At 43.3% G+C, this 288358-nt stretch overlaps 1 protein-coding gene across 3 annotated transcripts; it reads left to right on the forward strand.

The window, feature by feature from the left end:
• The first annotated feature begins 30645 nt into the window (after positions 1 to 30645).
• On the forward strand, positions 30646 to 238918 carry LOC137369199 (transducin-like enhancer protein 4). Of its 3 annotated transcripts, none has more exons than XM_068030007.1 (20): positions 30646 to 31080; positions 31315 to 31412; positions 32778 to 32841; positions 32981 to 33025; positions 105308 to 105370; positions 107041 to 107145; positions 138269 to 138452; positions 139526 to 139542; positions 196123 to 196242; positions 197366 to 197419; positions 205705 to 205857; positions 206957 to 207089; positions 207418 to 207602; positions 208219 to 208292; positions 211073 to 211322; positions 216731 to 216978; positions 221372 to 221519; positions 224813 to 224963; positions 227882 to 227958; positions 235636 to 238918. In XM_068030007.1, the coding sequence occupies exons 1-20, from the start codon at positions 31057 to 31059 to the stop codon at positions 235741 to 235743; spliced, it is 2301 nt and encodes a 766-aa protein (XP_067886108.1). In that variant the 5' UTR covers positions 30646 to 31056; the 3' UTR covers positions 235744 to 238918. The 3 variants fall into 3 exon arrangements, with proteins under 3 accessions (XP_067886108.1, XP_067886109.1, XP_067886110.1); XM_068030008.1 differs by having other exon boundaries at positions 138272 to 138452; XM_068030009.1 differs by lacking the exon at positions 107041 to 107145 and having other exon boundaries at positions 138272 to 138452.
• The last annotated feature ends 49440 nt before the right edge of the window (positions 238919 to 288358 follow it).

Raw genomic sequence — 288358 nt, forward strand, 5'->3', positions numbered from 1 at the left:
TTGCTTGTTCAGGCAGCAGGATCTCTTCTTGTCATCGCGGGGGAAGAGAACCTCCCGCCTTACCCTTGCAGCCTGGAGGAGATGCTGCAGGGAGGCATCACTGAACCATGGGACCACCCTTTGTTTTGCCTTGGTCATAATTTCCTGCCCTCCTCAGGGGGTGGGGTGGGTCGGGATGGGGCAGGGGATAGTGCAGGAATCAGTGAAGCTAAGTTTTCAGCTGCACCAAGCTGTCGATGAATCTAAGGCAGGAATGAATGCAGGGCCGGCAGGCCTTTAAATATGGCGCCAGCACCAGCACCAAAGTTATCTGATGCCTTAATCGGTGACTCGCATCTTACTCCCACCACGTGATTGTGGAGGACCCCATGTCTCCACTATGCAAAATGGCCACAAGCTGTGTGATTGCGGTGGGACGGCCGCCCACGTGATGGACGGTAATGGCACCCATTTCTGGGCTTGCTGTCAGGACCAGCGGTGGGCTCATTAAATTCAGCCCAGTGTACACAGTGCTGGTCACTGCACTACAGGAAAGATGTGATTGCACTAGAGGGTACAGAGGAGATTTACGAGGATGTCGCCTGGACTAGAGAATTTTAGTTATAAGGAGAGATTGGATAGGCTAGTGCTGTTTTCTTTGGAACAGAGGAGGCTGAGGGGAGACCTAATTGATGTGTATAAAATCATGACGCGTCTGGATAGAATGGATAGGAATGCCCTGTTCCTCTTGGTTGAGGGATCCATAAGCAGCGGGCATAGATTTAGGGTAAGAGATAGGATGTTTGGAAGCCATTTAAGGGGAAATTCTTTTCACCCAGAGGGTGTTGGGGATCTGGAACTCACTGCATGAAAGAGTGGTTGAGACAGAAACCCTCATAACATTTAAAAAGTACTTGGATATGCATTTGAAGTGCCATAATGTACAAAGCTATAGATCAAAAGCTGGAGAGTGGGATTAGACCAGAAGACTCCTTGTCGACTGGTGCAGACATGATGGGCCAAATGACCTCCTTCTTCCATGTTGCAAATTTCTATGATTCTATGATTAAAACAGTGACCACATTTCAAAAAGTATTTAATTGACTGTAAAGTGCTTTGAGATGTCCAGTGGTAGTGAGAAGGGCTATATTAATGCAAGTCTTTTATTTATTTATTTAGAAATACAGCACTGAAACGGGCCCTTCAGCCCACCGAGTCTGTGCCGACCATCAACCACCCATTTATACTAATCCTACATTAATCCCATATTCCTACCATATCCCCACCTTCCCTCAATTCCCCTACCACCTACCTATACTAGGGACAATTTACAATGGCCAATTTACCTATCAACCTGCAAGTCTTTGGCTTTGGGAGGAAACCGGAGCACCTAGTGGAAACCCAAATGGTCATTCTTTTTTAAATGCAAATGGTTCATTTTAGGGAAGAAAACCTGCTGTCTTACCTGGTCTTGCCTATATGTGATTTTAGTCTGACACCAACATGGTTGCCTCTTAATTACCCCTCTAGCAAGACACTAAGATGTATCAAGTCGCTTTTGCAGTGGTTGAAGAAGAAAGACCAACATTTTCTCAGGGCAATTAGGGTCGGGTAATAACTCCCAGCCTTGCCAATGATGTCCACATCTTGAGAATAAATTGATACCATTTTCTTTATCAATGTAATAGAAAGAGTAACAATAACATAGTAACATGCAATTTTGATGCTAAGCAAAAATATTTTTGTGTCATGCTTTAATGAAGACAGAAATAAGCAAATAACTTTAATTATAATAAGTATTTAGATACATTATTAAATGATAAATGTGAGTCTCGACTAAGACAGATGGCCAGGCAAAAATATTCAGATATATCCATTCTTTGTCAAAGAACAACATTCACCGGATGCGCTCAAAGCAAAGCCTGCTAGCATTCCCCAAATTTAGAACTTAATCAAAAAAAGCAAGAACTAAAAGTGTACGTTTTGTGTTAGCTCACCCGTATTTCTGCTTGTGTTTGAAGAATTGCTTTAATTGTGCATAAATACCATTGCCTGAGGCTTTATGAATTATAATAAAGTATCATTTTTATTCCTGCTGTGCCACTATTCTAGCATTATGCCCTAAGGAGAAGCAATCGTCTTATACATGCTTCTTACTCTACACTCTCATTAAGTTCAAAATAATTCACACAAAATATATGTAAGCTAACCAAAGGAAGGTCTTGTCTCATGCCATTATCATCTCTAAACAGCTGCTGTGTGAAGCTTTTTCTTCATTTGTACCAGCAAGTGTCAGTGATTCTGAGAGCAGCGCTTTTTAAGAACATGCAGAACACTATATAATGCTGCTAAGTATATGATTAAAAATAAGTTAATCTGAAATCAGTATGTTTATCCTGATAAAGTATTCTAAAAAATTCTACCATTCTTTCCCAATGTTCTCCTATCTGAAGAGTTTATCATATAGGTGCCAGGTGCTATTTTCCCACAGGTGCCATATCCAGGTGTTGTCATGTGTAAATCCAGATGGTGAGTTTTGGCAGCCTTTTATATTAACAGCATCACATCTAAATCTGAATCTGTCTTTACCTGATGTCCACAGGTGTGTACTTCCTGGTCAGAGTCCTTGGATAGCAATAAAAAAAACAATACCCTGGCTAAATTTATCTCCCTTTTCTCCTTAGTCTGGGACACTTAGTCAAATATATGACTCCAATTTTGTTTCAGCTGAAGTTACCTGGCTGAGTGAAATTCAAGAATAAAACCCGTCACCTTTCTTATCTACTTAGATCAGTACAAAAGCAACTGGTGTATTTACTCACTGAGCTATCAGCGAGCCTTCAGATCCATTTGAAACAATATTAATACATGTTAACCTGCAAAGCTAGCTATAGGTGGCTTTGCACTGTCAGTCACCTTGTTATTGGTGGAGTGAGGGAGTGCTTTTTAAAAGGTGAAACAAAGGACCCAATTTTAACTCTGTGTAAGTGAATGGGTTTTGAATGAGTCAAATTCTCGCCCAAAGAATGTTACTTTTTTTTTAGGGATACAGCACTGAAACAGGCCCTTCGGCCCACCGAGTCTGTGCCGACCATCAACCACCCATTTATACTAATCCTATACTAATTCCATATCCCCACCAGTCCCTATATTTCCCTAACACTTACCTAGCCTAGGGGTAATTTATAATGGCCAATTTACCTATCAACCTGCAAGTCTTTGGCATGTGGGAGGAAACCGGAGCACCAGGAGGAAACCCACGCAGACACAGGGAGAACTTGCAAACTCCACACAGGCAGTACCCGGAATTGAACCCGGGTCGCTGGAGCTGTGAGGCTGCGGTGCTAACCACTGTGCTGTAAATTTTCCAATCAAGCCTATGATTGGGAAATATTTAGGGCAGGGTTGGTGCATTAATGCTGCCTGATTTTGCAGATTAATTTACAATGTGTGGCAAACATCCAATATTGAGCCTGATATTAGGAGCTTTCTGGGGGTTGTCTGGGTGTTGGGGGAAGGGGGGGTATGGTGTGGAGAGGGGTGTGGTGGGGGCAGAAAATTGCTTGTAAACTTTAAAAACTACTGACAGGTGTTGATGACTAAATTTAAAGGAATATGCCTGCTTAAAAGTAAATTCCCACATCCGGAGATAAAAATGTTGGAAGCAATTACAAAGACTCCTTTTTAATGTATATTTCAGTCTTTGCAAAGGTTGGTTCAGTAATAAAAGCATCTGCCAAAACCCAGTAGCTGACAAAGGTAGAGGAAACTGAGTCTGTGGCCAAATGATGAGCAGTGCAACAATGGTGGCAACGGTGGAGAAATGATAGGATGGCATGATAGATTTGAATCTTGTTTTTAGATTAGATTAGAGATACAGCACTGAAACAGGCCCTTCAGCCCACCGAGTCTGTGCCGAACATTAACCACCCATTTATACTAATCCTACACTAATCCCATATTCCGACTAAACATCCCCACCTGTCCCTATATTTCCCTACCTATACTAGTGACAATTTATAATGGCCAATTTACCTATCAACCTGCAAGTCTTTTGGCTTGTGGGAGGAAACCGGAGCACCCGGAGAAAACCCACGCAGACACAGGGAGAACTTGCAAACTCCACAGGTTTGTTCATCTTGATGACATAGGCTCAAATATATCTTAGGCTGATGGGATTAGTTATCGTTCTCCAACAACTGCCATAGTTCCGTAAGAAATGAGTGTGGTTGGTCTGAACTCAGTCCCCAGTGAGTGTAATTTCATGAGACCAAACTGTCTACAGAGCAATATACATTGAAAAATTAAGTCACAAAAGTCATGAAGAAAGCTGTTGTAGTAAAATAAGCGGGTAGAGTGGGAAGGCAGATCAGAAAAGATTTTACAATGATACTTGCTGGGTGCCCATGTGCACAACCAGTTTGAGGTTGGGGGGTGGGGTAAGGAGAATTTTAATATTCCAGGAGTTGGCCTTGCGCTGACTCTGTTTTAGGATCTCGCAATCTGTTTTTTCCTTAGTGCTGGCTTAAATTTCCAAATAATGCACAAAATGAGAAAAAAACATAATTTTCCAAGGTTTGTCTGGCTGTAATGCCCGGTACCCAAGAAATAGCTGTGACATGAAGATCTTCCTGACTTTTGGCTTTTTCTTTCTTAATGCTGGATTGTACTGGTTTCCAGATTGTTTCTTCAATAATTGCACTGTTGTATTTAGCTTTCTGTTTGCATTTTGCTGGCATACTTGTTTATTCTTTTATTTTTGAACTTTTGTAGCTTTTGAAATTTTGGGGGTTTCCTTGTTTTTTCATACAATAGCGTTTCAGAGAGTTTAAAATTCATTTTCGGCACCGTAAAATATTAGGATGGGCAATCCTGGAATTTGACTTGCCCTCCAGGACCTTAAGGGTGAGGAGAAATTATAGAAAAATAATCAGAGGAACACTTCATCTTCTTTCATCACTCCTGCTACTCATTCACACCACCCAAGTGCCAGGTAATGACCATCTCCAACAACAGACAATCTAACCAACAATCTCCCCCTGACATTCAATGGTATTACCATCGCTGAATCCCTCAACATCAACATCCTGACCAGAAACTTAACTGGACCAGCCATATAAGTACTGTGACTACAAGAGCAGGTCAGAGGCTGGGAATTCTGCAGCGAGTAACTCATCTCCTGACTCCCCAAAGCCTGTCCACAAGCCATAAATCAGGATTGTGATAGAATACTCTCCACTTGCCTGGATCAGTGCAACTCCAACAACACCATTCAGGACAAACAGTCCACTTGATTGTTACCCCATCTACCACCTTAAATATTCACTCCTTCCACCACCATTGCATCATGACAGCAGTATGTACCATCTACAAAATCCACTGTAGCAACTCATCAAGGCTCCTTCAACAGCACCTTCCAAACTCATGACCCTACCATCCTGTAGAACAAGGGCAGCAGATGCATGGGAACACCAGTACCTGCAAGTTCCCCTCCAAGTCACACACCATCCTGACTTGGAACAATATCACCATTCCTTCATCACTGCTGGCTCAAAATCCTGGAACTCCTGTACCTACACTACATGGACTGCAGTGGTTCAAGAAGGCAGCTCACCACCATCTTCTCAAGGGCAATTAGGGATGGGCAATAAATGTTGGCCTTGCCAGAGATGCTCACATCCCATGATCGAATAAAAAACAATTAAAATCCTTGTCATGCATTACCCTCTAAAGTCCGATGTTAACTTCCTCACCACAATAACATTCCTCTCTTTTCCATTAGCATATGCACATAGCATGATTCATCCTTATTGACTTCAATATTCATCTAAACTTCCCTCTCATCTAACTCCTTGCCTTCCTACCATCACTCAGTTTCAGTCTTCATATTATTCCCCTTCCCCACCACCACACATGCATATAACTATCCCCTGGATCTTACCATTTCTCGTGGCTCTCCATTTCCAAGATTTCTATCAAAGTTTACCTCTGACCAATGCCTTATTTCCTTTTCACCTCTATCCTTTATCTTCCATTAACCTCACTATTCATATCATCATTTGTGGAAAAAATCTCCCCCAGTATCATTTTGAGTTCGCTTTCAAGCTCCCAACAACCTCTTCTCTGACCCTCCATTGATCTCAACATCTCTGCTATGCTTGATCCATGTCAAGCGACATCTGTCATTTTCTCTGCCTAATATGTTGAAAACTGGTGAACATGGGAATTAAGTAGGGGAAATGTTAAAAGCTTCAAGAGAGAAGGAGAGAAGAAAATTATGTAGAGAGAAGAGAAAAAAGGAGCTTGTTTGTTCAGCATCAATCAATTAGTATCTAATTGGGGAAAGTTTTGTGTTGTGGCCCCATACCAATTAGGGACTAGATTGAAACTGCCCTAACCACTAAAATACAGGGGCCGAGAAATTTGGCTTGGTAGCACTTTTTTTGGGTGCGAAGAGTGCTTTAGAATTCCAAAATGGCATCAGTGGCATGCGTGCACACTTGTGAGGTGAATTGTGCTAGATGCCATATTGCTGAGGGCGTTAATGCACGCACATTGAACGACTACTGGAATGTAGAGCAGGCAGATCATGACATTGCTGATTTGATGCCAGCAGTGCCATTTTGGAGCTCAACGCTCCAGCCAACACCCTATCTTAATCTTGCCAGCTGAACATGAACCCACCAACGCCACCCCCCGCACCCCACTCCCCCCACTGCCACTCAAACAGCAGGATATTGGAACCATTGTTACTTGATGGCGTCTGAATGTGGTTCATTCTGATAAATAGCTGTAACTCCACACCTATTATTTTGGTCTTGGCTTCAGAGTCAATCAGTCTGCAAAAGGCTTTGTTATCTCCATTCCTGAAGATAGGAGTTGTTTGCATGAAATGGGCTATTTTACATTTCAATGTGTTTTCCCCAAAGTTAATGCAGATGTAGATAATGTGCTTGATCTTCAACAAATGTGTTATTTGACAGTACAGCGGGGTCACCTGACCTCTACTCGATTTTGTCTGTGGCACAAATGTGTCCACTTTCTTGTGGTTCAGTTCAACTGTTGACTTTTATTTCATAATTTCTCCAGTTTATTTCATATTTTATCACTGTTCTTTTCGAGACCGTGACAGCAGCCTTCGTACATTCATGAGGCAGGAAGCCAATTAAGATGCTTAACATCCGAATGCACTGAAATTTTATTCATTGTTTTGAATTTTTCTAATGGCGTACAGAAACCACAGGGCTTCAGGGCCTCACCTGGTGAAAGGAGGTGACAGGGAGGCAGGAGCTCAGTGTTGGCTTCACTAGGAAGCCATCAGATGAGGCAGCATCGCCTCAGAGGAAGCGTGGAGGAGGGGGGCATTGGGAATCACTGAAAGGATTTGGGGCTGAGATTCCAGCACTATGCAGGGGCCAAACCAGGATACCATTAGGGCAGTGTGACCTCATAAAAGATCACAAGTAAGGGGAGGGTCAATTTGGCCTGAAGGCCTTGCACTCAGGGTGAATGCCATGATAGGTTGCCTCTCCCTAGGTTCGAGGCCCTCATGGAGGAGGGGGAGCATCAACTGGCAAGGGGAACCACCGCTGTCTGGGGGGCACACAGGAGGGCCAACCTCAGGCACAGGAGACTAGCGAAGTATGTAGAAGGGCATGCCAGCTGGCTCCAGCATGCAGATGCTACCCTCCAGAAAAGGATTACTGGCCATGTCTGAACTACCTGCAGATGTCTGAGTGGCAGCGTCGTCAAAGACTGCGCCTCAACAGGGAGGCAGTCAATGATCTATGTACCATGATGCAGGATTATCTGAGGCCCATGGGACTGGGTGGGCACCTGAGGCCAGTTGCACTTAAGGTGGCCATTGCACTAAACTTCTACGTCATTGGGTCATTTTAGGGGTCCACTGGAGACATGTGGAATCTCCCAGTCTGCAGCGCATCAGTGCATCAAGGAGGCCACCAATGCCATGTTCAGGGGGGCTGGTGACTATGTGCACTTCCACACTGATGAAAGCAGTCAAGGTGAGAGGGCTATAGGAATCTGGGCCATCACTGGATTTCCCGAGGTGCAGGGTGTCATCGACTGCATGCATGTGGCCATCAAGGCTCCCACTGACCTGCCTGCTGCCTTTATTAACCAGAAGGGCTGTCACTCTCCCAATATACAACTGGTCTTCAAACACAAAACAGATCTCACAGGTGTGTGCATGATACCAAGGAAGCAGCCATGACGCCTACATACTAAGGCAGTCCCAGGTGCCAGAACCTTTCCACGCCCCTCGTGCCTTCAGGGATGGATCCTTGAAGACAAGAGCTACCCCGTGAGAACATGGTTACGAACACCTATGAGGAACCCACGCACGGATGCAGAGGAGAAGTACAACACTTGCTACGGGTCAACCCGAGCAACCATCGAACAGACCATTGGTCTACTCAAGTTGAGATTCAGGTGCCTAGATCGATCCCAATGGAACCCATCAATGGGCATCTCGCGCATTCTGGTCCTCTGCTGTTCACTACATAACCTGGTGCTACAGAGGGGCGAGGTGTTGACCAGTGAGGATATCGTGGAGCAAGAGACCTTCTCCGATGATGAGGATGCTGCTGCCTAGGCAGTGCCAGATGAGGGACCCGAAGCACAGCAGGAAAGGTGCTATGAGATACGTGCAAGGGAGGCACAAGTTACCTTTATACCTTCATGTTTCCTTTGAGCCTTACAACCTTGTGGAACCTCAACAATAAAGCCTTACTTTTAAGCAACCCTTTGTCACCTCCTTCTATACTGCAGCACCCAAGTGGACCTCGCACAGTGGCAAGGCTGAAGCATTGAGCACTTGGGGCTTGGTCCCTTAGGAGGAAGTGTTCAAATAAATTCCCAAAGAGCATCAACAACAGAAAGAAGATGTAGTGAATGAACAGCATTATGTTATGCTGCATCACAACCAATGCACTACTACCCATTTTGATTGCATTTTCACCCGTGATCATCAAAGTGTATCTAGGTGCTCTTTTTAAATCTTTTCCGGGTGCTCCTATGTGGTGTTCCCCCTGCACTGTCATCTGAGGTGGCTGGAGGTAGGTGGCTGACCTTGCTTCCCTTCTCCCTCCTCATCCCCCCACCCTCACCCTCTGGCTTGGGATGTCCTTGGCGGCTGTACTCTGGCTGCCCGAGACCTGGAGTGACCTGGCATGCTGAGGGTCTTCTGAACAGGTGCAGGGACAACCTCCGTTGGTGGGGACGATGGAGGCACTGGCCTCACTGGCAGAGAGGCTAGTGTCTGCACCAGGAGCACCCTGAGAGGAACACCCAAAGGTGGAAGGCAGCCGCTGTGCCCCCTTTATTAGGCACACTTTTACCTCCCTGCTGACCTGAGAGGGACGTGGACCTGGTGTATACTCGAGGAGCCTGGTCCCCCTCTCGCCTGTCCATGAGCCCCATGCAGCGGTGGCACATGTGATGGTGTGCAGATCCAAACACATCTCCGGCAGCCACTGATTGGCCTGCTGGATGTGGCTCTCCAATCTCTCAATGGAAGAAGCCAGACTCGCAATCGGCAGAGACAGTGCAGCACCAAGGCCTGGATGGACTCCTCCTTCGTCCGCACTTGGGTACACAAAGCCTCTGGCATCTCTGCCAGATATAGCCTGACCTCTCGTTGCAGCTGCAGCATTTCCTGTGTTGCTGCCAACACCAGAGGCACATCATCAGCTTGGGGCTCAGCATGGGCCTGACCTCCCATATTTCTCCAACTGCCAGTGGCCTCAGCTGTTACAGCCTCCGTCAGCTACCCTGGCGCGTCTGTGCTGTGCCAAATCTAAATGCGTGCAACTACTCACTGATGTGAGTGTATCTGCGCTGGTGGAGGGTACGGGGGAATGATGTGACGGCTCACTCCTCACCCTCAGAAGTGGCCGACTGTCCCCCAGCCTCTTCAGCTCCTCTCTCATTGTTCATGTTGACCTGCATGAAAAATCATAGACATTGAAGGATTAGGGTCTGCCCATCGTCACATTCCAACCACTCCAACTGTGCAGCTCCATTGATGCAGTGGAGATCACATGCGCAGCTTGGCTCTTTGGTACCAGATACACCTTTGTGCCCCAGGAGATGCTCACTCACTCTCTTGAGTAGGTGCCCCTGTCTCGCTATTAGCTATGGCATGGTCGCCTGTTGACCTGCCAGTTCTATGGCCTCCTCCTCCATCGGGGTGAGGACATGGAGATTGGGCACTCCACCGCAGTCTTGGCATGCTCCTCCCTATTGTGGGCTAGATTCTTCTGCAGATACAATGATGAATAAAGTTAGTCTCCCAGTGGGGAAAAGCCCCAGACTTCTGATGATGAAAGCTCAGCGAGCCATGATAGGGACACACATATGCCTCCTGCATGTGGCCATTCTCGAGGGAGTCTGCAGGAGAATGCACTGACAGACCGGCACCTTTCACTGAGATACAGCCATGCCTCAGGCAGCATTTCAGGTTCCCCAACTCCATTGCTACGGCTGGGTGGTCCTCCCTCTCTACCAGATGCAGCGTCTCTCTCTGACACAAGCTAGGCCCAAAGGGTTGGGAGTGTATGGAACACTCACCTTGGCGGACCGGATGAGGTCATTGACACTTTTCTGGCACTGGATCCAGGTCCTGAGGGTGACCCCTTGGCTGCTGACCTCCTCCACTCTCTGTGTCCAGGCTTGCTTGGTCAGGCAGGCTGATCTCCTCCTCCCATCCCTGGGGAAGAGGACCTCCTGCCTTTACCTTGCCGCCTGTAGCAGAGTCTGGAGGGAGGCATTGCTGAAAGTGGGGTCACCCGGGGTCTTACTTCTGCCATTCTGCCTACAGGCTTCCAATCAGATCCTTGGCAGTCCTGAGTGCAGGGGCTCTGGACCACCAGGCAGTACTAAGTGCAGGGCTGTCAGCCCTATAAATATGGCGCCTTGAGCTTCCATGGTGTCATCTGATGCTGCCTTCACCGCCTCCGCTGCCAATCTGACCTCTCACTGGATGGTCCCCATGCCTCCAGATTCTTAATTGGCAGGTTATCATTTAATTGCACTCGGCCGGCTGCTCATTGCCCAACAGATTCTGCATCCACTTCTGGTTGCAGTGTCAGGACCTGCAACCTACAAATTAATCTATCCCAATATTCCTTAAGTAAGCTCACTGATGCTGTCTATTCAAAGACAGCTAATTTTCATTTCTTTTTCTCTTGCTAGAGACAAGCAAGCAGAGTGAGCACACAGCTTTGATGGGATTGCAAGCTTCCCCATTCTGCAGGATGCCATTCACTGCATGCACATAGTTTTTGCGGGCACAGCTTGTCAACTCTACCCTATACCGGAACTCCCTCAACATCCAGTTGATATCCATAGGCAGAGAATTATGCAGGACAATGTCCAGTATCCTTGCAGTCATAATGCCTTCACTCTGCTAAAGTCCACTGTGCCAGTTACATTTGAGTCACCACGGCAAACCAAAGAGTGGCTATTGGGCAACAAGGTCTATCCGCTGATGACATGCCTGATGATTCCGATGTGCAACTCATGCACATGTAGGCAGTATACATACTACGAAAGCCATGCTGCCACATGGAATATGATAGATTATTTGCATGCTTAAACAAAGCTTTTGTTGTCTGGATCACTCTGGAGAACACTATAATTCACAGCAATGATGGCTGGAGTCCGAGCTTCCATGACAGCAAGCTGAACTGGCATGACATCAGTCTGAGCTTCCAGTGCAGCAATCAGACTTTAAGTGGCTGTAGCTTGAGCTGCAATGGAAGCTGCAACCTCAGATGATGCATCTTGGTTGGATCCATGAGTGTGTGAATGGAGTTGGCTATAAATTCCACGCTGGAAAGGATGGGCTCCAAGCTTTGCGCAAAGTCCTGTGCCAATTTCTGCCGGACTCCTCCATGATACTTGATATTGACCGCAGACTTTCTGCCAGACTTCCCAATGCAATAAGCATTTCATTATGCAGATCCGTCTTTGAGTCCTCTGCACCAGAACCCATCTGCAGTCTTATCCTCCAGCAAGGTGGCACCTGTGCTATCCTTCCTCCTGCCCTGGCTGCAGTCCACTCGTGCCTGGTGTCTCAGCACGTGCAGATCCCACATCTAATCTATCCTCTACGATATGTGCAGTGCCAGTATTTGAGCTGGTGGAATGATGGCATTGTGTCTTCAGCATCACTCTCTTCTTCAGATTCCTCCACTGCCTGGCCAGGTTATTGGATATCTGAAAGGAGAAAGGCACTAGGGTAAGGTTGTGGTGGAGGATGGGAGAGGTGAGGGGGGTAAAGTAAGAGGTACATGCTTACACCATCTGCAGCTTCTAAATCAGAAGAGAGTGTGTGGAATATGATAAGGAGGATTAGGTATGAGGATACTGTCATCTTTGAAGGTTTCAGTCTCGCCACTGGCCACAGCCTCAGCAATAGTTGTCCCAATAATGGTCAGCCCTGACTCCTCCATGTCTCCCTTTGGTTAGTGCTACTGCCTCTGGTTTTGCACCACCTTTTCCTGCAAGAAACGGAAGTGTGCCAGTGAATGTTGTGCAATCTATTTAGCTGATGTAGCTGTTAAGGTTAGATAGCTGACAAGCTGACATTATGTGCAATCTGTGAGATGTGGATGTGAGGCTTGTAGTATTGCTGAGTGGGTGAAGATGAGGTGAAGCATATGAATGGTAGGTATGAGGCCTGATTAATAGAGATTGTTGGTAGGTGACTGCTGAGGATGTGGTGAATTAAGCAATGTCTGAGATAGTTGGTAGAATATGGCATTTCAAGGTGCATTCCCTTACCGTGTGAGGCCATTAAACATCTTGCAACACTGCATTCAGCTCATCGGGCTTGACTTCTGGCATTGAATTCCACAGCTATCTGCTCTCACTACCTTCTGAGCATGCATCTGGAGGGCCTCCTTCCCCCCTTGCAGATACAGGACATCCCTCCTCCTTTCCACCTCTTCCACCAAGACATCAGTGCAGCTTTTGAAAACCTTGGAACCTGCTCTGTGCCCTTTTGTGCCATTCAGTACTGATTCTAAGGTCAGACTCTCTTCAACCACAACTCACAGCACCTGCTCCAGCAACAATGCACCTCCCCTTTAAGAAATCTTTACAATGAACATAGAGAACCCTCTGGGTTGGATTCAAGCCCAGGTCTTAGATGAGAAACAGCAGTCTGGTAATCCACTGCATTACTATCTCCCCTGTATTTTATCGCACTGAATGCTTAATAATTGTTCTTCTTCTCCCACCATTACCATAAGGAGCACAATAAAGTGCCTCAAGTGTTATTCCAGGTCATGACGTATACTGATTGGAGAATCGGTTATGCCAGGGATCAACCTATAATCACACTAGGGCTATTTAAACTTAGCATTAGCACTAAAAAGGTGATTTTCTACTGTTCTCAGTGGGGGTCTCATCTGTTGGGAATGTGTGTCAGAAATTCAGATGTGCACTGTACATAATTTTTCTAGCACAATGAGGCTCTGCGCTAAAAACCAGAAGATTACCACTTAAAAGAATAAAGTGGGGGGTTATAAGAATTCTTTTCATGCAAAAAGATGTTAGAAAACTGAATATATTACCTCGTATGGCTATTGAAGCCAATTCCATCAAGACATATGAGAGAATTAAGTAAATAAGACAAAAATATTAAAGGGTACAGTGAAAGAGCAGGGAAATGGTGCAACAGCAGGTTTCTATGATGTAGAGCTAGTACTGCCACAGGCATGATTTTTTGTTTTAACGATTTCTGAAATCCCTGTGATTCTGAGATTTCACTTTAGATTTAACTGAGGTATTAAATGTCTGGCCAAAAAACAGTAAATTACAAATTTTTACTAGTTCATTTTTAAAAGCTATTTTTTTGGAAGTATAAACTTTCATTTTGAGAATTCCTACTAACCAGAGTCGCATGGAGTTGCTAAAATCTGATCATAACAAGAGCTCAAAACAGAAACCTAATTTTCTATTCTTTATCTAGAATTGCCTCAGTGAAACAAGATGAAGCAAGTAACTTGTATGCAATATAGCTGGACGACTCCATTAACCTCCCTTTTGTTCATATTAACTACATTGATCTTTGTGAAAGAACTTTGGCAGGTCATCTATTTATGACAACTTTAAAATGCAACCTGTGGAGATTGACAAAAATAGTTTCTAATTTGTGTCTTTTAATACTTTTCATTTAATGCCTACATTGATTCTGCTGCTGAAAGTCTGAATGTCCAATTAATTTTTTTCAGTACAGATTTTGAGCATTTTCTTTCCAATGTGTGAGTATTACTTTGCCCGTAATAAAACTATTCAATCATAATCAATGAGAGAGACTGGAAATCTGTAGATTTTTTTGCTTTTACACTGGCATTCTATTAAAATTCAAAATATAAGGAATAACACTGCCATATTAGTGCATAAATGATGTAAAGGAGAGTAGTAGGTGTCATCACAAAATTAAAGGTGAAAATGCAGAGGCTGGAGCTCTGAGAGAAGCAGCAGAAATGATATAGATAAGATTAGTGACATATGTAGGGGCAGAGATACCGTGTGACACAGTCTACCCAATTGAACAAGCTGAAGCCACGAGTAATAGAAAGAACGTGTTTTACCTAATCCTCTCAGATAAGCTGTTCCATCCAGAATTATCACACCACAATCTTCAGGGTATGAGACTGAAAATGAAGTTTCAAACAGCTTTGATTCCTTTCCTATAAATGAGAAACTGTCAGATGGAACTTTATTTATTTCCAGTTCCCTTTGAAACACCCTTCAAGGGTGCCAATATCCCAGTAACTAATGAAGATTGTGCTGATTGACAGAACATGATATTACGCAACCCATATTGGACATATATAACCCTTTTTTAATTGAAAAGAAAAATGTTACGTGAATAAAAAATATTTAAAAATTAACAATTTAATTCATTTGAGATATATATGAAATACAATACTGGTGGATCTCCTGTTACATTGCTCACAGTGAGTTGGAGGATATGCAGTTTTATAAAATGCAGGAAGGGGCGAGAAATTGGGATTGTTTGCATTCATATTTTGAGCACATCTCCTGAAAGCTGCAAAATGGCATCCTTGGCACACACACAAACCTTTGGCACATAGTGCGCTGGATGCCATATTGGTGAGGACATTAATGTATGTGGCCAAAAGGAGTATGCAGAGCAGGCAGATCATGATGTTATTCAGCATGCGAAGTTGATTTGCTGCCAGCAGTAGCATTTTGGAGCTCCAGCCGATGTGCTTTCTTAGCCTTGCACAGCTGAATACATGTTCAGTAGCATTAAGGACCCCACCAGCGCTATTGAAAGAGATCATCAACTACTTACACATCAGTTGCTGGTTGATTTCTTCTGGATGTTGCTTCAATGCTGCAGGTGTTTGGTGCTTTTTATGGTTGTTCAAAGTTGCAAAAGTCTACATACCGGCTGTGGTGTAGCAGGTGCTGAAGGAGATTTTTGCCGATTTCAAGGCTTCTGTACAAACTATTTGTTCCTATTCTGGGAGCACTAGTAGGTATTCCCCTTCGAATACAACATGACTTGGAGAATGAACAGAGGCCACCGAGTAGGACAAACTGCTGGAAGAGGAAGTGAAGTTCTCTCACCAGGAGGTCATATCTGCCAGGGTGTTCAGAGAGCAAGTCGTCTACTGAGCCTCAGTGAGAAACAATGTATAAGATGTCTGCACTTCATTAAGGACATCTTCACTGAAATCTAATACCTGCTGCAGCCATAAATGCAATCTCAGAGCAGAGCAAGGACCGCATTGCCAGTTACTGTGAAGGTGTCCGTGGCAGTGAACTTTTATGCATCTGAGTCCTTTCAGGCTGCAGCAATATTTCGCAGTTTGCCATCCACTGTTGTGTAAAGGAGGTCACTGAGTCATGTTACTCAATGTGAGCTAACTACATTTCATTTTCTCTTGCCAGAGAGAAGCAGGCTGAGTGCACATGGGGCTTCGTTAGCCTTGCAGGCTTCCTCATGGTGTAGGGTGCCTTTGACTACACACATATCACAGAAACATAGAAACATAGAAAATAGGAGCAGGAATAGGCCATTCGGCCCTTCGAGCCTGCTCCGCTATTCATTATGATCATGGCTTACTATCCAACTCAGTAACCTGTTCCTTCCTTCGCCACATATCCAATGATCCCTTTCGCCCCAAGAGCTATATCTAACTCCTTCTTGAAAACATACAATGTTTTGGCCTCAACTGCTTTCTGTGGTAGTGAATTCCACAGGCTCACCACTCTCTGGGTGAAGTAATTTCTCCTCATCTCAGTCCTGCAAGATTTACCCCATATCCTTAGACTATGACCCCTGGTTCTGGACTCCCCCACCATTGGGAACATCCTTCCTGCATCTACCCTGTCAAGTCCTGTTAGAATTTTATAGGTCTCTATGAGATCCCCCCTCACTCTTCTGAACTCCAGCGAATATAAACCTAACCGACTCAGTCTCTCCTCATACGTCAGTCCCGCCACCCCAGGAATCAGTCTGGAAAACCTTCACTGCACTCCCTCTATAGCAAGAACATCCTTCCTCAGATAAGGAGACCAAAACTGCACACAATATTCCAGGTGTGGCCTCACCAAGGCCCTGTATAATTGCAGCAAGACATCCCTGCTCCTGTACTTGAATCCTCTCACTTTGAAGGCCAACTTACTAATTGCTTTTTTTACTGCCTGTTGCACCTGCATGCTTACCTTCAGCAACTTGTGTATGAGAACACCCAGGTCTCATTGCATATTCCCCTCTCTCAGTTTATAGCTGTTCAGATAATAATCTGCCTTCCTGTTTTTGCTACCAAAGTGCATAACCTCATATTTATCCACATTATACTGCATGTGCCATGCATTTGCTCACTCACTCAACTTGCTCAAATCACCCTGAAGCCTCTCTGCATCCTCCTCACAACTCACCCTCCCACCCAGTTTTGTGTCATCTGCAAATTTGGAGATATTACATTTAGTTCCCTCATCTAAATCATTAATTTTTATTGTGAATAGCTGGGGTCCAGACTGAACTTTGCGTTCAATAATTTCAGAGCATGACTGGACCCTTATTATTATTTTATTTTATTTTGTTTTATCTTTTTTTTACCACGTGCTTGCCTTAAACTCGGTTTTTCATGTTTGTGCTTTTGGCTAGGGCTGTTTATTATTTTGTCATTAACACTCTCTCTGCACGAATGCTTTGTCTTTCACCACACCATTAGCACACACACTTTGCCTTTGCCCCATGACCTCCCTGTTGGTTAATCTCTCCGGCCCTCTGTCCTATCATACACCTTCCCTTTTGCTCTCTTCCCCTCCCCCGCAACCTCTGCTTTACTTGATTAAAACCTATTACACTTGTAACCTTTGCCAGTTCTGATGAAAGGTCACAGACCTGAAATGTTAACTCTACTTCTCTCTCCACGGATGCTGACAGACCTGTTGAGTATTTCCAGCACTTTCTGTTTTTATTTCAGATTTCCAGCATCTGCAGTATTTTGCTTTTAATTTAGGTAGGAATCCTGATTGATACAGATTGTTGGTAAGTGAGTGACAGGGGTGTGGTGAATTGAGCAGAGGCTGAGGTTAGTTGTGCATTTGGTAGGATATAGCATTTAAGATACATTCACTGACCTTGACCACTCACGGGAGTTCATTTAACTTCTTGGAACACTGCATTCAGGTCCTTGGACTTAATTGCTGGCATTGACCTCCATGATTATCTACTCCCACTGCTTTCTGTGTGTATGTCTAGTAATCTCCTGGCCCTCTGTGCATACTGGACATCTCTCCTCTTTTCCACCTCCTCCAATAAGGCCTCCAGTGCAGCTTCTGAAAATCTTGGAACTCACTTTCTCCTATGTTGTGCCATTCCATAATGTTTCCAGGTCACTTTCTGCATGACTGCATGCACCTGCTGCAACCACAATGTACCTCCTCTTTAACAGATGCAGGCTAGCTTTAACTGATGTTAACCACTCACAATATTGACCCCTGCTGATGGATCTAGCCAATCAACAGCATGGTTCATGCTGACTGCACACTGATATCACTGAAATGGGCAGGCAGCACAAAGTTGATATGCTGCCTCCATCGCAATTAATGGGCATGGGTTAATTGCACATTGTAATCCCCATGACATTTTTCACTTGCTATCGAATTTAGCCCCCAGTGTGTCATAACTGGAATGGTATGCCACGTAATGAAAGAATCTGCATTTATAAAACACCATATCATGAATTTCAGAAATATCAGAAAGTACTTCACGTACAATTAATTACTTTGAAGTACAGTCACTGTTATATAGGGTAAATGTAGCAGCCAAATTACACACTGCAAGATCCCACAAACAGAATGATCAGGTAATCTGTTTTGGTGGTTTTGTTTGTGGGAGGAATATTAGCCTCCTGTTCTTCTTCCACAAATGCCAGCTGAGACATTTGATGCCCACCTGACCGTGCAAATGCAGCTTCAGCAAATTAGGAAATCACAGCATGCTTACTGCAATGGGAGTGCACAAACAATTTCCTAATTTGTGTCCGCTGTGGGAAAGGGGTTGCCTTAAGAGTGCACATTTGGAAGATGTTATTAAATGAAATGTAAATGTAAATCAGGCAGGTTCTATAACAGGATGGTGATCCGCTCTGCCGGTTTACTGCCTAAGTGTTGAAGGTGAAAATTATCCCCACTGAGTGAATTAATCAATTTGTATTTTCATTACATGGTAATCTGAGATTTTTACCAGAACTTTGGAAATGGAATTTTGTTCACTTTTTTGTGGAAACTGTAAATCACCATCCTTAATTATTATATGTTCCTTTCCAAAACTACATTTTTTAATTCTTACCAATCTGTAAAAGGATAGAATATATAGCAAATAGTTGGCAAAATGCACTGGAGGTAGGTGCCTTGCATTTAACAGTCCAGAAGGGAGGGTCCTGGTTGAGAGTTAGACTGGGTAGCTGGTCTTTTTCTTTAGTAACACTGGGGTTGGGGTCCTGAATTTATGGAACACTGAAATGAATCTTGGAGTTCAGCAGCAAAGAGAAGGTACATAATGTGTGGTTTTTGGCTTTAGCAGCATGGGTGGGGTTGGGGGGAGGGAGTTTCTAGGATTTGGTAGCACATTATCAATTTTTCTGGAGTTTATAATCATTACAAGGTTTGTTATTATTGTGGAAAGGGAAACAGGGATTTGGCAACACTGGGATTAAAATGTAGGATCTAGCAGCACAGGGGTGATGTGAGGGGAGCCGGAGAAATTTGGAAAGAGGTTTCTAACCGATTTCCCTAGAATCAGTGAAGTAATTGTTTTCAAACATATTGTATTAAAGACTCAAAAGTTTATGCTTTATGCTGTTACCCTTTTCTGCATGTGGAAGTGGGATGAGGTGGATATCTCGAGTGCAAGTATTTGAAGGGAAATATATAAGACTTCTGCCCAGTGGCTCTGAAGCAAGTGTTATTTTGATTGGTTCCAGTGGAAGTGTGACAGAAGGGCCGGAAAATAGGCCGACACCTGAATATATTGGGCTTGGACTTGCCTGAGATTTCTTGTGGCCTTATTTGAGGGCCAAGGCTCTGTTCAACTCAAACAAGGCCACTGATAAGGAGGCCAAGGGTAGGAACTCCCAAGGCTGGGAGCTCCCACATCCCCAAATTGGGGTGCATGATCTGGTGGATCATTGGCCGATATCCTGAGAAGCAAACAGTGTACCAGTCTCAACTGTGGCAGGAGTGTGGACCACATGGGGATGGGGAAGGGAGGGGTGGATTCAAACCTGAGTCATGATCTGGACCCCTGAAGCGAAGATCAGTTAATTTTTTTTTGTTTTTTCTTTGCAAGAGCCACCTTGGTAAAGAGGTCACTGTGGGAAGTATGGCATTTTCAGGAGGCCCAGCCAGCAACACAAAGTGAGGCAAAATTGGTAATATAATGGGTTTTGCACATATTTGACTATTTAGAAAGTTGCCATACAGTATATGTATTATATGGAGAGGTAATGATGGCTAAATTCAATCGTCCCTGAAAATGGGTGCAGGGATTGTGACTCATGATTAACCCACACCTGCGCACTGCAACACAGGCAACAAATCAACTTTGTGCTACCTGCTGTTTTAAGTGAGTTCAGCATGCAGTCAGTGCTAAGCACACTGTTGATTGGCTGAATGCCTGAGTAGGAGGCCAAGATTGTGAATCGGTCAGCACTAGTTAAAGCTAGAATGCCCCTCTTAAAGGTGCTGACAGTCATGCAGGAAGTGAATCTGATCTGCGAAATATTGAAGAATGGCACAACATAGGAAAGAGTAGGTTCCAAGGTTTCTGGATGCTGCACTGGAGGCCTTGGTGGAGGAGACGTAAAGGAGGAGAAATGTCCTATATTCACAGTAGGCCAGGAGACCCTCCAGCCACGTGCCCAGAAGACAGTGGGGGCAACAACAAAAACAACAACAACATGTATTTATACAGCACCTTTAACGTAATAAAACGTCCCAAGGCACTTTACAGGAGCATTATACAACAAAGTAGGACACCGAGCCACAAAAGGAGATACTAGGTCAGGTCACCAAAAGCTTGGTCAAAGAGGTAGGTTTTAAGGAGTTCTTAAAGGAGGAAAGCAAGGCAGAGAGGTAGAGAGGAGTAGGGAGGCTGTTCCAGAGCTTGGGGCCTCGGCAACTGAAGGTGCGGCCACAGATTGTGCAGTGATTAAAATCAGGGATGCAGAAGAGACTAGAATTAGAGAAGCGCAGGCATCTTGGAGGGTTGTTGGGCTGGAGGAGATTACAGAGATAGGGAGGAGTGAGGCCATAGAGGGATTCTAAAACAAGGATGGGAATTTTAAAATCAAGACGTTGCTTGACTGGGAGCCAATGTAGGTCAGTGAGCACAGGAGTGATCGGGGAATTGGACTTGCTGCGAGTTAAGACATGGGCAGCAGAGTTTTGGATGACCTTAAGTTTACGGAGAGTAGAATGTGGGAGACCAGCTAGGAGTGCATTGGAATAGTCATGTCTAGAGGTAACAAAGAACAGATAGCTGTGGAGATCAATGCTAGCAGTTAAGCCCCAAGGATCTAGATGCAGTGCTGCAAAAAGTTCAGATTTCGTACACAAATTATATCCCATCCACATACCACAATCTTACCCATGTGCCTTTCTTCTTTCAGATACCCAAAAAGTGAAACCTGCCCAGGCTTTGGAGGAACACAAGACAACAGTGACAATGAGGTTTTCACCGTCACTCGATTTCACACTCAGACAACATACTGATACTGTGCTTAATTTAGAGGATAGTGCAGTGGCAAAATTTGTACATGGTGAGATGCTAGGCATGAATGGGTGGCAGCCAGGAAAGGGGAAAAGATAACACAGATGCCAGCTTGCCAGTGGGTGAGCACTTCAATTGGGCAGCCTACAGAAGAAGGCTGATGGGCATGCATACCAAAATGTTTGGTGCATTGGCAAGCCTGCCAGAAAGCCTACGGTCAATGTCAAAGAGCATGGAGGAGTTCAACACCAACTTGTCACAAGGCTGAGCGCAGAGCTTGGAGCTCATCCTTTCCAGTAGGGAAGCGGCACCCAATTCCACCAGCACACTTGTGGACACAGCCATGATGCAGCATCTGATGGCTGATTTTTCAGCCTCCATTGCAGCACAAACAGAAGTTTAATTGTTGTAATGAAAGCTCAGACTGAAGTCATGCAAGCTCAGACTGAAGTCAGCAAAAAGCTTCTGCAGCACCTGCCACACCATTTCCTGTAGACCTTTACAACTTTAAACAACTATATAAAGTACCAAACACTAGTAGATTAGAAGCAATAGCCAGAAGAAATCAAACAGCAAATAACTTGTAAGTATTTGATAATCCCTTTCAATACTGGTGGTGGGGGTTCCTTCCTGCTGTTTAATGCATGAGGTTAAGACAGTGCATTAACTGGAGTGCTGAGCTCCAAAATGGCACCACTGGTGTCAAATCACCGTTGTCGCTGATTGATGTCACGATCCGTCTACTCTGCATACTTCCCTTCTGGCGGATGTTCACAGCACACGCGCTAACACTCTCACCACAATTGCATCCGGCACGACTTGCACCAAAAGTGCATGCACCAAAGACACCATTTTGTTTCTCCAACGGCACCCAGAGTGCTCAAACAATGGGTACTGTCATCTCCAATTTTGTGTCTAATATGTTTATGTTTTGTGACATGCTGGATGTTGCTGTTAATAGATTTTTGACCGGTTTTTTCCTGTTCTCCAGAAAAGTGTTGACTTTTTTTGGAGTATGGTTCCACAGGTACTGGTAACCCTTTGGTACCTAGCCCATGTGGCATTCATCATGTGATTTGACTATGTTGGATATCAAAGAGAGCTCTGCTTGTTCAAATCTATTGCAATTCCCAGCATGAGTTACAGATAACTGATCACAAGTGGGAAACTTGTCTCCTTTTCCTCTTCCCTAAACCGGAGGCGTTATGTCCAATTATAGTGCTGCAACTGTGCCTCTTTCCTTGCTAAGATTGACTATCTCTGCACAAAATTGGAATTCATCCTGGGATCTTCTGGTCGATATTCCTCAGTACTACATCAGACCATTTGCCATTAGGATATGTCAAAGGGCAACCTTATACATGATTCTTATATAATAATTTGGGATATTTAAAAAAAATCTGTCCTGTATGGTATCCTTTTGCAAACACAGGATTATCCGAAACACAGCTCTTACTGTAAAGTACTCTCTAGGTGTTCTGCACTGTTAACACATATAATGATGCCAATAAGATGTCTCATTTCAGTAAGATTTTTGTGATGTTCAGAAATAATTCCAAGTATCTATTTGGATAAACAATTGATGAATGGATAAGTACAAAAACAAACAAATATTTAATTGAAGTATTAATCAAATCTGAGACATGTATAATCTATAATTAGAAAACTAATAGGTTGAGGGTTGCCAAAGTAACTGAGATTGCTTTACAATAGCCAGATTTGAAGGCTGATTATATTGCACATTCAAGCAATAGGTTACTTCTGATAGCCCTAATATTGCTGTCAATGTTTTGTTATCATGGTGTTCAGCTAAGTTTATTTATTAGAACAGAAAAAATGTTTATATTAGGGAATCCTCTGATAGAATGTGGTCTTGACTGTGCAATGTCAATGGTAAAGTCACTGTTCTTGTCCTGCTGTTCCATTCACTGAAAAATTATCCATCGATAAGTGAGCAATAATAAAAATGAATTCTCAACACAATTTTTCAGTAATCACATTTAAGGTATGAATCAAAGGTTACAAGAGGACAATATATCTATAATTATTTTTTTCTTCCTTTTTGGTTTGGGTACAAGGAACACGAAAAGTTAGCAGGTACAGCAAGCAATTAGGAAGACAGATGGCACGTTGACCTTTATTGCAAGGGGATTGGAGTATAAAGATAAGAAAGTCTTGCTACAATCGTACAGGGCTTTGGTAAGCCCACAACTGGAATACTGTGCGCAGTTTTGGTTTCCATATTTAAGGAAGGACATACTTGCATTTGTGGTGGTACAGCAAAAGTTCACTAGATTGGTCTCTGAGATGAGAGGGTTGTCCTGTGATGAGAGGCTGAGAAAATTGACCCGATACTCGCTGGAGTTTAGAAGAATGAGAAGTGATCTTATTGAAACATACAAGATTCTGTGGGGGCTTACAGAGTAGACACATTGAGGTTGTTTCCCCTGGTTGTGGAATTTAGAACACGGGGCACAGTCTCAGGATAAGGGGTCAATTATTTAGGCCTGAGATGAAGAGAAATTACTTCACTTGGAGGGTGAATCTTTGGAAATCAGCCACACTACTGTCTCCAGGAGAACCATCGAATCAGCCATCCACATCTTCAAATCAGAAGCCTCAGGACCACCAAAGTAAAGTCGCATGATCACTGAATTCAGCCTGAAGCCAGCTGAGTCACCAACCTCCACAGACTGTAACCCCTTTTATTTCTCTGGACTATAATTTGACAAATCTATCCTTCTCCACTCTGTAACCTTTTTGTGTGTGTGTGTGAACTTTGAGTCTCTGTGTGTGAAAGTCGGAACTTTTTTATTATTCTACTTACAATAAAGCTAACCTGTCTGATTGGTTCGTTTTATGATCACAGTGCGTAAACAGTTAAACACGCACTGAATTGGCAAGTATATCCACTTCAAAAAAAAAGAAATAAACCAGTTGTGGTCAAAAAAGGAGAGAGAAAAGAGGGGAGCCTTGTAACCCCTCTTCACCTGATTGTAACACTTCTCTGTGAAAAAAAAGCAATCACTGAACAGAATATGTGCTATTTATTGCAGATAAGTATTCAGCAAGAGGAATGGTTATTGCTTTGTAGTGTGAACATCAGAATAGAAAATTGTGAGGAATAGAGCACTGAACAACGAGTTGCAGTTTGTTATGATTTATATATACAAGTAAACAACTGCATAATGAGCAAGTGATACTGAAATTTAACCCTGTTGGTCAGGATGACAGAGTATGAAAACCAATAATTACTGTAATCTGTTGTATATTCTGTATTTTTAATATACTGTTATGATACTGTTACAGCCCTGATGTGTTTGAGGATTCAAAGACAGAATTGGGTAGAATTAACAAACTGAGGAGGTTCTGTTATGCTACTTGGGTGTAGACCATAGACCATCAAATATTGGGAAGGAGAAATAGGAGCAAATTTCAGAAAGGTGCAAGGGCAGGACTGTAGTGATAATGGGTGACTTCAATTATCCTAATATCGAATGGGAAAATAATAGTGTAAAGGACAAATAATAGTGTAAAGAGCAAAGATGGGAGGAATTCCTGAAATGTGCATGAGACAATTTTCTTCATCAGTTTTCAGCCCATCAAGGATGGAAGGCATACTGTATCTAGTTCTGGGGAATGAAATGAGGCAGATAGAGCATGTTTCTGTGGGAGAGCATTTTGGAAACAATGATCACAATATCAATAGGTTTGGAGTACTTATGCAAAAGGAGCAGGAACAAGAAAATGCAAAAATACTCAACTGGAAGAGAGCTAATTTCAGTGAGTTGAAAAGGCATCTGGCCCAAGTGGATTAGAATCAAACATTGGCAGGTAAAAGCATAAATGAGCAATGAGGGGCTTCAAAGAGGAGATAGATCAGGTACAGACTAAACACATTTTCACAAGGGGGAAATGGAAATTTGCTCCTATTTCTCCTTCCCAATCTTTGATGGTTTATGGTCTACACCCAGAAGGCATCCAAAGCTAGTGCTCTCTAGATAACTAAAGGTATAGAGATTGAAATGAAACAGTAAAAGGAGGCTTATGATCAATGTTAGATTCATAATGAAGTAGAGAACCAAGCTTAATATGGAAAGTGCAGAGGAGAATTGAAAGAGGGGCAAAGAGAATACATGAGAACAAATTAGCTGGTAACATAAAGGGGAATGCTAATTTCTCTTATAAGCATATAAATGCTATAAAAGATGCTTTAAGGAGGGTGGGGCTGATTAGGGACCAAAAAGATCTCCTTGTGGAGGCAAAGGGAATCGCTGTAGTATTGAGTATTTTGCATCTGTCTTCACAAAAGAGGATGCTGCCAATGCCACAGTGAAGGAGGAAGTAGTAGAGAAATTGCATAGGATACAATCAGAAAAAGAGGAGGTATTTAAAAAAATGGCAATGCTCAAAGTAGAAAAGTCAGCTGATCCTGAGGGGATGCATGCCAGGTTTCTGAGAGACACAAAGGTGGAAATAGTGGAGGCTCTGACCATAATCTTCCAATTCTCCTTAGATATGGGAATGGTGCCAGAGGATTGGATTGTTGCAAATGTTACACCCCTATTCAAAAAGGGAGAAAGGAATAAACCTAACATCTACAGGCCAGTCAACCGAATGTGGGGAAACTTTTAGAGACATTGATCCTGGACAAAATTGTCACTTTGAAACATATGGGTTAATCAATGACAGCCAGCATGGATTTGTTAAAGGCATTTGTGTTTGATTAACTTGATTGAGTTCTTTGATGAAGTAATGGAGAGGGTTAATGAAGGTAGTGCAGTTGACGTGTATATGAACTTTCAAGAGGCGTTTGATAAAGTACCACATAATATACTGGAATGGTACCAGGGATCAGGGACTTCAGTTACATGGATGACTACAGAAGCTGGGATTTTTCTCCTTCAGAACAGAAAACGTTAAGGGGACATTTAACAGAAGCATCAAAATCATGAAGGGATTTGATAAAGACATGAAGGGCGAAAATTGAAGAGCTATGGGCAAGGATTAGGGGAGTGGGATTATTTGAGTTGTTCTTTAAAGAGCCAGCATAGGCATGTTGGGCTGAATGGTTTCCTATGCTGTACAATTCTATGATTCTTTGATTTATGGGAAAGATATAGAAGCCAAAAATATTTGATGCTTCTGGCACACTCCTGCACAACTGTGATGGAACTGGTGCAGAAGGGCCAAAAATTAGGCTAGTACTCAGATACACAAAATCTTGGCTTTATTTGGTGAGTTCTATAGGGCCTTACAAGGTGTAGAGTCTCTGCCCATGTCTTACGAGGTCAGCAGCATAGGAGGAGGTGGGGCGGGGTAAGGATTCCAGACATAGGGAGTTTTCATATTCCCAGCTATCCAAAAGGAGTGGGATGGTCAGCTCCAGACCCTTCTGAACTTCCTCACACTGAACTTCTTTGTCCTTATTTTCTCTGAACTTCTGCTTCCTCAAAAATTACCATTCTTAATCTATCTGACCCTTCAACTTCATTTCCAACTTCCCTTCTTACCCAAGGTCATTGAACCTAGTGCTTGCCTTCCAATTCAATCTTTATTTCATCTAAACAGTGTGCTTAATCCTAACCCCAGAACCTATTATACCAATTAGTATTTTTGCATTTCCAACACAAACTGTATGTCCTGCCCAAAATTAATATTAAGGGGTGTATTTTTAAATGTTTGCTCCTGGTGGGTAAGAAAATTGGCCTTTAGTGCTTAAACAATAGTGAATTGTGGGGCTTCTGAGCTCAGGGTTTGTTTCTACTCAGAGCTGGATTAAAACTGAAGACAATAATTTTATGTAGGACCCTTGACAACCAGCAGAGAGGAGAAATGTCCGTCTTTAGCCGACATTAAAATCCAGACTCCTGAAGCGAAAGAACGATTCCACAATAACGCTCGTTTGAAAACTTTCTGGAAATTAGTTCAGTTTTGTATGTGGTGCCAAATGCTGAATTTTAATCACCTCAGGAAACATTAAAAAAGAAAGGAACCCTACACTATAATAAAAAAAACTTGAGAAATATCATCGAAGAGTGAGATCTGTTTTGCGAGTGGAGATGGCCACTGAGACTTATATTGTCATTGGATGTTGAGTGAGTTAAAGGGTGATGTGGCAGGTTGATTTTCTGAGACTTAGCGGATGAAATGCTCCGCATCTGTAGACTTTTTGTGTAGGTACTGTTTGTGTTGATGGTAGGGATGTTACACCACTAATATCATCTAAAAATTTCATATGTCAGAAGCAGCATATTAAAGGAGGCGGGTGGCGAAATTGGTCAAAGCCAGCAGTGCAAAATGGCCTGAAAGAGACTCGCCTGCCTTTTTCACACCATGGCTAACTCTCTTTTCCATTGACTTCAGCGGTGTAAGACGAGCTGCTAATTCACGGTCCGTCCATGTTGTGCTTTTGGCATTGACTAATTTCACCCCACAATTTTTCTCAGTTGTCCTAACTCGAAGTACATTGAATTTTAAAACGTATTTACACTCAGTCTTGTTACTAAGAATTAGAGAATGCTGGAATCTAGCTCATACCATACTATCAAGATTTAATTCTACCTTTATTTGCAATGCTTTATGCCACAATTGAACCATATCTTACAATCTATATTGTTCTTGCATATAGGAGTGCGAAGATGTTCAATTGGGTAGAAATTCGTCTGCATCCGTTTTCGAGCCCAGAACTGCCGATGCACAGGCAGCATACACCACAAAAAGGAGAGCAGCCCTGATCCTCTAGCCTCCATGTGATTTTAAAAAAAAACTTGCCTTTGGTGGCGGCTGGTTCCTTCGCCTCAACTATGCCTAGAAAACCTAATCGGAGCAGTACCAATATCTACTCCTCTCAGGGCAGTCCATTATCTCGGGGCTTGAATTAAAAAAGGCATTCGGTCCCTCATTAACATATGCAAGGATCCTAACGCCTGCTTTAGGCAATCGTATCAGACGTTTTTTTTGCCGTCCGTGGAGCACTGGACATAATCCTGAAAAAATGATCATTTTTGACCCATTTTCCATTTGGAAAACAGACACAACGATGACCAATTTCTACTGCAATTCAGAGGATTGTGTTTAGAATTAAGGAGCGATATCCATTGCAAGACCTCAACACATAACTCTGAACGCATTATGAATAATGTCTGGAGCTATTTCAAAGCTATAATTTTAATAAGGGTTTCAGATGATGATGATAAACCTCTTCAGTCTTGCTGTCATAGTTATTATGAAGAATTACAAGTTTAGATGAGATGGATATAAATGCATTTTGTTGTTGGGTTATCCATTTTTTGGCAATTATAAAACCAGATAGGGTAGGACAGGCATAGGGATTTCCGTGAAAAGTGCTTTTTTGTGAAAGTTCATTGTAAACCTCAATACCCTCAGCAATTAACGTCGTAGTAGCCACATAGCGATACACAGGAGTGTAAAAACTCAACATTTTAACAAACAAATTTATAATATTGAGAATCTATTTTAGAATATTCTGGACAGCCTACTCAGAAACGAAACTGTCCAGCTAGTGTAAAACTTGGATGTGATATGATCACTGTGCTTTTGTCATTTCAAAGTAACTACTGCTGCTAATGTGATTGCCAAGACTTATACAGCTCTCGATGGTGTATGCTCGATGCCAATTATTCAGAAGAGGCCTTAAACTATGTGTGTCATGTTTCTTGTATGGAACATGGGCAAGAGAAGTTTGTGGGCAACAGTGAGTATTTATTTCACCTATGATGTTGGCAGAAAAGTAGAAAAACGTGTAAATTAAATAAATGAAAATTGACACCAACACAAAATGGCACTTCGTTCTTAATCTCAGCTTCCTCCCAAATCCATTCAATCAAAAGATGAGCTGATAAGAATGTAAACAGAATCTGGTAAGAACAAAAGGAAGCAATATCTTACAACATAATACAGGAGCACGTTGTCGTCAAGGGAAGACAATCATGTTTTGGAATCTTCTGCCGAAAGGAAAACACGAAGTATAACAAAAATTGTGGATATGACGAGAACACTAATACAATAAGATGTCTGACCGACCATGTTCCCTAGCTCCCCATCTTTCGACTAAAATTAATTTTTGAACATACCAGAGTCCTAACTACAGGAAGTCTCAAACAGATGTAAAAGGATATTATCTCGCTGACATTATCTTTTCGTCCTTTTTCGTTAAAACTTAAATCGCAGGTAACGATTTGGCCAGCGTCGTACATACTTGTTCTTATTAAGTATGTTTTGACCTGTCGGCTGCAGTGATGGATCTAATCGGTAGAAATAACGTCTCCATTCCCGCCTTCCATTAAACATTTGCATTGATTTAACAGTCGCGCAAAGGCTCTCGTCAGAAATCTTTATTTATTTATCTATTTAATTACCTATTTAAAGCCAACCATTTTCTTTCTAGATTCGCTCTGAGTAAAAATGCATCAACAGACACTGCTGTAGTAAGAAAGGAGTGAAAACATTGATGATTAGATATAATTTACGATGAGCTTGTTTTTGAATTGGGATTTGTTAACCAAAGTTAAAACATGTCAAATACCGGAAGGTGCAACGATGTGTTCCCCCTCTCCCTCTCTTTGCTCACCTTTATGGAGCTCTGTGGGTCCCCAACCCTCTCTAAATGCGCTGTAATGACAGATTGCTCGAGTATTTTGCAAAGAGACATTCGACCCTAATTAGCCAACATTGCAGACAGCGTTCGCATGGAATAGAGCATGGGAGGAAAACATTCTCATTTCACCAAACACCGGCAGAGCCCCACGTTACTTTGATTGACAGATGAACAAATGTTTCCTTTCCTTTTTTCCCAACTTTTCGCTTGTGCTGGAGGGAAAAAAAACCTACAGACCCAGCGAACGGCAGTGCGCCTTGCGCCGCGAGGCGTCAGCTTTGCACTTTTCACCCACGCCAATTGGTCCCTTCACCCGCATAGCGTCAACGCCCCACGTGGGAGCACCAGCTACGGCCGCTCGTCATTGGAAGATCTCGCAAAATGGGCTGCAACTCACGCCAGACTCCGCCTTTCCTTTGCGGTGATTGGTGAATGAGTCGTGACTGACGTGCCATTTGGAACGGAGACGAACGAAAGCACAGCTCCCGATTGGTTGGGCGGCAATGCGAATCAATGGCTGTGGCCGGCTGGCCTTTGTGTCGCATGGCATTATGGGCGTTGTAGTTTGAGTGGCGCGGACACTGTCAGCCACTTGGACCCGGATCAGCGGGCTAGCGGACTACAGGACCCAGGAGGCCATGGGCTGCTGCCCTCCCTCCAGCCCCCTCCGCTAGGGTGAAGTATTGCATCTCTCCACCTCCTTTCCCTCGCTGAAGCGAAGTTGACCGGGGTGTGAATATGTAAGAATGTTAATGACACGGCGCTTCTAAATTTGGTAAACACAAGTCATTACTTTGGTGTGTTATCGGATGAAGGGCAGGGAAGAAGCTGTTGCCGCGGTACTCTGACTGTAGCCTGTCTGAGTCTCTCTCCACCTCCCGCTGCCGGACTCAGTGATGCTGTGAGGTTACTCCGAGCCTCTGCCCCGCACAGCAGCATCCCGGATCGGCGGAGATCTCCCGGACAATCTGCAACCCTCATCCCAATGCTACACTTTGTTTCTTTTATCATTCGCTTTCTGGAAGGTCGGAGAGACAGAGAGAACGCTCGCTGCTTTCCACCGGATCGCATACAACTTGGTGACTTCTTAAATTAAGGAACTTAAATGACACTAATACTCACCTAAAAGACTGAGAGGGCTTTTGGGAACAAAAATCACAGCAAGATGTATCCGCAAGCCAGACATCCCGTAAGTGTGTTTGTTTATCTCCCTCCTCTTCCCCAAACATCACACAGACAATTGCATGTGAGCTTTAGCTTTCTCTCAACACGGCTTTAATTATACTCTTTCAGTCAATATTTGTAGACGTGCAAGGTGCAGTGTTTCCTTTCGCTTTGTCAGTAATGTGAAGAAATAGCAATTTAATGAGATTGGTGCACGGTTTGTCTCGGCACTGATGCTGGTTTGTTTTTGTATTTCTAGGCGCCTCACCAACCCGCACAGCCCTTTAAATTCACCATCTCCGAATCGTGTGATCGCATCAAAGAAGAATTTCAGTTTCTGCAGGCGCAGTATCACAGGTAGATAGAACAGCTTTTTATATAACCCCCCCCCCCCCCGCAACATTAATGTATCTGGAAGTACAAGCCAAGTGCAGATGTCTGAATTGGGGTGGGTGGGGGTATATTTTAAACGTCTTTATGTTTCCTTGTCGTCCCTCTGCAGGGACAAGGTTATGGTCTGGACTGTCCACGCATGTTGTATTGTCGGTTTTCTTTCCTCTCCCATCTCCTCCCTTTTAATTGTCTGATGAAAAATGATTTCTCCGTTACTTCAGTTTGGTGGAACATGGTGTTCGAGTGCAAAACTCACACTCCTTTAGTGTTGGAGATGTAGTGAAGACAGGATTTTTAGCACCAATGCCTTGGCCCGTGTTTTCTTTACCATGCCGTTAAATTCTGTGTTGATGTTTTTCTGAAATCTTTCTTTCTACCTGGGTTGAAAAGTGATTCTGACAGATACAAGAGACTGCAAACGCAGGCAATCCCTGTCCTCTTAAATATAATGCACCCAAGGTTTGAATGTTTTGATATTTTATTTTCAAATCTCAATTTTCCGCCGTTTCCCTTTATTTCGCTTTCACCTTTCTCCTTCATGTGACGATGAAGGAGCAATATTCGCTGTGTGAGACTGCTCCTCATTCGGCTGACGTGTCGAGGCGACAAAGTGTGAAACAATCACATCTTTTATTATCGTAAAGCCACCCCAAATCTGGATTAAAATGCAGATTGGTATGTACGGCTTGGGAGATCAGTAACTTTGATTCATTTTAAATAAATCACTATATAATCGCACGTAGAGATTTATGTAATAGGGATATTTGCTATCCATATTTTTGAGTTACTGTGTATTTTTTAGTATTTAAAGATAGCGGTCCTGTTTCGATTCTGCATTTACGGAAAGTGTAAAACTTTTTCAAATAAATAAATTGACGTTGCTAATCTTGGGACAAATCCAACTTTTTCTCTCTCTTTTCTCTCTTTTAAGAGTCCTGTGTTTTTGTCTAGGTCTGTACCAGTTGGGTTAGTATTTTTAGTCGCCAAATAATGGTTTCCTATTCTGTTCTAATGAATGTAGTCTATTGAAAGAAATAACGTTGACGCACTTCTCATGTTCGCATGTGTCAGATTTGGTATTCTACTTGTACTTATTCAAATCAATCTTTGAATACATACTGTCATATTTTGGCATATACAGAGTTGGCGTCATAAATCATTCTAGGAGAACAAAATGCAGTACAACACTAATTAAGTGCACCCTGCCTTGGTTAGGCAACACTTGTAATGATCCGGGTAAGATCATTTACGCAGAGCAAAGTATTGCCTGCAGCGCAGTCTATAAAATGTCCACATAACGTCTTGAACAATCTTTCTTTCTTTAAACAGTTTGAAATTAGAATGTGAAAAACTAGCCAGTGAAAAGACAGAAATGCAACGCCATTATGTCATGGTAAGTGTAAAAAAAAATTTAACTCCTTTTTGTTATAATGGCTATTGATAATTCACTGTATTTTTATGCATTATTGTCTGAACGTGCTAAAATAAGTGTGGCTTTATCAATAATGCCTTCTATTGCTTTACCTCCACAGTATTATGAAATGTCTTATGGACTGAATATAGAAATGCACAAACAGGTAAGGTTCTTACATTTTCAATAAATATTTAGAAGAAATGTTTGTTATCTGAAAATGTTGTGGTAGTAGGCACTTGAAATAGATTTATCAGAATTTTATTGTAAGATTTTGAACAGGAGGAATTGATAGTTCTGTGCTGACAATAGCAGAAATTTTACAGGGTTATTGAACTCCTGAAGGATGATGCAGATTATATGGAGCCATCTGAGTAATAGTGTTAAAATAAAATTGAGATAGTTGAACACATCTTGTAAGAAGTTTATTCCACATTATATATGGTGTGCTTGAAATAACTGCTAAAGGTTACTTTTGATAAATGTCTTTATTGTAATATTTTAATGCTGCAAGTTATTTTTAAGATAACATTTCCTCCCTTCCTATTGAGAGTCAAAGGGTTTAAAATGCAAAAATTGTAGTAGAAATTTGTCATATTGTGATGTCAAAACTTTCCAGGTCACGACAGGTGGAAACTAATTTTCTGTCAGTATTGAGAATTTTCCCATATTGCAACAATGATATTTTATACTATATCCAAAATTCAAAAAGAACAACTATGCCATATAATGTTTTAGATTTTTTGGGGGGCTGAATTTCATGTGGTGGTCACATGATTTAAAAAACTCTCATTAATTGTCCGCCTGTGTTTTGAGTAGTGAATCTTTCACTCTTGTGAAAGAATGATAGCAGTGCACTGATGTAGTGTCCTTGTCAGCATGATTGATAATTTCACTCTGAGTCACAGGAACAGGTGTGTAAATCAAGCAAAGAACGGCACCTCGGCAATGATGCTCTGTGCTGAATAACTCCGTTTAAGCTGTTTTTGTACAATAGTGGGGTATCCTACTTGTGAGATGCAGATTTTTACCACTTGTAATTCCCCATCACCTTTTGAGAGAACCTTTTGTGAATTATTGTTTAAAGTAGATATGCTTTTCTGTGGCTACATCCTTACCACATATTTGGAAATAAAACCAAATATTACCTTGTGTTCTTTGAGAAGGCTAAAAATTCCAAGCAGGTGACACCATTTGTTTTTTGGTTTGGAGATGGTATCCAGTTTGCAGAATTGCTTTCCTTGATTTGTAATTAGTGAGGTGGATAATGATGTACTATATCATGGCTGCAGTAGCTCTCTTTTTTTTGCTCGCTCCAACACCTATCTAAGATCTCTGAGAAGTGTGCATACAAAATTGTCAGTATAATTTTCTGTAAAATTGGGAGATAGTGAATTTAAAATGATGTGCGGAACATGTTATTTGTGATTTTAAACACAAAATATAAAGGATGATCACACAAACCAAGAACAAACATTTTATTTTTTTCTAAAGATTTTTAAGAAGCCACCTATTTATTCTTGTAGATACTGTGAGCAGGAAGTGGAAAATATGGATCAACAAAGGAGCAGTGTAATTTGATAGCTTTTCAGAATGCACTATTGACTAGAAGAAGCCATCATTAGAATAAGACCCCCTCTACTGGTCCCTTGACACCACTTGGATACGGTCTAATCAGGAAATACTGGCTTAGTTTCGAAAATTGCACAGCAAATGAGCCTTGATAGGGGACAGTAATGAGGATCAAATTGGTGCTTCTTGCATACCGGTCATTAGTTCACGTGAAAAATACCTTTTTAGCTTGGGTGAAATTGAGCAGTTTACAGCTTATGAATCCCTGTGTGCGGAAGAAAATGAGTTTTCAGAAGCCCACCTTGCGCTCCCTGGAGTATAATTTATGAAATGACATCTGCTTGATTGTCTGGAGGAGAGGGCAAGAGGGCTTTTATTCATATGGTATGGATGTGGGAGGTTGCCAGTGAGGATGAGGGGCTTGTGAACTAAGCAGTATCTTTTTTTTTTAAAGTAATACGTTGATTTCCAGAAACATAAAGATAATCAAATTTCAACTTTGGAATTTCCATTTGAAACCAATTTTACAATTCATATGTAGGAGATTAAGTTAGAATATGTGTACTTTGTTTTATAATTGCTGTTGAGCTTGGTTTGAGGTACAGTTGTGAAGCACAGTGGCAAGGGCGCACAGTTCAGTATCCAATTTAAATTCAGTTGTGATGCTGATTCATTGCATGCTTTTCTCATTTTTCTTTTAAAATCTAGGTGTACTGTGTTTATCAGAGAAATAGTAACATTGGATGAAACAAGTTCAGAGATAAGCAAATATTTTAATCTTGCAAATAATTCTGAAATTAAAAGGATTATTTCAGAAAACAAGTTTTTCCTGTATTTGCTACATGCTGGAGTTGTGTAGATTGGCTTAAACTTTATTTCATTGTGCACCTTTTGAGGGGGGAGAATACCTAGGTTTCAGGGCTTAACAACTAAAAGTACGGTTTTTGTTTAACTGTGATAGGATTTTAAATAGTCATTGAAGAAGAAGAAACTTAAAAGTGCATGGTGAGATTATAGCACAGTTTACAAATCCAGAGAAGCACTGCATCTGCAGATTGTGCAAATTACCTAGATATATTTGCACAATAACATAATTAGAAAGTGTCCATTCTACTTCCAAACAACCATTGCCTTATTGAACACGATATGCAGGCAGTTAAACAATGATGATGTCATTGAGTTGGTATAGTATTATCCACTTATATAATTTAAATAAATTCCCTCAGAGGTTCATGTGATCCTGTTCAACATGAATTATGTGATCTAATTGAAAGGTGCAGTAATAGGTTAGGGCTTGGCTATCACAAATATTTAGTATTCCAAAGCACTTGTATTTTAAAAAAAATGATTTTGGGGTCTTGATTCCCTGTGTTCATGTAATTCAATTCTACACATAAATAGAAATGAAATACTAATATATCTAAACTGTCCTTGTATTTACTGATTGTGTAATGTGAAATACAGGTACGTTCCAGTTCCTCAAACTACTGCCATTTTGACTATTTTAAAATTTCTCTTTCTTGCATACATGATCTTCGGGAAGAAAGCAAAGCATATTTTTTAAAAAAGTTTCTCCGTTCAGGTGTATTCATTCATAACAAGCAGCCTGTCACAAAACACACACACATGCACACCCCTTACAAGCCACTGCTTGCCTTCTGATATTGTTTTGGCCTTTAAGCTCAGTGTTCTGTATTGTCTTCCAGTTATTTTCACTGACTTGGGAAACGGGCAATGATTCAGCTGCATTGCACTTTGGTGCAATTGTGCCTAGTTCTTGAAATCAGTATAGGATTAATTCACTTATTAGATTTGTATCTCTGGAGTTCTGGCGGTGATGTACTACAGTAATTGATATTTCAGATGTTCAGATTATTGTTCCCACCATCCTCTTAAAGGTTCAATTTCTTAGGGCTGCTTATAGTCATAACTTATTTGTAAATAATTATTTTATTGGTACAGAGGATGCATTGCTGCAATGTTGTTGTGACTGAATTAGCAAATTGCCAGAAGGGTAACAATGTAGTGCCAGTTGCATTCGAAAGCTGTTTTTGTTCTTAAATTTTATTTTGTATTCTGCTTGATTCTCATTCTTCACAATTTTAGTAGAAACAATTGAAGTGAGATGTTTAAGAACTTGTCATTCCTTTAGAGGGAGAGAGAGAGAGAGAGTTGTGAAATTACTTGATCTTCGTTCTGTTGTTAATGATAACTATGCTTCATTTTTTTTTTCAAGGATTTGATTTTGTAGTTGATTTAATGAAAACTTTAGCGGAAAAACATGGTCTAAAAGTGTTTACATTTTTTATTCATACTCAATGCTGAATCTGGTTGTAAAAGTACTATTGTCATATAATATTTGCTATTTAAAATAAAAATATTTTTGAATCTAAAGGTAGTAAATATACCGTGAACTGACTGCACAATATCTACCAATTGTACTATTGTATCTATATATTGGGCCAGGGTGGTGGTTTAAAGCCCTATATTTACCCAGGCTGTAGATGTACTCTGCTAATTGAATTAATTATAGAAACTAATTTGAAGTATTTCAGTTGATTATCAGCATCTAGCACAATATTCTTGACAATGGTATATCATAGTTAAAAATAGATAAAATTGCTATGGCCATTAAATTGAAAAAATATCTTTTGTATTATACTTCATAATATTTGACGAAGTAAGAGATAAAAGTTATTTTAAACCTTTTCACCTGTTAAACTTCTTTTAAAATCTAAGTAACCAAGACATCAAATTGTTCCATTATTAATTAAATGGGTGATCTAGACATATTGTTGCTATCATTAGGATTTCAAAACCAGTTGTTATTGCTTAGTTATGGAGTTGTAGATCGATGCTCAAAACCTGCAGTGATACTTCAATGCGAGCCTTCTTGTGCTTAAATTATATCTGTTATCTTCTATATTCTCTATAACCAGTATCTTGGTAATCTACTTCCAAAACATTTTTGTAAGCATTTCTGCTTTGTGTGATGGATGACACCTTGAGTGTTAATGCTCGTGTTGTAGCACATGAGCTGAAAATTCAAAATGCCAAATGATCTAGGGAATTATTTCATTTGACTCTGTCAGCAGCCTAAGAGTTAGGTAGTCTCTGACTTTCTGGTAAATTTCTGTACTTGTTTTTATACAAACCGGAATTGAAATAGGGTTGCTTGCAGTTGCACTTTAAAACATCTATAATTACTACATTGATAAATTATAATATAGCTAATTTTAACAGTCTTCAGCTTTTGTTAAGAGTAGAGCTTTTAATCTGTCTGTATCTTGATATTTTATGTATGACAGAGTACACAGAGAACAACACTGAAAATGATTATAGCTAATCTAATCTAGGTGTTCAGATGACATCATTAGCAACAAGAGTGCTGATTTAAGTGGTTTGTAACAGTTACCTAAGCCCCAATATTAGATTACAACCTTGCAATTCCTTTTTTAATATATCGAACAACTAATTTTTATTGAAAATTTGCATCGCTAGCAACTGTTAGTGCTGATGCAATCATCTGCTTCATGTTTACGGATAATGATTTTCACTCGGTAGGACAAAAGATTACTTAATATTTTGAATATGATTTCCTGATAAACTGTTCAATTCTTGGAAGGGACAATATATGTGGACTATTACGAAAAAGCTAGGGACATAGAGGAGACTCATTGCATAGATGCAGCTAGCTTGTTTTCTATGTAGCACTTTATTGTTTCCACTTGATATCAATCAGAAGCTTTCTGTTGTAAGGCTTTTTGGCAGAGTAAAGCTCTAGTGTGAGAAATGTGCAATAAAAATGTGATTGTTGTTCAAAACAATTAAGTACAAATTTAAGGGCTTGGCCCATTGATTGAATTTCAAAATCATAACTGCAGCAGTCGATCGGAAATGATGATAAATAGCATTAGAAACCTTTTAGTGAAGTACAGTGACTACAAGGAGGAGAGCAGTATAGATTTGCATTATATCCGATACCCTCCAGTACCAAGTGGATTGTCAATACTGCTTGTTTAGCATTTTCTAAGGGCAATAGGAGTATTGATTTCTGGCTTACAAGTGACGGCTCTATTTTCACTACTGAGAAGTATTGCGGGTTGTTAAGAAGAAATTGACTTGAAGAGGCTGACTGCTGCCCATCATGAAGCAAATAAAGCAAAACTGCTGAAGCATGGTGGAGCAGCGAGACAGGGGCCCTCAGCAATTTGTTGCTATTAATTTACCACGGTCGACAGCAAATCAATTGGCGTCTACTTCATCTATTCAAGAATATGCTGTCCGGAGCAGATAAAAAGCCATACGTGGCAATAAGAACAGACTATTTGCTGGATAGAGGACGAAGTTAATGTGCAAATAAGTGATTTTGAGACTTCAGAACGCCTTTTAAGTGAGTAACTATTTAATGGAATATATTCTTAAAGTACTCTAAGGCATTAATTGACTTGCATCAATTAGCAAATGGGTTCTGTTTTGTTTCTGAGCTTTTTCATTGAATTCTGTATAGGATTGTTTTGGTAGTCTATATTTTAGTCCAATTGTCACTACATTCTCTTTAAAACTGTGTTTGAGAATGTACTCAGATATTGAAATGTGCAATGGTTCACAACTAGTATAGATACCACTTTGTTTTAGATTGACATGTTCAACAATTAAATGGCACTTTGTGAGATTGACCATGTAGATATAATTCTAAATAGGCAATATTAGTAGCATTACTATATATTTTTAATATCAATCAAACAAACCAGTTGGCTCAAAGAGTGGACATTAGTTTGTAAAAACTCAATCCTAAAATTAGCCTATTGAATCAAAAGAAACACTAGCTAGAGATTTTTAATGACCCTTTGCACTACTGTGTTCAATCTACTAATGGTTGTAATGAATGTTGCAGCCTTTTCTATAGTCGTATAGGGGCCTTGCGTTGATTTAAAGCACTCAGCCGTGTCTGATGCTTTAATTGACTCTTAGTCCCCTATTCCAGCATGTTTCCTGATGGAACTGTTACCATGTCTATTTCCATTACTATCAGTGTTGAATATTAGAATTTTATGTATAATCGGATTATCTTCCAGAGTTTGTATTTAGGATGGTGGGATTTTAAGCATCATCAGTGAGGTAGCAAAATGTCATAGAATAATGCAGCCCAGAAAGAGGCCATTTAGCCCATCATGCCTGTGCTTGCTCTTTGAAAGTGCTATCCAATTAGTCTCATTCCCTTGCTCTTTCTCAATAGCCCAGCAAATTTTTCCTCTTCAAATATTCATCCAATTCCCTTTGAAAGTTATTATTGAATTTGCTTCCATCACCTGTTCTAGCAGTGCATTCCAGATCATCATAACTGTGTAATTTTATCCTGTCATGTTGCATCTGATTCTTTTGCCAATTATTTTAAAATATCAGGAGAATTCTCAGTTATTTCTGTAACTTTTCAACCTCTATTTGACCTCTCAATCTACTTCTTACAAATTCTGATTGATACTGGAATCCTTCTTGATGCTTTTCTAGCCTAAGCCCACTCAGTATGCATTAGTAGGCTATTTGACCATGAGGGAGAGGAGCTTTGGCAGCAAATATGAGCATGACATCACTGTGCAATTTCTCCAAGGGTCCTTGATTACAACAGTTCTTACATTATAACGGCGACTGAGCTTCAAAGTACTTCATTGGCTATAAGGCACTTTGGAGAGTCATGAGGTTGTGAAGGGCACTATATAAATTAAGTCTGTCTTTCTATTTGATACAAATTATTGGTCTTAGGGGCACTAGTCATTTTCACTCTTTCCCTTCAAACCAGGTGAAACTCAGGCAGGCTGTAATGCCTTTAAATGTCTCACTTCCTGGTTGTAAGGTCATTGTGTAAATACATCCATGATCTAGTAGTGAGCCATCTTTTAACTTGTAAAAATGCATTCTTGTCTACTTACTATAGGGTGCCATTTTTTGAACAACAGTGAAATACAGTTTTTTTTTAAAAGTACTTCTTTGGTATACATTTCAGCATATTGGCCTTTGGTGCTGACTGTTATGCATGTTTCTGGTTTATTAAAAAACTAATATGTCACAATATAATGTATTGTTTTAAAATATGAAGATGATTACAAAGCATACTGTTTGCTGTCATTTGAAGCCCTCAGTGAGATTACTGTCTTATAACCACAGTAGGATATCCAACTTCCCAGTGCATTTAGTGAGGCTTTGTGGAAGTATTTCATTTTAGCTTCTGTAGTCAATGGTTGTAATATTTAATTAGTAGGATTTCTGAAATTTTATGTGGGGTGGTTAGGGCAGGAGATGGAAGTGCAACAGGAAGAATGGGATTGAAATGGAGCATTAGACCTCATCTTTACCCTCCACACTAAATGAAATGATTAAAGCATTGAAGGTCTTAGGCATTCATTGACATTTTGGTTGTTACAATATGTCATGAAGACACCCATCTGCCAAAAATGAGGCATATTAATTTTGTCACATGAACGTTAATTTTAAACTGTTGCTGGAGTAGAGAGATAACTTGTTTAAAGAGATCAACAGTGGCTAGAAAAACATTTGCATACTAAGAGACAGTGCTTGGAGAGGCAAAAGAATTGCTTGCTGATTCAATTAACAGAGATTGGTCTGGGCAATGGTGATCCACATCTTGTCAGTGTAGGAAACAGCACTACACACCACCGCCCCCCACGAGAACTTCGGAATCCACAAACGCAGGAGTTTGTTTAAAAAGTGAGTCACATGACTAACCTGCTGGCCCAGGTCTGGTTTTGAATTGCTCACAGGACAGCTTGGGTCAGACTGCAGATTGCAACTGAACTTGGAACAAGAGCCACTCTCCTGTCTGGCTCTCTCTCTTTCATTAATCTTCGGATCCACTGAAGTTACTTAAACCTCAAGAGGGAAAAGACTGCAACATCAAAACAAGTTTTAAAGCATGCACTGGGCCTCAATGAAACGATAAGACTTACCTGCAACCAAAGACTTTACATCAAACTCAAAGTACCGTAAATAAAAACCCAGCTATTGCCTCAAACCTGTCCCCTTTATTAAGAACATAAGAACTAGGAGCAGGAGTAGACAATTCAGCCCCTCGAGCCTGCTCCGCCATTCAATACGATCATGGCTGATCTCTTCTCTGCCTCAACTGCACTTTCCTGCCCGTTCTCCATAATCCTTCAACCCTTTACTAATTAAAAATCTCTCTCCTCCTTAAATTTACTCAATGTCCCGGCATCCACCACACTCCACAGACTCACGACCCTTTGAGAAAAATAATTTCTCCTCATTTCTGTTTTAAATCTGCTATCCCTTATCCTAAAACTATGACCTCTTGTTCTAGATTGCCCCACTGGCGGAAACATCCTCTCTACGTCTACTTTGTCAATCCCCTTAATCATCTTATGTACCTCAATTAGATCTCCTCTCATTCTTCTAAACTCTAGAGAGTAAAGGCCTAAACTGCTCAATCTCTCTTCGTAAGACAAACCTCTTATCTCTGGAATCAATCCAGTGAAACTCCTCTGAACTGCCTCCAATGCAACTACATCCCTCCTCAAGTAAGGGGACCAAAACTGTACACAGTACTTTTTCTGTCTCTATCTGCGTATGTGTTTATCGTGTATGCACGTGGCGTGGTTGTGTTGCATATTCATAGTCGTTAACCGAATTAGAGTTTAAGATTAATAAACCTCCATCCTTCTTGTTTAAGTCTGAGAAAACCTGTCTGATTTTTTTTGCCTTACAATTGGAAAGCAGTGAACAAGGGGGAACTAAAAACATGGTGTTTTAAAAAATTAAACCCTGCTATGGTTAAACCAGGCAAATGCTGAGAGGGAACCCCGAAACCCCTTTCTCACCTGGTCGTAACAACTACTAAACAACAGCAAGTTGTATTTATATTTTAACATAATAAAATATCCCAAGGTGTTTCACAGGGACATTATAAAATAAAGTATGACACCAAGCCACATAAGGAGATATTAGGTTAGATGACCAAAATCTTGGTCAAAGATGTAGGTTTTAAGGAGTGTCTTAAAAGAAGAAAGTGAGATAGAGAGACGGAAAGGTTTAGGGATGGAATTTCAGAGCTTAGGCCCTTTACAGATAAAGGCATGGCAGCTAATGGTGCAGTGATTAAGATCAGGGATGCTCAAGGGCCAGAATTGGAGGAGCGCAGATATATTGGAGGATTGTAGGGCTGAAGGAGATTACAAAGATAGGGAGGGGCGAGGCCATGGAGGGATTTGAAAACAATGATGAGAATTTTAAAATCAAGGCATTGCTTGACTAGGAGCCAATGTAGGTCAATGAGCACAGGGGTGATAGGTGAACAGGACTTGGTGTAAGTTAAGACACGGGCAGCTGAATTTTGGATAACTCAACTTTACGGAGGGTAGAAAGTGGGAGACCAGTCAGGAACATGTTGGAGTAGTCAAGTCTTGAGGTAATAAAGGTATAAATGTGGGTTTCAGCAGCGTTTGAGCTGAGACGGGGACGAAGTCGGGTAATGTTAGAGGTGAAAATAGGTAGTCCTGTGATGGTACAAATATGTGGTCGGAAGCTCATTTTGGGGTCAAATATGACACTAAAATCGCAAACAGACTAGTTTAATCTAAAACTGTTGCTCGGGAGAGGGATGGAGTCGGTAACTTGGGAATGGAGTTTGGAGCAGGGACTGAAAACAATGGCTTCAGTCTTCCCAGTAGATGACTTTCCAGATGGAATGTACTAATGTCATTGCAGGTCTTTCGCTCTTTATTGATGGTGTGTCCCCACCTCCACCAACATTCCCCCCTCCCCCTGCCCTGTATAGTCAATCTTGGTAGTTAATAGATAAACAGGTTTTTTTTCATTGGGGATAGGGTCTTAACTTTGGACAGACTTTCTGCAGGCTGTGACATGAAAAATGCCTGCCATGCCATAAGACCAGTTATGGAAAGTGTGACAGAAGCCAGACCTGCCAAAATGAGACACATGAATTTCATCATGTCGAACATTATTTTTGAACTGTTACTGGACTTGAAATAACGTGTTTAAAAAGACCACGACAGTGGCTGAAAACATGGCTGCACATTTGCATTCGAAAAGACAGTTGCATGAAGAAGACAGTGGGAGTACTCCTTGATTCAGTTGGCCAGATGGGTTTTGTCAATAATGATGATCAAGAGACATTGAGAGTCATTGAGCCAGCATTCCATCCCCCCCATTGTAAGTGTCTGGTAAGCTTGGGGGAATCTACAAATCTCGCAGGCGAGGCTGCTCTGAACAAGGAGCTAGTCACATGACTAACCTGCTGACCAGCCTCCGGTTTTTTGAATTGTGTCTGACGCAGAACAGTTTTGGGAAGAGACTGCAACTGAACTTCAAGAAGAGAGCATCTCTGTCTCTCTGTCAGTCTCTCTGTCTCACGCAAAGTTCCAGCAACCCACGGAAGTAACTTAAGCCTCAAGACAGAAGACCAGCGAAACAAGTTTGAAAGTGTGCACTGGGTCCCAGCGAGAACTGCAAGATTTAACTTCAATCAAAAACTTTACATGCAATCCAAAACCAGTAACTAAATTCCATCTACTACTTTAAACCTTCCCCCCCGCTCTTTAATTCTTTCTCCTCCTTTGTCTCTATTTGCGTGTGTGTTTAGCGCATATGCATGCTGGAATGGTTGTGTCACGTATTTTTAGTAGTTTTAACTGAGTTAGAGTTTTAAGGTGAATACACATACACCTTTCTTGTTTAAATCTGAGAAAACCTGTCTGGTTGATTTCTTTGCAATCACAATTAGAGAGCAGTGAGCACGAACTCACTGAGAGGATGCTAAAAACACGGTGTTTTAAAAATTAAACCCTGTTACGGCCAAACCAGGAAAAGGCTGAGAGGGGAGCCCTAGACCCCTGCCTCACCTGGTCATAACGGAAATTAATTCTATACTTTAACTTAATGACAAACAGGAAAATGGCAAGTTAGTAAATTTGTCAAAAAAATTGTTGGTTTATTATCTCTCTTCATTTGACTAATTTTAGGATTTTAATTTGTTCATTTTTTTTCTTGCATTTAGTTTTTTTTCAAATTCTTATTTGAAGGTAACATTTTAATACGAAATAACAGGAAACTATGGAATGTATACTTAGAGCACACACAGTACTCAGTTGTTCTCCATAACAGAGGTTGGTTGACAATAGTAATGAATTGTGCATGATTTCCATTCATATTAGTTTGGGAGTTGATTTTGCTTTCTGAATTGGCATCAGACATATTTTGTGGTTGTCTCAGTTAATGATGAGGGAAACTTGTCCATTGTTTGTTTAGTGAGTAAGTCATGGCTCCCAAAAAGCATATGAGTGTAAACTGAACTTGACTGCACAGTTCATAGGCCTCAGAAAATATGCTGCCTGCTATTGTCTGAGTGCTTCCAGAGTGGAGAGAGCTCATAGCTGCAGAGGAAGTAAGTATTCACTATCAGGTAAAATTCTGGGATGCAAAAATGCAACCTATTAAAAACCTAGCTACTCCATCTACTTTCTCAAGCCCAGACCAGACAGCAGCATTCTCCCTCTTTAAGGTTAGAGTATTGATCATTAAATATGCTGAAGTCAAATTTATTTTGGTTTATTTGAAACTTGCCACCAATTTTTGTAAAACAGGTCATTTTCTCATTGTAATGAATAGAAATGTCAAATAGAAAATGAAAAAGTAAAATTTTTCAATTTATTATCTATAAGTTCTTGTTAGTCTTTCAAATGTTTTTTGTGGTGTTTGTATTCTTTTGCATTCTCCTGAAGAAATGATCTAGCTAGTAAATACTATGTATTATGTGAGATTTTGCATGAATCATAGCTAGAATCTGAAGCAAAAATAACAGAAAATGTTCAGAAGTACAGAGCAGGTCTTTTAGCATCAGTAAAGGAAAAGTAATTTCATGTTTCGGATGTAGACTAGGTCTACTACTATATCATGCTAATGTTGCTCGTCTAACCTGTGGATCTTAGGCAGCTGGTGGCAATGGCAAGATACGCTTTGCAGATTTTCCAAGGTTGATGGCTGGAAATACCTGATTTTATTTTTTAACTGGGGGCTGAATTTTACAAGCCCCTCGACGTCAGGTTCATGGCTTCGGGGGGGGGCCCGTAAAATTCTGCTGGGAGAGGCCCCAACATCGAGAAGGCCCCATTGCATTTTCCAGCGGCGGCCGGACCTCGGTGCGGAAGCTGTGCCTTTCATTAAAATATGGAAATTAGAAAGATTAACGTGTAAATGAACGTACCTGCCGCTGGTGACTGTCCCACAGCGATTTTACCGTCACTGATTGCAACTTGCGTGCTTTCATAGTTCTGTACAGAGTTCCGAGGCGAGAAATGGTGGGGAGGGGGGGAGGAGTAAAATTATCAGGGCTGCAGGGGGTGGGGGGGGGGGGAGTGGGGAAAACTTCATTTTTTTGGCTGTGGGGATGGTGGGAAGGGGTTGAAAGACAAAAGTGATGAGGTTGGGGGGGTGGTGGGGGGAAGCTCAGGGTGGGAATAAAATAAAATAAAATTAATGTCTGTCAGATTGGCATATAAAACAACCATTTGGGGGGTTGGGAATGGGCATCCTGTTTTTGCTTTTTAATTAAAAAATTTAAAAGGTCAATTCCCTTGAAAGATGCAAATCTCTCATGAAGGGCTTTAAAAAATGGTGCAGGCACCTGCGTGGTGGCGCTGGAGGCCGTTGCCGGAGATGGGGAGGCCGCCTCCTCTATGTCATCGGGGGTGACCGCTCCGCCCCCTCCATTTAAATGAGCCCCCGTGTGTAATATCGCGGGAGCTCAGCGGCGGCAGTTCCGTGTCGGAAGGATGCCGACTTCACAGTGCGTGCGCCACGGAGCGCAGTGCGCTGATAAAATTCAGCCCTGGGTCTTCCTAGTCGCTGGGTTTTATGAATCTGGCAAGTTTTTCTTTGGTATTATTGCCAACTACGCAAGATCTGCACATTGGGAGGTAACAGCAGTAACACAATATAAAAGTGAATTCAGAGTCTATGCTTGAAATATATACCTTTTTTAAATTTTAGATAATGATGGATAGATTCCTGCATTTGCACTTTAAAAAGAATAACTTTTAAAAACAGAAGCTCTGGTAAAATTTAATTTGTCAAGTTCCTGAGCTTGGTTTAATTAACATAATAGACAATTCAAAAAGCAAAAATAAGTACACTTTTGTTATGAGTCCAGCTGAAGTATATTTTTCAGCAGATACATTGTTAAGGATAATTAATTGGCCAGGGATGTAAAATTCGTGTTTTTAAAAAAAAGAAAAAGACTTGCATTTATATAGCGCCTTTCATGACCACAGGGCATCCCAAAGTGCTTTACAGCCAGTGAAGTACTTTTAAAGTGTAGTCACTGTTGTAGGTTGTGTACAGTAAGCTTCCACAAACAGCAATGTGATAATAGAGTTATAGAGAGATACAGCACTGAAACAGGCCCTTCGGACCACCAAGTCTGTGCCGACCATCAACTGCCCATTTATACTAATCCTACATTAATCCCATATTCCCTACCACATCCCCACCTTCCCTCAATTCTCCTACCACCTACCTACACGAGGGGCAATTTACAATGGCCAATTTACCTATCAACCTGCAAGTCCTTGGCTGTGGGAGGAAACCGGAGCACCCGGCGGAAACCCACGCGGTTACAGAGAGAACTTGCAAACTCCGCACAGGCAGTACCCAGAACCAAACCCAGGTCGCTGGAGCTGTGAAGCTGCTGTGCTAACCACTGCGCCACTGTGCCGCCCTAAATTAGTTCAATTTCCATTACCTGCCTTGGTGGGATTCGAATCCATGTCCTGAGGGCATTAGCCTGGTGCTCTAGGTTACTATGATAATGATAGCAGCAAACGAGTTTTTTGTTGCTTGGGAATGGGGAGAAATATCCTACAGGAGTTCTTTTAGAAATGCAGAAGACTCATTAATCATGGGTGCCACAAGCCTGAGACAGTTAATGACAGTTATTTGCCAGCATGAGAATAATTTCACATAATTAGTGGTGCAGTATGTTATTATACAGATATACCTCCAAGTACAAATTTAAAAAAAGTTACCACCCCATGGTTGTAAAAATGTCATGCATAACCACATAACAAAGGCATACAAAGTGTGATATGTGTCAGTCATAACTGTACACTAAGCATATGTGTCAAAGGCACTTCTAAACCTCTAAACTTTTTAAAGCCATGTCAGGCCCCAAAACTTTTTATTACACACTTTGTGTCTGCTGTGAGGGAAACCTCATGAAAGCATACTAGAGATAACATATTAAAACAGACTAGACTGGAATATTTATGTAAAAGGTTGATTTATAGTTGATGAACAGCTGTGACTAGATGTTTAAACAGAGGGTCTGGAGCTGCTAATCATGTGTTTGACATATTGGTATAACTTCTTTAACTATGTAAAAGAATCCTGTCTAACCATAAAGCCTAGAGAGCGAGGAAAAGTCTTTTTTTTCTTAAAAAAAAAAAGTAGCACTTATATGACTAGTAGTAGTTTTTTCAGGGTGAGTGGAGGCCCATGATGACATATTGTGAAAATAAATTACAGATATCCAGTCCTACTTTCAGCTCTAATCTAATCTAACTTGTGGCTTTTAGTTTCCATGAACATCATGTACTGATCATGCATCTGTAATTTTAGGGCATAAATTGGATATGATAAGCCACAGAGCAGTAGAAATCTGTGGCTTTTTAATATTGGGTTTATTTCTCTACCAACATTTGTCTTGTAACATCTGAATATAGATTTATTTTGAGGGAAAGATTGATTACTTATTAGTATTAGTTACATTAAAGAGCTTTGGGCATTGTGGTTATTTTCAGTTGCATTCAACTGTTAGCACTGATTTGGCAAATACTTGTCAATCTTGCATGGTATTTCACAGTCAAGATCAATTTAATCTTAAGGTATACTGAGGTTGGAGGTTGTGAGACTGGGGTGTGCAGACATAATTCTGACTCCATTTTAAGTTTATATCATCTGTTCTTATTAGATTTCAATTACAAATTCCGATATCCACATTTATAATGGAAGCTTCTTATGTAAACTTGTCATATTGCAATGTAACCCCCTTTTTCTAACCATCTTCTCATGTACGTTTCTCACTTTTTCTTCTCTCTCTCTTGCTTTTCCTTACTTCTCATCAGTTTTAGCCCTATTGCTTCTGAATCAGAAGTTTGTGGGTTCAAACCCTATACCAGCTACTTGAGCACATAATCCATCTGACACTTCAGTGCAGTACTTTCCATCAAAGATTGGCTATTTCCACCTTTGTAACATTTCTCACCTGCACCTTTTACATCAGCCCATCCATGCAGTTGTCAGCTCCAGACTTGACTCTTCCAGTATTCTCCCTGCTGGCCTCTCATCTTTTACCTTTCTTGAACTTTAGCTCTCTGAACCTCTACTGCCTCTATTCGGCCCTACACCAAGTCCAGGTAAGATTGGCAGGCAAAACTGTAATGGAGCAATTGCCTGCCTTTAAAGAGGAGGTAGTTCAGGTGCAGTCAAGGTACATTCCCACTAGAGGGAAAGGTAGGGCAGCCCAATCCAGAGCTCCCTGGATGGAGCATTAAAAGGGTGCATATGACAGATGTCAGTTGGATAATACAATTGCGAATCAGGCTGAATATAGAAGGCTTAGAGGGGAAGTGAAAAATCAAATAAGAGAAGCAAAGAGAGTGTATGAGAAGGGACTGACAGCTAACAAAAGTCTTTTATAGGCATATAAATAGTAAAATGGCAGTAAAAAGAGGAGTGGGGCCAATTAGGGATCTAAAAGGGGATTTATGCATGGAGGCAAGGGGCATAGCTGAGGTACTAAGTGAGTACTTTGCAACTGCTTTCACCAAGGAAGAAGATGCTGTCCAAATCATAGTGAAAGAAGAGGTAGTTGAGACACTGGGTGGGCTAAAAATTGATAGACAGGAGTTATTAGAAAGGCTGTCTGTACTTTAATTTGATAAGTCACCAGGACTGGATAAGATGCATCCAAGGCGACTGAGGAAGGTAAGGGTGGAAATTGTGCAGGTGCTGGCCATAATCTTCCAGTCCTCCTTAGATTCAGGGGTGGTGCTAGAGGACTGGAGAATTGCAAATGTTACACCCATGTTCAAAAAAGCCCAGCAACTACAGGCTAGTCAATTTAACTTCAATGTTGGGAAAGCTTTTAGGAATGATAATTTGGGACAAAACTAACAGTCATTTGGGCAAATGTGGATTAATTAAGGAAAGTCAACACAATTTCTTAAGGGCAAATCGTATTTAACTAATCTGAGTTTTTTGGTGAGGTAACAGAGGGTTGATGAGGGTAATGCAGTTGATGTGGTATACATGAACTTTCAAAAGGCATTTGATAAAATTCCTCAGAACAGGGTTTGTCACCATAGGTGGAGCCCATGGAATAAAAGGGACAGGAGCAGCACGGATATGAAATTGGCTGAGCGACAGGAAACTGGGAGTAAAGGTGAAAGTTTGTCTTTCAGACTGGAGGAAGGTATATAGTGGAGTTCCCCAGGGGTTAGTGTTAGGATCTCTGCTTTTCTTGATCTATGTTAATAACCTAGACTTGGGTATACAAGGCACAATTTCAAAATTTGGGAATGACACAAAACTTGAAAGCGTTGTGAGCTGTGAGGAGGATAGTGATAAATTTCCAAGAGGATGTACGCAGGCTGGTAGAATGGTGGACAAGGGGCAGATGAAATTTAATGCAGAGGAGTGTGAGGCGATTCAATTTGGTAGGAAGAACGAGGAGAAGCAACATAAACTAAAGGACCCAATTCTAAAGTGGGTGCAGAAGCAGAGGGACCTGGGGCTATATTTGCATAAATCATTGAAGGTGGCAGGGCAGGTCGAGAAAGCAGTTAATACAACATCCAGGATCCTGGGCTTCATAAATAGGGGCATAGAGTATAAAAGCAAGGACGCTTATAATAAACCTGTATAAAACACTAGTTTGGCCTCAAATAGAGTATAGTGTCCAGTTCTGGCCATCACACTTCAGGAAGGATGTGAAATCATTGGAGATGTGCAGAAAAGATTCTTGAGAATGATTCCATGGATGAGGAACTTCAGTTACATGGATAAAATGGAAAAGCTGGGGTTCCTTGGAGAAGAGAACACTAAGAGGAGATTTGCTAGAGGTCTTCAAAATCATGAGGGGTCTGGGTAAAGTCGATGGGGAGAAACTGTTCCCATTGGTGGAACGATCGTGAACCAGAGGACACCGATTTAAAGCGATTGGCGGGGGGGGAGAAACAGCAATGGTGACGTGAGAAACTTTTTTATGCAGCAAATGGTTAGGATCTGGAATGCGCTGCCTGAAAGTATGGTGCAGGCAGATTCAATCGACTACTTCAAAAGAGAATTGGATAATTACCTGAAGAAAGTAGATTTGCAGGGCTGTGGGCGAGTGGTACTAGGTGAGTTGCTCTTGCAGAGATCCAGCACAGACATGACCGGTCGAATGGCTTCCTTCTGTGCTGTAACTATTCTATGATTCTACGATAAGTCTGACTCTCCCATTAGCCCTCTTCTTGCTGACCTACATTGATCCAGGTCCCCCAATACTTCCAATTTAAAATTCTCATTCTTGTGTTTAAATTTCTTGTCAGCTTATATTGCCCCTAACTCTGTAACCTCCTCCATCTGTGCAACTACACCCCTCCCCTGGTCTCCATTCCTGTGTTTCTGGCCATTTGTGCCTCTCTTAGGTGCTCGTTCTTTCAGTGGACTCGGCTAAGGAATTCCCTTGCTGCTTCTCCACCTATACTGTTGACCATTTGGAACTGCTCCTTTTTGTCCTATATTGTAACTTCACCTTTTAGCCATGTTGTGGTTCCATGATCTCAGATTCTAGTTGATAATTTATGGTTCCTGCATTTCATACCTTCCACTGTATGCTGTTCTGCTGCATTTGTTCTTGTCTGTTACTATCTCATTGAAATAACTGCACAAAACTTTCCTGTTGTCATTAGCTCCTCCCCTTCCTAGCACAGACTCAATTTGATTGGTTCGCCTTTGCATACGGTCACCCCCATATCCAGCACTCCACCTTATTACCTCTATTACTCTACTCTTTATCACAGCACCTAAGCTGGGTGGGGTGGGACCCCCCCCCAACATTGCTTTCATTATCTGCATCATGCCCTTTGATGCTTTACATCTTGCATTTTGCTGCAGCCACGATCACCTTCATAGAAACATAGAAAATAGGAGCAGGAGTAGGCCATTTGTCCCTTCGAGCCTGCTCCGCCATTCATTATGATCATGGCTGATCATCTAACTCAGTAGCCTGTTCCCGCTTTCACCCCATACCCTTTGATCCCTTTCGACCCAAGAGCTATATCTAACCCCTTCTTGAAAACATACAATGTTTTGGCCTCAACTGCTTTCTGTGGTAGTGAATTCCACAGGCTCACCACTCTCTGGATCAAGAAATTTCTCCTCATCTCAGTCCTGAAACGTTTATCCCATATCCTTAGACTATGACCCCTGGTTCTGGACTCCCCCACCATCGGGAACATCCTTCCTGCATCTACCCTGTCAAGTCCTGTTACAATTTTATAGGTCTCTATGAGATCCCCCCTCACTCTTCTGAACTCCAGCGAATATAAACCTAACCGACTCAGTCTCTCCTCATACGTCAGTCCTGCCATCCCAAAATTAATCTGATAAACCTTTGCTGCACTCCCTCTATAGCAAGAACATCCTTCCTCAGATAAGGAGACCAAAACTGCACACAATATTCCAGGTGTGGCCTCACCAAGGCCCTGTATAATTGCAGCAAGACATCCCTGCTCCTGTACTCGAATCCTCTCGCTATGAAGGCCAACATACCATTTGCCTTTTTTACCGCCTTTTGGACCTGCATGCTTACCTTCAGCGACTGGTGTACGAGAACACCCAGGTCTCGCTGCATATTCCCCTCTCTCAGTTTATAGCCGTTCAGATGATAATCTGCCTTCCTGTTTTTGCTACCAAAGTGCATAACCTCACATTTATCCACATTATACCGCATCTGCCACGCATTAGCCCACTCACTCAACTTGTCCAAATCACCCTGAAGCCTCTCTGCATCCTCCTCACAACTCACCCTCCCACCCAGTTTTGTGTCATCTGCAAATTTGGAGAAATTACATTTAGTTCCCTCATCTAAACATTAATGTATATTGTGAATAGCTGGGGTCCTAGCACCGATCCCTGTGGTACCCCACTAGTCACTGCTTGCCATTCGGAAAAAGACCCATTTATCCCTACTCTTTGTTTCCTGTCTGGCAACCAATTTTCTATTCATCGCAATACACTACCCCCAATCCCATGTGCTTTAATTTTACACGCTAGTCTCTTATGTGGGACTTTGTCGAAAGCCTTCTGAAAGTCCAAATAAACCACATCCACTGGCTCCCCTCATCAACTCTACTCGTTACATCTTCGAAGAATTCTAATAGATTTGTCAAGCATGATTTCCTTTCGTAAATCCATGCTGAGTCTGCCTGATTCTACCACGATTCTCCAAGTCCTCTGCTATAAAATCTTTGATAATGGACTCTAGAATTTTCCCCACTACTGACGTCAGGCTGACTGGTCTATAATTCCCTGCACTCTCTCCCTCCCTTTTTAAATAGTGGGGTTATATTAGCTGCACTCCAATCTGTAGGAACTGTTCCAGAATCTATAGAATCTTGGAAGATGACCAGCAATGCATCCACTATTTCTAGGGCCTCTTCCTTAAGTACTCTGGGATGCAGATCATCAGGCCCTGGGGATTTATCGGCCTTCAATCCCATCAATTTCGCCAACACCATTTCTCTACTAATACTGATTTCCTTCAGTTCCTCTCTCTCACTAAGCCCTGTGTTCCCCAACATTTCTGGTATGTTCCCCAACACTTCTCTGTGACTGACTGACTGACACCACGTTCTCCTCTCTGCTAACTCTCCTATGCCGCATTCTTTATTTGAGTCTTCCATCTCCTGAAACTGAATATATGTTGATCTTCCCTCCCTCCCCGCCTGCCCCCCACCCGCACCCTGTCCTTTTACTGGTTTCACCTTTTCGCAATGACATCTCAAAATAATACTATAAATATTACCACCTCCAGAAACACATCTCTACCTCAAAATAGTACAGAAACTATGACATTCCCACAAAACACTTTCAGAACACAAGATAAATATATACAACTATAAAAACAAGACAGGCATGACTTTTCAGCATGTCCCACAGCACTTTTCAACTAAAGATTTTTTTAAAGCATAGTCACTATTGTAAGTTAGGTAAAAGTTGCAACCAGTTTGTGCATAGCCAAGTCCTGCAAATAAGATAAGTAACCATTAATTTTGTATTTCCTTTTGGTGGTGTTGGTTGAGGGATAAATGTTGTAGAGCTCCTCTACTTTTCTTTTATTACTGCCATGGGACATTTTACATCCACCTGAAAAGTCAGTGTCATCACAGAATCACAGTCATGGTTTAATGTTTCATTTGAATGATGCAGCTGTCTCAGTACTGTATCTTGTACAACTTGTAAGCAATGTCCACTTTATCAGTGTTCTATACAATACAATGTATATATTAAACTTGTAAATCTGCCAAAATACAAAATCAGAGATTTGCTCCATTTTTGAAGATTAAACAGCCATAAAATTGAATTACATATTTAAAAACATCATAAAAGAGCCTAATTAAAGAGATCAAATTAGGAGTAAATGAGTAACTGGACATTTTGGCAAACTGGGCAGTGCAGCTTTAATTACCTATTTTTAGTGTAGGCATACTGTGAGTGCAAGTCAATGTAAAGTAACCAGCTTTTTAACATTTTTGTTCATCAAAACATTCACAAAGTCAAACTGTGATCCTTAACAATGAAAAATATTTTGTGGGAATTTTTTGATCACCAAAGTGAAGGATGCCCACACCAGAAATGGATTTTTTTGTTTGTAAATTGAGTAATTGTAAGTCAGGCACAGCTTAACCAGCTGCAGAATATTCTCCTCCTTCAGCCCTCAAATTGCCCTTGGCCTCAACCTCAGTAAAACACTCTCTACAGCACCAGTGTGAATTTTTCCTCATATTTGTCACTCAACCTGAGGTAAGACCAGCAATATGTGCAAAATTGTGCACCGTTGGGTGGTGTTGGCTAATGCCCACTTGTAATTACGTTGTGAATGCTCAAAGTCACTTCAGATTTGGTCTTTACAATTTCAGAAAAAAAAATGAACTTGATAGATCCAGGGTGATGGTGTGCTCAATCCTCAAATATTCCTTTTTTTAAAAAAAAAATTACAAACCTGAGTGTTAAGATTTTCAGTTCTTTGGAACTCAAATTGAAGCTTTTTTTTAAAACACTAAGAATGTCCAGGGTTCTTGTATTGTAGAATCATAGAATGCCCATGCTCTCTGCAAGAGCGGCTCAGCCAGTCCCACTCTCCTGCCCTGTCTCAATAGCCCTGCAAATTCTGTTCTCTTCAGGTGCTTATCTAATTCCCTTTTGAAAGCCAGAATTGAATCTTCCTCCACCACACTGTCAGGCAGTGCATTCCAGATCTTAACCGCTTGCTTCTTTTCCCAATCACTTTAAAATCGGTGTCTTCTGTTCTGTCCAGACCCCTCATGATTTTGAACTCCTCTATCAAACCTCCTCTTAACCTCTCTTCTCCAAGGCAAATAACCTCAGCTTCTCCAGTCTATTTACATTACTGAAGTCCCTCATCCCTGAAACCATTCTTGCAGATCTTTTCAGCACCCTCTTCACATCCTTCATGAAGTGTGATGCCCAGAATTGGACACACTGCGCCAGCTGAAGCCAAATCAAAGTTTTATATTCATCGTAACTTCCTTGCTTTTTGTACTCTCAGCCTCTATTTATAAAGCACAAAACCCCATATGCCTTTTTAACCACATTCTCAAACTGCCCTGCCACCTACAATGATTTGTGCACATTTACCCCCAGGTTTCTCTGTTCCTGCACCGACTTTATAATTGTACATTTTATATTGCCTCTCCTCGTTGTTCTTAACAAAATATATCACTTTACACTTCTCCTCTGCATTAAGTTTCATCAGCCACGTGTCCACCCATTCCACCAGCCTATGTCCTCTTGAAGTTTATCCCTATCTTCCTCACAGTTCATAGAACTTCCAGGTTTTGTGTCATTTGCAAATTTTGAAATTGTGCCCTGTACACCCATGTCTAGGTCATTAATATATATTATGAAAATCTGTGGTCCTAGTACTGACCCCTGGAGAACCCTACTATATGCCTTCCTCCGGTCCGAAAAACGACCATTCACCACTGCTCTCTGTTTCCTGTCACTCAGCCAACTTTGTATCCATGTTGCCACTGTTCCTTTAATTCTATTGGCTTCAACTTTGCTGGCAAGCCTATTATGTGACATTTTATCAAATAGCTTTATCAAATGTTTGTGCGTGCCATGGAGCCCACAGGCCATGCAGATTTTTTATTTGTAAAAAAAAAAATCTGTATTCTGCTAAATTTGGATATATCTAGGGTTGTTGATGTTAACAAACCTGGGCTGAAAAATCTGACTCTGGATGAGTGCCATTTTGCCTCCAAAACAGCATCTGTGGCATGCACGTGCAACTCTGGTGCTAGCCATGCTGGGCTGCATTTTTGGTCAGGGCGCTGATTCGTAAGCAAGGAGCATCTGCCAGAAGTATGCAGAGAAGGCAGACTGTTACGTCACACATTGATTTGATGCCAATGCTATCATTTTGGAGCTCAGTGTTCCAGATAAAACCTTCTGTTAACCTTGCACAGCTGAACGTGTGTTCAGCAGCAGGAAGGATTCCCCTCCCACTGCGCCACCAGCGCTATTTAAGGGGATCATCAACTACTTTCAAGTTAGTTGCTGTTGGATTTCTACTGGCTCTTCCTGTGACGTTGAAACGTTTGGTGGTTCCAGAATTGTTTAAATTGCTGAAGTCTACAGTGTGTTGTGTTGCATGTGCTGAAGCACTTTGTCGTGACTTGCTCTCAGGCATAGATGCAATCGTTTGCATCCCTCTTGGCCTACAGCATAACAGGGAGATTGAACAGAGGTGACACAAAGCAGGTCAAACTGCTCGCAGGAGTGAGAGGAGGAGGGGGAGAAGAGCTCTCAGCAGGAGGCCATATCCTCCCAGAGTGTTCAGGGAGCAATTCTCTTACCTGAAATTCAACGAGGGACAGTGTGTCAGATGTCCCCACTTCACTGAGGAGGACATCATTGAAATTTGCCGCCTGCTGCAGTCACAACTGCAGCCTCAGAGCAGGGGGAGGACAGCATTGCCAGTGGCTGTGAAGGCAATCATGGACATGAACTTTTGTGTTTTGGCTCTTTCCAAGCTGGAGCAAGTGATATTCAGAACATCCCTTAGTTTGTTGCCCACTGTTGCATAAGTCTCTGTATTCCAAGAGAGCTGAATACATTTCATTCTGTCTTGCCAGAGAGAAGCAGGCGAAGCACAAATGTGATTTAGTGAGGATTACAGGCTTCCCATTGGTGGAGGGTGAGACTGACTGCATGCACATCCCTTTGCAGAGCTTACATGCAAACTGAAATGCACTGCAGCTAAAAGGGATTCCAATCCCTCAATGTCCAGCCTGTGTTCAGTCATATGCAGTGCATCATGCAAGTCAATGCTCAGTATCCTGACAGCAGTCATGATGCCTTCATTCTGTGGCAGTTCATTCTGTCATCTGCATTTGAGGCACTACAACAACCAGAGGGTGGCTACTTGGCAACAAGAGCTATCCTTTGACAACATTGCACGTGACTCTGGTGCACAACTCCTGCACATGTAAGCAAATGCATATAACAAAAGCCATACTGCCACGTAAAATGTGATAGAGCAGACCTTGGGGTGGGGGTGATTAAACAATGCTTCTGCTGCCTGGACCACTGTGTAGGAGCCCTGCAGTACTTGGCAGGATATGTGCCAAAATTTAGGGTGGTCTGCTGCAGCCCGCATAACCGCACCATCATGAGGACACAATCCTTGGCACCAACACCGTTCTGATGAAAGGTCACAGACCTGAAACGTTGCCCGGAATTTCACTGTCCCCCACACAAGTGGGCTGCTGGCGGAGGTGGGGGAGGGGCTGTAAAATTGAGTGGGAGGCGGGGGGGGGGGGGGGGGGGTTGCTGTTCCCGATGCCTTCTGTCTCACTGCAATTTCACGCGAGATGGCGGCGGTGAGAAACATGGATACGTCCATGATGCATGGAGGCCTTCTTGCGGGTTGGTGGGGGGGGCCCTCCTGATTGGGCCCCCAGTACCCCATGGTGGGCCCCCCCATGGCCCAGCCGTCCCCACTGCACAACACTCCCCATATCCTAACTGATCGCCCCCCCCCCCCCCCACTTCACCAGGGCCTGGCCAATTGTGCCCGACGAGTCCCCAAAAACCTAGCTTGGTTCCGGGGTTGTTGTCCCTCTTGGTTCTGTTGCCTGAGTGCAGTCCCAGCAGTGGCCATTGTTCCTGGCGGCACTACTAGGACTGAGAGCTGCCAGCCCACTGAATGGCCAGCATCTGCATTAGTTGGGACTTCCTGCCTCAAGGAGGTGGAAGTCCCGCCCAAGGCCAATTAAGGGCCTGGGGAGCATAAAATCCCGGCCTGGATCCCCAGGCTTGGTGGAGGCAGGCTAGCCCCCGACTTTTTGGGCGGGTCCTCCCGCCCAATGTAAAATTCTGACTATTAACTCTGTTCCACTCTCTACAGATGCTGTAGTGTTCCCAGCATTTTCTGTTTTTATTTCAGATTTCCAGCATGTGCAGTATTTTGCTTTGTTTGGCCCTGGAAAGCCTCTCTTTAGACTGCAGCAGTTTGAGCTGGCTGGCTGATGGGGCAATGTCAAGAGCACAGGCATAGTGACAACATGGAGAGAGAACGAATGATGTGATCCTGAGAGAGGAAGTTGAGACACACGTTGCATCATGGATGTGTCCGCAAGTGTTCTCTTGGAGTTGGCAACCCCTTCCATGTTGGAGAGGATGGACTGCAAGCTCTGTGGAATGCTCTGTGTCACATTGATATCATACTCCTCCATGCTCCTTGATTTTGACCGCAGGCTTACTGGCAGGCCTGCCAATGCACCTAACCCTAACCCATCAGCCTTCTTCTATAGGCCGTCCCATTGAAGTCGTGATCTGAGTCCTCTGCAGCAGAACCTATGTGCGACCTCATCCTCAGGTGAACTGGCACCTGTGCTATCCTTGTCTCAAGCTTGGTGTCCCACCACTGCAGATCCCACCTCTAAGCTATCTGGTAAAGTATGTGCAGCATCAGTATCTGAGCTGAATGTGTGAAAGTGAGTGGTAGGATAGTATTTAATGAATGCATCAGGGATCTCGCCTGCCAGTTGAAGAGCAGGTGAGAGACCCACGTCGCCTCTTTTCGGGAAGAACCACCGCATTAAGTGCCAATCAGACACTTAATCCTGGGGAAAACCACCCAGCTATGGACCCCTGGGGATGGACGTCCTGCCTGCTGAGAGCTGTCTGCCAATCAGAGGGGAGGTTGGGGAAGGGCCTCCATATCTTCAGTATGTGTTAATAAAAAAAATCCTTAATACTATACCTGTAAAATGACTTCTAAAGGCTTAAAGCCTTTAAAAATGGTGCCTGCGCAGTGGTCGCCCCCTCTATGTCATCGAGGGCGGCTGCTCTGCCCCCTCCATTTAAATGAGCCCCTGCGCGCAATGTCGCGGGGGCTCCTTGGCGGCACATCTGTGTCGGAAGGCCGCCAACTTCAAAGCGCGCCGCTGCGGAGCGCTAATAAAAATTAGGCCATAGTTAGAATAGACGAGTTGGAGCTATGGCCTACCTTGAATAGGGAAGAGGATACATTTTTAAATGGAGTTTGGTGGGGTAGGGGTGGTGGGTTAAAGGAAAAATCTAAAGTAGGAGAACAATTACTGCCATTGGTCTTTTCCCTTCCCTTTTATGGGGATTGGTGATTTGGGTTTGACCTCACAGCTGGGAGACACTCTGGCAGGACTTCCAAAATGTATTTCAAATTGGAGTCAAACAGCTGTTACTCAAACTGAACTTGTATCAATTGGTGATTTTTTTTTTAAAAGGTAAAATAGGTATGTGTGAAAATAGGTTTGCTTCAGGACTTAGCTGTGTTTTGTATGTGTGTATGTTCTCTTTATAGTGTATGATCCCCTCATTATGCTCCGTACTGTGCACCTGCCTTGATTTGGAGGCAATGTGTATGACAAGCTCTCGTGTCTCAGACATGTGTTCTGTGAATCAGTTATTCAGTTGTTGGGAATGAGAGAATGGATCAGGTTAACTGTCTCTTTGTGGAGAAGTGCCTGGCCTCCTCTTTGAACACAATTAAGAAAGAGAACTCCATGTATGGAGGAGTATGTTCCACCACACCGGCGCAGCTCCTGCTGTGGTGTTGCATATTTTCATATAGTTTCATTTTTTCAATATACAAATTGTACTATGTTTCTGATTCTTAACGAAAAAGACTGTTTTTGCAACTGCTGGCACAGACTATTTGCTTTCTGTAAGATATACAGATATGACACAATTGTCCATATTATGTGAAACTTAAAAAGTTTGTTTCTTTTTGTATCTCTTTGGTGACCTGTGGGCATGAAGGATACTTTTCTAGCCTGAACAAAGTGGCATTTCACATGAGTAAATAGAAACAATAATTTAGATATGTGAAGCAAAACGTTTCAGTGATCCCTATTAGAGCATGGCTACCCGACCCAAACCCAACGGGGCCCGACGACATGTGTCGGTTTCGGGTCGGGTTGAGTCGGGTCGGACACAGTGACAGCCAGGATGTCAAGGTGGGAAACGTGCATTTGGACTCTGCACTAGTCTGCAGTGAGCGATTCCATCCAAGGTAGAGCACAACCTCTTTAATAAAATCAATTTTATTCTGGTGGTCGGGTAGGGTGCGGGAAAAAAATCAAAGGACTCTGGTCAGGTTGGGCTCGGGTCGGATGTGGTTCTGTCGGGCTCGGGTCAGGGTTAAATTGCAGACCTGAGCAGGCCTTTAATTCCTATGTCTGAAATGAGCTCATTGCGTATTTTTTCTTTTCAGAAAAGCCGAAGTATTCAACAGAGAATTGTGCAAAGTGTGATTTACGTGTTATTAATGTACACAAAAGATGTACATTTAGTCTTGTGTGCATAACACAGATTTTCTTTTTGAAAATTAGGAGGTGAAAGTCGGGGATCTTAAATGTCTGATTTAGAGATAGCTGGAATAAAGATCTAAAAGTCAACTAGATCAGAAGATTATGTGAAGTCAACAACTCTGAATTGCGAGTCCTTATCTTAGAAAAAAGAAAGCTAATTAAGTTCTTAAAATTGACTAGATGAAAAAAATAATTTGCATGATTGACACAGTTTACTACACCATCTTCGTCCAATGTTTCTCCACCATTGTCCAATTGAGTAGGACTGTCATTACCTTTATCGACTGTTAACTATCCAGTTGCAGCTAGAGAATCTTCTGTAATGCCTTCTCTTCCCACCTCCAAACCATTATTTCTGGAATCCTTCCAGGTTCTATCCTATTTCTCATTTATCTGCTCCTCCTTGGCGACATCGTGCGCTAATGCACGTTGATGACCATCACCATCATCTATCTTGACCCTTTCAGTGGCTCTGTGTTGTCAGAAGGCTTGTCTGACATTCAGTCTTGAATGAGTTGCAATTTCCTCTATTTGGACATTGGGAAGACCAAAGCCATTGGGCTACACTTTCACTACGGAGGAGGAACACAGGATCCGGGTTTGTTTTCGGATCAGAAACCCGCCTCTAGTGGAAAACTGGTTCAAATTAAGATTTTTGTATGGGGAACATACGAACATATTAGAATTAGAATTAGAATATTACAGCGCAGTACAGGCCCTTCGGCCCTCGATGTTGCGCCGATCATCTGACCTACACTCTTCCATTTACATCCATATGTCTATCCAATGACCACTTAAATGCCCTTAAAGTTGGCGAGTCTACTACTGTTGCAGGCAGGGCGTTCCACGCCCCTACTACTCTCTGCGTAAAGAAACTACCTCTGACATCTGTCCTATATCTTTCACCCCTCAACTTAAAGCTATGTCCCCTCGTGTTTGCCATCCTCATCCGAGGAAAAAGACTCTCACTATCCACCCTATCTAACCCTCTGATTATCTTGTATGTCTCTATTAAGTCACCTCTCCTCCTCCTTCTCTCTAACGAAAACAACCCCAAGTCCCTCAGCCTTTCCTCGTAAGACCTTCCTTCCATACCAGGCAACATCCTAGTAAATCTCCTCTGCACCCTTTCCAAAGCTTCGACATCCTTCCTATAATGCGGTGACCAGAACTGCACGCAATACTCCAGGTGCGGCCTCACCAGAGTTTTGTACAGCTGCATCATGACCCCGTGGCTCTGAAACTCGATCCCCCTATTAATAAAGGCTAACACACCATATGCCTTCTTAACAGCCCTATTAACCTGGGTAGCAACTTTCAGGGATTTATGTACCTGGATACCAAGATCTCTCTGCTCATCTACACTACCAAGAATCTTCCCATTAGCCCAGTACTCTGCATTGCTGTTACTCCTTCCAAAGTGAATCACCTCACATTACTCCTTCCAAAGTGAATCACCTCACCTATGAATTAGGAGCAGGAGTAGGCCACTCAGCCCTTCGAGCCTACTCCGCCATTCAATCACTTTATGTCTGAACTGATTACTCCACATTTCCACCTACCCCCGATAACCTTCCACCCCCTTGCTTTTCAAGAATCAAGCCCATGGTGGTATGGAGAAGGGCTCCCTGTCCATGTAGAAGCAGTGGGAGTGGGAGGCTGCTGGTTGTCCTAAGCGAGAGATCTGCTGATTATACCAAAGCTTTCCACAGCACCAGAGGAAGCAAGATGTCACAGGAGAGCTGGAGGCCTGGTACCCAGGGCAGGGCAGCCCCTCACTTCATCAGTGCTGATCTGGATCTAATGCTGGAGCCTGTGAGGGAGAGGAAGGTGGCAGAAGAAGGCCACTTCATCATCCAGCAGGGCATCGCTCTGTTCTGCGTCCTCTCCCTCTGCCTCCTTTTCTCCTGCTCTCTCACCTCCTGCTCCTCCACCTCCCTCCCCAGATAAGCTGTCCTTCCAGGGCCTCACCATTCTCAAAGTCCACACCTCAATGGAGGGCCACATCATGGAGAGCACAGCAGACCATCACAATGACTGAGACCCTTACAGATGGGTATTAGAGGGCACTACCTGACCTGTCCAGGCACCAAAGTCACATCTTCAGAAGCCTGATGGCCAGCTCAATGCTTGTCCTACTGAGCAGGTGGCATTGGTTATATTTCCTCTGTGCGTCTGTCTGGGACCCCCCATAGAAGGGTCTGTAGCCAGGGCATCTCGGTGTTCTGCATCCACCTCCTCTGCCTCCACTTCTTTCTCCTCCCTCATCACCTGCTCCTTCTCTTCCTCTGATGAGCTATCTGGTTCCAGGGCATCACCGTCCTCAAGGTCCACAGCTCTCTGGGGGCCCATGTTATGGAGGGCGCATCAGACCACCTAAGTGACCAAAATCCTTGCAGGAGTGCATTAGAGGGGCACCATCCGACCAGTCCAGCCTCCAGAATTGTAGTTTGAGTAGCCTGACAGCTTGCTCAATGGTAGTCTTGGCGAGCAGGTGGCATTGGTTATATTGCCTCTGTGCCTCTTTCTGGGGCTTTCATAGAGGGGTTAGTAGTAGTCTGTACATGAGATATCCCTTGTCCCCTCGGAACCATCGATGAACTTTGGGGGTTAGACTGAAGATCTGAGGACTACCAGAGGATGAAGGAATCATGACAGTTGCCAGGAGTGTACACTTGGTGGTCGCAGACCAGTTGAACTGTGGAAGCCCTTCCTGTTGAAGAAACTGATTTTGCAGTGGCTGGGTGCCTTGATGGCCACATGGGTGCAATCGATGATGCCCTGCACCTGCGGGAATCCAGTATAGTGGCAAAACCCAATGCCTTCTGTCGCTGCAAGGCTGCATCTGTCATGAAATAAATATACTGTCCAGCTCTGGCAACGAGGGCATCTGTGACCTGTGAAATGCAGTGGTGTGCAGCTGCTTGCAAGATGCCAGAAAGGTTTGCAGCTGACCCTTGGAAGGAGCCAGAAGCGAAGAGGTTCAAGGCCACAGTGACTTTGGCCACTGGCAGGGCATGATGACCAATTCTGCGAGGTGTGACGTGTTCGGTGACGAGGCAACCATTGTCTGTGACCATTTGCCTTGAGAGTCTAAGTCTCCTGCGGCACTGAGTCTCTATCATCTCCAGGGAGCTCTGTCTTCAGCGGTAGATCCTGTGTTGAGAACATGGCCTTCGTTGCCTTCCTGCTGCTCAGGATTCCACCTTTCCTGTGGAGGGTGTTGTTCCTCATTGCCACTGGGCTTTAAATCTGACAATTGTTCCCCCATTGCCAGCTGCAGCCTTCCTTCTGGGCAGGTTGCCAAACAACTATGATTGGCTGCCTTGCCTCCTGCTCCTCTGCGATGCCAGGGAGGGTACTGACCCCGTTCAATACTTGGGTTTTGAGTGCCCACTCTCCTTGCCACCTGTGCACAGCCAAGGACACCTCTTTACCAAATTCCATGACCCCTTTGCCTCGCTGACCCTCTTATGGGGCCAAGGTGTGCCCTGGAGCAGCTTTGACTCGCTCCCTTCAGCTGATCAGAAACTGACAGCCCCTGAAACTCATGGTCCCCTTTAAATATTCCACCCTCCCTGTCCAGCAAGCTCTTAACGAGCTTTTTAACCAATTTAATTGGGCTCAGTTGGGAGGAGAGCGGGATCTTGTCCCTCAGTGATGAACATCATTTGCGCTGGAAACGACGTCCTGTAACTGACCCACCGCCTAGTGCCAGTATTTTCTCCCCTTCCCCCCCCCTCCGCCCCCATTCCCGACTTCGGGCAGAGGCTGAAAATCCAGCCCATTGTCTTTGTTCCCTTGCCATTGATTTCAATCTCCCTTTGTGGCTACTGTCTCAGGCTGAATCAGACTGTTCGCAATCTCGGCATCCTATTGGACCCTTAGCTGAGCTTCTGACCTCACGATATCTCCCATCACCATGTACTACCACCTTCGTAACAATCTTTGCTCCTGCTTCAGTCCATGTGCTGTTGAAACCTTCATTATTTCCATACGTGACTATTCCAATTGTCTTTTGATCAGCCTTTCATTTTCAGCCCTTCATGCTGAACTCTGCTACCCATATTCCAACCCGTTCAGTCATCACCCCTGTGTTCATTGACCTACGTTTGGCTCTTGATTCACCATTTCCACAAGTTCAAAATTCACATCCTCCTGTTCAACTTCCTCCACGGCCTCCTCTCTACCACGAACCCCCGTGCCCCCCCATCTTTGTAACCTTCAACAGCCCTCCGAGAACTAAAACCTACCTCCTACCAAGTTTTTAGTAGCCTGCCCTAATATCTCTCTTGGCTGAGTTTCAACTTTTATCTGGTTATGCCCTTGCAAACTGTCTAAAGACATTTTACTACACGAAAGGCACTATATAAATGCAAGTTGTTGAAAAACTGTCTTGTCTGTTTCTTGAGGGGTTCTTGGGTTTGGTGGAGAAGGAGAATGAATGGCTAGGAGGAATGCTTGTGGTTTAAAATGAGCCACTCCATCTCTTTTTAATAATACAAAAATTCAGTTACCCTCCCACAGATACTTTCCGTTACGGCCTGTGGTCACATATAGGTATCCCAATAATGACATTAGAGCAATTTGGGATATTAGCAGATATTCAAGTTTGTGGGTTGCCATTGAAGAATTCATGCTTTCGTCAGATTATGAATACATCCTAACTGTTAAGAGACAATATAGATAATATTAACCTGCTAAAATGTTAAAAATCTCAAACCTGCCTCCAAACCTGCATCTACGTCTGAGTTTAATTGAAGCAGGGTAAGGGCAGGGCAGCCAACTCGCTCCCAGGAGCCTTTTGGCTATTTAAATATTATAATGAGGCTGGGAGGCTCACATTTAACTTGCTTTACAGACTTGAACCTGGCTGACTGGGTTTCCCTGCTTAGGCTTGGACAGCTTTGGGGAAAATGTTACAGCACTGCTTGTGGGCCAGGAGGAGCAGGAGTGCTTCCTCCTGGTCCCCAAGCTTACCTCCTTACTCAGATCTCCCTCCAATGAAAGACTACTCTTTCTCCCCCCCATCCCGCTCTCACTGGTAGCTGCAGGTTCCTTACCTGTGGTTGCGGCCTTCCCTGGAGAGCTCCCCGCCTGACTGGAAGCCAAGCCTGCCAATCAGGCTGACTTCCAGGCAGGGATCTTGTCCTTTTTTTTAAAAAGAAAAGTATGATGCTGTAGAGTCAAGACTACACAGCATGTCCTGACTGAAAATCACTCCCATCCCCTCCCCGCCGCCCCCACTCACTTACCAGCCCCGCCCCTGCCAATACCTGGGTCAATGTCATCATTTCTTCAAATTTGAGATATAGAGGAAGTGCTAAAAGTATTGGTTCTAGATTTTCCTTTTTAACTGAAGTGATTGTTTCTGATGAACACACGTGTTAAGAACATCCAACTTTGTAGTTTGGTTCTGTTTTTAAAAACTGTGATCTTTTAATGCAGTGTAAAATGAACATTCAAAGGAAACATGTGACTTCACACACATTCTGCCCAGAGACAAGGCAGAGGTCTTGCCATCAGAACAGGGATCCCAGATCAAAGTCCCTTTTGAAAGCAGGGTGCAAGGTTGTATCACCTAAAGGACAAGTGGTTTTGCAGCCGCCCCAACACCCACCCCACCCGCCGCCCCCCCCCCCCCCCCCACCCCAGACCCTCAGATTGTAAGCAGGGAGCCAGAGGCTCTGAAATGCAGATCTGGGTTTCTGGGTTGCAATTTTTAACACCTAGAAATAAAGGAAGGTCCAGGTGGTTTTGCTAGGGTCAGATTTATGCTCTCTGAGAATTGTAAAAGACTATTAATTTTTGATCTGGTTAAATTTGAGAGGCTTTCCTAGGTCTGGAGGCTGAAAGGAAGAAACAAAGACCAGCAGAGTTACGCTGCCTAAGAGAGAGAGAGAGAGGCAAGTGGGCTGTTTCTGGGAAGACAGCTGCTCTCAGATCACCGATACAGCAAAAAGTTGCTAAGATTTGAACCCAGTTCGAAGGCTTGCTTTGCAGGGGAAAAAGGACCAGAGGGGTCACGAGTGATTGCCTTATTAACAGAAGTCCAGTCAAATGCGCTCGGAGGAAGTGAGCAAAGAAGACGTTTGCTTTGAGAAGGACACTGGGAGATCCAATCCTTTGCAGTTGGGAGGAGTTTGGGACTTTTAACTACCAGGGTACCTTTTTCAGTGAGAACACTTTTTTTTAGAGATACTAAAAAAGACACTGAAACAGGCCCTTCGGCCCACCGAGTCTGTGCCAACCATCAACCACCCATTTATACTAATCCTACACTAATCCCATATTCCGACCACATTCCCACCTGTCCCTATATTTCCCTACCACCTACCTATACTAGGGGCAATTTATAATGGCCAATTTACCTACCAACCTGCAAGTCTTTTGGCTTGTGGGAGGAAACCAGAGCACCCGGAGAAAACCCACGCAGACACAGGGAGAACTTGCAAACTCCACACAGGCAGTACCCAGAATTGAACCCGGGTCGCTGGAGCTGTGAGGCTGCGGTGCTAACCACTGCGCCACTGTGCCGCCCTTTGTAATGTTTAAATTTGGTGTGGGATTTCCGAGTGTGTTAAGTTAATGGGAAATACCCTTTTCTGTAATTTAATGTATTAGCTACCTAAGTACTGTTTAGTTAATGTTGATTTTTAGTTTAGTTGTTATAGTAAAAGTCTTAAAGTGTGAAATCCTGTCATGTGATTCTTTAATTGGTCATTGGGAGGTTCATAGCTCTTGTTTTAAAGTTAGCGGTCAATACTAAGGTCCTAACACATGCAAGTCTATAGTGCAATGCTAGTTCTTGCTAGTGGATAGTCCAACGTGCTGAGGTAAGTCTGAACCAAGTTGAAGAATTCTATTTTTTATTTAACGGCAATGATGAGGATATGCCAATACTTTTATTTTTGGGATTTCTTTCTGATTCTTGACCTATTAAGTTGAGTTGTTTCTTATCCAAAAATGTTGTGATCAGGCAGGTATGAAGGAAGCTGCATCATGCTGATACTCCATTTATGTTATAAACTTAATCCAATTATGAATATTTCTACAGTATAACACTATTACCGTATTTAAATGATGCCTTTAAAGTAAAAAAAAAAGTCCTGAGACAATTCAGAGGAAGAAGAGAAAGGATATTAAGTCTTTACGGCAGCATTGGGAGTATTGTTCACTTATCCAACTTTTAATGCTAGGTGGAGTCAACAACAATTGACAAGTGTGCACAGGTAGTTACCCTGAAGTCATATGTGACATTTAGCAAGCTACGCAATGCATGGCTTTCATGTAAGAGCAATTGATGTAAAGTTGCATTCCCAGTGTTTGAGGGTTCTGTTTAAGTCTGTAATGCTCAAAAAGTGTATAGTTGGACAGATAGCTCTTCCTGCCATAGCCATGCTAAAAATGGTAGATGTTGGTGCTGGATACAGCACCATACTGTCAGCCAGTGAAGGAGGCATGCAGTAGATAACCCCCACCTGAGGAATTTTGGTGCCAAAGTTGGCATGTTTGCTATGTTTACAGGATTGCATCCTCTGCTCTAGATGTTGGAACTAGCTACATGAAATAAATGGGAAATTAGTTGTTACTTGTTCCTAAATAGTTGAAAGACATATCAATATGATTATTGTGTCCCTTTATCTTTTAGAAACCTGTTGAGCTCTTTTGGAGTTAGAGTTTAGAAGTAGCATGCAAACAGTGGTTTTATATCCAACCTACTTGCTCTGTACAACTTGAGATCTGTTTCAATGACAACATGGAAGGAAATAATGCTTATTGTACAACTACTTACCTACTGCGCCCCCCCCCCCCCCCCCCGTCCCCCCCAAAGATCTTGTGCTTGATGTCCCAACCGGCCAAGTTCCATTCAAAAGGAGCAACAGTTTCCACCAGTGCAGATGGCCAATTGCATTTGTGGTTGGTGCTTTATGTCCAAAGGCATCTTGCAAGGAGGTATGCTTTAAGAGCTCCAAAGATACTAGTGCCAAATCATTTGCAGTAAAGCAGTACCTCTGCTTTGGGATTCAGTGCTATGACATAAATGCCCACCTAAGTGTGCAAATATCTTTTCTCACTCTGTTGCTATTCTTGGAGAGAAAGATAACTGTAATACCGATACTACACCTCATGTGTTATTAAATTTGGAACACTGTACCTGGATGTAAATCAAAATAAAATCTAGTTTAATGTAACAACAAAATCTTTGTGGCAGCACTACTTTGACTCCATCAATCATGAGTGTTTATGGAGAGTCCTCCTCAGGTTTGGCTGCCCTCAGAAATCTGTCACTATCCTTTGCCTACTACATGATGACATGCAAGCTGTAATCTTTACCAACTGGACCACCACAGACCCTAAAATAAAAGCAAAGTACTGCAGATGCTGGAAACCTGAAATAAAAACAAGCGATACTGGAAATACTCAGCAGGTCTGGCAGCATCTGTGGAGAGAGAAGCAGAGTTAACGTTTCAGGTCAGTGACCCTTCATCAGAACTGACAAATATTAGAAATGTAAAAGGTTTTAAGCAAGTAAAGTGGGGGTGGGGCAAGAGATAACAAAGGAGAAGATGTTGATAGGACAGGGTCACAGAGAATAACTGACCAGAAGGTCATGGAACGAAAGCAAACAGTATGTTAATGGTGTGCTGAAAAACAAAGCATTTGTACAGAGAGGGTGTGAATTGACTACAAAGCACAAACATTAAAAAAACAGAACAGTGGGTCGGCACAGTAGAAACAAACTAAAAACACTAAAATAAAATAACCAAATAAAAAAGGAAAAAGAAAAAAGAAAAAAAAAACTGAACATAAAAAGGGGGGTCCGTCATGTTCTGAAATTATTGAACTCAGTGTTCAGTCCGGCAGGCTATAGCGTGCCTAATCGATAAATGAGGTGCTGTTCCTCGAGCTTGCGTTGACGTTCGCTGGAACACTGCACCACAGTGCACCATTGACCCTATCTCAGTGAAGACTGGCGTCAAACAAGGCTGTCATTGCACCAACCTTCTTCTCCATCTTTCTCAATCAGTTTTGCACCTCACCTCCAGCAAGCTCCCCACAGGAATGGAGATAACCTACAGGATGGATGGGAAATTACTCAACCTCCATCACCACCACTCCAAAACAAAGGTCACTTCAGCTTCAGTATGCAGACGACGCTCGTGTATGCGCTCACTCGGAGACTGAGCTCCAAGTCATTGTTGACTCCTTCACTGAAGCATATGAGAGGATGGGCCTTACTTTAAACATCCAGAAAATGAAGGTCTTCTTCCAGCTTACTTCCACAGCACCATCCTCCGTCTATCAGGATCCACGTTGAGACCCTGGACCGTTTTCCATGTCTCAGGCTTCTTCTGTCATCAAAGGCAGACATAGATGGTATCTACAAGAAATGCTGGAAATACTCAGCAGATCTGGCAGCATCTGTGGAGAGAGGAGCAGAATTAACATTTCAGGTCAGTGACCTTTCTTCAGAACTGGCAAATATTAGAAATGTAAAAGTTTTAAGCAAGTAAAGCGGGGGGTGGGGCAAGAGACAACAAAAGAGAAGATGTTGACAGGACAAGGTCACAGAGGATAACTGGCCAGAAGGTCATGGAACAAAGGCACTCTAAGCACAAACATTAAAACATTAAAAAAAGACAGAAACTGTGGGGAGACACAGTAGAAACAAACTAACCAAACAAAAAAAAAAGAAGAAAAAAAGAAAAAGTAACTGAACATAAAAAGGTGGGGGGGGCCTTTCATGCTCTGAAATTATTGAATTCAGTGTTCAGTCTGGCAGGCTGTAGCATGCCTAATCGGTAAATGAGATGCTGTTCCTCGAGCTTGCGTTGATGTTCGCTGCAACACTGCAGCACTACCAGGACAGAGATGTGAGCATGATAGCGGCGGGGGTGGTGGGTGGTGTTGAAATGGCCAGCAACCGGAAGCTTGGGGTCATGCTTACGGACTGAGCGGAGGTGTTCTGCAAAGTAGTCACCCAATCTACATTTGGTCTCCCCAGTGTAGAGGAGACCACATTGTGAGCAGCGAATACAGTATACTACATTGAAAGAAGTACAAGTAAATTGCTGCTTCACCTGAAAGGAGTGTTTGGGGCCTGGGATAGTGAGGGGAGAGGAGGTGAATGGGCAGGTATCACACCTCCTGCGATTGCTGGGGAAGGTGCCCTGGAAAGGGGACGAGGTGTTGGGGGTAATGGAGGAGTGGACAAGTGTGTCGCGGAGGGAATGATCCCTTCGGAATGCTGACAGGGGAAGGGAGGGGAAGATGTGTTTGGTAGTGGCATCATGCTGGAGGTGGCGGAAATGGTGGAGGATGATCCTTTGGATCTGGAGGCTGGTGGGGTGGAAAGTGAGGACAAGGGGAACCCTGTCGCAGTTCTGGGAGGGAGGGGAAGGGGTGAGGGTAGAGGTGCGGGAAATGGGCATGACATGGTTGAGGGCCCTGTCAACCACAGTGGGGGGGAATCCTCGGTTGAGGAAAAAGGAAGACATAACAGAAGCACTGTCATGGAAGGTAGCATCATCAGAGTAGATGCGTTGGAGATAGAGAAACTGGTAGAATGGAATGGAGTCCTTACAGGAGGCAGGATGTGAAGAAGTGTAGTTGAGGTAGCTGTGGGAGTCGGTGGGCTTGTAATGAATATTAGTAGACAGCCTATCTCCGGAGATGGAGACCGAGAAGTCGAGGAAGGGAAGGGAAGTGTCGGAGATGGACCATGTGAAGATGAGAGAAGGGTGGAAATTAGAAGCAAAGATGATGAAGTTTTCTCGTCCTGAGCTGGAGCAGGAAACGGCACCAATACAGTCATCAATGTACCGGAAAATGAGTTGGGGGAGAGGGCCTGAGTAGGACTGGAACAAGGAATGTTCGACATATCTCACAAAACGACAGGCATAACTAGGACCCATGCGGGTACCCATAGTAACACCTTTTACATGAAGGAAGTGAGTGGAGTTGAAGGAGAAGTTGTCAAATGTGAGAACAAGTTCAGCCAAATGGAGGAGGGTGGTGGTGGATGGAGACATTTTCTTTTCTGGTTAGTTATTCTCTGTGCCCTTGTCCTTTCAACACCTCTTTTGTTATCTCTTACCCCACCCCCTGCTTTACATGCTTAAAACCATTTACATTTCTAATATTTGTCAGTTCTGATGAAGTGTCACTGATCTGAAACATTAACTCTGCTTCTCTCCACAGTATTTCTTGTTTTTATTTCAGATTTCCAGTATCTGCAGTATTTTGCTTTTATTATAGATGACATCTACCACTGGCTCCAATGTGCTAGCTCTGCCATAGGCTGACTGAGGAAGAGAATATTCGAGGACCAGGACCTCAAATCCATAACTAAGGTCATGGCGTACCAGGCAGCAGTGATCCCTGTGCTCCTATATGAATCGGAGACTTGGACAATCTACAGCAGGCATTGCAAGGCACTCGAGAAATACCATGTCTGTATGAAATACCATACTGTGTCTGCAAAATTCTTCACAGTCGTTGGCAGGATAGGTAGTCTAATGTTAGCATCCTCTCTCAAGCCAACATTCTCAGGGTTGAGGTGCTAATCACCCAAAACCAGCTTCACTGGGCAGGCCATATCACTCACATGCCTGACACTAGGCTCCCGAAGCAACCGCTCTACTTAGCGTTTCGCCACGGCACAAGACTCCCAGGAGAACAGAGGAAACACTTTAGGGAAGTTCTGAAGTCGTCCCTGAAAAAATCGAACGTCCCCATCCACTCATGAGAGTCCCTGTCCCCCGACCACTCAAAGTAGAGAAGGTGCATTCGGGAAGGTACCAAGAACCTCGTGAGATTTTGACGGAAGCATGCGGAAGCCAAGTACAGGCAGCGGAAAAGCGTAGAGGTCCCACGCCCCCCCAAGTAACTTGTCTATCTAACTCTTCAAACACCACCTGCCCCACATGTGGTAGAATCTGTGTTTCACGCATTAGACTAGTTAGCCATGTCAGAACGCACTGAACCAGAGTGGAAGCAAGTCATTCTTGGTGGCGTGGAACTGCCTAAGACGAGACTGTCTGTGATTGAATGCAGTTGTGTCTTTGGAATACTGCCCAGGCAGTCAGGGTGAACAGTTTGAGGGGAGAACACCTAAAAACTGGAATTGTTAAACTATTTGAGGATAAAGACTTTCTTACATAACAACAAATAGGCTGACACTTAAGTACAGTACTGAAGGAGTGCTGCACTTTTTTTGTTTATTCTTTCACAGGATGTGGGCATTGCTGGCTACACCAGCATTTATTGCCCATCCCTAATCGCTTTTGAGAGGTGATGGTGAGCTGCCCACTTGAACAGTTGCAGTCCTTCGGCTGCAGGCACACCCACAGTGCTGTTAGGAAGGAAGTTCCAGGATTTTGACCCAACGACAGTGAAGGAACGGTGTTATAGTTCCAAGTCAGGATGATGTAAGGCTTGGAGGGGAACTTGCAGGTGGTGGTGTTCCCATGCATCTGCTGCTCTTGTCCTTCTAGGTGGTAGAGGTCGCGGGTTTGATGCTCTTAATGAGACTTTAAACTAATACCCCATCTGCCTTCTCAGGTGAGTGTAAAATATCCCAGGAAAGATCCAAAGAAGAAAAGGTTTCCCCCTAAAATCACAAAAACACATTATCTGATCATTTATCTCATTGGTGTTTGTGGGATCTTGCTGTATGAAAATTGTCTGCCACATTTCTCTATAGTACAACAATGACTATACTTCAAACTAATTAGTAATTAATTGGCTGTGAAGTATATTAGGACATCCTGAGGTCATGGAAGATGCTATGAAAATGCTTGTTCTTCTTTCTAACAAATGGTCTTTTCTGTAATTTAGTAATTATACATGGACAGAACCAAAAAGTTCAAACCTGTTCATTCCACAGATAATGGAACTTCTGTTCATATATTGTCTAGCCAATTAATTATTTTGAAGCGCAATTTCAGAAAAAAGTTGCAACAAATTTGTGCATAGCATGGTTTCACAAAAAGCAGTGAGATGGATGACCATTCAATCTGTGCTTTTGGTTGTATTGGTTGAAGGATATGTGTTGGCCAGTGTACAGGGAGAACTCACTTACTCCATGTTAAATAGTGGCATGGGATTGTTTTTTATATATCCACCTGAGCAGGCTGACGAGGGCTCAGTTTAACATCTCATCTGAAAGATGGTCTCTGCAACAATGCAGCACTCCCTCAGTACTGCATAAAAGTATCAGCTTTGATTATTTTTGTGTGCTGGAGTTTAGCTGAGCACTTGAACCTACATACAGCTAACTGACTCAGATGAGAGTGCTACCATTGAGCCAAGTTGATTTTTCGTAGCACAAAGATTTTTAGTTTTTTCCATTTTGTTTCCATATTGTTATGCCAAGCTGGAGTGCTATAAACACTCTGCCCTGATAAATAAGAAAATCAGCTGACAGTGCATCACACTGTTTGTTTTTGTGGGTAAATCTATTTAAATATTAAGAAAGGTTTGATCTATCCTTACTTAGAAGTGTTAGAACAACAGAGCATTTTATTTTCTAAACATTGCAAAGATTGTATTTTTTTTACTATATGAATTCTTATCAATTGGCAGTAAGAATATTGTAACTTCTGTTCTAGTCAAGCAATTGTTTACCACCCATATGTTAATATTCCCTTATCAAATCACCCAGGTCATGACCGAAACAATGTTGCTTAATGGAATGCAGTGGTTTTCACTGACACACTGTATGTGTGATTTATATATTTCAATCTGTAATGTGCAATATTCTATCATGTTAATTTAAACTTAGCAAGCAGTTACTTGCCAGCTAAGTTAGCAGAATTTGCACTTTATTAATACCAATTTAATTTCTAGAACAAATCAGCATGAACATTCCCTGCCAATGTGTACATGTACACTAATCTCAGTTCACACCATCTTATTGGCAATAAAGTCTTTTTATTGAAAGGGTTTCTATAGTGATTTTTATACGACTACAGAACTGCATGCAGTTACTCAGAGGAAACTGACTGAAGAAACAGATATGTTGATGTGTATGGTTTTTGTTTGCTTAAAGAATTTGATTCTAAACTTTGGATGTATTTTTAACTCACAATGCTTATCTTTCTGGAATGTAATAAAGCTTTCACTTGTGTCTTCCAATGAATTAAAAGGACTTCAGAATTCTATAGTAGATGCAGGAAATGCATTTTTAGAAATAAGGAGTGGTGTTTTGTCAGCTGAATAAAATGTGTCAATGGGGCTTTTTTGCTTTCCTTGGAAACAGAATAGACGATAAAGAAGCATCCATGGGAGGAACTGTTTTGGAAGAGTTCAAGTGCCTTTATTGCATTCAGTAACCTTTCTTTCCTCTTCTCTGTTCCCCCTCCAACCCCCACCCATGACAGGCAGCATGGAAGAAATCAGTGCTTTTCAAATGACCCAAGCTATCAAAGAATGTAGTTGTTGTTCAGGGATGTGTGACCCACGTGACCTATAAATCTGATTGGAAGTTACAGCTCTGGCAACATGGTTGGATTCACTGATGGATGGCAGATTAAGGGCTGTGATTAACCATGTGATTTGCAGGCTTGGAATCTGTTGTCAAAGCAACATTCATCGGATGCAGTCAGAATTTCAAGTGACCAAATGAAATTCAGGTGGTGCAGCATTTTCTCTTGCTTTTCTATTTTTCCTATGTGGCCTACACTTCAAAGTGAAAAATAAATCTTTGATGAATCTGCTGTTTACCCTTAAGCTGTCTGTTACTCATCAGACACCAGGTTGCAGTTCAGTGAACAGAAGAAAAGGTTTTAATAAAAGCCGTGCCACAGGCTGTAATGCATCATTTTAGGCCTCTAATTACATTACAATGACAAATATCAATGGTGACAACAGCAATAACCTACATCCTTTAATAGCCGGGTTGGAAAGGATTTTGGGCTCTTTGCCATTATGTTAGACTCCATTTCAAAAGTAGACCATTAGGAGTGTGTATTTGACAGTATTATTGTCTGATAACCCAAGCTCTGTGAAAGGGTCTGTAAATAAATGATGCTTCACTATCTGCCTTTCCCTGAGGACAAAGGAGGGCACATTACACAGTGACCATAGAAGTGCTAGTGTTGCTGTGGTAACTTTCTCTTTAAACAGGGAATGCATCGTCTAATTTTCTTAACTTTCTAGCCTTTGTCTTCTGACAATTAGCGTTACTACAAAAGTTTAATCTTTGCTGTCTTTTTAAAAGGAAAACTATTTATTCTTCCATCATTTTAGTGATGCTATTTCTGGAATAGTCACATATGAGAGACCACCTCCTTCACCGCACTTTTTTAAACTCTTGACTCTTACTGTGTTGGTCCTATTTTCAGCCTTTACTTGAAGGAACTAACTTTTTTTGCGATGTGGTTCATGGGTACTGGCAATCCTGTGATAACCTCGTGCAAGTAAGCATCCTTTGTGGAAAGTAAGACAGCAAACTATCCAATATAAAGAGGGTAATTTTAATCCCCAACAATAGGTGAATGGGGAGAGGGTGAGAAGTAAAAAAAAAATTAAAATCTCAATCCCAACCCCAATTCATCCACATTCAGCATTAAAGGAGAAGGGTAACCAATTGGCTGTCAGTGCAGGTAGGCCAGTAAAGTCTTTTAAGGCTCCATGTTAATAGGATTTTTATTTTTAAATCATGTAGGCCATGTTTCTTGGGGCTCACGAATCCTGGCAGGTAAAAGGACGCAGGCAGAGCCAGATCCATGAGGCAAGTTCATTTACAGCGCTGCTACTTGTGGGCCAGGAGGAGCAGGAGTGTTTCCTCCAGGCCCAACAAACTGCAGGTAATTGTACCATCCTGGCACGTGGGAGAAAACATGGGATATCACAGCAGAGCCCAATTCTATTTGGCCCGGATCTCATAGGTGTTTTTATTGGTCAGTGAGGCAGAGTGGGAACCTGAGTTTTTTTTGTTTTTGCTCATAGTACAGTGACACTGAGGCCAGTTTTAGTACCTCAGCTGAGATCTATTAATGTTGTACAGTGCAGGGTACAAAGCTAGGATCTTTCTGGTCTGCATAGCTGCATTTAGTCACTGAGAAATCAGGAGGCTATTATTGGATTTTTATTTGGACTGATATCCATTTTAAGCTATGAAGACTGAATCTATACTTATATTTTCATAACGTGTCAGATGTTTCCAATAGGATTGAAATCACAACATTTGATTAGTTCCTTATCTTTAGGAATTTACAAAGGTGTGATTGTGAATGGAAAATTTGAGGTATTATGATCAGATTGGTCAAATGAAAGAACTGATACAGGATTGAGATCATTGTATGAATTATAATTGCAAATGACAAAGATTGACCAAGAGCTGGTGTATTTCAGCTAGTCAATTAAAGGCCTTTAAAAAATAGTGCAAGGATGAGCTGTGGCGCAAGTGACAGGAAAAATTGAGAGGCACTGCACAAAGGGTCCATAAATGTTGGCTTTCCTCATAGCGTATACACTTTCCTGACCTATTGATCAATTAGCTGGTAGTTTTTCATGATAATAGCCAGAAGGTTTTCTTGCTTCCAGCTTCGAGAATATGTGTATCGGATCTCTGACTATGTTGCAATATTCAACTGTGGCTATTGATCAGATGGCACAGTTTTACATTTCCAGTGTACTAATTAGTCAGATAACTACTCATTACTGTCCAAATACTGTTGCTGTTTTATTGTATAGATATAAATAACTGGTGCTGCCACAGCACTGCTCCCACAGGACACTAGGATGCCTGAGAAAACTTGGATCGTCTTACAGTAGGTTATGTAAGGTATAGACTGTGTGTACTGTAGCATAAAAGATATGAAACAGCCCTCTTGCTGTTATGTTCTAATATCTTCAACAGTACATCATACATTATTAAAGAAAGTTACTTCAGTTTCACAGCTTGTATATCTAACATTATCATTCATTTCTTAAACTGATGGTGAGACCTCCATTTTTTTTCTTTCAAAAGTATCAGTTTGGATAAATCTAAACCAAAAATGTGCATCTCATTGGCGTGACGGTCAGACTTACTGAACAGAATATTGTGAGAGCTGAATTAACATCAGTAAATATTTTAATTTACATAGGTTGGTTCAATGATCTTGCAATGTTAACTGTGTGCATTAATTCAGATCATCCACACTGTTAGGCTCAGTAATTCTAAGCTGCTTTTCCTCCATTTGTCATCTGCACTTAACTGTTGAGAAAGAAATCAACTCAGAGGAACTAATGAGACTCATTTCTGTAAAATATGAACTTCTGGCATGTCAGTTAGAAGTAATTTATTTCAAAAATGTTACAACACAAGGAACATCGGTCCCGCTATTTACTCAGGACCGTGAGGACAGAGTGGGGGAGGGGTGGGGGGCGGGGCAGAGAATTTCTGGATGGAAAGCCCAGTACTCTGGTTTCCCAGACATCCACCATTTCAATTCCTACAGCAGCTTTCCCACCTGACAGACAGCCCGATTGGCAGGCTGGCTGTTTGTCAGGTGGGAAAGTGGCCGAGGTGGATCCCAAGTAAGTAGGAGATTGGGGTGCTGAGGTTCTGGAACATCGCAGAGTTAGGGGCAGTAGGTGATGTGGGATGGGGAAGTCGGAGATCGGGAGAATCGGAGATCATGGGGGCGGGGGAGGGGGCAGAGTCGGAGATTGGGGGTGTTGGGGAGTGGAAGTAGGTCAGTTGCGCCTTGAGGAAATACTCCTGCTCCTCCTGGCCCACAAGCAGTGTTGTGAATGCACTTGTCTCATTGATCTGGCTCTTCTTGCCTCCTTTTAACTGACGGGTATCCTGAGTCCTGAGCAACTTGGCCTCTATATGTTGAAAAGAAAAATCATCATAAAATGAGGGCACACAGCTACGTTTAAAAGCTTTTACTGACACACCCACCCCCTGAGAGCAGATTGGTCACCACCCTCCCCCCCCCTTTTTCACAGAATCACAGAATTGTTACAGTGCAGAAAGAGGCCATTGGGCCCATCATGTCTTCACCAGATGCAATCAATGGGGTAGAAATTTAACCTCTTTGTGCCAATTCTATGGTCATAAATGGACATAACCAGGCCCAATTTTAGGGACCAATATCGAGTGCCTCAAAGATGACTGAAAAATGTCTGGCCTAAAATTGGCTAGACTGTTTCAGGCGTGCTGGGCAGCTGCCTCAAATGGGTGCCAGGCCCCTTACATATTCTTTTTTTTTTATTCATTCACGGGACGTGGGCATCGTTGTCTAGGCCAGCATTTATTGCCCATCCCTAATTGCCCTTGAGAAGGTGGTGGTGAGCTGCCTTCTTGAACCGCTGAGTCCATGTGGGGTAGGAACACCCACAGTGCTGTTGGGAAGGGAGTTCCAGGATTTTGACCCAGCGACAGTGAAGGAACGGCGATATAGTTCCAAGTTAGGATGGTGTGTGGCTTGGAGGGGAACTTGCAGGTGGTGGTGTTCGCATGCATTTGCTGCCCTTGTCCTTAGAGGTGGTAGAGGTCATGGGTTTGGAAGGTACTGCCTGAGTAGCCTTGGTGCATTGCTGCAGTGCATCTTGTAGATGGTACACACTGCTGCCACTGTGCGTCGGTGGTGGAGGGAGTGAATGTTTGTAGATGGGGTGCCAATCAAGAGGGTTGCTTTGTCCTGGATGGTGTCGAGCTTCTTGAGTGTTGTTGGAGCTGCACCCATCCAGACAAGTGGAGAGTATTCCATCACACTCCTGACTTGTGCCTTGTCGATAGTGGACAGGCTTTGGGGAGTCAGGAGATCAGTTACTCGCTGCAGGATTCCTAGCCTCTGACCTCTTGTGGCCACTGTATTTATATGGCTACTCCAGTTCAGTTTCTGGTCAATGGCAACCCCCAGGATGTTGGTAGTGGGGGATTCAGCAATGGTAATGCCATTGAATGTCAAGGAGAGATGGCTAGATTCTCTCTTGTTGGAGATGGCTAGTATCTGGCACTTGTGTGGCGTAAATGTTACTTGCCACTTATCAGCCCAAGCCTGGATATTGTCCAGGTCTTGCTGCATCTGGACACAGGCTGCTTCAGTATCTGAAGAGTTGCGAATGGTGCTGAACATTGTGCAATTATCAGCGAACATCCCCACTTCTGACCTTTATGATTGAAGGAAGGTCATTGATGAAGCAGCTGTGGATGGTTGGGCATAGGACACTACCCTGAGGAACTCCTGCAGTGATGTCCTGGAGCTGAGATGGTTGACCTCCAACAAGCACAACCATCCACAGATTTAAGGTGATTGGTAGAAGGATTCGACATGAGGAAAAACCTTTTCACCCAGAGGGTGGTGGGTGTCTGGAATTTCACTGCCAGGAATGGTGGCGGAGGCATAAACCCTGAATTCTTTTAAAAGGTACCTGGACATGGACCTGAAGTGCTGTAACTGGCAAGGCTATGAATCAGGTGCTGGAAGGTGGGATTAGATTGGGCGGCTAGTTTTTTCGGCTGGCACAGACACGACAGGCTGAATGGCTTCCTTCTGTGCCGTAATTTTTCTATGGTTCTAGCTTCCTTTGTGCTAGGTATGACTCCAACCAGCGGAGAGTTTTCACCCTGTTTCCCATTGACTCCAGTTTTGCTAGGGCTCCTTGATGCCATACTCAGTCACATGCTGCCTTGATGTCAAGTGCAGTCACTCTCACCTCACCCCTGGAGTTCAGCTCTTTTGTCCATGTTTGAATGAAGGCTGTAATGAGGTCAGGAGATGAGCGGCCCTGGTGGAACTCAAACTGAGCATCACTGAGCAGGTTATTGCGAAGCAAGTGCCGCTTGATAGCACTGTCGATGACACCTTCTATCGCTTTACTGATGATTGAGAGTAGACTTCTTCTTTGGCCTCCTTGTCTCGAGAGATAACGGGTAAGTGCCTAGAGGTGGTCAGTGGTTTGTGGAGCTGCGCCTGGAGTGGCTATAAAGGCCAATTCTAGAGTGACAGACTCTTCCACAGGTGCTGCAGATAAAATTGGTTGTTGGGGCTGTTACACAGTTGGCTCTGTCTCTGCACTTCTACTTTTTTTTTCCTGCCAACTGCTAAGTCTCTTAGACTCGCCACTCTTTAGCCCCACATTTATGGCTGTCCGCCAGCTCTGGCGATCACTGGCCACTGACTCCCACGACTTGTGGTCAATGTCACAGGACTTTATGTCGTGTTTGTAGACGTCTTTAAAGCAGAGACTTGGACGGCCGGTGGGTCTGATACCAGTGACGGGCTCGCTGTACAACTGTACACTGTGTTGACTGATAGGGCGGTAATTGGCTGGGTTGGACTTGTCCTGCTTTTTCTGTACAGGACATACCTGGGCAATTTTCCACATTGCCGGGTAGATGCCAGTGTTATTGCTGTGCTGGAACAGCTTGGCTAGGGGTGAGGCAAGTTCTGGAGCACATGTTTTCAGTACTATTGCCGGAATGTGGTCTGGGCCCATAGCCTTTGCTGTATCCAGTGCCTTCAGTCGTTTCTTGATATCACCCAGAGTGAATGGAATTGGCTGAAGACTGGCATCTGTGATGCTGGGGACTTCAGGAGGAGGCTGAGATGAATCATTTAACTGGGCACTTCTGGCTGAAGGTTGATGCAAATGCTTCAGCCTTATCTTTTACACTGATGTGCTGGGCTCCCCATCATTGAGGATGGGAATATTTGTGGAGCCACCTCCTCCAGTCAATTGTTTAATTGTCCACCACCATTCACGACAGGATGTGGCAGGACTGCAGAGCTTAGATCTGATCCGTTCATTATTTGATCGCTTAGCTCTGTCTATTGCATGCTGCTTACGCAGTTTGGTATGCAAGTGGTGCTGGGTTGTAGCTTCGCCAGATTGACGCCTCATTTTGAGGTATGCCTGGTGCTGCTCCTGGCATGCCCTCCTGCACTCTTCAATGAACCAGGGTTGGTTTCTTGGCTTGATGGTAATGGTAAAGTGGGGGATATGCCAGGCCATGAGGTTACAGCTTGTGGTTGAGTACAATTCTGCTGCTGCTGATGGCCCACAGCGGCTCATGGATGCCCAGTTTTGCATTGCTAGATCTGTTCGAAATGTATCCCATTTAGCACGGTGATAGTACCACACAACACGATGGAGGGCAGGACTTTGTCTCCACTAGGACTGTGCGGTGGTCACTCCGACCAATACAGTCATGGACAGATGCATCTGCGGCAGGCAGGTTGGTGAGGATGAGGTCAAGTGTGTTTTTCTCTCTGTTGGTTCCCTCACCAGCTGCCGCAGACCCAGCCTAGCAGCTATGTCCTTTAGGCCTCGGCCAGTAGTGGTGCTACCAAGCCACTCTTGGTGATGGACATTGAAGTCCCCCACCCAGAATATATTTTGTGTCCTTGCCACCCTCCGTGCTTCCTCCAAGTGATGTTCAACATGGAGGTGTACTGATTCATCAGCTGAGGGAAGGTGGTAGGTGGTAAGCAGGAGGTTTCTTGGGGCCTGGAGCCGATGTTGGGGACTCTCAGGGCAACTTCCTCCCGACTGTATACCACTATGCTGCCACCTCTGCTGGATCTGTCGTGCCGGTGGTACAAGACATACCCAGGGATAGTGATTGCAGTGTCTGGGACATTGTCTGTAAGGTATGATTCCGTGAGTATGACTATGTCAGGCTGTTGCTTGACTAGTCTGTGGGACAGCTCTCCCAACTTTGGCACTAGCCCCCAGATGTTAGTAAGGAGGACTTTGCAGGGTCGACCGGGCTGGGTTTGCCTTTGTCATTTCCGGTGCCTAAGTCGATGCTGGGTTGTCTGTCCGATTTCATTCTTTATTGACTTCGTAGCGGTTAGATATAACTGAGTGGCTTGCTGGGCCATTTCAGAGGGCAGTTAAGAGTCAACCACATTGCTGTGGTTCTGGAGTCACATGTAGGCCAGACCAGGTAAGGACAGCAGATTTCCTTCCCTAAAGGACATTAGTGAGCCAGATGGGTTTTTACAACAATTAGCAATAGTTTCTTGGTCACCGTTAGACTAGACTCGCTTTTAATTCCAGATTTATTAATTGAATTTAAATTCCACCTTCTGCTGTGGTGGGATTTGAACCCCTGTCCCCAGAGCAATACCCTGGGTCTCTGGGTTACTAGTCCAGTGACAATACCACTACGCCACCGCCTTTCTTCTCCTGAGGGGTCAAATCGCTGCTTTAGGACATTTCAAGGAAATTTGGCTGCATTGAGTGGAACAGCTGTTGGGCCTGCTCCATTTGGGTTTTCCAGGCATGGATGGCCGCTACCAAAAATCTGAGTAGATTCATTTTTTGTTAAATTGTGAAATGGTGACCTACGACCCTGAGTATCCCTGGCAGTCTTGCACCCTGTCCTGCCCTCCCCCGCTCCCCCCCCCCCCCCCCCCCCTAAGTAATGTACTGTTTTGTTTATGGATCCAGTCTATGTTTCCAAGCTTTTCCAGCATTTTACCTGCTCCAACTTTCTTGCTGTTCATGCTTATGATGTGCAAAATGTTTCATTGAACCTCCCTTGAGGTAGGGCGAGCAGAAACAAAATCGGTGTGCTTTTGTTAAATGTGATCAAAACTGAAATGATTAGGTAACTATCTTTGTTTGTGGTTCTAAACGCATGTTGTGTGACCTTTATTGGCAGATGCCTAAGCTGTGCAAAGCTGTCAAACTGTGACTCCTTGGCTACTTAAGAATAGCACCTAGCTGATTTGGAATGCTACAATGCAAATATTTATCTTCACATTGTTGAAGCATTAAAAATCTGTATTTGTTCAGAATAGTATAGCTATACAGTTTAAAAGATCTAAAATAATCACTGGCACATAAGCAGGAAAGCAGCTGTTTATGTGTTGGTATAAGGGGGAGAGGTTCACAGAGCTGAAGTAAATTTTGAGGCCGTACTGATTTTTTTTTTTCTCACTCTCTGGTGTGTATTTGGTGTGTTGCTGTTAAATGTACTCAATGTGGAATCATAGAAAATTGCAGCACAGGAGGAGGCCATTCAGCCTGTCATGACTGTGGTGGCTCTTTGAAAGAGCAGCCAAGCTTAGTCCAGCATCTCTGCTTTTTGTCCATAACTCTGTAAGTTCCTCATCCTCAAGTACCTGTCCAACACTCTCTCAAAATTATTTCTAACCTTTTTTAAGTTACTTCTTGTACAGTTTACCAGGACGGTGTATTGCACTTTTTTCCCCATGCATCTCCCTGCCAACCAGCCAGTGTTCTCTACTGACCCTACCCTACTACCTTTCTGCTCACAGCCTTTGATTTACCACATCATTTTCAGTTTTTTGTAGAATTATATAAAAATTACAATACAGAAATAGGCTGTTTTGCCCAAGAAGTCTGTTGGTGTTTATCCTCCACACGAACGGTAGTGCTTAGATCTGATGCCTGCCCTGTTCCCATATCCCTTTTATTGCCACTTTCACCCATCAGACCTATTCTTAAGTATTGCCATGGACTTTGCTTCAATCAGAACTCTGGTTCATGCATTCCACAGCTTCATTACATTCTATCTTTTAAAAAGAAAGCTTGTCCTTCTCTCCGTACTAGATCCCTTTATATTTAATCTTCTATCTGTGTCCCCTCATTGCAGGACCCTGTAACCACTTTTACCTATGCTGTCCCATCCATTCAGGATGTTAAATACCTCAAATTAATCCAACGATCTCTTCTAACAAAAAAAAGACCTAGATACAGGGGAGGTGCCCAGAGGATTGGAGAGTGGAAAATGTGACTTCCTTATCCAAGAAAGTGTGTAAGGACATTCCTGGTAACTACAGGCCAGTCAGTTGAACATCAGCGGTGGGTAAGATTTTAGAAACAATGATCAGGGAAAAAAATCAACAGGTACTTTCAGAAGTTTGAATTAATTAAGGAGAGCCAATACGGATTTGTAAAAGGCAGATTGTGCTTGACTAACCGAATTGAATTTTTTGAAGAAGTAACAGAGAAGGTCGATGCAGGGAAGCGATGATGTTGTCTGTATGGATTTTAAGAAAGTGTTTGATGAAGTACCACATAAAAGGCTGGTTAACAAAATTGAGGCTCATGGAATAGGAGGGCCCATGTCAGCTTGGATAAAAAATTGGCTTAAGGACAGAAAACAGTGAGTTGTGGTAAATGGTTGTTCTTCAGACTGGAGGATGGTAGACAGTGGTGTTCTTCAAGGTTCAGTGCTAGGACCATTGCCTTTTTGCTATATTGAAATACAGAGTAAAATTTCAAAATTTGCCAATGATACCAAACTTGGAGGTGTGGCAGACAGTGAGGATGATACCAATCAACTACAACAGGACATAGATAGGCTAGCAGAATGGACAGATAAGTGGCAGATGGAATTTAATACAGTTAAATGTAAGGTGATGCATTTTAGCAGAAGGGATAGGAAGAGGCAATATAAACTAAATGGCACAGTTCTAAAGTGTGTACAGTGACAGAGGGACCTGTGGGTTTATGTGCATAAATTTTTGAAGGTGGCAGAGCATATTGAGAGAGTAGTTTGCAAAGCATATGGGATCTTGGGCTTCATAAATAGAGCTATTGAGTACAAAAGCAGGGAAGTTATGCTGAACCTTTATAAAGCTCTGGTTAGGTCACAACTAGAGTATTGTATCCAGTTCTGGTCCCCACTCTTTAAGAAGGATGTGAAGGTCCTTGAGAGGCTGTAGAGGAGATTTACCAGAATGGTTCCAAGGATGAGGGATTTTAGCTACAAGGTTAGGGTGGAGAAGCTGGAGCAAAGGAGATTGGGGGGAGAATTGATCGAGGTAGGCAAGATTATGACAGGTTTAGATAAGGTAGACAAAGAAGCGATGTTCCCATTAGCGGATGGTACAAGGACTGAGGGACACAGATTAAAGGTTTTGGGCAAGAAACGCAGGGAAATGTGAGGAAGAACCTTTTTAAGCAGTGAGTGGTAATGATCTGGAACTTTCTTGCCTACGAGGGTGGTGGAAACAGACGATGCATGATTTCAAAAGGAAATTGGATGGGCACTTGAGGGAAATAAACTTGTAGGGCAAAAGGGATCAAGCGAGGGTATAGGACTGATTGGATTGCTCTACAGTGAGCTGGCATGGACCTGATAGGCTGAATGGCCACCTTCTGTGCCATAATAACTCGATGACTTTATGATATCTCTTGCCGTAAAACCCAGTATCGTATTATATTTTTTGGCCTAGTCACTTGAGGTGCCAATTTTAATGTCTTGTGAATCCTCTGATCTTCCACAAGTATCCAAGTCATTGATGTACACAGTGAACAGAATAGAAACCTGTGGCACATTCACTACCAACTTCCATCCACTCTTAGAAGCTGCCCTTAACTCTTGTTCTCTGTTTCTTCCCTTCTAACCAGTCTGTAATCCAATTTGTTACCTCACCATAATTCTGTGCTTCATAATCTTCTCCCAGTAGTCTCCTGTATGGTAGCTTGTCAAAGGTATTCTGAAAGCCCATGCACACTTCCTACTACAATTCCCCCATCCACCACCATCTCCTCCAGGAGCTGTAATTACATTTGATCACGGAAGATCTTCCTGTTCGAAATATGTATTAGCTTCACTTAATTATTTTCTCTTCACCTAGTTACTTAGTCATTTCATTTTAATTGAGGTTTCCAATATTTTCCCTACCACAGATATTAAACTAACTGGCTGTAATTACCTTGTTTTATTTCCCTTTTTGAAGTTGGGTAGGACATGGGCCATTCTACTTGTGTCAATTCCATTCACTACTCATTCTCCAGATGAAGTTGTGATTTTAAAAGATTATAATTTGAAATTGATATATTTTGCTCTGCATAAATTGTTTTTGAATGCAACAGTGACCTTTATTCCTCCTTACCCATCTTGTGAGATAATCCTTGACACACTGCCTCCAGTGAAGATATCAATACCCCATTATTGTACCCTAACCACACACATTATTGCTTATTCCTCAATACCTTCTTTGTCGAGAAGCAATTTTAGTTATTTCCCAAATCCATTGATATTGTCTGCTTCAATGTTTTTTCCTGGCAAGTTATTCCACAAAATTCTGCCACGTTTCCCTTCTGATTTATAACTTTTAATGTTTGCAACTTATCTGGCATTTGAACCTTTCACCATAATGGACAATTTGCCAAGAACAACTTTGCCAGTCCCTTTTATGATCTTACAAACTTGAACTCAATTTTTTCTCTCTTTCAAACGAAATAATCTCAATGTTTCCTCATAGCATACATTTCTGAAACATAGGGCTTAATTTTCACCTTGAGGGGTGGGAAATAGAAGTCGGGACTGTTTCCGAGTCCGAACCCGCTCATAGGGACAAGTAGATTAAACTCTCAATTTTCATGTGGGCAACCCCTTAATTGGATTAGAGTCATGTTTAGCAGCCAATTAGAGGCTGTGAGGGCAGGAGCAGAGGTGGGCCAGATGAAGTGTGAGCCCAATTTAAGCTCCCCATGACAGTCATTACTGTGGCTGCTGTTTGAATCTTGAGGAAGCAAGCAGAAGAGTTCCTGTGAGCCTTGGAGTGGACTGCAATGTGCAGTGATGTCAATGAAAAGCTAGAGGCCTGGTGCCCGGGGCAGGGAAGCCCTTTGGTTCTTGGATAACTACCTTAGCTAATGAGACCATGAGGGAGATCCTGTGGCAGAAGGAGGCCACCCATCCAGACTAAACAGGTCTGGGTTGAGATAGCTGCCACTGTCATCGGCACAAGTGTGATTAGAAGAACACAGATTCAGTGCCGTAAAAGTTTCAATGACCTTTGGCAACGTGAGTGCAACCCCCAACCCTCAAGACAGGCTCTCCTTGCATCTTCCAGCAGATACACCAGCTGGGAATCCTCAGGGCACATGCTGCTCCTGAGCATGGAAAGATGTGTGCCCAGGGCACTTACTGTCCACCCTGACCCATGGTTCAGAGCCATAGTGCTGTTGAGGACCTGTCACCACCACTAAAAAATGCAGCTTCTAATGGATAGGGGCAGGTGCCATTGGCCATAGAGGACAGCAGAACCTTATCCTTCTTTGTCCTTGCAGGAGAAATGGGAAAACACTGACAGGCAGTGGGGTACCATACTACAAAAGGATACTGCCAATGGAAGATCGAGTAATTGAGATAGCAGGATTTTGGATGAGGAGGAGGTAGGCCTTGGAAGATAGGAACCCATGGTGCTGATGGTGATTATAGAGGGCAAAGCGCTCATTAAGGGAGTGCAGTGTAGGCCACCGTGTCTGGTAGTATGCCGAGCACTGAGTTGCATTGGGTAACCTCAGCACTGCAGTCACTTCTGCTCTCCTAGGCTGGCTCTCATAATCTCCTTTTGTGTCTCCTACAGGTGCAAGCATCCACCTGACAACACTCTCTCCCTTTACAGCCTCTGAGGAACCTCACGAAACCGAGGAAGCACCATGACACCTAACAAGTGCACTGCCCACCAGTGCAGATACTCTCACTTCAGTGGATCCTGGCACACATTTGGGGTGGCACAGGGTGAGGAGCATAGCACAAGTATGCAGGAGGTGGTGCCTGAGGCAGAGGCAGCTTGGGTCAGTTCCTCTCATAGGAAAGAGGACAGACATTGCCCTCCTCAGCTGGGAACAGTCTTGTGACTCTCAGGAGTCACAAGAAAGAAGGCTGTACCTTGAACAGCAGCAGGAGATGTGCTCCCAAATGTCAGAGTTCCCTGAGGCAGGGAAGAATCCATCTAGCTCATGTGTGCCACAATGGCTCAGGGCTATGAGCACATGAGCTTTTCTATAGAGAGAATGGCCAACGTCACGGAGAGATGTATGCAGGATGCATGCAGGAACTATTTCCACACCAGCTTCCACTCCCAACGACATTTGAAAATCCAGCCCAAGGGTGCGACAAGGAAGAGCAAAGGCTCTGGGAACATGTGCAACTTTCATTGGCATTAGGAGTTTGGGTGTTCCAGCCTTTGTTTTCAATGGATCTGTTAGCACAGTAACTTCAGTGTGACGTGCACCCTATGTCCTTCATCCTGGGTCAGAGGGACGCAGCTGAAGCATTCCTGAATCCAAAATTTCAGGCGTTCATGGCATCCCTAAGAAGCCTTCATGCCCCAAGATGTGCCTGGCTGCCTCCTTGTGCAGCTGGGTCACCTCAGGGTTCTGCATCCTCCCCCACCGCCTCCACTTCTTCCTGTTCTTTCTCCGATGAGCTACCTGGTTCCAGCGTCTATGCGGAGGGAATGACCTCCATGTCCTTCCTTCCCCTCGTCCTTCTCCTCACCTTCCTGATGCCTGGGGCTCCACCCTTCCTGTGAAGGGTGTTGCTCCTCATCGCCGCTGGGCCCAAAATCTGTGACTTGTGTCCCATTGCTATCTGGATCCTTCCTTGAGCTCAGGTGGTTTCCCACTTGTTCTTCGCTTCCCACTCTCCCTACCACTTGTGCAGTGCCAAGGGCACCTGTCTCCCAGTACCCCTCTGCACCATTGCAACTTTTATGGCTCTGGGATAATTCCCTGGGCAGCCATGCCTGGCTCCCCAATCTATCCTAGTCTCCCTCACCTGGTCTGTTCCAGACAGCACTTGTAGCCTGTGCACCCCCATGAAACTCTGTTTTCCTGTTAATGAGCTCTTAATGAGCTCTTCAATCACCTCAATTGGCCTTAATCATGATCCTGCCCTCCCCCTACCCTCGTGAATGTTGCCGCGTTGGGATCAGAATTGCAAAACCGGTACGCTGGCTGGTACCAGTATTTTTGGACACGCCGCTTCTGTTCCCGACCTCAGTGGGGCCTGAAAATTCAGCCCATGGAATCATCGTTGTTGCTTGCCTCTATTCCTGCTCACCTTATCAAGAGGTGAAATGAGAGTGACTGCCCTTGACATCAAGGCAGCATTTGACCGAGTATGGCATCAAGGAGCCCGAGCAAAACTGGAGTCAATGGGAATCAGAGGAAAAACTCTCCGCTGGTTGGAGTCATACCGAGCGCAAAGGAAGATGGCTGTGGTTGTTGGAGGTCAATCATCTGAGCTCCAGGACATCACTGCAGGAGTTCCTCAGGGTAGTGTCCTAGGCCCAACCATCTTCAGCTGCTTCATCAATGACCTTCCTTCAATCATAAGGTCAGAAGTGGGGATGTTTGCGGATGATTGCACAATGTTCAGCACCATTTGCGACTCCTCAAATACTGAAGCAGTCCATGTAGAAATGCAGCAAGACCTGGACACTATCCAGGCTTGGGCTGATAAGTGGCAAGTAACATTTGCGCCACACAAGTGCCAGGCAATGACCATCTCCAACAAGAGAGAATCTAACAATCTCCCCATGACATTCAATGGCATTACCGTCGCTGAATCCCCCACTATCAACATCCTAGGGGGTTACCATTGACCAGAAACTGAACTGGAGTAGCCATATAAATACCATGGCTACAAGAGCAGGTCAGAGGCTAGGAATCCTGCGGCGAGTAACTCGCCTCCTGACTCCCCAAAGCCTGTCCACCATCTACAAGGCACAAGTCAGGAGTGTGATGGAATACTCTCCACTTGCCTGGATGGGTGCAGCTCCAACAACACTCAACAAGCTCGACACCATCCAGAACAAAGCAGCCCACATGATTGGCACACCATGCACAAACCTTCACTCCCTCCACCACCGACGCACAGTGGCAGCAGTGTGTACCATCTACAAGATGCACTGCAGCAATGCACCAAGGCTCCTTAGACAGCACCTTCCAAACACGCGACCTCTAGCACCTCGAAGGACAAGAGCAGCAGATGCATGGGAACATCACCACCTGCAAGTTCCCATCCAAGTCACACACCATCCTGACTTGGAACTATATCGCTGTTCCTTCACTGTTGCTGGGTCAAAATCCTGGAACTCCCTTCCTAACAGCACTGTGGGTGTACCTACCCCACATGGACTGCAGCGGTTCAAGAAGGCAGCTCACCATCACCTTCTCAAGGGCAGTAAATGCTGGCAAAGCCAGTGATGCCCACATCCCATGAATGAATAAAAAAAAATAAGCAGTAAAATTTACCCACTAAGTTATTGGGGTGCGTTGTAACCTTTTTTGAATCTGTGCTGTTTGTTATGCCATTTGAGTGTTTATTTACAAGGACTGACTCTTTCTCACCCTCTACTCTATTAATCTTTTAAAGGCATGACGATTCCTAACATTATACAAGCCAATTGTTTATTTGCAAAATATGCTTTTTGGATTTGTTTATTTTAAAAGCTCATCTATTATTTAAATCTTTCTGTTTAGATGTTAGATGCGGTGAGATGCCACTGGGAATATTCTAAAAGTGCAAATTAAACTATTTTGTAACAACATGTTTGTAAGTGCTCAAGGCTTTCAGGCACTTTTATTATATCCTTCAAATCATTATTCTTTATACTGCTCATTGAGAAATGTAGCTGGGGTCTCTCTCATTTTTCACTTAGTGTATTGGTATTGAAGAAAGTTCTATAGTTGTAAGATCAAATGGATATGTGATTGAGGAAGAGATTGTAGTATGGAGAGGGTACAAGTCATGCGAAGAGGAGAGGGCTGCATAATGGGCAGAAGATGCAGGATGGGTTGGTGGAACAGAATGGGGGCTGGAGGAGGACTAAATGTAGGCCAGCAGATTGGAGAAGTAGAGGCCAAGAGAAACCATGCATTAATCGGTAAGAGGAGAGGATGACTGCTCAGGGGCAGCATGAGGTGACCAAACAGCAATGCATCATGGAGGATATAACACATCATGATGCGTTGAGGAAAAGTGGTTGTGGTTATGATCGGCGTAAAGGCGTAGTGTCAAGGAGAATTGATATAATGTGAACGGGTTTCGTGGGGGTGTGTGGTAGAATCAGAGAATAACATAACAGACTGACCTATTAGAAGGGCTGCTGAACTAAACCAGTAAAGCCTATAAGTGACTGTTTTCCTACATAGCCACTGGAAAATTTGACCAGCTGCATTTAGCAGCTCTGAATTAATGTTGCATTTTTAAAAAATCTGTTCATGGGTTGTTGGTGTCACTGGTATGCCAACATCTATTGCCCATCGCTAATTTCACTTGAGAAGGTGGTGATGAGCTGTCCCCTTGAACGCTGCAGTCTGTGTAGGTCAGATACATGCACAGTGCAGTTGGGGTATGGCATTCCCGGATTTTGACCCAGCGACGATGAAGGAACAGCAATATATTTCCAAGTCAGGATGGTGGGTGGCTTGCAGGGGAACTTTTAGGTGGCGGTGTTCCCATGTACCTATTGCCCTTGTTTTGCTAGGTGATCACAGCTTTGAGAGGTACTGTCAAATAAACCTTGGCAAGTTGCTATGGTGCACCTTGTAGATGATGCACAGTGCTGCCACATTGTGGCATTAGTGGAGGAAGTGAATGTTTAAAGTGTGGATGGGGTGCCAGTCAAATGGACTGCTTTGTCCTGGAAGGTATTGAGCCTCTTGAGTGCTTTTGGAGCTGCACATTTCCAGGCAAGTGGAGAGTATTCCATCACACTTCTGACTTGTGCCTTTGTAATTTAAAAAAAAATTAATTCATGGGATGTGGGCGACGCTGGCCAGGCCAACATTTATTGCCCATCCCTAATTGCCCTTTGAGAAGGTGGTGGTGATCTGTCTTCTTGAACCGCTGCAGTCCATTTGGGGTAGGTATATTGCCACAGTGCTGTTAGGAAGGGAGTTCCAGGATTTTGACCCAGCGACAGTGAAGGAATAGCAATATAATTCCAAGTCAGGATGGTGTGTGACTTGGAGGGGAACATGCAGGTGGTGGTGTTCCCATGTATTTGCTGCCCTTGTCCTTTTAGTTGGTAGAGTTCGCGGGTTTGGAAGGTACTGTCTAAGGAGCCTTGGTGCATTGCTGCAGTGCATCTTGTAGATGGTACCCACTGCTGCCACTGTGCGTCGGTGGTGGAGGGAGTGAATGTTTGTCGATGGGGTGCCAATCAAGCGGGCTGCTTTGTCCTGGATTGTGTCGAGCTTCTTGAGTGTTGTTGGAGCTGCACCCATCCTGGCAATTGGAGAGTATTCCATCACACTCCTGACTTGTGCCTTGTAGATGGTGGACAGGCTTTGGGGAGTCAGGAGGTGAGTTACTCGCCTCAGGATTCCTAGCCTCTGACCTGCTCTTGTAGCCACGGTATTTATATGGCTACTCCAGTTCAGTTTCTGGTCAATGGTACCCCCTAGGATGTTGATAGTGGGGGATTCAGCGATGGTAATGCTGTTGAATGTCAAGGGGAGATGGTTAGATTCTCTCTTGTTGGAGATGGTCATTGCCTGGCACTTGTGTGGCGCGAATGTTACTTGCCACTTATCAGCCCAAGCCTGGATATTGTCCAGGCCTTGCTGCATTTCTACACGGACTGCTTCAGTATCTGAGGAGTCACGAATGGTGCTGAACATTGTGCAATCATTCGTGAACATCCCCACTTCTGACCTTATGATTGAAGGATGACCTTATGACGGTGCTTCTATATTTTTAAAGGTTTTTTTGATGACTCATGTATTTTAGAATTATGGATGTACGGAGGTTATGCTTGAGTTATACAGGGCATTGGTGAGACAACATCTGGAGTACTGTGTACAGTATTGGTCTCCTTATTTAAGGAAGGACATAAATGCATTGGAAGCAGTTCAGAGAAGGTCTACTAGACTAGTACCTGGAATGGGCGGGCTGTTTTGTGAGGAAAGATTGGACAGCCTAGGCTTGTATCTGCTGGAATTTAGAAGAGTAAGAGGTGACTTGATTGAAACGTGTAAGATCCTGAGGGGTCTTGACAGGGTGGATGTGGAAAGGATGTTTCCCCTTGTGGGAGAATCTAGAACTAGAGGTCATTGTTTAAAAAGATGGTGTCGCCCATTTAAGACAGAGATGAGGAGAAATTGTTTCTCTCAGAGGGTCGTGAGTCTTTGGATCTCTCTTCCTCAAATGGAGGTGGAAGCAGAGTCCTTGTGTATTTTTAAGGCAGAGGTAGATAGATTCTTGGTAAGCAAGGGGGTGAAAGATTATCGGGGGTAGGCGGGTATGTGGAGTAATCAGTTCAACCATGAACTTATTGAATGGCAGAGCGGGCTCGAGAGGCCTACTCCTGCTCCTAATTCTAATATTCGTATGTTTGTATGTTTTATTTGGGAAAACTGAAAAGGGTTCCATGGATTTGTTTTTCACTGAGGTCATTGAAAGGACACTGAGAGGTCTTGTTTGAAAACAACATTTACTGGAAGTCACCTGTCTTCAGATAAATACCCAGCAGGGGCTTTTTGACTTGGGGGAGATGTTTACAGAGAGCAGTCACCATCAGCACCCTCTTCCAACTCTTTGAGAACTTCCTGATAATCAAGTATAAGAAATAGAGAAACTGATGCTCCATTTCTCCTGGAAAGCCTGCCAAACTGATCTTCAATGTAGCCTGTAAAGAACTGTTCTAGAAAGATCTCAGTGACAGCCGTCTATGTGTATTTGGGATGCCAAACCAAAAAGGGACAACTGACATCTTTCCATATCTTATTTTCTTCAAGAATTAGCAAGTATATGGCCAAAGTATTTTTTTTGTCTTTTTTTAATAACAGAGCTCTAAAGAGAAAATCTCTATTTTTTTCAGTTAACTGGTTTGTGTGTGCGTATATAAGGGGCTAAGGCAAAAGGCAACTTTCATATTTCACTCTGTGTGTTCATACTTTGTTTCATTACTGGTTATGATTTGTTTTATAATAAACTGATAATTTTCTTGTTAATGAAACCTGATTGGTGTATTTTATTCTGGGATAAAGAGTAGAGTCTATCACTGAGCATATCAGTAACTGGGTAAAGATTTAAATAGATGTTGAGACCTGTGGAGAAATGGAACTAGAAAAGACAGTGCACTCCTCCTACCTTGGTCATAATACCTTGCAGATAGATAGTGGACAAGCTTTGGGGAGTCAGGAGAGAAGTTACTCGCCTCAGAATTCCAAGCCTGTGACCTGTTCTTGTAGCTACACTATTTATGTTGCTGGTCTAGTTAAGTTTCTGTTAAGTGGTGAAGGTGAGGGATTCAATGATGATAATGCTGTTGAATGTCAAGGGGAGGTGGTTAGACTCTCGTTACATATAAGCTCAAACCTGAATGTTGTCCAGGATGTTGCATGGTGGCAGGGATTGCTTTGTTATCTGAGGAGTTGTGAATGCAACTGAACACTGTAAAATTATCAGCAAACATCTTCACTTCTGACCTTATGATGGAGGTAAGATCATTGATGAAGCAGCTGAAGATGGTTGGGGTTTAGGACACTTCCCTGAGCAACACCTGCAGTTATGTCTTGGGACTGAGATGATTAGGTTCTAACAACCACACCCATCTTCCTTTTATGCTAGATATGACTGCAATCAGTTGAGAATTTTCTCCTCAGATTCCCATTGACTTACTAGGTCTCTGTTATGACCAGGTGAGAAAGAGGTCTAGGGTTCCCTTTCAGCCTTCACCTGGTCCTACTGTAACAGGGTTTAATTTTAAATATACCATGTTTTTAGCTCCCCCCTTGGTGAATCCTTAATCACCGCTTTCTAATTATAAGGCAAAGAAACCAGCACAAACAGACTTTTTTAGGTTTAAAGAAGAAAAGTTGAAATTTATTAAACTTAAACCCTAATTCGGTTAATGCCCTGCTAGCATGCATGTACAATACACACATGCAAATAGAGACAGAGAAGAGCAGAAGAAAAATAAAGTGGAAAGGTTTGAGGCAATATCTGAAGAGTAGTTGTTACAGTTCTTCGAGCTCACTGTAGAGTCCTTGATTGTAGGTAGATTTTGCTTTTCATTGGGGCCCAGTATTCTTCTTAAACCTTGTTCGATGTAGGAGACTTTTCTCTCCTGGGGTTCATGTGTCTTCAGTGGATTCAGAGGCTTGTGAGAAAGAGATGGGAGTAGACAGGAGAGAGATCTTCTCAGTCTAGGAGCAAACAACTTTCTGCCCAAACTGTTTGTACAAATTCAAAAAACTCAGGTTGCCCAGCAGGTTAGTCAGGTGACTAGCTGGTTTGACCATGTTCGTTTGTGTATTCGTCCATGTTAGCAGCCAACCTGGAATGCGAGCTCCCCACCTTCAACATCTGATGATTAAAAGTCCATTGTGGGTTGAATGTGTCAGGGAGTGGCTACTTTGTCCTTCCAAACACCGTCTGTTAATTTGCAAATGTCTTTTCCAGCCATGGCTGATCTGTTCAACAAGTCCTCCCGTCAATCCAATAACAGTTTAAAATCAATGTTCACGACAAAATTAATGTGCCTCATTCTTGGCAGGTGGGGCCTAGCACGACAGGTCTCCTTGATGCCACACTTAGTCAAATGTTGCCTTGATGATAAGGGCAGTCACCCTCAACTCACCTTTGGAATTTAGCTCTTTTGTCCATGTTTGGCCCAAGATTGTAATGAGATCTGGAGCAATATAGTCCTGGCAGAACACAAACTGAGCACTGATGAACAAGTTCCACTTGATGGCACTGTTGATGACACCTACTATCACTGAGCATAGACTGAAGGGATGGTAATTGGCACGATTCAATTTGTTCTGCTTTTTGTGGACAGGACATTCCTGGGCAATTTTCCACCTTGTAGGGTAGATACCAGTTTTGTAGCTATACCAGAACAGCTTGGCTAGAGTCACTATTAATTCTGGAGCATGAGACTTCAGCATTGCAGCCAGGGTAGTGTTGGGGTGCATAGCCATTGCTGTATCATGTGTGCTCACCTGTTTCTTGATAACACGTGGAGTGATGTTGGGGACCTCAGGAGGAGACAGAGATGGATCATCCACTTGTCACTTCCGGTTGAAGATGGTTGCAAACACTTCAGCCTTGGCTTTTGCATTGATGTCCTGGGCTCTTGCATTATTGATGATGGAGATGTTCATGAAGCTTCCTCCTCCTGTTATTTATTTAATTTATTTTATTTAGAGATACAGCACTGAAACAGGCCCTTCGGCCCACTGAGTCTGTGCCGACTAACAACTACCCACTTATACTAATCCTACACTAATCCCATATTCCTACCACATCCCCACCTTCCCTATATTCCCCTACCACCTACCTATACTGGGGGCAATTTACAATGGCCAATTTACCTACCAACCTGCAAGACTTTGGCTGTGGGAGGAAACCGGAGCACCCGGCGAAAACCCACGCGGTCACAGGGAGAACTTGCAAACTCCACACGGGCAGTACCCAGAATTGAACCCGGGTCTCTGGAGCTGTGAGTCTGCGGTGCTAACCACTGCGCAACTTAGTTGTTTAATTGTCCACCACTATTCAAGACTGCAGAGCTTTGATCTAATCATTTGGTTTTGGGATCATTTAACTGTCCGTAGCATGCTGCTTCTGCTGTTTGCCATGCATGTAGTCCTATTTGCTAGCTTCACCAAGTTGCATCTCATTTTTAGGTATGCCTAGTCTTCTACACTCATTTAAACCAGGGTTGATCTCCTGGCTTGATGGTAATGGTACAGTGTGGGATATGCCAGTCTATGAGGTTACAGATTGTGGTAGAATGCAATTCTGCTACTGCTCATTTAGTTCAGTGGTATGTCACACAACATGATTGAGGGGTCTACAATGTGAAGATGAAACTATCCACAAGGACTATGTGATAGGCACTTCTACCAATATTGTCGTGGATAGATGCATTTGTGCCAGGGACATTGGTGGGGATGAGGCCAAGTAGATTTTTCACCTCGTGCTAGTTCTCTCAGCACATGTTGCTAGCCCAGTCTGGCAGCTTTGTCCTTCAGGGCTTAGCCAGCTCAGTCAGTAATGGTGCTACTGAGCTACTCTTAGTGATACCTTGCCCAGAGTATACTTTGTGCTGTTCTTATCCTCAGTGCTTCTTCCAAGCTGTGGTCAACATGGAAGAGTACTGATTCATCAGATGAAGCAGGTTGTAATCAGCAGGAAGTTACCTTGCCCATGTTTGTCCTGGTGCCATGAGAATTCTTGGGGTCCAAAGTCAAAGTTGAGGACTCCCAAGACAAATTCCTCCTGACTGTATTACCATTATACTGCCACCTCTGTTGGTGGGACAGAACATAACCAGTGATGGTGATTGAGGAGTCTGGAACATTTGAGTGAAACATACGATTCTGGCCGGGATTTTTCCCTTGGCGGATGGGAGCTTTCCACCGACTGAAAAGTTGGTGGCAAACCCGCTTCCGCCTGGCCTGGGGATACGACCCGTATTTTGCGGTTCCCCGGCCTTTAATTATTCTGAGGCGGGACTTCCACCCGCTTGAGGCAGTAAGTCCCATCTAATGGAGCTGCCGGCCAGTCAGCGGGCCAGCAACTCTTAGTCCCAGCAGTGCCACCAGGAGCGGTAGCCACTGCTGGGACTGCAGTCCAGCTTCGAGACGATGATGTTGGGGAGCCCTGGAACCAAGGTAGGTTTTTATTGCCTCGCTGGGGGTGATCGGTCAGGCCCCGGCGAGGCAAGGATGGTTGATTGGGGGGAGGTGGGCATGTTGGGTGTTGGGGGAGGTTGGGGCAGCGGGAACTACTCTCTGTTGGGCACAGGGTGCCAGATCATGAGGGCCCCTCCTCAGGCCGTCAGAGTCGCCTGCTTTTGTCAGATGGCCTTTCTCAGATCTGGGCCGCCCGACCAGCCAAGAGTAAAATCCCTGTGGCGGCGAGTGGGGGCCCTTAAGTGGCCACTTAAGGGCCTTGATTGGCCTGGGGTGAGCGGGCCGTTTTCCACCGCTGCCCTGCGTAAGGTGGCAGCGGAGGCAAGAGCGGGTCGGGAAGGGCCCCTCTGAGCCTCCCACTCAATTTTACGCCCGTCCCCCCTGCCACCTTCCCACTCTCTATGGGGGGTGGGGGCATAAAATTCCTGCCTCTGAGCATGACTGTGTCGGGTTGTTGCTTCACTAGTCTTGGCTAAGGCTATATTGAAAATTTACTAGAATTATATCATTATCAGAAATCATAAGAGTGGTTACAGCACAGAAGGAGGTCCTTCAGCACGTCACATCCATGCTGGCTTTCTGCAAGTGTTTAGTTAGGGATTATGGAGAGAATAGTTATGAAAAGTTAGAAAAATTGAGACTTTTTAAACAGAGCAAGAAAGTTAAGATGTTTTCAAAATTAAATAATTTTGAGAGAGTAAATAGTGAAAGTGTATTCCCTGATTAAGAAATGAGCAACTGGAGTGCATAAACTTAGGATGTCACTCTGACAAAAGGGAAAGTTAGAAGAGTTTTCTTTATACAAAGGATTTTTGGAACATGGGATACTTTAACTACAAGTAGCTATGTGAGTCAAAAATAAACATCATTTAAAAGGAAATTGGATAATTATTTGAAATGACAGAATATAGAAAGATTACAGAGAAAGGCTGGGAAAATGGAATTAGAGTAAATAGCTCCCATAGAAGAACCAGTATAGGCTGTAATTTATGATTGTGATTACAAAGCAGTAGTTCAAAGACTATAAGCAATCACCTGAACTCTAATATTACTTTATAGCCTTGTAATTACACCAGGTATCCTCTGCCTTTTTATTTATGCACTACAAAGTTTGAGGTGGTGGTGTTGTGCTTTTATATATACCTGATTTGTTAACTTGAATAGTTCCAGACAGCTGCAGCACTTGTAGAGCATTTTGGATTTGTGTTTGAAAATTAATTACTTTTCAAAGCTTTTTTGAATTGTCCTATTAAAGAAAAGAAAGACTTGCATTTATATAGTGCCTTTCACAATCACCAGCCAATGATGTACTTTTTGAAGTGTAGTCACTGTTGTAATGTAGGAAACACGGCAGCCAATTTGCACACAGCAACACCCACAAACAGCAGTGTGATAACCAGATAATCTGTTTTTGTGATGTTGATTGAGGGATTAGTATTGGCCAGGAAACCAGGGATAACTCCCCTACTCTGCTACAAAATAGTTCCATGAGATCTTTTACATCCATCTGAATGGGCAGATGGGGCCTCAGTTTAAGAGCTTGTTTGAAAGAATGCACCTCTGACATTGCAGCATTCCCTCAGTATTGCACTGGAGTGTCAGCCCTGATCTTTGTGCTGATGCCCTGGAGTGGGACTTGAACCCAGACATTGTGATTCAGATGTGAGAGTGCTACCAACTGAGCCATGATTGTTGCTATTGAAGAATTAATTGTTTTAGTGTTATACTGTGAAACCTTGCAGTTCTCCACATCCTGGGGAAAGGTTTTCTCCAGATGCTTGAAAGAGAGCTTATTCTGATGACAGGATTTATTATCTTGCTGGTTTTGAGAGCTTTTGATGTAACTTAAAAAAAAAACTAGGTAGGTCTAAACTTGTATAACGTTCCTTTGCTCTGTTTATAACCTTCATCCCACCTCCCCTAAATCTTACTACATTGAACCAAAATGTATCCCAGGCTGTTATGTGAGGCAAGGGAGGAGATAGCAGGGGCTCTGACCCAAATTTCAAAACCTGGCTAGCCACAGGAGAGGTACCAGAGAACTGGACGGCAGCAAATATGGTACCATTATTCAAGGAGGATAGCAAGGATAAACCAGGTAATTACTGGCCAGTGAATCTAACATCAGTGGTAGGGAAATTATTGGAAAAAATTCTGAGGGACAGGGTTAATCTCCACTTGAAGAAGCAGGGATTAATCAGGGGTAGTCAGCATGGCTTTGATTACAGGACTAAAGCCTTAGATTATAGGACATAGAAACATCGAAAATAGGAGCAGGAGTAGGCCATTCGGCCCTTCGAACCTGCTCTGCCATTCATTATGATCATGGTTGATCATCTAACTCACTAACCGGTTCCCGCTTTCCCCCCATACCCTTTGATCCCTTTAGACCCAAGAGCTATATCTAACCCCTTCTTGAAAACATACAATGTTTTGGCCTCAACTGCTTTCTGTGGTAGCGAATTCCACAGGCTCACCACTCTCTGGGTGAAGTAATTTCTCCTCATCTCAGTCCCGAAATGTTTACCCCGTATTCTTGGACTATGACCCCTGGTTCTGGGCTCCCCCACCATCGGGAACATCCTTCCTGCATCTACTCTATCAAGTCCTGTTAGAATTTTATAGGTTTCTATGAGATCCCTCCTCACTCTTCTGAACTCCAGCGAATATAATCCTAACCAACTCAATCTCTCCTCATACGTCAGTCCCGCCATCCCAAAAATCAGTCTGGTAAACCTTCACTGCACTCCCTCTATAGCAAGAACATCCTTTTTCAGATAAGGAGACCAAAACTGCACACAACATTCCAGGTGTGGCCAGACCAAGGCCTGTATAATTGCAGCAAGACATCCTGTACTCGAATCCTCTCGCTATGAAGGCTAACATACCATTTTCCTTTTTTACCGCCTGTTGCACCTGCATGCTTACCTTCAGCGACTGGTGTACGAGAACAGCCAGGTCTCGCTGCATATTCCCATCTCTCAGTTTATAGTCGTTCAGATGATAATCTGCCTTCCTGTTTTTGCTACCAAAGTGGATAACCTCTCATTTATCCACATTTTTGCTGCATCTGCCATGCATTAGCCCACTCACTCAACTTGTCCAAATCACCCTGAAGCGCCTCTGCATCCTCCTCACAACTCACCCTCCCACCCAGTTTTGTGTCATCTGCAAGTTTGGAGGTATTACCCTCATCTAAATCATTAATATATATTGTGAATAGCTGGGGTCCTAGCACCGATCCCTGCAGTACCCCACTAGTCACTGTCTGCCATTCGGAAAAAGACCCAACTCTTTCCTGTCTGGCAACCAATTTTCTATCCATCGCAATACACTACCACGCCCCCCCCCCACCCCCCCCCCCCCACAACCTCCCCCAGTCCCATGCGCTTTAATTTTACACGCTAATCACTTATGTGGGACTTTGTCGAAAGTCTTCTGAAAGTCCAAATAAACCACATCCACTGGCTCCCCCTCATCAACTCTACTCGTTACATCCTCGAAGAAGTCTAGTAGTTTTGTCAAGCATGATTTCCCTTTCATAAATCCATGCTGACTCTGTCCGATTCTACCACTGTTCTCCAAGTGCTCTGCTATAACATCTTTGATAATGGACTCTAGAATTTTCTCCACGACTGACGTTGGGCTGACGGGTCTATAATTCCCTGTTTTCTCTCTACCTCCCTTTTTAAATAGTGGGGTTACATTAGCTACCCTCCAATCTGTAGGAACTGTTCCAGAGTCTATAGAATCTTGGAAGATGACCACCAATACATCCACTCTTTCTAGGGTCACTTACTTAAGTACTCTAGGATGTAGATTATCAGCCCCTGGGGATTTATCAGCCTTCAATCCCATCAATTTCATCGATATAGATGGGCTGGTAAGATGGGCGGAGCAGCGGCAAATGGAATTTAATCCTGAGAAGTGAGGTGATGCATTTTGGGAGGACTAACAAGGCAAGGGAATATACAATGGGTGGTGGGACCCTAGGAGGTACAGAGGGTCAGAGGGACCTTGGTGTACTTGTCCATAGATCACTGAAGGCAGCAGCACAGGTAGATAAGGTGGTTAGGAAGGCATATGGGATACTTGCCTTTATTAGCCGAGGCATGGAATATAAGAGCAGGGAGGTTATGATGGAGCTGTATAAAACACTAGTAAGGCCACAGCTTCAGTACTGTGTACAGTTCTGGTCACCACACTATAGGAAGGATGTGATTGCACTGGAGAGGGTGCAGAGGAGATTCACCAGGATGTTGCCTGGGCTGGAGCATTTCAGCTATGAAGGGCTGAATTTTACGCCACCCCAGCGGGTGGGATGGTGGCGTGGGGGCGGTGTAAAATTGAACGGGAGGCTACGGGATCCCTACCTGCCCCGCTTCTGTCTCCGGCCAGGTTAACAGCATCGGGTGGGGGGTGGGAAACGGCCCGCTCACCCGAGGCCTATCAAGACCCTTAAGTGCCGGATTGAGGGACGCCACCCCCCACCCCCCAAACGACCACTCCAGCTTCACCAACGAAGGACTGATCCCCCTGTTGAGGCATGACCCTACTTACCTTCCCTCCTGGGTCGATGGCTTCGACTGGGCTGCACCCTCAAGTGGGTGGAAGTCCCGCCTCGGGATAATTCAAGCCCACGGACCCGTAAAATGCGGGACGGATCCCCAGGGTCGGCGGAAGAGGGTTCGCCACCAACTTTCGCGTGAGTGGTGAATTCCCGTCTGCTTAAGGTAAAATCCAGCCCAAAGAGAGATTGGATAGACTCGGGTGGTTTTCCTTGGAGCAGAGAAGGCTGAGTGGGGACCTGATTGAGATGTTCAAAATTTTGAGGGGCATTGATAGGATGGGGCGGCGCAGTGGTTAGCACCGCAGCCTCACAGCTCCAGCAACCCGGGTTCAATTCTGGGTACTGCTTGTGTGGACTTTGCAAGTTCTCCCTGTGTCTGCGTGTGTTTTCTCCGGGTGCTCCTGTTTCCTCCCACAGCTAAAAGACTTGCAGGGTGGTAGGTAAATTGGCCATTATAAATTGCCCCTAGTATAGGTAAGTGGTAGGGAAATATAGGGACAGGTGGGGATGTGGTAGGAATATGGGATTAGTTTAGGATTAGTATAAAAATGGGTGGTTGATGGTCGGCACAGACTCGGTGGGCCGAAGAGCCTGTTTCAGTGCTGTATCTCTAAAAACTAAAAAAAAAGATAGGAATAAACTTTTTCCCTTAGCAGAGGGGTCAATAACCAGGGTCAATAACCAGATTTAAAGTAAGGGGCAGGAGTTTTAGAGGGGATTTGAGGAAAAATGTTTTCACCCAGAGGGTGGTTGGAATCTGGAACACACTGCTTGAAGGGGTGGTAGAGGCAGGAACATTCACAACATTTAAGAAGTATTTCGATGAGCACTTGAAACACCATAGCATACAAGGCTATGGGCCAAGTGCTGGAAAATGGGATTAGAATAGATAGGTGCTTGATGGCCGGCACAAACACGATGGGCCGAAGGGCCTGTTTCTGTGCTGTATAACTGTGTGACTCTTTGACCAGGATCACCTGCATTTCACTGATCTAGCAATGGAAATGATGTAATCTGTAACTTTTGAATTCTGTTTAAAATCTGATCATTTGCTGTGCAGAGGTACATAATAAGTTCATGATCAGGAAATAAAGCCCAGATTTTAACTCCTAAGTGGGAGTTAAGCAGGCAGTAGCCTGACTGCTCCTCCTCACATGGTTAGTGTGGTGAAACAGCAACAACAAGCAGTCCTCTGTTAAAATAGCAGGGGGTTCCCAATGATGTCATCGGAGTCCATTCACCTCGCTGGTTTCTGGCAGGTGACCCTCTTGCCTCCTCAGAAAGGCAGGTTAAAATGAAAGCCTGAAGATTTTGTTTTATTCATTCATGGGATATGCCCATCGCTGGCTTGGCCAGCATTTATTGCCCAGTTTTAATTGCCCTTGAGAAGGTGGTTGTGAGCTGCCTTTTTGAACTGCTGCAGTCCTTGGACTGTAGGTATACCCACAGTGCTGTTAGGAAGGGAGTTCCAGGATTTTGACCCAGCGACAGTGAAAAAGCAGAGATATAGTTCCAAGTCAGGATGGTGTGTGACTTGGAGTGGAACTTGCAAATGGTGGTGCTCCCATACATCTGCTGCCCTTGTCCTTCGAGGTGGTAGAGGTTGTGGGTTTGGAAGGTGCTGCTGAAGGAGTCTTGGTGAGTTGCTGCAGTGCATCTTGTAGATGGTACACGCTGCCACTGTGCATCGGTGGTGAAGGGAGTGAATGTTGGAGGTGGTGGATGGGGTGCCAATCAAGCGGGCTGCTTTGTCCTGGGTGGTGTCAAGCTTCTTGAATGTTTATGGAGCTGTACCCATCCATGCAAGTGGCGAGTATTCCATCACCCTCCTGACTTGTGCCCCATAGATGGCGGACAGGCATTGGGGAGCCAGGAGGTGAGTTACTCACTGCAGGATTCACAACCTCTGACCTGCTCTTGTAGCCATGGTATTTGCTGGGGCCATTGACGGTTGAGTCCTGCATGTGATTTTAACTGCCTGGCTGGGAGGACAGGTTTAAAATTGTCGCTATTATTTTTCTTTTTACTGTTAAGCCATACATAATAAAACTCAAGTTAATAGATCTGAACTGCTATTTCCAGATTCTCCCAGATGAAAAGTGCTCACTAATATGCATCCAACTGATGTGCACAGATATTTAATTGTTTATAGAATCATCGAATGATTACAGCACAGAAGGGGGCCATTCAGCCAGTTGTGTCCATGCCAGCTCTCTGCAAGAGCAACTCAACTAGTCCCACTCCCCCACTCTTTCCCTGTAGCCCTGCAATTTTTTTCTTTTCAGGTGCTTATCCAATTCTGTTTTGAATGCCACGATTGTATCTGTCTGCACTCCTTTCGCAGCGCATTCCAGACCCTAACAAGGAAAAGGAATTGTACAGCTGCTCAGGATGAAAGAGTTCACATTTTATGCAGATTGTGTGTCTGTGTGTGTGCGTCTGTGAATTTTACCTGTAAAGAGGTATAACCTGACTGAAATCATCTCAGCTGATTCAACTGTTCTTCATTTCTTTGCTCCATATTAATCCTGGTACTACATTCAGAAAAACCTTTATTCCGCTCCATTTTCAAATACTGCCTGACATCTAGGCATGTTAAGTAGGCAGTTAAATCAGATACTGTACAGTAGGTTAGTTTGCTTCAAAAAGACAATCTAATTACCACTGGTATGTATTTCGACTGTATTGCACTAATGACCAAAGACTTGGTTGTTATTTTGTCTTTCAGGCTGAAATTGTCAAGAGACTAAATGCCATTTGTGCCCAAGTCATTCCTTTCCTGTCTCAGGAGGTAAGCTCTCCTTAATATTACATATTTATGATATTGGTAGTGTGGATGGTACTTGGCTTTCTTTCTGAGGAATATTTTGTTTTTTCGAGGCACTTTCCTTGTTTAGTTCAGGGGCACAGAAGAGATACAAGGAATAGACTTCCAAATGGAGGTCAGTTCCCACTACTCACATAAAACTTTAAAAAAAAAAATCACACTGCTTTGGATATACCAGAAGGAACTCAAGACTCTTGCATGTATGTTGAGCTGTTTTTAGACAAATATAGGTGTGAAATCAAATTCATTTTAGATCATCTGTTGTTTTCAACATTGTAATTTTATGAGTAAAAGGAGACTATTTGGTCTACATAAACTGTGTACAGTTTACAGATATATAATCATGCATGTATTTTTCTTCACCTTTCCTCTTCTGAAAATGGTAATTCTTGCTGGAATGGATGTTGATAACTTTCCTAATTGTGCATGGTTTATATATAAGCATAGACAGTGAGATTCTGTGGACAATTTGCACACTGTTATAGCTGAACCCAGTCTTCCCCTTGCTGCCTATGTTGTGACCAATTGAAATATACTTGGAAATTAAAATGCTTGCCTTCATTCATAGAAAAAATATCTAGCAGGAATTCGGTTGAGTGAGCTTGCTGCATAGGTGAGGGATTCTGCTTATGCTTGGCCACTCTGTACCAAAGATACAAAATTGCAAAAACATTATATGTTGTGATTGCCTATGTAGATTATGAAGAAATGGGCCTGATTTTAACTCCCTCAAAACCCATTCACTTACACAGAGTTAAAGGGTGCTAAATGAATGAAGTATATAATCTGAATCATAAAGTAAAGATAGCACATATTATTATAAAGCTTTCATCTGAAATGTGGTTGTTCCCTCTCATGGTTACATTCTTTCATTATATCTTCCCCCTAGATCTTAATGTACTTGCTAAGTATGAGGGTACTTGGTGTACATTCAGTGGGTGCCTTAGCAGTTTGATGTCTTTTTGTGCTGTTCAGTGTCGCTGGGAGTGATGTAAAACTTGAATTTTATGTTCAAGCTCCATGTTCATATACCTGCATATAGTATACTTCTTTAAATTGTAAAGGCTAGTGAATATCTTTTGTGAGGGTGGTATAATACACTGGAACCTCCAAGTATAAGTCTTTGTAGGTTTACAAAAAGCACATTACTGAGAAGGTATCTATTAGGATTCTGCAAAAAAAGTGTTATATTTGAGTATCATGACTCCAGGATATATTTAGGTGTCAGGCAAATTTTATAATGTTTCAGAAAAATTTACTTACACCATGATTTTCATAAAGTTATATTGTATTACTTATTTGCATTTGCTGAGTTTTTCAGATAGCTGTATATACAGATTTTTATTTCTCTTAATAGGTCCATTTTTGTTTACCTAAAGATACAATGACAATTTGATAATTGCATAACTAACTGATTTATAGTTTCTCTTTTTTATATTTGAAAAGGACTGATTAAGGTTTTATGTTGCTATAAACCTTTAGAGAAGGGATTGGATTGAGCAGTTAAATATGCTCTGTGAATATTACATACCGCACTGACCAATGAGGTTTTTCGCTCTTAGGTTTAAGAAGGACGTAATTCTACAGAATGCAAATGAAACTGACATTATTTGCTTTCTGAAATTCACTTTCAGCACCAACAGCAAGTGGTGCAGGCAGTGGAGCGGGCCAAGCAAGTGACCATGGCTGAGCTAAACGCAATCATCGGGGTACGTGGTCTTCAAAGTCTGCCCCTTACAGTGTGTATACCCATTTTATTACTCTCCTTACCACTGCTCGAGCCAGTTTAACAATTAAGATGAGGGAGATCACATGTAAAGGGATCCATTATCTTTTCATTCTAATTTTAAGTTAAAGATACAGGCATAAATTATTGCTCAATTCAATCTAGCTATTGTTGTTGAATGTTGTGTGTCATAAATTTAAGTCCCAACCTATGTTAAGGAGAGAAAAATAAATGAACTATGAAGGATTAGGTGTGCAGTTACATTTTAAAAAAAAATGAATTGTCTTTAATTCCCGTGAACATTTAAAATATCATGAAATTAGTTGTGACGAATGTTCTGTGCTTTAGAAACATAATGTTCTTCAGGAATTCACTCTAGACAATTATGTGTTTCCCAAAAAGCCAGATAATAGTTTGGATTCTGATGATCAGCATAACTTCTTTGTAATTAATACAGTAAAATGGAAGTACAAAATATGAAGTTCTTACTTAAATTATAGTTATTCCTGGTATAATATGTGCACGTCTGGTAAGGTTTTAATCATTGCCATATATGTGTGTTTACGTTAACTATAAAAAAGAAATCTTGACTTCAAGTTATAACGACTTAAATTCTTCACTTTGGAATATTGATAGATATTCCTATTGCTGCAGATGCCAGAAGTAGACATGCTCCCTCTGGTAAAATGTACAGCTGACTGTCCACTGTTGCTTTCAACAGTAGAACATAACTTATTCCTATTTGTATCGTTGTTATAAATGTTCATGAATGATTTTAAACTTTTTAAAATTTATTGCACAGTCATTACATCAGACTTGCTTATCTCATGGTAATATTATAAGATCTTTCAATCTCTAGAGAAATTCAATTGATTAGGGATAATAGTGATTTCTTAAGGTGCTTAATGAGAATGTGCTACAATCTTCTGAAAAGGCTCTTAAAATGACCGATAAAGAAATAAAAAAAGTTATTTTTTTCAGGATATAAATGCATGGAGAGAGGAAATAATCATCATCCAGTTAAATATTATTGATGATTTTTAATCTTTCACTGATGTTCTAAAGCTCGGAAATATTATCTTAGTTTACACAATATGACATTTGATTGCATAGTCACTTTTGAGCACTTGCTTAATAAACCTTTTGAGATTTTAAGTGAGCAGTAATGTAAGGGACTTTGGCCTGAAATTCCTGGTCTCTGTAACTTTAGTAGGAAACCAGCCGAACCACTAGGAAATAGTTTACACCGTTTCGTTTAGGATTCTAGTGGTTTCTGAGCTAAGTTATGTCACCAGATTGGGAGAACCCCATGGAGTCAGAGTCTTTAATTTGGAGTTTTGGTAACAGTCATTGTTTTTTAAATTGGATTAAGGTTTTTATCCAACAGCGACTTTCTTAAGTAGCAATTTAAAAAAATATATATAATTTTACAAGGGGTGATTTAAAAAAAAGATAGAAGTATTGCATATATAATAGACTAAAATATTTTGATTTTTATTAATCCACTGAAGCATACATTTGCTTAAGCTAGAATGTACTATGAATAAGGTAGACCATTTTTCTTCCTCACTTTCACCCCTCTCCTAAAGTCCATCAATTAATATGGCTTTAACTACAACACAACTGTACTGTTAATCCTGCATCTTTTAATCTACACATGTATGACGTTGTCAGTGATACAGTCAGTCATACCAAAGGGCTAGTAATTCAGTCTTTGCTAAAATTACAATTTTATAAAATAATTTTATTGCAACTGTGTCTCCTTCATATATAACTGTGCAGCTGGTTCTAGCAATTATGTTTTATAAAATTTTATTTTAATTAACTTGCTATGTAGCATTTTATATTTTTCTGTTTTGTGTTGTCTGTGAAGTCGGTTTTTTTTTCTGTTTTGTTCAGTGTATCAAAAACACTTTGAAATGCTAATTATTCCATTTTGTTTGATTAAAATTCAAATTGCTGAGTGAAGATGTAGATAAGGGTCACTGAATAATCAATCTGAAGTGCAGGTAGTGCTTCATTTTTTTTTCTCTTTATAAAATAGGAAATTGAAACCTTCTGATTGGGGCTGATAGTGGCTTTAGACATGGCATGATTGTTAGTTGTTTTTTAATGGGCTACTTTAAGTGCTATTTGGAGCTTGGATGACCACATGGAAGATATTGGCAGTTAATTAGATGAAATAAAATAGAAAAGTGACCTTCATTTCCCGCTAATGGCCTTTCACAAAGTGGGATGGATCTAAGTCAATCATGAAGAATTGTGAGTTATGTTTGTTCTATGTCTTTCACGCTTCAGTTCTTAGTATGGGACATGAATATACTGTGCAGTTACGTTTTATGATCCCTCAGAAGTCGGGTTTTTTTACATTCCAAACACTACTTTTATATATCAACGTTGTGGACACGTGCACGCAAATTCAAAATCTAATGGTTGCCAGCAAACAAAATAAGGCTTTATAATTCAGTTTGTAATGCGGTAGAATCCTTTTATATTAAATAGAGAAAACTTTTTAGCCAAAGCAGAAATCTGTCTGCTGGTGATCTTAGAAATTGAATACTGGTTCCCAATCAGAAGGTCGTGATTATGGAATCTTGGTAATGCCGGTTACTTGAATTTTATGCCACAGTCAGGTAAGTAGTGATTGCACTGCTTCTGGGAGACAACATTGATAACCTATTTATCACTCACATGGTGATTTATTTTTTTGTTGCTCAGTCATGGGAGCAACATAACCACTTAGAGGAACTCTGATAGTCCTGATTGTTGTTTTCCAATTTGGAGGAATATGAATCTTGCAATTAGCAATAGGATATACAGTCTCTGTGAGCTGTCATGTCGAATACAGTGAGATATTTGATCCTTTTCCTGTCTCTTTCCTGGCAATGCTGGAAATCCTATATGTTCAGTAATTAGTTACAAATAACTTTTAAAACTATAATAGAACAGTGTGATGAGTAAGTAAAAAAAACTGCAGATACTAGAATTCACAATAAGGAATAAACGGTAAGATAAGTTGACTTCTAGAGAAAAACACAGGCAGGTGTTATGGTGGTCCTGTGTGTACGAAACCCTCATTATATGGCATATAAAGACAGGAAAGAGAAAGTTGACCCAAGATGCAGGGACCTGTGACATACAGGCAACAAATCATGAACAAAATGGCAGGGGCAAATCAACATTAGTCCAATGGCTAAAATTCTAAAATTATAAAGGCTCAGTCTACAAGAGAGGGGGAAAAACCAAAAGGGACAAGACAAGAGAGGAGAAGAGCTGTCCAGACTGAACTTGAAACTAGGGGCATCAAAGTCCACTGTAGGGGCGGCAGGCCCTATCAAGGGACATTGCACCACCAGGTCTTGAAACTTGACCAGTCTCAGTATGGAAAGTTTGGATTTTTGGAGAGCACTGCATTGCAGAACCTCCATGTCATTTCAGCACACAGTGCAGGATGGGGAGCCATATTTGAAAGTTTGACGAGATGGTTGGAGAAAATGTAATCTGTTTTCTCTCTGGTTCTTCTCTTCCAAAGCTCCTTGGCTAAGGCAACCTTGCCTGATGCCAAAGGATTGTAATACAGCAGTTATGAAGTAACTCAGCTGGATGGCTAACGTTGAAGTGGTGGGGGTCTTCTATCAGGAACTTCAGAACATTTCGGAAAGATTTTTCATCTGATGTGATAAGCTCCTATACTATTTTATTAGAGAATAAGTCAACAAAATGCATTAGTATGTGCTAGTCTCAACAACACTTCTAGCACTCAGTAGGAATCTCTGCATGTTAGCCATGGATGCGGAGTCTCATTGTATAGATTTGATGCAGTATCTCTAATTTCCTGAGGCAATTATAGTTTGAAATTTTGGGTGCCAATAAATAAGTAGCTTCTTGCACTTCATTTGAATTTGTGATATGAAAGCTGTCCCTTCCACAGTTGTTAAGTTAAGATTATCTTGCTAGTCCAATAGAAACAAATGAAGCTTAGCTTCCCAACAATACAGCATCTGTGGAAAGTGCAGCCTCACCTGGCTTAATTAGGAATTGTGGGACCTAAAATCTATTGTATGAATAGTTGGTGCCCTATAACCTGTGACATCTGAACATACAAAGCAAAAACATTATGTGCAAGTAACTGACCCTTCCTAAGAGTAAGATGAGTCCAACAGTCCTTTACACAATTTTCATAGACCTCCTGTAAGATAAATAGAAGATTGGCTCAGAAGAGACAAGTTAGATCAGGAATTACTTTGACCCCTCCCACTATATATCAGAAACCTAGATTAATTGTAACAGCTGATTTTGTATCATTGGTCTTGCATCCTGACATGAGGCTAGAGTGTCATGTGCAGCCCATGAAATGGGTAAATAATATATATTCCTGATACATGCTGTTAAATATTTTAAACAGAGGAACAATACCTATTGATGGTCATAAATACTGAGGATGATTGTGTGAAAGTACAGGGGATAAAAGTGTTCTCCAGTCCTCTGATGTCTAAGACAACTCAACCTATTGAGAACTTTCTCAGCAAAGTAAGAAAGCTCAATGTTTGGATTAAATTCACACCATATATGATAATTAAGGAACTGTTCCTCCCACAAATAAAATCCAAACTACTACTAGTTTAGGGATTAAGTTCTTCTGAGAAATCTCCCATGGTCTAAGCACAGTGCTATTGGTGGTCTTCCTAAATTCAGAGAAAGCTTGTATAGCTCATAACTGGGCTGATGATAAAGTCTCATCTAAGCTTATGCAAAAGATATCTAAACTTGTGCGAAGTATAAAAAGGGTATTAAAGTTTTTAACAGGCTAATGAAGACAGGATCATATCACAAATGAGTCTTTAGAAGTAGGGCATGCTAGACTATCAGATGAACCATGTTGATTGAATGTCGCAGCAATAGAACACTGTCATTTTACTTTTGGGAACTGGAGTTGAATATAATCTTTCTTTGCTTCCTACTTAAAATATAGTTAATTAGATTTAACCCAATTCCTAGTGAGCAAACAAGTGCAGATCTGCCCATAGATTGACCTGAAACTAAACAGAATTATTGGTTTGGGAAAGTTCGCAGTAAGGGAATGTAGTTCTGTGATGGGGAGTGAGTAGAGGGAGTGTTATTTTTCATTTAGCTTGCACCATATTGATTTAGGGAAACCAATACCAAGAGAGAGATATTTTCTTAGGCCTATGCCAATTATTTTTTGAATTCACTAGATAGTGTTAAATAACTGTGTGCTAATGTATTTTTTTATTCCTTCATGGGATGTGGGCACCACTGGCAGGCCAGCATTTGCTGCTCGTCCCTAATTGTCCTTGAACTGAGTTCCTGTCTTAGATTTTTTTTATTTTTTTTTAGATTTTAGAGATACAGCACTGAAACAGGCCCTTCGGCCCACCGAGTCTGTGCCGACCATTAACCACCCATTTATACTAATCCTGCACTAATCCCATATTCCTACCACATCCTCACCTGTCCCTATATTCCCCTACCACCTACCTATACTAGTGGCAATTGCTAACGGCCAATTCACCTATCAACCTGCAAGTCTTTTGGCTGTGGGAGGAAACCGGAGCACCCGGAGGAAACCCACGCAGACACAGGGAGAACTTGCAAACTCCTCACAGGCAGTACCCAGATTTGAACCCTGGTCACTGGAGCTGTGAGGCTGCGGTGCTAACCACTGCGCCACTGTGCCGCCCTCTTGCTAGGCCATTTCAAAGGGCAGTTAAGAGTCAACCACATTGCTGTGGGTCTGGAGTCACATGTAGGCCAGACCAAGTAAGGACAGCAGATTTCCTTCCCTGAAGGACATTAGTGAACCAGATGGGTTTTTACGACAATCAATGATAGTTTCATGGTCATCATTACTGAGACTAGCTTTCAACTCCAGATTTTTATTGATTTAATTGAGTTCAAATTCCACCAGCTGCCATGGTGGGATTTGAACATTTGTCCCCAGGGCATTAGCTTGAGCTTCTGGATTACTAGTCTGGTGATGTTACCACTATGCCACCGTCTGACCTATATATCATGTAACATCTAGGTTCTTGTTCTTATTTCATACCTCAAAATAAAAAAACACTTTTAGGAGAAGGTAGACTGTTTTTATATAAAAACAAATTGCAGTGAAAGTTTACACTGATTATTTGCAAGTAACTCTTGTAAACAAATACATATCTCCTCATTTGCAAAGGTCTTTCTTTCAAAATAGTACATTGTATAGATAGACTTCCATTTATATAGTGTGTTTCACAGTCTCGGGATGCTCCAAAGTGCTTTACAGCCATTGAAGTACTTTACAACAGTGACTACATTTTTTTAATGTAGGAAGTACAGCTGCCAATTTGCACACAATTTATTCCTGTAAATAACATTGAAACATTGGCCAGAAAATATGTTCTTTTTAGGTGTTGGTAGCCATTATTAAGATATGGTTTGCAGCAATTGTACGATATCATTTTTCACCATATGCATAACTATGTTTTAATTTGACTGCAATCTGCTTGCCAATAGAAGATTTTAAAAAGCTAAACATCTGTTTTGAATATGTTGGTAGTATCATAAATTTACATTTAAATGATCACCATTTTAGGGAATTATTCCCCACAGAAAATAATTGTGTTTTTTTGAGCAACAGCAATGAGTCTGATTGCTTTGTGATTGGGAATGTCAAACACATTTGACAGCTTGAACTGTTAGTGAAAGCTAAGGAAGGAAACTGATTAAAATGTTGATGCTTCAATGGTGCTGATGGAGCAGTGCAATTGGACCGTGTCTCTCCTGTGGCTTAAGTAAAGTACAAAATTAAACTAGAATGTCTTTGAACCTCCCTCTCTATTGATTAGAGGTAGCATGCAGTGAAGTGATTTAATTCTGTAAACGTTGTTGTGTGTAATGAACTGTTTTCTGTTGCAGAATTCACAAGATCTTTGCTTCCAGAATGATGTAAAATGAATTCACTGGGATGAAACATGCCTTCCAAGATGCATTCATTTCACTTTAAGTTTTGGAGATTCAGTTGAGGCTAAGCTTTAATTTTATTAGTGCCCATGTATTATGGTTAGTATAGGAGGTCATTTTAAATGGAGTATGTTGAAATAGTTTCATGCAAAGCTGTAAATATTTGTTATTAATACTCAGTGCATTTTTTGACTTAAAACAAATTATTAATCATTCATGTCCACTTGATAGGCTTATTTATTTCTAAATATTAAATATGTTTTTAAAACAGGTGCGATTCAGTGTATTCATGTCAGGGAAAGTGTCTAATGAAAGGAAAATTCCAAGATAAGGCCTTACCTGAGTTTCTATATGTAAAATGTTATATTCCAAGAGGGTATATCATAGTGAACCTAATTCTAACTTTACTTGAGGTTTAGTGGCAATGATTTATCGATCTGGAGTAGAATCCTCCCCCAGCCAAACGACTTTGAGGTCAATTGTAGTGCCCCATCTCTGCCCAAAGATCAGCTGGGCCCTTTCTGATTTGTATAACTTAATCCACATAACATGATGCAGTCTGCAGGTCAAGAGTTCAGGGAGACTAAGGTTTCTAATCAGCTAAGAGACATTCCAGCTAAAATGACCTACCTTTCTAATGCATAATTTCTATATCATTCAGCTAGAAATCATCTACCTTAATGTTAGGCTCCAGAATTTCAATGTCAGTATCCACTTTATGATTGGAGTACTTTGTTTTTCATGAGCCTGCGATATGTGGACTCTATTGCTCAAGGTGCTTGCCTTGACCTGTTCGTCTCCAGAGACGTGTATTTGGCAAGTTTGTGTTAGAGGTCCTATCAATGTTCATTTCTCATGATGCTTCTCCATCACAGGGTGATGTGCTTAACTCAGAAAAATATAGTCACTAGCATGATAAATGATTTGAACTTAGAACTGTGACTAGTGCTTCAATTTTTTTTTCAGGATCAGACCTGCAATTGGTATATCTCTTGACAACCACTACAACTGTAGTACATTATAATCAAAACAGGGTAAACGCAAATGATATTGATATTATTGATCTGATCTCATTGAAACATAAATTCTGAGGGGGCTTGACAGGATAGATGCTGGAGGATCTTTCCCCTTGTGGGGGAATCTAGAACTAGGGGGCATAATTTCAGAATAAGGAGTCACCCATTTAAGACCAAGAGGAGGGGAAATTTCTTCTGAGGATTGTGAATCTTTGGAATTATCTACCCCAGAGAGCTGTGGAGGCTAAGTCATTGAATATATTCAAGGCTGAGAAAGACAGATTTTTGAACTATTGGGATGTCAAGGGTTATGGGGAACAGACAGGAAAGTGGTTATTTTATTTATTTATTTTTATTTATTTTAGAGATACACCACTGAAACAGGCCCTTCGGCCCACCGGGTCTGTGCCGACCAACAACCACCCATTTATACTAACCCTGCAGTAATCCCATATTCCCTACCACCTACCTACAGTAGGGGCAATTTACAATTGCCAATTTACCTATCACTGCAAGTCTTTGGCTGTTGAGGCCATGATCAGAACAGCTGTGGTTTTATTGAATGGCGGAGCAGGCTTGAGGGACCATGCTTTTTATGTTCTTATGTCCTCTATTTGGACATATTCCATATCTGGGATTTGTCATCAATGGGACCTCACCTACTTCATATAATATAAAACACTTCAACTTAATTCACCCCATTTTGTAATGCAGAGAAACAACAAAACACACTGTCCCTTTTAGCAGGCTAAACATCATTTTTCTAGTTGGTCATTTTTCTGGCCAGATCTGAAACTCGGAAGAGAGAACCTAATCTCACTAGGTCTGCCTTCCTTCCAGGACCTTGCTGAACTGTAGCTCACGTGCTTCTGTCCTTTGTTCCTTAGTCAGACAGGAAGGCAGCAACATGATTTCTGACCCTTTCCCAGGTTCTCATATGGAGATTGGCCAGTCAGGCTGACAATGGAACTAGCTCCCCTTCTAGGTAGAAGTCCCCAGAACATACCTCCTACTCAAATGAATAGAGTTTTAACCTGCAAAAGAGTTAGGGGTGCCATTGTATGTGGGGGTTTAAAACATCAAAAAATGCCACTTGTGTCGGAAACCCAACATGATCTTGTTTACTTGTGGATTTTACTAGGATGTGGGAAACCCCCATGGGGATGCTGGGTCTGAGAATCAAATGTGTCAAAAGGCAATTGAAACAAGATTGAACTCTACATTTTGGCTTTAACTGCCAGTGTACGTGAATCTTGAGTTGTCTGAAACTTGCCAGGGTCAACAAGGTGAGAGCACAAGGGGGATGATGAGGCTGTGAAGTTGACAGGCTGAAAAGTCTTTAAGTATTGAACCAGGACAGCTGCTTCCTTGCCTAAATGAAAGGCTTTTGCTCACAGGGCTTGTTATGAGAGTATGCTTTCCCTGCTTTTAGAGGTAATTTCCAACACTTTGATGGTCATTTCTGCTATCTTGGAATTTTCTTACTTTGATCTGCACTTCCCAGCTGTCAGCATTCACTGCAGCGTGGGAGCAGCTTATGCAGCTCTACCTTGGATCTCTGATGAAGAAAAAGAGGAGTAGCAGCAGCAACACCAACAGCCACAGCAGCCTCCTCCTTAACCACATGCTGCTCCACACAACAGAGGGGATGAACACACAGCTCTAGCATAGGGTATGTGGAGGATCAGCTTTCTTGACATAACTGAGCAACAATGCCCTTAACCAAGCTATTCCAGTACAGCTACAACATTGACATCTAAAAGAAAATTGCTCAGGTATGTCCTGTCCACAAAAGCAGGTCAAATCCAATCCAGCCCATTATCGACGCATCATACTGCTCTCAATTATCATCAAAGTGATTGAAGGTGTCGTCGACAGTAATTATCAAGCAGCGCTTACTCAGTAATAACCTGCTCACTGATGTTCAGTTTGGGTTCCGTCAAGGCCACTCAGCTCCAGACCTCATTACAGCCTTGGGGCTGGACTTTACAGACCCCCCAACTTCGGGGTTTGTTGCGGGGTGTGCCAGAAAATACCTCCGGGAGAGGGACACTACACACTCGGACGCCGGGAGGGCCCGGCCTGATATTGCCAGCGGCGGTGAGGCCTCGTGGCTGCACCCCTGCCACATGGCGATGAGACCACTATTTGAATATGTAAATACATTAAAATGAATGCATTAATTATACTTAACGCTGCCGCCTGTGATTGTCGTGCTGCTGGCCGGCACACCCGTGCCTTTTAATCCCTGCCTGGGGAAATGAGGCGGAACACTTGTGGGGAGGGGGGAGGAGGTAAGTTTCTCAGTGTGGGAGGGAGGGGGTGAAATGGGGTCAAAGTAACATCATTGGTGTAAGGGATGGTGGGAAGGGTTTGAGGTTAAAGTTTATGCACTTTGCTGGGGAGGTGGTGGTGGTGATGTTCAGGTGGACAAGGTAAGTGTTTGAGGGGGGGAGAGGGCAAGTAATTTAATTTTATAGTTATTGAGGGGAGGGTAGGAGGGGGAAAAATAAATATATCTAATTTTTTTAATTCACTGCATCTTTAAATACATAAATTTAACAGGGCTCAAAGCCCTTTAAAAATGGTGTCAGCGCCTGCTCACAGGCAGCTGATGTCATTACTGGGAACGGACGGCTCCCCTCCATGTGATCGGCGGGGGGTGGCTGCCCCAGATATTTAAATGAGCAGCCGCACTTAGGATCACGGCAGCTCTGTGATGTGTTGCGCGCATGGGCGGGCCGCCATTATTTTTGCCTGCTACTGATTTCAGCGGCGCGATTGTAAAATTCAGCCCTTGTTCTAAACATGGACCAAAGAACTGAATTCCAGAGATGAGGTGAGAGTGACTACCCTGACATCAAGGCAACATTTGACCGAGTGCAGTATCAAGGAGCTCTAGCAAAATTGAAGTCAGTGGGAATCGACGGTGGGGTGGGGGGGGGGGGGGGGGATGGGCGTGTTAAGGGGGTGGGAGCTCTCATACCAAGCACAAAGGAAGATGGTTATGGTTGTCGGAAGCCAATCATCTCAGCCCCAGAATATCGCTGCAGGAGTTCCTCAGGTGAATGTCCTCGGCTCAACCATCTTCAGCTGCTTCATCAATGACCTTCATTATAAGGTCAGAAGTGGGGATGTTCGCTGATGATTGCACATTGTTCAGTACCATTTGAAACACCTCCAAAACTGAAGCAGTCCATGCCCATATGAAGCAAGACCTGGATTACATTCAGGCTTGGGCTGATTGGCAAATAATATTCGCACCACACAAGTGCCAGGCAATGACTATCTCCAACAAGAGATAATTTAACCATCTCTCCTAATGTTCAACGGATTTGCCTACATTCCACATCCTGGGGGTTACCATTGACCAGAATCTGAACTGGACCAGCCATGTAAATACTGTGGCTACAAGAGCATGTCAGAGACTGGGAATTCTGCAGTGAGTAACTCAGACTCCCCAAAGCCTGCCCATCTACAAGGCACAAATCAGGAATGTGATGGAATACTCTCCACTTGCTTGGATGAGTGCAGTTCCAACAACACTCAAGAAGCTTGACACCATCCAGGACAAAGCAGCCCGCTTGATTGGCACCCCATCCACAAACATTCACTCCGTGGCACAGTGGCAGCAGTGTGTACCATCTACAAGATGCACTGCAGCAAAGCAGCAAGGCTCCTTAGGCAGTACCTTCCAAACCCACAGCCTCTACTACCCAGAAGGACAAGGGCAGCAGATGCATGGGAACATCACCACCTGCAAGTTCCTCTCCAAGTCACACAAAATCTTGATTTTGGACCTATATCGCCATTCCTTCACTGTCGCTGTGTCAAAATCCTGGAACTCCCTCCCCAACCACACTATGGGTGTACATACAGCACATGGATTACAGCGGTTCAAGAAGACAACCACCACCACCTTCTCGAGCAATTAGGGATGGGAAATAAATGCTGGCCTTGCCAGTGACACTCACACCCCTAGAATAAATAATAAAAAGGCCAGACTTTCTCAGCAGGTCGTTACTGACCTCAGCCATCTCCTGGGACAAGACATCCTTCCAAGTGGTCTGCTGATGATGTTTGCAGGATTTCACAAACTGCTTCACACAAGTGCATCCCCCAAGTGACTGATGCCATATTTACCAGGACTGCCACTTATGTCCACTTTGCTACTGATGAGGCCAGTCAGAATGAAAGAGCTATCTGATTTGCTGCAGTGGGTTTCCACAAGTCCAGGAAGTTATGCATTGTACCCATGTGGCAATCAAGTGTTCTCCAATCAGAAGGGATTCAAGTCCATCAACGGTCAGCTGGTTTGTAACCACTGAAAGATATTCATGCATGTTGGTGCAGGGTATCTGGAAACTGCCATGATGTCTTCATTCTGCACCAGTCACATCTCCCAGAGACCATTGAACCTCCAAATAGAGTCAGCGGATGGCTCCCTGGCGACAAGGGTGTCCCTCTAAAGACCTGGCTGTTGATATGTGTGAGAAACCCTGCAACTGATGAACAGGAAAGGTAAAACTGGAGTCACATGAGCACAAGAGTGATCATTGAGCAAGCTATTGGGTTGCTGCAGATGCGATTCAGGTGACTGGACAGATCTGGGGCACCCTTCAGTTTACAGTAAGGGTGTTCTGAATGGTAGTAGTATGTTGTGCCTGTTGTGGTCAGGGCCCCTGCAGCCGCTCACCTAGCTGCCAAAGATGCCCGTGACAAACTAATGCTGGCATGATTCAGCTAACCCTAGGATATGACACAGAATGTTGAACCTACTGCCTGCACCACACTCCTGCAATCAAACACAAAGGATTTCTACAGTCAATAATCCTTTCATCTCAATAACATCCTTTGCTCATCTACTCTGGTCATACCATTCTCCTCAAGTCTGATAGCCATTTGGTAGGTCAGTGGCAACTGGTGATGACTGGACTGTGGACACTTGAAATAAAGTTTATGGTTCATTAACATTTACAATAAAATTTATAGTGACATACTTGTAAACAGTCTCGTGAAACTACAAAGTCTTTCTCTTCCTTTTCCTATTCTATGTGGTGCTATCCCTGAGGCTTAAGCAGAGCTAGAGACAGGCTGCACCTTCCCCTGCTCTGATATTTGAGATGCTTCTGGTCGACACTCCACCTGCACCTATGCAGGGCAAACTCTGCCATTGGGACAGGAGGCAGCAGCATGTGTGGCTTGACTGAGGCAATGGTGTAGGGTGGTGGGTGGGGGGAGGAAACAAAGGGTGAGAAATGGAATCACCTTAAGCAAGTTCCCCACTTCCAAGTCCCCTTTCACCATCTTCCCTTTGATGGCCCACCCACACTTCTCTGCTAACCAAAAGCTGGAGAGCACTTTGCTGCACTTCAGTGAGGCACTGAATGTGGTCAGGATGTGGTTTTCCTCCATCCTATTTAAGCCACAGACTGAGTGTTATGTCCACTGGTGAAGGCCAGCATGCACTCGATTGCCTGCCACATCTGATACTCTGTGCAGCCGACCACTCTTTGTGCTGATGTCCACCTCCACAGAAAGGCCTGAGACATCATGGCACTCATACTAGAGATGACTCCTCCAATCTCTCTTCAATGGTGTGCAGTGCCTCTGGAAATGCTGACAGAACCTCTCACATGTTCAGCTGCTGCTCCAGATTGTTCTCTTCATGGATGACATCCTAGGCTCAGCATCTGCATCCAACTGAACAGAGCTTAGAATGTCCTGCACTCTCCTACAGGGACTCTTCACTGTTGTCTCAGTCTCTAACACTTGCTCCTGCTCACCAGTTATGTATGGCTCACCATGTGACAACATAGCTACCTGCCTTGGAAGTCCCATTGAGGTGTGAATTGGTAGGGAAACCATAAGTGGGAAGCTAATGCTTTGGCTGAGTTGAAAAGCCATGGCAAAGCTTGCTCCACAAACTTTCAGGTTTTCAAGCTGCTGCTGGCCTCGCCAACTCTTGCTGAGTCCAAAGGTAAAAGTTCTGCCTGGAAGAGCTAAATGACTTTCACTTATACAAGAAGCACCATTCCACAAATTAGTTCATCTAGCTTTTAATGCACATCCTACAGCATTTCTTTTTAAAGTATTTAACCCTCTGAGAGGTAAATTTAACTTGAATAGTAGCATTATATTTATTAATATAAATTATCCCAACATTGTTTCATGGCAAAGTGGTCAGAAATTCTGAAACATGACAGTGAGTTATTAAAAATTGATTTTGAGGCTGCTTTTCAGAATGGGACTGTGGGCAGATTTGTTGCAGGACTGGCGACTGCTAAGCTGTAGTCCACTGAACGGTGATCCTACAGTGATTTTTATTTTCAGTTTGTCTTTTGGTGTTACATAGAAAATTGTTGAATTGCTTCCTTACCAATTTTCCAGTATAAGCCATATTTACTTTGCATTCAACCCTTTCCCCCCACTAATCAAATCTGAAAAGTATAGCCGCAAATTGATTATTCTATCATCTCTATCAACAGGATCTTGTTCTAAACTCCCCAGTGACCAGACTCTTTGGCTATTTGATTGGTTGTATGTATTGATTAGGTGACTGCATGAGAAGGCTATTATAATCTGTAAAAGCACAGTGACCTGTACGTAATACATTTTGATCTGCAGATTAAGAATGGCTACAGGCTTTCCCTAAATTGCCCATTGAGATAAATGGGACCCCAAATTAATGGTTTGGTGAGTACAGGATAGGTAGCTCCTATCCTATTTGATTGAGGATCCCCAGTTATAGGCCTCTTAGAAGAGAAGAAAAATACCTTATCGCATCTCTTAGACTGTTTCTTGTGCAATGAATAAGCTTAAAATACTGTTGCTCTGTAAATGGCGACAATACACATTTTACACATGGTAAGATTCCACAAACAGCAGTGAAATGCATGGCCAGTTAACTTACTTTCTTTGGTGGTTGAGAAGGACCCCAAGATTATCAATGCCTGCGCAGATTTAATGTCTCATTTGAAAGATCATCTGATAATGTAGCATTCTCTGAGTACTGTGTCATCTTAGATTATATACTTAAATACTGGACTGGAGCTTAAACCTATGACTTTTCAGTGCTCGGGTGAAGGTCTTATCAGCTGAGTCAAGATGATGCTCAAGCTACTGTATGCAAAATATGGATTTTATTGGTATTGACATCATATTGGTAAATTTGAATTTGGTGGTCAAATTTGATTCACTGTCAGCTTCTATTAATAGTTGGCTGAAGTCTGTTTACTTTGCAAATATAATTAATTTTTTGTTCTTTGTCTATAAACCATAGCTGTCAGGCAATCCAGTTGAGGAAATATCACTGAGAGTGCATATTTCTGCTCCTGAGTTGTTTATTACATGTCCTTTTAATATAGCACCCTCATGTGGGTTTTCTTTTGGCTATAGTCAGACATGTTTGTAATGAATCTACCAGTAAGAAAAGCTTGTTCCCGATTGACATTTTTGGCCTGCAGCCTTGAGTTATTTTAAGTACAATGAGATTTGTTTTTGACCTGAGAAAGGGGGTTCATTGTAACCAGCAATCATTACTGGTGCCTTTCCACATATTGTCACTTTGCATTCTGCAAATATTTTCCAAACTTACAAAGAGGCTGCAGTAGATTAGAGCTGATCTAATGCATAATATCTAAAGCTTTGACTTTCATTTGTGGTCAAGAATAAAATTGATTCTCGGGTCTCTCATGGCCATTAGCACTTGCAAAGAGATGTGGATTTTTTATCTGTCAGAGGCTCTAATGCAAGGTTCATATCTATATTAGGATGTGTTTACGTTCCAAGATGTGGTTTTGGTAGGGTGGGGTGGTGGATAGACACTACCAGTGCTCTACCATTAATTCTCATTAATCATATTGGTTGGTGTGCCCGCTAGGACCAGAGTGGTCTGACTTGTAACCAGACATCACTATGAATAGATGTGAGGGCCCATATCTGTCTGATGTTTGATCTTATATTGGAGAATAATTATCAATTGTCAGATTGACTGGAGAAGGAATTTGTGGGATGGTTTGAAGAAGGAAATCTCTGCCACTAGCTACTGAGTTTGATCAGTTACTCTGAAGTCAAAGACAAGCGAATTATGCACAGCTGTACAAAGTGGTAAGAGGAAGAAAGAAATGAGAGCTGTTATGATATCTCGGGCTGCAGGGTTCCTGACATTATACACGTAGGGCTGGATTTTGTGCTGGAGTTGGCGCTCCCAGCGCTGGACCGAAAAGGTGGGGGGAACTCCACCTCCGCATTGTCTTGGCCCCCCAGAATGATCCTCTGGTCTTTTTGTGTCAAAGTTTTAGGAGGCAGGATCCCTGTCCGTTGTAAAGATTTTAAAGGGATGGGGATTCCACCTCCAAGAGCTGCCAGCCAATTAGAGGGCCGGCAACTCAACACTGTCAGCAGCGTCACTGGGAGTGGTGGCCACTGACGGTACTGCAAAGGCCTCGGCCCCAGGCCCAGCTGTGGAACCCCAGAGAAGAGGTAGGTGAGGCGGGGTCGCCGGGAGCAGTCTGGAAGCCTCTGGTGAGGTGGGGCTGGTCTTACAGTCCAGGGGTGAATTGGTTCCCAGTGGGAGACCTCCATGGGCTACAAATTGTCCACGATGGAGGGATCCCCCTGTCCCCCAAGCCCACAGGCCTTCATTGCAAGGGAATTTGAATACAGGAGTAAAAATGTCTTGCTGCAATTGTATAGAGCCTTGGTTAGGCTGCACCTGGAGTATTGTGTACAGGTTTGGTCTCCTTATCTCAGAAAGGATATTCTTGCCATAGAGGGAGAGCAACAGAGGTTCACCCGACTAATCCCTGGGATGGCAGGATTGTCTTATGAGGAGAGATTGCAGAAATTGGGCCTGTATTCTCTAAAGTTTGGAAGAATGAGAGGTGATCTCATCGAAACTTATAAAATTCTTACAGGGCGTGACAGGGTGGATGTAGACAGGATGCTTTCGCTGGCTGGTGAGTCTAGAACCAGGGGACATAATCTCAGAATAAGGGGTAGGCCATTTAAGACTGAGATGAGGAGGAATTTCTTCACTCAGAGGGTGGTGAATCTTTGGAATCCTCTACACCAGAAGACTGTTGAAGTTCAATCATTGAGCATGTTCAAGACCAAAATCGATAGAAATCTGGATACTAATGACATCAAGGGATTTGGGAATAGCGTGGGAAAGTGGCATTGAGGTAGATTATCAGCCGTGATCAAATTGAATGGTGGAACAGGCTCGATGGGCTGAATGGCCTACTCCTGCTCCTGTGTTCCTAATTATTGGAATCAAGCCAGCTATTGGAAAACTGCAGAGTAGTCAACAAAAACAGTCCCAATCCTGAAAGAAACTTCAGATAGGCAACTTCATGAGATGGAAACATTACTGGTTCAGCAGTACACAATAAGAGTTATGTCTTGAGTTTCCTTTTTTACTAGCTAATTGTTTCTAACTTAGACATTTACAAATAATTAAAACACAGGCACTTAAAGTTGAATGAGTCATATAAAAATCATTAAACTAACCAATGAAGTTCTCCGTTGCCTGTTGGTAGTTAGTCCAGTAAAATTTTTCCCTCAGATGCCTGGCTTCCCTTGCAGACTGGGCTTGTGTTTTGCTTCTTTCCTTCTGGCCGAAAGGCCAGTAATCGAAGGTGACAGATAATTAGCAAAAGAAGCAAAGGAGAAATGAGGAGAGCTTTTATACATTGAGTTATCATGATCTGGATTACACTGTCTGAAAGGGTAGTGGAAGCAGATTCAATAATAACTTTCAAAAGGGAATTGGATATGTTCTTGAAAAGTTAAAAAAACAGGGCGATGGGTAAAGTGCAGAGAAGTGGGACTAACTAAATATCTCTTTCAAACCTGGCACAGGCACGCCGGTCTTTATTCTGTGCTGTATAATTCTGTGTACACAGGAAATTATATCCAAGATCTTCTATTCTGCATGCTTTGGTTATTTGCTGCTTTTACTAATTGAGTCTTAGTGAAGCCCTGTCAGGAAAATTTTTCTGGAAGATCTGCAATAGTAGAAATCACCCCATCATCTCTGTGTAGAAAACAGAAAAATGTGCATGGTGGGAAGGAATGAAAGAGGAATCAATAATACAAGATCAGAACTATGGAACCAAGCCATAAAGACCAGAAGGTCCGAAACTTGATTCTTGATATTCTAAGTTGGTCGATCTCGGTTGGGGCAGCGTGGTTGGCCTGTGTGACTTTTGGCTATCGAAGGGAAAAATAAGTTAGGGCAGATGCTCATGGTGTGCTATTGAATGACCTCTGTTGGAAAGTGTGCATGGCGATGCTTAATGAGAGCAAGATTGGCTTTATCTATGATCCATTCCCTGTTTGAATAGCTTGACTATACTCACTGTATAGTCTTGCACATGAAGTACCACTTTGCAAGGCTGCCAGTACCCACTGAAATACCTCAGCAAAAGTCAATACTCTCAGGAGGGCGGTGGTGTTGGGGAGGGAGGCGGTACCAGCAGAGGACAGACACTAAAGTTCTGGTGTGGAAATGCCCTCCCCCCCCCCCCCCCCCACTGCCTCAGAAATCGTTGAGGATCTGGAGGATCTCAAGTGCCTGCTACCTAATTATTTTATATATCTGGCTGAACCAGACTTTTCATAACCTCTGCATCCTATTTGACTCTGAACTGAGTTTCTTCTTCATCACCAAGACCACTTATTTCCACCTCCTGTAATATCATCCATCTCTACTCTGTCTTAAGTCATCTGCTAAAATCCTAATCCATGCTTTTGTTACCTCCAATGCTCTCCTGACTGGCCTCCCCTCTTCATCGTCCATAAACATAAGCTGATCCAAATTTCTTCTGTGCATGTCCTAACTCGCACCAAATCCCATAAACACATCATCCCTGTGTTTGCTGAGCTACATTAGCTCCTGGTTCAGCAAAGTCTCTTTTTTTTAAAAATGCTGATCCTCATGTTCAAATCCCTCCTTGGCCTTGCCCATCCCTGTCTCTGAAACATCCTCCAGCCCTACACCCTCTTAGAAAACTCTGTTCTGCCAATTCTGGCCTTTTTGCACTTCCTTCACCCCACCATTGGTGGCTGTGCCTTCTTCCATCTGGAATTCCCTCCCTAAATTTATCTGCCTGTCTTCCTGTAAGACACTCCTTTAAAACCTAATTCTCTGACCAAGACTTTGGTCACATGTCCTACTATCTCCTTGTGTAGCTCAGTGTCGATCTTCATCCAGTTTTTATCACTCCTGTGAAGTGCCTTGGGTTGTTTTACTACATTAAAGGTGCTATGTAAGTGCAAGTTGTTATTGAGACTCACATGTCGTATTTGGGTTGTGTAGGAAATGTTGAATTAAGGCAAAATATTTTCTTATAGTTTACAAGAATTTTCAAGACAAGTATGAAGAAACATTATCATGCTTGGCATTAACTTTTTAATCTCTACCATAGCACACAGAGAAGAGAAGGTTTCAATGCTGGCTATTGGTGAGTCTGAGAAGTGTCAAAATGAAGCTCTACTAACTGACCATGATCTCTTCAAATTAGCATACTGTGGTGTATCATTATGCTCGAGCATAGAAAACTGCTATAAGTAATGCTGTCAACAATTTCTTCTCTTTATTTTTCTTTTCTCTGCTTTTACCTTTTTTCATGCTTGCCCTCTTTTGTGCCCACCTTCACTTGCACGTGCACGCTCTCTATCTGTCTCTCTGTCTGTCTTTCTCTTTCCCTCCCCCCACTTTTTGCAATCTTCCTCTTTTTTTCAAGGAAAGTGGAAACATCTTGACATTTTCAGGGTTATTGGTTGAGGCAGAAACTATAGCCAGAAATTTCCTCAGAAAAGCTGCTGCTTCGCTGCCATAACTTAGTTGGAATTGCATCAAAAATGGGGTTTCTGTAGTGTTTTGGGCAGTTATGGTGGTAGAGTGGGAACAGCTCCTAGGAAATTCCCAGCTTATGTCAACAATCAAGATTTCATTGAATAGGTGAATGAAGGAAAAGGAGATGAAGCTTTCTCTTTCCTTTCTCATTTTTTCTCTTTCCTCTTTCTTTCTATAAGTGTGGGAGAAATGCTAAATAGAAGATACACTGAAGAAGGTTTTTATACAAAATGAGAGAAGTGTCAAATTCATATTTGGGTGAGAAAGAGAGAGAGAAAGAAATAAAAAGGTGAGGGAGAGAAGAAATCAAATCACACAGCACAGAAGGAGGCCATTCAGCCTATTGTGCCCATGCCACTCTGAAAGAGCTATCCAATTAGTTCCATTCCCCTGTTCCTCACAGCCCCTGTCGATCTTTCCTTTTTAAGTATACATTCAGTTCCCATTTGAAAGTAACATGATCCTTTACCTTGTAGTTAATTTCTAACAGTTGCCTTTTTGTGTTGTTCTGCTTTTAGAAAATGATAGATTAGTGACGGTACTGATTAGGAAAGAACAGGTTGTAAGAGCAGCAGTGGAACACATGCAAGTGTGACAAATTTGAGCAGTTGGAAAGCAGGGTATGATTGGCTCTGAGAAGGAATTGAGTGACTTATTGCCTAAGTGTATTCATGACCAATTAGATCTGGGAGACCTGGGTTCAGGAACACTCAGTAGAACTGGAATTTTGGAGTATTGTAGGGGTGAAGAGATGGGGTCTGGGACTGTTGTGCAGGAAGCAGGAGTGTATGTCCTGTGAATGGGGCTTGGAATACTGAGGTTTTAGAGCACCTAGGACAGGCTTGGGTCTAAGAGAACTCCAGAGCATGTGGGATCTTTGTATTTCTTGGGATTGCAGTATTAGGGGGAGTCTGGGGTGATGGGAGGGAAGTGTGGGGTTTGGTATCTCAATTTAGCATGTCAGAGGAGCAAATTTTGGAGTTGGGAAAAGAAGGAATTGCTTTTACATAGAGGCTCATCCATGAACACACAACCTACTGACTCTGAGGCGGGAGTGTGACCGCCAAGCCGTGCAGACACTGTAGTTGTTGGATGAGGGAGGAGGGGCAGGTTGTACTGGAGCTGCCCCAAGACCCTACATTTAGCAGCACATGGGCTAAAAAAAGCATTCACAGCTGCATAAGCAACACAGATAATGTTTGTAGCTTCATCTGGAGGACAAATAGCAGCCATAGAGCTGCATTCAGAGTGGGAGGACAGAAAACACCATGCACAGAAACAGTGGTTTCCTAGAGGATGGACAGTCATTAGATCCTGTAGGAGAGCCACAAAAAGTAGTGGAAAGGAATCACTAACTGAAAAATGCAATGAGAGAGGGTCGATCCATGGGGCAAAACTCATTGGATGCATTTCCAACAGGACTTGGCAGTTTTATGTTTATGCTTCCCATTATTTTTTAGCAATTTCAGTGAGCATGCAATTCCAAAGTGCTATGGACTTGTGCTTTAAGTTTATAGGTAGATATATTCATTTTCCTTTGATGCTGCAGAACTCTCTCTTCTGCCTTGCAGATTTGGCTTTATTTTCGAGTGCTTCTCTCTCTGGGAGTCCAGGAATGATAGTGCATCACTATCTCTGCCTCATGAGCTCTGAAAATCATCTATTCTCGGTATAGGGAGTACACCAGCTTTGGTGCATGGAAACCTGCCTCTCCCTAGTGTAGATATCGACATAGTCAAATGCTGTGCATTTCTCTTTCTGCCTGTGCTCGCACTTTTGTGTGCATGTTCATTTCCCGACTCTCCACACCTCCTCATGTGGAGATACATCACAAAGTCATGAGACAGATAAGGTAGGTCATGTTACTGGACTAGTAATCCTGAGGCTTGGACTAATAATACAGAGTACATGAGTTCAAATCTCACCATGGCAGTTTAAGAATTTGAATTCAGTTTTTAAAAAAATCTGGAACTGAAAAGGTGGTGTCAGTAAGAGTGACTCTGAAGATGTCAGATTGTCACAAAAGCCCAACTGGTCCACAAAGACTGCAGCGTTTCAAGAAGGCGGCTCACCACCACCTTCTTGAGGCCAGTTAGGGATGGGCAATAAATGCTGGCCTTGCCAGCGACACCTTCATCCCATAAATGAATATGGAAAAAAAGTTCTGTGGAAAGGAAAGCTGCCATTTTTACCTGGTCTGGCCTATATGTAACACCAATCTCCCACCAACGTGGTTGAATTTTAACTGCCTTCTGAAATGGCTTAGCAAGCCACTCTATTGTATCAAACTGTACCACCACTTTCTCAGGGCAACTGGGGATGGGCAATAACTGTCAGCTTTTCCAGTGATTTCCACCCCATGTAGGATGGTTGCACCAACAATGAGTGCAACCTGGGTAAGGTGTAATGAGTCATAAAATCATTTTAAGATGGGAACGGGCATTTCAGATGATAGCGCCACATTGAGCAGTCAGAGGGGAGGAACTGGAGCTACACTGATATCAGCTGACCAAGAAACCAATTGGACTATAAAAATACTCCTAGTGATTGCATAGTAGTTTGGTTTCCTTATAGTTGATATATCAAGTCTGTATTCTGCAGTGCTACTTAGATAATGTTCTCTCAGGGTGGTGTCAATGAAACAATTAACAGAAGTCCTCCAAGTCTCAGAATTAATATGAATAGGACACACATTGCTTGATATTTTGCCATCTATATCTGAAAATATCAAGAATTTTTAAATGAAATGGCATTGTACAGTGCTTTTTTATTTCCATAATTCTTTCCACTTCTGAAAGCCTAAATTACCCAATGGCTACATGTTTGCAGCCAAGCGAACTACATCTCACTTCTTCCTCCTGCCCTTCAAAAAAAAACTATTTATGCAAATGCAGATTGTAGGATAAATAATTGGCAACAAGTCGCAATTTGCTGCCATGGAACTTTTCAATTATTTTTAAAGGCTGATTAGAGAAGTTGCTAGAAAACTCTCTCACCCCTTGAAAAAGGTTTATATATTTTAAAGGACAATTTTTTACAAACCCAGAACACAAAGCTGGTAGCTTCTTGTATTGATTTTTCCTTCCCGCAAATGCATCACATTTAAAATTCTTATCCTCCTGTTTAAACTCCTCCATTGACTTTACGTATCATGTCTCCTTTTAAAACCTTCCTTAAAACCCCATCTTTCATCAACAAGGCCAGAATTTTACATCCCCCCCCCCGCCCCCCACAAAGAGCAGGAAGGTGGTGGGGAGGGGGCCGGGCGTAAAATGGAGCAGGAGACCCGGGGGCTCTTCACGACCCGCTCCCACCTCCACCGCCACATTACGCAGGGCGGCAGTGGCGAAAAATGGCCCGCCCGCCCCAGGCCAATCCAGGCCCTTAAGTGGTCACTTAATGTCCAGATAAGGGCCTCTGCCCACCGCCACGGGGCCAGGCAGGCCCAAGAGAAGCCGCCTGACAAAAGCAGGCGGCTGTCTGATGGCCTGGGGAAAGCCCTCATGATCGGGCACCCTGTGCCTGATTGAGGGCCGCCCCTGCTGCCCCAACCACCCTCAATACCCAACACGCCCCTAATCGACCACCCTTGCCTCGCCGGTGCTCTACCGATCACCCCCGACGAGGCAACAAAAATTTATCTTGGTTCTGGGGCTCCCCGACATCTTCGGCTTGAAGCTGGGCTGTAGTCCCAGCAGTGGCCACCGCTCCTGGTGGTGCTGCTGGGACTAAGAGTTGTCAGCCCATTGATTGGCCGGCAGCTCTATTAGGCGGGACTTCCTGTCTCAAACGAGTGGAAGTCCCGCCTTAGAACAGTTAAAGACCAAGGAACTGCAAAATGTGGGTCGGATCCCCAGGCCAGGCGGAATCGGGTTTGCCACCGACTTTTCAGTCTGTGGACGACTCCCGTCCATCAAGGGTAAAATCCCAGCCCTAGTGTTAGTTCAGTTCTGCCACTATCTCCTTTCTTTGACCCAGCATCCATTTTCTTCCTTTACACCCAGCCAAGTGCTTTGGGATATTTATTTTTGTTAAAGATGCTTTATAAATTTGGTTGGTTATTCGTCTGCACCTCGCCACCCCCCCACCCCCCCCCCCCCCCTTCCTCTGCACGCATGCAGCTTATATATACATGTATGTGTGTGTAAGTTTATCATGTGTATGGCTATTGTATAGTTAATCCATTATGGACTATACTTAATATCAAGATTGGCGAGTGTTTCTTCAAATGTTTTAAGGAGGTGGTCGGAGGAACAGATCATAAAGGGAAGGGCTTTTAATACTGTCCCGCTTGACTTTTCCCAATAAATCTCTTTTGGACCTCTTAAACAGAACTACATGATTTTTAAAAATCATACATTTAAGATATGTAGTCACTGCTGTATGAATTGGGGCCCAGATGTTTTATTAGAATTTGTGCATGTATTGTAAAATAAACAATTTTTGTAAATCTTTATCATAACATTTTAAATAGAATTACATCATGTGCATAAACATAAATTTACTTTCTCAATAGACAGAGACATTATTTTCTGTCTTGCTGAAATGGTATTGCGGTTCTCAAAGGCTTAAGATAGGAATTGACTGATAGACCATCTAATAATTGGAGAAATAAATCTGTCAGCATAAATACTGTATGCTAGCTGATCCTGGCTGAACCAGACTAAGTATCTTTTGATATATTTCTGCATCCAGCCTTGTCCTGACTCTACCACTGCTCTCTAAAACTTTCCACTAGTTTTTGGAAAATTGCCATGTATTCCAGAGCTGTAAATATATAAATAAATATTATTTCAGAAGCGTATGTTGATATGAATCAATGGGCAGTGTTTTTGTCCATCTATTCAGTGGCAACATTTCTGTTCAGATGAATAAATATTAAATAGTCCTTTCGCCACCATTTCTGTTGCATGCCAAAATTTCAGTGAACATAAGAAATAGGAACAGGAGTAGGCCATTTGGCCCTTGGAGCCTGCTCTGCCGTTGAACAAGATTATGGCTGATCTACCTCAACTCCACCTTCCAGCACTATCCCTTTATCCTTTAATTTCTTTAAAAGTCTAAAGTCTATCGACCTCTTCCTTGAGCATACTCAACAACTGAGCATGCACAGCTCTCTGAGGTAGAGAACAAATGATTAGGCAAGAAATTCAGCTCAAGCTATTTTTTGCCGAAAATTGTGGCCAAGATCTCAATTTTGAATGGGAAGGTGTGTTGCCATATTCAGGTGAGAAACCAGCTCCCCTGTAACTGGCTTAACCCATTTTTACTGTGCAAATCTAGGTCCTATGCTGGCTGTAGGACTCTGCTGCAAAATTCAGGAACAAATAGGTAGAGCCTGTGCTATGCAAGCCCACTTAGTTGTACCAGATATTTTGATCTTGAAGGGACAGCTTAAAGATGGATTTTTCTTTTGAAAAGGCCACAAAACCTTCTTTTTGTGGAGCTAGAATGAATAGGAGTGCTATTCCTGGTCACACAGAAAATTACGGGCTACTGGCTGCCTGGGCTTGCCAGCCTTGGCTTTTTCACCTCTCCCTCCCAGGACCTGCCTGTGTGTCAGCTTGATTCACTGCTGTAATAAAAGCAAAATACTGCGGATGCAGGAAATCTGAAATAAGAACAAGAAATGCTGGGAATACTCAGCAGGTCTGGCAGCATCTGTGGAGAGAGAAGCAGTGACCCTTCTTCAGAACTAGCAAATATTAGTAATGTAAAAGGTTATAAGCAAGTAAAGCAGGGGTGGGGCAAGAGATAACAAAGGAGAAGGTGTAAGTAGGACAAGGTCACAGAACAGCTGACCAGAAGTTCGTGGAGCAAAGGCAAACAATATGTTAATGGTGTGTTGAAAGACAAAGTATTAGTACAGATAAGGTGTTAACAGACTGAAAATTGAACAGCTGCAAGTACAAACATGAAAAAAAACCAGTGGGTAAGCAAACTGAACAAACTAAGATGAAATAAAATAAAATAAACACACAAAAAAATTTTAAAAAGGAAAAAAAAATAACTGAAAATAAAGGTAAAATGGAGCCAATCATGCTCTGAAATGATTGAACTCAATGTTCAGTCCGGCAGGCTGTAGTGTGCCTAATCGGTAAATGAGATGTTGTTCCTCGAGCTTGCGTTGATGTTCACTGGAACACTGCAGCAATTCCAGGACAGAGATATGAGCATGAGAGCAGGGGGGAGTGTTGAAATGGCAAGTAACGGAGGCTCAGGGTCCTGCTTGCAGACTGAGCGGAGGTGTTCTGCAAAGCGGTCACCCAGTCTGCGTTTGGTCATCCCAATGTAGAGGAGACCACATTGTGAGTAGAGAATACAGTATACTAAATTAAAAGAAGTGCTAGTAAATCGCTGCTTCACCTGAAATGTACTTGTACTTCTTTCAATTTAGTATACTGTATTCGCTGCTCACAATGTGATCTCCTCTACATTGGGGAGACCAAACGCAGACTGGGTGACCGCTTTGCGGAACACCTCCGCTCAGTCCGCAAGCAGGACCCCGAGGCTCCGGTTGCTTGCCATTTCAACAATCCCCCCTGCTCTCATGCTCACATCTCTGTCCTGGGATTGCTGCAGTGTTCCAGCGAACATCAACGCAAGCTTGAGGAACAGCATCTCATTTACCGATTAGGCACACAACAGCCTGCTGGACTGAACATTGAGTTCAATATTTTCAGAGCATGACTGGCTCCATTTTACTTTTTTTCAGTTTTTTTTGTTTCTCCTTTTTTAAATATTTTTTTTGTGTTTATTGTATTTTATTTCATAGTTTGTTCAGTTTGCTTACCCACTGTTTTTTTTTTATGTTTGTACTTGCGGCTGTTCAATTTTCAGTCCGTTAACGCCCTATCTGTACTAATGCTTTGTCTTTCAACACACCATTAACATATTGTTTGCCTTTGCTCCACGACCTTCTGGTCAGCTGTTCTGTGACCTTGTCCTATTTACACCTTTGTTATCTCTTGCCCACCCCCGCTTTACTTGCTTATAACCTTTTACATTTCTAATATTTGCTTGTTCTAAAGAAGAGTCACTGACCTGAAACGTTAACTCTGCTTCTCTCTCCACAGATGCTGCCAGACCTGTTGATTCACTGCTGTATGGTTTCAGTCAAACTCCAATGAGTGAGCTACTTTGGGGTGCCATTTGGTTGTTGCAGATTGCCTTTTCCTTTCAAATTAAGCCGAATGCTGGATTTGGCTTGCTCTTGCAAAGAAGTTGCTATCACTGTGCTGACTTGCCACCTGTTTGTGTTGCAAGTCATATTTCTCCTCCGACTTGTTACAAAGCAATACAAATGCAGAGCTAATTTCTACCTTATTGCCATGCCTTTTCATCATCATTTTATGTTGAAGTAATTCTTTTGACCAATCAGGATCGGGAATATCCACATTTCGACATCCGCAATCTAGAAAATTGAGTTGTTTTGTGCTACAGTAGGCATATGTTCCTGTGTTGAAAAGAACTCTATTGTACAAATCACAGCTGCGAGGAACAGTGTGACTAAAGTATGACTTTTAGGCCACATGTAACCCATGAGTCCTTTGTGGAATAACGGCCCACAAAGCCCAGGTGACTCCATGTTTGTAGCACTTGTATTTCCTGCACTTTGCTTTGTTCTGCTTGAGTTTTGACTCCTCAGCGGTTTGCAAAGTGCTATTGCCTCATTGGTGGAAAAACCCTAAATCAGAACACCTTTGTCTGAAGTTTGCAATGTATGCATGCCAATAACATTGATTTGGTATAAAATTTTACACATTGCCCACAAGACTCTGAACAAGACAAAAAAAGTTGGACACTCCTTTGCTGGGATATGGAAGAATTATCTCAAAATTCCATTGTAGCTTCACTTTGTAAAGTCTGATCTTTTTGTCATGGAAATGTACATGACTATGGAGTACCATGCCTCAGAAGATAATTTGCTTAAGACATCTGCAGGGCAACACTCCCATTTAAAATTTGCTGCAGTCCTTTATTACACATATTATACTTCTTGTGCTTATTCTATCTTTTCCTCCCTCCCCCCACAAATGAAATGTTAAACCAAATTTTGCAGTGGTAAAGATGGAAAGGCTGTCCGCATTTGCCATCATTACTCCGCTGAAACTGACAGCAGCTTCGGGGGTCTGCGTTTGCACAGAATAATGCAGAAATCCAGAAGTAGCTGTCGGTGATTCTACGCTTCTCCAGAGGGTGTACTTTTGAGGTGCCCCTAGACTGCAATCAATGGGAGATCTTTGAACTGATGCTAACTTCCATTCTAACGCTGTTGTAAAAGATACACCTTATTGAATGAGGTGTTACTGTGTTTTCAACAGTATACTAAGTACGTAATTACTGCTAAACAGTTTTACTAGCCCTGAAAATCTAATTTTATAACTGTGGAATGTCAAATTGTTCCATTATGATAAAAATAATTTTATTTTTAATGTTTGTTTACCTTTGGATTAAAGTAGAAGCTAAACTAATCATAATCATCATTCACTATCTGAAATGTAAAGTTAAAAGTAAAGGGATTCAGTGCTTTTAACTCTTTGGATTGCTGTCTGTGGGAATATGTAAATGTGATTGGCTACTTAAACTGCTTGCTGACATCACTGCTGCTGTACACTTGGAGAGCCCCTTGACTTGGCACCAGATTTAAACTGCCATTGGGAAAGAGGAGGTCATGCCACAGAGTTTGCTAGATCTTTGTGAGCAACTTTCTCTGAAGTCAAAGGCAAGCTCCATTGTTTCACCACTGACCGCAAAATCCAGGCCAATTTTCCCTTGGATTTGAATCCTAGATATAAACATCCTTCTTTTAAACTTATATATTTTATTAAAGAAATAATTACAGCAGTTTGCTCCAGTGAAATAAATAGTTGTATTTTCAACTAAATTAAGTTATGCTACAGCTCATTGAAGCTAATGTACTAAAGCTAATATTGAAGATTGATTTTTAATATGTAATCAGATTCCGTTAAATGTACAAGCGTATTTTAATCCTAGTGTTTGACTAAGGGAATCCTAATGTATTTGATATCCAGGCCTTGATATGTTTCATTATATTTTCAGTAATGCATAGGCTAATTTGCATTACATTTTATTACCCGCCCCCCCCCCCCCCCACCCCCTGCCTAAACCCCCCACTGAACAACAGTAGCAAACTATCCACCCAGCAGTGGTTAGTACTGCAGAAAGCTTGATGCAGTTCTGGTTGAGGTCAAGCACTCAAATACTAACCTCTTGAGGGCTTTTCTATGTGTTGCCAGTGTACTGGTAAAACAGACTTTAAACTCTTGTCAGTGCAGCTACTGGTGCATGCATCATAGTCCCACTCAAATAAACCTGTCACAACATAGACTCACCGGGTAGCAAAGAGTACAAGGGCAGGCCTCTAGCTTTTATTCGAGCAGCTCTAAACGTGCACAGAGTACGCAATTATTTCAGCGTTATTGAGCAAGCCTAAGGACCTGAACCTCTGCTACATCAGATTTCCTTTAGTAATTTGCTGAAGTACTGCTAAGGACACTCTGAGGGCTTTAAATATTGTCTGCAGTCTAGGTTCCTTTCTGGGTTATTTAATTCACTTTTCTCACATGTTAACTCTTGCTATGCAGTTAATGCTGAGAAGATAGTTTTTGTACTTACTGCCTATTTCTTTAGCAAATTTGCTTTCAAAGGTGGGGGACTGAGGCCTAGTTTTGTCAGTATCATAATACAGCTTCCTTCAGTAATGTGCTTTTTGTTTCATTTGGAGTACTTTGAATTTTATAGTATTTGAATACTATTCAGCATGACATGGCGTAGTTGACTCTTAAATTTACTATAATGTTCCTTTATTTTTCGTTTCCATGCTGTATTATGCATGACTAATTACTTCTGCATTTTTATTAAGTTTCATGTTTGTTCATTTTTAATCTGGGTTTTTTGGTGCCTTTAAAACTGCAGTATTTCTCCACAGCTCTACAATTTAAAACTAGCTGCCTGAATAACGAATCCAAACCAGTCCACCAGCGATCTGTGTCTCTGTCATGGCTTAGCCATGAGCTTGAAGCATCTGGAAATTGAAATTCAAAAATTGTAAATGTTTCTAGGGCTGGGAAAGAGAATATCCAGAGCACCTATTATGCTCACCTATATCTGAAGTTTTAGGGTTGTTTAACTTGTTACAAAAATCACTTCAGGTTCTTTACAAAACTGGCACTTCATTTACTGAACATCTGCATTTGTCCCGGCTGGATCTGTTTGGGTGATTATGCATGGTGGATATGGGTATTGGGCCACTAAAGAAGGCATTTATTGCCCCCAACTTTAAATTGAAGGGAAATAGTAATATAGCTTCAATTTAAAATTTTTAAAGAAAATAGCTATTCAAAATGGTGGATGCAGTGTGAAAGCACAATTTTTATATTGCAATAAACAGCATGCAGTATCTGCACGTAATGAATATTTGTAAATAGAAACTTGGGTCTCGCCATTAAACAGCCCCCACAACAGGCAGGAGAGGGTTAAAATGCGGGGACATGTCCACTGTCATTTTTATTGGATATTTCATTAACATTTTTAAATCAAAACTTCCACAGTGCAATTGGAAGCCTGATTTAAATTTGAGTTGCCATGTGGGTTACCAGGGCTTGGGAAACTTGGCAGTAAAAGGGAGATGGGAGCTGCTGGCTTAGGAATTTAAGTGCCTTTACCAGCTTTCCTTGTGGACCAGGTGGAGCAGGAATGCTCCCCGGCACATCAAGATTGCCTTTGGCCTCCCCTTTGCTGATCTTGGCTTCTCTCTATTCGCACCCCCCCCCCCCCCACCCCCACCCTCACTGCGATTGCTGACCTTCCCCACTCCCCTACAACTCCAATTTCTCTCTCCCTCCCTCTTGATTCCCTCTGTTACACCCGCCCACCCCCACTACAACCAAGCCCCATTCTCTGGCTCCTGCCTTCCCAATTATTGAGGTGCGTCCCTGAAGGGTCCCTGTTTATGGCCTCCTGCCGCTGGTTTTTCTGCCAATTTGGCTGGCAGCTGAGTGGGGAAAGGAAAAATAAATTGAGGTCCTGCCATTAAATTCAGCATGACTTCCACACCCCGGCCTTGTCAGGATTTCCCCACACCAACCCCATAAGTATCAGGGCTCAATTCTCTAATAAATTGGGAAAGCTGATAAGAGATACTGCTACTTTAATTGCACAAAATGTATTTTTAGTAAATATGCTAGTGATTTCATGTATTATTTTCTGATTTCTTGTACTTTATCTAATTTCTTCATACATTATGTTCATACAAGTCAATTTTTCCACAGCAGCAGCAACAGCTACAGGCCCAACATCTATCCCATGGTCATGCACTTCCAGTACCTCTCACCCCACACCCATCTGGACTCCAGCCCCCAGGAATTCCATCTGTTGGAAGCAGTGCAGGACTATTGGCATTATCAAGTGCTATGAAAGATGAGAAAAAACATCATGACACAGACCACCAAAGAGGTAAACAATGCTTGAAACTGCATTTGATTTAAGACTGATTAAATTATAATTGGGAACTTGGTTGTTCATCTCTCCTATCTTTAGGAACAGGAGTAGGCCATTCAGCCCTCAGGCCTGTTCTGCCATTCAGTTAGATCATGACTAATCTGTTTCTTAAATCTATATTTTCACCTTGGTTCCATCCCCTTAATATCCTTGCTTAACAAAAAAAGTCTATCAATCTCAATTTAAAATTTTTCAATTGAAATTGTGATTCTTTTCCTTCCCATTTCTACAACGTAATTCTTGAGGGATTAAAAACCTAGAATTTTGAAGTTGTTGTAACACATTTATTTTTAAAAAGGAGTTTAACTTATGGAAGGTCATGTTGAAAAAGCATTTGATCAAGTATGAAATAAAGCAAAACTAGAGACTGTCAATATAAGATAGTCACCAAGAAATCAAATAGGGAGCTCAGAAGAAACTTCTTCACCCAGAGTGATGTGAAGTGGAATTCACTACCACAGGGAGTAGTTGAGGTGAATAGTATAGATGTATTTAAGGGGAAGCTAGATAAGCACATGAGGGAGAAGGGTATAGAGGGTTATGTTGATGGTTAGATAAGGAAGGATGGCCGGAGGCTTATGTGGAGCGTAAATGCTGGCATGGTCTGGTTGGGCTGAATGCCCTGTTTTTGTGCTGTATATTCTGCATAATTCTATATAAATGTAGAATCGAATTTACAGGCTTTTAAGAGTGGGGAGGCTGGACAACTTATTTTCGCTACAGATTTCAAAATCCCTCCTCACCCCGCTCCGTTTCTGGGTTATGTTATGTTGGGTTTAAATGAGGTATTAAACACTAGAATCAGACCAGATGTTTATTTGCACTGTATTGATTGGAGGTTACTGCTGGGCTCACATTGATGTATACTTGTTACTATCAGGTATGAAAATGTACACTGCTGTGATTGGAATAAAATAATGATAACGGATGCTTGTTTTTTCCCTCTTCCTCCCCCTGACTTTTTCCTGTATCTGTACCTGCTTGCAACATTGTTCATTTATTTAATGATGTGGCTTCCGTGAGAACAGACAGAGACTCAGTAAAGGTAAGTTTCAACTATATTTTATTCGACAAAGGGTATAAAAATTAGATCTGTTCATGACTTCTTGCTTTTGCCCTTTTGATTTCCGTTAAATCTTGCTATATCTTCTGATATTGCCACAGTACCAGAATGTAACAAGAATGCTTTGGTTGGCACAATTGCAGGTATTAGCTTTAGAGCTGAGGCCCCAAGAAACAGTGGTTCCTCATTGGGAAATCCATGATCTCAGAGCACCAATTCTTTCCTTTTTCATGTACCACCGTACTGCTGGCACATGTTGGGGGCTAGTGAGAAATAGTTACTTCTTCATGTCTTTGAGGTCTGGCCTTGAGAACTGGGAAAACTTGACATTATGGAAGGTGCACGCTTATCCTTTCTTCCATTTTAATGTGCCAATGGTGGGAGAGTACTGAGTAGCTGCTGCCAATAGCACACTAGGTAAAAACACCTAAAACTACTTTATTCTGGCAAAATCTTTTTTCAATTGAAAATATTGATGTCCAAACTAAGCAACAATTAGGAAAAACTGTACTTAGAAACTCTTTTACTGCAAGATTAAGTGTAGATATTTGACTAAAAGTAACTGAATGCAACTGCTTCTTTGAGATTTGACTTATGAAAGTGCTAAGAGAGTTAAAGAAAGAACTCACGTTTATAGAGCACCTTATCACCATCTTAAGGGCATGCCAAAGTGCTTTGGAACAAATTAATTACTTTGGTTTTTTTTAGATGAAGTAGTTGTTATGTAGGTGAATTTGGCAGCCAATTTCCACAAACAGCAATGAGATGAATGACCTGCTAATCTATTTTTGGTGGTTGAAGGGGGAATATTTGACAGTGCGCTGGAGAACTCCCTGCTCATCTGAGTTGTGCCATAGGATCATTTAAGTTCAGGTGGATGGCCTCTGTTTAATATCACAACCAGAAGGTGCAGTGAGTAGGTGTTGTTTTCCATGGATTGTTCACAGCAACTTCTGGATCCATGTGTGGTTACTGCAAAAATATATTTAAGATTCGAAGTTGTTCGAGATACAGCACTGAAACAGGCCCTTCGGCCCACCGAGTCTGTGCCGACCATCAGCCACCCATTTTATACTAATCCTACATTAATCCCATATTCCCTATCACATCCCCACAATTCTCCTACCACCTACCTACACTAGGGGCAATTTACAATGGCCAATTTACCTATCAACCTGTAAGTCTTTGGCTGTGGGAGGAAACCAGAGCACCCGGCAGAAACCCACACGGCCACAGGGAGAACTTGCAAACTCCACACAGGCAGTACCCAGAATCGAACTCGGGTCGCTGGAGCTGTGAGGCTGCGGTGCTCACCACTGTGCCGCCCTCCATTGTTTGAAATTGCTGGGTGCCTTGGCCCCATCCTGAATCCCAGGGACTGAGTCATTTGCAGACGTGGGCGGGGGGAGGGTTACCTGCACTCGTGCCATTTATGATGTTTCCGTGGAAGGCTAGTAATTTCAAAGTGGTACCTTGCCAATCTATAGGGATGCAGGCTGTTCCAGCTGAAGAAAGTCAACATTTTAAAAAGCACCAATTTTGAACTTGCTGCTTTTGTAGAAATCTGGCATAGTGGGTGCTACTTTTACTTGGATTGCAAGTACACTCACATCATGCCATCCTGCAAGTCCTGCTTCTTCTGGGATCAGTGGCATGCAATTGTAAGAAGCTCCCTTCCAGCTCCCAGCAGAGTTTCCCATTGTGGGTAAAAAGGAATAGAACTTAGTAGAACTTGGACCCACTGGCAAATGCTGCATCTTCTAGCTAGTGTTTGCTTTGGTTGTGCTCTCCTGGATCCTGACATTTTGGGACTTAATCTGCAAGAGTCAAAAATATCCAGTATTGTGTGTTGATTAAAATGCAGCTTTGAAAATAGCGCTTTAGCACAATTGGAGGACCAAAATAATTGATAGCAAAATAAAAGGCTCTTTTATGAAAATTAAACAGTTTCAGATTATTGTATTATGCTTGACTCATGTATTTTCTTTGGGTAGCAATTTGATCGCTATTTAAATAATTTAAAATCATCTTCAATACTTGAATGTCTTTTTTTGCCTTTGTAATTGCTCAAAATCCCTTAAATGCTTGCATCACATGTAAATTAGTTTTTAAGTAACCTCATAAGCAATTGTAATAGAAATAGGAAGAATGCTGGATAAAAGAGATGACCGGTACTTTGAGACTAATACACTGCGCTGATCCAGAAAGTCAGGCAGGGAAGGATATAAAATGTGCGAAGATTAGGCTCCAGTTCTAAGCTTTTATTTACAGAGATGCACATTATAAACCTGCATCTCCAAACCCACAACCATAGTTTCAGTCTACTCCTATATGTAGGAGCCCAGGTAAATCCCCAACACCTGGACACAATTAAATACTCAATTATATACAATTATCATAGTCCCCTCTCTCTTTAAATAAAAATTAGTGTTTATATGTGCAGCCAAAAATTTTGAATATTTTTTTTAAAAACTTCGAGATTCTGTACAAAGTATTACATTGAGAGATGCCCCTCCTCTAGGAACCCTAATAATGTGTTTGTACATTGTTATGACCAGTTGAGAAAGGTGTTTAGGGGTCTCTTTCAGCCTTCACCTGGTCTCATTGTAACAGGGTTTTTAATTTTTAAACACTGTGTTTTGAGCTCCCCCTTGGTGAATCCTTGTTCACCGCTTTCCAATTATAAGGCAAAGAAATGAGCACAACCGGGTTTTCTCAGGTTTAAAGAAGAAAAGTGAAATTTATTAAAACTTAAACTTAAACTCTAATTTGGTTAACGCCTACGAATACAGGCCGCGCTGCACGCTAGCATGCATACGCGATACGGACATGCAAATGGAGACAGCAAATAGCAGAAGAAAATAAAGTGAAAAAGTTTGAGGCAATCTCTGAAGAAGGGTTTATACTGTGCACCGAGCTCGCTGCAGTCCTTAATTGTAGGTAGTCTTGCTTTTCGTTGGGGCCCAGCATTCATCTTAAACCTTGGTCACTGTAGGAGACTTTTCTCTCTTGTGGTTCATGTGTCTTCAATTGTTTCCGAAGCTGGTGAGAGTGAGATGAGAGCAGACAGGATATAGGTCTTTTAAGTCCAGGAGCAAACAGCTTTCTGAGTTTTAAAACTCTGTGGCAAGTTCAAATTCAAGAAAACTCCAACAGGAAGTTATTCATGTGACTAAACTGGTCTGACCACGTCTGTTCGTGTATTCGGCCATTTTAGCAGTTAACCTGGAATGCTAGCCTCTCCGCCTTCAATGTCTGGTAATCAAAAGTCCATTATGGATTAAATTGGAGCAGGAAGTGGCCCCTTTGTCCTTTCCAAGCACTGTCTGTCACTATGCAAATGTCTTTCCAGTCAGAGGCTTGGCAAAGGCTTGTAATAGCTGCCTTTTCTTCCCAGCAAAAATTTTAAAATTTAATGTCTATGTGGCGAAATGTATGTGCCTCATTCTTGGCAGGTGGGGACCTGCATGACAATATGCATTTCTTTTAGTGAAACAATCTGATAGTTGGTGGCTTGAATCCACACATTTAATTTTAGTGATTTCCTTTCTCTCCATCATTTGTTTCAAGCTAGCAAGGTCAATTTGTAACCTTTTTTCTCACTGTACTTTTGTAGGGTATACATTAATCATACCCCAACAATTTAAACTTGCTTTCTGCCATTTTTCCACAATGATCACTAGGATTTTAGTTTTATATCTGAAAAAAATAATTTTCTTAGTTTCCAACCTTCACCTTTCAGCAACCATTCTCTCCTACCAGGTTCTGATCCAGAAAGCCAGGTGGTGAAGGATAGAACTGGAGCCCGATCTTTACACTCTTTTTATAAGCTTTTATTTACAGAGATGCATATTGCACACATGCACCTCCATTCAAAATACCACTATATATAGGAGCCCAGGTGAATGCCCAGCCAATGCCCCTAATGAACACAATTAAATACTCAATTACTATACAATTAGCACACACTTATTCTAATTATCAATTTTTATTGCAAATGTAGCTTTAGACAATGTTATGTCTTTTTTAAAAAAAATCAGATATTGCTTAAAAATTCTACAAAGAATTAGAGACATTTCTTTCCACACCCTGCCACCTGAAAAAAAAAGGGATAAAAATTTGCACCCTGTCTGTGCCTGTTGTGATGGAGGTAGGCAACACAAATTTCATGCTGTTACCTCATTTACCTGATGATAGCATAGCTCCAGATGTCTCCCATACTGCTGGCTGTCTCTCCGAAGCTCAGCAGGGAACCTAGCAGCATGTGCTAATAGCGGCACAGTGGCGCAGTGGTTAGCACCGCAGCCTCACAGCTCCAGCGACCCGAGTTCAATTCTGGGTACTGCCTGTGTGGAGTTTGCAAGTTCTCCCTGTGTCTGCGTGGGTTTTCTCTGGGTTCTCCGGTTTCCTCCCACAAGCCAAAAGACTTGCAGGTTGGTAGGTAAATTGGCCATTATAAATTGCCTCTAGTATAGGTAGGTGGTCGGGAAATATAGGGACAGGTGGGGATGTGGTAGGAATGTAGGATTAGTATAAATGGGTGGTTGATGGTCGGCACAGACACGGTGGGCTGAAGGGCCTGTTTCAGTGCTGTATCTCTAAACTAAACTAAACTAAACACGTGGTGCAGCCCGCCTTCTGTTCTTAAAGGCAATCTATCCATCTCAAAGGGAAATTGCAGGAATTACAGGAGGCTGCTGCTGAATAGCATTGCTACAATTGTGAACAGGGAAAATGAAACACCAGGGCAGAGATAGGATTTCAGGGTCACGGACACAGCGCTGGAAGTCTTGGTGATGGAGATGGACAGGAGGAGAGACACCATGGTTCAGCAGATGGGGTGGGGGCGGTAAGGCCGGGTTCACCGGTTGGTCTTCAGGGCCCACACTTAAAAGGGATTGGGAGCAGGTGGCCTGGGAGGTCATTTTCCTATGTCTAGACCTGAGGAGCTGGCAGCAGTGCCGTAAGACATCTAGTGACCTCATCTGGGTGGTCAAGGTCAGTGAATGCATCTTCACGTGACATTTCCCGATCAATCCACCAGCATCTCCCATTGCTCACCCTCTTCACAGTCCCTGACATTCAGGACTCACTTAGCATCCAGATACTTCACCTCGTCCCCTCACCCCTACCAATGCAGCCAGCTTCACACCCACCTCTTGCTGCCTTCACATACCTCCAGCTATGGGAAGCACATCAAGCAAACACAGTGAGACACAATCTTCTTCATTCTTCCCTCTTTCTTGCAGGACAAGATGGTACACAAAAGAAGGGTTGTAGAGCAGAATGAATGGGGGACAAGGACACCTGCATCTCCTGAGCCCTCTGGAGGAGATGGTTCCCTGGACCATGGGGTCAGCTGTGGCATCAGGATAACAGCATGTTCCTGCCTTATGCCCCTTCTCAACTCCCAGATCACCCTCATCCTGCTATCTAGTATGATGAGCAAGCTCCAGATTGTGTGACCATGGACCTCTTGCTCTCTGTCCCAACCTTCCCCTTTCTGATTTTTTGCATTCAGATACCCAAGAATTGTTGCTTGCCAGACTCAGCACACCCAGGAGGGAGAGAAAGAGCAACACCACAGCACTGATGAAGAAGCCACGCCACTTGATCTGACACTTGAAGTCGCCAGCTCAGATACTGGCATTGAAAGTATCTTGGAGGCTAGTATAGAGTTGGGATCAGCACGTGGTGAGTCAGCTGCAGCCAGGTCAGGGGTAAAGGATGGTTCATTTGTCAGTTCTCTGGAAGGCATGATCGCAGATACGTTCTGCTACAGACGACTCAGATGAGGACCTCAATGGGATGGAATACAGGAAAATGCTGACCGACCAGCAGACCGATATGCTGGGTGCATTGGCTGGCCTGCTAGACAGGCTTCTGTCACTATCATGGAGCATTGACGAATCCAGCTCCAAGTTGGCTGAGAGCACCGTGTAGCGCTTCCCCTCTCGGCATCCTCTGCTCCATCTCTCTGTTGTGCTGCAGACCCAGAGGAACTGCAGCTGCAGCCCCCATACCTGTTGTAGTGTTTGTGTGAACTGGTCACCAAATCTTCTGCCCTTGCTGTGAGAACACAGCAACACTGTGTGCTAAATTCAGAAACTCACCACAACATCTCCATTTCCAGAGACTTTACAAAGCAGAAGTAATGCAAAATTACTTTGCCTGTAAGTTGGGTGCCTGACCCTTTAAGTAACATTAGTGCTGGCCCCCTCTTGCAGCTGAACATTTGATCTTTGGTGTGTGACCAGCAATTTCAGTGAATGGACCTGCGTGGCCTGAATTTGGGCAATGGGCATCATATCAGCTGGTGGACTGTGTGATATCATGATAACACCACTTCAGCTGCTTCCAGTGTTCACAGGGGACGCCCACACGCATGCCCTTCTCAACGTGATACACGTGCAGGCCGCACCGGAAGCGACTGGTGGTGCAGCTCGAACCCCCAGCAGGGCATATGGCTTCTTTAGCACCGTCTTCAGCAGCTCTATGGATCTGAATTTGATGCCCATTTTTCCCTTCAGAAGAGCTAAACCATACCAAATACAGTTTCATGGGGATTGGTGTCTTTCTGTAGTATCTAAATTTCCCAAGTGGCCATTCTCTGTGGTTGAACCTGGTTAGTGAACAAGTCAGTGGATTTTTTGACTGTTGATGGCATTGTAACCAAGCTTGATCCTGTTCTGATTAGACATCTCCCAGGCATTCCCTTTCAAAAGGGCTTTATGGATAGTGATCAGATATTTTGTGACTCTTCACCAGCCCAAGCCTTTGAGGCTTAATGTAGTATCCTAATTATATCCCTTAGTGACATCAACTAATTTAGCACTGACTTGAGAGCATTTGAGATTTTTAAGTCAGAAATCATTTAAAAAAAAAACTCAACTTCCCACTGTGGGGACTTCACCACAAAACAGTAGGTACGACAAAAATTCTAAACTTAACTGTGTACTTCCAATTTTTAAAATATTTTAGGAATGTGAAGTGACATTGGTATAAATGAAATGGCCTGAAACTAGCAGTGAGAAAAGGCAGTCAGAGAGTCCATCCTTGCTGAAAACTGATAAATATAAATTGTTAATTTATTTTTTACAATGTTGAATTCTGTGACCTATACAGTTTATGTCTAGCAGACAGCTTGTCTTTTTTTATTCATTCATGGGATGTGGGTGTCGCTGGCTAGACCAGCATTTATTGCCCATCCATAATTGCCCTTGAGAAGGTGGTGGTGAGCTGCCTTCTTGAACCACTGCAGTCCATGTGGGCTAGGTACACCCACAGTGCTGTCAGGAAGGGAGTTCCAGGATTTTGACCCAGCGACAGTGAAGGAACGGTGATATAGTTCCAAGTCAGGATGGTGTGTGACTTGAAGGGAAACTTGCAGGTGGTGGTGTTCCCATGCATTTGCTGCCCTTGTCCTTCTAGTTGGTAGAGGTCGTGGGTTTGGAAGGTGCTGTCTAAGGAGCCTTGGTGTGTTGCTGCAGTGCATCTTGTAGATGGTACACACTGCTGCCACTGTGCATTGGTGGTAGAGGGAGTGAATGTTTGTAGATGGGGTGCCAATCAAGCGGGCTGCTTTGTCCTGGATGGTGTCAAGCTTGTTGAGTGTTGTTGGAGCTGCACCCGTCCAGGCATGTGGAGAGTATTCCATCACACTCCTGACTTGTGCCTTGTAGATGATGGACAGGCTTTGGGGAGTCAGGAGGTGAGTTACTCGCCTCAGGATTCCTAGCCTCTGACCTGCTCTTGTAGCCACGGTATTTATATGACTCCCCAAAAGTGGTAATCAGCAGGAGGTTTCCTTGTCCATGTTTGACCTGATGCCATGAGACTTCATGGGGTCCAGAGTCAATGGTGAGGACTTCTAGGGCAACTCCCTCCCGACTGTATACCACTGTGCCACCACCTCTGCTGGATCTGTCCTGCCGGTGAGACAGGACATACCCGGGGATGGTGATGGCAGTGTCTGGGACATTGTCTGTCAGGTATAATTCTGTGAGTATGACTATGTCAGGCTGTTGCTTGACTGGCCTGTGGAACAGCTCTCCCAATTTTGACACAAGCCCCCAAATGTTAGTAAGGAGGACTTTGCGGGGTCGACAGGGCTGGGTTTGCCGTTGTCGTTTCTGGTGCCTCGGTCGATGTCGGATGGTCCGTCCGGTTTCATTCGTTTTTATTGTCTTTGTAGCAGTTAGGTACAACTGAATGGCTTGCTAGGCCATTTCAGAGGGCATGTAAGAGTCAACCACATTGTTGTGGGTCTGGAGTCACATGTAGGCCAGACCAGGTAAGGACAGTAGATTTCCTTCCCTAAACAAATAGAAGGATCATTTGGAAATTTCATTTTTAAAATCCTGATTTTTTTTTGGGTGGGGGGCAGGTGTTGGTGGTGAAATTGATCAGGTCAGATAGATCAAATAATGTGGTTTCATTTGTTTAGAAGGTTTGCATTGTCGCAATTTTGCAATTCACATGCAGTGTATCATTTCCTTTCACGGAAGGAAGTCAGCCTATCGGTTCAATTATTTCAACGCTATCCAGTTACCACATAGAGGGGGAGAAAAGCCAAACCCAGAATTAATTTAGCTCCAAGTGATAAAAAAATGAAGCTCATTTTATGGTTAAAAAGAAAATATTTTTCTACCAAAAGTTTAAAGCCTCATCAGAATGATTTATTTTCGGATGAAAAGCTTACTGCCAGCATTTCAAGATACAATAGCTTGCTAATTTCCTTAAATGTTTTCAGCAATGCACAAAGTAGCAGTTAGTCTCTTGTTTTATTGATCTGTCGTCTCTTAAGTGGTTCTGTGTAGGAGAGGCTTTTTATGATTTTACACCATGTGACTAATACTGATGTTTAACCGCCAGAATGTGACAATTCCCAACAGCTGCAAACTGTATCCTTATATACGATAATTTATTCGTGCAGGATAATGCTTTTTAACATTTAACAGATAATGAACATGACATAAATTTCCTCTTGCATTTAATTTTTCCCTTTTCTCCTCTACTAATGTGCAAACAGGCATTACTCATGCTCTAAATAATCATCAATTTTTGGCTTTTTGTCAAGGGGAAATTTCAGTGCAAATTTAAATTAATGATGCCTGAAATTTTTTATGGCTCTTTTGAAAGCCATTAATGTGCAAAGTAAAGGAAATGCTGGCAACAATTAGTGTAGGATATAAAATGAGCAAATAAAGTTTTGTGTTGTACTGATGATCTGCTTGACTTCAAAAAAAACCTCTTGCATAATAAAAGTTGTTTTTCCTCACAACACAAACCAGTCCAACCTCTACAGGATAGAAGGGTTGCAGAAGAAAAGTTGATTTGGTTTGACCAATTATTAGGTCCTATTTTACTGATGACTTTAGATAGAACCATTTTAAATTCTTTCTTGATTTTACATTTGATGTGATGAAATTTACTTCCTGCACAAAAAATATAATGGTGAATGACCATAATCATTTTTCTCTTCTTGCAGCACTGTGCAGTGGTTTACAGCGTTGTATTGTACCCATAAGAAACTATTTATTAAAGCCCAAAGCTTACATTTTCAGACTGTTGGCTCTTGACCCTTATCATGGTTTATGTTCAGTAACTAAAAATGTGGATAATTAATTCTTAAAACACTTCCCTTTTGCTTTTACAGAGCTCACGTAGTTTTCAGGCTTTGAATTCATGTATGCTTTATAAACGAGTATGTATTGTATCTAAAAAGAAAACAATTACAGGAGTCATAGGGCAGGCTGTGCTGACTATATAAAAGAGAAACTTCTCAAATATATGTTTAAGATTAGTGTATAGGAGAAATGTTGCTATAAATTTGCTGTCAGAGAAAAATGGCAATTTGCATCAAGGCTCAGCATAAAACAGCTGCAAGACACTGTTGCTTTAAAGTTAAAAGTTTTTATATTTAACTCCACCCCCCCCCCCCCCCCCCCCCGACCTCACCTACCCATGTTCTGTCCTTTTTTAAAGAGGTATTTTCACCTTGCTGGCAAAGGAGGGAATTGAGCAATTATGATAATAGGCTAGTCTAAGCTCTAATGATGGCAATAGTTGTCTGAAAATTCAATAGTAATTTTGGGTTTATATGGTGCTACTCCAGTGACATTGTTAATAGGGAAGTTCTCTCAGGAGAGTGAGTTCTGCTTACAGGGGTTACTGCTTGTCATCACCTGAGGAATTAAATAGGCTATAAGGGTGGCTGCAATAGACAAGAACATTTAGGATTAATTAATTAGGATTATGACACTTTTCAGTTAATATGCCCTTTTGGTGGTGTTAGTTGCAAGGATATGTTGGAAGCTTTAAGTTGACCCATCTGGTTCCCATCATTGTCAGGAACCACCACATAGAAAAATGTCCTCAGTTTTTTTTTAAATGGCTTGCTTTTCCCTAGGTCAGAAAAAATCTCAGACTATACAACACATAGCTTTTACATCTGTAAAATGGATAGTCCAGTTTAGTTTTATGAACATTAGCTATTTAAATGATTTTAGATGTTGGGCACCTAGCATCTGATAAACTTACAATTATAATAACGAACAAAGGGAAGCATTTCACCCATTTTGCACAGGCTATAACCTAAGGTTTGTGTTATTAATGGTCTCTGTCCTGTTATTTGCTCTTGTTACTCACTGAAATATATTTTTAATGAAGTAAACAAATGGGCAATAGTGAAAACTATTTTTGTGTTGTGATGGCCCTTCAACCAATTATTATTGACATTTTTAGTTCATTGGCATAATAAAGAAGTGTCTCATGGTGACTTAAGGCTTTTTTGTTCATTTTAAATTGTCTTCTAATGCCACTTACACTTAATTTACCTTCATACATCCCACAGAACTTGTAGGTGCTTTAATTGTTTATGGGACAATTGAATGACTAAGTCATCAGATAGAATCTGCAAATACAATAGTGACGTATGCCAGGTTACAGAGTACAGAGATGTATTTGTCTAATTTAATAACGTCACTTGAAGCATAATCATAACAGTGTTTTGTTTTGAACATTAAACCTTGTAGAGGAAACAAAGTGAAACTGATCAACACTTCTCCAGATGAGTATAAATTTGCCTTTTTAGAGCTAAGGGTGGAAATGCTGTACTTTACTATGCATTAAAGGACAGAATGATAATCCATGTTACCATGGCAATAAAATTGCTTTCTAGATTGCTTCCTAAGATATATCGCACTACAAGCAGATGTCTGAATCAAGAAGCTCTCTGAATATAAATAAATAACTTTTTAGGCAGGTGTTGGAAATCATATGGAAATCCTATTAAGAGGCCTCAGGTTCCTGTCTGTCAGGAAGTCATTGCCCACAAAGGGGTTGGTTGTCTGAATGAAACGGACAGAGTTAATTCTCATTAGGTTTTAGCTTTCCCAGGAAATTATTGTCTCAGTATGTTCACTTTCTCCTGTGAATTTGAATGTAGTCTGTTTTCCTATTGATCTGTTCTGCCTGCCCTCTGTAAATCAACACTTGAACCACAGTAGTCCTTCGAGATTTGTGATGTTTCCCCTGACTGGTCTGGGCCTGCCAGATCCTGCTTGGATTAGAGGAGAAAGCCGAGGTGATAGGTGCAGGAAAGGTGAAGCTGTTGTATCTGCCCAGATGATTTAAAGGTTTATTGATATTGTTGGGGATGGGTGTGTTTGTGTTCTGTCCTGCGGCCAGCTTCCCTTGAGCTATATTTCACTTGGCACTAAGTACTGAATAGAACTGGAATAATAATTCATTTTTGCTTGAAGGTTTGCTATTGTGTGCACACATTCAACAAAACAAATTGTATTAATTGCAGTCTGAATAATAAATACTATGTAGTCTTTGAATTTAAAATCACAGTTTGCTTTCCATAGTTTTTTCTTTACAATTCTAAGATGTACAGTTTTTATTTGGAGGTTATTAGTTGTTTTTTTTTGTGATCAGTTGTATATAGAAAATGCTACAATATTGATGGATAAACAAGTGCAGCAAAAACTCCACTATTATAATACAGTACTTTTCCAACTATGTGATGCATTTTATAAAGCCAATAAAATGCACATTGGTGGTCTCTTGTTGCCCTAGTAACAGACCACAGGCTATGCTGTATGTGAAATGCATGAACATCTGTGTTTTAATCTCTTTGGTTTATTCTTTTCTGGGCACTGATTGGACCACTCAGACTTGTGTCTATGACATTGCATGAGGAGGGATAAGCTGTAGAGTTCCCTTGGGCTCTGCCCTAAGTGGTTGGCAGAATGGAAAAGTGAAGTGAGATTTAGCCAGGCAGCATTTTCAGTGGTTGGGGGATTTAGCCTAACGGTGCTCTCGGTGGGACTTTATTAGCTTAGTTTCTGCTACGCAGGGAAATGAATAGAAATTTTCTAGTAAATCTAGGCATTAGTAAGGTTTATTGGTCTGTCTAGAAATACAAGCAGAAGAACTGAAGTAATCACTGTTTTTATATTATAAGTTTCTTTGTGCCACCTGCATTCCCTCTGGATTCTGTCCACATACTGCAATATTAAATAAATTTATCTAACGTTATGGAAGAAATTCATATATATTGTGTATATGATTTAAAATGAATAACGTATAAATGACTGTCTGGTAAGTATGTTTAGAATATTATTAGAATGGCATCCTTAATTGCGCTGTTCTTAATGTAAAATATTTTCTGTTGATGTGAAGTTGTAGAAAAGATTGTAAATTCACAAAAAGGTATAGTTTGCAACCAGAATCAGGCTAATGATGTGATGCTTAAACAATATGGTTTTGAAGCAAAATGGCCAGTTAATTTCAAGTGGATTCTTTGCCGTTTTGATTTGTACATGAAATCCCAATACAAGTTAACAAAAAACCCAATAAGTTGGTAAACTAACATTTAGTTGTTTGAGTTGATCAGTGGTAACCCCTAAAAATTATAAACATATGTATCATTGTCAATCATTTCTGTGGTATCATTGTATCTTTGGTTATGAGGAAATAAGCCAATTTGAAAATAAATGTATTCATGTAGTCAGAATGGAAAACACAGGTTTCAAGTCTATTTAAAAGTTTTTATTTTGTTCCCATAGAGTAAGCTTTTTAGGATGTTTACTGTTATAGTCTGGATATGCTTATTGAAGTGCTTCCCCACGTGAAAATCTTAACTTTTATCAGTTTTTAAAAATCAGAATTGGGTTTCTGATCCTGGAAGCTCAGTGTTTGAACAATATCATAGTTGTATTTACGTTCCAAACTGTAAATCTTGAACACAGGGTATGATGAGTAAGTTGAGCTCCCGTTCTTTGATCCATTCTAACTTACTTTTATTTCGTATGGGTCCAGGTAGAGGCATAGCTTTCCTTTTGTGGTTGCACTTCAATTTAGCAGCTTAATAAACCACTATAACTGAATCAGGATGAGTCAGAGAATGTGAGCGAGTGCAAGATGTGTGTTGTGTTTGTGTGTTTGTGAACTTCATGTAAATTTATTACCCAACTGCCACTATGGTGTACAATTGGTCTCAGCATCCTTGGACGGGGGAAGGTGGAGGGAGAGGGGGGAATCAGACAGGGTTCCTGTCTGTGATTACTATCCAGTGATCGCTGCTGGATAGTCTATGTTATGCCCTCCATTGCCAAATATTCTGTTGGTCATCACTGTCCAGGCTTCCACAGAAAGAATGGACACTTCAGTGACTTTTACACTGCCACCATGAAAATATAACCCAGGAAGAGCTAATGCCTTCAGAAAACAGGAGAAAGCTGGAGGGAAAGTATTTCTGCTGTCAAAGTTTCTTACCATAGTGTCACAGCCTATCCTCAGTTTGACAAAATACATACATACTGCTATTATTTAGTTATACACTACTAATTTATATTTCATTTCAATGTTTTAGAAGATATTTAAACCTGATTTATTATATGCTTGGCTCAGTTTTACAGCCGTTGACCCCCACCCCCCCACCACCCCCCCATCCACCCTTCATTGCCCTTCATCCAGTCTGTTCCTCTGGACTCCAATCACTCGGGGCTGAAAGTTCGGCACAAAGGCGGGAAACAGGAGCTCAGTTTGTTTTCGGGTCAGAAACCCAACTCTGATTTTTTTTAAAAACTGATAAAAGTTAAGATTTTCATGTGGGGAAGCCCTTAATTTTTATGGAGTTGGGTTTCCTGTCCACTTAGAGCCAGTGGGGCGGGAATGGAGGTGGGTCAGATTTAGACTCCCCACTGCAGCCATCACTGAGGCTGCTGGTTGCTTTAAGGGAGAAATCTGCTGATTGTGCCAAAGCCTTCAACAGAACCAGAGGAAAGTGAGATGTCATGGAAGAGCTGGAAGTCTGACATCTATTTATTTATTTAGAGATACAGCACTGAAACAGGCCCTTCGGCCCACCGAGTCTGTGCCGACCAACAACCACCCATTTATACTAACCCTACAGTAATCCCATATTTCCTATCACCTACCTACACTAGGGGCAATTTACAACAGCCAATTTACCTATCACCTGCAAGTCTTTGGCTGTGGGAGGAAACTGGAGCACCCGGCGAAAACCCACACGGTCACAGGGAGAACTTGCAAACTCCACACAGGCAGTACCCAGAATTGAACCTGGGTCCCTGAAGCTGTGAGGCTGCGGTGCTAACAACTGCGCCACTGTGCCGCCCTAAACTGGGGCAGGGCTGTTCCTCACGTCATTGATACTGCCCTGGATCTAAGGCTGGAGGCAGTGAGGGAGGGCCTCCTCGCAGAGGGCAGCAGGAGGAGGCCACCTTGTGCAGCAGGGGCACCTTTCTGTTCAGCATCCTCCTCCTCTCTCACCTCCTGCTCCTCCCCCGATGAGCTGTCTCCTTCCAGAGTCTCATTGTCCTCACTGTCCACGTCTCTCAGGAGGGCCATGTAATGGAGAGCACAGCAGGCCACCACAATGACCGAAACCCTTGCAGGAAGGTATTAGAGGGCACCACCGATTGGTCCAGGCACCCAAATTGCATCTTGGAAACATAGAAACGTAGAAAATAGGAGCAGGATTAGGCCACTCGGCCCTTGGAGCCTGCTCCGCCATTCGTTATGATCATGGCTGATCATCCAACTCAGTAACCTGTTCCCGCTTTCTTCCCATACCCTTTGATCCCTTTAGACTTAAGAGCTATATCTAACTCCTTCTTGAAAACATACAATGTTTTGGCCTCAACTGCTTTCTGTGGTAACAAATTCCACAGGCTCACCACTCTCTGGGTGAAGACATTTCTCCTCATCTCAGTCCTGAAAGGTTTACCCAATATCCTTTGACTATGACCTCTGGTTCTGGATTCCCCCATCTTTATTGATGCTCAATAGTTGTCCTACTAAGTGGGTGGCACTGGTTGTATCGCCTCTGTGCCTCTGTTTGGGGCTCCCATAGATGGGTCAGTAGCCATGTCTTCAAGGGATATCTCTTGTCCTCTAGGATCCATCCATGCAGTTTGGGGTTAGAGTGAAGATCTGCGGCAGGCTGGATTGCCGGAGGATGAAGGAGTCATGCAGCTGCCAGGAAAGCGAGCGTACGCATAGAGGAAGAGGTTGTTGTGGTCGTGGACCATTTGGACATTGAAGGAATGGAAGCCCTTTCTGTTGATGGATCTTACTGGCTGGTCACTGGGTGCCTTGATGGCTACATTAGTGCAATGTCCGATGATGCCCTGCACCTGGGGAAATCCAGCGATGGAGGTGAAACCCAATGCCTTCTGTCCCTGCATGGTCATGTTTGTCATGAAATGAATATACTGTCCAGCTCTGACAAAGAGGGCATCAGTGACCAGCGAGATGCAGTGGTGTGTAGCTATTGTCAAGATGCCACTAAGGTCTGTAGCTGATCCCTGGAAGGAGCCAGGAGCAAAGAAGTTCAAAGCCACAGTACCTTTGATGGCCACTGGCAAGACATGGTGACCAGTACTGCAAGGTCTTTAGTAACAAGGGCACAGATGTCTGTGACCATCTGCCTGGAGAGTCGCAGTCTCCTGCGGCACTGGGTCTCGGTCATCTCCAGGCAGTTCCGTCTTCGATGGTAGACCCTGTGTTGAGGGTATGGCCTCTGTTGTCTTCCTGCCCTTCTTTCCTCTCCTGTGCCCTCCTGATACCTGGATTTTCACCCTTTTTGCAGAGGGTGCTGCTCCTCATTGCCACTGGGATCAATATTTGCAATATCTGACAGTCGTGCCCTTATTGCCAGCTGCAGCCTTACTTTTTGGACAGATGGCTGCCTAATTGTCCTTGGCAGCCTTGCCCCTGCTGTTCTGCCCCACGATGCTATCAGGGTGCACTCCCCATACAATGCATGAACACTGAGTGCCAACTCTCCTTGCCACCTGCGTAGCGCCAAGGGCACCACCTTACCAAATTCCGACTCCCCCCTTTGCCCTACTGACCTTTTTATGGGGTTGGGGTGATGCCTTGACTGGCTCCCCACTCTGTATCCACTTCCTTTCAGCTGATCAGAAACTGACAGCTCCTGAAACCCACTTGCCCCTTTAAATACGATGCTCTCCCCTTCCAGCAAGCTCTTCACAAGCTTTTTAACTATTTTATTCGGCTTCAATTGGGAGGAGAGAAGGATTCTTATCCCGCCCTCACTGCCACTCTGGTTAACATTGCCGGCACCAGGAACAGCATTCTGTAACTGACACTTCAGCCGGCGCCAATATTTTCAGCGCCCCCCATCTCCTTTCCTGCCATTGGGAGGGGCCCAAACATTTAGCCCTTTGTGTCAGGTAAAAATGGGATTTATTGGAATTGCATTTGAAACTGAAGCATATGTTCTTTGCATTTTCCAAAGTTTGAATTTTGTAGTCCATTGCTACCTTGTTCTTTCTATTTGGTATACATAGTATTGTGCTGTGATTGTTTTAAACTAATTTAACATTTTCAAAATCACTTGCATTTGCTCTGCTAGTCTCTGGTCATTTCCTACTCATTTTCACAGGCAGTCTAGTCTCAGAATTGATGCTTGTATATGAATACAATACTGCAAGTCAATTATTTACACTGAAGCACTCAGATATTGTAACAGAACAGAGCTTGCCTGTTACACATGGTGAAGCACGCAGCTAATCAATCATTACACTTTCTTAGATTCCAACAATAAGTGCGAGGAGCTCATGCATTTCTTTGTCACTAAGATCGAGACTATCCAATCAGCTGCTGCTGCTGCATCCCTCCCACTAGCCCACCTGGCCAAACTTCCTCGAATGCTCCCCCCTGCCCTAAGCCTAAATTCTAATTTTTCTCTAGTTTCTCTCCTATCTCCCCTCATGCTCTCTCTCAGCGCATCTTGTCCAAAGGACCCACTTCCTGCGCCCTCGACCCTATTTCCACTAAATTGCCGACCATCCAACTTCTCCTCCTGGTCTCCATGTTAGCAGATACTGGTAATAGTTCTCTCTCTTCAGGTATTGTCCCTCTTTCCTTTAAATGTGACAGCATCACCCCTGTCAAAAAACCAACCCTTGATCCCACTGTCCTTGCGAACAACTGCCCCATTTCCAATCTTCCTTTCCTCTCCAAAGTCCTTGATCGTGCTGTCGCCTCCCAAATCTGTTCCCATCTTTCCCCAGACTCCATGTTTGAATCCCTCCAATCAGGTTTCCACCCCTGCCACAGTGTTGAAACAGCTGTTACCAAAGTCACAGATGACATCCTATGTGATTGTGACAAAGGTAAACTTTTCCTCTTCATCCTTCTCGACCTGTCTGCGGCCTTTGACACGGTTGACCACACCATCCTCCTCCAGTGCCTCTCCACTGTCATCTAGCTGCGTGGGCCTGCTCTCACCCGGTTCCATTCTTATTTATCTTATCATAGCCAGGGAATCACTTGCAATGGCTTCTCTTTCTGCTCCTGCACCGTTGCCTCTGCTGTCCCCAAGGATCTATCCTTGGACCCCTCCTGTTTCTCATCTACATGCTGCCCCTCAACGACATCATCTGAAAGCACAGTTAGTTTTCACAAGTGTGCTGATGGCACTGAACTCTACCTCACCACCACTTCTCTCAACTCCTCCACTGTTGTTAATTTATCAGACTGCTTATCTGACATCCAGTACTGGATGAGCAGTAATTTCTTCCAATTAAATATCAAGACTGAAGTCATTGTTTTTGGTCCCTGCCCCAAATTTTGTTCCCTACTTACTGACTCCATCCCTCTCCTGAGAACAATCTGAGATTAAACCAGTCTGTTCGCAACCTTGGTGTCACATTTGACTCTGAGTTGAGCTTCTAACCTCCTATTCGTGCCGTCACAAGACTGCCTATTTCCACTTCTGTAACATTGCCCCTGTCTCAGCTCATTTGCTGCTGAAACCCTCACTCATGCCTATGTTACCTCTAGACTTGACTATTCCAACATACTCTGTCTTCATGGAAGAAGGCACAAAAATTATCCCAAGACTAGTAGAAAATTGAGGGGAAAAATGGAGGGAGGAAATTAAAACAATCACTATCGCTAGAGAAAAAGTACTAGGACAACTAATGGGACCAAAGGCTGACAAGTTCCCTGGATCTGATGGCCTGCATCCTAGGGTCTTAAAGGAAGTGGCTGCAAAAATATTTGGCAGAATTTATTGAACTCGTTGTTGGTCCCGTCGGTGGATCCAGAAGTGGGTGTATTCGCTGCTCGTCACATGCATGGTCAGCCCACTGTGATCACGCGGCAGGTGGCCAATTATCAAAATGGAAGCGTGGGGCCTGGCTAATCATGTGCCGGGCGGCAGATGGTGAGGTGCCAATGGCAGCTTCAGCGGACACAATGCAGGTGCTGGTGCCATCTTTAGAGTGCTGCCAGCACCGCTTAAACTGCTGCTTCACTTGCTGACTTTGCTGCTGCTTTGTCTTTGATTTTTTGCCATTGCTGAACTGCTGTGCTGCTGACCCCCCTGCCTGGAGTCCTGCTGCTGAACTGCTGTGCTGCTGACCCCCCTACCTGGAGTCCTTCTGCTGCTGAACTGCTGTGCTGCTGACCCCCCTACCTGGAGTCCTTCTGCTGTTGAACTGCTGTGCTGCTGACACCCCTACCTGGAGTCCTTCTGCTGTTGAACTGCTGTGCTGCTGACCTCGCTACCTGGAGTCCTGCTGCTGAACTGCTGTGCTGCTGACCCCCCTGCCTGGAATCCTGCTGCTGAACTGCTGTGCTGCTGACTCCCCTACCTGGAGTCCTTCCGCTGTTGAACTACTGTGCTGCTGACCAAGGACTCAGAAATCCAGAAGCTCTCCAGAAGCCAGTAGGGAGCATGTCAGGCAGAAGGCACCGGATGGCACATGGTTCAGCGATACCTCCCTGGAGATTCTCCCCCAGGCTGCAAGGGAAAGGCAGGAGGTCCTCTTTCCCCAGCGATGGGAAGAAGAGATCCTCCCGCCTGGATGGAGATAGCTGAGGAGTTCAGCAGCAATGGGGACATCCAATGCAACTGAGTCCAGTGCCGTAAGAGGGTCAATGACCTCTTTTGTTTGACCAAGGTGACTGTTCCATAGCACTCCTTTTTAGGGATGGCAGGTGACTACACAGGAGGATGTGGGACATGGGGAGACAGAAGGGGGTCAGGCTTCACCTCATCCTGACAAATGATGGCAGAATCTCAGCCACAGGTCATCTTGTTTTACAGCTCACCCCCTTGAACAGGTGGCAGTATAAGCTATACTAGATACCCCACCAGGGGATGAGGGTCTGACACTAGCCGAACTGCCGTATTGAAATCCCTGCGAAGTATGACTATCTCCATGTTTCCACTTGCAGGGCAAGAGGGCCCATAACAGGTGGGAGGGAGCCAGTACTGGCGGAGCCAGCCTAGAACTTCGGCCTCTTCACAGCCGAGGAAGACATTAGAATTGGCAGTGACCCAGGGCAGCTGCGTCATATCCAATGGAGAGACTGGAGTCTCCACACAAGAGAGTGAGGATTGGCTTCCATCAACATACAGTTCGCTTCCAGAGACGCAACATGTATGGTCGGCATGAGGAGATCTGCACAATCTAACCCACATATGTTTGTGTCTCTCATGCAGCTCAGCGTCCACAGGAGACCCAGCCATAAGGGGGACAGTCGTCCACCTCTGAGGAGGAGGAGCGCTCAGAGGATGCACCTTCTCATGACTCTCCTGCACCTTCCACCAGCAGATACTTTCACCTCAGCAGGTTTGCGCTCGGCTGTAGAATCAGGGTCACAAGCTGGTGAGAACACCGTGCGCATGCGCAACCAGCTGGCTGGGGCTGTCCAGGCCTCTGACAGTGGGAGGACTGTGGGTGGCCAGGCCCATGTTGAGTCCATGGCTGATGATGAGCCTCTGGTGTCTACAGCAGACGTTAGAGGCCTGCTACCCGACCCGAACCCGACGGGACCGACAACATGTGTCTGCTTCGGATCAGGTCGGGCCCATCTTCAGGGTACGGCTTTTGGGCTTGGGTCGGGTCGGGTCGAGTCGGGTCGGGCCAGGCCAGGCCAGACACAGATGGTAAGTGCTCTGCTGATAAGTATTGAAATTAAAAAAAACTTACCTGAGCTGGGAATCTGGGACGAAACTGAGTCTGCGCAGTGAGCGAGTCACGTCACTATGACGTCATCACGCATACACTGCAGCTTCGTGGAGCTTACCAGTCAGAAGGCAAGTAAAGGGATGGTCGGGTCAGGCTCGGGTCGGATTCTCTGACTGGGCATTAGGGGCTGAAAAGGTATTTATGGGGATTGTTTCTTGCCTCCTTGGCACGTCGCTCAATCTGACTGGCCTCCGGTGCAAGAGCTTCAACATCCAGTGCCGCTTGCTCATCTCCCTCCTCTGTGTCCTTCTCATCGGTGGAGGAGTGTAGCTCAGGCATCTCATCATGCAAGGTCTCCCCACTTTGCAGTGCTAGATTGTGCAGAGCACAATGAGATACCCTCGCAGGGGCATACTGCAGGGCTCCACTGGATCGATCGAGGCAACGGATTCTCATCTTCAGCCCAGTGGCCTGCTCAATAGTCACTTGGGTGGAGCCGTGCCAAGTCTTGTACTTCTTCTCCAACGGAGTGCGAGGGTTCCTCACAGACGTGAGTAGCCATGTCTTCAATGCCTTGTCCCCGAGAATCCATCCCTGAAGGCAAGTGGGTGCGGGGGGGCCTGAAAAGCTATGGTACCTGAGATTGTTGAAGTATGTAGGCATCATGGCTGCTTCCTGGGAAGTGGGGACACACCTGCAGGAAATGCTTTCAATGGTCACAGACCAGTTGAACGTTGATTGAATAGAAGCTCTTCCTATTGATGAAGGCGGCTGTCTGGTCTGTTGGAGCCTTGATGGCCACGTGCGTGCAATCTATCGCACCTGGTACCTGGAGGAATCCAGGGATGGCCCCAGATCTGATGGGCCTCTCAGCCTGACTGTTAGGGTCAATCCGGTAGCGCACATAGTCACTGGCCCCCTTGGACAGGCCATTGTTTACCTCCTTCATACAGAGGTAGCCTACTGCTTGTTAGATCGCACACATGTCCCCATTGGATTCTTGGAGCGATACAGATATGCAAAAGTTTCGTGCCACTGTGATCATCAGGGCCACTGACATAGGATGATCCTCAAATCCCATAGGGTGCATAAGTCAGTGACTGCCTCCCTGGAGAGGCGTAGTCTTGGCTGACAATGCTGCTCGGACATTTGGAGGTAGCTGATTCGAGTCTGGTACACACCCTGGCGCCGATGGGCCATTGTTCGCATGGCTGGCTGCTGCTGCTCTTGTTATGGAGCTTCATGGCCAAAGCACAGCTGCCTCCTGGCCCGCCCACTATCGGAAACACTGCATCACACCACAGGTGTCCAAAAATAGAGGGTGTATGAGATCCATGCCAGGTGACCAGTCAGCCTCCAGAGCGATGCAGAGATGATCCTGCACTGTGAAATAACTTTTGGAATATCTCCCGGCAGACTCCCTGATGGCCCTCAGTGCCCAGCCTTGATGATGGCCATCCCTCTCATCCAGCAGTATGGGCAACCACCCATCTCACCCAACAGTTTGGTCACCCAATTAAAACGCACAAAACCAAGGTTGTGTTCACAGAGGTTGGCACTGGGACCCGCTGCCTTCGGATTGCAACACCATTTTTAAAGGGGCACCGGCAGTGAGGGAACAGGTTGGGCTCGTGCTTCCCTTTAATTGCCTGTTGAGCTCACTAAAGAGCTCATTGACAAGCCTGTCAGTATCAGTGAGCAATTATTGAAGGCTGGGAATGGGGAAGACGCCGTGGGAGGGAATATGACAGGGTTGTGAAGATGTAAACAGTGTGGAGGGCCATGAGGGCTATGGGAAGGGCTGATTAAAATAAAACAAAGGCGGCAAATAAAGCTCAGTTGCTTCAGATGTGCCTCAGTGTAGCTATTGCTGCAGCTGGAAGAGTTGAATTTCTCATTGGTAAGTGGCAGGAAACCAGAGAGGGAGGCAAGCCTGCTGGTATCACAGGGGCAGCTGGGGTTGGCAGGGGAAGGCCTGGTGAATATACAAAGCCCAGTTGAGGGGGTTCAGATGGGAACAGGCTACTCTGATATTGGACAGCAGGAGGCCAGAGGAGCACAGCCCCCTCCAAGGGGGCAAGGAAGATCACTTGAAGAGATGACTACTGACCCCTCTACAGGAGCCCCAGACAGAGGCACAGAGATGTAAGTACCAATGCCACCTGCTCAGAAGGCCAATCATTGAGCAGGGCATCAGATTTGTGAAGATGTAATTCTGGTGCCTCGATCGGTCGGGTGGTACCCTCCAATACCCTCCTGCAAGAGTCTCGGGTCATTTATGGTGGTCTACACTCTCCATAACAAGGCCCTCCAGAGAGGTATGCACCTTGAGGACAGTGAGGTCCTGAAAGGCAACAGCTCATTGGGGGAGGAGCAGGAGGTAGGAGAGGATGCGGAGGGAGATCACACAGAACAGAGAGGTGTCCCTGCTGCATGACTATGTGGCCTCCTCCTGCCATCCTCTGGGCAGAGGACCTCCCTCCTTCCCCACATGGCCTCCAGCATTTGATCCAAGTGGGCATTGATGAAGCGAGGGTCTGTCCTGCCTCCAGTGCGAGGCCTCCAGCGCTCCTGTGACATCTCGCTTACCCCTGATGCTGTGGAAGGCAGATATCTCCCTCAGGACAACCAGCAGCCTCAGTGGTAGCTGCTGTGGAAGTCTGCATGAGCCCCATACTTGATCTGATCCCCTGCCATTTTCAATCCCACTGGCTCTGAGGGCAGGAAACCCATCTCCATATCAATTAAGGGCTTTTCCATTTGAAAATTGCAATCTGAATCAGCTTCCTAGAGGTGGCTGGTTTCAGACCCAGAACCAGACCTGTTTCCTGCCTCCATAATGAAAATCCAGCCCAAAGAGTCTGCAAAGGGATAAAGATAGGTTAAGTAAGTAGGCAAAAAGTTTGCAGATGGCATAAAATGTGGGAAAATATGAGGTTTTCCACTTTGGTGGGAAGAATATAAAAGAATATTAATTTAAATGAGAGGGACTGCAGAATGCTGCGATACAGAGGGATCTGGGTACCCTTGTACATGAATCACAAAACTAGCATGCAGGTATATCAAGCAATTAGGAAGGCAAGTAGAATGTTGGCCTTTTTTGCAAGGGGGATGGAGAATAAAAGTAGGGAAGTCTTGTATAGGGCATTGGTGGACCACACCTAGAGTACAGCATATAGTTTTGGTCTCCTTATTTAAGGAGGGATATACATGCATTGGAGGCAATTCAGACACGGTTCACTAGGTTAATTCCTGGGATGAAGCGGTTGTCTTATGAGGCAAGGTTGAGCAGATTGGGCCTATACTCATTGAAGTTTAGAAGAATGAGAGGCGATCTTATTGAAATATCTAAGATTTTGACGGGGCTTGACAGGGTAGTTACTGAGAGAATGTTTTCCCTTGCGGGGGAATCTCGAACTAGGAGGAACAGTTTCAATGTAAATCACAAAATTGTTACAGCAAGGAGGCCATTCGACCCTTCGTGTCTGCACTGGCTCTCTGAAGGAGCAATTTACCTCGTGCCACTCCCCCGTCTTCTCTCCATAGCCCTGCACATTCTTGCTTTTCAGATAAATATTCAATGTCGTCTTGAATGTCTCAATTGAACCTGCCTCCACACACTCAGGCAGTGCATTCAGATCCTAATCACTCGCTGCGTGAAAAAGTTTTTCCTCATGTCGCCATTGCTTGTTTTGTCAATTACCCAAAATGTGTGCCCTCTTCTCAATCCTTCCAACAATAGGAACAGATTTTCCCGATCTACTTTGTCCAGATGCCTCATGATTTTGAATACTTTTATCAAATCTCCTCTCAACCTTCGATTCTCCAAGGAAAACAATCCCAACTGCTTCAATATATCCATGTAACGGAGGTTCCTCATCCGTGGAACCATTCTCATGAATCTTTTCTGCACTGTCTCTAATGCCTTCACATCTTTCTTAAAGTGCGGCACCCAGAACTGGATGCAATACTCCAGCTGAGGCTGAACCAGTGTTCTATAAAAGTTTAACATAACTTCCTTGCTTTTGTACTCTATGCCCTATTAATTAAGCTTGGGATACTGTATGCTTTATTAACCACACACTCAACCTGTCCTGCCACCTTCAATGATTTATGCATGTATACACCCAGGCCCCTCTACTCCTGTGCCCCCTTTAGAATTATACCCTTTATTTTATATTGCCTCTCCATGTTCTTCCTACCAAAATGAATCACTTCACACTTCTCCATTAAATTTAATCTGCCCCTTGTCTGCCCATTCCACCAACCTGTCTATGTTATTTTAAAGTTCTACACTATCCTCCTCACAGTTCACAATGTTTCCAGGTTCTGCATCATCTGCAGATTTTGAAATTGTGCCCTGTACACCAGCCTGTCTAGGGTCTCCCATTTAAGGCAAAGATGAGGAGGAATTTCTTCTGTGTGGATCTTTAGTCTTTGGAATTTTCTACCCAGAGAGCAATGGAGGCTGGGTCATTGAATGTATTCAAGACTGAGCTACACATATTTTTGATCTGCAAGGGAGTAAAGGGTTATGGGGGGAAGGCAGGAAAGTGGAGTTAAGGCCACTGTTACGGCCAGGTGAGGAGGGGGGGTCTCAGGCTCCCTCTTGCCCTCCCTCTTGTTTGACCGCAACAGTGTTTAATCCTATTAAACAGTGGTTGTATTTACCACCTCTTTGAGTGTTTTACCTTTTTCCTTTACAGTGATTGTGAAAGAACCAATTGGACAGGTTTTCTTGAGTTTAAACAAGAAAGTGGTAAGTTTATTGTACTTAACACTCTAGCCCAATTTAAAAATACTGAAATGCGCTACACATTCATGCGCACGTTCACACAAGAATCAGACACACAAATAGATTACAGAGGGAAAAATTGATTTGGTGGTTGGATTAAAGGCCAGAATAAATGTAACTTAAATACACAGTCTGTGAAGTGGATGATCCAGTAGTCCTTGGTTGAAGCTGTATTCTTGAAGTCCTTGCTGGTCAAAATGCACTTCGTGGTTGGCCTGCTTTGCTTAGGGTTTCTTTGAAGACAGAATTGTATTTGGCTGTCTTCTCCTGGTCTCTGGCTGTAACAGTCTGTAGGCTTGGAGGGTCCACAGTCGCAGACAGTTTTCAAACTTGATGTTTTCTGGGGATAGAGAGAGAGAGTGAGAAAGGGAAGCACACAGCTTTCTCTGCTGCTGCCCACTCCGTTACTGCTTGTGTCTTTGTCTGTGTAACAACTGCCCTGAGTTGGACAGATGGTCACGTGGTTGCTTCAGGTTTTTCTGGAACCTTTGAATGAAATTCAAAGGTTCCCCAACTCCCAAGTTGTCAATTTACATTTGGAGGGGGTTTGCTCTTTCAAAGTCAATATGTGAAAATTGCCTTGACTGCCATGCTAATGAAGCCATTTTAGGTAATTCAATCAATTAGAGCAAGCCATTTTCCTGCTTGGGCATCCTGGCAGACTTTTGTCTCCAGTTGAATCTCCTGGTATTTCAGATTTAAATTGAAGTAGCCATCTTGGCTGCTAATTTTAAAAAAGTTACTGTAGGACTTTTTCCATTATAAGTCTAATGTAAGTTTTCAATCAAAGAAATTAATATTTCTCATTTGACATATAGGGTTTTCTTGACACCACACTCATATCAGCCATGATCTTGAATAGCAGAACAGGCTAGAGGGGCCAAATACCTACTCCTTCACCTATTTCTTATGCTCTTGTGTTATGTGACCATTAGAGTGTGTATTCATTGGATGACTCAGAATTCAATAGTGAATTGCATCTATTCAACTTGGATAACAGTTTCCATACTGGCTAATAATCCTCTAAACTGCATTATTAAACAAGTGGTATGAAACAGAATAGAAAACCATGAGAAGGCTCCTGAATTTGTTCCATCAGTTAAATGGTGGGTGGTTAAGTGAGTGAACCATATGATGTCACAGCATTATTATGACCTCCTCAAGCTATCATCAATCAATCCCAACTGTTCTCAATGACAATTGGGAATATTCTTCAGTGGTACAAATTTCATTATTCAAATGAGGTGTGATTGAATTAAGTGGTAATTTTCTGTGTAGATATACAGTGGGTTATAATTGAGGACTAGTGGCTGCAAGTAAATTATTGCCATTCAATTAAACTTTTCTTTGAAATGAGGATTCTTTTTAAGCTATGGAGGCAGATTATGTGTTTGGGGTTTCCATGTAAAATGTTGGTGTATTAGTTTAACTGTATTTTTTCCTCAAATCAGTTGTGAATAAAAGTGAATAGTTCTGCTGCAATAATACCAGTTTACCCATCTTAATGTTTACTTTTACAGATTAGTAATAATGAGGCACTTTAAATATGTTGGCGAATTAGAGCTGCTTCCTAACAAGCTGTCACTTTCCCCTGTTTTGACACCCCCCCCCCACTCCCACTTGCTCCAGCATGTTAAAATTCAGCCCATAACACTAAATTAGGGCCAAGACACTGTTGTTTAAATTTTCCCATTTCTAGTTGGGTATTTTCTTCTCCTGCAGCAAATCTGTGGGACTCATGGGCCATGATTACCTCCCCCACCTCCACATGACAGGCAGGGGAGGGTTAGGAATTTTAACAGTGTGTAACATATCCCCCCCCACCACCTCACCATGTATCACCCATTGCCATTTTTATAACAGCAAGTAGCATGTCATGCAAGTGCTTGCCTTAGAGAGGTGTGACACTTGATTGATATATTTAAATCAGTCTCCCTCATTGCCATTGGGTGCTTGATTTAAATGTAACTGTTACAGGCCAGTTTTCCCAGGACTCGGGGAAACCCGGCATTGAAACAGATACTCGAGTTGTCAGTTATGGAAGGAAATTGCTTTTTGCAGCACTCTGTGGGCCAGGATGTGCTTCCTTTGGCCCCTCCATGATGCCTTTGGCTTCTCTCCTGCCGATTTGCAGCCTCTATCTCTCCCCTACTGCAATCGGCAACCTCTCCCACATCCCCCACCACAAGCCCCTCCCTGTAGCTCCCTCCCCCGATTGCTACTTTCTTTCTCACCTCCCTCCACCAAGCCCCAATCTGTAGCTGCCACCCTCACCATTGTCGCTCCCTTTCATCTTCCTCCTCCCTACTCATCCCCAATCTGTATCAGGTTATAATAAAAATGAGGTTCGACCATTAGATTTGTTAGAACCTCTATGTCCACAGCCTTGTTGGATTTTCCTCGCACCTTCCCGATTCCTCTGTAAATATCAGGGCACATAGGCTCACGATAGCTGGATCCACAGTTCTTTCCCCTGTTCACAATTTTGTGCACTCATCAGGGACTCCCACACAGTACCTGTGGCTTAACATTAGTAGAGTGCACCGTCTAATCTCACCACCTCCCTTTTTCTTCTTCAGTTCCTCTGATGGGATCAATCAGTTTGTTTGAAACATTAAATGTTCCATATATATTTTGGATGACTGGCAGATCTAGGCATCATTGGTGGCATCTTTGAAGCAGGGAGGTCAAGTGATGCTTTGGCTCCAGTGTCAGTTGAGAAAAATCTCCATTGCAGTGTATGCAGGACCTTATCTTCATAGGAGCCTGGTTCCAGATAGGAGTGCATGTGATATCCATATCATTGGACTAGTTCAGTGCAGTTCAATTAGAATACTTCAGTCTTGAGAGCGAGCTCCAGGATTCAAGAGACATCATATTTGTTTGGGCCTCATGCATTGTGGTTCTTGCATTCCATGGAGCTAAATCTCCATGTGCAGTGTTGTCGAGCATCTTCTTTCTCACCCTAATTGGTTAATCATCATAGACAAAGCAAACTCTGACTCACCACACTAGTGGGCACAATTGCCATATAACGATGTTTGTTTGGGTTGCCTGCCTGTCTGGAAACCCATCATTGTAGGGGAGGTTCTTGTAAGCTTTCCCCCAATGCCCGTTCATAGAATGAATCATTCCCAAAATTTATGGGAAGTTGATGGAAACCCTCAACAATCTGCATCGGCTCAGGAAAATCTAGCTCTTGGGCCTACTCGTCTCAAGTGTAAATGCACCTTACTCGATCCTGTACAGGAAAGGATCACCAAACCATTCCCTGGCTGTGCAGGATCCACCAAGGAAGATTAAAATTGACTCTGTTCCATTATAATAAAAACAAAGTGCTGGAAATACTCGGCAGAGCTGGCAGCATCTGTGGAGAGAGAAACAGAGTTAACGTTTCAGGTCTGTGACCTTTCATCAGAAGGTGTTTCTGTCTCCATATATGCTGCCAGACCTGCTGAGTATTTCCAGCACTTGCTGTTTTTATTTCAGATTTCCAGCATCTGCAGTATTTTGTGTCTATTCCTTTATGTTGGCCCATAAGGTGGCTATTACACAATTCATCATTCTAAAAATTACCTGTAAGGTATCTACCTAGAGCTATCTCCATTTTTTTTTTTCTAAAAGCATTTTTGCCTTGGCCTGTTTGCTCAAGAAAAGTATTTTGGTTGTCCTACTCCATGTTAGACAGAAGGTGTACATCTGGTGCTTTTTGCTACTGTGGAATGCTGCCTGTTTGTATGTGCTCATTGAATGAATAAGAGAATTACTTACTGTTAGAAAATCTTACCTATTCATTGAATGCTTCACATAGTTTTCTCCAGGCCAACTCCTGATTTTGAGTTTTTGACCTGGCAAGGCTTATTGTCTTTTTTTTTTGTTAAATCTTCCTTTATCTCATGAGTTGCTCAGGTTTGTATGTTTAGTAACTGTGAATGTAATGGCTCGGAATTTGCAGTGGTAATCGCGGTGAAATTGTCAGCAAATACGCAGACACCCATGGAAATCCAGAAGTTGCTGGCAGTGATTCTACACTCCTCCAGGGGGTGTGCTGAGGTCCCCCCAGAGTGCAATCTTTAAGTAGTCAGTGAATTGAAAGAACTTCTACTTTTGCGCTATTAGTCCCACTGTAAAACCCTTGAAAAAGTTACACCGTGTTGAATGAGGTATAATTGGGTTTTTAACAGTGTAGTAACTTCATAATTATTTCTAAGCTCCCTCACTGACCCTGGAAAACTAATTTTACATTTGTGGAATGTCTGATTTCTGCATGATGATAAATTCAACTTTTTTTTAAACATTTGTCTATATTAATATTTTCGCTTCTCCCTAAATCCAATCATCATTTATTTTGCTATTTGAAGACTTAAATTAAAAGTGAAAGATAAAGTGCTTTTAACTCCCTGGTTTGCCATCTGTGAGAGTACTTCAATGTGATTGGCTACATACCCTGCTGTACACCTGGAGATCTCCTTGACTTGGCTCCAGATTTAAACTTCTATTGCTAGATCTTTGTGGACAGCTTTCTTTGAGGTCAGCAATGAGTGCCATTGCTTCACCGCTGACTGCAAAATCTAGCCCATTAGCAGACTTTAGATGTTAGTGTATATGCATGAATTACTTTAACAATTTTTTTCTTTAACTTCTTTGCCTCTTAAATAGAGTGGTGTTCTTTAGTCATTTTAATATACCTTATTACCAAGCTTTTATATGTAAATATGTGCTTAAAATTAATTTCAGTGCATTTTATTGGTATGATGAGGGTCAGCCATGGCCAGAACGCAGGGAAGGAGCCTGCCCCGGCCCTTTATCAGACCCCTGGCTGACTTCGATGGCAGGCTGGCTAATAACTGCCCACCGTCGAGGATGCTGCTCCCTTTCAGGTACATGATCCCACACCAAGAGTCAGTCAGAGGGCCAGCAGCTCAGCAGTACCAGCAGTGCCACTGGGAGTGGTGGCTACTTCTGGTACTGCAGGAAGCCTGGAGCAGCGAAGATGGAGGAGGTCCTGGGGCCAAGGCAAGTGGAGACGGATTCACCAGGGCCAGTCAGACAGCCTCAGGTTTGGGGGTGGGGGTGGGGATCTTATTAAGGGCAAGTGGGAGGCTTGCTACGGGTTCAGCCATCGTTGCCGAGGGCAGGGGAGGGTACCTGTGGACCATGCATTGCCCCTAGAGGAGGGAACCCCTGCCCAATCAAGCCCGCCAGGAGGCCACTGTAGCATAAGGGTCTCAAAGGATTAATGGTTGAGACAGTAAGAATAACCCCTCCCGCTGTCGTGATAATGTAATAGTCACATGGGTATTTGGCTTTGAAAGAAGCTAGAAGCATCATAAGTGCTAGCTGGATCTGCTTAATGAAAGTGTAAATAGTTATGTATATAAAATAAACAAATTACTATTTAACCATACAAAGACTCCGAGACATCTGTATACAATGCTCAAACTACACTAACAACAATATACAAATATGGTGGCTACGGTGAACGCACCCAGAAATTATTGAAAGACCTCACCTCGTACAGTAACGTCAAGAAGATGGCAGATCTTGAAGAGAGACTGTGAAGAGCTCCAGAGCTGCTTTGTAGCTGAAGGAAGACATGGACACTTGGTGAGTCAGCCGTGCAGGCTTTCAGGCTGCACCACAGAAGCGTGGTAGTCTGCGAGCGGAAATCAGGCCCAGTGATGGGGGGGGGGGGGTGTGGTGGGGTGCTGTGAGTCACAGTACCAAGCAACGATCAAGGATCAGGTAAGAAACCTTTTGGAAAGGGTGCATTTATTGTTTAACGGCGTACAGGGCATGCGAGACGGGAAAAAAAGTCGATCCCTTGCGAGGGCGAGTCCGGAGTCGGCAGCTGTTACTTGATTAGACCACGGAAGAAAAGCACAAGAAACCTCAGAGAAGAGCGGGAAATGTCAAAAAAGAGTGGGAACATCTCCATTAAAGTAAAGAAAAATTTCTTGAAAGAAATCGAAATCCTGAAGAGTTAGGCGAAAAAAATGGATTTGAAATCCATGATGCCTGAAAGCTTCCAGAATTCAGAAGAACCCAGTGAGGTACAGAATTGGTCTACATGGCAAAAAAGATTTCTAAGATTCAGAATAGCTTCTCGGCTACACACCAAACCTGAAGCGGAGCAAGTAAATACTCTATTCCATGAGTGCAGTTGCTGATGACATGATCGTAAGACAAGGCATCAATGAGGCTTCAGACAAGTTTGATGATGTTTTACAAGCCTTCGATAAATACTTTAATTTAAGAAGTAATAAGGTCCTGGAAAGAACCAACTTTAATAAAAGGATTCAGAAGATGGGCGAATCAGTGGATGCTTTCATTAATGATTTGTACAGATTAGCTGAGGGCTGTAAGTATGGAGAACTGATGTCTGAGTTGATCAGGGACTGAATAATAGTGGGAATAGGGTAGGCGGTGGCATCGTGGTATTTTCACTGGACTAGTAACCCAGAGACCCAGGGTATTTCTCTGGGGACATGGGTTCGAATCCCACCACAGCAGAAGGTGGAATTTGAATTGAATTAATAAATCTGGAATTAAAAGCTAGTCTAATGATGGCCATGAAACCATTGTCGATTGTTGTAAAAACCCATCTGATTCACTAATGTCCTTTAGGGAAGGAAATCTGCTGTCTGTACCTGGTCTGGCCTACATGTGACTCCAGACCCACAGCAATGTGGTTAACTCTTAAATGCCCTCTGAAATGGCCTAGCAAGCCACTCAGTTGAACCTACCCGCTATGAAGTTAATAAAAAGGAATAAAACCGGATGGACCACCCGGCATCGACCTCGGCACTGGAAAAGACAACGGCAAACCCAGCCCTGTCGACCCTGCAAAGTCCTCCTTACTAACATCTGGGGGCTTGTACCAAAGTTGGGAGAGCTGTCCCACAAACTAGTCAAGAAACAGCCTGACATAGTCATACTCATGGAATCATACCTTACAGATAATGTCCCAGACACTGCAATCACTATCCCTGGGTATGTCCTGTCCCGCCGGCACCTCAAAATGAGGTGTCAACCTGGTGAAGCTGCAACACAGGACTATCTGCGTGCCAAACTGCGTAAGCATCATGCGATAGACAGAGCTAAGCGATTCCATAACCAACGGATCAGATCTAAGCTCTGCAGTCCTGCCACATCCAGCCGTGAATGGTGGTGGATAATTAAACAACTAACTGGAGGAGGTGGCTCCACAAATATCCCCATCCCCAATGATGGGGGAGCCCAGCACATCAGTGCGAAAGATGAGGCTGAAGCATTTGCAACAATCTTCAGCCAGAAGTGCCGAGTTGATGATTCATCTCTGCCTCCTCCTGAAGTCCCCAGCATCACAGATGCCAGACTTCAGCCAATTCGATTCACTACGCGTGATATCAAGAAACGCGTGATATCAAGAAACGACTGAAGGCACTGGAATACTGCAAAGGCTATGGGCCCTGACAATATTCCTGCAATAGTACTGAAGACCTGTGCTCCAGAACTTGCCGCGCCCCTAGCCAAGCTGTTCCAGTACAGCGACAACACTGGCATCTACCCTGCAATGTGGAAAATTGCCCAGGTATGTCCTGTACACAAAAAGCAGGACAAATCCAACCCGGCCAATTACCGCCCCATCAACCTACTCTCTATCATCAGTAAAGTGATGGAAGGTGTCATCAACAGTGCCATCAAGCGGCACTTGCTTAGCAATAACCTGCTCAGTGACGCTCAGTTTGGGTTCCGCCAGGGCTACTCAGCTCCTGACCTCATTACAGCCTTCGTTCAAACATGGACAAAAGGGCTGAACTCAAGAGGTGAGGTGAGAGTGACTGCCTTTGACATCAAGGCAGCATTTGACCGAGTATGGCATTAAGGAGCCCGAGCAAAATTGAGGTCAATGGGAATCGGGGAAAACCCTCCGCTGGCTGGAGTCATACCTAGCGCAAAGGAAGATGGTTGTGGTTGTTGGAGGTCAATCGTCTGAGCTCCAGGACATCACTGCAGGAGTTCCTCAGGGTAGTGTCGTAGGCCCAACCATCTTCAGCTGCTTCATCAATGACCTTCCTTCAATCATAAGGTCAGAAGTGGGGATGTTCGCGGATGATTGCACAATGTTCCGCACCATTCGTGACTCCTCAGATACTGAAGCAATCCGTGTAGAAATGCAGCAAGACCTGGACAATATCCAGGCTTGGGCTGATAAGTGGCAAGTAACATTCGCGCCACACAAGTCCCAGGCAATGACCATCTCCAACAAGAGACAATCTAACCATCTCCCCTTGACATTCAACAGCATTACCATCGCTGAATCCCCCACTATCAACATCCTAGGGGCTACCATTGACCAGAAACTGAACTGGAGTAGCCACATAAATACCGTGGCTACAAGAGCAGGTCAGAGGCTAGGAATCCTGAGATGAGTAACTCACCTCCTGACTCCCCAAAGCCTGTCCACTATCTACAAGGCACAAGTCAGGAGTGTGATGCAATACTCTCCACTTGCCTGGATGGGTGCAGCTCCAACAAGACTCAAGAAGCTCGACACCATCCAGGACAAAGCAGCCTGCTTGATTGGCACCCCATCGACAAACATTCACTCCCTCCACCACCGACGCACAGTGACAGCAGTGTGTACCATCTACAAGATGCACTGCAGCAATGCACCAAAGCTCCTTAGACAGCACCTTCCAAACCCGCGACCTCTGCCAACTGGAAGGACAAGGGCAGCAAATACATGGGAACACCACCACCTGCAAGTTCCCCTCCAAGTCACTCCCATCCTGACTTGGAACTATATTGCTGTTCCTTCACTGTTGCTGGGTCAAAATCCTGCAACCCCCTTCCTAACTGCACTGTGGGTCTACCTACCCCAAACGGACTGCAGCGGTTCAAGAAGGCAGTTCACCACCACCTTCTCAAGGGCAATTAGGGATGGGCAATAAATGCTGGCCTGGCCAGCGTCGCCCACATCCCATGAATGAATTAAAAAAAAGCTGATGAGTCTTTATCAGATCATTTACAGTCAAAAGATGACATGCAGAGGTCAGACTGAAGAGAAGCCTTGGATCAGAAAATCCAGTGACAGTACAGTTCCTGAAGCCCAGGATGAAAAAGTACTCTGCAGATAAGCCGGTATACTCGGGGGGTGGTGGCGGGGAGGGGATGGTGCAAGACATCATGAAACCCTACCAGTGCTGCAGAGTCAGAAAGACCCACTGACGTGAACAGTATCCTGCTAATCAAGCTGAATACCATAATTGCAATAAGACAGGCCATTGCGGAAGGATGTGCCAGAGCAAGACCTCCTCACAAAATTGCCAAGGAAAAAGCCTTCACACATAGAGCTGTGAATGAAGTGGAACAACTACCATTGGAAGACAAACTAGGAGACTTCCTAGGTGAAACTAATGACCCCAATAAGGCATTCTGGACGACAGACATTTATGTCAATGAACATCATACTAATTTTAAATTGGACAAAGGTGCAAGTGTACGTGTTGTCAGACCAGGAGCTGTAGTTGTCGACACATTGCTTACTACTCAATTACAAGAAAAGTGAGCACAACAAAGTCCTGTCTTCACTTGCGTAGACTTCACCAAGGCATTCGACACTGAGCAGAGATGGACTTTGGGAAAATCCTTGAAAAACTTGGATGCACACCTAGATTCCTGGCCATGGTGAATCAGTACGGACATGTCCAGCACAACAGCAACCTCTCGAGTCCCTTCCAAATCTCCAATGGCGTGAAACAGGGATATGTGCTGGCTCCAACCTTATTCACCATCTTCTTCAGATTCAGGCAACGGAAGACCATAAGGAGGAAGTTTACTTACGCTTCTGGAATGATTAAGCCCTTTTCAACTTTGGGCATCTTCAGGCTCACACAAAGACGCAAGAAAAACTCATCTGTGAACTTCATTTTGCCGATGACTTTCTTTTATTCGTTCATGGGATGTGGGCATCGCCTCTAGGCCAGCATTTATTGCCCAACCCTGATTGCCCTTGAGAGGTTCTTGAACCTCTGCAGTCCATGTTGGGTAGGTACACCCACAGTGCTGGTGGGAAGGGAGTTCCAGGATTTTGACCCAGTGACAGTGAAGGAATGGCGATATAGTTCCAAGTCAGGATGGTGTGTGCCTTGGAGGGGAACTTGCAGGTGATGGAGTTCTCATGCATCTGCTGCCCTTGTCCTTCTAGATTGTAGAAGTCGCAGGTTTAGAAGGTGCTGTTGAAGGAGCCTTGGTGAATTGCTGCAGTGCGTCTTGATTATGGCACACACTGCTGCCACTGTGGTGAAGGGAGTGAATGTTGAAGGTTGTGGATGGGGTGCCAGCCAAGGGGGCTGCTTTGTCCTGGATGGTGTCAAGCTTCTTCAGTGCTGTTGGAGCTGGACCCATACAGGCAAGTGGAGAGTATTCCATCACACTCCTGACTTGTGCCTTGTAGATGGTAGACAGGCATTAGGGAGTCAGGTGAATTCCTTGCTGCAGAATTCGCAGCCTCTGACCTGCTCTTGTAGCCACAGTATTTATGTGGCTGGTCCAGTTCAGTTTCTGGTCAATGGTAACCCCCAGGATGTTACTGGTGGAGATTCAGCGATGGTGATGCCATTGAACTTCAAGGGGAGATGGTTAGATTCTCTCTTGTTTGAGATGGTCATTCCCTGTCACTTGTGTGGCGCAAATGTTACTTGCCACTTATCAGCCCAAGTCTGGATGTTGTCCAGGTCTTGCTGCATCTATGCATGGGCTGCTTCAATATCTGAGGAGTCACAAATGGTGCTGAATATTGTGCAATCATCAGAAAACATCCCCACTTCTGATATTATGATGGAGGGAAGGTCATTAATGAAGCAGCTGAAGATGGTTGGGCCTAGAACACTACCCTGAGAAACTCCTGCAGTGATGTCCTGGGACTGAGATGATTGACCTCCAACAACCACAGCCATCTTTCCTTTGTGCTAGGTATGATGCCAACCAGCGGAGAGTTTTCCCCCTGATTCTCATTGACTTCGGTTTTGCTAGGGCACTTTGATGCCATGCTCAGTCACGTGCTGCCTTGATGTCAAGGTCAGTCACTTTCACATCACCTCTGGAGTTCAGCTCTTCTGTCCATGTTTGGACAAAGGCTGTAATGAGGTCAGGAGCTGAGTGGCCCTGGCAGAACCCAAATGGAGCACCAGTGAGCAGCTTATTGAGCAAGTGCCACTTGATAGCACTGTCGATGACCTCTTCCATCATTTTGCTGATGATCAAGAGTAGACTGATGGGGCGGTAATTGGCCAGGTTGGGTTTGTCCTGCTTTCGGTGTACAGAACATACTTGGGCAATTTTCCGCATTGCCGGGTAGATGCCAGTGTTGTAGCTGTACTGGAACAGCTTGGCTAGGGGTGCGGCTAGTTCTGAAGCACAAGACTGCGCTTTCCTGGCCCACAGTCAGTCAGACCTGCAACTTATAACAACACAATTGTTCGAGGCAGTGCAACTCTTTGGACTAAAAATCCATTTAAAGAAAACTAAAGTCCTGCATAGCCTGCACCCCAAGAAGAATATAGACCACCAAGCATTGCAATCGAGGGAACAGAGCTGAATGCCGTCAAGCAATTTACCTATTTGGGGAGCATCATTTTATTTGATGTCACCATAGACAAGGAAGCGGACAATAGACTTTCAAAAGCAAACAGTGCATTTGGCAAACTCTACAAATGAGTGTGGAGAAACCATAGCCTCAGAGCATAGACCAAACTCAAAAATGTACAAAGCCGTAATCCTCACCACCCTTCTGTATGGCACCGGGTCATGGGTCCGAGACCGCCGTCAATTACACCTTCTAGAGCGCTTCCATCAGCGCTGCCTCCGCAGCATCCTCGAGATCCACTGGCAGGACTGCATCACAAACATTGAAGTTCTGGAAACAGCCAACATCACCAGCATTGAGGCCATCCTGCTGCAAAGGCAACTGCGTTGGGCGGGTGCCCGGATGGACGACAGTTGCCTGCCCAAGATAGTGTTATACGGAGAGCTGGCCATGGGTAAATGGAACAGAGGGACCCCAAGGAAATGTTTCAAAGACTCCCTGAAGAAGTTCCTCTCTGTGTGCCACATTAACCATCGCCAGTGGGAAGTGCAGGCCGTAGATTGTGATGTCTGGAGATGCTTCATCAGGAGTGTTACAGACACCTTTGAGAGCGAAGAATCAGCATGAAAGTATAAAGGAGGAGAAGGATAGATCCAATTACCCCCAGCAGTGACTACACCTTCACTTGTACCCACTGTGGGAAAATCTGTTGGTTCTGACTAGCCACCAGCAGGCCTGCAATCGATGTCTACAACCTTCCCAAAATCTTCATCCGTGAACAAATACTGAGAGAGCTTACAACCAGCAGACACTCAGTTACACGGTCCGGGAAGAATTAAACTGATGCTCAAGGGAAAGCTACAAGCAACACTCCAATATAGGGGAAGGTGGATAATGGAAACCCTATACGTTCTGAAAAACCAAGAATTTTCTCTGTTAAGCACAAAAACGTGTTTAGACAGACATCTAATTAAAAAGTAGATGAAAACAAACAGCCAGAGTCCAATAGTCGCTTTCAAGCAGACTTTCCAAAATTATTTTCGGGTCTGGGAAGACTGAAGACCAATTGCAGTATAGCATTGAGAAGATGCCAGACCAGGATGTATCGTTACGCCAAGAAAGATACCACATTCATTGAGGAACCAAGTTCAACATTCGTTGGAAGCGATGACCAGGATGGGAGTCATATCTCCACTCATGAAATCAACAGAGTGGTGTTCGGCTATGGTTCCAGTTCCGAAACCAAACGGTACTCTTTGTATCTGTGTGGACTTAACACAGCTTAACAAAGCTGTGGCGAGGGAAATTCATCCTATGTCTTCGGTGGACCACAGCCTGGCAAAACTATCCAAAAGCATAATGTTCACTAAACTCAACATGAATAGTGGCTTTTGGCAGCTTCCATTCGACGATAAGTCAAGATTACTCACAACATTTATCACAGCATTTGGAAGATTTTTCTTCAATTGTTTACCATTCATTCTAACATCTGCACCTGAAATCTTCCACAGGACCATGTCCAGCATTCTGCAAGGCCTCAATGAGGTGCTGTGTCACATGGATGACATCCTGGTCTATGGGGAATCAGCCAAAGAACATGACCAGAGAGTAAAAGTGGTTTAAGTCGTCTTCAAGAAGAAGGGCTAGTGCTTCATGATAAGTGTGAATTCTCAAAAACGTCTATTCGTTTCTTGGGATATATTGTAAGTAGCAAGGGCATAATGTCAGACCTGCCAAAGACGAGAGCCATTCGTGAATTTCCAATCCCAACTTCAGTCTAACATCTCCAAAGATTTCTTGAAATGGTCAATCAGTTGGCAAAATGTTTACCTGATTTGGCGCAAGTAATAGAACCGTTAAGACAACTCTTGAAAAAAGATCAAGTGTGCTTTGGAACACACATGAAGAGCAGGCATTTCGAAGAATTAAGGAGATTCTTGTCTCACTGGAGAAGTTAGCACATTACAACCATTCGTTACCAATGATAATTGCAGCAGACGCCTCATCTACAGGGTTAGAGGCAGTCCTCTTTCAAGAACAGCCAAATGGATGTCGAAGACATCTAGAGTTTTGTCTGAGACAGAGACAAGGTATGCTGTCATTGAAAAAGAAGCACTTGCAGTTACGTGGGCTTGCGAGAGTTTTCTGATTATATTATTAGCCTGAAAATGATTATTGAGACAGACCACAAACCCTTGGTTTCCTTACTGGATGAGAAGGAAATTGCAATGATGCTTCAGAGAATTCAGAGATTCCAATTGAGGTTGATGAGATATACCTACGAGACGGTATATGTTCAGGGAAAGATGCAAACATCCGCTGATGCATTATCAAGAGCAACTGTTGACCATCCTACACAACAGGATGTTAACTTTGTGGAAGAGATAGTTATATTCACAATACACAGCGTCGCAATGGCCAGCAAGTACACAGAAACTTCAAGAAATTTGCCACGCTCAAAAGTGAGATGAGGAATGCATTCAGATACACCAGTATTGTTCACAAGGTTGGCCACAGGAATGCCCTAATGGGAAAGTAATTAAAATTTTCTTTGAATTCAGGAGGTACTTCACAATTGTAGACTACTTGCTGGTGTGTAACAACAGACTGGTTATTCTGATTTCTCTTTGAACAGCGATCTTGGCAAGAATCCATCAAGGCCACATGGCAATCACAAAATGTAGAGCGTGAGCTCAATCATCTGTTTGATGGCTAAGAATATCCAAAAACATAGAAAACATGATCTTGAAGCGCAGGTATGGCCAGTATGTAGACCAGACCAGAGGGAACCTCTGATAACGACACAATTTTCAACTAGACCATGGGAACGTCGAGGAATGGGTTTATTTATGTACAATGGAAAATCTTGCATCATGGTGATGGATTATTTTTCAAGATAGATTGAAGTGAAAAGTTTGTACTCAACAACACAGAATCATTCGAGTTTGATAGGAGATCTTTGCAATGCATGGTGTTCCTGACAAGGTTGTGTCAGACAATGGACTGCAGTTTGCAAATGAATACTTCACACAATTTGTGATGCAGTAGGGATTTGAACATGTCACAAGTTCCCCTTGTTGCCCTCAATCGAATGATGAAGCGGAGAAAGGAGTATGAACTATTAAATCATTGTTGAAGAACAAAGATCTTCCAACTGCACTATTGAATTATCGATCTACTCCATTGTTGTGTGGACTTTCACTTTCAGAGCTGTTGATGGGGAGGAAGCTAAAAACTCAACTTCCTATTTTACCCAGAAAACTATTTCCAGGGCAAGACTACAAAAAAGTTCAAAACAGAGAAGTCTTACAGGAACCAGCAATCTCGCAATTACAATAAGAGAATCCATACCAGAAGCCTACCAGTGTTAAAGGATGGAGAGATACAAGATCTAGGACGTGAAGGTAGAGTCAGCCAGAGAGATGAAGTTCATTTGCAATCTTATGTAGTACACACTCCCAAGAGCGACGTCTCAATTCATTCCATCTTCGCTGCCTTCGGAGAATACTTGGCATCAGGTGGCAGGACTATATCTCCAACACAGAAGTCCTTGAAGCGGCCAACATCCCCAGCTTATACACACTACTGAGTCAGCGGCGCTTGAGATGGCTTGGCCATGTGAGCCGCATGGAAGATGGCAGGATCCCCAAAGACACATTGTACAGTGAGCTCGCCACTGGTATCAGACCCACCGGCCATCCATGTCTCCATTATAAAGACGTCTGCAAACGCGACATGAAATCGTGTGACATTGATCACAAGTCGTGGGAGTCAGTTGCCAGCATTCGCCAGAGCTGGCGGGCAGCCATAAAGACAGGGCTAAATTGTGGCGAGTCGAAGAGACTTAGTAGTTGGCAGGAAAAAAGACAGAGGCGCAAGGGGAGAGCCAACTGTGCAACAGCCCCAACAAACAAATTTCTCTGCAGCACCTGTGGAAGAGCCTGTCACTCCAGAATTGGCCTTTATAGCCACTCCAGGCGCTGCTTCACAAACCACTGACCACCTCCAGGCGCGTATCCATTGTCTCTCGAGATAAGGAGGCCCAAAAGAACTCCCAAGGGTACTATACATTGAGATAGGAGAAACCTTATCCCTTATCTCCTCAAACACAACAACCTGTAAAAGATCTGGAGAAACCAGATGATGATCAAGACACCCAGAGACAACAGGATACTACAAACAATAGTCAAGACCATCCAAGTCCTTGAACAAGACTTTCAAGAAAGACTACTGATCTTCCAAGTCTGACAAGAACACAATTAGGGAGAGTTGTGAAGCCTCCTGACAGAGAATCTGTGATGTCAGGCATTTGGGGGTGGGGTGGGACAAAAACTGGGGGGCAAGGGAGATGTAGTATAAGGGTCTGAAAGTATTAATGTTTGAGACAGTGAGAGTAACCCCTCCCACTGTAGTGCTGATGATGTCATAGTCACATGGGTATTAGGCTTGGAAGGAGCTTGAAGCATCATGAGAAGTGTGAGCTGGTCATGCTTAATGCGAGTGTAAATAGTTATGTATCTAACGTAAACAAGTTACTATTGAGCCATACAAAGACTCTGAGACATCTGTAAACAGTGCTCGAACTACACTAACACTATACAACAGCCGCCAGGTCTTACCTGGTGGTGTCTCCACGTGATAACGGGCCCCTCCAACGTTGGCTAAATGCCAGCGGAGGCGCGAGGCAGCCACTAATGGGCCACTAAAGTGGTTTAATTGGCCTCCCAGTGGACTTCCCATCCGTCATGGTGCCTGCCATGGCCAAAATAACATGGGGACAGGACAACATGGGGCACACCGCTCGATGCCACCCCACACCAGTTTGTCTGCCCCACCACACATTTGGCCCCCCCCCCCCCCCAACACTGGCCCCCACCTCCCAGCTTGTCTCCAAGGGCCAGATAAAATCCGGCCCATTGTGTTTTTGCACCGTGGCCATTATGACACAAATTATTTTTCTTATGACACTAGCCTGTGTTTGGGCTCCGCCTCTGAGTTTGTAGCAAGAAACTAATACTGTGTGGTCTATCAGTATTCGCTTTAAGCGGTTAGCACACAGGAAAAATTTCAAGAAGCCATCACTTCATGGTTCAAAGAATGCAAACCACTAAACAAACACTTCATATGACTAAATTGCCCTGCATGTTTACTGAAGCAACTGACACAGAATGCTCCATTTCCTGTTGAAAATTGTTTGTGCTGACAGCTTTGACCTACCTAGATATTGGGTTTCTGCTTTCTATTGACCGTGTTCTCAACAAGTACAGTCTGAACATGTATTGACAGCTGGGCAGATAATTGTGGGAATTCAGTGTTGCACATTAACCTGCATTTAAGATAGCCCTTCACTTTATTTTGTGATGTTGCTATTCGGTACAAATGAGAACAAACAAAAGGTTGAGATAATCTTGATGTTGGAGGTCAATCATCTCAGCTCCAGGACATTCCCGGAAGCAGTTCCTCAGGGTAGTGTCCTAGGCCCAACCATCTTCAGCTGCTTTATTAATGACCTTCCTCCAATGAGAAGGTCAGAGGTGGGGATGTTCGCTGATTGCACAATGTTCAGCACTCGCGACTTCTCAGATACTGAAGCAGTCCGTGTAGAAACGCAGTAAGACCTGGACAATATCCAGGCTTGGGCTGATAATTGGCAAGTAACATTCATGCCACACAAGTGCCAGGCAATGACCATCTCCAACAAGAGAGAATCTAACCATCTCCCCTTGACAAACTGAGTCAGTCTAAAAGGCAAAGTAAATATCGACCTGTTAAGGCACAAGTGAAAAATGCAAGGCTGGATTGCATCTATTTTAATTCAAGGAGCCTTACTAGTAAGGCAGATGAATTGAGGGTGTTGATTAACACATGGGAATATGATATTATTGCTATCACAGAGACATGGTTGAGGGAGGGGCAGGATTGGCAGATCAATATTCCAGGGTATAGAATCTTCAGGCATGACAGGGGAGGAGGTAAAAGAGGAGGTGGCATTGCACTGTTGATCAAGGAGTCAATTACTGCAGGAAGGAAGGATGATATCTTAGAAGGTTCCTCAAATGAGGCCAAATGGGTAGAACTTAAAAACAAAAAGGGGGCAATCACTTGGCTGGGAGTGTATTACAGATCTCCAAACAGGGAGAGATAGAGGAGCAGATATGTAGGCAAATCTCAGAGGTGTAAAAATAATAGGGTAATAATAGTAGGGGATTTCAACTTCCCCAATATCAACTGGGATAGTCTTAGTGCAAAAGGCTTTAAGGGGATGGAATTCTTAAAATGCATATAGGAGGGCTTTTTGAGTCAGTACGTAGAAAGTCCTAAAAGAGAAGGGGCAATACTGGACCTAATCCTAGGGAATGAAGTCGGACAAGTGGTAGAAGTGTCAGTGGGGGAGCATTTCTGGGATAGTGACCATAACTGTGTAAGATTTAAGGTAGTTATGGAAAAGGACAAAGATGGACCGGAAATAAAGGTACTGAATTGGGGAAAGGCAGACTTTAATATGATAAAACATGATCTGGCCAAAGTGGACTGGGAGCAGCTACTTGGAGGAAAGTCTACATCAGACCAGCGGGAGTCATTCAAAGAGGAAATAGTGAGAGTTCAGAGCCAACTTGTACCCATTAAGGTGAAGGCTAGGACCAACAAGTCCAGGGAACCCTGGATGTCAAGGGATATAGAGGATTGGATCAGGAAAAAAAAGGAGGCTCATGGCAGATTCAGAGCGCTGAAAACAGCGGCGTCACGAGAGGAGTATAGAAAGTGTAGGGGGTACTTAAAAAAAAAAGTAATTAGGAGAGCGAAGAGGGGGCATGAAAAAACACTGGCAGACAAGATAAAGGAAAATCCCAAGATGTTTTATAAGTATATTAAGGGCAAGAGGATAACCAGGGAAAAAGTGGGGCCCATTACGGACCAAAGTGGCAATCTGTGTGTGGAGCCGGAGGACATAGGTGAGGTTTTAAATGATTACTTTTCATCTGTGTTCACTATGGAGAAGGACGAAGTAGGTGTAGAGCTCAGGAAGGGGGATTGTGATATACTTGAACATATTAGCATTGAAAGGGAGGAAGTATGAGCTGTTTTAGCCCTCCAGGAACGACGGAGGTGGAGGGGCGACATGATAGAGGTTTACAAAGTTATGAGCAGCATAGACAGAGTGGATAGTCAGAAGCTTTTTCCCAGGGTGGAAGAGTCAGTTTCTAGGGGACATCGGTTAAAGGTGTGAGGGGCAAAGTTTAGAGGGGATGTGCAAGGCAAGTTTTTTACACAGAAGGTGGTGAGTGCCTGGAACTTGCTCCCAGGGGAGGTGGTGGAAGCAGATACGATAGCGACGTTTAAGAGACATCTTGACAAATATATGAATAGGAAGGGAATAGAGGGATATCGGCCCCGGAAGTGCAGAAGGTGTTAGTTTCGGCAGGCATCAAGATCGGCGCAGGCTTGGAGGGCCGAATGGCCTGTTCCTGTGCTGTACTGTTCTTTGTTCTTTGTTCTAAGTTACGAGGAGAGATTACACAAATTAGGCCTGTTTTTGCTCGAATTTATAAGGTTAAGGGGTGATCTGATTGAAGTCTTCAAGATATTAACAGGAAAAGACAGGCTAGATGAACTATTTCCACTGGTTGGAGATTCTAAAAATAGGGGGCATAGTCTAAAAATTAGGACCAGACCATTCAGGAGAGATGTTAGGATGCACTTCTTCACGCAAAGGGTGGAAGTGGTTTGAAACTCTCTCCCACAAACAGCAGTTGAAGCTAGAACAGTTGTTAATTTTAAATCTGAGATAGATAGATTTTTGTTAAGCAAAGATATTAAGGGATATGGGTCAAAGGCAGGTATGTGGAGTTAGGCCACGGATCAGCCATGATCTCATTGAATGTCGGGACAGTCTCGAGGGGCTGAATGGCCTACTCCTGTTCCTATCTTCCTATGTTCCTATGAATCCTGTGGCGAGTAACTCATTTCCTGACTCCCCAAAGCCTGTCCACCATCTGCAAGGCACAAGTCAGGATTGTGATGGAATACTCTCCGCTTGCCTGGTTGGGTGCAGCTCCAACAACACTCAACAAGCTCAACACCATCCAGGACAAAGCAGCCGACTTGATTGGCACCCCATCCACAAACATTCTTCCACCACCAACACACAGTGGCAGTAGTGTGTACCATCTACAAGATGCACTGCAGCAATGCACCAAGGCACTTTCTACAGCACCTTCCAAACCCGCGAACTCTACCAACTAGAAGGACAAGGGCAGCAAATGCATGGGAATACCACCACCTACAAGTTCCCCTCCCTGTCACATGCCATTCTGACTTGGAACTATATTGCCTTTCCTTCACTGTCGCTGGGTCAAAATCCTGGAACTCCCTTCCTAACAGCACTGTGTGTGTACCTACCCCACATGGACTGCAGAGGTTCAAGAAGGCAGCTCGCCACCACCTTCTCAAGGGCAGTTAGGGATGGGCAATAAATGCTGGCCTAGCCAATGACCTCCACATCCCATGAATGAATTTAAAAAAAAGTTTTTGTACAGGAATGCATAAACACGTAATTGTGAAGTATGTCAGTAGAGTTTTTCAAGGTATAAAAACAAGAAATGCTGGAACCACTCAGCAGGTCTGGCAGCATCTGTGGAAAGAGAAGCAGAGTTAACGTTTCGGGTCAGTGACCCTTCTTCGGAACTTCTTCGCATTTCTTGTTTTTATTTCAGATTTCCAGCATCCGCAGTATTTTGCTTTTATTTTAGAGTTTTTCAAGGTACTTTTTTCTGTTCAGTGGTTGAAGACAGCTTTATATCTCTGCAAAGGGTGCAGCTAAAGGAAAGGTGTAGGTGGAATACAGCTGTTCCAGATATAAAGTGAATTAGCATAGACCAAACCTGAAGTCGAGGACAGCGGCAGCGGACCTGAAAGGAGTCAGGACCCGAGCAGATCTATAAAAGAAAGAGCGGGGTTCGAGGCCCTTCACTAACCTGAAGTCAGGTACGGCGGCAGCGGACCTGAAAGGAGTCAGGATCCGAGCAGACCTATAAAAGAGCGGGGCTCAAGGCCCTTTACTTAGGGGAGGCGGTGGCGTAGTGGTATTGTCACTGGACTAGTAACCTAGAGACCCAGGGTATTGCTCTGGGGACATGGGTTCGAATCCCACCACAGCAGAAGGTGGAATTTGAATTAAATTAATAAAAAAATCTGGAATTAAAAAGCTTGTCTAATGATGGCCATGAAACCATTGTCGATTGTTGTAAAAACCCATCTGATTCATTAATGTCCTTGAGGGAAGGAAATCTGCTGTCCTTACCTGGTCTGGCCGACATGTGACTCCAGACCCACAGCAATGTGGTTGACTCTTACATGCCCTCTGACATGGCCTAGCAAGCCACTCAGTACAAGGGCAATTAGGGATGGGCAATAAATGCTGGCCTAGCCAGCGACGCCCACATTCCATGAATGAATAAAAAAAATTTTAAAAACCTGAAGTAGGGGACAGCGGCAGCGGACTCTGACTGTTTCTGCACGTGCTCTGTTTGGATTTAGTGTAAAAAAAAAAGAACAGTGACATCACTGAAATTCTGTGCACTGATTAGTCGGTGGGCGGTCGCTATTATTGCCCAGGGATAACTGAGATTGATTGGAGTTTTAAAAAAAAAGGTTCCTTTTAAATTAAAGCCCAATTATAGCTACCTGTAAATTTTTAGTCTTTACTGGCTATGCTAGTGCTGTTTGCATTGAGTGAGGCTGTAAGTTAAGTGTGGGTATTTTCATTGGCTGGGAGCGGTGGAAGGTGCTCTTTGGTCTTTTTCTTTCTCAGCCTCAAAGGTACAGGAGATAAAAGTTGATTGTAAATAGCTGGTAAGATATTACACGAGCAAGTTTTTTTTTCATTGCAAAAGTAAGTAATGGCAGGGCAGCTTGGCCAAGCGTAATGTACCTCCTGTGCAATGTGGGAAGTAGTGGACGTGCCATGTGACCTTGACGAACACATCTGCAGAAAGTGTCTCCGGTTGCAAAAGCTTGAGCTTCGGGTTTCGGAACTCAAGCGGCGGCTGGAGTCACTGTGGCGCATCCGCGAGGTGGAGGACTACGTGGATGGCACGTTTCAGTAGGTAGTCAAGCTGGTGCCTAGGCGAGCACAGTCAGGGGGTGACTGGGTGGCTGCTGGACGGACAAAGAAGTCAGGGCAGGTAGTGCAGGAGTCCCCAGAGGACATCCCACTTTCTAACTGATATTCAGTTCTGAGTACCGATGAGAGAGAGGGTTCCTCTGGAGAATGCACTGAGAGTCATGACCGGAATGTCATGGCTGACTCAGCTGTGCTGGGATGGAGAAAAAGGGACAAGGGGGCAATAGTGGTAGGGGATTCTATGGTTAGAGGAACAGATAGGTGTTTCTGTGGTCGCAGACACGATTCCAGGATGGTATGTTGCCTCCCTGGTGCAAGGGTCTTGGATATCACCGAGCGACTACATAGTATTCTGGAGGGTGAGAGTGTACAACCGGAGGTCGTAGTCCACGCTGGTACCAATGACATAGGTAGAAAGAGGGATGAGGTCCTGCAAAAAGGATTTAGAGAGCCAGGTTGCAAATTAAAAAGTCGGGCCTCAAGGGTTGTAATTTCTGGGTTTCTTACGGTGCCATGGGCTAGTGAGTGTATTAATAGGAGATTAGAACAGATGAATACATGGTTGAGGAAATGGTGCAGGAGGGAGGGATTTAGTTTCCTGGATCACTGGGCTTGTTTCTGGCAAAGATGGGATCTGTATAAGATGGATGAGTTGCACCTGAACCGGAATGGGACCAGCATCGTTGCTGGGAGGTTTGCTCGTGCTGTTGTGCGGGTGGTGGGGGGGGGGGTTTAAACTAATTTGGCAGGGGGATGGGATACAGAGTGGAAGCACAGTAGGCAGTGTTGTACAATCAAATATAAATGAAAAGCTAAGTCAGTTTGGAGGGCAGAGTAACTGTAGACCTGTTAAGGCCAAAGCAAATAATACAAGGCTGGATTTTATCTATTTTAATGCAAGGAGTCTTACTAGTAAGGCAGATGAATTGAGGGCATTGATTAACACATGGGAATATGATATTATTGCTATCACTGAGACATGGTTGAGGGAAGGGCAGGACATGCAGCTTAATATCCCAGGGTATAGAATCTTCAGATGTGATAGGGGAGGGGGTAAAAGAGGAGGTGGCTTTGCACTTTTGATTAAAGAGTCAATTACTGCAGTAAGGAGGGATGATATCTTAGAAGGTTCCTCTAATGAGGCCATATGGGTAGAATAGGGGTAGGCGATGATGTAGTGGTATTGTCACTGGACTAGTAACCCAGAGACCCAAGGTATTGCTCAGGGGTCATGGGTTCATATCCCACCACAGCAGAAGGTGGAATTTGAATTCAATTAATAAATCTGGAATTAAAAAGCTAGTCTAATGATGGCCATGAAACCATTGTCAATTGTTGTAAAAACCCACCTGGATCACTAATGTCCTTTAGGGAAGGAAAGCTGCTGTCCTTACCTGGTCTGGCCTACATGTGACTCCAGAACCACAGCAATGTGGTTGACTCTTATGTGCCCTCTGAAATGGCCTAGCAAGCCAGTCAGTTGTATCTAACCGCTACAAAATCAACAAAAAGGAATGAAACCGGATTAACCAACCGGCATCAAACTAGACACCGGAAATGACAACGGCAAACCCAGCCCTGTCGACCCTGCAAAGTCCTCCTTACGAACATCTGGGGGCTTGTGCCAAAGTTAGGAGAGCTGTCCCACAGACTAGTCAAGCAACAGCCTGACATAGTCATGTTCATGGAATCATACCTGACAAACAATGTCCAGACACCGCCATCACCATCCCCGGGTATGTCCTGTCCCACCGGCAGGACAGACCCAGCAGAGGTGGCGGCACAGTGGTATACAATAGGGAGGGAGTTGCCCTGGGAGTCCTCAACATCGACTCTGGACCCCACGAAGTCTCATGGCATCAGGTCAGACATGGACAAGGAAAGCTCCTGCTCATTACCACCTACCGCCCTCCCTCAACTGATGAGTCAGTATTCCTCCATGTTGAACACCACTTGGATGAAGCACTGAGGGTGGCAAGGGCACAGAATGTACTCTGGGTGGGGGACTGCAATGTCCATCACCAAGACTGGCTCCGTACCACCACTACTGACCGTGCTGGCCGAGTCCCAAAGGACATATCTGCTAGACTGGGGATGCGGCAGGGGTTGAGGGAACCAACAAGAGTGGAAAACATACTTGACCTCGTCCTCACCAATCTGCCTGCCGCAGATGCATCTGTTGATGACAGTATTGGTAGGAGTGACCACTGCACAGTCGTTGAGGAGACCAAGTCCTGCCTTCACGTTGAGGATACACTGCTTAATGTTGTGTGGCACTACAACCGTGCTAAATGGGATAGATTTCGAACAGATCTAGCAATGCAAAACTGGACATCCATGAGGCGCTGTGGACCATCTGCAGCAGCAGAATTGTACTCGAGCACAATCTGTAACCTCATGGCCCGGCATAGCCCCCACTCTAACATTACCATCAAGCCAGGAGACCAACCCTGGTTCAATGAAGAGTGCAGGAGGGCATGCCAGGAGCAGCACCAGGCATACCTCAAAATGAGGTCAACCTGATGAAGCTACAACAGAGGACTATCTGCATGCCAAACTGCGAAAGCAGCATGGGTTAGACAGAGCTAAGCAATCCCATAACCAACGGATCAGATCTAAACTCTGCAGTCCTGCCACATCCAGCCGTGAATGGTGGTGGACAATTAAACAACTAACTGGAGGAGGTGGCTCCACAAATATCCCCATCCTCAATGATGGGGGAGTCTAGCACATCAGTGCGAAAGATAGGGCTGAAGCATTGGCAGTAATCTTCAGCCAGAAATGCCAAGTTGATGATCCATCTCGGCCTCCTCCTGAAGTCCCCAGCATCACAGATGCCAGACTTCAGCCAATTCGATTCACTCCACGTGATATCAAGAAACGACTGAAGGCACTGGATACTGCAAAGACTATGGGCCCTGGCAATATTCCTGCAATAGTACCGAAGACCTGTGCTCCAGAACTTGCCGTACCCTTAGCCAAGCTGTTCCAGTACAGCTACAACACTGGCATCTACCCGGCAATGTGGAAAATTGCCCAGTTATGTCCTGTACACAAAAAGCAGGACAAATCCAACCCGGCCAATTACCGCCCCATCAACCTACTCTCAATCATCAGTAAAGTGATGGAAGGTGTCATCAACAGTGCCATCAAGCGGCACTTGCTGAGCAATAACTTGCTCAGTGACGCTCAGTTTGGGTTCCGCCAGGGCCACTCAGCTCCTGACCTTATTACAGCCTTCTTCAAACATGGACAAAAGAGCTGAACTCGAGGTGAGGTGAGAGTGACTGCCCTTGACATCAAGGCAGCATTTGACCGAGTATGGCATCAAGGAGCCCTGGCAAAACTAAGGTCAATGGGAATCAGGAGGAAAACCCTCAGCTGGCTGGAGTCATACCTAGCGCAAAGGAAGATGGTTGTGGTTGTTGGAGGTCAATCATCTGAGCTCCAGGTCACCACTGCAGGAGTTCTTCAGGGTAGTGTCCTAGGTCCAACCATCTTCAGCTGCTTCATCAATGACCTTCCTTCAATCATAAGGTCAGAAGTGGGGATGTTTGCTGATGATGCACAATGTTCAGCATCATTCGTGACTCGTCAGATACTGAAGCAGCCCATGTAGAAATATCCAGGCTTGAGCTGATAAGTGGCAAGTAACATTCGCGACACACAAGTGCCAGGCAATAACCATCTCCAACAAGAAAGAATCTAACCATCTCCCCTTGACATTCAATGGCATTACCATTGCTGAATCCCCCACTATCAACATCCTAGGGGCTACCGTTGACCAGAAACTGAACTGGAGTAGCTATATAAATACCGTGGCTACAAGAGCAGGTCAGAGGCTCGGAATCCTGAGGCGAGCAACTCACCACCTGACTCCCCAAAGCCTGTCCACCATCTATAAGACACAAGTCAGGAGTGTGATGGAATAATCTCCACTTGCCTGGATGGGTGCAGCTCCAACAATACTCGGGAAGCTCGACACCATCCAGGACAAAGCAGCCCGATTGATAGGCACCCCATCTACAAACATTCACTCCCTCCACCACCGACGCACAGTGGCCGCAGTGTGTACCCCCATCTACAAAATGCACTGCAGTAACGCACCAAGGCTCCTTGGACAGCACCTTCCAAACCCACGACCTCTACCAACTAGAAGGACCAGGGCAGCAAATGCATGGGAACACCACCACCTGCAAGTTCCCCTCCAAGTCACACACCATCCTGACTTGGAACTATATCGCCGTTCCTTCACTGTCGCTGGGTCAAAATCCTGGAACTCCCCAACAGCACTGTGGGTGTACCTGCCTCACATGGACTGCAGCGGTTCAAGAAGGCAGCTCACCACCACGTTCTCGAGGGAAATTAGGGATGGGCAATAAATGCTGGCCTGGCCAGCGATGCCCACATCCCATGAATGAATAAAAAAAGAACTTAAAAACAAAAAGGGGGTTATCACTTGGCTGGGAGTGTACTACAGACCCCCAAACAGTCAGGCAGTGGTAGAGGAGCAGATATGTTGGCAAATCTCAGAGGTGCAAAAATAATAGGGTAATAATAGTAGGGGAGTTCAACTTCCCCTATATTAGAGGGGATAGTATTAGTACAAAAAGCTTAAAGGGGGCGGAATTCTTCAAGTGCATTCAGGAGAGCTTTTTGAGCCAGTACGTAGAGAGTCCTACAAGAAGAGGAGCGGTACTGGACTTAATCCTAAGGAATGAAGCCAGACAAGTGGTACAAGTGTCAGTGGGGGAGCATTTTGGGGATAGTGACCATAACTCTAAGATTTAAGGTTGTTATGGAAAAGGAAATAGAGGGACCGGAAATAAGAGTACTGAATTGGGGGAAGGCAGATTTCAATATGATAAAACATGATCTGGCCAAAGTGAACTGGGAGCAGCTTCTTCTGGGAAAGTCTACATCAGACCAGTGGGAGTCATTTAGAAAGGAAATTGCAAGGGTTCAGGTCCAGCATGTGCCCGTAAAGGTGAAGAGTAGGTCCAGTAAGTGCAGGGAACCCTGGATGTCAAGGGATATAGAGGATTGGATCAGGGAAAAAAAGGAGGCATATAGCAGATTCAGAGCGCTGAAAACAGCGGAGGCCCGAGAGGAGTATAGAAAGTGTAGGGTAGTACTTAAAAAAAGTAATTAGGAGAGCGAAGAGGGGACATGAAAAATCACTGGCAGACAAGATAAAAGAAAAATCCCAAGGCATTTTATAAGTATGTTAGGGGCAACAGGATAACCAGGGAAAAAGTGGGGCCCATTAGGGATGTGAGAGACAATCTGTGTGTGGAGCCGGAGGACATAGGTGAGGTTTTGAACGATTACTTTTCATCTGTGTTCACTTTGGAGAAGGACAATGCAGGCGTAGTGATCAGGGAGGGGGATTGTGATATACTTGATCAAATTAGCATTGAAAAGGAGAAAGTAGTAGCTGTATCAGCGGGCTTAAAGGTGGATAAATCCCCAAGCCCAGATGAGATGAATTCCAGGCTGTTATGTGAGGAAAGGGAGGAGATAGCGGGGGCTCTGACACAAATTTTCAGATCCTCTGGCCACAGGAGAGGTGCCAGAGGACTGGAGGACAGCGACTGTGGTACCATTATTCAAGAAGGGTAGCAGGGATAAACCAGGTAATTATAGGCCTGTGACTCTAACATCAGTGGTAGGGAAATTATTGGAAAAATTTCTGAGGGACAGGATTAATTTCTATTTAGAGAGGCAGGGATTGATCAGGGTTAGTCAGCATGACTTTGTCAGGGGGAGATCATGTCTGACAAATTTGATTGAATTTTTCGAGGAGGTGACTAGAGGTGTAGATGATGGCCAAGCTGTTGATGTAGTCTGCATGGACTGCAGTAAAGCTTTTGATAAGCTCCCGCATGGGAGATTAGTTAAGAAGCTAAGAGCCCATGGGATACTGGGTAATTTGACAAATTGTATTCAATATTGGCTTAGTGGAAGGAGGCAGAGGGTGATGGTAGAGGGTTGTTTTTGCGAATGGAGGCCTGTGACCAGTGGTATACCGCAGGGATCGATGCTGGGACCCTTTCTGTTTGTAGTGTACATTAATGGTTTAGATGTGAATTAGGAAGGTATGATCAGTAAGTTTGCAGATGACACGAAAATTGGTAGTGATGTAAATAGTGAGGATTACAGGACAATATAGATGGGCTGGTAAAATGGGCGGAGCTGTGGCAAATGGAGTTTAATCCTGAGAAGTGTGAGGTGATGCACTTTGGGAGGACTAACAAGGCAAGAGAATATACAATGGATGGTAGGACCTTAGGGAGTACAGAGAGTCAGAGGGACCTTGGGGTGCTTGTCTGTAGATCACTGAAGGCAGCAGCACAGGTAGATAAGGTGGTTAAGAAGGCATACGGAATACTTGCCTTTATTAGCCGAGGCATAGAATATAAGAGCAGGGAGGTTATGATGGAGCTGTATAAAACGCTGGTTAGACCACAGTTGGAGTACTGTGTACTGTTCTGGTCACCGCAGTATCAGAAGGATGTGATTGCAATGGAGAGGGTGCAGAGGAGATTCACCAGGATGTTGCTTGGGCTGGAGCATTTCAGCTATGAGGTGAGACTGGATAGGCTGGGGTTGTTTTTCTTGGAGCGGAGAAGGCTGAGGGGGGACCTGATTGAGGTATACAAAATTATGAGGGGAATAGGGTGGATAGGAAGAAACCTTTTCCCTTAGTGGAGGGGTCAATAACTAGGGGGCATAGATTTAAGGTAAGGGGCAGGAGATTTAGAGGGGAGTTGAGGAGAAATTTTTTCACCCAGAGGGTGGTTGGAATCTGGAACACACTGCCTGAAGGGGTGGTAGAGGCAGGAACACTCACGACTATTCAGAAGTATTTAGATGAGCACTTGAAACGCCATAACATACAAGGCTACGGGCCAAGTGCAGGTAAGTGAGATTAGTTTTGGACGGATGCTTGATGGTCGGCGCAGGCGCGTTGGGCCGAAGGGCCTGTTTCTGTGCTGTAAAACTCTATGGCTCTATGATTCTGCTCTTCCCTATCCAATCATAGCCCGAGTATCTCTTGCAATCTTTTTTCTTCCCATCTCTGCACAGTCAACTCGGGAATTTTAATAGTGATTGCAGGAAAATAACGTTTTTTTGTCTTTTTTTCTGAATTATAATGCACAATGTTACAAAACACTGGCATAGTTCAGGTTTCCTGAAAGAAACAAATTTAGTGTCCATATCTGAATGCACATTCGTGACTTCGCATTGCTTAGCAATCATTTCGTTTTCCTATGGTTGTGTATTACAAATAATTAACGTTTGAAGGTTAATAAACTGTTTTAGATTTTCATGCTTATTCTTCAGCACAGAAACAAAACCAAAGTGGTTCTCATGTCAGGTTTAACACAATATTTTCTGAACTGTGAGTGTAGGTATATAATATGCAGATTTTAAACAGCAGCCTCATTTTAAAGCTGTGAATAACACCTGACCCAAATATTGCTTATTGCCTCCATTACAACTGTCTGGATTTAAATATTTTTCTAAACTGTGCCAAAATCTTGGTGCCATTTGGCTTGGAATTTAAATTTCATAAAGAAATTCTAATTTTGTTATCATTAGAAGAGGAACTGAATGAACTCCCTAAATAGTGTGTGGAAAAATGATTATCAAATATTCTGAATGACAAAATAAAGAAGAATGAATGATATGGCTTTTCCTCATGTATCTGCATTTATGTGGTTTGGATTTTGTTGCTGTGCACTTTTTTTTTAATATCGCACCTTGTATTTAAAGAGTGCCTTTGATATAAAAAAAACCCCAAAGTTTTCACAGAAGCATCAATTTAAAAATGAACAGAAAGCCAAAGGTAATGGGCTGAATTTTATGGGGCCTTCAGGAGTGGGATAGAAGGCGGCGGGGTGGGGTCGTGTCCAAAAAATCAGGAGGGGATGTGCTCACCCGGAAACCCGACGTCGAGACGTCAGTTCCGCATTTTACCAGCGGTGGGAAACCTCGAAAGTGGCGTTGCCATTACGATGCAGCGGGAAGGCAATTGAGCTCATTAAGCAGGCACTTAACAGTAATTTGCATGCAGTTTTCTGCAATTTTTTTTTTTAGTACAAGTTTGGGATTTCATGATTTCATGATTTCATGATGGGGATCACGGGCCTTCAGATCTCTGACCAGTTAAGGCTGACGGCACCAAGACGAGGCCTCAATATCACCTATGGAAGTCAGCCATATTGAGGTGGTTGTTTGGTTCCTGGTTGACCTGAGGTGGAAGAATAGGGAGCAGAAGCCTCTGAGAATGGGAGCTTAGTCTGCTGCTGGGCTCACGTCAGCAGTGGGAGCCTAGTCTGATGGTGGGCTCTCAGCAAGGGACATAGAGGGGCATTGGCACTGGTGCAAAGGGGAGTGATGAGCCCAATGTCCCAGAGGAGACTCCAAGGGCAGTGTGGATTACAGAATGGTCAGCCTTCAGGTTGGAGGAGAAAGTGCCCTTTCTGGAGTGCTGCTGCACCATTTTAAATGTGTAAAGCTGGACTGAATGCAGGGCAGGCAGGCCTTTAAAAATAACGGTCCGCCGAGATTGATGCTCCCACGCCATCATTGGAAGGGCCCCGTGCCTCCGGGATGTTAATTGGCTGGCTGCCGCGTGATTGCAGTCAACTGGCTGCATTTCTCTGGTGCGGCAACGATACCTGCTTTCAGGGCCACTGCCAAGACCCGTGCCACATGCACTAAATTCAGTCCAATGCCGTTAAGAGGGTGTCCAAAAGCATGGTCAAAGAAGCAAATTGCAATGCAAATCTTAAACGAAGATGATGGAGATGCAGAGGGGTTTAGTGATTGAATTCTAGAGTGTGCACCTCTTGCTGCAGAACACCTGGCTGCCAAGAATGGGACATTAGCGGTGGGGGTAGGGTGTGGTTTACAAGATTGGCTAGAATCAGAGGAAGATAGAGTTTGGGGGCAGGGGTTGGAGGAGGTACAGAGATGGGATTGGGAAAGATAATGGAGGGATTTAAACATAAGGATGAGAATTTTAAATTTGAGATGTTCGGGGACTGAGAGCAAATGTAGGTCAGTGATGGTGAGCAGAATTTGGTGCATAAGATATGTGCAAAAAGGTTTTGGATGAACTTATGGAGGGTAATGTGACAACATCTTCAGTGACTTACTGCATCATTACATATCAAATCTGAATATATTATCGCAGATGTAATGGTTGGATTATAACATTTCATTTATACATAGCACACTGCAAATATAACTGCTTTGATACATTCCTCGGAGACATGGAAAAAGAACTATATGCAAGTTTTATGATCAATTTCCATATCCCACTATATCACTTCATGCAAACATGCTATTGTGGACGTGTTAAATATAGAGTACTTTCTGGACAGGATATTGCTAAGCAGAGACAACAATTGTACTTTTAATGCCCTTTAGATAATAACTAAATAAACAGAGCATTTTTCTTGCCATCAAGGTCTTTCTATTAACTGGCTTTTCACTTCTTACTAATTATAAATTGATATTTTATACATTACAACCTCCAAGTGAATACAATACAGATAAATACTTGTCATTTCAGAGTTCCTCGGTGTCACCCTCAGCCAGTTTCAGAGCTGCAGAGAAGCACAAAAACTCAAATGACTACTCCACAGATAGTAAGAAGCAGAAGACTGATGATAAGGATTTAGCAAACCGTTATGTGAGTAACAAACAAAATGATAGGCATGTCATTGTGTTTTATCTAATTGTAACTAAACCTTGAATTATTCTCAATTATTTATCTGTAATTATATCCTTCCCCCACCCCACCACTTGTATTTTTATGAATTCCACTTTTCAACTTTTAAAACCATTCACTTAAGTGGGAAAAAGGCAAAGCAAGGCTGCTGAGTTATTTTGCTGCAGCATAGCTTTGTTTCAGTAGGCTGTTTAGTTGGGCCTTTCTGAAAGTGAGGAGTTATGTGCTGAATTATTAATGTGTGAAGAAAGGAAGAAGCATTCATATCAGCATTACATGGGAAATTGTAAAAACGTCCTCAAAGTGCACGCCTCCTGTTTGTGCCACCATTGCAACCCTCTGAGGCATTAGATCAGGAGTACGAGCTGCTAGTCCATACTTGTTAGACTATGATGTTTTGTATTTGATCTATGACTGCCTTGGTCCCAGAGGAGTGGGATGGAGAAAGGGTGGCTACTACAATGCAAAGTGAACCACAGCTATCCTCACTGCACCAGACATAACTCCTGTTCCTGGGTTGCTGTTTAAGCTTATATATTCCATTTCAGGCATCTATTGTATACATCAATCATAGGTCCAGCTCAGTCAGATACAGAATGCAGCTCCTTCCCCAACAATGTACCATGTCTCAATCCCAAGCTCAGAGGAGCATCCAACACTACAAACTGTGAAAGTTTTTCCATCGTGCAGTCTCATCTTGTGGGACCACATCAACTTTGGTTTGAGATTGGCCAAGTAAATTTGACCCAGAATAAATATCCCTTCTGTCTCCTGGCTGTGAGGATCCTACCAGAGTGAAAGGCTAGTGTTTAACCTGCACCTTCAGTTCCTCACTCTATAAGATTTCTGCTTTTGTATTATAACAGTCTGGCATGGCCACTATGAAGACTGCAGCATCACTAATTAAACTGCTGTAAAATGTTTATTGTTATGTAGCTAGCCCTTAACCACGCATAGGTTGACAACCCAATTACTACAATATTTTTAAACAGCTGTCTGAACTCAGTTAAAGTTAATGTGTATTCACATTTATATATATTCACAAATAATATAAAATGTATTATTTGTTCCTATACATATATAGGATAGCGATGGAGAGAAGAGCGATGACAACTTGGTGGTGGATGTCTCCAATGAGGTTTGTAGTGGTTTGTTTTAAGAATCTTGAATGCAATGACTTAATTGGTGTTGGCAATTAACACTGACGTACCATTAATATTGTACAGCAGAGTCTTTCTTGGCTCATTGTTGATCTTTCAATCAGGTGTCAGCTTAAGCTCCTAGAATCTAATTTAATTAGCTAAATGCCTATCAAAATTGAAATTTGACATGAAAAAGCCTCTAAGTGTAACTGAAGATATAACCATCTACAAATTTTTAGGAAATTTAAAAGCAAGTTTGAAAACTGTGAATATTTAGCTTTGGCTGTATGTGAGCCACCATAAAATGGCTATGTATTGTTTGTCATTATCTGTAAATATGAAGAAAAAAATGCACATCAGGGAATGATTATAGGGCAATAATATGCTGGGCATAAAAAGAACAGGATAAAATATATGGTTCAGAATTTAATTGGATATAGGTTGAGGTGACCAGTGTCCTTGCAAAAAAGGCAAACATGCCTTCCGAATTGCTTTCTGTACTTGCATGCTAACTTTCTGTCTTCGTTTTACGAGTACATCCAAGTGTCTCTCTCTCTCTGAACATAAACATTTAAAAGTTTCATGCCTTTTAAAAAAAATTCTGCTTTTCTGTTCTTATTACCAAAGTAATTAACCTCACCCTTCCCCACATTATACACCATCTGTCACCTTGTTGTCCACTCACTTAACCTGTCTATATCGCTTTGTAATCTCGTTGTGTCCTCCTCCACAGCTTACATTTCCAACTAACTTTGTATCATCAGCAAACTTGGATACATTACTCTTGCTCTCTTGTCTAAGTCATTAATACAGATTTTAAATAGCTGAGACCCCAACACTGATCCTGACAGCACTCCACTAATTACAGCCTGCCAAACTGAAAATGTTCCGTTTAACCCTACTCTCTGTTTCTTGTCCATTAACCATTCCTCCATCCATGCCAATATGTTGTCCCCAATTTCATGGGCCCCTATCTTGCGTATTAACCCTTTGTGTCGTACCTTATTGAATGCTTTTTGGAAATCCAAGTATGCCGTATCTACTGGCTCCACTTTATCCACTCCTACTCGTTACATCCTGAAAAAACTCAAATAAATTTGTCAAACATTTCCCTTTCATAGAACCATGTTGACTTTGTCTGATCACATAATGATTTTCTCAGTGCCTTGTGTCACAATCCTTTTTATTTCTCCTCGGGAAATATTGCGGTGTGCCTTTATGGCTGTAAGAGATCAGTACTTCTTTAAGGCAGCGAGCTCCAGGGACTGTAAGCAAAAGTGCATTCTGGTTGCTTAGCTACAACCATACAGAGAGGGAGAACAGAACATACAATGTATCCATTTTTGATTTTGAAAACTGGCTAACTGGTTTGTTCAGAGTCAGACAGGCCTGCACCTGAAGGGAGATGAGAGCTCTCTGAGACACAATTTAAACTGAAGGAAGACACGTTAGTTTATTATTCTCTCTCAAAATTCTAAATTTAGCTTAATTCCTTAAAAGAAAACAACAAATTATTGATCCGTTGTGTTCATCACTGGAAAGAAGAAAAGTTTGATGCTTCAAATGCTGAACTGAACTGCTGAATTCATATCTCTGAAAGGACCCTTTCTTCATCAAGCCTTGGAAGACTGCAAGTGAACTTTGTATCAGAGGCGTTCGTCAGGAAGCATAATCTGCAAAGACTTTATTATTTCAATTTTTTCGGGCAGCTAATTAAACATCAAACTACCGTTAGTTTGGATATATGTATGCCAATACGGGGTTAAATTCTTTAAATAAGTTCTCCGGTCTTTAGATATTGGTTTATCTTAGTAGTGTTTAAGATTTTAGGGTTTTTTTATAAATAGTTAATTTGTTGATATCTAAAGATACCTTGTTTGGTTCACTTAATTCTAGATTGTTTCAATTCGGCTGCTGCTTTCTTTGATTTGGAAAGCTTAAAGATATGTATCATGTGACCTGTGGAGTGGCGAGACTGAATAGACAGTGCATTGTTCCCACCGCAATCAGAATCATATATTTTGATTGAGGGCTTTGTTCTGAGCGATTGTACCATAACACTTGTTTAAAGTTTTCTTAATAATAGATTCCAGCATTTTCCCGACAACTGACATCAGGCTAACTTGCCCTGAGGTCCCTATTTTCTCTCTTTCTCCTTTCTTGAATAGCGGTGCTACATTTGCTAATTTCCAATCCGCTGAGACCGTTATAGAATCTCGATATTTTAAAAAATCATAACTAGTGCATTCTCTATCTCTGCAGCTACCTCATTTGCAAGAGGATTTGAGTACAGGAGCAAGGATGACTTTCTGCAGTTATACAGGGCCTTGGTGAGACCACATCTAGAGTATTGTGTGCAGTTTTGGTCTCTTTATCTGAGGAAGGATGTTCCTGCCATGGAGGGAGTGCAAAGAAGATTTACTAGGCTGATTCCTGGGATGGCAGGATTGACATATGAGGAGAGATTGGATTGACTAGGCCTATATTCACTAGAGTTTAGAAGAATGAGAGGGGATCTCATAGAAACCTATAAAATTCTAACAGGACTAGACAGGCTAGATGCAGGGAGGATGTTCCCGATGGGGAGTCCCGAACCAGGGGTCACAGTCTCAGGATACGGGATATGCCATTTAGAACTGAGATGAGGATAAATATCTTCACTCAGAGGGTGGTGAACCTGTGGAATTCTCTGCCGCAGAAGGCAGTGAGGCCAAGTCATTAAATATAATCAAGAAGGAGATATAAATATTTCTTAGTGCCAAAGGGATCAAGGGATATGGGAAGAAAGCGGGAGCAGGGTACTGAATTAGACGATCAGCCATGATCTTTTTTGAATGACGGAGCAGGCCGAAGGGCCAAATGGCCGAATCCTGCTCCAATATTCTATGTTTCTATTTAGAACCCTAGGATGTAGGCCATCAGGGCCTGGGGATTTGTCAACTTTTACGTTACATAGGATTACACAGGATATACAACACAGAAACAGGCCATTCGGCCCAACTAATCTATGTCGGCGGTTGTGCTCTACCTGAGCCTCCTCCCAACTTTCCTCATCTAAATCTATCATTGTAACCCTATTCAATCCTCCCTCATATGCCTGTCTAGCTTTCCCTTAAATGCATCTATTCACTTCAACCGCTCCCTGTGGGAGCAAGTTCCACATTCTTACCACTTTTTGGGTAAATATGTTTCTTCTGAATTCCCTATTGGATTTCTTGGTGACCATCTTACATTGATGGCCTCTAGTTATGCTCTTCCCTGCAAGTGAAAACACTCTCCTGTATCCACTCTTATCATAACCTTTCATAATTTTAAAGACTTCTATTAGGTCACCTCTTTGCCTTTTTTCAAGAGAAAAGAGACCCAACCTGTTCATCCTTTCCTGATATGCATGCCCACACATCTCTGGTATCATCCTTGTAAATCTTCTCTACATTTTCTCCAGTGCCCCTATATCCTTTTTATAATATGGTGACCAGAACTGCATGTAGTGCTTTCAGTGTGGTCTAATCAAGGTTTGATATAGGCTTTGCATAACTTCCCTACTTTTCAATTCTGTTCCTTCATAAATACAGCCTAGTGCTTGGTTTTCTTTTCATTTAATGGCCTTGCTAATCTGTGACGCAACTTTTAGTGATTGGTCTATTTGTACTCCAAGATCCCTTTGTTCCTCTGCCCCTGTCGTGCAGGCCCCCACCTGCCAAGAATGAGGCACACATTATTTCGCCACATTCACATTAAAACTTAAAATTGCTGCTGGGAAGAAAAGAGGGCCTATCACAAGGAATTGCCAGGCCCATCGCCAGAAAAACCTTTTTTGCTAACTGGCAGACAGTGTTGGAACAAAAGACCCAGTCCCTGCTTCTCCGATACACAGAAGACCTGGTCAGACCAGTTTAGTCACATGACTAATGGCTGTTTGAATTTGAACTTGCCACAGAGTGTTTGAAAGGCAGAAAGCTGTTTGCTCCTGGACTGAAAGGACCTCTGTCCTGTCTGCTCCTATCATTTTCTCACGGAACTGAACATCCATTGAAGACACATGAACCCCAAAGAGAAAAGTCTCCTAAGGTGAAGAAGGTTTAGGAGGAAAACAGGGCGCCAACGAAAAGCAAGATTACCCACAATCAAGGACTACAGAGAGCTCAAAGCACAGTAAAAAACCTTCTTCAGAGATTGCCTGAAACTTTTTTACTTTATTTTTCTTCTCTTTTCTGTTTCCGTATGCATGCTAGTATGGGGGCGTGGCTTGTATCCGTAGGCGTTAACCGAATTAGAGTTTAAAGTTTAATAAATTTCACTTTTCTTCTTTAAACCTGAGAAAACCTGGTTGTGCTCATTTCTTTGCCTTATAATTGGAAAGTGATGAACAAGGATTCACCAAGGGGGAGCTGAAAACACAATGTGTTTAAAAATTGAACCCTGTTACAATAAGACCAGATGAAGACAGTAAAACACCCCTAGTTACCTTCCTCACCGGGTGGTAACAGCCCCACCTAGATTTGCACCTTCCAAATAGTAAGTGACCCTCTTATTCTTCCTACCAAAATGTACTACCTCACATTTTTCTGAGTTGAACTTTATTTGCCAGCTATTTGCCCTTTCTGCAAGTATATTAATGTACTCCTCAGAATTGACCATCCCCTCAATTTAGTTTCATCTGCAAATTTAGAAATTGTGTTTTTAATTCCAAAAGTTCAAATTGTTAATGTAAATTGTGAAAAACAGCACTGATCCTTGTAGAATATCACTTTCCATCCTCTGCCACTCTGAATAACTACCCTTTACTACCACTGTTTGCTTTCTGTCTTGAAGCCAGCTAGCAATCCATTCTGCCACTTTCCCCTGACTCCACATTAGATTAGAGATACAGCACTGAAACAGGCCCTTCGGCCCACCGAGTCCGTGCCGAACACCAACCACCCATTTATACTAATCCTACACTAATCCCATATTCCTACCAAACATCCCCACCTGTCCCTATATTTCCCTACCACCTACCTATACTAGTGACAATTTATAATGGCCAATTTACCTATCAACCTGCAAGTCTTTTGGCTTGCGGGAGGAAACCGGAGCACCCGGAGAAAACCCACGCAGACACAGGGAGAACTTGCAAACTCCACACAGGCAGTACCCGGAATCGAACCCGGGTCCCTGGAGCTGTGAGACTGCGGTGCTAACCACTGCGCCACTGTGCCGCCCAACTCTGACTTTATTCATTAATCTATTATGGAGCACCTTATTGAAGGCCTTTTTGAAAATCCAGATAAATTACATCTATTACATTGCCACTGTCTACTTTCTCTGTTACCTCCTCAAAAATTCAATAAGGTTGGTCAAGCGAGATTTTCCCTTTTGAAATCCATGCTGACTATCCATTATTATATTTTTCTTTTCAGATGTTCTTCTGTTCTTTCCTTTAGTTTTAGTTTTAGTTTAGAGATACAGTACTGAAACAGGCCCTTTGGCCCACCAAGTCTGTGCCGACCATCAACCACCCATTTATACTAATCCTACACTAATCCCATATTCCTACCACATCCCCACCTGTCCCTACATTTCCCTACCACCTACCTATACTAGTGGCAATTTATAATGGCCAATTTACCTACCAACCTGCAAGTCTTTTGACTTGTGGGAGGAAACCGGAGCACCCGGAGAAAACCCACACAGACACAGGGAGAACTTGCAAACTCCACACAGGCAGTACCCAGAATTGAACCCAGGTCGCTGGAGCTGTGAGGCTGTGGTGCTAACCACTGCTCCACTGTGCCGCAGATTCCTTTTTTTTTCTATCACCAATGTTAAGCTGACTGGTCATTATTCCCTGGGCATGTTCTGTCTTACTTTGTAACTACAGAAGTTACATTAGCTATCCACCAGTCCTCTGGCACTACACCTAGTTCTAACAAATTATTAAAAATGTGTAGTCATGCCTCATCTATCTCTTCCCTAGATTCTTTTAAAATGCGTGGATGCAATCCATCCAGACCAGGGGGCTTTATCCTCTTTGAGTTTGATTAGTTTATTCAATGCATCACTTTTTTTTATTTTAAATGCACTTATCTCATTACTCATCTCATCATTCAATGTTGTATCTAACTGTTCTATCTCCTGGTAAATAACGAAGTGAAATAATTATTTAATATTTCTGTCATCTCTCTTATCATTACCTGTGGTATTATCCTGTCTATCCGTTAATGGTCCTATTCCCATCCTAGCCATTTTTAAAAATTGATCCACCTGTACAATATTTTACTATTTTGTTTTATGTTCCTTGATACTTTAATTGCATAGTACTTCTTTGTTCTCCTAATTGTTTTTATTTGACTTCTCTCCTAATCTCTTCATATTCTCTCTTCTGAACTCCTCTGCTGTCTCTGTACTCAATGTATGCCTCTTTCCTAATGCTTAATTGTTCCCTTATGTCTTTATTCATCCATGGAGTCTCACTAGTGTTTAGTTTGTTCTTTCCTTTTCATGAATATATTTTTCCTACACTCTGTTGAACATTGTTTTAAATGTTTCCTATTGTTGGTCTACATAATTTTTTGCTTATATTGTTACCAATTTTATTTTCCCAAGTTCTATTTTCAGCCCCTCAAAATCTAAGCTTTTCTCCAAACATTAACCTGGTTTTGGTCATACTTGTCTTTCTCTATTATCATCTTGAAGCTTATTATATTATGCTCACTATTGCGTAGATGTCACCTTACTTTTACTGCTCTGGTACATTCCACATTACTAGATCCAATAGTGAATCTTCCCTGTTGGGCTTTTTACATATATGCATTGACGGAACTCCATTCCCTTATCCCTTTTACCTACCTCTTCTGTTCAATTAATATCAGGGTAGTTGAAATTCCTTCAAATTTATTACTCTGTTTTTTTTACTCAATTCCCTAATTTGTTTGTATATTTCTTCCTCCACTTCCCTCCCACTATTAGGTGGTCCGTAGACCACACCTATTAGTGTGATTGATTATTTATTATCTTTTATCTTTATCCATATGAATTCTATTTTTGTCTTGTTAATAGCTGCATCCTTTTTTTCCACTGCCATTATGTTATCCCTAATAAGTACAGCTACTTCACCTCCCCTTTATCCCTCTCGATCTTTCCTAAATTGGTTATACCCTCTAAGATTTAATTCCCAGTCCTGATTTTTCTGTATTTATGTCTCAGTAATCTCTACCATGTCTGGTTCCTCCCAAAGCATGATTGCCTCGAGCCCCCCTGTTTTATTACAGACACTGTGCGCATTGCTATTGGACATTTGAATTCACTTTTAATTGGATTTCCTTTCACTTTATGTTTATCCATCTTTTTAAACTCCTGTTCTAAAACTCTATTTATTCCCTTGCCATCAATGTCCACCCTTAGTTTATTCTTTCCTATGCTCTCCTTGCCTATTTTGTTTACATTTAGGCTGCTTACATTTCTTGTAGATCCCTCCTCCCATCTTACTAGTTTAAAGCCTTTGCCATTTTGTTTTAGTCCCTTAAGTTTCTCTGATACTTTTTCTCTGCTGATACTAATTACTAAGTTCTTCACTCTTATTAACCCCTTAGCTACCCTCTATTTCTGGCATGTAATTTGTGTCTTCTACTGTGAAGACAAACACCAAATATTTGTTCAAGTGATCACTTTTTCTCAGAGGATCAATTACTATGAGATTATCAATTGACCTTGACAACACTAGATCTAAAATAGCTTAGTCCCTAGTGGTTCCACAATGTTCCAGGAAGTTGTTGCAAAAGCCTTCTACAAACTCATCTTCTAGACTACATTTGCCAATTTGATTTGTCCAGTCTATGTGAAGATTAAAGTTCCCCATGAACATTATGTTGCTGCATTAATATCCTAGAATTCCTTAACTAACATCATTATGGGAACACAATCAGCACAAAAACATAGTGGTTCAAGGTGAAATCACACCAAATAAATGCTTTTCCAGTGTTGCCCATATCTCAAGACACTTTTTTTAAAATCACTCCAGGGTATCTATTATAATTTATACAGTGATTTTTGTGTTGGCCTATCTTTGTTATTTTCTTCTGTTATTTACTTGCTGTGCAGGCAATCAAGGCCAGTTCTGTATTGGTCTAGAGTATTGATGTTTGATTTTCATACACTGAGCCTAACCAATTTGCTATAATCACTACATGCTTAATATGGTCAGTTTATATTATAACTTTTTACTTGTAAATATAGCTTTGTCTTTTTTTTACTATTTTGGAATGGTGCTCATTCAAAAATATTGTGTTCCTTTTTTCAGGATCCCACCTCACCACGAGGTAGCCCACCCCACTCACCGCGGGAAAATGGCTTAGATAAATCTCGCCTGTTGAGAAAGGATGCACCTATAAGCCCAGCTTCCATTGCTTCCTCCAGCAGCACTCCTTCCTCAAAGTCCAAAGAAATCAGTCTTGTGAGTGTTGTGTATATGTTTCTATGTGAACTCTTCAATAGAAATCATGGGTGCTAACAAAGGCTCTTCTAATTCATTAAAAATGTGTTTTTCACTGCAGTCCTCTTGACAGTTAAGTCAGCCCTACTCTAATGTTTGTCTTAATGGTGCTCCCTGCTCCTGCTCTATGGCACGGTACCAAGTGGTAAAACTTGGCGACATTTTTTTCTGCAGAAGAGGGGTTAGTGAACTTCTGTAGTAAATAAAATAGATGATCTTTGGCAAAAAGCAAAAATTGCAAATCTAAACCAGAAAGAAAACTGCTGGTTTTGTAGGTCACTCAGCATCTGTGGAAAGAACAAACTGATGTTTCAGATGTAGACCCTTCATCAGAAAAGCTCAAACAATTTGAAACCCAGGTCTCTGCATCTCATCTACTTATATCATACTCTATAAGGTTGTAATTTGCTCAGGCTGGAAAGTACTTGAATTCGACTTTAAAAAAAAATTGTACCTGTTGGTTTTTAGTCAGCAAATAGTTTGGTATTGTTGTCAACTGCAGCTGTTAATCTCAGCTGTTAGTAACATTGCGAACATTTGAGATTGATTGTTGGCTATCATTGCAATGCTAATCATATCATAGAAAGTTTATGGCACAGAAAGAGGCCACTTGGCCCATTGTGTCTGTGCCGGCCGAAAAATGAGCCACCCAGCCTAATCCCACATTCCAGCATTTGGTCCGTAGCCCTGCAGGTTACAGCACTAGAGCTGCATATCCAGACACCTTTCAAATGAGTTGAGGGTTTCTGCCTCTACAACCTTTACAGGCACTGAGTTCCAGACCGCTACAACCCTCTGGGTGAAAAAACTTTTCCTCATTTTCCCTCTATTCTTTCTACCAATCACTTTAAATCTATGCTCCCTAGTCACAGACCTCTCAGCTTAGGTAAATAGGCCCTTCCTATCCACTCTATCCAGGCCCCTCACAATTTTGTACATCTCAGTCAAATCTCCCCTCTGTTTCAAGGAGAACAATCCCTAACAATATAGAGTAAGTGAATCTTTGTGGCATAACTTTGTAGTTGCAGTATTGACAATGCAGTTTTTTGTTTATTTGCAGAACGAGAAATCTACTACTCCAGTGTCAAAGTCCAACACTCCAACTCCACGATCAGATGCTCCAACTCCAGGAAATAATTCCACTCCAGGATTGAGGCCGGTCCCTGGAAAACCACCAGGAATTGATCCATTAGGTAGCTAAATGTTTCACAATAAACGGTTGTCTTTGTATAGCTTTCTAATATCATCTTTGTTGTTATGAATTTTTGTTCTAATGTTGCAGGAATCCATTTTTAATTTCACAGTTTTACAGTTGCAAAAATCATGATACAATTGTTCCATGGAAAATATCTTTACAGGAAGCAAACCGCAAAACGTAGCAGTATGTAGTCCTTTACTTTTTTTTTCCCTTCCTCTGGATTTCGTAGATTGAACGATAAAATGTGCAGCTGAGATGAACTAAAAGCGTTTGCAGGTATTTGGAACTTGCAGTCACTGATAACGGACTTTGTTAATTTACAGGCTTGAGAACTCCTATGGCAGTGCCGTGCCCTTACCCTGCTCCTTTTGGAATTGTGCCCCATGCTGGTATGAATGGAGACCTAACGAGTCCAGGGGCATATGCAGGTTTGCATAATATCTCCCCCCAGATGAGTGCAGCAGCAGCTGCTGCAGCAGCGGCAGCTGCTTACGGCCGAACTCCAGTGGTGAGTGAGTTCAGCAGGCTTTTAACCTTGATTTGACTAAGCTATTTTCTTTTTGTCAATAAGAAGAATGTTTATTTGAATTTGAGCCAGGAAAAAAGTTTAATGTCTGTCTGTAGATACTACTGTCGTAATTAGGAAAAGGCAAAAATAGTTGGCAATTGAAGCTTTTTTTTATTTGTTTGTGGGATGTGGGTGTTGCTGGCTAAGCCAGCATTTATTGCCCTTCCTTAATTGCACTTAAGAAGATGCTGGTAAGCTGCCTTCTTGAACCGCTGCAGTCCTTGGGGTGTAGGTACACCAACAGTGCTGTTAGGAAGGGAGTTCCAGGATTTTGACGCAGAGACAGTGAAGGAACGGCGATATAGTTTCAAATAAGGATGGTGTGTGGCTTGGAGGGGAACTTGCATGTGGTGGTTTTGCCATGCATCTGCTGCCCTTGTCCTTCTAGGTGGTAGAGGTCATGGGCTTGGAAGGTGCTGCTGAAGGAGCTTTAGTGAGTTGCTGCAGTGCATCTTTGTGCTTTTTGATTAAATGCTTAGAGGTAATTTTTTTTAAAATGTAGGTTTACTTTTTTTGAGTGACAATTCAAATATGATTTAATTCTGGTGATTTTTAGGTTGGATTTGATCCACATCACATACGTGTACCTGGAATACCGCCAAACTTAAGTGGCATTCCTGGAGGAAAACCGTAAGTCTATAATAATCATTCTGCTTGTTACCAATGAGGCATGAGAAAAATAATTTAATGTTCCAGAGAAGAAGAGGTAAATGGAAATAATAAAGCTGCAGAGGGATGAATTTTCTGATTCGGCTAGAGTTCTACCTGCTGCATGGTAATACAGTCTGTTTAGGTGCTGAATGTTATGAAATGTAAAAAAGCAAAGGCAATACTGATGCCATTCCACTGTCCTGCTCTGTCCCTCCACACTGCATTGGTGAGCCAGGTTATAAACTATTGCTTGGTTGTGTTTTTGCTGCTGGTATTTTCAAATTTGGGAGGAGATACTGGAAGTTTTGCTAGCATGGTACCAAAGTTAGAACATAGAGTCATCTTTACTTAGAATTTTATTGAATGGCATATATTTGAGGCATCTGTTGTGATTACCATGCAGTGTACTTGAAGTTACCATTTTAACTATTCCAAATACTAATGACATCTTTATATGTTGGCATACTGAGGTGGAAATGTCTTTGTATAGTTGGTATGGTTGCTGAGGGCACATGGACCAGAACCGTGACAGGGTTCCCCTTGTCCTCACTTTTCATCCCACCAGCCTCCATAACCAAAGGATCATCCTCCGCCATTTTCGTCACCTCCAGCGTGATGCCACTACCAGTCGCATCTTCCCCTCCCTTCCCCTGTCAGCATTCCGAAGGGATCGTTCCCTCCGCGACACCCTGGTCCACTCCTCCATTACCCCCACCACCTCGTCCCCGTCCCAGGGCACCTTCCCCTGCAATCGCAGGAGGTGTAATACCTGCCCATTTACCTCCTCTCTCCTCACTATCCCAGGCCCGAAACACTCCTTTCAGGTGAAGCAGCGATTTACTTGTACTTCTTTCAATGTCGTATACTGTATTCACTGCTCACAGTGTGGTCTCCTCTACATTGGGGAGACCAAGCGCAGACTGGGTGACCACTTTGCGGAACATCTCCGCTCAATCCGCAAGCAGGACCCTGAGCTTCCGGTTGCTTGCCATTTCAACACTCCCCCCCCCACCCCCTGCTCTCATGCTCACATCTCTGTCCTGGGATTGCTGCAGTGTTCCAGTGAACATCAACGCAAGCTCGAGGAACAGCATCTCATCTACCGATTAGGCACACTACAGCCTGCCGGACTGAACACTGAGTTCAATAATTTCAGAGCGTGACAGCCCCCCATTTTACTTTCATTTTTAGTTATTTTTTCTTCCTTTTTTTTACAATCTTTTTTTGCATTTATTTCATTTCATCTTAGTTTGTTCAGTTTGCTTACCCACTGTTTTTTTCAGGTTTTTTTTTAGGTTTGCACTTGCTGCTGTTCAATATTCAGTGTATTCACACCTAATCTGTACTAATGCTTTGTCTTTCAACACACCATTAACATATTGTTTGCCTTTGCTCCGTGACCTTTTGGTCAGCTATGTGGCCTGGTCCAATCTGCACCTTCTCCTTTGTTATCTCTTGCCCCACCCCCACCTCACCTGCTTATAATCTGTGACTTTTCTAATATTTGTCAGTTCCGAAGAAGGGTCACTGACCCGAAACGTTAACTCTGCTTCTCTTTCCACAGATGCTGCCAGACCTGCTGAGTGATTCCAGCATTTCTTGTTTTTGTTTCAGATTTCCAGCATCCGCAGTATTTTGCTTTTATTATTATGGACCATTTAAATGGCTGGCTGGCATAATCCAGGCTGCCCTACATCAGTCCTTCCAGCACATTAAAAGCAAATGCCTAGTATAACAGGTGCAGAAACTCTGAGGCTTTGGGACAACTGCTGCTGGAAGGCATTAACTGGAGGCTGGGTATAAGATCATGCACTTGCACATCCAGGGATCATATCTACCATGATTGTAATGTCACTGAAGTTTTGCATCTCCCAATTATGAATGCTGTTCATTAAGGAATGCAACAGTCAGGAGGATGGCAGCACTGCACTTGTATGCCTTATAGTGAGTTGTACTACTCATTACGTTGCTCATGAGGTGCTCTTGGTACTTGGTGTCCACCTAATGAGGGCAAAAACCTGCACTTGTCAGTTGTTGGATGACCAAGTAGTGACTGACTTCCTTGAGGGATAGGTGAGGGAGGTATCAGTGGAGTTGAGGTGGTTTCAAAATGAAACTTCAATATCTAAACCAGACAGGTATATAGTACTCCAGGGCACTATTCATGATTCACCCATATAACCTGGTTCACTGCAGTGTGGAGGGGAAGACCTGTCACTGTGGGGCCAGTATTTTTCACATACAGTTCCAGATAACCCCGTAAGTTTCAATGAGTAGAGTGGTCCCTGGAACTAATTTTTGTGACCCACCACTAAATGCTGTTAGCTGGTTAAACTCCAGCAACACCCTGTTCACACTTCCTGGTCCCTCAGTCTTGCCTCTACTCACCTGTATTTTAGCTCTTTGGACTTTGGTAAGCATTCCTATATGGATGGAGATGCACTCTGCTAGTCAGGCAGAAACAGTACAGGCGAATGTAGATTTCCTGAAAGTTTGGCTTGGAAACTCTTAAACAAGGTGATGGTTTCTGTGCCTATTAAGCAACTCACAGCAATAAAAATGGAAAACCTATCTCAAACATTTCAATTCTGGATTAAACCTTCTGATCAGATATCACTTAATTTCAGTTCAGGCCATGCTAATGTATTACAGAATGTTGGCTTTATTGGAACACTTTTGTCATAAAAATAGAGTAACAGAAATAATGTGCTGACTGCTGTAGTGATTTCCTAATCAGCACTTTCCTTCTTTGTGAATAGTGCTTATTCATTTCATGTAAGTGCTGATGGACAGATGCAACCCGTGCCTTTCCCTCCTGATGCCCTGATTGGACCGGGAATTCCAAGACATGCTCGGCAAATGAACTCTCTGAGCCATGGTGAGGTTGTGTGTGCAGTGACCATCAGCAACCCTACAAGACATGTATACACTGGTGGGAAGGGATGTGTGAAGGTCTGGGATATTAGTCACCCTGGGAACAAGAGCCCTGTCTCTCAACTCGACTGCCTGGTAAGAGGATTGTCAGGAAAATAACATATCTGGATGGGGGAGGAATTTGGAAATGCGTACTTTGCATCAAAATATATATGTCATTCAGGAAAGGAAAGTTTTGTGTTGTCTGTTGAACTGGAGATTAAAATCCTTAAATGTTGCATCTAGTGATAGCATGCAAGTACTATTCAAATTGCCTGTTATACTGAATTGCTTGTGTTTCTATTGTTAAAGCTCACCAGGGAAACTGGGGTGGAAAATAAATCCCAATATATAGATTAATGTGTACTTTCATGTAAAAGTCAACAAAAATGCAAAATAATTTTTTTGTTTACATTGATTTGTAAAATTTGAGTTTTGTAAAGACAAGCATCCTGTTATAATATGCATTTTGACGGTGAAGACGGACATGGTTGCAAAAGTCTCCATGACTCTAATTCACTGGTAATATATAGCATTACCTCCCAGTATTAAAGTTGATTTGTAATTCTGCAAATCCTTTGGTGTGGTCATTAGTGCAAAAGACACAGGTATCCATCATGACAAGACATACCTTGACAATTACCGCAGAATTTTTCAATTGCTGCATGTGGTATGATTGCAACCTTAATACCACAATTTACACAAGGAGTCCTAGAGGCAGTTAAAATACTTTTATTTGGTTATCAATCACTTGCTGCAACAAACCACTTGTCCGGAGCATGGCATCTGCTGCAGATATCCAATTGGACCCTGATCGGAATCATCCTCCCACCTTGGGTGAGCAACTGTTTTTACTTGGATTATGTCTATTTTCATGCACTTTTAGTGCCATAAAGTACCAAAGATACTCTAAATCCACGTTCCTAAATTTCATGAGACTGTCTCATTGGCCAAGAACTCACTTTCAAGAAAAACAGGTCCTGCCTCCTTCAGACAGCTGCTATCAATTAAACTAAAGTAGGATATTGTTCATCCCTGATTCCTTGGCAGGTTAACAACTGACCAACATAAATATGTTGTGTGAACAAAGTGAAGGCCAACTTGGCAATTTATCAATCAGATTTTTTTTGTCTCCAGTATCAGCTTTGTTTCTGTCGTAGTACTGTTCAATCTGAGTCAGAAGGTTTTTGGGTCCAAGTCCCATTCTAGAGACTTGAGCACTTAATCTAGGTTAATATTTCAGTGCAGTACTCTGGGAGTTGTGAAGTATTGGAGGTTTCTCAGATGAGATGTTGAACCAAGATTTCCCCATCCAACCGTTCAGGTGGATGGAAGAAAAGTAGGGGCGTTTCCCTGGTGTCCTGCACAACGTTTATATCTCAACTAACACAACTAAAATTGATTCATCTGTTCATTTATCTTATTGCTGTTTGTGGGACCTTGTTGTTGACTATATTCTGATGTATTTAATTGTGACGTGCTTTGAAAACTTGTAAAAGGTGCTACAGAAATTCAAGTTATTTTCTTCCTTAGTTAAATTATTCCCTACTGGTTCAATTATCTTTGCTTCTGATAGAGTGGTTGGCTTGCTCCCAGACAGTCTGCCAATACTGGCTACCTGGCTCTCTAGCAGTTGCTCAAGTCAAAAACTAAGCTGATTTGAGTTCAAATCTATGCCCCTCACACACAGTGGCTCTGAGCATTCGTGCTTCAAAGCTCAGTGTCACCATAGCATTATCTAGTTTGACAGGGAGTTAAAGCAGGGTGCTGAGGAGCGATTGTGTTTTATTTTTATTCCCCTTCCTTTTACAATGCTGCAAGATAAATTGTAGAGACTGCAAATTCTTGCAGCAATTAAAACAAATTGTACTGTGTTTGAGAGTATACTTACTTTTGATTTCAATATTTGTTACTGTTCATTTTAATTATAGTAACCATAGTTATAAACCAGAGTTGTCCGACCTACAGCCCGCAGGCCAGGATCCGGCCCGCCAAAAAATTCCATCCAGCGCGCAGATGTAAACTGTACCTGGGCCATTTGGCATCCTCACCAGGGGTCTGAGACTGGAGATGGGAAATTTTCCACTGGCTTCTTCTTGCACACCGGCTTTTAAAAAAAAGATTTGCGCTGTCAGTTTCACAGCTGACTGATGCTGGGAGCAGGAACAGCGGTTTCTGAATTTCGGACAGATTTGGGGTTTTCCAGCAGGCTTTTAAAAAAAAAAATAGGAACCCGTCAGACAACATTGAGACTGCCCGAAGTTCAGAACCGCTGCTCCCGCTCCCAGCACCTGTCAACTGTGACGCTGACCACAAATTTTTTTTAAAAAACTGACCAACTTCAAAGCTGCTGTGCGCAGCGTTCCCACCCCCTGCAACTATCACAGAGAGAGAGAGACGGGGGTGGGGGAGTAGTTGGGGAGACAGAGGGAGAGGAAAAAGAGGGGGGGGGGTGGACAGAGTGAGGGGGGGGTGGTGGACAGAGTGAGAGAGAAGAGGGGGTGGACAGAGTGAGAGAGAGAGGGAGTGGACAGAGTGGGGGGAGGGAACAAAGTATGAGAGAGAGAGAGGGGGGTTGGGCAGTGAGAGAGAGGGGGTTGGGCAGTGAGAGAGAGGAGGGTGGACAGTGAGAGAGAGGGGGGTGAACAGAGTGAGAGAGAGAGAGAGGGGGATGGACAGTGAGACAGAGAGGGGGTGGACAGAGTGAGAGCACGGGAGGGGACAACGTGAGAGAGAGAGTGGGTGGACAGAGAGAGAGAGAGAGAGTGGGTGGACAGAGAGAGAGAGAGAGAGTGGGTGGACAGAGAGAGAGAGAGAGAGTGGGTGGACAGAGAGAGAGAGAGGGGGGGGTGGACAGAGAGAGAGAGAGGGGGGGGGGTGGACAGAGTGAGAGAGAGAGAGGGGGTGGACAGAGTGAGAGAGAGAGGGGGGGTGGACAAAGTGAGAGAGAGACTGGTGGACAGAGTGGGGGTGGTCAGAGTGAGGGGGGGAGAGACGGAGAAAGGGAGAGGGGGGGGGAGACAGAGAAAGGGAGAGGGGGGGAGACAGAGAAAGGGAGAGGGGGGGAGACGGAGAAAGGGAGAGCGGGGGGAGACGGAGAAAGGGAGAGGGGGGGGGAGACGGAGAAAGGGAGAAGGGGGGGGAGACGGAGAAAGGGAGAGGGGGGGGGGAGACGGAGAAAGGGAGAGGGGGGGGGGAGACGGAGAAAGGGAGAAGGGGGGGGAGACGGAGAAAGGGAGAAGGGGGGGGAGACGGAGAAAGGGAGAGGGGGGGGGGGGAGACGGAGAAAGGGAGAGGGGGGGGAGACGGAGAAAGGGAGAGGGGGGGGGGAGACGGAGAAAGGGAGAGGGGGGGGGAGACGGAGAAAGGGAGAGGGGGGGGAGACGGAGAAAGGGAGAGGGGGGGGGGAGACGGAGAAAGGGAGAGGGGGGGAGATGGAGAAAGGGAAAGGGGGGAGACTGAGAAAGGGAGAGGGGGTGGAGACTGAGAAAGGGAGAGGGGGTGGAGACTGAGAAAGGGAGAGGGGGTGGAGACGGAGAAAGGGAGAGGGGGTAGACGGAGAAAGACAGAGTGAGTGCGGGGTGAGACGGAGAGAGGGTGAGTGCGGGAGGGGACACACACAGAAAAAGACAGAGAACTAGACAGAGTGATCAAGATCACTCCTGACAGATGGACATCTAACTGGAATACTCCACATTGTTACAACTGTGCAGGCAAACATTGACTACTTATGCAAAAAAAAATGCCAAGTATCTCACTCATTCAGTGTCCAACATAGTGACGAGAAAGTAAATAAATAAATTAATCTTCTCATTTAAAGCATCTTCACAAAAACGCACATTTGTTGTTTTGATTTTTTTTGGGATGTGGGCATCGCAGGCTAGGTCTGCATTTATTGTCCAAACCTAATTGCCCTTGAGAAGGTGGTGGTGAGCTGCCTTCTTGAAACATTGCAATCCATGTGGGGTAGGTACACCAATAGTGCTGTTAGGAAGTGAGTTCCAGGATTTTGGCCCAGCCACATTGAAGGAATGGTGATATAGTTCCAAGTCAGGATGGTGTGTGGCTTGGAGGGAAACTTGCAGGTGGTGGTGTTCCCATGCATTTGCTGCCCTTGTCCTTCTAGGTGGTAGAGGTCGTGGGTTTGGAAGATGTTGTCAAAGGAGCCTTGGTGTTGATGAATAGTAAGATTAATTTTTAATGCGTTTATCTTTCCGAAATTGTCTCAGTGGCATTCTATGTAAGACAAAAATTGTAATCTGGCACCGCCCCCCCGCCCCTCCTCACACACAAAAAGGTTGGGCAACCCTGTTATAAACTATTATCAACAGTTAAGACTATATTGAGTCAGCCATTTGAAATCTTTTTTTAAATTTTCTGTACATCGCGGTATATTTAACAGCTAAGCAAAAGTTAATAAAGAATACCCTTTTCCACTCCCAACATTCCATTTTTGTATAATTTCTGTTTACAAAGATTTTGGGGAAATTCTGGTTTGTGCTATTTCTTTCCCAGTCATTCCCATCTGTGTTCTGGGATGGATATTATATGGGCCTGGTAACATTTCTACTTTTGCTACCATTTTTTTTTTTAAACAGTTTTATTGTAGTGCTCTTCCACATCCTGCTCAGGTACTCTTACAACTGCATTTTCATTTCTTCAGTTAAAAACTCAGGCAAAGTACTAATTAAGGACCTCCTCCATTCACCCACTCTTCAATACAAGATGCCCCCCTTTTTCACTGAGTGGTCCCACCTCTTCTTTGACTTCTTACCTGTTTATAAAATTTCATCAGCTATTTGGTGAAGCAGCAGCCATTATTACTTGAGTTTTGTATAAGAAAGTAGTAGATACAGTTTCCGTCCCAAAAAGTAATTGAGGACAGCGTTAAGAGGTAGAAGGCGTGCAGCCACAAAGTTAGTCTCCCAGTGTGACAAATTTGGTGTAGGTGTGTTTATCCGCTAGAAAACATTAAACTATGTAGTTTAATATCAAATAGATAATAGGGAACTTGTTGAAGACTAACATTTAGCGTTTGGATTTGGCTGTTCAAACGATTGATGCACTTCCTCAAATTGCTCCACATAGATTACTGTCATGTCTCCTGGTCTTGGCTATTAGCTGCTGAGTATTTATTAGGTTACTGTAGTTCTCATCAATATGACTGTAACAAGTTTTTCCATGACCTGTAGCTGTTAAAGTAAAGCTATCAAGAAGGATATTCTATTTTTCAAAAGTTCTGAAAGGGTAGAAAAATGGAATAAACATTCATAATGTTAAATTCCTAACTTCAGATGATAATTCTGATTACGTGTTTGATTGCACTGGGTGCGTGAGTTAATTTTGAAATTGCTTAAAAACAAAATCCCAATGCATTTTACTTTTTTTGTAAATGTCTTAAGTAGAAATAGTTAATAGAGATTAAATTGCTTATTTATGCTGAAGGCCATATTTTATTTGCCTTTTTCGTTTAAATAATTGCTTAATGGCTTCTGTCTCCACAGAACAGAGACAATTACATCCGATCATGCAAGTTGCTTCCTGATGGTCGCACCCTGATTGTTGGTGGGGAAGCCAGCACATTATCTATTTGGGACCTGGCAGCTCCAACTCCACGTATAAAGGCAGAGTTGACATCCTCTGCTCCTGCCTGCTATGCTTTGGCTATCAGCCCTGACTCCAAGGTCTGTTTCTCCTGCTGTAGTGATGGTAATATCGCTGTCTGGGATCTGCACAATCAGACATTAGTCAGGTAAGAATTAGTTATCCTCCAGAAAACCTGAATGCTGCTGCTAATAATTTGTGGTTTGTATGTTTGAAAATTCAAAGAGGCTGAAGGTTCATTGCAGAAAAACAAATTAAAAATCCTCCAAATGCAAAATGCAGTTTTAAATTATTTTGAAAGAAATGCTTAGGCCAGGATTTTACCCTTGGCAGATGGAAGCTGTCCACCGACTGAAAAGTCGATGGCGAACCCGCTTCTGCCTGGCCTGGGGATCCAACCCGCATTTTGCGAGTTCCCAGCCTTTAATTGTTCTGAGGCGGGACTTCCACCTGCTTGAGGCAGGAAGTCCCACCGAATAGAGCAGCCGGCCAATCAACAGGCCGGCAACTCTTAGGCCCAGCAGGGCCACCGGGACTGCAGCCCAGCTTCGTGAGGAAGATGTTGGGGAACTCCGGAACGTAGGTAAGTTTTTTGCGTCTTTTCTCTGGCCTGGCTGCCGAACAGAATATAGGCGAGCACTAAAGTTCTGCAATGTTGGACTTGCTGTTTTCCAAAATGAGATATTCTCAGGTGGACCTAAAGGATTCCATTGCACCAGTTTGAAGAAGTGTCCTGGCCATTTCTCCTTCAATCAACATCACTAAATCAAATTGTCTGATCCTTTCTCATTTGCCTTTTCTGGTACCTTTGGTTGAATTTTGTCAGCCTGTTGCAGGTCCCCATGGCAGCACCAGAAGCGGGTGCCATTGCCGAATGTCATGTGTGCGGCCGCATAATCGCAATCACGTGTCGGGTGGCCAATGAACCTAACTGAGGCATGGGGCCTCTCCTATTGCAGGACAGGGCTGGGCTGTGAGATGCTGATGGCAGCATCAGATGACCAGAATGCAGGTGCTGGTGCCATCTTTAAAGTTCTGTCAGCCCTGCTTGTACTGCTGCGTTTCACTGATGCAGTGAACCTGGAGTGCTGCTGGACCCCTATACTGCTGCTGTAACTCTTAGATGCCCTTCTACTACTGCTACTGCTGCTGGACTGCACCCCCCGCCCCTTCCCATTCCGCTTTGAACACTGCTGCTCTCGCTGTACCTTCTGGACCCCTCCACTATTCCTGCAACCCTGCACCAGAACAACGGACCGACCGGATGGAGCAGGAGCCATCTGGGACCATGTCCAAGACAAGACACTGGGAGGCCCCACGGTTTGACAATGACTCCCTAGAGATACTCCTCTTAGCTGCAAGGGAAAGGCAGGAGGTCCTCTTTCCAAAGGATGGCAAGAAGAGACCCTCCCACCTGACCAAGCAAGCCTGGATGGAGTTCACAGAGGAGGTCAACAGCCATGGGGTCACCCCTCAGAACTGGGTCCAGTGATTCAAGAGAGTCAATGACCACCTTTGCTCTGCCAAGGTGAGTCCTCCACATCCATTTTTGGGGCTTGCATGCAGCTACGCAAGAGGGACCTTTATGTGGGGAGGAAGTGACCGGCCAGGAGGTGGCTAAGGAGTGAGGCATTATCACATCCTGGTGGGTGCATGGCTTAATCTCAGTGACAGGCCACCTTTTCGAGCTCACCCCCATTACATCCCCTGAGACCGAACGTAGGGAGGCGCCATTCAGTAGACCCTTCGGGATGAGGGGCTGCCAATAGCATAAGCGTTCTCTTGCTCTTCGTGTGGAGTCTAACTGTGTCCCTCTTTCCGCTTGCTGGAGAAATGGGTCCATAACATCAGGGAGACATCGAGGACTGGCAACCGGATCCCTGATGTGCATCCTCTGAGTCAGCAGAGGAGTCGGCTCTCGAACTAGCAAGGGCTCAGGGTAGCCAAGCAATCACAGATGGTGAGACTGGAGAGTCCGCACACGAGAGTGAGGAAGCAGCGTGTTCTCCACCACACTTCTAGAGATCCACATCCTGCATGGTTGCCATGAGGAGATCTGAACAATCTATCCCACAAATGTTTGTGTTCTGTCATGCAGGTCATGACACTTTGGGGGCAAGTGTAACCGCTGGGACAGGGGGCCCGCCATCGTCCTCTGAGGAGGTGGAGGAACAGTGAGAGGATGCACCGTCACATTATTCCCCTGCACCCTCCACCAGCACAGATACTTTCACTTTGGTAGGTGTGCGCTCGGGCTTAGATTCAGGATCACAAACTAGTGAGAGCATCCCACAAACGTCCGAGTAGCTGACTGAGGCTGTAACAGTTGAGACCACTGACAGTCAGCTGACTGTAGGCGGCCAGGCTCGTGCTGAGCCCTAGAATGATTACAAGCCTCTGGTGTCGGCAGCACAGAACATGTTGGAGTTGCAGAGAGATGTGAGGGAACATGTGCCAGAGTTGCCAGAGGCTATGCACAGCCAAGAAAGGATGATGGAGAAGTCCATCGATGCTATGGGTGCTGCCATATCTCAGGCATATGAGCAAATGGCTTCCTCCATTGAGGGGTCGGCGATCCTCATGGAGAGCCAGATCCCACAGATGCACGCAGACCTGCACACCATCACCTTGGCCATGGGTTCAACGCAGCAGTGGGAAGATGAGAAAACCTCAGATGAGAAGACTTCAGGCACCTGCAGGATGTGCTTCTAGTGGTCGCAAACCAGTTGTACATTGATGGAATGGGAGCCCTTCCTGTTGATCAAGGCTGCTCCGTGGGAGCCTTGATGTCCACATACATGCAGTCGATGACATCTTGCACCTGGGGGAATCCAGCAATGGCTCCAAAGCCGATGGCCTTCTCCGCCTGTCTGTCAGGGTCAGTCCAGTACCACACATAGTTGCTGACCCTCTTGAACAAGACATTGGTCACCACCTTAAATGAAAACAAAGTGCTGGAAATAATCAGATCTGGCAGCATCTGTGGAGAGAAAAACAGAGCTATTGTTTCAGGGCAATGACCTAACTCTGTTTCTGTCTCCACAGATATTGTTAGATCTGCTGAGTATTTCCAGCACTTTGTTTTTATTTCAGATTTCCAGCATCCACAGTATTTGCTTTTATATTGGTCACCTCCTTGAAACAGCAGTGGGCTGCTGCTTGGGAGACCTACACATGTCCCCAGTGGATCCCTGAACAGAGCTACATGTATAGAAGTTGAGTGCCACGATGATCTTCAGGGCCACGGGCATTATTCATCCATCAAAGCACATGGGTTGCAGCTCGTCCTGCAGCATGGCGCATAAGTTGGTGACTGTCTCCCTGGATAGCCACAGTCTTTGCTGACACTCCCGTTCGGACATCTGGAAATAGCTGAGGCGTGGCTAGGCCCTTCTTGCTGGCTGTTACCGCTCTCCTATTGGAGCTTCACGGACAGGACTAGCCGGATCCTGGCCCTCCTTCTGAACCACTGCTGTGTGGCATGGGGATCCACAAAGAGGATGTATGAGACCTATGCCAGATGATTTTCATCCCTCCTGTTTTCTGTCCTTGCAGAGAAGAACTTGCCTTGGGAACGTCCCGTTGTAACTCCCCTCTGAAGGCATGTTAATGCCCCTCAGTGCCCACTCTTGCAGAGAGCCAAGCACCTGAAACTGAGCCCACCTGACCCTTGCACCCGAAGTGAGCCCACCCATGCAGATAGACCAGCACCGCAGGTTGACGATGGTCTCCAATCCCCACCCTCATTCCTTATATGCTGCCCATAACTGCCTTCCCGCGGTGTCACTGCGGCCTCGCCTTGGTAACGTCACCTTTAAATGGCCGAGAATCCGAAGGCACATAATCCCCATGTGCCATTGACTAAATTTAAAGCCTCTCATAAAATTGGCTTCAATTCAATGCAAATGCATTCCAACTAGCTGTTTATCAATTCAAATTCCAGTCCTGCAACATTAGGGCTGCAACGCCGGCTTGGAGCTTTCCTACCACTGGCAAAATCTGGAACCGATATCATGACGCCTGTTTTTCCGAGCAAGCGCATCCATCCCGATTTTTCAGCCCCCACAACTTCACACCTGCTCCTGCTGGCCACATAAAATCCAACCCCTAATGAGCGAATTGGCTTCTGCACCCCAGTATTACAAAAATGACTATACTTCAAAATTAATTCATTGGTTGTATGGCACTTCTGGATGTCATGAGAATGTGATAGGGCATTGTAGAAATACAATTTCTTCCTTTGCCAAGATGAGAGTTTCATTTGATTTTTTTTTATATAGACAAACTGTAGCAAAAACTATTTTAAAATGAAGTCCAACTGAAATGTCAGTGTTTCATTGTAGCATTCTTGAGCTTTCAGAAAAGCTTTGAATAATATTTCTTACCAATGATTTAAATGCTGGATATTTATTCCAATGTATGAAATTGACACATGTATAGTGCAGAAAGGCCATGAACATAGTCATGCATGTAAATATGAAGAGCAAAATGAACTCATGGGGAAATGTGTTCAAATCTATTGCTTTCTTGATGTTAATCAGGCAATTCCAGGGTCACACAGATGGAGCCAGCTGTATTGATATTTCAAATGATGGCACCAAACTTTGGACGGGAGGTTTAGACAACACGGTAAGATCCTGGGACCTCAGAGAAGGAAGGCAGCTACAGCAGCATGACTTCACGTCCCAGGTACGTATGTAGAGAATGGGACAATTTGTAAGACTATAAAATAAGAGATTTAGTTAGCAAAACCAAGAAAGCAAATATGGAGTGGTTTTTGAATGCCAAATAAACAGAGACTATTGCAGCTTTATAAAGGAGCAAACTATATGGTGCTTCATATTTATTGGTTAAGATTCAACGATGTGCTCAGGTGCTCTTTTCTTTAGTTCCTTGGCAGCAAGGTGTTGCAGTTACTCTTGGCACAAGCAAATGCATTATTACACCAGTGGAAGCTGTTGTTTCCAACACACATTGATGTGCATATATATTGTCATGGTCCTGTAGCTTTTCTTTCTCTGGGAAAAATGCGGTTTGCCTTTAAGGTTTGCAAAGGATCTGATTTAAGAACCAGCAAGACTCAGGAGTTAGAGAAAATGCATTTTCGGTTGTCGTTGGATAAAACCATTTGGAGACTGCGGTTCAAAGGGTGCATTCTCGTTACCATGGATATAGCCACTTGGAGTGAGCATCAAGCGATACCTGTGTAACTCCGTATCCTGAAAGTGAGGCAGGAAAACCTATCATTATACTGAGGGACACAGGAGCAACCCAAATTTGCTGGGGAAAGATATGAGGTTTCCACCAGGGAGTGCCTTGAACGCTAAAGTTTTAGTTAATGGAATTTGCGGGGTGTGTTTACCCATAATCTTTGTATAAAGTATGGAAACAGGGCAATTACAGGAACAAGTTCTGGGAACAATTCCTGCGTGTGTAGTTACTCGAGCAATGGTGAAACAGGATCCATTGTCAGAGGTAAAAGGTGCACCACAAATAGATAGCCAGGCATCTGAAACCTTATTTGGGGATTTAGATTATCCAAATGAGTTGTTTAACAGATCATCTATCATTGCAGCACAGCAAGCTAATCCAGAGATATACCAAATAGCACAGACGGCTCTGACAGAAGCTGAGGCGAAAGGAGTTCTGGAAGGCTATTATATGGCAAACGGGGTTTTAAGGAGGAAATGGAGACCGCCTCATAGGCCTGCCGACGAAGACTGGACAGTTGTTGTGCAGATAGTGGTACCACCTAAATATCGACCAGGATTATTAAGGTTAGCACACGACATTCCTTTTGCAAGACAAAGGGGAATTAAGAAGACCAAATCACACATAAGCAAACATTATTACTGGCCAGGTCTTACAAAGGACGTGAGACAATTTTGTAGGGCATGCCAAACCTGTCAAATGGTGGGAAAACCACAAACCAACCATAAAACCAGCACCACTATTTTCCATACCAGTGGCTGAGAAACCATATTACCGCAGGGGGGAGGATAAGCCTGTACAGGTATGTCAGGTAATCGGGACTGTGGAGAAGGAAAAGGATAGTAAGGATGAGGCAGAAATAGACCTAGGAAATTCTCAGGTTGAACCTCCAAATATCCCATTAGCGAATGCAGAATGGCTTGGAAAATTAAACAATAAGCTTTTAGACTTAGAGGCAAAACAGCGTGAAGTCCTAACCAGGGTTTTCACAACGTTTCAAAAGTTTGTAGGAATAAGCCAGGATAGGATGTACAACCTAAACCACACATGATGTGAGTATAGGGGGAACTATTCCTTGAAGATGACATCCTTGTTGCTCAGGTCCAGACAGACAGGGCCAAGTGGAATCAGAGGTACAAAGCATGCTGAAGGGCAGCTTAGTTGAATTTATTCAGGTCAGCTGGAATTCGCAGGCGGTCTTGATGACTAAACCAGGTGGGTCAGCTCAAACTTGCATAGACTCTAGAAAAGTCACTGTGGTAAAGAAGGCAGACTCCGACCCAAATACTCATTTAAAGGACTGTAAGTACAGAGTGGGCAACACAGTGTGTCTTAAGAGACAGATGGGTCGGAGGGATACTGTAAAATACCTTTGACACCCCAGGGTAAGAAAAAATCAGCTTCTGTTACACAGGACAGGTTTTCCAGTGTCAAGTAATGTCACATAGGTTAAGGGGTACTCGAGAAACTTCTCAGAGAATAGTAAACCCAGTAATGCTCCTTGCTGTGCAGTTCACCTGACTGAGGTGATGGACAATAGGGACACTTGGAGGTAAAACACAAAACAATCGGAAGACTATGCTTGTAAATTTGAAATGGGTTAATTGGAACAACCTTTCGAAAATTTAAAGCCGAAATGTTTTGGTGGAACTTGTTGCTGTAGTCTAAACATTTTTTTTAGAAACGAGTATATCTGTAAATTCGGGAAAAAATGTTAGCGTTTTATCAATTTGTATTTTTTTTACCCATTATAATGAAATGCATTTCAGGAATGGCGTTTCATTCCACTAGGGACTGAGGTGTCATGGTCCTGTAGTTTTTCTTTGTCCGGGGAATTTGTGGTTTGCCTTTAAGGCTTGCAAAGGATCAGTACTGCTGTAAGAACCAGCAAGCCTCAAGAGTTAGAGAAAATGTATTTTCGGTTGCTTTTGGGTACAACCATTTGGAAACTGTGATTCAAAGGGTGCATTCTCGTTACCATGGATACAGCCACTTGGCGTGAGTATCAAGCGATATATTTGTTACAATTCAGTTTTGAACTGTTTTTTTAGTTGAAGACAGTCTGTTCTAACAGACAGACAGCTGTGGTGTTAGCACCTGAAAAAAAAGCTCTCAGCCATTTAAACTGAAGGAAGAGAATTTTAATCTGTTTAATTATTATTATTTCTCAAAATTCAAAAAAAAGTCAAGCCAAAATGGAGATCTCTGATAATTTGAACTGAAGGAAGGGAAGTTATGTTAATTAAACAGTTAATTTGTTGATTTAAAGACACCTGGTTTGGTTAGCCTCATTCGGGGGTTAATAGATGGTACAATTTGGCTGGGTCTTTAATTTGGAAAGTTTAAAAATGATATGTTCGGCGATCTGTGGAGGGACAGGATTGAATTATCAGTGCTTTTCTCCCACCACAATCAGACTCATATATTTTGATTGGGGGCTTTATCTGTGGAGCAGTAGGTCGCAACAATATAGCATTCTAAAGTTTCTACAATCGACTCAATGACAACTTACAATGCATGTTTTCAGAATTTGCCATTTACAACATCCCAATGCTTATCTAAAAGCAAAAGGTTGACCTTGCTGTGTTACCAGTTTGGAGGACAACATAACTCCACCAACACGTTGTTATTTCAGAATATATTCTTTGTCCTAGAGCAATACATAGTCAATTTTACAATCACATAGCTATTAATTGGTCCATCGCTTACAAAATGAACTGTTTCATCGGATACAGATTATATCATTTAATTGCGTTTTTTTTCTACTCTAGATCTTTTCATTGGGATATTGTCCCACGGGAGAGTGGCTCGCAGTTGGAATGGAAAACAGCAATGTAGAGGTGCTGCATGTGACAAAACCAGACAAATACCAATTGCACCTCCATGAGAGTTGTGTGCTGTCTCTTAAGTTTGCTCATTGTGGTAATTTCTTCTTTCTGATCCTGCTTATCATAATATTTGTGCTGGTGATATTGATTTTTATTTTAACTATCTCAAGGACTTCACCCTCCTATCTTGTAGCATGGAGGTGGGGGAGGGACAAGAGTTATTAGCTCAAATTTTAACTCAGGTGGGTTGGGGCCAGGACAGGTGCAAACCATCCTGACCTCTGTTAGCATGATGCCTGGGAGATTTTAACTCTTTTCACGCAAGACTGGCCGGAAGTGGCAACTGGCCAGTAGGTGAAAGTGCAATGAGGGAACGATCACCTGCACTTGGGTAAGTTGATTGTAAGGAAGGATTTAGAGTGCTCCTGCTCCTCCTGGCCCCATAAGGAAAATCAGTCAAGTAAAAATATTTGCCCTTTTGGGACTTAACTGACCCTGAAACCTCTTCCTTCCAGATAGACCTGATGGGAAAGCCATAGCCACTTCACCACTCAGGCCCATAGTTAAAATAGCAATTGGCCTCTGATAACAACATTAGAGCCCAGTCTGCACATTTAATGAAGGATCTCGCTGATTTCCAGTGGGCGTCCCTCTCACCTGCTCAGAAGAACAAGTGTTCTTGTTCTGTGTGATCAATGTGGAATGTCAGCAGGTGAGTCTCATGGTTGATGTGAAATGCCTGCCCGATTTCCACTGAGGATTATCATCGCCCCTGTCGAGAATTGCTCCCTCCTGTGAAGAGAGGTCCTCTATTTGTTTTTGTACACGTTGTCACATGGAGACAGCTGTCAAAAACGGAATCTGCTTTGATTACTTATCTTAGTCCACTGCCAACAGGGAATTGACCTCTTTTCCCCACCCTGCCTGCTCTGGAGTGCTAATATTAACTTTGCAGAATAATGTAGATACTCAGTTGTAGTACTATTCTTGACAAAAATATTTAAGATGACTATAGGATTATATTTGGGGAGGGGAGGGGAAGAGAAATGATTCATTACTATATTTTTACTGCACCTGGCCCCAGGCAATGGTTTATCTGTTCACCTCAAAATAGTGCTATGATGATAATCCAATTTGGAGGCCAGCCACCAAATGCCAAGTTTTAAACAAATTTTGAGCTATTGGCATTGGTATTCCAATTCTAAATATCTTCAAGCCAACATTTTTTTTGTTTGCAGAATTTAGGACTCATCTGTCATCTCAGCCATGAATAATCTAGCTGTGCAATCAAAAAATAAACTTTCAATAAACATGGGAAACTATGTAACAATTTATATCATTTTACAATTTAATGGCTGGAATTTTAAGGGGCCCCCTGAGGCGGGGAAGGTGGCGGGGGACACGGAATATCGTGATGGGTGGCGGGGGAGGCGGTGGAGCTGATGGTCCATCACCAAGCGATCTTCCCGGGGGCAGGATAGGCCAACGATGGCCTTCCTGCCCAAAGGCCAATTGAGGCCCTTAATTGGCCACTGTTGAGATCTTACCAGCCCCAGGGCGCAGGCCTCCGCTGTGCGGGGAGGATACCTTGCAACACGAGGTGCCTTCCCTGCTGGCTTGGGGGGTGGCCCTCCTCTGTGGGCAATTTGTAGCCCACAGAGGACTCCCAATGGGAACAACTTTACCCCCTGGGACTACTCTTCCCCTGGACTTCACAACCACCTGCCCAGCTTCCTTGCTGGGGCATTCTGGACTAGCTCCATTGACCCCGCCTCACCTGCCTCTTGTCTGAGGTTTCAGTACTGGCCTGGGTCCGAGGCCTCTGCAGTACCGGCAGTGACCACTGCTCCTAATGGCGCTGCAGATGGTACTGAGCTGCCGGCCCTCTGAGGGCAGCTCATGGAGGCGGGATCCCCGTCTTTAAAAAAAGTAATTATTTGACCAAACGCCAACTTCTGTGAAAACTAAGACTTCAAAGACAGCTTTCATCTCTCGAATCAAATTTGCTAAAGCAAACTTCCATTTCCTTATACATCTACTTCCTTATCAATAAAGCTTTTGACCATTGATAATTAACTTTACCCATTTAGCTTCTCTGCTACATGCCTGGGTCCAGCTCATGAATCTTTAATTGAAAAACACTGTAGGATTGCTCCGGGGGACCGCGAATATGTAGAGGCGGGATTCCCCCACCTTTTCAGCATGGCACCGGGAGACCCACCTACACAGAAATGCAGCTGTGTGTGTGTGTAAATAGAGCCATTTTAACACGGTAGTTGCATAATAATCATGTTTTTCCCATCCACACACTCCCCCACCCAACCTTCTAAAAATGCTGACTGATACTGAAAGCCCTCTGGTACCTCATTACTTTTTTTATTTTCTTTGATATTTTCTGATTTTTTTTTAAATTTTAGACTGCTGCTCACTTTAGAGTTAGTCTAGCCAAAGACAAAATGCCCTTTTGATTATCTTATGCAGCAGATTTGATTTGTCAGCAAAAAGAGTCAACCTTCACAATAACTTAAGATCAATGGGAATAAATCTACAAAAGGTGTTGAACATGGGTGTCCCCTCCTTCGGGGTGCTAGTGACTCAATCATAGACATGTTATCATGGTTCCATTACTGTACTGTAAATTTTTCAGAATTCCGAAGTAACACCTTAAAAATTCAGTTAAATATACTTACCTGATGGCAACAGTGAGCCACACAGGCATGTAGCAGAGAAGCTAAAAGAGTAAGGACAATTATCTGGATTTCCTGTCTACAAAATTTGTTGAAGGTCAAAAGCTTTATTGATAAGGAAGTAGATGTATAAGGAAATGGAAGTTTGCTTCAGCAAATTTGATTTGAGAGATGAAAGTTGTCTTTGAAGTCTTAGTTTTGACAGAAGATGGTGTTTGGTCAAATAATTACATTTTAAAATAAAGTTGTGATTATAACCTAAAAACAGTTTCTTAAATTTGTCCGAACAAAATGGTGAACTATTGTGTTCAAAACTTATTTCTAGGTAAGTGGTTTGTAAGCACTGGGAAGGATAATCTGCTGAATGCCTGGAGAACACCTTATGGAGCAAGCATATTTCAGGTAAGAATGAATCATTACTATTTTCTCTCTCCGAGAAAGGAGAGAGCATTGCACCATACTGAAACTCTAAAGTGTTTATAATCCATACACAAAACTGCGGCACAGTGGTGCAGTGGTTAGCACCGCAGCCTCACAGCTCCAGCGACCCGGGTTCAATTCTGGGGACTGCCTGTGTGGAGTTTGCAAGTTCTCCCTGTGTCTGCGTGGGTTTCCTCCGGGTGCTCTGGTTTCCTCCCACAGCCAAAGACTTGCAGGTTGATAGGTAAATTGGCCATTATAAATTGCCCCTAGTATAGGTAGGTGGTAGGGGAATATAAGGACAGGTGAGGATGTGGTAGGAATATGGGATTAGTGTAGGATTAGTATAAAATGGGTGGTTGATGGTCGGCACAGACTCGGTGGGCCGAAGGGCCTGTTTCAGTGCTGTATCTCTAAACTAAACATAACTGATTCTCTTTGTAATTTCTTGTGTTTTTGAAACCTGAAGAATACACTAGAGGAAAATAATTTGTAGCTCAACTTACTTGCATTTAGAGATCTTTTAAAACTTTTTATTTTAAAATGCTACTCTATGTGGCATAAAGATCTGTTACACTAATCACTATTTTTAATTGATGACATTTACAGCATAAAAGCAGGTGAAGCCCAATGAGTCTTTTTATCGGGAGATGGGAAATGTGACATTCACTGTTATGGAAAAATGTTCAAACATGCATGTCTTTATAAAATCATTATAGAATACAGTGAGGTTAAGAGATTCCTCCTCCTCACCAGATCATTAGTGCTAATCTGTTTCACTGGCGATGCTACTTTACTGCTTCCCATCCAAATGCTTTTTTGGACATTTGACAAAGGCTTGTCTACAGATCAGTATATAAACAGAGCTGAGGCTGGCTCAGTGCATCAAAACTGTCCTTTTATGAGCCTGGACCTGAAACAAGCCCAGACTATTGTGATGAAAGTCGACTGTCTGTCAGCTACAAGGATTAAGAAATCAGTTCAGGGAGTCTTAATCCATTTCCCAATGAGAGTTAGGCTACACCACTGAACAGATGTTCTGATGAGGTTTCACAGTGTATTGATCAGACTGTACTGTCGACCACCACAACATGCCACAAAAAAGTGTGCATTTGAAAGATGATAACATCGTGAGAAATAGGAGCAGGAGTAGACCATTCAGCCTCTCGAGCCTGCTCCGCCATTCAATAAGATTATGGCTGATCTGATTATGGCCTTAACTCCACTTTCCTGCCAGCCCCCGACAGCCTGGACTCCCTTGTCAGTCAAAATTCTATCTAACTCAGCCTTGAATATATTCAATGCCCCTGCCTCCATTGCTCTTTGGGGAAGAGAATTCCAAAGAATAATGACCATCTAGGAGAAGGAATTCTTCTAGACTCCCCCACGAGGGAAAACATCCTCTTAGCATCTACCCTGTCAAGCCCCCTTAGAATCTTGTGTTTCAATAAGATTACCTCTCATTTTTCTAAACTCCAATGATTACAGGCCCAACCTGCTCAACCTTTCCTCATAAGACAACCCCTCCATCCCAGGTATCAACCTAGTGAGGCTTCTCTGAACTGCTTCCAATGCAAGTATATCCATCCTTCAGTAAGGAGACCAATACTATTAGTTACTAGTAGTGTACCGCAAGGATCTGTTTTGGGGCCACTGCTGTTTGTCATTTTTATAAATGACCTGGAAGAGGGTGTAGAAGGGTGGGTTAGTAAATTTGCGGATGACACGAAGGTCGGTGGAGTTGTGGATAGTGCCGAAGGATGTTGTCGGGTACAGAGGGACATAGATAGGCTGCAGAGCTGGGCTGAGAGATGGCAAATGGAGTTTAATGCGGAAAAGTGCGAGGTGATTCACTTTGGAAGGAGTAACAGGAATGCAGAGTACTGGGCTAATGGGAAGATTCTTGGTAGTGTAGATGAACAGAGAGATCTTGGTGTCCAGGTACATAAATCCCTGAAGGTTGCTACCCAGGTTAATAGGGCTGTTAAGAAGGCATATGGTGTGTTAGCTTTTATTAGTAGGGGGATCGAGTTTCGGAGCCACGAGGTCATGCTGCAGCTGTACAAAACTCTGGTGAGACCGCACCTGGAGTATTGCGTGCGGTTCTGGTCACCGCATTATAGGAAGGATGTGGAAGCTTTGGAAAGGGTGCAGAGGAGATTTACTAGGATGTTGCCTGGTATGGAGGGAAGGTCTTACGAGGAAAGGCTGAGGGACTTGAGGTTGTTTTCGTTGGAGAGAAGGAGGAGGAGAGGTGACTTAATAGAGACATATAAGATAATCAGAGGGTTAGATAGGGTGTATAGTGAGAGTCTTTTTCCTCGGATGGTGATGGCAAACACGAGGGGACATAGCTTTAAGTTGAGGGGTGATAGATATAGGACAGATGTCAGAGGTAGTTTCTTTACTCAGAGAGTAGTAGGGGCGTGGAACGCCCTGCCTGCAACAGTAGTAGACTCGCCAACTTTAAGGGCATTTAAGTGGTCATTGGATAGACATATGGATGAAAATGGAATAGTGTAGGTCAGATGGTTTCACAGGTCGGCGCAACATCGAGGGCCGAAGGGCCTGTACTGCGCTGTAATGTTCTAATTCTAATACTATGCACTACTCTAGGTGTGATCTCACCAATGCCCTGTACAGCTCTAGAACGACTTCCCTACTTTTATACTCCAACCCCTTGCAATACAGGGCAACATTCCATTTACTTTCCTAATTATTTGCTGTACCTGCATGCCAACCTTTTGTGATCCATTCAGAAGGACACCCAGATCCCTCTGTATTGAAACATTCTGCAATCTCATGCAAATTCTGTTCTTCCTGCCAAAGTGGTCAACCTCACATTTTCCCACATTATGCTTCATCTGCCAAATTTTTGCACAGTCACTTAACCTATCTATATCCCTTTGCAAACGCTTTGTGTCCTCCTCACAACTTGCTTTCCAACCGATCTTTGTATCGCCAGCAAATTTAGCTACAAGACACTCAGCCCCTTCATCCAAGTCATTAATATGACTAATCCCTGTGGCAGCCCCCAATGCCAGTTTTCCAACCTGAGAATGTCCCATTTATTCCGACTCTCTGTTTTCTGTTAGCCAATCCTCTATCCATGCTAATATATTACCCTCAACACCATGAGCTCTCATCCTTGTGTATTAACCTTTTATGTGGTACCTTATTGAATGCCTTTTGCAAATCCAAATACACTACATCTGCTGGTTCCCCTTTAACCACCCTGCTTGCTTGTTACATCCTCAAAGAGCTCTAATAAATTTGTCAAATACTATTTCCATTTCATAAAACCATGTTGACTCTGCTTGATCATTTTCCGATGTTCTAAATAATGGATTCTGGCATTTTCCCAATGATAGATGTTAGGCCAACTGGCCTATAGTTTCCTGCTTTCTGTTTCCCTCCTTTCTTGAATAGCAGTGTTACATTTGCAGTTTTCCAATCCATTGGGATCTTTCCAGAATCTAGGGAATTTTGGAAGATTACAACCAATGCAGCCACTATCTCTGCAGCCACTTCTCTTAAGACCCTAGGATGCAGGCCATCAGGTCCAGGGGACTTGTCAGCCTTTAGTCCCATTAGTTTTCTTAGTACTTTTTCTCTAGTGATTGTTTAAGTTCCTCCCCCTCCCTCCCCCCCTTTTGCCTTTTGATTTTCAACTATTTTTGGGATGCTTTTAATGTTTTCTAGCATGAAGACAGATACAAAATACTTGTTAAAAGTCCCTGCCATTTCTTTGTTTCCCATTATTACTTCCCCATTCTCATCCTCTAAAGAACCAATGCTTACTTTCGCTACTCTTTTCCTTCTGATGTATTTTCAGAAACTTTACTGTCTCTTTTTTATATTCCTAGCTAGTTTACTTTCATACTCTAATTTCTCCCTCATTCTTTTAGCCATCCTTTGTTGGTTTCTAATATTTTCCCAATCTTCTGGCCTACCACTAATCTTCACAATATTTCATGCCTTTTTTTCCCCATTTGAAACCACCCTTAACTTTCTTCGTTAGCACGGATGGTACATCCTTTTTAGAGTCTTTCTTTCTCAATGGAATATTTCTTTTTTTGAGGGTTATGAGATATCTGCTTAAATATCTACCACTGCTTCTCTACCGTCTTGCCTTTTAAAATATTTTCCCAATCCACTTTAGCCAACTCTGTCTTCATACCCTTGTAGTTGTCTTTATTTAAGTTTAAGACACTAGTTTCAGACCCAAATTTCTCACCCTCAAACTGAAAGTGAAATTGTATCATGTTATGATCATTCTTGCTTAGATATCCTTTTCTATAAGGTCATTAATCCTGTCTCATTACACATTATCTGGTTGAAAATAGACTGCTCCTTGGTTGGTTCCAGAACATATTGTTCTAAGAAACTGTCCCAAATGCACTCTATGAGCTCATCCTTCAGGCTACCTTTGCCAATTTGATTCGTCCAATCCATATGAAGATTAAAATCGCCCACCTTTGTTACAATTCCCCCATTATTTATTTTGATTTATACTCTGTCCTACAAAGGAGCTACTGTTAATGGACCTATAAACCACTCCTACCAGTGACTTCTTTCCTTTGCTATTTCTTATCTCCACTCAAACTGATTCTACATCTTGATCTTCCGAGCAAAGATCATTTCTCACTAATATACTGATCTCATCCTTTATTAACAGAGCTACCCCACCTCCTTCTCCTTTCTTCCTGTTCTTCCAAAATGTCAAATATTCAGTTTCCAGCCTTGGTCACCTTGCAACTACGTCTCTAATGGCTTTCATGTTATGCTCATTTATTTCTATTTGTGCCATCAATTCATCCATCTTGTTACAATTGCTGCGTGCATTCAGATAAAGAGCCTTTAATTCTGTCTTTTTATCATTTTTCCCTACTCTGACCTTATTTGCTGGTGCACTCTTATGTTTGTACGTTCTGTCCCTTCCTGTCACACTCTGGTTATCATTACCTGTATCGCTACCCTGCACTATTGCCTTGTCCTTTCTCTTTAACTTTCCAAATCTCCCCTCATGTGAACCATCCTCTCCGCTATTTAATTTAAAGCTCTCTCGACAGCCCTAGTTATACAGAGAAGAGCAGCAAGATTGATCCCAAATGGGTTGAGCTATGAGGAAAGATGTGAGTACCTTATGTTTCAGACTCTCATGAAGTTCCCCTCTCCCTTGATTACTTTCTTTACAAAGAACATAAAATATTATAAGAAAGATGATAAAGTACTGAAAAATAGTGATATTTTTAATTGTAGGAGGGAAAACTATTTCAAATGAGGGAAAAGTTTGGAATAGTTTACTGGCAGAATAATAGAGCAAAAACTTTGATCTGATTCAAAACTCAGTTGGATGCTGCCATGGGAGAATTAGGATACATGATGGATGAGCTTTAAACGGCCTTTTTCTCATCTGACAGCTGTTATGTTGAACTCTTACCACGCTATTTCAGCAGCACTTTTCTCTGCACCGGCCATCGAGTAAGCTTTGCTGTTGGCCCTTAGTTGTAGTGTTACGCGACTCAATCACCTAGTAAGTATTAGTTCTCTCTTTTCTCCCCTCACTGTGGTTGGCATCTTTCCAACTGCGAAAGATGATGGACATGCAGCAAACAATCCATTTAGGTGGGGTGTTTTCTCTTGGTGCACCTTTGTTGATGGCTGTGAAGGCCAATCCTTGAGAGGCAGGTTCTGCCACAAGTGCTGCATGTGAAGCTGCCAAGTGATGTTAACAGTTGTTTTTGATGTTGGCCCCTGTTTCCAAGCTGCTGGTCATCATGTTCTTGCACATCAGTCCACAGGATGTGTCGCTGTTTCCCTCTTTCGCCACTTAGTGACTCCCAGGTGTGATAGTCATATTTAGGGCCTTCATGTTACGCTTGCAAGCATTCTTGGAGGAGAGCTTTGGGCACCCTACTGGTTGTCGGGCCCCAGCTACCACACCATACAGAAGGTCCTTGGGTATATGACCTCTTTCCTTCCTGCAGACATATCCAATTCACCGAAGCCACCTCTGTTTAATTAGTGCCAACACACTTGGGAGCTCTACCTTTGAGAGGACTGCCACATTTGTGATTCCTGTCCTGCCAGGATATACCCATAATGCGCCGAAGACAGCGAAGATGGAAATTATTGAGCTGCTTTTCCTGGTAGCTGTATAGCAAGGTGCTGAGAACACAGGCCTTGTAAACATTAGTTTGGTCCTAAGGGTCAGCTTGGTGTTATCCCAAGTGCGTTTCGCAAGTCGATCAAAAGTGGTAGCTGCTTTCCCTCTTCGTGTATCAAGCTCTGCATCAAGGGACAGATTGTCTCGTACTGCGGACCCAAGGTAGCAGAATTTTCTAACCACTTCCAGTGGAATAATAGAAGAGTAAAACACGCAGCAAATATATGCTGAACTAGTTCACTGGAAGTATTTTACCACATGAATTGATATATAGTCTTGTGGATCTTGTTTGGATGATCAGTCTCAAAACTACATCTAATTTATTTCCTCTATAATCTGCCATGTGACGATTTCTAAATCTTTCCATGGCCTCATAGGGAATGCTGTAAATGATGGTGAAATTGTTTTTGGGAGGGTTCAAGGAAAAGGAGACAGAGAGAGATGTATAGTAAGTCAACAAATTGCAGTTGCACACAACTTAAGCACTGCTTACACCATAGTGCAAATGACACAGAGAATCTAAAAAGACAAAGACAACTTATAAATTTAGAAATTAAATCTTCTGCAGGTTGTTCGCATTTTAAGCCTCCATTAAAAAGGATGAGAATGGAAATCACTCACAATGAAAATATAGAGCAAATTTTCTTGTTCTTTCATTTGGGTGTATTGGATCACTTGGATGCGACGTATAGAGGCAGATCATTCAGGGAAGATCCCACATCCCCAGGGAGGCCAGCACAAATTTTTGTCCATTTATATTAACGCAGGAAAATTGTAGAGGTTCCCTTATAAACATGTGGCACTAACAGCCTGCATTTCCTCTGTGCAGCCCCCAGGCAATCCAATCCTGTATGCTCAAACAGGAAAATCTGCCCAATTAGCTTGCAATTTTTATTATGGGTCAGTCTGTTGGATTCCAGAACCAAAGTTTTCACTGAAGCACGTTAAATAACTGCAAGTAATAGTTTGTTTATGTTGTGGAGCATTTTGTACAAGCAGTGCTTATACAATACCCAAACCATCTGGTGCTGTGGAATCCACTGTGTCTATATCACAGGCTGGAAATCAGGAACAAACAATTTGTTTGAAAGTTGGGATTCTTGACTTCATTTCTGATTGGGTATCTACATCACTGGTTCGTAGAGGTGGGTTGAACACTCAGCCTGCTTACAGCCAGGAAAACACAGTTTATGTTGCTGAGGTGGTGCTACTGCCTTAGGAAATAATGGAGGAGAAAGAAGCACGAACTACTCAGGTGGAGGCAATAGCGTTGTTTTGTTGACCCAACAGCTCTGCCATTGAAGTTGGGGTATTGCCAGCAATGGAACATTAAGTTAAATGTGACATACTAATTTCTGTGAAATGCTGAAAATTTGCATTGTTTACACACTAACAAAATGCTCTTGGTGCTAAGTGCTCCATAATGATATGGACAATGTCATTTTCTTGCCCTTTCATTTATTTGGTGCTTTTTTTTTTAATCTTCACAGTCCAAGGAGTCCTCATCGGTGCTGAGCTGCGACATATCAGTGGATGATAAATACATTGTCACTGGCTCTGGGGACAAGAAGGCTACAGTCTATGAAGTTATTTATTAGGAATGGAGCCTGAACACAAAGATACCTTTCACTATAGCACTTTTGTTAGATTTGCTTTTTATGGTTGACTTTGCAAAACAAAGACTTCAACGTTCTTGTCATCATTTCTCAGCTCTGTGCTGTATTTGATCGTAATTTCTGGACACGACCATCTAATATACAAAACCCTCAAACTCCAACTACTGAGTGGATGGGACAAGCTTCTTTTGCCATTAATTGAATGAAGGACCAGAAGGTTTCAACTATTTATTTTTGTTTCTCAAGACTTTTTATAATCTTTGTTGAAATTGATTAATTTCACCAAAGCGCGCTCTCAGCTTTGGTGATAAAGGTTAGTTACGCTCTTTGGGAAAGGGGATGGAGGGTGGTACATCATTTCAGTGTTGAGCAGTATTGTGTGTTTTATTATTTCTTTGTTTTACAAAATTGCTGAAATATTTTAATAGGACTATCAAGTTATAGAGTAATATTCTTGAAATTTGCCAAAAGTAAAGCTTACTGATAATATGAAGCTAAGGCGAAAGAAAACTTAATATTTGACTCAAGAGGTGAGGTGAGAGTGACTGCCCTTGACATCAAGGCAGCATTTGACTGAGTATGGCATCAAGGAGCCCCAGCAAAACTGGAGTCAATGGGAATCAGAGGGAAAACTCTCCGCTGGTTGGAGTCATACCTAGAGCTAAGGAAGATGGTTGTGGTTTTGGAGGTCAATCATCTGAACTCCAGGACATCACTGCAGGAGTTCCTCAGGGTAGTGTCCTAGGCCCAACCATCTTCAGCTGCTTCATCAATGACCTTCCTTCAATCATAAGGTCAGAGGTGGGGATGCTCACTGATGATTGCACAATGTTCAGTACCATTCGCGACTCCTCAAATACTGAAGCAGTCCGTGTAGAAATGCAGCAAGACCTGGACAATATCCAGGCTTGGGCCGATAAGTGGCAAGTAACATTTGCACCACACAAGTGCCAGGCAATGACCATCTCCAACAAGAGAAAATCTAACCAGCTCCCCTTGACAATCAATGGCATTACCATCGCTGAATCCCCCACTGTCAACATCCTAGGGGCTACCGTTGACCAGAAACTGAACTGGAGTAGCCATATGAATACCGTGGCTACAAGAGCAGGTCAGTTGCTAGGAATCCTGCAGCAAGTAACTCACCTCCTGACCCCCCAAAAGCCTGTCCACCATCTGCAAGGCACAAGTCAGGAGTGTGATGGAATATTCTCCACTTGCCTGGATGGGTGCAGCTCCAACAACACTCAAGAAGCTTGACACCATCCAGAACAAAGCAGCCCGCTTGATTGGCACACCATGCACAAACATTCACTCCCTCCACCACTGACGCACAGTGGCAGCAGTGTGAACCATCTACAAGATGCACTGCAGCGACGCACCAAGGCTCCTTAGACAGCACCTTCCAAACCCTCGACCTCTACCGCCTCGAAGGACAAGAGCAGAAGATGCATGGGAACATCACCACCTGCAAGTTCCCATCCAAGTCACACACCATCCTGACTTGGAACTATATCGCCGTTCCTTCACTGTTGCTGGGTCAAAATCCTGGTACTCCCTTCCTAACAGCACTGTGGGTGTACCCACCTCACATGGACTGCAGCGGTTCAAGAAGGCAGCTCACCACCACCTTCTCGGGGGCAATTAGAAATGGGCAATAAATGCTGGCTTAGCCAGTGACGCCCACATCCCATGAATGAATAAAAAAAAAAATTTGATAGGTCCTAGAATGATCACTTGCTGTTTGAAATTTGTTAGTTTTGTTTTGTCAGAAGGCCACAGGCTTGAAAGTAACAAAAATGATACCACTTCACAATATATTCCAGGTATTGTGAAAAATAGGGCAGAAAGCATCCATATACAAAGGAAAATCTATAAGATGAGAAACATGCTGATTGGCTCAGGTGTTTCACGTACTGGAAAAACACCTGCAATTATTTCATATTCTGTAAAAAGTAACTACCACAAAAGTGACCAATCAAATCCCTGTTTTTTAAAAACAAAAACTCTTGAGCAGCTAAGTTGGTTCCCCAACTTGCCCCACTATATATCCCTAAAATTAAATTTTGTAATGGAACGAACAAAAAACAAATTGTGAATAAAATCACTAAACTTATCCATTCCATGTCGCATCTTTCCCTCACATGGGTGTCCCCTTCTTTGGGATGCTTGCTTACCTTCTGCTCATTTTCCAGAGCTTGGATCCATCAGTTAGTCCTTGGCCTCTGCATATTCCTTACCTGCCCCTTACTCTCCCACTCTTAACTTTCAGGCAATTGAAATACACCCTCAACCTCCGGTCAATCAGCATGCCTGTTACTCCCTCCCATCCCCTGGTTCTGCCTTCTCAATCCTACCCCAGATTCTTTGCACTCTTCAATCGCTTCTTAAAGTGCTCTTGAAGTCTTCCCTTTTTTTGCCTTCCTTGTTCTTAACCAATGAATGGTTATCTGTCAATTCACTTAAGCCCTCTTCCACTCTGAAAGTTTCAGTCATTTTCTAACTGCAATACCCTCTTACTCTCTGACCTCATTGGTCCCAGCTTCATTTCTCAGCCTCACCATTTCTCGCTCCCTGGCCTTGCTCACCACTTTCACTCAGAAATCTCACTTCTTGTGAGCAATATCATTGGAGCTCAGTTAGTGAGCTATGAAAAGTAGCCTTTTTTTGCTAACTTAAAAATCTAACATTATTATAGAGTTGAGGATGGGGAGGGGATAAAGGGAGAAAGTCAACTGTAACTCATGGTCTAATAAGTATAATGCAGATGCTTTATCTATTGTGGTAGTTGGAGGCTTTGTATGTGGGTTCGTGACTGATGTTCATGATCAGCCTTTACGTAGATTTGAATGTCAACTGGATTTACATCCAATACACCAACACTAATATAGTGCGTCATCTGTACATGCACAATAATGGAAGAATAAAGTGAGTTACAATCAAGGGGCTGTCATGAACTGTCCAGGCATTGCTGTATAAACCCTGAGATTTATGTACTATTCCAACTAACTTATTGCTACTTCTAAATTACAGTACCTTCTCACTATAACACTTGGATATACCATTACCTCTGTAACATGTATTGTTTATTCCTCCTTCATGAATGTGCCTCTCACTATTTCACTTCTTATGTGGTTTCCAAAGATATTTATTTGGTTCAGTGCACCATCAGTATTTTGATTATTCCTTTTTCACTTCTTTGAAGTACTGCACCCAGAAAAATCAAAGGGACACCAACAGACTTCCCATCCCTGTTATTGTAAACATTGGGCTGGATTTAGTGGAGCCAGTGGAGCTCTCAGCACCAGGCCAAAAAGGCGGTGGGAACCCTGCCTTGGCCGTTCGGATCACACCCCCTCCAGCTCTATTTAATGATGCTTAGGCAATTAAATGCCCAGCGCTGGGATCCCTGCCCCTTTATAGACGAGGATCCTGTCTGTAAGAGCTATCAACCAATCAGAGGGTCAGCAGCTAAGTAGTACTGGGAGACTTGAAACTAGGACTAGCACTGGAGACCCAGACTTTAGGTAAGACGGGATCACTGGGGCCAATCCGGCAGACCCAAACGATGAGGGGAGCAAGGCTCGGTGATGAGTGCAGGGGGAGGTGGGTTTTTTCCTGCTTGGGGCCCACCGTGGGCTACAGCTTCTCATTGAAGGAAGCCCTCCCTGCCATCCCCCAAGCCAGCAGGAATGTTGTGGTTGTCTCATTTTCCTGGGAGACCTCCCCGCATGGGGGAGACCCCAACCCCCCCCCCCCCCCCAGTTGCTTAATTCTAGCAGCAGCGGGAAGAGGCCCTTAAGTGGCTGTTAATAGGCCTCTTAAGGGCCTCAATTAGCCTGTGGGTGTGAAGGCCCTTAAGAGGCCTTTTCTGCTCCCAACTTAATTGTGGACGCAACAGGAAGGGGCCTGCCCGCCTGCTGCCACTACCACCCTCCCCCACCTCACCACAGTTCCCTGGGCCTCTCCTGCCCACTAGCCTGTCACTGGGGTGGGGGATAGCTATTAAATCCAGTCCATTGTCATTATTTCTTTGCTATCTACATGAGCTTTACTTTCCTAGAACAAAGTTTTGTGGTTTTAGTATGATTCTTTAGATACTTTTCTAGGTTTTATGCCAGCTACTATTTGAGCTGCAATGAACTTCTTCATCTACCAGTGTTTGCAAGAGAAAGAAATATCTACTGCAATATTATCATAACAAGATTTGCCAGAGCAAGCTTCTGCAAATTGGAAGCACAAGGCCAGATGGAAGAAATAACTGAATTCCAGGTCACTGCCACACAGATGAATCCGTCAGGAAGTAATCCTCTAATGAGGATGCATCATTAGGTTCAAGTTCTAGTTCCTCATCAAGATATGTAGCTGTTGCTGACTTGTGGCAAGCACATTTCCATACTAAAGCAGCATAATGAAAACACCACCTCCAGCAGCAATTTAAAATTTATACCTTGGAGAGTCTCTGTACTAGTTTGTAATAGAGAAGTCCTCTTTCAAGCTGCCTAACTTACAGCCCTTAATCTTGTTCCTGCTGTGGTTTGTGAATCTTGTTGGGCTTGATGGTAATGATCATTCATCTAGGTGTTCACCTGGTACTATTGATCAAAAATCAGTAAGTGAGACTTTGAGTGTGGAAACCAGAAGCTGAACAGGGTACCACTATGAATCTAGAGTTGGAATAGATGACCCTGGGAAAATACCCTGGATATCCCCCATGTGAACAATGGGGGCTGTTGCATTTGTGGGTATAATGGGCTAGAAATTGGGTTGCCTTAATTAGGGTGCAGGGGTTAGCAATTTGCAATGTGCCTGTGCCTGTTCAGATCAAGGTGGGCAGCATGAAAATTTGGTGCACCCACCTCATCTGAATGATTGTAGCATCTGGCCAAGAAGTGTCGTCTTAATGCTGCTGACTGCCTCTGCACTTAGGAGGGGAGCCCAATGGTGTTGATCACAAACCATATGGTGTAGTCAGCCTGCTCCTCTTAAAGTCATGCTGTCCCTCTTAAAGGGAAGCTGCACTGAAGAATATTGCTGCAATTTAAATAATGACAGAATGAACATCAAGGCAGAGAGGGAGTTCCAGATACTCCACCCTCACACATATCGATGCTGCTGGCCTCACCTACCTCTCACTGCCTATAAACAAAAATCTCAAACCTGAACCCAGTCCACCTCGAACCCACACACTCCCAGTTTTAGTGGGAAGCGGGTTCAATTATTTCAATATTTTAATGAGGCTGCATGGCTCATTTTATCTCTTCCAGGTTTAACCCTGACCAGCTGAGTTTCCTGGGCCTCGGAAAACCCGGCAGCTAAAGGGAGGCAAGGACTGCTGCATGGAAGAACTAAGTACCTTTCTGGCACTGTTTGCGGGCCATAGGAACAGGAGTGCTTCCTCCCAGCCCTTCAAACTAACCTGCTTCCCCCACCCCTCCCCACCACCGAACCAACCCATTTTATTCCTGACCCCACCCCGCATCCTCCCCCCCGTCCCAATCTCTGGTGCCAACCTGTTTCCGACCCCTTCCCACTATCGCCTCTCAACCCGACAAGCCACTTCGTATCCACCCCCTTCCCCCTCCCAATCTCAACCTCAGTAGCTAGAACTTGCCTGTTCTGGGGCTTCAGCCACTTCTGGAGCATTTCCCACCCAACAGGGAGACAAGCCTGTCAGTCAGGCTTTTCTTCTGTCCATAATACATACAAATTGAGATAAATTGCTGCTTGCTTGGAGAAAATAAATACTCACTGCCCAAACATAAGAGGATTTAATGTAAGATGATTTAAAGTTGGTGCACAACAAGATGAATCACCATATCTTACGTTATGTCTGTTATCCTTGCCATCACAAAAATCATCTATTTCCACCTTCCTGACATCACCTGTTTCCACCTCAATCATCTGCTTTTAAAACCTTCATCCATGCCTTTGTCACCTCTGTACTCTGCTATTCCAATGCTCTCCTGGCCAGCATCCTACCTTCCATTCAGCTTATCCTAAACTCTATTGCCCATATCCTGTTCCGAACAAAATTTTTGCTAATATACACCTTGATCACTCAACACCTTGAGTTGAAAATTCTTTTCTACATTTTTTAAATCCCTTCCTGGCCTTGATACTCCCAATCTCCTTAACCATCTTCATCACCCCTGCAAGAAGGATTCTGCATTCCTTCGATCTCTGGGTCTTTTACTTCCCTCCCTTTGTTTGCTTCACCATTGGAGCCACTTCCTCAGCCGTTTCCAAAGCCTCCTTTTATCCACCTCCCTCTCCTCCTTAAAGGCCCTCCTTGAAACCCACCTCTTGACTAAGGTTTTGATCATCCTATCTACACTACTATGAAGTCATGAAGTGCTCTAGGAATTTTTCTGTATTGTTCCTTATACCTTTGCCAGAACATACAATCTAATTTGATGCAAGATAAAATATAAATATTTTTGTGGAGAGCTAATAAGGTAATTATGATTATCCAAAGAAAAGATAACTATGGGCACTTACCCATAGAGTTCTTCATTAGACGTCAATTTTTTGTTTCAATGTTAGTCCTTTTACTGGGCTCTTGATTGAACTCTTAAGAATCTGTTTATGGTTTGGAACCAATGCAGTATGTTGTGGTCAGCCATTGTGGTGAGTTAGGGTACTTTTTTGATTTATCCAGGCCATAGAATGTAAGACTGATCGTTGTCAAGTTTCCATATATTTAAGTTCCCATACTTGTGAATACACTTAGCAGTCACTTGTAGTGGACGGGGTGATGGTGGAATTTTCCCAGGCAAGGAAGGGCAGGTTTGCACATGTGCAGGGAGTTAAATCCCCTAAAAGTGACGTTGGGTCAAGATCCCGACATCATTCCGCCATCTTCCAGATTTCACCGGGGTGGGATCGAAGGTAAGTGGGGAACCACCTTTGGATCTGTCGGTTTTAATGGCAGGTCACTGCTGACATCTGCAACCTCCTGGAACAAGACCTCTTTCCCGTTAGAGCAGGATGGCATGCATTACCAGTGTCCGATAAAGTGCTTGTCACCGGATGGCCACCCCTGGGTCTCTGCTTCTCGTTGAGTTGTATGCACCTCTTCTGCTGGAAAGAAAGCAGAGAGGTGTGAGTGCTCATAATAACGTATTTGGAAAGGAGGGAAGGACAACATTTGTGGACACTGACCATGGCATGGGCATAAGAGGGCAATAAGATGTGGGTGAATGTGAGTGTTGGCTGCTCAGATTAAGATGTGAGGAGCCTGGAGATAATAGGAATGAGTGGAGCTGCAAGGTGTGTTGACCTGAGGAGTGCTATGCAGGAGAATTCTGGGCAAGTCAGATTGTGGAGCTTGGTACCTGAAAGTATTATGGCACTAACCTGTCATGCCATTCTGAGATCCTGAATCCTCCTGATGCAAAGGTTGGAGGAAGCACAATTTTTCTGCTGACTTCCTCGACTGTTTCCATCCACGCCTGCTTGGTTAGAGGGGTTTTCCTCTTCCTCCCGTCCATGGGAGAGCTCACCTCACTGCAGTCTCTCAAATCCTGCAGCAGGATCTTCCCACGTCTCCTCTTCATTCTTATAGTTGCTGCAAAATCCCAAAATTACTCAAAACTCCAAGTGCCGTTGAGCCCTTACAAGCCATGTTGTGGCTCCTTTAATTAGAAATCGTTTCTTTGACAGAATCAACGCATCAACCCCCCGGCCCTCCCTGATTGGTCAGGGAACCCGGAGGCGGGATGCAAATGCCGTGGCTTAAGGTGGCAAAACTTGCCCCCTCATCATTCGGGGTCCTGATCCGCAAATGGTCCTGCCGTTCTGGCAGGGACTAAGTCCAGAAAATTCTGCCCTGAGATAACATTAGGGAAACTCAGCTATGAGGAGACCAGGATCGAGATCCTAATAGCAACATTAGAGGATAATCTGAGGGACCAATTTTCAATCCATTTTCTGCATTTTTTCGTGAGTGAATTGGATGAGTAACTTGAGTGCTAGAAGTGTATGTTATTGTCACTTCACAAAAGAAAAACTTAACTCCGTAGATCATTCCATGCTTCTGACTCTCATATAAAATTCCTTTAATTGGACGTAAACCTTGAATTCGCCGTACTTTTACATTCTCCAGCAATGGTGCCTAGAGTTGGTATGAAATGTTTTAGATCTGTAGCTCAATTTGAAAAATAAAAATGCATGTTCAAGTGTATATGCTGATATTCACAAAAGCCCTCTGCTCAGTATTGTAATTCCATGAATTTGGTCATATGCACAGAAATATTAAGTCTGCCTGTCTCATAGTGAGGCCTGGGTAAGCCAGAACTTTTCTCAATTCAACATTGCAGAAATCAAGCCACATCCTGTTCATCTTTGGCCTGGCAATTCATTGCACTGCTTGTACTTCCCTCTCTGGTTGCTGGCTCAAACTGAACATGATGGTGCATTGCCTTGGTAACCTGCTTGACCTTAAGCTCATATCCAATCCATCTCCAGATTATCACCTACCTCTGTGCCTACCTCATCCTCCCATCATTGCAACTCCTTGTTCACTTCAAGGCTTGATTTCTCCCAGTGTCACTCCACACAAACTACAATTTGTGCAAAATTTAGTGGTACATATCCAAAAATCTTGCACACCTATCTACCCCAATCCATTGGATTTTAACAGAAGGATGAAGATTTTGAAATCATTCAGTGGCTCCATTCCATCTGTGGAAGGTTTTTTCAGCTTGCACCCACTGCTGTTCAGACTCTATTTTATTGTATTTTATTGGTTGTCTTCAGCCACCAAACTCTGGAAAATCCTCCTGAAACCTTTTTGCTGTTTTACATCTCCACCGATATATTTCCACAAAACCTTGTTAGAGGTGCTTTTGGTCACGTCCCTACTTCCTGTTCACCACTGAGACACCTTGTATATGTGGAAGATGCCATGTGGATGTAGGAAGTTGTTATTGGTCCCTGAAGGTGAGGTGTGGTGTTGGAAACAAAGGGGAGAATCCACATTTTAGTGACCTCCCAGTTGTTATGTTTAGCTGAAAAACTTTCGAATATGAACAACCATTTACCCTAAGAGCATATTTCTGGAATTCAATTTTTTTGGAAAATGATCACTTATTTTTAGTATTTAAGTATTCAGTTCAATTCAGTACAAAGTTCTAAATGGCATTGAAATTGAGTAGAGAGATGAGTTTAAAACAATGCTGCTGCTGCACGCACCCCCCCCCCCCCCCAACACCCAGCTCCCACCCACCCTCTTGCTCCTAATATCGGCATGCAGTTTGTTTCAAGGTGCATTCTGCAGAACAAAGCAGACTTTCACCTCTGTTCTTTGGTATGGCTAGAGTGCAGACAGGAAAGTCAGACCAGGAGGGTTGTGTGTTTGCAAAGAAGGAGCTTGCCCAATTGTTATTCCATTCCTTTAAAAGAAAGGAAAATCAGAAGGGCACAGTTACTTGCATGCAATACTTCCTGCGCAATTTTACTCTCTCTTCCACTAGCTGATGCTTTGCACCCAGGTAGTACAGACACAATTCTGTCCTAATTGTTTATAACTTCCAGTTAGCTTTTTTTCTAACTTATCAAACAACATGTAATCAAAGCTACAACTAGACTAGTACACATCAATATATTTTTTAGTACAGAGGGAGAAAATTGCCAATAGATCATCAGTGGATTTCTTATTTTTTTTCTTTCGTTAGGGTTGAAGGCACTGAACCAGGAGCCATTGTTCAAATTTTTAAATGGATGGAATGTCCAGATGCTGCAAATGCCTCCATACACACAGATGTACTCATGATTGGGTATCAAAATGATACTTTTTGTTCCAGAAAAAATAAACTTTACAGTCAGCTGCTGCGGGGCTTGTATTCACTCTGAAACCTGTAGGGAGAAGATCAGCTCTGCTGGTTTTGATGTGACTCTATGATATTCTGAGAGCCCTTTTTCATATGTTTGAAAACTGTGGATAGATTAAACTTTCTAAATCCCCCTATATTCTTTATATTAGATTGTACCCAGCAAGATTGACACAAGGTGAAAATCATTCCATTCCAGGCACAATGCCTTTACTAAGACTAGTGTTTGACATATGCTAAGAGATTGGTTTACCACTGGAACTATATCCATGGCTGAGCAACGTTTTAGGTTAGTTATAAGCAATGCATTAAAAAGAATAAGAAAACTCCATAACTATATACAGTGGTGACTATCAGTCATGGACACTGCATTGATCAACAGTTTTCTATAATGGTGTAATACGTAAGTTTAGATCATTGAATTTAACTGCTTATCTTAAGGCTAGCGGTCACCCTGCAGTGTGCCATTGGGGAAATGATAAGGGCAGTATTGAGTGACAACCTAACTTATTAATGTGCAGTGGAAGTGATGATATTTGTGCTCTTCAAAGCATTTTTTTTTGCAAGATTATCAAACTTTGACATTTCATAGCACTGTTAATTGTGAAAGGGCAACATAAGAACACAGAGGCTATGTGATAAGCTGACTAGTAGTTGAGATGGGAGATGCAGTGCTGAGCACCACTCTAGAATATTGGTCATTTTATAATCTCTACATTGGACGTGCTGTCCAGCCCCAGATATTCATTACAATGATACTAAGAACTATTCTGTGAGGTGCATTTATGTTGTGAGTGATAGTCCTGTGACTGCTATATTTTTATGCACACATTAGACAAAGCTGTGGTCCTAATGACTGCAAATAATGACCTTAGTTCTATAAGGTAACACAAACCTAGCACTGAAAAGTAGTAAGTAGGTCGATAAGAAAACGTAAGATTGTTGTACACTTAAATGACTGCTACATATTGGCCAATTTTTTCTTTTTCCTTCCTCATTTCTTCTCTCCATTGTTAAACTTCTCAAGGCCTACCATCCACTCCACCCCACCCCCCTCTCCTCACCACCAAAGGAAACCAGCCATGCTTCTTTGTTACATGCATAAGATGTGAGAATCCAATTTGAGTTTTAGAACTCCTTGGCCTTTTTGGTGAATCAACTGACTTCCAGGAAGTTGTCCATCACATTGACAATTATAGTTTGTAATGTTTGGCTGAATCTCTTTTTAGTTAGTATAATCACAAATATTATATTAATTCCTATCTGCTTATAATCTTTATATTACAAAATTTAAAAAAAAGATGTACCCATTTGTGGGGTGGTTCCGAGGCCACATAGTCTTTTCACTCTTACTGTCCAATTTTCAACTGTAATGCTAAGATTTATGAGCTACCAAATTGTTATAATACAAGTGAGCAAAAAGAAAACAAATGGCTAATTAAGGAATGAGTTTCTTTGTACACATGTATTATGTACTACTGAAAGTGCCCTGTGGTCAACATGGTTAGCTTTTTAATCCTTTTTTCTTCATTAGAAATATTGTTATATTTAAAAGTTTCTTAAATTAAAATCAGTAGTTATGTTTTATAACTAATGGATGGACAAATATGCATTTCTGTTCTTGTATGTTTGTTGGATATTTAAAAAGAACTAGTCACATGTGACTAGCTGTAACAAAATATGACAGTAGGAGGGCAGAAGTGTAAAAATGCTACAGGACTGCACTGGATATTCATAAGTGTACAAGAAAATAGTTATCTTTGTTTTAATTAAAGCAAAGATCTGAAACACTGGAAATGTATCCTCAATTAGTCTGTCTCTAGTGGTCTCTGTACTGTAACATAATTCTTTTAATATAACATGCTGTTTCACTGTTTTGGTCTGTGGTTATTTTTGCATTGCCTTGCAGACTTGTAACATTAGTAACTATTGCCAGAATGGCACATGGAGGTATAAATTGCCAGAAGATAATATCTAAGCGCTACAGAAGTTACTGCTGGATATATTTTGATAATGAACCTAAAACATAAATGCTAATTTGCACGCACAAACTTGGTTGGGGAGTCTACAAAGATTTGCATTTTCCCCTTAGAAAATGCAGATACTGCTGCTGCTTTGAAGCAAATGTTGGACCCAGCAAGATCATGACACTAGGAGCACATTGCAATTCATTGAAAAATACCTTCCTATTACTTCTGTGTAAACCAGAGCAGGCTAGGCTCAATGTTCCAGGGCAACATGGGTCAAAAAATGTATATACTTTCTAAGAAATAACCTTGAATGTGTGGGCACTCAGATGAATAAAGGCTCATTATTTTTCCCAAATCTCTAAGCTATCTCACTACCACTAAGGAGCCTGTGTGTTGGTGAAGGTGATTTTTCCCTGGATTTCAGTGATTTTGATGTGCAGGTTGCTAAGAGCTTCCATTAACTAGTACATCATCTGCCCCATCTCTTGATTTCAATTATAGCATAAGAATAAAAAAAATTGTTTATACCTCCTCTATGATATCTTCCTGTTACAGAGACAACAAAATACACCTTCCATGGAAAGAGTCTCCAGTTGACTGAGCAGCCAGCCCCATACTGAGAGGAAAAATATATTTGCTTTCTCCATATTCAATTACAATTCTGGGCAATTAGAATCTTCACAATGCCTCAGTATTAACCACTGAAGAGATCTTTATTTAATTGGACATTGAGTTTCAAAGATTTAGTTAATAAACACTTCCTCCACCTGATGACCAAGATTGATGTGTTAATTGAATTTTGTGTGTTTTTTTTGCTTCCTTCTCCCCCAATCTCTCAGAATTTGTTAATAATCAATACTGCCTAATTGGTGACATTTTAGAGATCCAGTAAAAACTGAGGCTAATTTTGGACTGGGCCTGCTACAAATGGATCCCCTTCCCAACATCACTCTAAACATAGTCGAATTGATCTTCTGGGTGGCTGCCCACCTGTGACGGCTGTGAGAAAAGCCAGAGCCATTTTGAGGACTGGGCTTCAATGAAATATGTGTCCTGATGTGATTCACCAGATTCAGTGCACCACTATATCAGGCAGCCGCAGCAACAGTAATATGTCTGAGACGGGCAAGCTTGGGTGGCAGCAGGTCAGATAAGTTTTGTGGGACCCAGAGGAGCACTTCTGACCCTACAAAAGGAGTTTAAAACTTATCTTTCCTAGGCCTCTTGAAACTGATCAGAGTGTGCATGGCACACAGTCCTGCCTTAAATGGTATGCGCGACCTTATGCATATCATTGGATCTCAATTTGCGTATTAAAAAGGACCTACTGATTAAACAAGTAGGCAGTTTGGCCGCCTAGTATTAGGGCCCTAAAAAAGGCAGTGAGCATAGTGTTTAAGTCAATGGTGTGGTAATTTTACTGATCCCATTTTGAAGTTATTATTGCCCCATTATCATCAATTTAGGGAAGATAAAATTGACTCATATCACCAAATCATTAGATAAAATGTTATTTATTCTGTATAATGAAATATTTGAAAAGAAAATGAACGGTCTTTTTTTGATAGGTGAGCACAGATGCAGAATATATGGCACAAAAACTTCTTGACGGTTTTCTAAGCATTGGTGACCTCTTCATTTGTTTGGAATGCAGAAAACAAACTTAGATTTTCTCCATGTAGAGCAGCTGCACAGACTGACTAGACATCCCATAAATTGTGGGAAATTGCTTGTCTCAAAATGGGTCGTCTTAATCGTATTGTATCAAGACTGACTGGAATTTAGAGCAATAGTTTTTGTGAATAGTAAAAAGGGAAAATATGCCCAGCTGTTTGGAGTTCATGACCCTTATTTTGGCTGAATGTCATTTAAAATGAATATTTTGCATATAACAGTCATAATCAGAGGGAATTGACAGAGGTGAATGGCCCTAGACACTGACATTTTATGGATGTGTGAGCTTCTGCAGCCAGTAATGGTATAGCTATCGTACAGTAAGCCTTTAATGACAGCTATGAAAAGAGACTGGATAGACTAGTGTTGTTTTCCTTAGAGCAGGGAATGCTGAGGGGGGGACCTGATTGAGGTATACGAAATTATGAGGAGCATTGATAGGATAGATAGGAAGAAACTTTATCCCTTAGTGGAGGGATCAATAACCAGGGGGCATAGATGTAAGGGGCATGAGATTTAGAGGGGATTTGAGGAAAAGTTTTTTCACCCAGAGGATGGTTGGAATTTGAAGGGGTGGTAGAGGCAGGAACCCTCATAACATTTAAGAAGTATTTAGATGTGCACTTGAAACGCCATAGCATGCAAGGCTTCGGGCCAAGTGCTGGAAAATGGGATTAGACTAGATAAGTGCTTGATGGCCGGCAGAGACACGATGAGCCAAAGGGCCTGTTTCTGTGCTGTATAACTCTGTGTCTCCACAAAAACGGCACCCATATTTTGGATAGATTTCCTTTTTGACTCTGACTTTAATGCATCCAAATCATATATACCATTATACTTGCATTGGTTTCTACAGTTAACTTTGTATCCCTTTCTTCCCTTCCTTCCCTCTTCCATTCCAGTTAGAAAGACAAAACAGACTTTTTTTTAATGTCAGCTCTGAAATTTTTAATGTCCATCAATTGTCATGCAGGTCCGCACCTGCCAAGAATGAGGCACATTGGTTTTGTTATGAACATTGATTTTGAACTGTTGCTGGAGTGAGGAAATGACTTGTTGAACAGATCAGCCATGGCTGGAAAAACATTTGCATACTAACAGACAGTGCTTGGGTAGACAAAGGACCATTCCCTGACACATTCAACCCACAATGGATGTTGATCACCGGACAGTGAGGGGGTGGGGAAGTGCATTCCAGGGCCTGCTGGGGTGATGCAATCCACAGGACTGGTTGGACTAACTGTTGTTCCAGGGTTTTTTGAACTCGCCACAGAGAGTTTGAGGGGAAAGACTGTTTGCTTCTGGACTGAGAAGGTCTCTCCTGTCTGCTCCCATCTCTTTCTCACAAGCCTCTGAATCCACTGAAGACACATTGAACCCCAAGAGAAAAAGGTCTCCTACAGCGAACAAGGTTTAAGGAGAATACTGGGCCCCAATAAAAAGCAAGAACTACCTGCAATCAAGGACTCTACAGTGAGCTCAAAGAACTGTAACATAAACTCTCCAGATATTGCCTCAAACTTTTCCACTTTATTTTTTCTTCTGCTCTTTTCTGTCTCTATTTGCATGTGTGTATCGCGTATGCATGCTAGCATGGGCGCGTTGTATATCAGTAGGCATAAACCGAATTAGCGTTTAAGTTCAAGTTTAATAAATTTCAACTTTTCTTCTTTAAACCTAAGAAAGCCTGTTTGTGCTAGTTTATTTGCCTTATAATTGCAAAGTGGTGAACAAGAATCCACCAAGGAGCTAGCTAAAAACACGGTGTGTTTAAAATTAAACCCTGTTAGACTATGACCAGGTGAAGGCTGAAAGGGGACCCTAGACCTCTTTCGCACCGGGTCAGAACACAATACATAGCCACTTATCGGTGTTTTTGCCTGAGGAGGGTCTCTATATAAATGTGTTATATCGAAACATTCCAAAATGTCCATCTGAAATTTATGGTGGCCAATTTCTGAATTTATGTTCATCTGGAGCCCATGGTGAAAGGACTGACAGTGGAGGAAAAAAAAGAGTTATGTTATGGAATCTCCCAAAAAATCCAGTTCATAAATCAATTTCTTCGTGCCACAGTAACAATGCAAATTCAACGAAATTTTGATGAAATATAAGCAGTGGGGTTGAAAGCTAACTTCAGTAAATTTTGCTGTGTAGCATCATGACAGAACTGTGAGCTAAAGATTCCTCGGAGACTGTTACGGTTTAGGGAATGAAACTTGGAAGGGAGACACATGTCCAATCAGCTAGGAAGTTAGAATATTTTTTACAATTTGCTGCCCACTTTTATTTGAAAAAAACACCCCCCCCAAATGACAGCTGTGGAGGTAATCCTTCATTTCTCTAAACTTGAATTTGGGCCAATTTGGGGAATCAATACACAAGTCTAGCTTTATGTCTAGAATTAGTAGTAACTCAGTACTCAGTAGAAGAATCAAGGTTCTAGTGAGAATGAGGAACTTAAAGAAATCAGTATAAGTGAAAAAAAAAGTACTGGAGTAATTAATGGACGACGAGGCAACCTGATGATCTGCATCCTAGGATTTTAAAAGTGGTAGCTACAGAGTTTGTGGTTGCATTGGTTTTGATCTTCCAGAATTCCTTAGATACTAGAACAGTTCTCAACGATTGGAAGGTAGCAAATATAACCCCATTACTTATGTAAGGAGGAAGAGAGAAAACAGGAAACTATAGGCCAGTTAGCCGAACAACAGTAATCAACAAAATGCTAGAATCTATTATTAGAGATGTGGTAACAGAGCAGTTAGAAAATTATAATATTATTAAGCAGAGTGAACATGGATTTAAGAGAGGGAAATCATGTTTCAGAAATCTGTTAGAATTTATTTGAGGATATAACCAGTGGAATGGATAAGGGGAAATCAGTGCATGTTGTGTTTTTGGATTTTCCTAAAGCTTTCAATAAGGTGCCACACAAGATTTTATTACATAAAATTGGGACTTGTAGGATTGTGGGTAATATATTAACCTGGCTTGAGCATTGGTTAACGACTGAAAACAGAGAGTAGGAATAAATGGCACATTTTTGGGTTGACAGGCTGTAACTAGCAGGGTACTGCAAGGCTAAATGCTTGGGCCTCAGCTATTTACAATCTACTGATGACTTAGGTGAGGGAACTGAATGCAAGTTTGCTGACGATGCAAAGTTAGATGGGAAAATAAGCGGTGAGGAGGCTGCAAAGAATCTGCAGAGGGATATAGACAGGTTGCAATAACATGGCAGATGGAATAAAATGTGGTGAAGTGTGAAGTTATCCACTTTGGTGGGAAAAATAAAAAGGCAGACTTATTTTTTGAATGGTGAGAGGCTGAGAAATGTTTGCACTCAGAGGGACCTGGGTGTTCTTGTACATGTATCACAGAAAGTTAACATGCAGGTACAGCAAGCAATTAGGAAGGAAAATGGTATGTCAGATTTTGTTGCGAAGGAATTGGAGTATAACAATAAGGAAGTCTTAATGCAATTGTACAGGGAATTGGTGAGGCCACGCCTGGAGTACTGTGTGCAGTTTTGGTCTCCTTTCCTAAGGAAGGGCATACTTGCCCTAGGGGGTGTGCAGTGAAGGTTCACTAAACTGGCTCCTGGTGTGAGGGATTGTCCTATGAGGAAAGATTGAGTAGACTAGACCTAGATTCACCGGAGTTCAGAACAATGGGAGGTGATCTAATTGAAACATATAAAATTAATCAGATGCTTGACAGGCTAAATGCTGAGAAAAATTGTTTCCCCTGGCTGGTGAATCTAGAACACAGTCTACTGAATTTTCAAAACAGGCTGGGGAACCTGACGTCCGGATAATTTCTGGATCCTGACCCTACGCCTGAACCGATCTTTAAAGGTTAATACCCTAATTGGGAGGAGGCGAGCTCAGTGCCCAATTAGTGGCATTGAGCATCTGCAGGAGGCGGGATCTGCCAGCAGACGTAAGGGGCAAAGGCAGGTAGCAGCCATGTTGGAGCCTGCCGCTACCTTGCTGATGAGACCGGCAGCTCCATGCAGGGCCAATGGAATAAAGAGGTGAGGCAGTGCTTCCAGAATTTAAAAAAATGTCCCATGCTTAGCCCGACGCAAGATCCCCATGGGCCCAAAACATTTCATCTTCCAACAATAAAGTTTTCCCTTACCTGCTGCCAGCCCAACAGCTGTGCACTATCGTGCACCAGGCTCGTCGGACTTGCAGGAATCGCCATTGAAAATTGCAGTGCAGACCCACCCCTCCATGGCTCCTTAACAAGCTCCTTCATGGACTTATTGTGCCCTTAATTGGAGGCAAGCAGCTTCCCTGTTTCCTCCCTGCTGCCACCTTCACATTTAAAATTTTAGACTGTCCCGGAGATGACCTCCAGGACCACAATTTTCAAATTGCGTCCGCACCGGGTTCCAACCCTGCAGCCCTTTGAAAATCCGGTCTGGGGTCACAGTCTCAGACTAAAGGGTCAGTCATTTAGGTCTGCAATGAGGACCAATTTCTTCACTCAAAGGATTTTGAGTCTTTGGAATTCTCTACCCCAGAGAGTTGTGGATGCTCAATCATTGAATATATTCAAGAAAAATGTTGATAGATTATTGGGTACTAAGGGAATTAAGGAATATGGGGATAGTGTGGGAAGGTGGAGTTAAAGTTGTATAGTGCACAATCATATTTATAATTTGACTTAGAGAGAGAGCTAAGGTAATGTGGAGAGCAAAAATGCTAACACTAATTCATCCAGCTTCTTACTGTATAAAGTTTGTTTCCTTCCCTGAAGAGGTATTCCTATGCAGGCCAACACATCATTACAATTACAGCCAGGCACTATACCACAACAGCATTGGAAAGAGGTGATGAAAGTCTTCAATCCCACTAAATTAATGTCCAGTATTGAAGTCCACCAAGCTGTTGTTCCTCTGTGGTATGGGTATGTGGTATGGCGGCACAGTGGCGCAGTGGTTAGCACTGCAGCCTCACAGCTCCAGGGACCCGGGTTCGATTCTGGGCACTGCCTGTGTGGAGTTTGCAAGTTCTCCCTGTGTCTGCGTGGGTTTTCTCCGGGTGCTCCGGTTTCCTCCCACAAGCCAAAAGACTTGCAGGTTGGTAGGTAAATTGGCCATTATAAATTGTCACTAGTATAGGTAGGTGGTAGGGAAATATAGGGACAGATGGGAATGTTTGGTAGGAATATGGGATTAGTGTAGGATTAGTATAAATGGGTGGTTGATGGTCGGCACAGACTCGGTGGGCCGAAGGGCCTGTTTCAGTGCTGTATCTCTAGTCTAGTCTAGTCTAGTCTAAACTTAAATATTAAGGGCTTGCACGAGCTGACTCAGCTCTATGACTGCCTGAAACCTTTTGTATTGGTTGGATGTGATGTCACTTTTCTCCCCAGTTGTACAGTACTGGCATAGTATTTGTGCCTGAAGTATAATTGCCCAAATTATGTTCTTCAAACTTTTTATTTTGCTTTATTGCAGCAGCTGCTGCTTTTAGAAAGACCAGAATTTAAGTGACATAATCATGAACTTCAAAATTACTCTAGGAGTTTGTTTAAAAATTAAGTTTAGATTTGGGTTAGCATTCCTTTAGCACTATAAGGACATGAGTTTTCATATACCGAATACAATTTCTACTGACATTAATGTTCTTTTTAGGGTGTGAAATGCCTATACTTCACTAGGACCACAGTTGTAATTGTCCTTGAAATACCAAACAGTTGCTACTGTTAAGACCTAGTGAGAAAGAGGTCTAGGGTTCCCTTTCACCTGGTTTTAGTGAAACAGGGATTAATTTTAAACACACCGTGTTTTTAGCTCCCCCTTGGTGAATCCTTTTTCACAGCTTTCTAATTATAAGGCAAAGAAACCAGCACAAACAGGTTTTATTAGGTTTAAAGAAGAGAAGTTGAAATTTATTAAATTTGAACTTAAATGCTAATTCGGTTAACCCTACGGAAAAACGATGCACCCATGCAAGCATGCATATGTGATACACACATGCAAATAGAGACAGAAAAGAGCAAAAGAAAAAAATAAAGTGGAAAAGTCTGAGGGAATATCTGAAGAATTTTTGTTAAGGTTCTTCGAGCTCACTGTAGAGTCCTTGATCGTCGGTAGATCTTGCTTTTCGTTGGGGCCCAGTATTCTTCTTAAACCTTGTTCGCTGTGGGAGACTTTTCTCTCTTGGGGTTCATGTGTCAGAGGTTTGTGAGAAAGAGATGGAAGCAGACAGGAGAGATCTTCTCAGTCCAGGAGCAAACAGTCTTTCCCCTCAAACTCTCTGTGGCTAGTTCAAAAACCCCTGGAACAGCCAGTTATTCATGTGACCAGCTGGTCCAACCAGTCCTGGTCCCTGTGGATTGCATCACCCCAGCAGTCCCTGGAATGTGCTTCCCCACCCCCTCACTGCCCGGTGATCAACATCCATTGTGGGTTGAATGTGTCAGGGACTGGTCCTTTGTCTACCCAAGCACCGTCTGTTAGTATGCAAATGTTTTTTCCAGTCATGGCTGATCTGTTCAACAAGTCATTTCCTCACTCCAGTAACAGTTCAAAATCAATGTTCATAACAAAACCAATGTGCCTCATTCTTGGCAGGTGTGGGCCTGCATGACACTACACATGTGGCCTAGTGTGATATTCTACTGGCTTAGGTTTCCTGGAATGCTTTGCACACTGTACTCTATTAAATGGTATTTCACACTTGTTATAATTGACTTTACTTCCACTGGTATTAAATGTTTTAATCATTTTCAGTTTCGTGGTCTCCAATCTTTTTGATTTTTGCTCCGGCCACCTAATCACCAATATTTTTATGCTGCCAAAATGTTTGCGAACCTCGTACAAATTTTGCATAGCAGTACCAAAGTACCAATCTTATTTAATAGGAATGTCAGCATTTTCCTGGAACGTTTCAGGATAGATCTATAAAAGTTTATAGCATCGCTGTCATGGACACTAGTACCTGAGAATAAATACAATTATGCTTATCAACTTATTTTGTGAAGCACTAGTAGATCTCCTGTGCTGTTGCTTTTGGTGAATTGGAGATAAGTCTCAACTAAGTTTAAGATTTATTTTGTGTTAAATTTTATTTTGGGGCATATGGTGTGGTGGGTAAAGAACTTTTTTTTGTTAGAATGATTGAGCAGTTTTTTTGGTGGAAAGTGATTAAAAGATAATGAAATTGGGAGAAAGGCTTTGTGCAAAGTCCTTGGTAAATGACAGAAGTAAAAACTCAATTTGATCACAAACCAAAAGACAAGGCATTACCTGATGAGGAAGCAAACTGACATGCAATGGTCACGGTATGGAAAACCAATATAAAGTACATGACTGACAGACTGAACTTTTTATAAAGTTACATTTTTCACTGTTCTAACAGTAGTTGTATTTTGCACAAACAGAACTCGCTGTGCTATTTGAGCTGAGCTGGATCGAACATTCTGTAATTTTAGCAACTAAGGTAATGTACAATGTTGTATGTTCACAGGAGACAGATTTCTGTTCATGTATAATTAACACAGCAACAGATGAACCACAGTAAACAAGATTTTAACAAATTACCTTTTGGCATGTTACTGAATAATGCACCTGCTCTGTCTTTTTTCTGAACCTTGGGGTACTGAACATACCTCTGGAATGTTATTTTTCCTCCAGTATCAGCATCTGTATTTTTCTTCCTTAAGGTAAATCTTTTCATGCCCAGCCTCATCAATTTTCTTTTCAGGTGGTGAATGATTTTCTATCTGGTTTAGAACAAATTTAATATATAGACTTTTAAAACATCACTAAGCTGTTCTAGCAGAAGTCAATATACTGATCTAAAAACAATCATGCTATCATTTGTCTAACCCTTTGCAGAAAAATCCGACAAAGCTAAACTAGCAGTTGTTTTCAGCACTACTAAATACACTTGATCTGTTTAAAGTTGAAGTTCATGCCTATAACCTATATGGCATTCTATTCAGTATGTACACGAGGTTAACACATTGATTCAAAAGTGCACATCCCCCCCCTCCCCCACCGCCCCACAACCAATGCTGTGGAGCTTTAACTTTACAGCATGTTAGTCACATCAGTGATTGATTCCCGATCTGGAGGACCAGCTTGATTGACAGCTGGGCCTCCAGTCAGGCCGGGCACTGGTCACTGACAGCCACAGTAACAGGTAAGTCCACGCCGGGAACAGGTGTGTCCATCAGAGCAGAGTCTACAGGAGGGTAGTAGGCAATGGAGGGGGCTGCTGATCTGTGTGAAGATTGGGTTCTGAGGTGGCGGAATTGGGGCCTCGGGGAAGTGGGGAGAATTGGTGCCTGCTGGCGGTGGGGGCCTGCTGGTGATGAGGAGATGGGAGTCTGGTGGTGATGAGGAGATCGGGGCTGGTGGTGATGAGGAGATTGGGGCCTGGTGGTGGTGGTGGGGTGAGGTCAAAGGCATTGGGGAGCAGGTCACTTGGGGGGGACGTGGAGGCTCCTTAGTCAGGCACCTGGATCCAGAAGGTAGGTGTGAAGGCACTTTTACCTCCTCAATCCACCAAGATCTCACCTTGTTGAAGCCTCTGTGTTATTCGACATGCTCAGGAAACCCAACGAACAGCAGTTAAATTCGCAAAGCAGAATGACAATGATGGCTGCAGCCTCATTACCATATTGAAAGCTGCAACTCACCTTTTTGGAGCAGGTTGGTCATCCACCTAACCTCCGGCTTCAGTTAAAGCCAGAAATGGGCGAGTTAGAGGGTTTGGGTCAGGAAACAGATTTCTAACACTTCAAACCTAAACCTGTTTTTACCAGTGAAAATTCAATCCATAATCTCAAATAATTTTTAAAGGGAATGGGACAAAATATAAAATTTTGATGGAAATGGGAAGAGGCAGGGATATAGGACAAGGATATAACCAGGGGGCATAGATTTAAAGTAATTGCTGAAGAATTAGAGTGGAGTTGAAGAGTAATTTTTCACCCAGAAGGTGGTGGGGGTCTGGAATTCATTACCTGAAAGAGTGATAGAGACAAAAACCCTCGTCACATTTTAAAAAGATTTTGATATGCACTTGAGGTGCCGTAACCTACAGGACTATGGACCAACAGTTGGAAGGTGGGATTAGGCTGGTAACTATTTTTTGGCTAAAACAGACATGATGGGCCAAATGGCCTCCTTCTGTGTCATAAATCTTTAAATATTTCTATGACTGAGTAGATAGCTTTTCCAGAGATTAAGTGCAAACACAAGTGCTGTAAAATTCTATGATATGGGCCAATTTATGCAATTTAGAGGAATAAGCCTATCTGTGGAAGACATCTTTCAATATGGGGCGGCACAGTGGCGCAGTGGTTAGCACCGCAGCCTCACAGCTCCAGCGACCTGGGTTCAATTCTGGGTACTGCCTGTGTGGAGTTTGCAAGTTCTCCCTGTGTCTGTGTGGGTTTCCTCCGGGTGCTCCGGTTTCCTTCAACAGCCAAAGACTTGCAGGTTGATAGGTAAATTGGCCATTATAAATTGCCCCTAGTATAGGTAGGTGGTAGGGGAATATAAGGACAGGTGAGGATGTGGTAGGAATATGGGATTAGTGTAGGATTAGTAGAAATGGGTGGTTAATGGTCAGCACAGACTCAGTGGGCCGAAGGGCCTGTTTCAGTGCTGTATCTTTAAAATCTAAAAATCTAAATAGGTAAGTGCAGTATTATATAGTTGGATCTGTTGAACTCCAGATGTACAATTACAATGCTGGAGTAGCCACTAATGGTTTTGGAACAGGAGAGGATTGCATGATGGATATATCATCGCAAACAGTATGACAAGGCCATTGGGATATAAATAGTTTCTGCGCTATATTTCCAAGCCATTATACTTTGGCAGTATGCATCTGTTTGGCTCCATGATAAAGAAAAAATAAATTGAATGTTTATAGCTTCTTTCAAAATCTCAGGATGTCCCAGAGAATTTTACAGCCAATCAAGCACTTTTGAAGTGTATTTCCTGTTGTAATGCAAGAAATATGGTCACCAATTTTCCACAGAGCAAGGTCCCACAAAAAGTAGTGAAATGAAAGATCAGATCATCTGTTTTAGCTATTACTTTGAGGGATAAATTTTGGCCAGGACACTGGGAGAACTAACCTAGAAAAAGTGCTGTGGGATCTTATATGTCCAACTGAGAGAGCAGACAGGGTGTCTTGCCAACTTGCTTTGTTGAATCATAACTTTCTTTAATCCACTGACTGGAGATCTGAATTTATATTTTTTGAAGAAATTTAAGAGAGAACAGATGAAGGATGACTTTGCTGGCATCTTAGGATGGCCACCTAATTTGCAACACAGCATTCTACTTTGCAAGACCTGTGAGATGGAGACAAAATGGCTGCTCATCCCAGCAAGAACCAAGACCCAAGAAGTTTAAGGGAACTACCTGTTCTTTTTAGCAAGAAGAGAAACACTACTACCATGTTTGAATCACTGGGTAACATGTCATGTGACAAGCCCCTCCCCATCTGTGGTTTTATGCTTGTGTTTCTAAACAGCAGCAAGGAGAAGCTTCTGGATTCTGACACATGCAGACCCAAGCGGGGTTCCTCTCTCTCTCTCTCTCTCTCTCTCTCTTTCTCCATTTCAGCGTACAAGCTTTGAACTCTGCCTGTTGTCTGACCACCTTTAAATACTCCAGCTACAATCAGAAACCCAGTTGGAGGAAATCATCCGCATTGCTGTCTCCAAGAAACCCACTGAACCAGTCATCTACCACTTCAAACTAAAAGCCTAAGGACTACCAAATTCAGCTAGAAGCCAGCTGAATCACCAAACACCACAGACTGTAGACCCCTTTTTTCTATGGAATCGAACTCAAGCAATCTACCTTTCCCCACTCTGTGTGTTAACCTCTAGTGTGTGTGTGTCAGTGAAAGTTGGCACGTAGTTTATTATCTTCATTAGTTTGATTTAGGTACAATAAAATTAACTTCTTTCTTTGTTTATGATCATAACAAGTAAGTAATCAAACACCTACTGAATTGGCCAGTACATCCACTTTAAAAAAGAATTAAACCTGTTGTGGTCAAACAAGGAGAGGGAAAAGAGGAAAGCCCTTTGACTCCCAGTCACTTGACCAGACTATGGGGCCTCAGTTTAATATCTCATCTGAAAGGTGATACTTCCGAATATGCAACCCTCCCTCAATACTGCATTGACATGCTCAAGTCTCTGGAGTGGGGCTTGAACCCATGGTCTTCTGACTTGAAGGCAAGAGTATTTTCACTAAACCAAAACTGATACCTTGATATGGTTCCACTTGGAATATTGTATCCAGTTTTGTTACTAATAAATGGTGGTGATTGTACCAGAAGATTGTGACCAAAATGATGCCAAGACTGAGAGCTTATAATTATCAAGATAGGCTCTGAAAATTGGCACTGTTTTCATTAGAGAAACACAGGCTTAGATGGGTATGAATTGAGGCTTTTAAAATTATGAAGTAATTAGATTATGCCCATTTGAATGGGTTATTTGAGATGATAGGAGCGTCGGGGGCATATGCATAAAATAACTAAGTTAAGTGTTAGGTAAGATGTACTGAAGTATTTCTTTTTCACAAGAGTATCATTGGCCTTTGGAAGAGGGTATCAAGTCATGTCATGGACATGGATTCCCTGCAGTCTGTCAAGAAACAGCTGGGCAAATTAGGAACACAGGAATTAGGAGCAGGAGTAGGCCATTTGGCCCCTTGAGCCTGCTTAGCCATTCAATTAGATCATGGCTGATCAACCTCAGTGCCATTTCCCTGCACTATCCCCATATCCCTTGATATCTTTAATATCTAGAAATCTATCGATCTCTGTCTTGAACATACTCAATGATTGAGTCTCCACAGCCTTCTGGGATAGAGAATTCCAAAGATTCACCACCTTCTGAGTGAAGAAATTCCTTCTCATCTCAGTCCTAAATGGCCTACCTCTTATTCTGAGACTGTGTCCCCTGGTTCTAGACTCCCCAGCCAGGGAAACATTCTTCTTGTATCTACACTGTCGAGCCCTGTAAGAATTTTGTATGCTTCAATGAGGTCACCTCTCATTCTTCTAAACTGCTCAATCTCTCCTGATAAGACAATCCCGCCACCCCAGGAATCAGTCTGGTGAAACTTTGTTGCAATCCCTCTATGGCAAGGACATCCTTCCTTAGGTAAGGAGACCAAAACTGTACATAATACTCCAGGTGCAGTCTCACCAAGGCTCTATACAATTGCAGCAATATTTCTTTACTCTTGTACTCAAATGCTCTCACAGTAAAGACCATCATACCATTTGTCTTCCTATTTGCTTGCTGCACCTGCATGTTAGCTTTCAGTGACTCATGAACAAGGACACCCAGGTCCCTTTGGACATCAACACTTCCCAATCTCTCACCATTTAAGAAATACTCTGCATTTCTGTTTTTCCTACTAAAGTGGATAACTTCACATTTTTCCACATTATATTCCATTTGCCATGATCTTGCCCACTCACTTAGCCTATCTAAATCCCCTTGATGCCTCTTTTCATCCTTCTTACAACTCACATTCCCACCTAGTTTTGTGTCGTCAGCAAACTTGGAAATATTACATTTGGTCGCCACATCCAAATCATTAATATAGATTGTGAATAGCTGGGGCCTAAGCACTGATCCTTGCGGTACCCCACTAGTTACAGCCTGCCAACCTGAGAATGACCCGTTTATTCCTACTCTCTGTTTTCTGTCCGTTAACCAATTCTCAATCCATGCCAGTATATTACTTCCAATCAAATGTGTTCTAAGTTTTCTTACTCACCTCCTGTGCTAGACCTTATCAAAATCCTTCTGAAAATCCGAAGACACCACATCCACTGGTTTTCCCTTATCTATTCTACTAGTTACATCCTCAAAAAACTCCAACTGGTTTGTCAAACATGATTTCCCTTTCATAAATCCATGTTGACTATGCCCAATCCAACCATCCTTTATAATAGATTCTAGTATATTCCCTACTACTGATGTCAGGCTAACAGGTCTGCGGTTCCTTGTTTTCTTTCTCCCTCCTTTTTTAAATAGTAGGGTTACATTTACTGCCTTCCTATCTTCAGGAACCATTCCAGAATCTATAGCATTTTGGAAGATGATCACCAACACGTCCACTATCTCTACTGCCACCTCTTTCAACACTCTGGGGTGCAGATCATCAGGTCCAGAAGATTTATCAACTGTCAGTGCCATTAATTTTTCCAGTACTAATTTTGGCTAATACTAATTTATTGCAGTTCCTCATTCTCACTGGTCCTTTGGTTCTTTAGTATTTCTGGGAGATTTTTTATATCTTCCTCTGTGCAGACAGACACAAAGGCTGGGATTTTGTGAGGCCCCCTGAGGCGGGGTCAGAGGCGGGGTGGGGGGCGGGGCACGGAGTATCACAGTGGGTGGGGGGATGGGCGGTGGGGTGGAGGGCCCATTGCTGAGCGATCTTCCCATGGGCGGGATAGGCCAAAAACAGCCTTCATGCCCAGAGGCCAATTAAGGCCCTTACGTGGCCTATTAACAGCCAATTAAGGGCCTTTTCCTGGCATCTCTGGGATCTGACCAGTGACAGGAGGCCTCCACTTCATTGGGAGGGTGCTTTGTAAAATGAGGTGCCCTCCCTGTGGGCTTGGGTGGAGCGGGGTCCCTCCTTCATGGGACTTTGTGGTACCACCAGGTACCCCCTCTCCCCCTAGACTGCACAACCACCTCCCCACCCCACCTCGCCAAGGCCTTCCAGACTGGCACTGACGACCCCGCCTCACCTACCTCTGTGCCGGGTTCCAGCTCTGGGCTTGGGTCCGAGGCCTCTGCAGTACCAGCAGTGGCCCCTGCACCCAGTGGCGCTGCCAATACTGCTAAGCTGCTGGCCCTGTGATTGACCTCCTGAAACTTTGATTTAAAAAGACTGGAGGATTGCTCCTGGGAGCAGGGGGTGGGTGTGGGCACGAAAAGGCAGAGGCTGGGCTCCCCCCAACTTTTCGGCCAGGCACCGGGAGCCCTGCCTCCAGCACAAAATCCAGCCCAAAGTATTTGTTTGGTTTCTCTGCCATTTCCTATTCCACATTATAAATTCCCCGGTCTCTGCCTGTAATAGGCCCACATTTGTCTTTGCTAATCTTTTCCTTTTTACATACCTATAGAAGGTTTTGCAGTCAATTTTTATGTTTCTCGCTAGTTTACTTTCATATTCTATTTTCTTTCCTTGTCAGTTTCTTGGTCCTCCTTCACTGAATTCTAAAATGCTCCCAATCGTGAGGCTTACTACCTTTTTGGCAACTTTAGTGAGACAGGAGGGCATTTTTAGTTATAGAAGGTAAATTATAGCATAACTTGGAATAGTAAGTTGGATAGGAACTGGAATAGGCTATTTAGCCAATTAAGCCAATTCTATTAGATTGGGACTGATCTCCATTTCCCTGCCATTGCCTAATATTTTTTGATACTCTTACCTACCAAAAAACTATTGATCTCAATCTTGGCTATCTCCTTTTTGACTTCTTTAGCCTCCCGTTCATACCACCTGATGACTTATCCATGTTAACTTCTCCCAATTCATCTCAGTAAAAATTTCTTTTCTACAGATAACTCTATCAATTGTTCCTTTTTAAAAATTTGTTCTTAGAATGTGAGTGTCACTGGCAAGGCTAAATCTGACTGCATCTATCCCATTTAGAGTGATTGGTAGTGCCACACAACATGATGGAGGGTATCCTCAGTGTGAAGTTGTGACTTTGTCTCCACAAGGACTCATCAGTGGTCACTCCTACCAATACAGTCATGGACAGATGCATCTGCAGCAGGCAGGTTGGTGAGGACGAGGTCAAGTATGTTTTTCCCTCTTGTTGGTTCTCTCACCACCTGTCTCAGGCCCAGCCTGGCACATACGTCCTTCAGGACTCAGCCTGCCCGGTCAGTAGTGGTGCTACCAAGCCACTCTTGTGGTGGACATTGAAGTTCCCCCCCCCTCAGAGTACATTCCGTGCCCTTGCTACCCTCCATACTTCTTCCAAGTGATGTTCAACATGGAGGAGTACTGATTCATCAGCTGAGAGAGGGCAGTAGGTGGTAATCAGCAGGAAGTTTCCTTTCGCATGTTTGACCAGATACCATGAGACTTCATGGGGTCCACAGTCAATGTTGAGGACTTCCAGGGCCACTCTATCCCGACTGTAGACCACTGTGCCGCCATCTCTGGTATGTCTGTTTTTTTTTTAGATATACAGCACTGAAACAGGCCCTTTGGCCCACCGAGTCTGTGCCGACCATCAACCACCCATTTATACTAATCCTACACTAATCCCATATTCCTACCACATCCCCACCAGTCCCTATATTTCCCTACCACCTACCTATACTAGGGGCAATTTATATTGGCCAATTTACCTATCAACCTGCAAGTCTTTGGCATGTGGGAGGAAACCGGAGCACCTGGAGGAAACCCACGCAGCCACAGGGAGAACTTGCAAACTCCACACAGGCAGTCCCCAGAATTGAACCCGGGTCGCTGGAGCTGTGAGGCTGCGATGCTAACTACTGCGCCACTGTGCCGCAGTTTTGTGTATGGATTATAAACACTTTAGAGTTTCAGTATGGTGCAATGCTCTCTCCTTTCTAGGAGAGAGAAAATAGTAATGATTCATTCTCACGGTAGGTCTAGGCTTACCCAAGGATGGTGATAGAGGAGTCTGGGATATTGGCTGTAAGGTATAATTCAATGAGTATGACTATGTCAGGCTGTTACTTGTCTAATCTGTTGGACAGTTCTCCTCATTGTATGGCACAAGTTCCCAGATGTTAGTGACTTTGCAGGGATGACAGGGCTTGGTGTGCCTTTGTCATTTCTGGTGCCTAGGTCGATGCCAGGTGGTCCATCCAGTTTTATTCATATTCAACTTTTCTGTAACAGTTTGCTGCAACTGAGTGTCTTGCTAGGCCATTTAAGAAGGCAGTTAAGAGTCAACCACATTGCTGTGAGTCTGGAGATGCATGTAGGCCAGACTGGGTAAGGATGGCAGATTTCCTTCTCTAAAGGACATTAGTCAACCAGGTGGGGTTTTTTTTCCCAAATAATCCAGTAGTTTCATTGCCACCATTCCTGAGACTAGCTCTTTATCCCAGATGTATGAATTAATTGAAGTTCCACCAGCTACCGTGTTGGGATTTAACTTGTGTCTCTGGAGCATTATTCCAGGTCTCTGGATTACTAGTCTAGTAACATGACCACTATAATTCTCTAGCACATCTTGGAGTACCCCGTGAAGTGGCAGCAACTGAGTAGAAAGGAGATAAATGTTCAGGGTACTCTGGCCTTCCCCACCACCATTTGTAATGAATTCTTTTATGTTGTCTGACACAACATAAATGAGATGCATGGAGTCCAACTGGTTGAAGATCTGAAACAAGTTTATTACAGCTAACTTAGCATGTACAGTACAGAGCTTTTTACGGAACCTTACTCTAGGGTGTTACGGTTACAGAGTGACTCAGACTTCGAGTCACATGACTGCATCCTGATACTTAGCTCATTAGCATGATCTTAAAGGGACATCACTCTTAAAGACAATCATACAACATCCCCCTTCTTTCCAAAGATAAGTCTCGTATGCTAAAAGTAAAAATACATAAAATTAGATAACATAAATATTTACACAAGGATAGATATTGTGAAATTTACAAGTATAGAGACTCAAAAGTCCATTTATCATTTTGATGGTTTGACAACTCTTGCTCGGAGAATTTGAGTCTCATTTGTTGCTGTTCTTTCTGATGTTCATCCCTTTCTGCATTCAGTTTCTGTTGCTCTGCCTTCAGCCTGTTAACATACTCTGTTGCTTTTCTCAAGATGACCACTTTTGAGGCCTTGTCATTCTTAAACAGTTCTGGCACGCCATCTCAAAGAGCCAGCAGACAATTCTTCAACTCATACGTCCTCTGTGACTTCAGGACATTGCATGCCTTTCGCCTTTCCTCATCCTTGGCGTCTGAAAGTCTGGGGCTCAAGGTCAAGATCTTGTTGGGTGAGGAGTACTTGGTCTCATGGATACACCTGTCCGTTCTGGCTCGTTGTGGTGATGGTGGTTCCCTAGAGAGCAGAAGTGAAGGCGCAGCATAGTTGTGTTGTTGTTGGATTTCCAGACTGCACTGTCTGATGTTGGTCAGAGTCTGAGATCAGGTTCCGGTCCTTGGAGACTTCCCCTTTGCAATGGTCTCATGGATAGTTATGATGTTGAGGTCCTTTAGATGCTGGTAGTCCTGCCACTGCTGGTCCACTCCTGTCTACAAGGTAGAATACTTGTGGTTTCTATGCTGATTTGCCATAACTGCATTGCATTGTTAGTGTGCCACTGCAAGGAATGGGTGACCCGTTGTATGCAGATAACTTGGCAGTTGTCGGTTGTAACATTGATTTCCAATGACTCTGGTACATATCTTTGAATACTGGACTGGTAGGATATTTGCACTAACACTGGTGTCAATCTTGACCCTGAGTGTATGTTTGCCAACTTTCTTTGGGCACTTGATGTTAATAGTGGTAAAAGCTTCCAGTTGTTTGACTTCATCAACGTGATGTGTCAGGTTCACAATGTGAAACACCTGTTCATCTTCTGGCTGAGAATTACTCCCCGTTAAGTCTTGTCTTAGGTCTGTTTTGCTGTGGAGTTCATGTATTGGCTTACTCAGGTCTCTGGCGCTCTCCTTGCTGCTGTTGCCCTGTTGCTGTGCCTGTCCTCTGTTTGTCTGTGTCCTGCTGCGGCTTTTGGCCACGTCTTTGGAGCCAGATTTCTTGCATCGGTGGGCCCAGTGTCCTTTTGCACTGCACACCTTGCACAGGTCACGAAATGCAGGGCAATTTCGCCGTGAGTAGGAAGACTGCACTTACCACACAGCTTGCTTGCTTTCTTTTCGACCTGGTTTTGGTGACGTTACTGTTGGCTGCACCTAGTGCTTACAGGTGCTGTTGTCCAGCTACAATAGCTTTGTATTTCTTGTCATCTTCCAGCAGCGCATCATTGCTGTGACCTTTCTTTTTCCCCCAAGGGGTCTTTCTGAAATGCTTCAATGGATGTTGTTACAATGACTCGATCCATTCTTCAGTCTGGCAGCTCAGTTTCTGAGAAGTCACATTTGTTGCCCTTACTATGGCATCTACTGATGAATTGGTCTATTGATTCCTGTGGCTGTTGCCTGTAGGATATTAATTCTAGGCAGTGAATTCTAAAATTGACTCATAATCGGAGCTGATCTTCTAGCACTTTCCATACCTTTGTGGGATCATTTTAGTCCTCATCAGATAGTCCAGAGGTGTTGATTCTGTGTAATCCCTCATTGCCTGTTTTTCTACAATTGTTTTGTCTGTGAAGAATAAATGCATTCTTCATTTGAATAGTTGGAACTCAGATAGGATATCCAAAGCCTTCCAGTTCATGCTGGGAAATTTGGTCTTCATATTTCTGCTGTTCGTTTGCTCTAAAACATGCTTTCAGACTTGTTCTCTGACTCTGCACTGTTTCCCCTTTAAGAGACTGTTGTTTATACTAGCTGCTTTGATTGACAGGAGCAGGTATTTGCTAGTGCTGCTTTCAGCACCTAAGCCTGTTCTGTTTACACAGCTGTTCAATAGGCAGTTCAATTGTTTTCTTTTAGAGTTTTTATGTTCTTCACACTCTAGTGGTTTTAATGTTTTTTTTACTGTGGCTTTGTGAATGGAAGCCCTTATTCATGCTTGTGTAGTTTAATGGTTTTTTAACTTCAATTGCGTTGATGAAGGTTCTGCAGTGATCTGGGTTTTCCCAAATCTTTTCTAACAGACACCTCCTGTAATGGTGCCGACCTCAGTCAGCTTGGGAAAGGATTCGGGTCTTCCCTGTTTTTTCTACACCGAGCTTTTGAAAAAATATTGAGCTTTTGAAGGACTGAAAATCTTTTTTTTAAAGCAATATCCCTCGACCATCAGCACAACGACTCACCCAATTTACTTGCAGCCTGCCGTTTTGAGCTCTGTCTTCTACAGCTTAAGGTAAGTTCTTTTTTTTTTACTGTTTGGGCCAGTATTTCTGTGGAACTTTCTCTATTTCGGCAGTAGGAAGGGTAGTTTTCGAAGTTGTTTTATCTGTGGTCTTCAAGCTTAGATTTTGTTTTCTCACCACAGCTACCACCATGTAATGATCTCTTTTATGATGTCTGATGCAACATAAATGAGATGCGTGGAGCCCAGTTGGTTGAAGATCTCAAACAGGTTTATTACAGCTAACTTATTATGTACAGTAAAATAAAAGCAAAATACTGCGGATGCTGGAAATCTGAAATAAAAACAAGAAATGCTGGAACCACTCAGCAGGTCTGGCAGCATCTGTGAAAAGAGAAGCAGAGTTAACGTTTTGGGTCAGTGACCCTTGTTCCAATGAAGGGTCACTGACCCGAAACGTTAACTCTGCTTCTCTTTCCACAGATGCTGCCAGACCTGCTGAGTGGTTCCAGCATTTCTTGTTGTTATTATGTACAGTACTGAGCTAATTATTTACAGAAACTTACTCGAGGGTTTTACAGTTGCAGAGTGACTCTGGCTTTGAGTTACATGACTGTGTCCTGATAGTTATCTCATTAGCATACTAAGATCTTAAAGGGACATCACTCTTAAAGACAATCATACAACACCATTCACAAGTAGCTGGTGAGGAAGGAGTAGCCAGCAGAGAGAGAAATCCTGGGGTGATGAGGTGACAGTAGGACTCTGCATCTGAATGTTCCAATATTCACTGCCACGATACTTTCCAATGATTATGCTGGGGAATTGCACCCTCCCCCAGTGTCAGCTTAGTTCAGTCTTCCCTGAGTCAGAAGGTTGAAGGATCAAGTTCCACTCTAGGAAATTGAGTACATGTTACAGGCTGATACTTCAGGGCAAAGCGCAGATATTGTTTTTCAGATAAAGGCTTTAAACTGAAGCTACTTCTGCCTGCTCACATGAATATAAAAGATCAAAGGAGAGTAGGGGAGGCATCCTGGCTAACATTTATCCCTGAATAATAGCATCAAAACAAATTATTTGGTAATTTATCTCACTTTAATTTGCAGAGCTGTGCTGTGTGCAAATTGGCTGTCATGTTTACTTACATAACAACAGTGACTACACTTCAAATATAATTTGTTGGTTGTGAAACACTTTAGGGCATTCTGTGAATATGAAAGGCACCATATAAATGCAAGTTCTCACTTCCATCATAATCTGTGTAAAAAGCTATGCAAAATATTTAGAAAATATCTGCACCACATTTTTATCTCCTCCACAATCAGATTCACTCCATCATCTTGAATGATCCTACATTCTCTTTAATTATTTTGCTTCTTATACAATTAAGAAAGCTCTTGCATTTTTATTATATTACCTGCTTGTCTTTGTTTCATATTCCCTACTAATCCCCCTTTTCACCACCCTGCTACACTTTCAATGTTCTGCATGATCATTTTTAATATTGTTAGCCTCCCGTTTAAATGTCAGTTTAGTTTTAATCTCTGTTTTTATTCCTGGAACTCTATTCCTTGGTGCAACCCATTTTTGCCTTACAGGAAAGTAAGAATTTACATTTCTAAAGCACCTTTCATGACCTCAGCTTGTCCCAAAGTGCTACATAGCCAATTAAGTACTTTTGAAGTATAGTCACTGTTGTAATGTAGGCTAATTTGTACTTAGCAAGGTCTATTTCTATTGGGAGCCATCCAAATTGGAACTTAGGTCATTAAATTGGGGAAATCCCCGGCCTATATTAAAGAACAGCTACCGGCCACTGATTATGAATTATGAAGAAAACAAGGAAGCAGAATTTCCTCATGGTTCTCCTGATCTTCCACCATAATGTGAGTGGAAGATCAGTGGGCACTTCAGAAAAAAGGCATAAATAACAGCTTGTATTTCTAACATCATCAACACCATTTCTCTGAGGTTTCTGCCAATCTGCCACTGAGGTTAGGGTGCAAATTCATGAGAACCACAGCAGAAATTCTAGGCGAAGGTCTCAAAAGAAGGGATAACTGGAAAAACAAGTGACGTAGATCGTAGTTGTAGAGGATTCTTTACTCAGGGTTGTGTGCCATACAGACAATGCCTAAAGGATGGTAAACTTCTACCCGGGGCCAGAACAATACATATTGAGGAAAGATTAGAAATGATACTGAAAGGAATCAGATAGGATGCAGTGATGGTAATGCACATAAGTGTAAGTTGCATAGGAATAAATAACGGGTGCCTTAAAGGTTAAAAGGGAGAGGTGGGAAACCCTATTTCAGATGAGACAGATCTTGGTGAGGTCATCAGACAAGGTAATCAACAGGTGAGGTATAGTTACAAATATCCAGAGGTGCATGCATGAACTGGAAACCAGGAATATGCAGACACTGGGGAACTTTAAAGGAGGTAATTCGATTATAAGATGTAAACAGAAGGCTGGTGATTTTGTTTTCACTCTGGACAGATATCTTGGAGAAAATACATCAGGGCCTCAAGGCTATCACAAGATGCAGAGCATGGGCTCAGTCGTCTGTCTGGTGGCCGGGAATATTGGGAAATATTGAAGAAATTATTTCTAATTGCCAGGTATTTGCAGTGCACAGACCAGACCAGACCTTTATTTCAACCCAATTTCCAAGCAGGCCATGGGAACTTCTGGGGATGGATCTATTCATGTTTAATCGGAAATCCTACCTGATTATTATTCATTAAGGGCGGCACAGTGGCGCAGTGGTTAGCATCGCAGCCTCACAGCTCCAGCGACCCGGGTTCAGTTCTAGGTACTGCCTGTGTGGAGTTTGCAAGTTCTCCCTGTGTCTGCGTGGGTTTCCTCCGGGTGCTCCGGTTTCCTCCCACATGCCAAAGACTTGCTGGTTGATAGGTTAATTGGCCATTATAAATTGCCCCTAGTATAGGTAGGTGGTAGGGAAATATAGGGACAGGTGGGGATGTGGTAGGAATATGGAATTAGTATAGGATTAGTATAAATGGGTGGTTGATGGTCGGCACAGACTCGGTGGGCCGAAGGGCCTGTTTCAATGCTGTATCTCTAAAACTAAAACTAAATCTAAAACTAAAATAGATGATTTGAAATAAGATGCCGCAAGTGGTACGAGTTATGAAGAAAGAGAAGTGATACATGGGCTCTTCAGCCTTGAAAAGAAGGATCTGAGGGACAATTTTAGAGACAATCTTAGAGACAACAAGCTAGTTATGGTACTGGAAAAAGTAAATCAAGAAGATTATGTTATAAGTAAATTGTGAGAGTAGGGCAAGAGGACATAGAGCTGAATTTTATTTTAGGGAGGGGGGTCCCAGTGGTGGGCTGGCAGGTGGGGGTAGACCCTGCCTCAGTCCTCATTCAAACTCTAGTTGCAATTCCATGGCAGGCAGCCAATTAGCTGCTCACTGTCAGGGAAGGTGTCCCTTTAACTGACAACCTCCCACCTCCACAAGGAGCAGCGGCCGCTGCCAATACTGCAGGAGGGAACCCCAGGAGAAGTGAGTGGGGTCAGGGTCACCGGGGCCATTCAGGCTGGCCCCAGCAATGGGATAGGCGGGAGTGGTTGGTGAGGGGGTGTCTTCCCGGGGGTGGGGGAGTTCGAGGCTCGGGGTGACCTCTAGGGGCCCTGGCTTGCCTCCAAAGAGGGCCCCCATTCCACTGATCCCGTGCAGGTGGGAAGAGGCTTTTAAGTGGGTATTAATTCGCCACTTAAGGGTCTCAATTGGCCTGGGGTGGGAAGGCCGTCCTCAGCCTTCTCTGTCCTGGACTAATTTGGAAGGGTTGGGAAAGACACAGGCACTCCACCGGCGCCCCCCACCCCCCACCTTCCCACGCAATTTTATGGGCCCCACCTCTCTTCCTGTCCTCAAGGGGACCATAAAATTCAGCCCTTAGGCTCAAAATAGTAAAAGACAATTTAGAAGTGATATCAGGAAGTTCTTTGCACAACAGCAATGCTTCGAACATTCATCTGTATACATCTTACGATAGATTTACCCCCTTTCACGTTCTCCAATGTCTGAACATACAGCAAGCAATTAGGAAGACAAATAATATGTTAGCCTTTATTGCAAGGGGATTTGAGAAAAGTAGGGTTTTGATGAGATCATACCTGGAGCACTGTATACAGTTTTGCCATTCTTATCTAAGGAAGGATATATTTACTTTAGAGGGGGTGCAATGAAGGTTCATTAGAATAATTGCTGGGATGAGAGGGTGATCCTATGAGGAGAGATTGAGTAGAATAGGCCGATATTCTCTGGAGTTTAGAAGATTGAGAGGTGATAGCACGGAAATGTATAAGATTCAGAGAGGGCTTGACAGGGTAAATGCTGACAGGCTATTTCCTCTGGCTGGAGAGTGTAGAACTCGGGCCCATGGTCTCAAGACAAGGGCTAAACCTTTTAGAACTGAGATGACAAGAAATTTATTTATTTATTCATGTAGAGGGCTGTGAATCTTTGGAAACCTCCAGAGGACTGTGGATGCTCAGTTGATGAGTATATTCAAGACTGAGACCGATAGATTTTTAGATACTAAGGAAATCAAAGGATATGGGAATAGGGCAGGAAAGTTGAGTTTTTGCAGAAATTCAGCCATGATTTATTGAATGGCAGAGCAACATCAAGGGGTCAAATGCTCTCCTGCTGTTCCTATTTTTTATGTTCTTAACTTATATTTATGTATCACCTTTTATATTTGTTCATAGAATGTGAACATTGCTGGCAAGATCAGCATTTATTACCCTAATTGCCCTTAAGCAGGGGGTGGTGAGCCACCTTCTTGAACCGCTGAAGTCCCTGTGGTAAAGGTACTTCCACGGTGTTAATATGCAGGAATTTTGACCCAGTGACAATGAAGGAATAGCAATATTGTTCCAAGTCAGGATGGAGTGTGACTTGGACGGGTACTTGAAGGTGATGGTGTTCCCCTGATCCTGCTGTCCTTCTCCTTTCAGACAGTAGAGGCTGTACGTTTGAAAGGGGCTGTCGAAGGAGCCTTGGCAATTTTCTGCAGTGCATCTTATAGATGGTTCACACTGCAGCCACTGTGTATCGGTGGTGGAGGGAGTGAATGTTTAATGTGGAGAATGGGGTGCCAATCAAGCGGGCTGCTTTCTCCTAGATGGTGTTGAGATTTTTGAGTGTTGTTAGAGCTTCACTTATCCAGGCAAGAGCAAAGTATTTCATCACATTTCTGATTTGTGCCTTGTAGATAGTGGACAGACTTTGGGGAGTCAGAGGTGAGTTATTCACTGTAAATACTGAGCCTCTGACCAGCATTTGAAGCCACAGTATTTATGTGGCTGCTCCAATTCAGTTTCTGGTCAATGGTAACACCCAGGATGTTGATGGTTGGGGGCTCAGCAAAGGTAATGCTGTGATGGAGGGGTGATGGTTAGATTTCTCTTGTTGGAGAATGTCATTTCTTGGCATATGTGCGATACAAATGTTACTTGCCACTTGTCAGCCCAAGCGGGCATGGACTGCTTCATTATCTAAGGAGTTGTGAACTGAATTGAACACTGTGCAATCATCAGCAAACACCTCCATTTCTGGCCTTATGTTCGAGGGAAGGTCATTGATGAAACAGCTGAAGATGGTTGGGTCTAGGACAGTACCCTGAGAAATTCCTGCAGCGATGTCCTGGGCCTGAGCTGGTTGACTTCCAACATCCACAACCATCTTCCTTTGTATTAGATATGATTCCAACCAGTGAAGAATTTTCTCCCTGATTCCCATTGATTTCAATTTTACTAGGGTTCCATGATGCCACACTCAATCAAGGGCAATCACTCTCACCTAACCTCTGGAATTCAGCACTTTTGTTGATGTTTGGACCAAGGCTGTAATGAGTGCTAGAGCCGAGTGGTCCTGGTAGAATCTAAACTCAGCATCAATGAGCAGGTTATTGCTAAATAAGTATCACTTGACAGTACTGCTGCTGATACCTTCCATGACTTTGCTGATGATTGAGATTTGGATGATGGGGCAGTAATTGGCCAGTTTGGATTATTCCTGCTTTTTATGGACAGGACATATGTGGGCGATTTTCTACATTGGCCTATAGAAGCCAGTGTTGTAGCTGTACTGGAATAGCTTGGCTATAGGCATAGCTAGTTTCAGAGCACAAGTCTTCAGCACTATAGCCGAGCTGTTGTGAGGGCCCATAGACTTTTCCATATCCAGTGCACTCAGCCGTTTCTTGATGTCACGTGAAGTGAATCGACTTGGCTGAAGACTGGCATCTGTGAGGAGGTTAAGATGGATCATCCACTTAGCACTGCAGGCTGATGGCAGTTGCAAATGCCTCAGCCTTGTCTCTTGCAGTCACATGATGGGCCCCACCATCATTGAGGTTGGAGATATCCATGAAGCGACCTTCTCCTGTTAGTTGTTTAATTGTCCACCACTATTCACAATTGGACATGACAGGACTGCAGAGCTTTAAGCTGATCTGATTAACATAATAAAACATTTCAAGGCATGTCACAGGAACGATTATCAGACAAAATTTGATACCTGGCAATGGAAGGAGAAATTATGACAGGTGACCAAAAGCTTCACCAAAGAGGTAGGTTTTAAGGAGTGTTTTAAAGAAGGAGCATATGTGCAGAAGTAATAGGAGCAAGAGTAGGTTATATGGCCCTTTGAGCCTGCTCCACCATTCGATAAGATTATGGCTGATCTTTTACCTCAATTCCACCTTCCTGCAGTATCCCCATAGCTCTTAATTCTCATAGTAACCAAAAATCTATCAATCTCTGTCCTGAATACTCAACAACTGAGCATCCACAGCTCTCTGGGGTAGAGAAATCCAAAGACTCACTTTTTAAGTGAAGACATTTCTTCTCATCTCAGTCCTAAATGGGGGATCCCTTATTCTGAGACTGTGACCCTATTTTCTAAATTCCCCAGCTAGGGGAAACATTTTCTCGGCACCTACCCTTAAGAATTTTATATAAAAATACAGTGTAAGTCTCTCTGTGCAATCATGACACTGGCTGCTTGTGTCTACATTGAGATTGGACCTGGTCCAGGCTGCAGCTACAGAACAGTAAATAAACAAGGTGGAAAAGCTGCTACTCCATCTACATAAACATCAGCAGCAGAATACGGGAAGGCACTCACCCAGCCAAGCCAGCTCAACACCAATGCACTCCTACTCACCCATAATAAAATATGTTTTAGTCGCAGCCTCCAGACCCCTGGGTTCAGAGCTGCCTGTGCACCAGTCAGCGGACTCCCATAGAGACTTGGAAACCCAGACAAGAAAGAGAGGTAGAGAGGCGGAGAGAGTTAGGGACAAAATTCCTGAGTTTAGGGTCTAGGCAGCTGAAGGCATGGCTGGCAATGGTGGAGCGAAGAAAATTCGGGATGCTGATGAGGCCAGAATTGGAGTAGCGCAGAGATCTTGGACAGTTGTGATCAACACATGGGATGAACTTCCGGATAGCGTAGTGGAACCAAACTGCTGAAAACATTTAAGAAGCATTTGGATGCTACAATTCTCAATGGATGAATTGATATGCGTTGAATCAAAGTGCTGCCTTCATCTGTAATTATCTCGTAATTTTGTACTGAACATAAAAATGCATCTTCTAGCTAATGCCTCAATTTTCTGTGGCCTGGGATAAAGTCCCAGTGTAACAGGAAATTAAACTAGGGACAACAAAAATTGAGTGGGAAGTGGTTCCTGCCCTAAAGGGAAAAGTATGAAAATTCCTACTGGGGCTGGGTGGTGTGTTGGCATCATTTCATCTACGAAAGATGACAGACGTGCAGCAAACAATCTAGTTAGGTGGGGTATCTTCATTCTTGGTGCACCTTTGCTGATGGCTGTGAAGGCCAATCCTTGAAAGGCAGGTTCTACCACAAGTGCTGCACGTGAAGCTGCCAAGTGACACTGAGTTTTTATTTTGACTTTGATGCCTACTTCCAAGCTGCTGTAGCAACTGGTCATCATGGTAGTGCACACCAGTCCACAGGATACGTTGCTATTTCCCTCTTTCGCGAGCTTGTGATTCCCAGGTGTGATAGTCAACATTGAGGGCCTTCATGTCACGCTTACAAGAATCCTTGAAGCAGAGCTTTGGGCGCCCCACTGGTCATGTGGCCCCGACTACCTCACCCTGTAGAAAGTCTGTGGGTAGGTGACCGTCTTCCATCCTGCGGGCATGTCCAATTCACTGAAGCCGCCTCTGTTTGATTAGTGTCAACACACTTGGGAGCTCTGCCTATGAGAGGACTGCCACATTTGTGATTTTCTCCTACCAGGATAAACCCACAATGCGCCACAGACAGCGAAGATGGAAATTATTGAGCTTCTTTTCCTGGTAGCTGTAAGTTGCCCATGTTTCACAGCCATACAGCAAGGTGCTGAGAACACAGGCCTTATAATCCATGAACTTGGTCCTAAGGGTCCTGGTGTTATTCTATGCCAGTTTTGCGCGTCGGCCAATGGTGGTAGCTACTTTCCCTATGCGTGTATTGAGCTTTACATCCAGGGAGAGATTGTCAATCACTGTGGACCCAAGGTAGCAGAATTTGCTGACCGCTTCCAGTGGGGTGTTCGTTAGTGTGATCGGGGCAGAGATGCGACACCTTGTCCCATGACTATGGTTTTATTGACGCTTATAGTCAAAGAGAACAAGTTACAGGCATAGGAGCGACAGTACATGAGTCTTTGTAACTGAGTTTCCATGTGAAACACTAGTGCAGGATTATCAGTGTAGAGGAGTTGTCTGATCAGGATGCAATGTGTTTCTGTCTTCGCTTTCAGCCTTGATAGATTGTAGAGCTTGCCATCTGACCTAGTGTGCAAGTAGACAGCTCCCATATCTACAGGGAAGGTGAAGGGCAGGAGCATGGAGAAGAAGATGCCAAACCAAGTGGGGGCTAGGACACAACCCTGTTTCGCTCCATTCTTCACTCCAAAACTATCGGAAGTGGAGCCATCAAACTGTACAGTGCAGTGCATGTTGTCATGGAAGGAGCGGTTGAGACTGCGGAGTTTCAGTGGACAGCCAATTTTTCCCAAAATCTTGTAGAGCCCTTCTCTGCTGACGGTGTTGAATGCCTTAGTGAAGTCTACAAAGTAAGGTAAAGTGGTATACTCTGTTCCCTACACTTCTCTTGCAGCTGGCGTATAGAGAAGATTATATCCACAGTAGATCTGCTGGCACGGAAATTGCACTGTGCTTCCAGGTACACTTGGTCTGCAATTAACATAGAAACATAGAAAATAGGAGCAGAAGTAGGCCATTCAGCCCTTCGAGCCTGCTCTGCCGTTCATTATGATCATGACTGATCATCCAACTCAGTAACCTGTTCCTGCTTTCCCCCCATACCCTTTGATCCCTTTTGACCCAAAAGCTATATCTAACTCCTTCTTGAAAACATACAATGTTTTGGCCTCAACTGCTTTCTGTGGTAGTGAATTCCACAGGCTCACCACTCTCTGGGTGAAGAAATTTCTCCTCATCTCTGTCCTGAAAGGTTTACCCCATATCCTTAGACTATGACCCCTGGTTCTGGACTCCCCCACCATTGGGAACATCCTTCCTGCATCTACCCTGTCAAGTCCTGTTAGACTTTTATAGGTTTCTATGAGATCCCCCTTCAATCTGCTGAACTCCAGCAAATATAATCCTAACCGACACAATCTCTGCTCTGAGAGAGACTGGAGTGGAGATTTGGAGACAGAGAGAGAGGAGCACAGCAGGAGCGGCAGAAGCGGAGTCGGGGAAAAATCGAGAAGTGATATCTGAGTGACGACACATTCAACAGTGAGAGCAGGGAAACAGAAAGCAGCTGGGGTCAGTATTCAGGTAAGCTTTTAATTTAAATTTAATTGAAATCAAATATAGAGTAAGACTTGATCGATTTAATAGTATATAAACTAAAAACTAAAGCGGATTAAAAAACTAAAGACCAGTCGGAAATTTCAAATACAAATTAAAATCTGATTAAATAAAATAGAGATGCAGGGCCAGGCGATGTATTGTACCTGCATGATGTGGGAGCTGGTGGACCCCATTGTGGTTCCTAGTGACCATATCTGTAGCAAGTGTTGGCTGTTCGAGGAACTCTGGCTCAGAGTTGATGATCTGGAGTCTGAGCTTCGGACACTGCGACACATCAGGGAGGGGGAGAGTTACCTGGACGCTGTGTTCAGGAGACAGTCACACCCCTTAGATTAACTACCTTGAATTCGGCCAGTGGTCAGGGACGGGAGGGTGTGACTAGGAGTGAGGCAGGTAGAGGGATCCAGGAGGTAGTGTTGCAGGCGCCTCAGCCCTTGTCCTTGTCCAATAGGTTCGAGATTCTTGCTCCCTGTGTGGATGAGAGCAGGGACTGTAGGGAGGTTGAGCAAACTGACCATAGCACCATGGTACGGGGAGCCATTCAAACGGGGGGAGAAAAGAGAAATGTAGTCGTAATCGGGGATAGTATAGTTCGGGGCATAGACACTGTTCTCTGTGGCCAGGATCGAGAATCCTGAAGGCTGTGTTGCCTACCTGGTGCCAAGGTTCAGGATATCTCATCTGGGCTGCAGAGGAACTTGGAGTGGGAGGGGAAAGATCCAGTTGTCGTGGTCCACGTAGGTACCAACGATACAGGTAGAACGAGGATAGAGGTTTTGCTGAGGGAATATGAGCAGCAAGGGGCTAAATTAAAAAGCAGAACCAAAAAGGTAATAATCTCGGGATTACTACCTGAGCCACAAGCTAATTGGCACAGGATCAATAAGATTAAAGAGGTAAATGCGTGGCTCAAAGATTGGTGTGGGAGAAATGGGTTTGAATTCATGGGACATTGGCACTAGTACTGGGGAAGGAGGGAGCTGTTCCGATGGGATGGTCTCCACCTGAATCATGCTGGGAACAGAGTCCTGATGAATCGCATAACTAGGGCTGCAGATGGGGCTTTAAATAAAATAGTGGGGGGGGAGGGTTCAGTTGCATGGAAAATTAGGAAGTCAAAGTTAAAAGAGAAGGTAGGAGTGCAGGTTAGTGATGAGGCTGATTGTTACCAGAAATAAAAGGAAGGGACATAATGTGTGAACGTCATATTGCACCAAGGAATCGTACAAGAGTAGGGAAATTTGATAATTGAACAAACTTAAAGGCTTTGTATCTGAATGCATGAAGCATTCGGAATAAAATAAATGAGTTAACAGCGTAAATAGAGACGAATGGGTATGATTTAGTGGTGATTACTGAGACATGGTTGCAGGGAAACCAGGTTTGGGAATTAAATATCCAAGGGTACTTAGTATTTCGGAAGAATAGGCAGGAAGCAAAAGGAGGGGGTGTAGCTTTGTTAATAAAGGAAGAGATCAGTGCTGTAGTGAGAAACGATTTAGGCACTGGAGATCAAGACACAGAATCAGTCTGGGTAGAGATAAGAAATAGCCAGGGAAAGAAGTCCCTGGTGGTAGTAATCTATAGGTCCCAAACAGCAGTTCCGCAATGGGGCACAGTATAAACCAGGAAATACTGGGGGCTTGTAAGAAAGGTACGGTAATAATCATGAGTGATTTTAATATGCATATAGACTGGATTAATCAAATTGGCAAAGGTAGCCTCGAGGGAGAGTTCATTGAATGTATTAGAGATTGTTTTTTGGAGCAATATGTTGTGGAACCAACCAGGGAGTAGGCTATTCTAGATTTGGTACTGTGTAATGAGGTGGGATTAATTAATGATCTCATAGTTAAGGATCCTCTAGGGAAGAGTGATCATAGCATGCTAGAATTTCCAATTCAGTTTGAGGGCAAGAAACTGGAGTCCCGCACTAGCGTTCTGGAGTTAAATAAAGGTAATCACTTAGGCATGAGGGCAGATTTGGCCCTAGTGGACTGGGCAGGAAGACTAAAAGGTAGGACAGTTGATGAGCAGTGGCAGATGTGTAAGGAGAAATTCAATTCCTCCCAACTATAATATATTCCAGAGAGGAAGAAATATTCTAAGAGTGGGAAAAATCATCCATGGCTAAGCAAGGAAGTTAAGGATAACATAAAGACAAAAACTAAGGCATACCATATTGCAAAGGCCAGTGGCAGGCTGGAAGATTGGGAAACTTTTAAAGATCAACAAAGGGTTACTAAAAAAGTAAGAAAAAGAGCAAAGGTAAATTATGAAAGAAAACTAGCGCAAAATATTAAAACGGATAGCAAAAGTGTCTATAAGTATATAAAAGGTAAGAGAGTAGCTAAAGTGAATGTTGGTCCCATGGAGGATGAGACTGGGGAGTTAATAGAGGGGAACACAGAAATGGCGGAGATACTAAATCAGTATTTTGCCTCAGTTTTCACGGTGGAGGACACTAGTCCCTCCCAATAGTAACAGGTAATGCAGAGGTTATAGAAAGAGAGGAACTTAGAAAAATCATCATCACTAGGGAAAAAGTACTGAGCAAACTATTAGGATTGAAGGCAGACAAGTCCCCAGGGCCTGAAAGGAAGTGGCAGCGGAGATAGTGGATCCATTGATAATAATATTCCAAAATTCCCTGGATGCAGGAAAGGTTCCAGTGGATTTGAAAAATGCAAATATAACACCCTTATTCAAAAAGGTAGGGATGCAGAAAGTAGGAAACCACAGAACAGTTAATACACAAGGTAAGATCACATGGGGTTAGGGGCAATTTATTAGCTTGGATAGAGGATTGGCTAACCAACAGAAAACAGAGAGTTGGGATAAATGGGTCTTTTTCTGGTTGGCAAGATGTAACTAGTGGACTGCCACAGGGTTCGGTCCTCGGGCCCCAACTATTCACAATCTATATCAACGACTTGGATGCAGGGATAGAAGGTACGATAGCCAAATTTGCAGATGACACTAAAATAGGTGGGATAGTAAATTTCAATAAAGAAATAAGAAATTTACATTTGGATATGGATAGGTTAGGTGAATGGGCCAAAATTTGGCAGATGTCGTTTAACGTGGATAAGTGTGAGGTTATCCATTTTGGTCGGAAAAATAGAAAGGCAAATTATTATCTAAATGGAGAGAAACTTCAGAGTGCTTCGGAGCAGAGGGACTCGTGCATGAATCGCAGAAGCTAGTATGCACGTACGGCAGGTAATAAGGAAGGCAAATGGAATTTTGTCATTTATTGCTAAAGGAATAGAATATAAAAGTAGGAAAGTGTTGCTGCAATTGTACAAGGCATTAGTGAGACTGCACCTGGAGTATTGCGTATAATTTTGGTCCCCTTTCTTGAGGAGGGATGTAGTTGCATTGGAGACAGTTCAGAGGAGGTTCACTAGATTGATTCCAGGGATGAGGGGTTTGCCTTACGAAGAGAGATTGAGCAGTTTAGGCCTTTACTCTCTAGAGTTTAGAAGAATGAGAGGAGATCTAATTGAGGTATATAGATGGTTAAGGGGATTAACAAAGTAAACGTAGAGAGGATGTTTCCTCTTGTGGGGCAATCTGGAACGAGAGGTCATAGTTTTAGGACAAGGGATAGCAGAATTAAAACAGAGATGGGGAGAAATTACTTCTCTCAAAGTGTCGTGAGTCTATGGAATTCACTGCCCCTGTTGTGCCTGCATGCTTACCTTCAGCGACTGGTGTACGAGAACAGCCAGGTCTCGTTGCATATTCCCCTCTCTCAGTTTATAGCCATTCAGATAATAATCTTCCTTCCTGTTTTTGCTACCAAAGTGGATAACCTCACATTAATCCACATTATACTGCATCTGCCATGCATTTGTCCACTCACTCAACTTGTCCAAATCACCCTGTGGCCTCTCTGCATCCTCCTTACAACTCACCCTCCCACCCAGTTTTGTGTCATCTGCAAATTTGGAAATATTACATTTAGTTCCCTCATCTAAATCATTAGTATATATTGTGAATAGCTGGGGTCCTAGCACCGATGCTTGCGGTACCCCACATGTCACTGCCTGCCATTCGGGAAAAGACCTGTTTATTCCTACTCTTTGTTTTCTGTCTGCCAAACAATTTTCTATCCATCACAATACACTACCCCCAATGCCACGCGCTTTAATTTTACATGCTAATCTGTTATGTGAGACTTTGTCGAAAGCCTTCTGAAAGTCCAAATAAACCACATCCACTGGCTCCCCCTCATCAACTCAACTAGTTACATCCTCAAAGAATTCGAGTAGATTTGTCAAGAATGATTTCCCTTTTGTAAATCCATGCTGACTCTGCCTGATTCTACCACTGTTCTCCAAGTGCTCTGCGATAAAATCTTTGATGATGGACTCTAGAATTTTCCCCACTACTGACGTCAGGCTGACTGGTCTATAATTCCCTGTTTTCTCTCTACCTCCCTTTTTAAATATTTGGGTTACATTAGTTACCCTCCAATCTGTAAGAAACATTCCAGAGTCTATAGAATCTTGGAAGATGACCATCAATGCATCCACTATTTCTCGGGCCACTTCCTTAAGTACTCTGGGATGCATACCATCAGGCCCTGGGGATTTATCGGCCTTCAATCCCATCAATTTCCCCAACACCATTTCTCTACTAATACTGATTTCTTTCAGTTCCTCTCTCTCACTAAACAGTGCTCCCCAACATTTCTGGCATGATATTGTGTCCTCCTTTGTGAAGACAGAACCAAAGTATACATTTAGTTGGTCAGCCATTTCTTTGTTCCCCATAATAAATTCCCCTGTTTCTGACTGCAAGGGACCTACATTGGTCTTCACCAATCTTTTTCTCTTCACATACCTAAAGAAACTTTTACAGTCAGTTTTTAAGTCCCCCACAAGCTTGCTCTCGTATTCTATTTTCTCCTTCTTGATCAATCCCTTGGTCCTCCTTTGCTGAATTCTAAACTGCTCCCAATCCTCATGTCTGTTGTTTTTCCTGGCGAATTTATATGCCTCTTCTTTGGATCTAATGCTATCTCTAATTTCCCTTGTAAGCCATGGTTTGGCTACCTTTCCCGTTTTACTTTTGTGCCAGACAAGGATAAACAATTGTTGCAGTTCATCCATGCGTTGTTTAAATGTTTGCCATTGCCTATCCACCGTCATCCCTTTAAGTAACGTTTCCCAATCTGTCATGGCCAACTCGCGCCTCATACCTTCGTAGTTTCCTTTACTAAGATTCAGGACCCTAGTCTCAGAATCAACTATGTCACTCTCCATCTTGATGAAGAATTTATCATATTATGTTCGCTCGTCCCTAAGGGGTCTCGCACCACTAGATTGTCAATTATTCCTCTCTCATTACACAATATTCAGTCTAGCATGGTCTGTTCTCTAGTTGGTTCCTCAACGTATTGGTCCAGAAAACCATCTTGTAGACAGTCCATGAATTCCTCTTCTATGGTATTGTGACTAATTTGATTTGCCCAATCTATATGCAGATTAAATTCATCCTTTTTCACATGCGTCTCTAATTTCCTGTTTAATGCCATTCCCAACATCACCACTACAGTTTGGGGGTCTATTTACAACCCCCACTAATGTTTTTTGCCCCTTAGTGTTTCTCAGCTTTACCCATACAGATTCCACAACGTCAGAGCTTATATCCTTCCTCACTATTGTGTTAATTTCCTCTTTTACCAGCAATGCAACACCACTGCCTTTTACTTTTTGTCTGTCCTTCATAAATACTGAATACCCCTGGATGCTCATTTCCCATTCCTGGTCACCTTGCAACCATGTCTCCGTAATCCCGACTATATCATACCCATTTACACCTATTTGCATGATTAATTCATCCACTTTATTGTGAATGATCTGCACGTTAAGGCACAAAGCCTTAAGGCTTGTCTTTTTAACATTACTTGTTCCCTTCCCACTATTTGTCACTGTGGCCCTGTTTGATTCTGGCCCTTGATTTCTCTGCCTATCACTTTTTTAATTCCCCTTACTGTCTTTTGTTCTGGTCTTTGTTACCCCCTCCTCTGACTCCTTGCAAAGGTTCCCAATCCCCTGCCATTTTAGTTTAAACCCTCCCCAACCACTCTCGCAAATACTCCCTCTGGGACATCAGTCCCGGTCCTGCCCAGGTGTCACCCGTCCTGTTTGTACTGGTCCCACCTCCCCCAGAACCGGTCCCAAAGGCCCAGGAATCGAAAACCCTCCCGCTCACAACAACTCTTCAGCCACGTATTTATCCGATATATCCTGCTATTTCTACTCTAACTAGCACGTGGCACTGGTAGTAATCCTGAGATAGCTACCTTTGAGGTCCTGCTTTTCAACTTACTTCCTAACTCCCTATATTCTGCTTTTAGGACCTCATCCTTTTTTTTACCTATGTTGTTTGTACCAATGTGTACTACGACCACTGACTGTTCACCCTCCCCCTTCAGAATGTCCTGTAACCGCTCTGAGACGTCCTTGACCTTTGCACCAGGGAAGCAACATACCATTCTGGAGTCTCGTTTGCGGCCACAGAAACGCCTATCTATTCCCCTTACAATTGAGTCCCCTATAACTCTGTGCAGCAGAGCCAACCGTGGTGCAACGAATTGGGCTGTTGCTGCTTTCCCCTGAGAAGCCATTCCCCCCAACAGTATCCAAAGTAGTATATCTGTTTTGCAGGGGAATAGCCACAGGAGATTCCTGCACCGCTTGCCTAGTCCTCTTGCTCTGCCTGGTGTTCACCCATTCCCCTCCTGCCTATGGAGTCTGAGCCTGCAGTGTGACCACCTCTCTATACGTACTATCCACGATACTCTCCGCCTCATGGATGCTCCACAGTGTCCCCAGTTGCCGCTCCAGCTCCGAAACCCGGGCTTCCAGGAGCTGCAACTGGAGACACTTCCTGCACACATGCTGGTCCCGGGCACTGGAATTGTTCCCGGCTTCCAACATAGAGCACAAGGAGCACACCACGGCTTTAAGCTCTCCTGCCATGACTTAACCCTTTAAATTAAACCTTTTGGAAGATGCTTAATATCAAACAATATCAATTACTCTAGAGCCCTTCCTCCCTGGTCCTCATTAGTACAGAACTCCCTAAAAAAACACTACCTACTATATATAAAAATAAACTGTGGACCTTTCTTACCTTAGCTACTAAGCCAGCTACTTAGAGCTATTCCCTAACAGCAGTTATTCACCAACCAATCACCTTGCAGCTTTCCTGTGATGTCACTGTTGTTTTTTTTTCAAACACTCCGTTGCACCTGAACTGTGTCTTTGTTTATCCTCTCCTCAGTCGGTGATTCTCCCTGCAGGTCCACTACACTCCACTCGGCTCCTGGAAATTAAGTAACCAGGCCGTGATTCTCGGCCTCTATTTATCCTCTCCTCGGTCAGTGATTCTCCCTGCAGATCCGCTCGGCTCCCAGAAGGTAAATGGAGTCTTTTAAGTATGACCCTAGCAACGGCCTTCCCCGTGACGCTAAGGAGTGAGATGCCCCTGTAGTTGTTGCAGTCTCCTCTGTTATCTTTGTTTTTGTATAGTGTGATGATTTTGGCGTCATGCATCTCTGTGTGGAACACAGCCTACTTTCCAGCAGAGAAAGAGAAGATCATAAAGGTGTGGCAATAGATGGGACTTTCCGTGCTTGAGCAGTTCGGCTGGGATTCCATCTTTGCCGGGTGCCCTTCTGTTTGCTAGGCAATCTATGGCCTTCTCGAGCTCCAGTAATGAGGCTCTTCATCTAACTTATCCATGAAGGAAGTTGAGGGAGAACGTCAAGTGTGGACTGGGAGATGTCCGACTCACAGGAGTACAGCTCACTGTAGTGTTCAGCCCAGTGGGACATCTGTTTACTTCTGTAGGTGAGTACATCACCATCTGTCGACTTTAGGGGATCAAATTTGGGGCTGGGTGGTGTAACAAGTTCAATTCCTGATACCATATTATGACTTACATTCTCCACCACTGATGAATCAGTGCTTCTCCATGTTGAACACCAATTGGAAGAAGCACTGAGCATAGCAAGGGCACAGAATGGACTCTGGTGGGGGACTTCAATGTCCATCACCAGGAGTGGCTCGGTAGCACTACTACAGATTGAGCTGACTAAGACCTAAAGGACACAGCTGCTAGACTGGGTCTATGACAGGTGGTGAGGGAACCAACAAGAGGGAAAAACCTTCTTGACCTCGTACTCACCAATCTACCTGCCACAGATGCATCTATCCATGACAGTATTGGTAAGAGTGACCACCGCACAGTTCTTGCGGAGACGACGTCCCGTTATCACATTGAGAATACCCACTATCGTGTTGTGTGGCACTACCATCATGCAAAATGGGATAGACTTTGAACAAATCTAGCAACGCAAAACCGGGAATCCATGAGGTGCTGTGGGCCATCAGAAGTGCATTCAACTGCAATCATGGCCCGGCATATTCCCCACTATACCATCCCCATCAAGCTGGAGGACCAGCCCTGGTTCAATGAAGAGTGCATGACAGGAACAGCACCAGACATACTTAAAAATAAGGCGTCAGCCAGGCGAAGCTACAATACAGGACTACTTGTATGCCAGACAGCAGAAGCAGCATGCGATAGACAGGGCAAAGCAATCGCATAACCAACGGATCCGATCTAACCTATGTAGTCCTGCCACATCCAGCCGCCATATCCAGGTGGTGGACAATTAAACAACTGTCAGGAGGAGGAGGCTCCACAAATATCCCCATGTTCAATGATGGGGGAGCCCAGCACATCAGTGCAAAAGACAAGGCTGAAGCGTTTGCAACCATCTTCAGTCAGAAGTGCCGAGTGGATGATCCATTTCAGCCTCTCCCTGCAGTCCCCAAAATCATCGATGCCGGTCTTCAGCCAATCCGATTCACTGCACATGATATCAAGAAACGGCTGAAGGCACTGGATACTGCAAAGGCTATGGGCCCTGACAACATTCTGGCAATAGTACTGATGACTTGTGCTCCAGAACTAGCCGCGCGCCTAGCCAAGCTGTTCGAGTACAGCTACAACACTGACATCTACATGGCAATGTGGAAAATTGCCCATGTATGCCCTATACACAAAAAGCTAGACAAATCCAACCCAGCCATTACCGCTCCATCAGTCTACTCATAGAAACATAGAAAATAGGAGCAGGAGTAGGCCATTCGGCCCTTCGAGCCTGTTCCGCCATTCATTATGATCATGGCTGATCATCCAGCTCAGTAACCTGTTCCCGCTTTCGCCCCATATCCTTTGATCCCTTTAGACCCAAGAGCTATATCTAACTCCTTCTTGAAAACATACAATGTTTTGGCCTTAACTGCTTTCTGTGGTAGCAAATTCCATAGGCTCACCACTCTCTGGGTGAAGAAATTTCTCCTCATCTCAGTCCTGAAAGGTTTATCCCGTATCCTTAGACTATGACCCCTGGTTCTGGACTCCCCCACCATCGGGAACATCCTTCCTGCATCTACCCTGTCAAGTCCTGTTAGAATTTTATAGGTTTCTATGAGATCCCCCCTCACTCTTCTGATCTTCAGCGAATATAATCCTAACCGACTCAATCTTTCTTCATATGTCAGTCCCGCCATCCCAGGAATCAGTCTGGTAAACCTTCGCTGCACTCCCTCTATAGCAAGAACATCCTTCCTCAGTTAAGGAGACCAAAACTGCACACAATATTCCAGGTGTGGTCTCACCAAGGCCCTGTATAATTGCAGCAAGACACCCCTGTTCCTGTACTTAAATCCTTTTGCTATGAAAGCCAACATACCATTTGCCTTTTTTATCGTCTGTTGCACTTGCATGCTTACCTTCAGCGACTGGTGTACGAGAACACCCAGGTCTCGCTGCATATTCCCCTCTCTCAGTTTATAGCCGTTCAGATAATAAACTGCCTCCCTGTTTTTGCTACCAAAGTGGATAACCTCACATTTATCCACATTATACTGCATCTGCCATACATTAGCCCACTCACTCAACTTGACCAAATCACCCTGAAGCCTCTCTGCATCCTCCTCACAACTCACCCTCCCACCCAGTTTTGTGTCATCTGCAAATTTGGAGATATTACATTTTGTTCCTTCATCGAAATCATTAATATATATTGTGAAATGCTGGGGTCCTAGCACCGATCCCTGTGGTACCCCACTAGTCACTGCCTGCCATTCGGAAAAAGACCCATTTATTCCTACTCTTTGTTTCCTGTCTGCCAACCAATTT

Source organism: Heterodontus francisci, chromosome 4 (genome assembly GCF_036365525.1).
Source record: "Heterodontus francisci isolate sHetFra1 chromosome 4, sHetFra1.hap1, whole genome shotgun sequence".
Classification (NCBI taxonomy): Eukaryota; Metazoa; Chordata; class Chondrichthyes; order Heterodontiformes; family Heterodontidae; genus Heterodontus; species Heterodontus francisci.

Coding starts and splice junctions, on each gene's coding strand:
- LOC137369199 (XM_068030007.1), top strand. CDS start 31,057: ATGTATCCGCAAGCCAGACATCCC. Junction 205,858..206,956: donor AGTCCAAAGAAATCAGTCTT/GTGAGTGTTGTG, acceptor GTTTATTTGCAG/AACGAGAAATCTACTACTCC. Junction 216,979..221,371: donor CACAATCAGACATTAGTCAG/GTAAGAATTAGT, acceptor GATGTTAATCAG/GCAATTCCAGGGTCACACAG.